Raw genomic sequence first — 237,661 nt, forward strand, 5'->3', positions numbered from 1 at the left:
CCTTCCACTCAACCTCCACTCTTCTCATGGAAACAGCATCAGAGAAGCTTAGAACTGGGGGTCTCTACAGGTCCTCTAATCCACCCTCCACCTTCAACTACCACCACTGAACAGATGAGGCTTGAGAGCAGAAGTGGCAAGACGAGTGAGTGACAAAGCTGGGATTAGAATCCTGGTGTCCTGATACCCAATGTAATGTATTTTTCCCCCTGTCACTCAACCTGTTGATCCTACTGTCAGAGGACTTGGACCATGACACCCAGTCTCACCTGGCTGCCTAAAGAGACTTTTCCAGAGAAGTGGGCTTTATTTTGGCTTTCCAAATCTAAAAGCCCTGGCATTGGGGTAGGGCTTTGGGGGGCTTGGTCATGGTCATTGAAAGTATGAGACATTGGAAAAGATGAATCCTATCTGTGTTTAGAAGAACAGGGATGTTAGTTGGGAGATTTAAAGAAAGAACAGGTCATCATAAGTAGGAAGAGCCTTAGCCAGTTTGGCTTAGTGGATAGATTATCAGCCTGTAGACTGAAGGGCCCCGGTTTGATTCTGGTCAGGGGCACGTACCTCAGTTGCAAATCAGCTTGCTTGAAGCGTGTGTGGGAGGCAACCAATGGATGTCTTTCTCTCACATCCATGTGTTTCCCTCTCTCTCTCTCTGTCTCTCGCCATTCTCCTCTTTCTAAAAATCAATGGAAAAATACCCTTGGGTGAGGGTTAATTAAAAATTTTTATTTAGCTGAAACCAGTTTGGCTCAGTGGTAGAGTGTCGGTGTGCGGACTGAAAGGCTCCAGGTTTGATTCCGGTCAAGGGCATGTACATTGGTTGCGGGCACATCCCCAGCAGGGAGTGTGCAAGAGGCAGCTGGTCGATGTTTCTCTCTCATCGACATTTCTAGCTCTCTATCTCTCTTCCTTCCTCTCTGTAAAAAATCAATAAAATATATTTTAAAAAATTTTTTATTTAAAAAAAAAAAGGGGGGAAGAGATTAGGGGCAGGAGATGGAGGTAGGGGGACACTAGAGAATGGGATCCCTTGGGCTCAACGAAGCTCTGGCCTAAAGCCCAGAGGGAACATAAAGTGGCGGTGTCCTCTGGGATGGGTACCTGGAGACCAAGGACTCAGCATAGGATAGGGTGAGTGTCTTTATCCAACTTGAAAGAAGCAGAGCCCAGCCTCCAACTGGCAGCACCTCTCTATCTCCCCTGGGTCTCTGACCACTCTCTTCTCCCTCCTCCCTTTGATTGCTGGTGGTAATTGCTCTCCATTTGGCGATTACTTAGTTCATTGATTGCCTAAAGGAGAGTATCAGCCTAGGGTGGGGGTGATTGGCAAAGAAAGTGATGGGGAGGGAGGACTCCAGGGGAATGGATATGGACCTGGACCTGACATGGGGGGCTGGAGAATGGTGGAGGAGGGTGGTCTTACGTACCTAGTCAGCTGGGTTGCTCTGCTCAGATCTAGTTTGGAAGAATTACTTTTCAAATATAATATGGACACTAATATTTTCATCCTCAGATACCCTACCATATTGGATCCAATCGCACTTTCCAACTTTCCACCTCTATCATCACCCTTGGGGTAGGTAGCCTTTAAGGTGACTCCCAGTGACCCCTGCCTCCTAATATTCATGCCCTGGTGAAACCCAATCCCTTCAAGTATGGGCTGTACTTAATGGCTCTGGTGAATATAGTTCAGTGGAGATGATGGGATGTTATTCAGGATGACATAAAATAACTGTGGCTTCCATCTTGGATAGTCGCTCAGCTACAGAGGAAAGCCAGCTGCCACGCCATCAGCCACCCTATGGAAAGAACAGTACCTAGCAAGGTCCAAGGTTCAAGGCCCAGGAGGACTGAATCCTGCCAACAACTGTGTATGTGAGCTTGGAAGCAGAGCCTCCTCCTCTGGAGATTACAGGTGAATTTACACCCCGAGCTGACACCTTGTTTGCAACCATGTAAGAGACATTGAGCCAGAGGCAGCCAGCTAAGCTGTGCCTAGATCCCTGGCCCACAGAAACATGGGATAATAAATGTGTGTTGTTTTGAGCCATGAAGTTTTGGGGGTAACTGGTTATGCAGCAATAGGTAATTATTACAGCCACCATCACTGTCATTACCACCATCACAACCAACACCACCATGCTCTCAAGCTCCCATCATAACTGCTATCACAGACGTCAATGTCACCACCTCCCCACCTCTACTTTAAACTCAAATATAAACACTCGCATGAGCACCAGCACCACAATCATCACCCCCAGCTGCGGAAGTCTGTACCAGGCTCCGTGCAAGATTACAGACAGGTAGGGAACACAACTGTGCCCTCAGAATCAGTTGGGAATTCTCTTGGGAATCAGGACAGGTTCATAAAAGTGAAAAGCAGTCCAGGAAGCCTATGCTGTTGCCATGGGGGTAGTAAGGAAGACTCCATGAGAGAGGGGCCCCAGTCTAGGCCTCAAAGGATCCTTGAGATCTGGACGGGCAGAGCGGGAGGGGAAGATATGGAACAGTTTGATGTGTCAGGTGAACACTGAAGTGAGGCAGTCTGGATGGAGGGGAGGACCATGATAGGAGGGGTGGGAAATTAGGTTGGAACCAGAAAACAAAACAAAACAAAACAAAACACACATGGAGGGTTAATGCATTTGCTCAGGGCTCTCCACTTTCCAAGCATTCTCTGTGCAGAGTTGATTAAAGATCCGCCCAGTTTCCCAGCTCAGCTGTAGGGTTGAAGGCTTTACCTTCTGCTCCAGTGGGAGGCAGTGTGGAGTGTTGGGATCCAGCCAACCTGAGTCACAATTCTTTCCAACTGCTAACAACAGGTAAGTTGTTCAACTTCCCTGTCTATCATCCTCCCTGTCAGGCTGTTGTAGAGACCAGATATCATAGGAGAAACATTGCATGTGTTTCCAGACACATGGCAGCTTGGAAACAAATGTTAATTCTATCTTCTAGCCCCACTGCACCTTCTCCCACCCAGCACCTGTCATTCACCGGGGGGCTGGGCAGAAGTTCATCCAGGCAGACAGGCCAGCCACACTGCCTGACTCCTGGGGCCCCATTCACATGTGGAGATGAGGTTGGAGGACTTAGGAAGGAGACCATGTTGATCAGGATTGGTCCGGGAGAGCTGACTCCTCAGTTCAGGCCCGTTGTGACCAAGAAATCACCTCATCTTGCCTTTCCCAGAGTCCCCCACCATCAAGGAGGGCAGAACCCAGATCCAGGATCCCAGGGCCAAGAGGGACCCTCTGAAGCTTCTAGATGAACCTTAGGCTCATCTTTCAGCCAGGGAACCTGCCACCCCACATGACAAGGCAATGCCATCCTGACAATTGTTTACAGCGTTCATGTCGGTAGCTTTGTGATAGCCACCAACACCCTAGGACACAGGCCTCAATATTGCTTCACCCCACTTTATAGATAAATAAATGGGAACGCAGAGAGGTTAAGTGATGTTGCCCAAGACCACTGAAGTGGTGAGTGGCTGAGCTGACCCCAGGTCTCAGGATGCTAAATGCTGCATTTCTCCCCGGCCCACACTGCCCTGCGGCTCAGAGCGGCTCAGTGGCTTGCATGAAGGCCCTGGGCTGGGAGGCTTGGACGCAGCAGGGGGGTTACAACCCAGGCCTCGTCTCCAGCCCCTAGAGCAGTGTTCTTTCTGCTCCATCACCCTGCACGGGGAGAAAAACTGCTTCTGGGAAACACGTTTGGCAGTGGAAAGGGAGAAATGAAATGATGGCAGGGCGGGAGGAGGGAGCTGGAACCCTGCGGTGACTGTGGAGGATGGGGTCGATAAGGAGATGGGAGGGCTGGGATGCCAGGGTCCCTGGTTGGCTGGGGCTGGGAACAGCCCTCCCCGTGCTGTAAGGCCTGGGGCTGCAGGCTGCTAGTGCTCCTCCATCAAGACCCCCAAGAGCCTGAAATCAAATATTCCTCCTCCCCTGCGCAGGCAGCCTTATTGCCTCTGACAGCAAATGTATTGCTCTAATCTTTTCTCATTTTGCCAGAATGGGCTCCATTCTGACCTCCCTCGAAGGCTTCACGGAGGTGGGAGGGCGGCACCCGGGTGAGAGGGACGTGCAGGGGGCTGGGCTGTAACTGGGGCAGCTTCGGTGATCCCCGATTTGATACGGCCTGGTCTCTAGAAGGCTGAGAGAGACTGGAGCATTTGGTGATCTCTGGGGGAACCCGTGACTGAGGAAGCAGATGGAAGAGGCTGTGAAGAAGCCTGCCCGGGGCCCCAGGGAGACAGACTTCTGCAGAGCAGACAGACCTGGGGTGTGTGTGTGTGTGTGTGTGTGTGTGTGTGTGTGTTAGAGCCAAAATTTTAAGTTTGGGAGGTGGTCCTGTTGAGATGGGGGAAGATTGGGGTGTTCCCGCTCTCTCCAGCATGACTGGCCTGGCCCCCTGTCCTGCTGTCCACTTTGTTGCCTAGAGAAGCCTCGCTGATAGGATGCCCCCTGCTGCTCTGGCTGCCTCTCCTTCTGGTCTTCCCTGATTAGATGAGCCCTCAGGCTGGGCAGACCTCCGAGAGGCATCATGGGAGGGCCAGAGCGGGGTGGGGCTGTGGGAGGAGCAGGGTTTGGGAGGCACTCTTTTTGGGAGTCAGGGCTGGTGCCCAGAACCCCAGGCAGAGGGTGATTGTGGGAAGGAATGCAGTGCTGAGGGACAGTGGGGAGTCAGTGAGAAGGGCACACAGGTGAGTGGATCTTGGCCAGGGAGAAGGGCGTGGCACATCTAGAGCAACAGTGAGGCAGGCGGGTGTGTGTGTGTGTGTGTCCAATGTTCTGGTCTGAGGAGGCTGGAAGGACGTGTGTGTGTGTGTGTGTGTGTGTGTGTGTGTGTGGTCTGTCTGTCGTAGGATCCCCGTGTCCCATTGAGGTGAGCACCTGTCTGTCTGTATGCACCTTCAGGTTGGGCTGGAAAGTTTTGGGGATCCTCACAGTTTGTGAAAGGGAATGTGATAGGAACTCAGCCTCTGGAGTATGTGTGTGGGAGCCCGCTTCTCCCTCCTCGAGGTCCTCTGGTTTTTGCCAGGGAGGAACTCAGGACAGAAGAGGCTGCGCTGGGCCAGAGCTCCACCCAGGGCTCAGCGGGGTTGGAGTGGGTGTGTGAGGAGGTAGGACAGTGTGGAGAGCGCGTGACTGTTCTGCCTCCCCTCTGGCAATCATGGCTGCCTCCTCCTGCCAGGCAAGGCAGGCCCGCATCTCAGCATAGCTCTGCTCACAGCTATTCCCTTTCTAGACAGAGCCCCCTCCCCTGCCTGGACGGACCCTCCTGCTCCTTTCTGATTGTCATCAACTCCGCCCTCAGAAAGCCTTCCCCTCTCCCACAGGTCTCCATGCCCAAGGTTTGTGCCAAAGCCACTCACTTGGGGTGGCCATCAAGCCTTGCCAGAGGACAGCAGAGGGGAGGTGTGAGAAGCTTTCTACACGGCAGGCCAGGAGTAGAGCTCAGTCCCAATCAGCAGGAATTATCTGTCACTACCACACGCACACAGGTGTGTGCACTGTGCGGAGTGGCCTGTCCCCTCTAGCTCCCTCACCGCCCCAGCTCTGGAGATACGAGTACATCCCCCTTACAGAGCCTCATGCCTCACAGGTCTCAGTTGTGCTCAACAGACCCAGGACTGGAACCTTGTCCTCACCCCTCTCCCTGTGAGGAGCAGTCTTCTGCCCAGGGCGGGGGAGGGGGGGCGCCTTAATTTCACAATGCACAGGGCTGCAGCGCCCCCTGGTGGCCTAACACCCTTTCTCTGGTGTAGCTGTGTAGGGTGGCAACGGTAAGAGGCTTCAGAAGACATTTAGACCACGGATTTCTAACCTTTTCAGTTAAAAACAACTGATAGCTGTTGATTGAGAAAATGCATAATGACTGAGCTGGATAACATCATTAACATTCATTTGTATTTTATTTATTTCCCCCCTCGGCAATCCCAGTTACACATAGTCTTTATGGAGCCAGGGGCCGCATCTCCTGTGATCACTCCAAGGCTGCTACAATGTGGGAACTACAGATGTAAACCCTTCACATCACAGATGAGGAGACAGTCCTAGATTGGCTGCCTCCCGCACCCTTAGAGTCAGAGATTCTGAGGTGCAAACAGGTTTAGGATCCACTCGCCTTCTGTTGCCCCCGCCATCCCCTTCTGGGGATCAGGGATTGAGCCCCCAACCCAGGCATCCAACCTGTAATCCAACCTCCGGGCAGCTCCCAACCAACGGAGCCACACCACCGGGACCAGACTTTGAATTCTAGGTGGAAGTTTGCCCCAGGCCTGCCATCAGTCCTGTGCAGGGAAGACGTGGCAGGCAGTGTTGGCTGGAGGGGCAGGAGAGCAGGACCATCTGTGAGAGGTGCAGGGAGCCCCCACTCTGTCTTCTTATCATTCAGATTCGGGTAAAACATGCTTAAGAGGAGCTGCCAAAGGGAGCTAAGGGGAGGAAATGGCAGGAGAATAGAGGAGGACAGCCCACTCTGCTTCGAGCCCTTTCCCACCTATGTCCAGACTGCACAGACTCTAAGCAAGTCTTTAACTTCTCTAAGACGCAGCTTTCTCCTCTGTGAAATGGGAGGAAATTAGCAGTTGAATATTCCCCTCAAGTTGAATATTCCCCATGAAGTGATTGATTGAGGATTATGATTGCATCCATAATCTCCCTATTAATCCTCCAATCAGCCCTGTGAAGTAGATTCCATTATTCTCATTTACCACAGGAGGTTACAGAAGTTGATCAGAGACAGCGAGAGCCCAGATTTGACTTCAGGTCTGACTCCTCTGAGAACTGGCTCTTGGCTTGACTTTTAGGATTAACAAATAGTAGAAGAGTTACTTGTTACAAATTACATAAATCCTCAGTCTTTTTAAAGAACCAGCTACTTTTCCTCTCCCTCCTCTCAGCCTGTCTCTCTACAGTTCCAGCCACCTGAACCCAGAGTCCTCTGAGTAAAATGCAGGCGGGCAGGCGCCTGCATTTTACTTGGCGCGGGGTTAGCTGAGGTGGACACAATGGGGAGGGGACACAGGGTGCGTAGGGAACGGCGGGGGCAACAGAAGGCGAGTGGATCCTAAACCTGTTTGCACCTCAGAATCTCTGAGTCTCACTCTTTTTTAAACATGAGGGGTGTTTTGTTTTTTTAAAATATATTTTATTGATTTTTTTTTTTTTTTTTTTTTTTTTTTTTTTTTTTTTTTTACAGAGAGGAAGAGAGAGGGATAGAGAGTTAGAAACATTGATGATAGAGAAACATCGATTAGTGGCCTCATGCACACCCCCTACTGGGGATGTGCCCACAACCAAGGTACATGCCCTTGACCGGAATCAAACCTGGGACCTTTCAGTCTGCAGGCCAACGCTCTGTCCACTGAGCCAAACCAGTTTCGGCAAGTCTCACTCTTTATGAATCTAAATCTTGGATCCATATTTTGGATGTTGGATGTGCCTGACCAGCAGGGCTTGGGCAGGGGATGGTGAGAAGACCTTCTTGGATACAGCCTTTCAGTAGTTAGTACAGAGCAGTGGTCCTACCCACCCAGAGAGTAGCATCAGCATCCCCTAGAAATGTGCTAGGAATGCACATTCTCAGGCCACAACAAAGACCTACTACTGAATTAGAAACTCTAAAATTGGGGCCCACCAACCGTGTGTTAGCAAGAGCCCTTAGGGGAGTCTAGTGCACACTAACATTTGGGAACCTCTGGTACAGAGCAGGGACCTCATGAAGGCCAGGATGTTGGTGAAGATGGCTCCGGGTGCGGTGAGCGAGCTGTGGCCTGTTTGGAAAGAGACTAGAACCTGGTGGAGATGAACTTAGTGCCTCAGTACCTGACCCTCTCCCTCAAGAACGGCTCCTCGGAGCGTGGGCACCTGGGAGAGGCACACGTGTGTTTCTGAAGGGACTCGGCTCTGTTAGAGTCTGATTTATTTCAATACTTCATTCATTGTAAGCGGGTGATTTCTAGGCGTTAAGCAGGGAATCATGGATTTGAGACGTTTGTTTTTGTGCTTTTTCTTTAATTTTTAAATTTTTTTTCTTTTTTTTTTTTTTTTTTTTATGAGAGAGAAAAGGATCATCAGAAGAAAGGGAGGACCCTGGCCAGTAGCTCAGTTGGTTAGAGTATCCTCCAGATATGACAAGTTTGCGGGTCCGATTTCCAGTCAGGGCACATATAAGAATCAACCAGCGAATGTATAAATAAGTGAAACAACAAAGCGGTATTTTTCTCTTTCTCTTTCTCTAATCAGTTTTAAAGAAGAAAGGAAAAGAATAGACAGGAAGGCAGAGAGACACAAAATAATAAGAACTACTATTGTGGAGTGCTTACTGTGTGCCAGGCACTGCTTCATTTAATCTTCCCAACAGCCCTTTGCACTAAAATGACCACCCTCATGTAATAGGTAGGAAAATACAGACACAGAGAGTTCAAGGTTCCATCACGAAGGTCATAAGGGATGGAAGTAGATCTTGAACCTGGGCCCATAGAACCCCAGAGCCCATGCATTTTACCACTAGGCTTTGCTGCTTCTCTTAGAAACTTAGGAGGGGCAGAGCCGTCACTTGCTCAGAAACCTTCAGTGGCTCGCTAGTATCTCCAGAATTATATGGTATTCAAGGTTTCTCACTCCATGGCCTCAGAATTCTTTGCAGTCTTACCCTTCCCCTCTCCCCCCACCCCCCAGTCAGACAGGATTTAGCACTGCAGCCGCACTGGATTTTCTCCGTGTTATCTCCTGACCACTTCACTTCCCACTCCCCTCCCCACCGGGCCCTATCCCTCTGCCAAAGCTTAGCTCAAATGCCTCTTCTGCCAGGTAGACGCTCCATATTCCCAGGCAGAAACAGGCTGGCTCTCCGGGAAACCCCAGGACACAATCCCCGCCCCCGCCCCCTGCTGTGTGCCCCCCCCCCTCGTGCTCAGCACCCTGCCTGGAATGCAGAAGTGCCCCAAGCATCTTGGTTTAATTGCTAGAGGAGAGACTAAATTCTCCCGTGGAGGTGGCGAGTGAGATCTCTGGAGCTGGAGATGAATGAGAAGGAACTGGGGCGCAGAAACCAAGGGGGAGTGCAGAGAGGATGACCAGGCGGAGCACAGCCAGGGACTGAGTCTGCTACGCTCCCTCTGCTCCGGACCAACAACGGAGCCGTCTGTCTGTCCGGCCTGTGTGCGGGCGGCGGGCCCGGGGAGGTGGGGCGGGCGGGTCTCCGGCTCCCTCCCGTTAGCAGAAACCCATGAGGCTCCCGGCGCCCGGCGGGGCGCGGGGTCAGCGGCTGCTCCTCCCTGCGCGCGCGGGTGGGAGGGCGGTGGGTAAGGTGACTATTGCACCCCCGACGGCGCGTTCCAGAAGACAGAAGCCCTTTCCCAGCCATTTCCTCGCTGGCGCCTCGGAACCACCAGAGAGTGGGCTCTCCGGACGCGGGAGGTTAAATTACCAGGCCAAGAGCACGCCTCTACTAAGCAGCAGGCCAGGAATCGAACCCGTGCTTTCTGGCACCAGAACTCATGCTTTTCCCATGATGCCTCTTTCCGAAAGAACTACAGTTTGGGAAGAAGGGGTGTTAGGACACCGCCTCCCCCCCCTTTCCTGTACTGATTTCTCACTGGCCTGGTGCTGCAGGGAAGGGGCTGAATGGAATGGGAGGGGTGTGGTGGCGCTTTGGACGGAGGGAAGTGCAGGGGGAACAGTGTTCTTCTCAGCCCCCTATTCATCGCTTGGTTCTCAGGGATTGGGTGGTGCGGTGGAATGCTACCACCAGGCCACTGAACTCTCTTCTGCCTACTCTAATAGCTATTTATTGGAGCTGCAAAAGCAAGAGAATATAGCAGTAACTAAGAGGAGCACCCATTTTTGTTCTTTGGGAGTTTATAGTGCAGTAAGGAAAATCAGGAATATTTACTGAGCACTTACTGTGTACCAGGAACTGTGCTAAGTTCTTTTAAAAATATTTTTATTGACATCAGAGAGGATGGGAGGAGAGGGAGAAAGAAATAACAGTGATGAGAAAGAATCACCTCTTGGCTGCTTCCTGCACGTCTCCCCTCCCCCGACTCTCCCTCCCGGGGATGAAGCCAACAACCTGGTCATGTGCCCTTGACTGGAATCCCTTTAGTCAGCAGGCTTACCCTGTATCCACTGAGTCAAACCGGCTAGGGCCATGGTCGGCAAACTGCGGCTCTCGAGCCACATACGGCTCTTTGGCTCTTCCACAAAATACCACCGCCTGGGTGGAGTCTATTTTGAAGAAGTGGCGTTAGAAGAAGTTTAAGTTTAAAAAATTTGGCTCTCAAAAGAAACTTCAATCGTTGCACTGATGCTAGTTGGCTCTGTTGACTAATGAGTTTGCCGACCACTGGGCTAGGGCATGAATATCTCATTTCTTCCTCTCATAAACTCCGTAAAATAGGTGTGATTATGATTTCCGTGCATAGGCGGGTGAGCAGAGGCACAGATGACTTGTGAAAGGCCATAGAACTGGTAACTGGAAGAACCAGGAAGATGAAGCAAATACTTTTGTTTCAACATACTTATATGCAAGGAATAGAACATTGTGCTCGGGGAGCTTATAGCAAAGGCATGGCTCCCGGCCCCAGAGACCTCCCTGGAAAAGGCGGAAAACAGTTAAGCTGCCCAGAAGGGTGAGTAGAATTTAGCCAGGTGAAGAGGCAGTGGGGGTGGGGAACCGCAATGCTAGAGGGTCTGGAATTGCAACTCCAGATACAAGCAAGGGCCAGGGTAGGGGAGCCTTGTTAAAGGATTTTGGTCTTTATGAGGAGGAATGGGTTTAAACAAGAGTGACTTGAGATTAAAATTGCACTTAAAAAAATTCAAGGTGTAAATGCAAGGGAGGGGTAAACAGTTTCATTGGTGGTTTGGACTACTGAATTGGACAAGGGTGGTGCCACTAGAAAGGAGAAAAATGGGCACAACCAAGAAGCACTCAGAAGTTGCACTCAGTAACTGGATAAGAAGTGAAAGGAAGAGGGAGGAAGCTGAGCCATTTTATACCGCCTTCTCTCACCCCCAGGTGCAATCATTTAATAAGTCCATTTAACTTCATTAATATTTTTCCCCCCTATCTCCTTCTTTCCATCCCTACTGCCACTGACCTAATTCAGCCTGCGTCCTCTCTGCCTAATAAAGCAAGAATATTTATTTTTAATTTAAATTTTATTTTCAATTACAGTTTACATTCAATATTATGTTGTATTAGTTTTGTTGGCAGCAAAAATAGCACCAGGTGTTAGACAGGTGGAATCAGACCCAACCTCAGTTCAGCAACCTCCACACTTGAGTTCTCCCTAAGAAAGAATTCAGAGCCAAGACTCAAACACAAGCAAAAGTTTATTTAGAAAGCCACAGAGGTAGAAGTGAGCCGTAAAAGAAATGGGCTCAGGAAACAAGTTGCAGAGGTGATAGAAGGGCCCTTGGAGCTTAGAAGAAAGAGAGAAAGATAGGCGAGACTGGTTTGGCTCAGTGGATGGAGCGTTGGCCTGTAGACTGGAGGATCCCGGGTTTGATTCCGTTCCAGGGCATGTGCCTTGGTTGTGGGCACGTCCCCGGTGTGGGTGTGCGGGAGGCAGCTGATCGATGTTTCTCTCATCGATGTTTCTGACAATAAATATATTAAAAGAGAGAGAGAGAGTGAGGGAGAAAGATAAAGGTAATGCAGGGGGTGGAGGAATGGGGAAGAGGTGGGGATAGAAAAGGCACTGAAGAGAGAGAGCCGGCTGGGTCTTCATCCTAAGGACTTTCTAGGGTGGAAGTTTTAGGGTCAGTTTCAGGGGAGGATCTCAATAGAATAAAGTCAGCTTTCCAGGTGTGACCTCTCAGGATGGTGGTCTTCACTGATTGGCTGGCGCCAGGGCAGGGGGTTCATTAGTCAATGCTGCTGATCCTGGGGTCAGCCTCGACACAGCTTTTCTGCGTTTGTTGCTTTTCTGGGCCTGGAGCTGCAACACAACTGAGGCCCAGATCTCATCCCTCAGGGTAAGAGCTTAAGGGAGCGTTGTGCAAGGACTAACATGGGAGTCCCTTGAGGACACTCTTTGGCCTCCTGTTTATCCTCCATCCAGGCTATTGCAAAATGGTTCTGCTGCGTGGCTAGCGATGTGCAGGGGAGGAAAGGTCAGGGGGGGATCCAAATGACAAGACCAGCGAAATGGAAGGTCAGGGGCTTCTAAATCTCACGGCCAGCGATATGCTAGCGGAGGAAAGGTCCTTGTTTTCCCAGGTTTGCCTGTTGCTAAGCACCCAGGACTTTCCATTCTGGTGACTTTCTATACTTGGCCTATTGTCCTTGTTCTGCTCCTGTCTGTCTAACTGCCTAGTGTACAATATAGTGTTAGATAATCATGTCCTTTACAAAGTGACCCCTGCTGATACTTCCAGTACTCACCTGGCACCATACATAGTTAATACAATATTATTGACTATATTCCTTATGCTATATTTTACATCCCCATGACCATTTTGTAACTACCAATTTGTACTTCTTAATCCTTTCACCTCCTTCACCTAGTCCTCCAACTTCTCTCCCCTCTAGCAACTGTCAGTCTGTTCTCTTTATCTATGAGTCTGTTTCTATTTTGTTTGTTCATTTGCTTTTTTGGGTTATCTCGATTCCTCCCTCTTTTTTTAAATAGATAAAAAAAAAAAAAAACTAAAAAAAAACACCTTTGTTTTTATTGATTTTTTTTTTTCAGAGGGAGAGGGAGGTGGGACAGAGAGAGAAAGAGGGAGAGAGAAAAAGAGAGAGAGACTTTGATGTGAGAGCAAAACATTGATATGCTGCCTCCTGCACGCCCCCCCACCCCCCAATCAGGGATCAAGCCCACAACCTGGGCATGTGCCCGGCCTGACTGGGAATTGAACTAGTAGCCTTTTGGACTGGACTATGCCCAACCAACTGAGCTATACTGACAGGGCTCTCCTCTTTTTATTTCAATTATTGGCACTATTACAGATGCCCTCCACTTTCCCCCCTTTGTCCACCTCAATCCAGACCCCCCTCCCCTCCCTCTGACCTTCACCACTCTGTTGTCTGTGTTCATGGGCTATGCATACATGTTCTTTGGCTATTTTCTTCACCTTCTTTCATCCAGTCCCCATTCCAGTCTCCCTTGTGACAACTGTCAGTCTGTACCATGTATCCATGCCTCTGGTTCTATTTTGTTTGTCCATTTATATTGTTCTTTACATTCTACATATGTGTGAAATCATATGGTGTTTGTCTTTCTCTGACTGACCTATTTAATTAACATAATACCCTCTAGGGTCCATCCAGACTATTGCAAATGGTAAGACTTCATTCTTTTTATGGTCAAGCAATATTCCATTGTATATATGTTCCACAACTTTTTTCAATTTGTTCATAATTTATTGTACAAATTGAATATCACATGAGGTGCCATTAGCTGCTCCAGGCATGGGAAATTAACAGATGAGGTGCAGTTCAGAATTCATTTATGCTGGAGTTAATTTAGACCTTAACTTGAAGATAAAATCAGCAAAGCAATGCCTCCATGTGTGGCCAGTATACAATTCATTCTACCTGTGTAAGAGTTGAAATATTTTTTGATACCAGTGAAATGGAATTGGGTGACAGTTTCTAAACTTGTTATGAGTTCAATCTTGCAAAAAACATGGATTCTGCAGGCTGCATCCTTCAACATATGCAACTACCCCTGGGTCTACCATGTATCACAACTTTTTTTTATTTTATTTTATTTTATTTTTTTATTTTTTTTTATTTTATATTTTATTGATTTTTTACAGAGAGGAAGAGAGAGGGATAGAGAGTTAGAAGCATCGATGAGAGATGAACATTGATCGGCTGCCTCCTGCACACCCCCCACCGGGGATGTGCCCGCAACCAAGGCACATGCCCTTGACCGGTCACAACTTTTTTTTAATACACTAATCTATTGATGAACATTTGGGTTTATTCCATATCTATGCTATAGTCTTTCTATCCTTAGGTTTTTTACTCTCTAGACCAGGTGTTCTCACCCTTTGGGTCGAGACCCCTTTGGGGGTAGAACAACCCTTTCACATGGGTCACCTAAGACATCTGCATATCACATATTTACATTATGATTCATAACAGTAGCAAAATTACAGTTACAAAGTAGCAACAAAAATAATTTTATGGTTGGGGATCACCACAACATGAGGAACTGTATTAAAGAGTCTTGGCATTAGGAAGGTTGAGAACCACTGCTCTAGACTAGGGGTGTCGAACTCAATCAGAGAAGGGGCCAAAATCTAAAATCCAGCCTAAATCGCGGGCCGAATGGTTTACTGAACAGTCATAAACTGACAATGTCATAAACTGACAGCGGAGTGCAGTGATGACAGCGCGGTGCGGGCCACATTGCAAGGCCTGGCAGGCTGGATTTGGCCCACGGGCCTTGTGTTTGACACATGTGCTCTAGACCATTCTCCGTGCCACCTGAGCATATGATCTCTGTAAAATACCAACCTAATCATAGTCAGTCCAGGCCCCATTGTCCTGCCATTGTGCCTATTACAGGATATAATAGATCCGGAGACATTATAATAGGCACAATTCTTCCTAATCTGTTCCCAACATATTTTGTTATCTTCTTCTTTTTCTCAGGCTAAAGCTGCCCAATAAAAAGAATGAAATCTCAGCAACCATCACCTCATATTTTTTTTATTTTTAATTTCTTTATTGTTGAAAATACTATAGATGTCCCTTCTGTTTGTTTATTGTTGTTTTTTTCATTGATCTCCTCCACCCTGGATCTGTCCCTCCCAGTCCTTCACCACTCTGTTGTCTGTGTCCATGGGCTAAGCATACATGCATATCAGTTCTCCAGTTAATCATTCCCTCTCACACCCCCCCCACACAACTTCCCTCTGAATTCCTTCTGAACTTCCCTCTGTTTAATGCTTTTATGTCTCCGAATCTATTTTGTTCATTAAATTCTATATTAGTGAGATCATGTGATACTTAGCTTTCTCTGATTGGCTTATTTTGCTTGTCACCTGCATATTGAGGTAAATGTCTCTTCATAGCTCTAAACCTTCATAAATTGTTTGCTTGTATATTTGTTTCATTTATTTGTTAATCCTTACCCAAGGATATTTTTTCCATTGATTAAAAAAATATATATATTTTAGTTATTTCAGAGAGGAAGGGAGAGGGGGAGAGAGATAGAAATATCAACGATGAGAGAGAACCATTGGTTGGCTGCCTCCTGTACAACCCCTACCTGGGATTGAGCCCAGGCATGTGCCCTTGACCAGAATGGAACCCAGGTCCCTTCAGTCAGTAGGCCAATGCTCTATCCACTGAGCCAAACCAGCTAGGGCTCCATTGATTTTTAGAGCGGGTGGAAGGGGGTGAGGTGGGAGAGAAACATTGATGTGAGAGAGAGACACACACACACATCAATTGGTTTCCCTGACTAGGCCTGGGGATCAAATCTGTAACCCAGGTATGTGCTCTTAACCAGGAATCAAACCCGAGATCCTTTGGTCCTATGGCCAATGCTCTAACCACTGAGAAAAACAGGCCAGGGCTGCTTGTATATTTATTAAATATACAAGTGACTTATTCCTCAGAGGTCACACGATCTCCCTGTTGCCAGGAATTTGCCACCTCTTTCTATCTGGTAAATTCCTATTCACACATCAAGACCAGCTCAGATATCAAGTCTCTGGAGGCTTTCCTAACATTCCCACTTCCGTGATAGGATTAAATGCTTCTAAAGCACTTTACACAATTTAGTCCTAGTGCTTATTTCATTGTATTACTATAGGTATGTAAGGAGACACAGGCTAATGCAATTGAGTCCTTCTGGCCAAAAGGATTGTTGGGAAGTTTAAATGGGATAATATATGTACAGCTAATGTTTTCTTTTCTTCATCTCTTTCCTAATAATAGCAATAACAATCTGTATTGCAATTTACAAAGTATAAACTTTAATTATGTTTTTTAAAGTGTATTTTTATTTATTTTGGAGAGGAAAGGAGAGAGGGGGGGGAGAGAGAGAGAGCGAGAGATCAATAATGAGAGAGAATCGTTGATAGGCTGCCTCCTGCATGCCCCTACTGGGGATGGAGCCCACAACCATGGGCATGTGCCCTTGACCAGAATTGAACCTGGGACCCTTCAGTCTGCAGGCTGATGCTCTATCCACTGAACCAAACTGGATAAGGCTTTAATTATGTTTTATACTGTCTCTTATTTTATCTAGGAAAATACCTGAGCTATAGAGATGGCACTATTATTTTTGTTTTATAGTTGCAGGAAGTGAAGTACAGAAGGGGGAAAGAGTGATAATGTAGATGGTTCAGTGGGATGCTTGCCACGCAAAAGTGCTCCATCAGTATTTGTTTGAATGGAATCCAGCTTTCTGGTTACAAAATCTGTAATCTTTCCATTAAAGTACACTGCTCTTTCTAAGCTGTAACCAGTATTTTCTCCAATTGTGGGTAGCCAATCATATTGACTAATAAATTTAATGAAGTAGGGACAACTAAAATGGGAGAGAAAAAGAGAACAGGGTAAGCAGAGTTCTGTGATACTTGGTTGTAATGTAAAATGTATTTCTTACTGTGGGTCATGGAAGAAACGAAAGTATGAAAGCCCCATACTAGCCCAATGCTAAGTTCAAAATGAATGTTTATTAAATGGAATTATAGCACTTTCACTTTGTATATATTTTTGTTTACCTGAGCTGTCTCCTTCATTGGTGGTTACTGGAAAGCAGAGATCATATCTTTATTTTCCCAATTCCTTGCTACTATAGTGCTCGTTATGAATTTGGTACACTTAATAAATGGGTGTCAAATTAAAACCTGTATTAATACATCAATAAACAAAGGTATTATATAGATTGCTAATGAATATGGTTGCTAATGACTACTGTTCTATCTCCTTTCAGATTTCTACCTTTTCAACAGCCAGACCCAACACTAAGTTGATAGTTTCTAAAAACCCTGTCCCTGCCTGGAGTAAACAGTGAGGCCAAGAATTTATACTGGGGGTGGGGATGGGGGGCGTGCAGAGGTGGGCTAGAAGGGGTCAATGGGGGAAAAGGGGAACATAAGTAATACTTTCAACAATAAAAATTAAAAAAAAATTTTTTTTTTGTAGCCCCACCAGCATGGCTCAGTGGTTGAGCTTCCACCTGTGAACCAGGAGGTCACAGTTTGATTCCCAGTCAGGGCACATGCCTGGGTTTCAGGCTCAACTCCCAGTGTGGGGGCAGCCAATCAATGATTCTTTCTCATCATTGATCTATTGCTCGCTCCTTCTCCCTGTCTTTCTGCAATAAAATATATATATATATTAAAAAATATCTGTACTTAGTAACTATCACTTGCCCTTAGTCAACAAGGTATCCTAAGTGGCGTGAGGAGAGGGTTGGGGCGGGGCATGGGGTTCAGAAGAGGGAAAAGTGTTGACCTTAGTAAAAATGGCTGCCGCTGGCTTCCCTCTGTGAGAATGCGCATGCTTACATCTGACCCCGCCCCTCCGCGGCCCTGCTGCGCATGCGTCGCAGCGTGGGAGGAATAAATTTCTCTGTGATTGGTCCGTGCGGGATTTCAAACCGGCGCTGGCGGCGGGGAGCTTCTCTGCCGTTGGGTGCGGCGCCGAGGGAAGCGGAAGGCCACCCCGGTGGGGCCCAGCGACCCGGCTCCGTGGGCCCTGGGGTCTGCGAGGAGAGGTCGGTATGGCGCTGGGTTTGCGGCAGGAGGGAGGGCGTCGGCAGTGGCGAGCCGCGGCCCGGCCGGAGGCCCTGCCACGGGGACTCCGCCGGGCCGGGCGCCGGAGCGGCCGGAATGGGTGGCGACGGGACGGCGGGGGGACCTTCGCTCCTTGGGCCGCGTCCCGTAGAAAGCCGGGCGTCGTTTTGTGAAGGTGGTGGCTTGAACAAGGGCACCTCGATAAGAGTTTGGGAGTTTTGGGGACAGTAACACCCCATCCTTTCCAAGGGAAAGACCCTGGTGTGAGGCCGCGCGGCCGAGAGGGGAGCGCCCTCCCTGGGGGCTTCTAGGTAAGCTGGCTCCGCCAGTGACTTCTTGCCCTTCCCACCTAATTCTTAGTCTGAGTAACAACCAGGCCTTACGTTTGTACTTTCTCGTACATTTCACTCCATAGGATTTCATTCGTAGGCGGAACGTGGGCTGGGTGGGAAGATAAGCCTATTTTTTTTTTTTTTTTTTTTAAGAAATGTCATTATCATTCTCAGTACTGAGAAGGCGCCTTTCCTATAGCTTAATCATTCAACAGTATTAAGTGCAAAATGTTGAAAAACATTTTGGTAAAAGACAGTCTTATTTGGTTTTAAAGGAGCTTGCATTTTATTTGGGGGTGATAGAACTTAAAAAAGATAACTGGTGAATCTAGTATGTTTGCACACTGTTGAAAGTAATGTGTATCAATTAGGACAGCTCTTTTAGAGGATATTTTGGCAATATTTATGAAGAGCCCCAAGAGGCTTTTACTTTCTGTTATAGTAATCCCAGCCTTGGAAATCCAAGGAGCACGGCCACCTGAAGAAAAACACTGTCCATGGGGTATTGAAGTCATTCCTTCAGTGAATATTCATTAATCATTTGCCCAGTGTCAGGTACTGTTCTGGACACCAGGGGCTCCATCATGAACAAAACGGACAAAAATCCCTGCGTTCTTGGAACTTAAACTACTGGGGAGACAGACAATAAGCCAAATAAACAAGTTACTATGTATGTTGTTAGATGGGGATAAGTAGTTTGGAGCAAAATAAAGCAGAAACATGTTGGAAGGGAAGCCTGCAGTTAAATAGAGTGGCTGGCCCTGGCCATGTGGTTTAATTGGTTGGAGTGTGGTCCCAAACACCAAAAGGTTTGGTGGGTTTGATTCCCTGGGTTCCATCCCTAGTTGGGGTGCATACAGGAGGCAACCAATCAAAATCAATTAAGCCCAGTCGCTGTGCCTCAGTGGTTGACTGTTGACATATGAACTAGCTCACAGTCAGATTGCTGAGCAGGGCACGTGGCCAGGATTTTGGGCAGATCCCCAATAGGGGAGAGCCGATCAATAATTCTCTCATCATTGATGTTTCTATCTCTCCCTGTGCCTTCTTTATATTTGCTAAATAAATATTGTAGATAAAGAAGAGATCATTTTGGACTGAAATAGTTAGGGAATGCTTTGGTGAATTGATAAGACTTATAGATGTTGAAGAATGGAGCACTTCATAAAGGGAATTCACAGAAGAAAAGGAGAACTTAATATATTGGACTGGTAATAATTTTCTGAAAAATAATTCAGTTCATCCCTTTCTTTGGTTTTCATTCATGTTGGCCTGAAGATGGTCTATTTACTCTTTGTGCAATTGATTTGCTCATAAAAACATTTGTTTTCAAGATATTCCTTCTGCCTGCCAGTTGAATAGAGGCTTTTAAAAAATATACATATATTTTTTTTATTGATTTTAGAGAGGAAGGGAGAGGGAGAGAGAGAGAGAGAAATATCATTGATGAGAGAGAATCATTGATGGGCTGCCTTCTGCAGGCCCCCTATTGGGAATCAAGCTTGCTATCTGGGCATGTGCCCTGACTGGGAATCGAACCATGACCTGGTTCATAGGTTGACGCTCAACCACTGACTGTATAGAGGCTTTTGATATGGTGAAGCAGAAACTGGATATTTGGGGAAAATGCTTTCATATAAAAGTTCGATAGTATTGAGACTGTCTTGGGGAATGGTTTTCCTTGGCAGCAGAGAACCTATGTTGTTGATTTCTGGGGATCTCCAGATTTAGTAATGTTTGTTGAGAATGTTTTTCATTAAAACTCTTCCTGAAAAGTTCAGGCAATCTTCCATTGCTTTGGCTTACAATATTTAACACCCTTGATGCATCTAAAACACATGATGCTTAGGTCTCTTAATAATGTTATTTATAGGGGGAGGAAGAAAAGGATAGAGACTTTACTCAGGATACTCTGCAGTCAAGATCTGTAGTAGTCTGTTATTCTGAAGGACAGACATGTCTGTCTCTTGGCTGGGTGATTGAAATTAAATTGGGGACTCAAAGCAATCACATCAAGCTGAGACTCTTTCCGGGTGATGCCACATTGCTCCCTTAGGGATACTCACAGATTGGGAATCTGTAACAATGACTTCTCCACCTCTGGGCTTCTCATCAATAACAGCTGAGATTTTGTAGCACCTTTTTGCTTAAAATGCTCTACAAACTGATTTCCTTGCTCCACACAGGGATCATTTCAGCTTTCCCAAAAGGCAGCCGCCTCTAGTGAAAAGTGACAGCTGTTGTACAGCTGCAAAGCAATGTACTGCAATATGACATCGTTTTTGTTTCCTTTCACTTTATCTCCCGGCTATGGAGCTAAATAAAGGGGGAGTGTATCTCCTGGCTATGGAGCTAAATAATAAAGGCGGAGTGTAACTCCTGGCTATGGAGCTAAATAATTAAGGGGGAGAAATAAAATACTCATGAGGGTGAAAATGTGACCCAGGAGGAAAATTAAAGCCATTTTCAATGGACATTGAATAGGATGAGTAATTTTTAACTTTTTGAGTTACAATTTGGCTGCAATATCACAGTTAGAACTGATGCAAAAAGATATTTAGTCATCTATAAAAGTGTTTAATTCCTGCTGAAACTGGTTTGGCTCAGAGGATAGAGCGTCGGCCTGTGGACTGAAAGGTCCCAGGTTCTCTCTCATCGATGTTTCTAACTCTCTATCACTCTCTCTTCCTCTCTGTCAAAAATCAATAAAATATATTTTAAGCCGAAACCAGTTTGGCTCAGTGGATAGAGCATCTGCCTGCAGACTGAAAGGTCCGGGTTCGATTCCGGTCAAGGGCATGTACCTTGGTTGCGGGCACATCCCCAGTGGGGGGTGTGCAAGAGGCAGCTAGCTGATCGATGTCTCTCTCATCGATGTTTCTATCCTCTCTCACTTCCTCTCTGTGAAAAATCAATAAAATATATTAAAAAAAAATATATATATATATATTTAAAAAAAAGTTTTTAATTCCTGAGAGTCACTTCTATAGAACATTAGTAAAAATGAATGATGGTCCCCTAGTGTCTAAAGAAAAGAGGATTATATTTTCCTAGTGCTGTTTTTTTTTTTTTTTCTTTTTTATTATCCTAAATAAATCTATGTTAGAGGAAAAATTCTTAGACACTATAAGCCTCATTTAGAACAGCTTGTTTAAAAATGAGCCTAGAACTGGTCAGATTTTGCTATCCCCCATTCTTCTTGGTTTGGGGTCCAGCTATGATTTTGTAACCACTATAGTGTAAATAACAACTGTCAGACCAAAGCAAAAACAAAAAATTCATATCTACTATAATAATACCATGTATTTTTATGATAAGGTTCAATTTATACATTATACAACTTTTATTTATTTTTATTAATTTCAGAGAGGAAGGGAGAGGGAGAGGAGATGGAAACATCAATGATGAGAGAGAATCATTGATCAGCTGCCTCCTGCATACCTCCCACTGGGGATGTGCCTTGACCTCCTGGTTCATAGGTTGATGCTCAACCACTGGGCCACACTGCCTGGGCTATACATTATAAAACTTTTAACTACATTAATTGATAATATTTTGTGAGGTAACTAGGACATGTATTATTGTTCCTATTTATAGATATGTATCATAAACTAAGTGACTCAACTAAAGTTATACTACTGGTAAATAGAAGAACTAAGACTTTATCCCAGGGCTCTGCCCTCCTCCCTTTTAACATTAAAAAAAAAAAAAAAATCTAGATTATACATTGATGTTCATGTAGAGTGGAAATTCTTTTGACAATAGAGTGATGACTGGGAGTATATGTATGTGTGTGTATGTGTGTATTATCTGACTTTTGTAAAATATTTTTAAATACTGAGTGTTTGTATGTACAATAGTGCCAAATGTAAGGTTTCTGTTCTTGAATTTAAAGTTTATCAGGGATGGTACATACATGCTAGAGTTTAAAGTATATGTGTCTGAGCGCCAATTAAGTAAAGCAATGGTGAATTGAGTGATGATGACCTACATGTGATAAGGGGATGGTTATAATTCACATTAGAGAAGAATGCACAGGTTTGGTGGTTATACTTATAAGAAAGGGACTAACTTTAGGTGACTCTGAGATTTGGAACTGAGTGACTGGGAGAATGATAAAAATAAGGAATCAAAATTGGGAGTCAGTAGGGCAGGGTAGATCAGTGGATAGGTAATTGATAATAAAGTCAAGCCTATACCTCATGATCTGTACTGAATACTGTAGGCAACTAACACAATGATAAATATTTGTATATCTAAACAGAAAAGGTACAGTAAAAATGTGGTGTAAAAAATAAAAAGGGCACTTAACCATGAATGGAGCTTGCAGAACTGGAAGTTGCTCTGGGTAAGTCAGTGAGTGAATGAATGTGAAGGCCTATGCCATTACTATACATTACTGTAGATTTTATAAACACTGGGCTACGGTAAATTTACACATTTTTTTTCTTCAGTAACCTTTGCTTTGTTTTTTCTCCATGAAAAAAGTGGGGTTCTCTTCAGCAATTCCCTGATACTGAGGGAGAGATGTTCACAGTGAGGGGTGGCCTGGGTCTCTAAGAGCTGGGCTAGCAATAGTTAGCAGATGAGTTGAGAGCATCTAAGGCAGTGGTTCTCAACCTTTCTAATGCCGTGACCCTTTAATACAGTTCCTCATATTGTGGTGACCCCCAACCATAAGATTATTTTCGTTGCTACTTCATAACTGTAATTTTGCTACTGTTATGAATCGTAATGTAAATATCTGTGTTTTAATTACAGTTATGAAATAGCAACGAAAATAATTTTATTGTTGGGGGTCACCACAACATGAGGAACTGTATTAAAGGGGCGTGGCATTAGAAAGGTTGAGAACTACTGAACTAAAGGAATATCTGGTGTTGAGAGAGAAGAATAGAGAAAAATCCATAATCAAACTATTTGTAAAACTATAAAATTCTAAATCTGGAGACTAATGGTCTGACAGAGTTAGGGTTACCTCTGCTGTTTTACAATACAGCACTGGAAATTCAATTATACAACTATTTTCTAGGTACTAGGCATCATATTAGGAGAACAATGTAGACTGAGGTAGTTACTAGTATATGAGATGACAGTTACTATGATGAGGAGATGTCCCCAGGTAGGTTCTCTGTTTTCTTAGACTTTTCAGGAATCAGGTTGTGTTTTCAAGAGAGTACCTCCCCTAAACCCTCACTCTAGGCAGTGGTATGCACACAAAAATAGGAGAGAAGAATAATGGACTAGAGGAACTTGAGAAAATGTGAGGATTTCTTATAAAGGGGCAAAAGATCAGGTTATTGTATTGCCATTTAAGACATAAAAACTTACTGGAAAAAAATATTAACTAGTTTTTGGTACTCTAGTTGCACTGTGAAATACTCCTTTTTTGCATTCTTCGTCAGTTTTCCTAGGTCTGAACTTGTAGTCTCAGAATATACAGATGAATGCTGAAATGATAGAAATAAATATCCATATTAAAAGTGATCAGTAAATTCCATTTTCACAGGGAGCTAAAGGAAATAATTTGAGTAGGGTCCTAAGTGCCCTACTTTCCCATAGAATTTGAATGTATTGGCCTGCTTTGTCATATTGTAAAATCCATGGGTTTCTCCATAACTTCCAGATATCTTCCTGCCAGTTTCAATGCTATTATTTTAGTTTTGTTCTTAGTTTAGAGAAAGATCTTTGTAATAAATTTGTTCGTCTGGTTGCTTAGCAGCTAGCTGTGTTCATGTAGCTTGGGACAGATAAATTGCCATTTGAAAATCTTTGTTTCCGGCCCTAGTTCAGGTATATATTGTATCCAAGCTTGGAATTAAAAGCTTCTTTGCTATTAGAGCAATCATACAAAGTACAAATGAATAATTCTGTAGCATTTAATAGAAAATCTCTTTATATATTCTTTTGTTCTTTGTGGTTGGTTTTCTTTTTCTTTCTTGCCCTCATAGCATATGGCATAATCTTATAAACATTATAAAATCACTAAACCGTCATAAAATAGTTCCTCAGATTTTATTTGGAGTATGAAATAAGGACCTGGACTAGAATGTTGAAACAGAATAATCCTTTAATGGTATTTCTTAAGATGTTCAGCTTTTACATGAATTCACATTTTTAAATTTTATTGATATTTTATGTAATATCTAGTTGTCTTTCTTCTTTGACAGTTAAATGAAGAGCTTATTTTCTCAAAGTGTTCCCAGTTAAAGTCTATTTGGAGCAAAACTGCTAGAAAGGACACCATTTTTAATGTAATATCAGCAGGTCTTTGGGGAAAATACCAACCCTGAAATTCACTATACAGAACACAGTAGCAAATGATTTTTCCTTTGCCCTTCTAACTGTGAAGGTGGTGTATTGTCTCCTTGATGCCAGAATGTGGTATAACATAAGCCTTTGCCTATACTTAGTATAAATTTATTAGACGTAGTCCCTGCATGCAGTCTAGCAGAGAGCCCTGCATTACAGAAATAATTCTTGTGCTGCTGAGCTGGCGATTTCCTCACTTAATCACTTGTGTGACGTCATCTGTTCTGTTGGTAGGAAATGTGCTGACCATGTCCTGCGTTGTAAAAGGCAGATGCAACAGGGGTACTAGCTAAAAATGAAATTAAAAATAAACCTTTAAGTTATCTTGAAGCTCTTAAGTGTCCAGAAGGATTAAAGTAGTAGAAGTGTTATTAATCAGTATGCTTGACTAAGAACCACATTTTGTATTTTGTCACCTAGTGATCAACGGACATGCTTGTCCCTAATTGCTCTCCTCTCAGTTCTGTAGTGATTGCAGAGTGGAGGAAAAGCAGTAGGCAGGAAGAGGGTATTGTAATTAAAGGTCTAAAATGCTTTTCTAATTTTCAAATGAGTATTAAACATTCCAACTTTGTTTTTATAATAAGGATTACACAAATTGTTGACTTGTGATTCTTATAATGGTAGCTACAAATGGAAGAGGCCAGATGTTAGTTACTGATGACTGTACTGGATTGTGACTGAATCTTTTGTCTGGGGGAGAAGGCAGGACCCCTAATGTATATTTGATTTCTTGGCAGAAAGATGGATACTACGATGCTGAATTTGCGGAATCTGTTTGAGCAGCTTGTACGCCGGGTGGAGATTCTCAGTGAAGGAAATGAACTCCGTAAGTCATTCTGAGCTGGCCTGTGTGAAGAGTGAAAACATTTCAGACTTGGGTTTTCTACAGAGCTGAAGTACATTCCAATCAGAAACTTGTTTTTTATTTGGGTTTCCTAAAAGAAAGTGATGGTCACTTATCCATGGTTAAAGCTTAGTGGACACTTATTCTAAACTAGAGGACCTGTGCATGAAATTTGTGTGTGTGGGGGGGGGGGGTGGGGGAGGGAAGGGGAACTGTCCCTCAGCCCAGCCTGCACCCTCTCCAATCTGGGACCCCTCGAGGGATGTCCAACTGTCCTCCCTTGCAGGCCTGGTTCCTCCCAACTGCCCTCCCCTGTAGGCCTGGTCCCCCACCCAACTGCTCTCCCCTGCTGGTCTGGTCACCCCAACTGTCCTCCCTTGCAGGCCTGGTCTTCCCAACTGCCCTCCCCTGCAGGCCTGGCCCCCCTCCCCCCATCTGCCCTCCCTTGCAGATCTGTTTGCTCCCAACTGCCCTTCCTTGCAGGCCTGGTCCCTCCCAATTGCCCTCACTTGCAGGCCTGATCGCCCACAACTGCCCTCTCCTGCCGGCCATCTTGTGGCAGCCATCTTGTGTCCACATGGGGGCATCCATATTTGACCACATGGGGGTGGCCATTTTGTATGTTGGAATGATGGTCAATTTGCATATTACTTTTTTATTATATAGGATAGGATGGTCACTTTTTCTGTAGTTATTAAATGGGTTTATCCAGATTTTTTTTTCTACTAAGTAGCTGCTAATTCATTTTTGTACCATGAATTGGGCAAAATCGAATTTTTAAGGATGTTGCTTTTTTCTTTAGAGAGTAGTTATTTACATTTTTTAATCCTGGGCTTTCTCTGTATTCTAAAGAACATTTTCAATTGAAGAAGAGAAAAATGTTATAACATCTTTTTGGAGTAACTAATCATCTGCTTTTACCTACTTCATGTATTTGATGTTTAGTAATAAAGCAGCGTTTTTCAACCGCTGTTCCGCGGCACACTAGTGTTGCCTGGTGTGCCGTAGGTGCAGACAAGACAAGAATTTTATAATTTTTCACTATTTTGTTTACTTAATATTTCATAATAAAGTAATTATAAAATACTTTCTTTGTGTTTATTTGATTCCTATTCAAGAGAATTACTTTATATATAGTCAATATAGGCACAGAGTTAAATTTTTTAACATTTTCTAATGGTGGTGTGCCTCGTGATTTTTTTCATGAAACAAGTGTGCCTTTGCCCAAAAAAGGTTGAAAAACACTGTAATAAAGGATTGAGATTGGGTAGAGAGCTAGGGAGAAAATAAAGGTGATAATAAAATAGTCATCTGTGAAGTGGATTAGTGAGAAAGGAAGGTGGGGCTGGGAGCAGAGTTTTAAGTGATCTGGAAATATTCTATACCAGCTTCGCTTTGTGATGCTATCCTCTCCTATTTCAGATTTTTATTAATATTTAACTTAGTAAGTGTTGCTCTTAAGTCAGCCTTGTTAAAAAATAATGTAAGAACTATGTCTTAAACTTAAAAAAAAAACAACCCTACTGTATTTAGTAATGGCATCTGCTTATGCCATTCAATATTTCCTTCAGTTTGATTGATGTTTTTAATAGCTCGTATCCACTTACAGGCCTTTCAAAACAATATTCTATTTTCTCTCTTTAATAGCTGTTACACGACCCTATCATCTGGTACCAGCTCAGTAACCATGATGGCATACTAATTAGGCTTCTTTTTGAGATCACATTATCTCAGAAGATGGATAATTTGGAGTCTAGTGGGGAGGAGTATTGAATAGATCTTAAAATTCAACAAATATTTAATGAGAACCTATCACAACCTCTAGCACCTGTTGAGTTGATGGAAAGAGATGACTAAAGGGCATAATGGAGAAAAGTAGGGTTTGAGTTGAGCCTTAGATATAGGGTAGGATCCCAACAGACAGAGATGAAATAGGGCATTTAGGGTCAGAGATGAAATAGGGCATTTAGGGGAATAGCCTGAATGGAGGCAAGAGGGTGTGGGGTTGAGGGGAATAGGAGTAAGGGGGAGTGTTATACTCAGAGCTGTACTTTTGGAAGATTACCCGGCAAAGTTGGAGGCTGCCTTAGAGAGGTGGAGTCTTGGAGAATGATAAGACATGGTTGCCAATATTCAGGAAAGAGGCAGCGGGAGTCCTAACTGGAATAGTGTGAAGATGGAAATAAGGGGAAACAGGTAGAAGAGATTGTGAGAATTAAGATCTCTAGGAGGAGGCAACTGGTAGATGTGGGGGCAGAGAGAGGAATCTGAGGTTTGGAGTCTCAATAACTATGCTGACTTTTAATGGTTATTTCTGTGTCTCTGTCTGTAAAATATGAATTTAAATGTCTGTCTTCTTAGTGGGAGTTATGTGAAGATTGGGGATAAAATGAGCTACTAATTGTGAAAATACTTTGGAAGTAGTTATGCCAAAAATATAAAAGATATTTATTTTTACAGATACTCTTATTTTATAAGCAAATTTATGCCTTCCCATTGATTTCTGTTATAAAATAGAGAGATGTTTTGTCTCCCTCTTAAATTCCTAACTTGGAATGTTGGCTTTTGAGCAACTAAAGTGGCTCAGTGTTTTCTAGACTAGAATCTCTTTTCTATTTTTTTTTTTAAATTTCTTTATTGATTAAAGTATCACATATGTGTCCTCAACCCCCTATTCCAATCTTCCACCCCCCCCCAACTCATTCCCCCATCCCCCAACCCCTATTGTCCTTGACCATTGGTTAGGCTGGGGATAAAAGGGAGGGTGGGATAAAAGGGAGACATCAACCAAAGGACTCATGTGCATACATATGAGCCTAACCAATAAAGAAATTAAAAAAAAAAGTTATAATTAAGTATTAATAAAGAGATTCTAACCAGAAAGAAACTACAGACTGATTCATTTGCCTTTCAGCATAATGATTATTGCTTGTCTCATTTTTTATTCTTATAAGTATATTTCCAGTAGGACATGATCTCACTCACCTAGGGGAAATGGTGAACAACATAGACTGATGAACAAGAACAGACCCAGAGATAAGGAGCCATGGGTCTGTCCTTTTCTTTGACACTAGGAATTCCTCCCACGCCCAGGTATCCCAAATCATTATTCTTGAGTTTCATCATAACTTCATTCTTCTTTCTCCTTTTTGTATAGTCTTTTTTTTTTTTAAACAAAGTCCAAGGTTATTGAAAGATCAGAGTGAGGGTTAATCTATACTAATAGAAGGGTAATATGCTAATTAGACTGGGAGACCTTCCAGGAGACCTTCTGGATGTTCTTCTGGACAAAGCCATGGTGGCGGGCCGAGGGTGGAGGTGGTTAGGGGCCAAGAGGGGAGGGCAGTTGTGGGTGATCAGGCCAGGATGGGACGGCAGCTGTGGGTGATCAGGCCGGTGTGGAGGGGCCGTTGTGGATGAGCAGGTCGGCAGGGGGGCAGTTGGCAAGCAGGCTGGTGGGGGGAAGGGGCAGTTGGGGGCAAGCAGGCCAGCAGGCAGAGTGATTAGGGCCAGTTGGGCAGGCGAGCAGGTGAGCAGTTAGGAGCCAGTATTCCTGGATTATGAGAGGGATGTCTGGTAGTCGGACACCCCCTGAGCCCCCTGAGGGGTCCTAGATTGGAGGGGGTGCAGGCTGGGGTGAGGGACACACACACACACCCGCCGCACGAATTTCGTGCACCGTGCCACTAGTATTCAAATAAAATGACTTTAATGGCCCAGGTCAGTGGTAGGCAAACTCATTAGTCAATAGAGCCAAATATCAACAGTACAATGATTGAAATTTCTTTTGAGAGCCAAATTTTTTAAACTTCTAACACCACTACTTCAAAATAAACTCGCTCAGGCCATGGTATTATGGCAGAGCCACACTCAAGGGGCCAAAGAGCTGCATGTGGTTTGTGAGCTGCAGTTTGCTGACCATGGGCCTAGGTATTTTGTTATCTTTGTTTTCCCCAGTCACCATGATTTTTATCTTTATTTTATTATGAAATGCCTGAGTTTTAAAAATATATATATATTTTATTAATTTCAGAGAAGGGAGAAGGATAGAAAGAAATATTAATGATGAGAGAGAATCATTGATCAGCTGCCTCCAGCATGCCCCACACTGGGGTTTGAGCCCACAAACTGGGCATATGCTCTGTCAGGGAATCGAATGGGTGATCCCCCTGGTTCATAGGTTGACACTCATCCACTGAGCCACACCAGCTGGACTGCCTGAATTTTTTGTTGTTGTTGGTGTGTAAATTAGGAATAAATATAACAGTATTTATTAGGTGCCTATTGTATTCCAATACTGTGCTAGGTTTGTTCTATGCTATACAGTAGGTGATACTGAAGTGTATATGATATGGTACCTGTCTTCAAGAAGATTATGGTATTTAAATTTCAGAGACAGGATTCTTTCTCATGAAATGAAGATAGGAAAAGTATCAGAATATATGCTTGTGGGAAGTAGAGAAAAATTTAATGTGGAGCAGACAAATTAGGAAAGGACTCATAGAGCAGATGGGACTAGAAAAATGGGTACATAAAGAAGAGTAGGTAGGGCATTTCATTTGGAGTGCATAGCTTGATCACAAGTGAGAAGGCAGAGATGAGCATAGGTCTGTTCTGAGGACAGGGACAAACCGGGTTAGTTAGAAAGAGGGTGTTGTGTGTTGGTGGGAGGTAAATTTGATTAGATTGGTAAGGTGGGCTTGGATCCCTGGCATTTAAATTTGATCTGAACAGCAATTCATTCCTTCATTCATTCATTCGATCAATATTTAAATACCTATTATGTGTTAGGCAGAGTGTTAGGCACTAGTGATAAAAGCAAAAGAGACATTGGGTCATTGCCCTTAAGAAGCTTCAAGGGCCCTCATGGGTTTGGCTCAGTGGATAGAGCGTTGGCTTGTGAACTGAAGGGTCCCAGGTTCAATTCCAGTCAAGAGCACATGTCCGGGTTGCAGGGGGATACCAGAGGCAATGATTCTTTCTCATCATTGATGTTTCTCCTTTTCCCTCTCCCTTCCTCTCTGAAGTCAATAAAAATATATTTTTTAAAAAAGAAGAAGCTTTGAGGACAGTAGATAAGATAAAGGGCCTGATAACAAAGATCCCAAGAGGGGTGAACTGAGAAAAGATTTCTGAATTGCTTTAATCTGCTTGCTGAACTATGAACAAAGCCCTACTTTTTTTTTTTTTTTTAATCAAAGATTGTCCTCAATTTGTTTTAAGGAAATTTCTATTTTCCTTTCTCCTTTTTGTTAATTGAATTTAATATGTCCTTGTTTTTTTTAAGGAGATAGTTTGAATTTAATAAATCATTTGAATGTGTACTTCACGACGGGCTGGTATGAAGTCGAATTGTGATTCACAATTTAGTGGGGGAAAGGCCATGTTTGTTGATCACCAACGTCAGAATTTTTCCTGGTCTGTGGTCTAAAGGGCCTTTTCGACCCTTTATAACAAACTTAGTTTATAACAAACTTGTACTTAACAGTAATAACTTGGCCTGGCTGGGGTGACTCAGTTAGTTGAGTGTTCTGTGCACCAAAAGGTTGCTGGTTCGATTCCTGGTCAGGCACATACCTGGGTTGTGGGCTCAATCCCCCAGTTGGGGTGTATAGGGAAGGCAGCTGATCGATATTTCTCTCACATTGATGTTTTTCTCGCTCTCTCTCCTCCCTTCCCCCCCAATCACTTCCTCTCTCTAGGCATGTCCTCAGGTGAGGATTAAAAAAAAAGTAATCACTTAGTCATGTATGCATGTGTTATGGTTTTGGTCTAACAAACTAAGTTGAACTACTAGTAATTCAATAATTTGTACTATTAAAATAGGAACTTTTTCCTTGAAATTAATTGATACTTTATTTGGAGTTCCATTGCAATGAGACCTGTAATGTATGCCAATTAACAATGAACAAGAATTAAGACCTAAATTTTATTTATTAATTTATTACTTATTATTTTAATTAATATTTATTTTTTAAATCTTTATTGTTGGAAATCCTATATAATAAAAGCCTAGGTGGTGTCATGCCCTTGCACGATGCCCTTGCATGATGTCATCACAAGATGGCTGTGCACACAGAGGAGGCGGCCAGGTGGCCGCTCCGCATGGTGAGGCATGGGGGTCCCGTGGCTCTGTGCAGTTCGGAGGAGGTCAGTCCTGGCGTCTCCGCCTCCTCGCACGGAGGAGGCCGGTTGTGGCAGCAGAGGGCAGTTGTGGGTGATCAGGCCAGCAGGGACCAGATGTTGTAGGCGATCAGGGCAGGAAGGGAGGGCAGTTGTGGGCCATCAGGCCAGCAGGGGAGGGCACTTGTGGGCCATCAGGGGAGCAGTTAGGTGTCAATCAGGCTGGCTGGGGAATGGTTAGGGGGTCATCAGGTTGGTAGGCAGAAGCTGTAGGGGCAATCAGGCAGGCATGCAGGCAAGTGGTTAGGAGCCAGTGGTCCTGGATTGTGAGAAGGATGTCCAACTGCCAGACATCCTCTGAGGGGTCCCAGATTGGAGAGGGTGTAGACCGAGTTGAAGGACACCCCCTCCCCCCTTTCACGAATTTTGGGCACCAGGTCTTTAGTATTACATATATCCCCTGTTTTTCCCCTATTGACCCTTTCTAGTCTGCTCCGCTCTCCACCCCAGGCCTTTACCACCCTGTTGTCTGTGTCCATAGGTTATGCATATATGCATACAAGTTCTTTGGTTGATCACTTCATTATTTTTATTTTAAAAAATATTTTAATTGATTTTTAGAGAGAGCAATAGTGAGAGGAAAAGAGAAATATCTATGTTGAGAGTGAAACACTGGCATGACTGCCTCCTGCATGCCTCCTACCTGGGATCAAGCTTGCAACCCAGGCATGTGTCCTGACCAGAATTGAACCAGCACCCAAACAACAGAGCCACACTGGCCAGGGCTAAAAACCTAAATTTAATAAGACTTATCAAGGAATATCCCCAAAAGGGGATGGATATATATATATATGTATATATATATATATATATATACATATATATATATATCCAACAATAAAGAATTATAGAAAGAAAAAAGGGAATATCCCAAAGAATAAACAAACCAGCAAAATTAGGTCAAATGAAAATCTTTTTGTTCTCAATTTGTTTTTCAGTACTTAAGTATTTGTGTGTGTATGTACAACTACATTTAGAAACATTTAATTGGCTGCAGCGTGGAGGTAGAAAGTTTTTAGACTGCGTAGTTGAAAGTGTGTTTTTTATTCTTTTTGAAATTAAAGTATTATATTCATCAGGAAAATACACAAATCATAAGTGTACTACTTAATGATTACCGGAGTGAACATGGCTAAGACCAGCTTTAGGATTTTTTGTGTGTTGTTTTTTAAAAATATGTTTTTATTGATTTTTAGAGAGAGAGAGAAAAGACAAGAGATAGAGAAATAGAAACATTGATGAGAGAGGAACATCATTGATTCGTTGCCTCCGGCACACACTCTTACTGGGGATCGAGCCCTTAGCTCGGGCATGTGCCCTGACATGGGGATCAGTGATTTCTTGGTTCCTGGGTCATTGCTCAACCATTGAGCCATACAGGCTGGGCTTGTTTTTAAATTTTCTTCCTTGTGAATCTATAGTGTTGAAATTGTTAAATTTACAAGAGGATATATTGTTGTTATTTTTTAAATTAAGGAGGAAAATTAGGCCTTAGTAATGTTCCAAACTGTTAACCAAACAGGGGTATTTTTAAAATCTATTTGAATTGTAATTATATATATATATATAATATATATAATTATTACACACACACACACACACACACACACACACACACACACACATATATACACACACACACATACTAGGTGTACCGGTTAATAATGCAGATTTTTTCAATAGATGGAGTTACACATATGTTGATATATATGTGATTTGATATATATGCTATTTTGTTGTATTGACAGCAAGCTTCAAAACTTCATATATCAAGTTTTCTGAAGGTGTTAACATCATAGATATTTTTACACTTAAAAATGTCAAATTTTGTGCCAAAAAAAGAGCATTTGTGGGAAGTTTTAATTCATTGCTTTATTTTGAATAGAAAGTTATTGTATACTTTGGGAAGCTTATGGTGAACATGTTCCATCTCAAGATACTTGTGAACACTGGTTTAACACTTTAAAAGTGATGATTTTGATGTGAAAGACAAAGGACGCCCAGGTCAACCGAAAAAGTTTGAAGACCAACAATTACAAAGCATTATTGAATGAAAATGCGTGTCAAACTCAAAAACAACTTGCAAAAAGATTAAACGTTGCTCAGCAAACAATTTCTGATCGTTTATAAGCAATGGGAAAGATTTTAAAGGAAGGAAAATGGGTGCTATATCAACTGAACGAAAGACAAATGGAAAACCGAGAAGTCATCAGTAAAATGTTGCTTCAACGGCACAAAAGAAAGTCGTTTTTGCATCAAATGTGACTGGCGATGAAAAGTGGATTTATTTTGAGAATCCCAAATGCACAAAATCATGGGTTGATCCAGGCCAATCATCAACATCGCTTGCAAGGCCAAATTGCTTTGGAAAGAAGACAATGCTCTGTGTTGGTGGGATCAGGAAGGTGTGGGGTATTATGAGCTTCTAAAACAGGTGAAACCGTTAATACTGATTGATACCGACAACAAATAATCAATTTGAACCACGCTTTTTAAAGAATATATATATATCATTGAGTTTTTTACAGAGAGGAAGGGAGAGGGATAGAGAGTTAGAAACATCTATGAGAGAGAAACATCAATCAGCTGCATCCTGCACACCCCTACTGGGGATGTGTCCACAACTAAGTTACATGCCCTTGACTGAAATCTAACCTGGGACCCTTCAGTCCACAGGCTGATACTCTATCCACTGAGCCAAACGAATTAGGGCTGAACCACGCTTTGATCGTGAAATGACCAGAATGTGCCAGAAGACACAGCAAAGTAGTTTTGCTTCATGATGCTGCTGCTTCATGATGACGCACCATCACACACTTCAAAACCAGTTAGACACATTAAAAGACCTTAGGAAGTATTAACCCACCTGCTGTATTCACCAGACCTTGCTCCTTCAGATTACCACTTGTTCTGATCCATGGCACTTGCACTTTCTGATCAGCACTTCAAAACATATGAAGAAGTGGAAAATTGGGTCTCTGAATGATTTGCCTCAAAACAAGAAAAGTTCTATTGGTACTGTATCCACAAATTACCTGGAAGATGGGTGAAATGTGTAGGTAGTGATGGACATTACTTTGAATAAAGAACTTTTGATGATTCTTTTGAAATTATGTTTTTTTAAATTACAAATCCACTATAATTAACTAGTATACCTAGAATATACATACATACATACATACATACATACATACATATATGTTCCTTGTTATTTGCATTGTCTAAGATAACTAGGTCATAATTAACCTTGTTTTGTTAAAATCTTTTGTTGGCTAAAAACTAGTTTCCTTATATGTAAGACTTGATTTCTATAGATTGAATTGGTAGCCCAATTTTAATTTCAAGTTTGAAATTTAGTCAAATTATTAAGATTATTTTAAAAGGAGACTATATTGTTTCTATGCTCTAAGTTAAATTCAAATAGGAAAAGTGCACCAAAAAAATCTGCTTGCCTTGTGTAAATTTGGCCTAGTTTCAGCTGTAAATTGGGTTAGTTTGACCAACAGATGTACACCTTTGAAACTTCCTCCATTGATACTGGTGTAAAGTGATGCTTAGAGATAGATTCAGGTTAACTGGAAATAGTAAGGCATTATGGAGAAAAAAAAAGTCTTTGCTGATAGCAGATGATAACAATGAATGTCACTAGAGTTTTCATGCTTTGAGGTGCTGCCTTGGAAGTGGTGCTGTCTTTGCAGACACTTGAAAAGAATCCACATTTTGCTATCAGTGACCCACCCAAACCTAGTAGGTCTTCTCTTCTTGTATCTTTCTAACTGGAATGTTTATATACCCTTCAGGGCAGTGTTAAACAGCAAATTGGCTCTTTACTTTCAAACCGATCCTACATAATAAAGAGGTAATATGCAGATTGACCCTCATACCCTTGTGTCACAAGTTGGCCACCCCCACATTGTCACAAGATAGCTGCTCCACGTCACAAGATGGCCACCACAAGATGGCTACCCCTACGTCGTCATAAGATGGCCACCCCACATTGTTACAAGATGGCTGGCAGGGGAGGGCAGTTGTGGGCGACCAGGCCTGCATGGGAAGACAATTGGGGGCAGCCAGACCTGTAGTGGGGGGGGGACCCAGGCCTGCAGGGGAGGATAGTTAGGGGTGATTAGGCTGGCAGGGAAGCAGTTAGGGAGCTGCCAGGCAGGCGAGTGGTTAGGAGCCAGCAGTCCCAGATTGTGAGAGGGATGTTCGACTGTTGGCAGGGATTGAGGGGTCTCAGATTGGAGAGGGTGCAGGGCTGAGGACCACCCCCCCCACACACACACATACACACACACACACATGCACGAATTTTATGCACCGGGCCTCTAGTATTTGTATAATTATATAGCTGAATGGAATTGCAAGCCTAGACATCTGTAATATTAATCTACATCTACTGGAGCATACTACAACAGGTACATTTGAATTTCCTGTTTAACATCTCTCTGGCACAGCAATGAGTGACTCTAAAGGAGGCCACTTTTGTTTTATAGCTGTAACTGTCCTGGTGTGTGACAGCTGCCCCAAAGGTATTCCGCTTTGATTGCCTTCTGTTAGGAGCTTTCCGTGTTGGTGTTACATCTGGAGCCAGGTGACTAATGAGTTACTTATTTCATAGCAGATGCTGCTGGCTAAGCCAGAGTAAGTGGCCTGCTGAAACAGGAATTGCTCCCCATAAAGTCCTCATCTAGAGTGATGAACATATATCCAGAATCTGCTCTTGGTTGTTTTCAGCTGCTCATAGTTTAGCTGGGCTCTTAATTATGTATTTGGAGTAAAATAACCAGAGGACTCATTTATGAGAGCATTTATAATTCAAGCATTTGGCGTTTGAATTATTAAAGTTTCCCTCGTTTCTTTAGAATTCATCCAGTTGGCAAAGGACTTCGAGGATTTCCGTAAAAAGTGGCAGAGAACAGACCAAGAGCTGGGAAAATACAAGGATCTTTTGATGAAAGCAGAGACTGAGCGAAGTGCTCTGGATGTTAAGCTGAAGCATGCACGCAATCAGGTGGATGTAGAGATCAAACGGAGACAGCGAGCTGAGGCCGACTGTGAAAAGCTGGTGTGTATTGTTTTCTATGCTAGTACTGTGACTCTGGGGAGGGGGGAGGATCTGGTAATGTGATGTTTCAGAGTGAGGGAAGTGGAGGTGAGGTGGAGAAGCATCGATTTGATGTTCCACTTATGCATTCATTGGCTGATTATATGAGCCCTGACCAGGGATTGAATGCACAACCTTGGCATATCATGATGATGCTCTGACCAACTGAGCTATCTACTTGCCAGATATGCCCAGCTTCTTATTCCGTATTAAAGAACTAAAAGCAACCTGTCCATTGACAATGTCTGTGATTGGAACTGAAACTGCACCTTAGGAATTCTGTTTTCCATAGGTTGAAATTTAAAATTTTTTTCATTTTTTTGACTTGACAGATTTCAAATTTAAAGAATTATAATTAGGGGGAAGGGCAGGGAAATCTATACTTGGTCTGTCACAAGACAGTTGGCCATCTCTCATGCCACCCAGAATATCCTCAGCCTTATATCAGTCAACTGTATTGCATACACACACTCCTCATGAAACCATAAAAAGCAACCCACCACAGCCAGTGTCTAAGCTTGGAGTTATCTTTAAAGGGAAGGGATTGCTGTGAAATTGCTAGTACTTTGATACAGGTAAGACAACTCGAAGTTTTTCCTTCACCACTGCTCCTGATTCAAGATAAAGGGCTAGATATATATTCAACAAATTGAGCAGTGTGGCTAACATAGAACACTTTCATTTTGGTGTACCAAAGTGGATCATGGTACAAAGGAAAGCCAGGAGGCACTGATCTACCCTGGCACAGTGTTAGATGCCTCAGTGAGCTCAAATTATCTGGTTCTAGTGTGTCATAGCTTTGTATCCATTTAATAGCATTTTGCTCCACCATTTAGAAAGGTGGGTGGCTGTTTCCATCTGTGGAAGAAGCCAATAATTGTCCTGGTAAAATGAGAATAAAGTGTGCGTGCTATGCAAAATTTATTTTGGGACTCTCATTTTGCAATACTCTGTCCTCTTGGATTAGCAATTTGATCCAAAAGTCTTGTAGAGAGACCCCAATTTGCTAGATGGAGTTTATTTTACCAGTCAGAAATCTGAGACACAATCTGGACTTGATGTGAATTAATATGCTATTGGTGTAACAGCTTTCCTGAAGACTTATTTGCGTAATGCTGTATTTTAATGTCTTCTGGTCTGCCCATCCCATAAATTTGAGGTGAAGCTTTCTCCCCTGGTTGGTTAGGATGTTTTATTCTGCTTTGTCTGTAGGAAAGACAGATTCAGCTGATCCGAGAGATGCTCATGTGTGACACATCTGGCAGCATTCAACTAAGCGAGGAGCAAAAATCAGCTCTGGCTTTTCTCAACAGAGGCCAACCATCCACTGGCAATGCTGGGAACAAAAGGTGGGGGAACTGCATCTGTTGTTATCTGATCACGAGCAACACAGCTGTCAGAAGTTCTTGTTATCTGAACTCTTAAATAAACTGGTTCTGGAATGTGTGCTGAATAAAGCAGAAAAGACTTTGGAGGAAGGGTGGGTGAAAATAAAGGCACAGTGGCCTCCCTATTTCTTTTGTTTTTTTAATCTTTCCTTAAGATGTTGTTTCACCATGGGTAAAATTTTGATGTTGGTGCTAAATTGCACACCAATAACTAATCCTGCAGATTGCTAAGAAACCTAAAGGTGAAAGTGGCAGTTCAGCAATACTTTCAGTGTTTACTCTCCAGAGAACTCTTGTAGCTCCTCTGGTTTAGAAAGGTCTTCGGTGAGCCAAGACCAGACAATAATTTTGGTTCCACTGCATCTCTCTTTAAAAAAGTCTCAACTAGGCTTTGAATTTAACACCCCCAATACAGTATATAGGGAGAGGTCAGCACTCTTGCAGGCATTTATTTTGTTGCCTGATTGTTTTATGGGGAATCTTGATAACTAAGAAGATGTATGGGCTTAATTTCTTATAAAGCTAATGCTGGGTAATACCCTCTCTTGTAGAAAGCAACCACAATTGGGATCAAATTAAACTTCACTCTCTGCCTTGTAAATTTTTAGTAGCCTGTAGTACAGACTCAGTAGGGAATAGAACCCATACCCCTAACTGTAATTTTCAGCTGTAGTTATAGGCTTTTGCTGAAAAAGCACTGTATTGCATTCACACACTCCTCATGAAACCATAAAAGCAATCCACCACAGCTAGGGGCTAAGCTTGGAGTTACCTTTAAAGGGAGAGGTTGCTGTGAAAGTGCTGACATTATCTGACCTGCTAGGTAACTTGTTCTGGGTGTTGGTGGATTTTACTTTTCATAATCTTTGTCTAACTTTGTATTGTTTCACTCAATAGATTGTCAACCATTGATGAATCTGGTTCCATTTTATCAGATATCAGCTTTGACAAGACTGATGAATCGCTGGTAATGAACATTTGACCTCTGAGAATTATTTATATTTCTGCTCCCTCAGGAATATCTCTGCTGTCCTTCTGGAATTCCTTTATTACTGTTATTAATTGATATGTTATAGATACTGAGGTAGCATTAAAAATGTAAATCCACACAAACTATAAGAGACTTGCTTATATATTTTATTAGTTTCTGAAAGTAGGGATATAGAATTCAGGATTTAGCATCAGATTAAATTTTAATGGATTTGTGAGCTGCATGTATTAATTGATTATATCCTGACTTATTAAAGCCCCAGCTAGCAATAAATTTTTTTTTTTTTAAGCAAAGCTCTATTTGGTCAGGGCTTATTTGTTGCTCTTAGGGAGAATAGATTTGTGCCTTATTTCTGAATTAGTTTGGTTCTAGAGGGAAACTTAGTTTTGCTTCACAATTAGAAGGAAAACCAGTGTTCTGGAGCTTCAGCCAGAGGACTGATGAGTTTCTAGGTACTATATAATGCTCTGATCAACAATGGTTAACATGTCTAAACTCTGTTACCCTGTTTTTATAGGACAGCACCCTTCTCTTTAACTTCTGATGGTGTTTCTGCATGAAGGGTCATCTCCTCATATTTCAGTCTTTGATGTTCAGGAACTTGTTTTACTGACTGAAAGCTAACAAACAAAACAAATCAGGAGGTTATTGGAGATTTGTTTCCTGGTGATAGCCAAACAAGTGACAACTACTTGTTACATGGACTATGAGTTTTCTGTCCAAATTCAGTATTTGACTAGGGAAATAATTGCCATTTTATAGATATACAATAAATATTTGGTATCTCCCTTTTGGAATAAGGAATGATATAGAATAGGTCTGGGATATATAATAAAACTAAAACATACTATTTGCTGACTTTGGAGCTACACCTCTGCTATGTTATCTGTTGTAACTGAAGCTAGGTCACACAAGCAATAGCTAAATTATTTGACCATGAGTTGGAGAGATTAAATTTATGTAGCTAAATTACAATTTGCTGCATACAACTGTTTGTGGATTTTGTGTTTTAAGGAATTATCAGGAGTAAGGAAATCACAGGTAGCTACTAAAAATGCATGTGGTTAAAATAAGTGAAGGGAAGCTAGACCATAGTAAAAGACAAATAATTCTTCAGTGGCAAATGTCTTTTAGGGCCCAGGTGATTGAGAGAAGTAAAACCTAAACTAGAACTTTTTCAGTGGCTATATTGTACAGAACATATGATTAGACAGAAAATAGCAATCCCGTAAGAGGAAGAATCACATCTAACACGATCAGTATAACGCCTAACATTCTCTAAGTTCTAAAACCAATTACACACATAATCAGAAACAAAGGACCAGGCACTAGAGATAATCACAACAGAAGTTGATTCTTTAACCTTTTCTTGTCTCTGTGGTATTGATTCCTGATTCTATTATAATAGCTTCAATTTTGGAAAGAAAACATGTTAACTTACTATGGCTTTGTAGGTACAATACTTGAGTTCTTCCCCCAATTTTCTCAAATTATAAGTTAAGGGAGTCTGACTTAAGAAGCCTTTAAAGTTCTCTGTAAATTTATTTGCACAGGGTTTAGGGGAGGCCTAACCAAAGAAAGAAATTAATACAGTGTAATTGTCAACAGGATTGGGATTCTTCTGTAATAAAGACTTTCAAACTGAAGAAGAGAGAAAAGAGGGTATGTTATTTCTTTTTTCTTCTTTTTTTTATCTTTATTGTTGAAAGTATTACAGATGTCCCCCTTTGTTTTCCCATTGACCCTTCTGCAGGCCTTTACCCCACTATTGTCTGTGTCCATGGGTTATGAATGTGTGTGTGTGTGTGTATTTCCCCCCCCCTTTGGTTGATCTCTTCTCTCTCCCCAGTCCTTTCCATCTGAGAGTCCTTAATCTGTTTCATGCTTCCATGTCACTGGATCTGTTTTGTTTGTTAGTTTCTTTTTATCCTTATCTCTTTCTTTCTTTAAAAAAAATAAAATAAAAGTTTCCTTGTAAGTTCTACCACAATATTGCATTTCTGACTGTTGCTCTAGCCTAGTGTTCGGCAAACCGCGGCTCGCGAGCCACATGTGGCTCTTTGGCCCCTTGAGTGTGGCACTTCCACAAAATACCACATGCAGGCGTGCACGTGCAGTGCGATTGAAACTTCGGGGCCCATGCGCAGAAGTCGGTTTTCGGCCTGGGCGAGTGTGTTTTGAAGAAGTGGCGTTAGAACACTCAAAGGGCCAAAGAGCTGCATGTGGCTCTCGAGCTGCGGTTTGCAAACCACTGCTCTAGCCATTGTTAAATACATTTTAATCCTTGCTGAGGGTGGTAACTCAGGATAGAATTCTGTCCCATTTTACTATTCTGGACTGCTCTCACTTTATTCATCATATGGAAAAGGAAATGCTTAAGTTTATTTTGAGTTGTCATATGACTTTTTATGCAGAACTTTTGTGCTCTAATAAAAGCTTCAGACGTAATGTGTGTATAATGGGATAATCAGAGGTGTGTCTGTGTGTGCTTGTTTAGAGTGCTTAATATGTTTCCAAAGACTTCTTGTCCTTAGATAGGATTACAGCTCTACTTTCTCTGTGCTGTCATCTAAATTTTTCCCAAGCTTGCTTGTTTCTTAAGGGAAGACATTTTTGTGTTGGTACAACTTAAGCTTCATGTGGAAATAGGCAGTGAGAGAGAGCACATTGTTTGTTATTTACCATAGCCTTGGATCCTAGGACTTGGATCCAAGTTGTCTAATGAATAAGTTTATCTTCTGTGCTTCAGATGTGCTTGGCAGTAAAGTTAATGGTGTTTGCCCCCTCTCTAGCGCTCCAATAGCCGACAGTTCATTGATGGCCCCCCGGGACCTATAAAGAAAACTCGTTCCATTGGCTCTACAGCAGACCAGGTAAGACTAGTCAGGCCAAGACAATTGTGCTCTTGAACACATTAAAGATTAGTGGCTCAAAACATTAAAAATTCTGAGTGAACATTGTAAGTGTTACTTTGAGAGAGATGTTGATGAGGGTTGGTTTTTTTTTGGTTTTTTTTTAATGAAATAGAGTCCTTATCATCCATATGAATGGAATCAGTCTGATTAAGTAAACAGCTGTCAGTTTTATGCTTGATTCTTAGTTGCTTGTATGTATACCCCTGTGGCCTATATTTCTGTCCTAAAGTATGAGATTTTGACTTAATAGTGATTTGGGCCTTAAGTCCTAACAAAGGCTCAGGAATTTTTCAAGCATTCCAAAACCTGTAGTGGAGGGGATATTAGATTTAAATGTTTTTTCTTCCCTCATTACAATTTTGTTTCAGGGGAATGAATCCATTGTTGCAAAAACTACAGTGACTGTTCCCAATGATGGTGGGCCCATTGAAGCTACATCCACTATTGAAACTGTTCCATATTGGACGAGAAGTCGAAGGAAATCAGGTCTGCTGGGTTGTGGCTGATGGCCAGAGCATTGTATCAAACTCTACCTTAGATTGCTAGCTGGCCTATGCCATTAATGCATAACTTGTTATTCTTGATACTGTGTGTGTGTGTGTGTGTGTGTGTGTGTGTGTCTGAATAGCCATTATATTCACTTCTTTTTTTGTGTGTTATTTCTCACTGGAGGATATTTTTCCCATGGATTTTAGAGAGTGAAAGGGACCGACCAGGAAGGGGAAAGAAGAGAGAGAAACATTGATATGAGAGACACATCAGTTGGTTGCCTCCTGCTAGTGCCCCAATTGGACAGGAGAACCTGCAACCCAGGCACTTTACTTCATGGGCCAACACTCTTAACCACTGAGCACACCAACCAGGACTCACTTTTTTTTTTTAGAGAGAGAAAATTGTGAAAAGAGAGAGATGAAGAAAAAGAAACATTGATGTGAGAGAGAAATATCAGTTGGTTGCCTCCTGACTGGGGAATTGAACCTGCAACTTAGGTGTGTACCCTGACTGGGAATCAAACCACAACCTTTTGGTGTATGGGATGTTGCTCCAACCATTTGAGCCATACCAGCCAGCAATGAGATAAAAGGCTATTTACTTCTGATTAATGTTACAGATTACTGGTTATCTATCAACTAGTGGCCCGATGCATGAAAATTCTTGAAAGAGTAGGCCTTCCTTCCCCTGGCTGTTGGCACCTGCTTCCCTCCGGGACCTGGGTTTACCTCCGCTGGCTGCTGGCAGGCACTCGGGAGCAGGCTGGGTTCCCTCCTCCAGCCGCCCACAGGCCCGCAGGCACCCGGACCTGGGCTGGTTTCCCTCTGGCCCAGGCTTTGTCAGGAAGGACGTCCGGCAGTTATCCAGTTTAATTACCATATTACCCTTTTATTATTACAGATTACATTGAAATTGGGGTTAAAATTCAGAAGGAACAAAATACTTAAGGTTAAAGCTGCTTGCTTTCTAGGTACTTTACAGCCTTGGAGTAGTGACTCCACCTTGAGCAACAGGCCGCTGGAGCCAAGAACTGAGACAGACAGCTCCAACACTCCGCAGAGTACTGGGGGGATGCGTCTGCACGACTTTGTCTCCAAGACGGTAAGTCTCTGATTGCTCCTCCTTTTGGGGGGCACCTATAGTTTTTCAATTGTAAGAGTAATATGTGCCAGGAACAAATTTTAATACTCAAAATAGCAGTCACCAGCCTTCCGGACCTCACAGACCACCGGTTGGCGACAGATGCTCTAACATTATAGAGTTAAATGTTGAATTTCCTTTCTCCTTCCAATCCCACTCTGAAGGGGTCACTGCTGAATTACAAAAGGTGTGTAGCTTTCCATTCTGGGAGGAGCACTAAAATTCGAAGAAAGCAACTTTTCAGAAGCATTTCGTGCTTCTTAGTGACATATATTTATGTTTTATACTTATTAAATAGCATGTTTTAACTTTGTCCCATTTGATTTCCTCATAAAAACCCAAGCAAACTGACAGGCTCAGAGGAGTTAAGTGACTTATTTGAGCCACATGACAGTAAGTGGCATAGTTACGTGGAGGTTTTCTGACTCTATGTAAACAAGTTCTTTCCACTATTGTACACTCACTGTTCCCTTCCAGTGGATTGACTTTATGCAAGTTACTTAGCCTCTTTTTGCATCTGTTTCCTTAAATAAAAACACAACCTATTTTATGGGATTATTGTGAGAATTACACAAACAGATAAGTGTAAAAAAGGACTAGAAAGCTGTTCAGCACATCCTAAGTGCTTAAACTGGTTGATGATGTTGATAATTTCCTAATTCGTACCACTCTGTTCCTTCTGCCCCATTTCATCCTCAGGTTATTAAACCCGAATCTTGTGTTCCATGTGGAAAGCGGATAAAATTTGGCAAGCTGTCTCTGAAGTGTCGAGACTGTCGTGTCGTCTCTCATCCAGAATGTCGGGACCGCTGTCCCCTTCCCTGCATTCCTACCCTGATGGGAACACCTGTTAAGATTGGAGAGGTACGGCCTATGGAAAGCATCGTGTTAGGGCTTATTATTAGCTTTTCCGCAGCTGAATGTCAGTTTTGTTCTAAATTATGCTAAGTATGTTTTTCACGAGTAATGAATACAAATTATAAAATGTTAACTTGCAGTCGGGTTCTGTATGGGTTAGTCTGTTTTATAACCATTCTAGACCAAAAGTCCTCTTCCTTTACCTGCCCTCCCTTCTCCTTTCTCCTTCCCTTTTTTTCCCCATCCTCACACTTCCTCCTTCTCTTCCTTGTTTCCATTTTCTCCTTTCCTTCCTCCCCTCTCTTTTCTCACCTTCTTTCCTCTTCCCTTCCCTCCCTTCCCCGTCCTATCCTATTTTGTAAAATTTGAAACATGCAAAAGTAGAGAGATTAGTATAACTAATTCCCTGTTTTTATCACTCAAATTCCACAATTACTAATTCATTCTAGTCTTGCTTTATCAATATTCTTATCTCTCCCTCTTGGCCCTGTCCAGTAAATTATTTTGAATCAAATCCCAGACAACATATAAGTTCATCTATGAATATCTTTTCTCTTATGTTAGAGATATCCCAAACAAGGCTATTAAGATTAGGTTGCTTATTTCTAAAAATCTATTTAATCCTTCAAGAAAGTATTTATTGTAAAAGCAACATTAGCAAGAATCAAAGCAAAATGACTAAGCTACTACCCAGCCCCCAGCAAATCAAATGTTATTTCCCTAATCTTAAGAATTCTTATTTGTGCAAAGATTTTTTTTTTAAACAAATTTTCTGTATTCTGATATAGTACCATGGAGTTCTCCCTTAAAGGTAAGGCTGCGTCACAGCAATTGAGTTGTATTTATTTTCCTTACTAAGAATTAATTTAAAAGGCTTTCTTTTTTAAAAGCAACAAATTAGTTTATATTAAAGGCCTTACCTGTAATCTCATTATTGCTTTTTTCTGATGCCCTTGTGTATTAGAAAAACAAGGACGCAGTTGTAGCTAGTGGTTTTATTACTTGTTCATGAAGAGTATAGTATCTTTGACCATAAATCAGTCCTGGTGTGGAGGTAGGAAACATAATTGAGTGTCTCTGTTCTAATGTATGCGTTGGGAATAGGAATTTAAAGGAGACATGCTGTGCCAGCCTGAGTATTAGTTGGGAGATGGTTCTGCACTCTGGTCTAGATCTGCTGGTCTAAGTGGTAAAAATGATAACTTAAAACATTCCGTTTCAGGGAATACTGGCAGATTATGTGTCCCAGACTTCTCCAATGATCCCCTCCATTATTGTCCACTGCGTAAATGAGATTGAACAGAGGGGGCTGACTGAGGTAAGCATGAACCTGGAAGAGAGTGAGTTTGTTACTTGTGTTAACACTTATGAGCTTCTTAACTGAGAGTGTCTTCTCGATAACAGACAGGCCTATATCGGGTCTCAGGCTGCGACCGGACAGTAAAAGAACTAAAAGAAAAATTTCTCAGAGTGAAAACTGTACCCCTCCTCAGCAAAGTGGATGATATCCATGCTATCTGTAGCTTCCTGAAAGACTTCCTTCGAAACCTTAAAGAACCCCTTCTGACCTTTCGGCTGAATAAGACCTTTATGGGAGCAGCAGGTAAGAGCAGATCTTTTTTAAAAAACATTTTAGCCGAGGCCTGCAGACTGAAAGGTCCCGGGTTTGATTCTGGTCAAGGGCATGTACCTTGGTTGCGGGCACATCCCCAGTGGGGGGTGTGCAAGAAACAGCTGGTCGATGATTCTCTCTCATCGATGTTTCTAACTCTCTATCCCTCTCTCTTCCTCTCTGTAAAAAAATCAATAAAATATATTTAAAAAAAAAAAAAAATATATATATATATATATATATATATATTTATTTATTGATTTTTTACAGAGAGGAAGGGCGAGGGATAGAGAGTTAGAAACATCGATGATGAGAGAGAAACATCGATCAGCTGCCTCCTGCACACCTCCTACTGGGGATATGCCCGCAACCAAGGTACATACCCTTGACCGGAATCAAACCTGGGACCCTTGAGTCCGCAAGCCAACGATCTATCCACTGAGCCAAACCGGTCAGGGCTAAGGGCAGATCTTAATACTTGAGTGTGAGTCCCACAAGGGGCAGGAATGTTTGAATGTTTTTGTTTGCAGCTTTATCCCCATCTAGTAAAGTGCCTGAAACACAGCAGATACTCAAATACTTTGATGGATAAATAACTATGTCATGTTGCCCATGCCTGTTTTCTTCCTGTCGAAACAGTAGGGCTCTCAGGTTTTTGTTGTTGTTTGGCCCAGTTTTAGGTTGGGCTTTTGAACTTAGAACCATCTTTAATTCCCTTTTCTCACATTTCACATTTAAACCATTGGCTGGCAAATCTTGTCTGCAAAGATCTTGTAAAATATAGGCTACATTTGAAAATATGGTCTTACTACCACTCTGAACATTTCTCACCTGGAGTAATGTAAGAACTTCCTGTTTTTCCTGTTACTACTCTTACCCTCTGAGGTAGAGTAGTTAGAGCGGTTCTTTTAAATTACATGATATTATTTCTGCCCTCAGTGCCTTCCAATGGCTTCCCTTCATTCACAGGATAAAATCCAGTCCTTAGCATGGCCCAAAGACCCTGCATGATTTGGCTCCTGGTTTTGTATCCAGTATTATTTCCTTTTATGCCCTTCCCTTCTTTCTTTCCTCTCTAGGTACAATGGAGTTCTTGCAATTCTTAGAACATACCAACCCTCCTGGCCTTCACAGTAGTTGCAGAAATAATATTTGCATGGTTTGCTTCTTTTATTTCTTTCAGGTTTCTTTTTGAATATCTTTTCCTCAGAAACCCCTTTCCTGACCAGTTTTTCTAAAATAACAGCTTCCATTACTTTCTAGCTTCTTGCCTGCCTTATTTTATTACATGTGTTACTACCTAGTAGATATTTGCTTTTTTTTAGTAACGCCTCCAATAGTACCTGGCACATAGTAGGCCCATAAACATGTTCTATGAACAAATGCCTTCTTGATAATTGTAGTCATAGCAGTTGTATGTCTGCCTTCCTGCAAGAGCTGGTTTTTTAAAAGTTCTGATTTCTAATATTGAACTGTTGGCCAGTATCCTGCTTGTTAATGAACCTAGAGTCTGATGTAGTCATGAACCTAATCAGAAGTTTCAGGAGCTTACTGTATAGATGAGACTTTGTGGTCGATAACTTGGACGCCTGCTGTCAAGGGAAGTGAAAGCAGTCTTAGGCCTTTTGGTACTTTCTTTCCATTTATAGAAATCACAGATGAGGACAACAGCATAGCTGCCATGTACCAGGCTGTTGGTGAGCTGCCCCAGGCCAACAGAGACACATTAGCTTTCCTCATGATTCACTTGCAGAGGTAAGGACAGCAGAAAGTTGTTTCTGGGAGTTAGGGAATTTTCCAAGGGAAAACAATGTGGGTTGTGTGTCAGGGAGGTGAATTGTTTTCTTGTAGAACTTGTATTTTGGTCTGTGTTTAAGTAGAGGAGCAAGTCTTATAATATAATGTTCTTTTGCTTAGAGTGGCTCAGAGCCCAAACACGAAAATGGATGTTGCCAATCTGGCTAAAGTCTTTGGACCTACAATAGTTGCCCACGCTGTGCCCAATCCAGATCCAGTGACCATGTTACAGGACATCAAGCGTCAACCCAAGGTGGGCAATCATATTTATACATGAACTTGTGTGATATGATAACATGAGCGACTGGTGAGAGATAAGCCCTGAGATTTGGAAGCTTGCTAACGTATTTGGTGGCTTTTAGGTGGTAGAACGCTTGCTCTCACTGCCCCTGGAATACTGGAGTCAGTTCATGATGGTGGAACAAGAGAACATTGACCCCATGCATGTCATTGAAAACTCAAATGCCTTTTCAACACCACAGACACCAGATATTAAAGGTAAGGCCCTAGTTGTGCTTTTTAAAAGACCTCTTCAGATTTAGTCATGGGCTGTTTCCCTGCCTTTGCTAGAGTTATTTGAAATTCATATTCTCCAATAAAAATTAAAATAGTTTTGAGAATGCTAACGTTGAAGGAGAATTTATACAGATCTACTATCTTGATTTTCCCCACCTTCTATGTTCTTCTTTACCCATATGGAAAGTAAAAAACATAGATACAATAATAATTTATATATAATTTATCCTTATGTTTCTTGATATGTTTTACTAATTTGATTTCTTAAAAGCTTTGCCAGTTTGTAGGAGGCTGGTTTTATTCCAACCTCAGTGGCACTGGCAACCTCACATGTTCTTTCATTATAAGGTAGCATATTATTGCTTGTAATATAGGTAAAAATCAAGTGGTCAAATGTTAGATTTGTGTAGTTTGAAGTTTGAGGATGGCCTAAATCAGGAAGTGAATGAATGTCAGCAATTCATAGTTCAAAAGTGATGTGTTACATGATGACAGGCATGATCTCTGGGGCATTGCTAGCTCTCTAGCCTTAGTTCTTAAGTATTTCACAGGGATTTCAGCTTAAAACTGGCCACCTTCATGGGTGCTTTTTTTCCCTCCCCTCCTTTACAAATATGCTTAACTGTGATTGAAGTGAGTTTTCTGGGGCCTGTGACCACGCCTGAGCATCAGCTTCTCAAGACGCCTTCCTCCAGCTCCCTGTCGCAGCGAGTCCGCTCCACGCTCAGGAACACGCCCAGGTATGGGGATTGCCTGTTTAGATCTCTCTCCCACCATACTGAAGCTAATTCAAAGAAAGATAGAATTAGATCTTAGCTAGTGGCTAGATTTTAAAAGGAAACCTGGAGCCATAAGGATCCCTCTTTACAGTCCCAGCCCCCCCATCTCAGATGACTGAGTAGCTTACAGAGTAGTTTTTGAGGAGTTTCTACTTTTAGTTCATTAAATCATCATGTTATAGTTGTTCATTTACTGTTTTTTCATTGAATACTTTTTCTAGTTTATTCTCTTTTTCTTCAGGTTTGGGAGCAAAAGTAAGTCTGCCACAAACCTAGGACGGCAAGGCAACTTCTTTGCTTCTCCGATGCTCAAGTGAAGTCGCATCTCCTGTTACTCCAGCATTTACTGCTGCAAAGGCAGGACGCACCTGTACTCTGCGCGCAGCCTCCTGCACTCGTTACTACTTTTAGCATTCTCCAGGCTTTTAATCAAGTATAATTGTGCATGGGGGTTTCATTAAAACTATATATATCTTCCTCTCTTTCTCTCAAGTGATGTAACATCAACACCTTGTGCTGTGGTTGGGAGCTTTTAGATGGGAGCTCTTTGTAGGGGTAGAGGGCAGTATGAAATTCATTGTGATCGCGAGGGGCTGTGGTGGGGAGGGCCTCGTCCCTTTGCCTGAAAGCTAAATGCTGCTCATGGAATGACATTTCTGTGGTATTACTTAGAACTTATTTTTGTGAGGCGATGATAGAAGCCCTACCTTTTTAGTAAAATTGACTTGTCTCAGAGTGGGAGGTGGGAGGGCAGGGTAAAAACAGGTTTGGATAGAGGATTTAGGATGGCTCCTGAGAACTGGACATCCCTCTTTCTTCATGATGAACTGGAGCTATAACCCGGAGCCTTCATAAAAATGGGATAGGGTGAGGACAGAACTAGTGATGGGTGTATTTTGGATTGATTAGGTTTAGTAGTGATAATTGGCACAACCTTGCAAAAGTGACACTGTGTATTTATCTCTAATGGGCCTCTGGCTGAATTTTGGCTTTGGTGGGAGTCAAGGCCAGTTTGTTTATGAATTGAATTCATTCTGATGCTTGAGCCCTGCCTGTCTGATGGAGCCGTAGAGGTCAGTATGCTGTCTATTTGGCATCCCACTAACACTACAGGGGAGATTGTCAATATTTGGTGTGGCAAGAAAAGCCACATTTTGTCTTTGCACTTTGGATGCTAAAATCTTCCTGTATAACATAGCACATCTAGATAAATATGAGTTTTCTTTTATTAAATTTATTTCCAATGTCTATAAAAATGTGTTTTTCTATAGAATGTTTATGACCCATATTGACCCTTGTCTGTACAATACATATTTGAAATAATATTTGGAAAAAAATAAATAGTTTTTTCAAAGTGAACGTGAGGTTGGTTGTCTTGTCCTGGAAGGTAACTTACGTTTAACATCTTTTTAAAGAAAATACTACTTTTTCCTCTAAGTGTTTTGAGTCTGTTCATCTCCGTTCCTTTATCACACAATCTTTACCACCAGCAGTAGTTTGTTTCTCATTGTCTCTTTTGTTGTCCATATTAAAGTCCTGGATTTGTCCCTTTGACTGTTACCCTCTAATTTTAAGAAATTTAAATAAAAAAGCAAACAAACTTTGAACAAGTCTTTAGGGACCAGAATGGTGCAGATTTTTAAAAACCATGACGCTGGCTGGCTGGCTGGCTGGCTGCCTGGAAGGAACATCCTTCACTGCTGGAAGTGACTCTGGAGTGAGCTGGATGATTAACTGAGGGCACCTGCACTCGGAACTCTGAAGCTGGTGAACAGAATGTATCTGAGATTGAACGGAAACAGTTGCAGGCTTAATATGTAACAGCAGAGAGAGGAGGCAACCTGCTGGCTTCTTTCCCAGGAGGTGGCACTCTCACAGCAGGGCCCATCTGCCTCAGCAAACTGACAGGACGGGCCCCTTCTCCCCGTCCTCGCCTTTGCACACACAAGCCCGTTAGGTTTTGTTTTTCTAAACTTTGTCCTAGGTGCCATTCCTTTCCTTGTGTCTCTGCAAGCCTAGTGTTGGCCCAGCTCCAGATTTGCTGTTCTGTAGACTCTCCCCAAGGTGCATTTTAAGTCACTAATGCAGAGGAAGTCAATGGATTGTAGAACGTTAGTAAGGCAAGGCTTCCCTATGCAGGAACTGATGGCCCATTAAGGAGAAAGAAAATGGTCCTGTGTGTCAGATGCTGGCAGGCAGTTGCTCAGTTTGGGGCTAGGCTACGAGACCTTGGCCATGAAAATAATTCTGATATTAGCAAAGGGAAATATGTACCCACCTCCAACTTCTTTAACAGCACTTCATGTGGAACAGCTTGACTTTCCACTTTCAAGGGCTTTCTTAATTAAATTACACTTCCGGTGTGAGATCTGTGGAAAGGGGTCAGCGCTTTGGAGTGGCCGTCACCTCTATCTGCTGCTCCCAACCCTTTCTGCTGCTCCCTCTTGCTCCTCCTTTAATGCGGTTGAACCTGACTGTCCCACTTGCTAATAACCAGAATCTTTAAATCTATTCTTCTATTATCCGTGTAAGTCTCCTGAGTTTGCTGTTTATTTAACTGGGCAAGCATTGCACAGTTTGGTTCAGCAGCAACGATTTGCATTTTTACTGGATGTTTAATGACTTCTTCCTTAAGAAGGTGAATTCATTGCTTGCAGAAATAGAAGGAGGCAAGAAGGCATCTGGTTTTGATTCGAGGGCTGTAGGGTGTTCAGGTGATTTACTGTGGTAAATGTAGTCATTTTGGGGGCTATAAACTGACCCTGTGGCATTGAAAGAGGTCTTGAATCCTTATAGTCATGGTTAAATTATTGGATAGCACAAAATGACAGGTAGTGCTGAGTGATTGCAAGGAACACAGCTACGAGGCTTGCTGTGTGTTTATTTTGTTACAGTAGGGCCTCCCTACCCACCTCAAGCTTCAGATAGACAGGCACGTATGTATGCATATGCGTACGGTATATGATTTCCTATTGGAAAAGCATGTGGGAGACCCACTGCTGTGCCAGGTACACCAAGCAGTTTGCATAATCATGCATCACCTTTTCTCACTCTCATGAGCAAGGAGAGAGCCGTTGTGCAATGCAGATCTGAGAAGCGAGGGTGGCAGAGCTCAGTGTTCAAGTCGCCATGGTTCTTGTTCAATGCGCATCAATGATAGTCTTGGTCATGACTCTGAAGCTGAAGCCACTGATGCAAAAAGCTTTTTAAGCAAGCAGGTTTGGGGCATGTTTGTCATGGTGTTTTTAGTATAAACAGGGTTTGGAGAATGGCCACTTAACCTAAGAATTTAATAATTTTTAAAAATCTCCCTGTAGCTGGTATATTTTGTAAATAAGTGATGGCCCTAGTCCAGGAGGACCTTGTATAACTTATTGGACTCGGGTTCTGAGTCTGTGTTTGTTGACGGTTTCTATTCACGAAGTCAGGCGGAAGACAGCTTGACATCACCAGGAATAACCTTGTAGTGTGTGGGAGCCGTCTCCTCTGCAGTCATGTGGGCTGGCAAAGGAGGCCACTTTTCAGGGACTCAGAGCTGGAAGCAGGAATTTTCCCTTTTGTCTACCTTCTCTGTAAGTCTTGCTTGCTGCACTTAAATGCATGTTTTTATATAGCATTACTCTCACATCTCAATACAGGTGGATACCATCTGTGTGCTAGGCTCAGACACATGTAAATGGAGAGTTAAGACTTCTAATCAAGCACTTGCAAGTTCATACCTTCTCTGGTTATCAGTGAAGATGGACTTGGGAACTGATTATCCACAGAGCCTCTAGGGAAAGTAATGTGATGGTTTACAGTGTGCAAAGTGCTTTCATTTATCATCCACTTGATCGCCACACCCACGTATGGTGGACAGGATTGGTGATATCCCAATTGACAACTTCAGAGAGGTGATGGCTCAAATTCCCACAGGTCTATAGTTTGGCTGGGATTAGACCCTGGGGATTGCAGCCCCACTCTGGAGGTCAACTGTGGTGCTTGCTACTTCAGATTCTTTAATATCGTGGACTTGTTAATACATTATCTATATATATAAAAGCCTAAGTGACCAACTGACCCCTTGCTATGACATGCACTGACCACCAGGGGGCAGATGCTCAATGCAGGATCTGCCTGCTGGCAGTAAGTGTGCTCCCACAGCAGGAGTGCCACTCAGCTGACCATCCCCTCCAGTGGCCTACAAGCCTGGTGGCCCACAAGCCCAGCAAGCCACTCCCTCCCTCAGTAGTCCTACAGGTCCAATCTCTGGAAAATGGGCCAGGCACTGACAGACTGGCACTGCTGGCACGATCCCGACAGCGCCGCCCTCCTGGAAGTCAGCCTCCGGTACTGTGGCCCGCTTCTCCTCCCTAGACGCTCCACAAAGAAGAAATGATATAAAAGTGGCCGCCAGGTGGCTCCTGACAACCGGAGCGAATGCCAGTGAGATGGATCCGGATCACGGCCAGCAAGGGCGTCCCACAGCCCTCCCGGAGGGCCGATTGCATCTCAGCTCCCCCCCTCAATCTCCATTGGGACAGGCGCCAGATGCAGGTCCCACAGCTGGTGAGTGCCCCTGCGGCTGCTGCAGCAGTGTGAGCCTCTCCTGATTAGGACTGACTGGGAGCGAGCCTACAGCAGGCCCAGCGGGGCTGGGATGAGCGGGAAAAGCAGGCAGGAGCAGCAGGTGACATTAGAGTGCCAGTTTTGGCCCAGTTCCCACAGGTTACTCCAAGGGATCCCACCTGTGCATGAAGTCAGGCACCAGGCCTCTAGTTAGGCACATAAATGATTCCACTCATTTCTGTATGTGGATCTGCTTTTGTGCTCTCAACAGATGACTGTGGAAGAGCAGGGAGGCCCAGGCTCCTGGGAAAGCGTTTGGGATGGGAATGTCTTGTGATTAGGGTGGTTGTCTGGTGGAATGGAAGACCTGTGCTTGGTGATCCAGGGCTGCATTCCGTGTGGAAGGAGGAGGAAGAGCTGGTGTGGGTTTGTGAGGTTACTCCTGGTGGGATTGCATGTGCATCTCGTGTGCTCTGAAGCTCAGAGCCAAGAACAGGCAAACCTCTGAACCAAAGCCATCAGCCTGCTTCTAGAAACGTGTCAGCGGATTAGCTTATTGGCTTTTCCCCTGAGTGGCATTAGCTCTCACCTCGACTCATGTTCACCATCTGGCTTTGAGTGAGAAGTCTGAGCGATCTCTCTCCAGCAGCCTGCTCTGTGCCAGGGCTTTCTGAGGGCTGTTCAGCTTCCTCCCTCACCCACGTGAGGGCCCAGTGCTCTCTAAGAAGAGGTTATCAGTCTGTTGTGTCCACATGTGTGCATGCCTGGGATCAAAAGAATACTTAAGACCTCAGAGGGGGAAAATCAGCTTAAAGGAGAATGAGTCAGGTGGTTAATGGCCTAAAGTCTTTATGTTGTCAAAACTAACAGGTGAAGCTCTCCGTAGGTGAGTTTTTGAAATGGAATTGTTCCTGCCACAGAGAAAGCGCCTTCTGCCTTCGAGATGATGCAGCTTGTCCAGATTTTAGTAGGGCGAGGGAGACGAAGGGGCTGGAATTTTTCTTCCTCGTTGGAAAGCAAAGCCTGGGGTGGAGGTTCTTAAATGAACCACCTCCCTCCCGGGGAGCTGGCTGCTCTCCCCTCCTAGGTTAATATGCATTGACTGGGGCTAAACGCTTGATGCTCCTGGACAGAGTCCAGCCCCTCAGCAGAGCAGCCACACTGTGGAGATACAGCTGCTGGCATTAAAGGGCTAAGCCCCTTTCCAGCTGCTCTGCAGTTTAACAGAGCTGTTTCAGTCCGATTAGGAGAGAATGACTAATCTCGCCATCTCATGGCATGGCCTGGAGGCTCCGGGGCAGATAACCCAGTAGGGTGGGAAGTGGTTGGATAAATGGTGGAGTGGTAGGTGATTATCTCAAAAATGGTGGTCCTGGCTTGTGCTTTGTTTTGTCTCCATGAGAAAAGTGGGGTTCTCTTCAGCAGTTCCCTGGTACTAAGGGAGAGGAGATGTTCACAGTGAGGGGTGGCCTGGGTGTCTAGGAGCTGGGCTAGCAACAGTTAAGCAGGTGAGTTGAGAGCATCTAAGGCAGTGGTTCTCAACCTCTCTAATGCCATGACCCTTTAATACAGTTCCTCATATTGTGGTGACCCCCAACCATAAGATTATTTTCGTTGCTACTTCATAACTGTAATTTTGCTACTGTTATGAGTCATAATGTAAATATCTGTGTTTTCCGATGGTCTTAGGTGACCCTGCTAACAGTTCTCAACCTGTGAATCCTGCTATAGAGCCTAAGACCATTGGAAAACACAGATATTTACATTACAATTCATAACAGTAGCAAAATTACAGTTATGAAGTAGCAATGAAAATAATTTTATGGTTGGGGGTCACCACAACATGAGGAACTGTATTTAAGGGTCGAGGCATTAGAGAGGTTGAGAATCACCGATCTAAGGGCAATGGTATCCATCCATATAGAGGAAGGAGAAGACTTGAGACACTCCACCCTTCCCCCGCCCAGTGTGGTTCCCATTTGGCCTTCTGTTCCCCCCTTTTTTTTTTTCTCTATTTTAATATATTGATTTTTTTAAAAAGAGGAAGGGAGGGATAGAGAGTTAGAAACATCGATGAGAGAGAAATATCTATCAGCTGCATCCTGCACACTCCCCACTGGGATGTGCCCGCAACCAAGGTACATGCCCTTGACCGGAATCGAACCTGGAACCCTTGAGTCCGCAGGCTGATGCTATATCCACTGAGCCAAACCGGTTAGGGCTGTTCCCCTTTTCTTTAAAATCTAACTTAAAAAGCCAAGACTTGAGAGAGAAATGACCATTCCTTGGTCATAAGTTGCACTTAAAAAATATCTTTTAATGTCTCTGAGAATTGAGATATCATAATCAATGGCATCTTACAAATATAATGCAGTGATTTTTCTTTCTTAGTGGCTCATAAAGTGGTAGTGCACCTTATTATCAATGTCATTTGTGTTGGAAGTGCTAGCTGTTTGCGGGATATATGCTGTTGGCTAGACCAGATGTGGTAGGAACCTGCTGCTTACTAGTAGCTGTGCAGAGATTGAAACAGGGAGTTCCTTCAGCTCTGAGGGAACCTGAGGAATGGGAAAAGCAAGGCTCAGCTCAGGACATTGGCACGAAGCCTGTGTAGGGTAGGACCAACGTTTGTCCAGCCATGACCCCCGAGCCATTCCATGGGACCCCTGAGCCAGGGGAGGGGGCAGAAGCTGCTGTGAGCCAGTGAGGCCAAGACCAAAATAACAGGACCTGCCGGTGGAGTTCTGGAATGAGTGTGGGCCGGAAACGCTCAGGTGCTTCAGCACAAAGGGGATCCGGTGGTTAGATGCGGGGCAGGGAGCTGGGAGTGTATTGCATCCTTTGTCCAGTTTGCTCCGGTCCCACAGCGCCTGGGAGGGCTTTTCTCCTCTGACACCGGAAGGCCCTGGTTCGGGGACCAAGACAAGAGAAGGACAGCGTGAAGGAGACGGTTGCCCTGAGGCGAGAAGTAGACTGAAAATATAATTTTGCTTAAGGTCTTCCTGGTTGGTAGGGAGAGGTGTTCAAGTAACTGAAGTAATGAGTGTGGAGCCACATGGAGGTGGGTGCTGGGTGCTGGGCGCTCGGAGGGAGGGAGGGAGCTGGAGGCTGAAGAGCCGGGAAAGGGATGTGTTCAAGCTGGGTCTCAGGATGAACAGGCAGCTAGAGAGGGCCTGGAGCGGATCCAGGCTAAGGAAGGCCCTCCAGCCCGGGGTTCTACAACCGGATCCCCAGCCCTGTCCGGCCTCTGACGTCTTCCGGCCCGCCCGACTGGCCTTGTTGGACCTGTCCACGCGGGGCAGGTGGAGTTGTTGGTCCCTGCCTCTGTCTCCGGCCTCCTCCATCAGCTCTTGTAACAACTGCCCCTGTATCTGACTTCATAAGAGCTCAAACAGTTTTTCATTTCCCTCTTTTCTGCCATCGGCTGCTGCCTATTAATTAGTGCCGTTGGGCTCCCCACCCTCAGTTCTTCACGAACCAAGCTGCCCCTCCCTGGGACATGATTACAGCCCTTGGCTGTGTGGACCCCCTGCCCCAGCCGCCAGAGTGGCCACAACTTGGCCTGATGCTTCATCTTGATTAGCCCTTCACGTCACCCCTCCTTCCTTCCCTCCGTCTTCCCCATGAGGCTGCCGGCCTGTGATAGCAGCCCTCTTCTCACGCTGCTTCAGGTCTTGGAGAACAGCCGGGGCTCAGGGAGACTGGGGCGATCCCCTCTCCTGACCCAGCAGAGTCTCCCATCAAAACCCCAGTCAGGCCCTGGCCAGTGTGGCTCAATTGGTTGTCCTGTGCGCTGAAAGGTTGCCAGTTCAATTTGTGGTCAGGCACATGCCCAGGTTGCTTGTTTGGTCCCTGGTAGGGGGTGTGCAGGAGGCAGCCAGTCCATATGCTCTCACATCGATGTTTCTCTCTCTTCCCCCTCCTCTATAAATTAATTTTTAAAAAAACAACAAAAAAAACCCAGTCAGCTTGTTCCAGATTACTTGACCTCATTATAGATCTGAGATCACAGATTTTGATCTGTGCTGCCTCTTCAACCCTCAGCTCTGGTGACTGCTCCTTTCTTGTTTACTTAGCTGCCATATGAAATCCCAGGTGCTCCAAGCCCTGCTTCTTTTCACCCCTTTATACCCACCCAGCTTCCTTACCCCCATCCCCTGAATCTCCCCAAACGGGCTCCCCAGCTGCCATCACTGCAGCCCTTCACGCCTCTGTTCTTTCTCGGGACACGCACGCCCCAGGCAGTGCGTCCGGGCCCGGAGGAACAAGCTCCATTTCCCGATGAGGAGAGCGAGGCTCGGGACCCTTAAGAATCTTGTTCCGGTGCACGCAGCTGTAAGAGCCTGAGCCGTATCTAAACTCAACCCTTCCATCCTCTAGACTGCCTAAGTAGTTCTTCTCTTTTAACCTTGGTGTACAGACTCCTTTAGGTCAAAATGATTTTCCTTGGAAAGAAAGTCTCTGGCTCATCATCCTGCCCCTCCTCTCCCCTCAGCCCAAAGGGCTCAAATGTGCCCCAGAACCTGGCCCCTGAGGGGGCCCTCCCCTCCCCACAGTGCGGCCCCAGACCAGACCTGTCCTCTACACCCGAGGGAGCGGTGGGGTGGGAAGCGGAGAGGGGCTTCCTGCCAACCAATGGGGAAGCGGCAGCCTGGGCTCTGAGCCGGCATCATCTGCTCCTGCTAAGACAATCATCAACATAAAAGGCTAATTGTATTAATCACCAAGGCACCGGCCGGAGTCCCCCTCCCTTTGGGGAGAATTATGAATTGCAATTGCAGATGGCTCTGCTGATTGAAAGCAGTGCTCAGCAGGGAGAAGGGCCAGATCAGATTACACACCATTAATTAAAAACTTCCCCTGACAAATGCGAGGAAGGGAGTGCGCCGAGGGTCTGCCTGGCTGGGTCTCCGTCCTCCCTGTGCTCCCCACGCCCACCCGGGGCCGGGGCTGCGGCCGTGGAGCCCACTGGCCGGACCCGCTGAGATGCGGCTCCCTGAAGGCCAGCCCTTCCCTCGGCCAGACAGATGGCTGGCTGTCCTATTAAAGGCTGCGGAGGAGGAGGGCTCCCCGTTGGTTCCTCTCTCCTGTCTGACTTGGGATGCTCTTCAGGCTGTAACCTAGTTCCTCACGTCTCAGGAAGCTGGGCCCCGGCTCTGTCACAGCTTCACAGGGCTGTTTGTGAAAGCAGCCCCAGCTTTCCCCTCAGGCAGTCACCCTTGCTTACCCTTTTGGCCCAGAGTTCCTGGGACAGAGGTCACACAGCTGGCTCTGGAGTAAGGGTGGGACTCAAGTGTGACTTCGCCCTCTTCCAGCCACCCCTGCCGGCTCCTGTGCAGCCGAGGCTCCTGAATTCTCCTCTTGATCAATCACCACCTCCTCTCCCTCCCAGCTGCCCACCTTCAGTCATGCATCCACCAGACTCTTATCGAGCACCGAGTGTCATGGCTCTGGGATGTGGAGGTAGCTTGTCCAGGAGCCTAAGGGCCTGCTGAGGAGCTCCACCTCTGCCCGCTTCAGCCTTCCGCTCCTGCTCCCTCCCGTCCCGGGGCTGTGTGGGCCCCCCTGGGGCACGATTTTGGAAAATTCCAAGCTGGGAGCTAGGGAGACCTAAGGGGCTGTGGTTCTCTGAGCCAAGTGACCTTTAGCAAGCCAATCACCTCACACACACACACACACACACACACGCACACACGCACACACGCACACACGCACACACGCCCAGCCACCCTGCTCACAAAGGCACCAGAAGCCCTGGGCGCTTTTGTGAGGACGGATGAGGGCAGCCCAGCCTGGGGAGATGTAGCCGGAAGCCGTCCTCTGCACTGACAGCATCACAGGACCCTGGGCAGGGCTGCTGTGGCCCTGGTCACAGGCTGGGCCTCGTCACCCAGCCTGGGAAGCTGGCAGCCCTTTGGAGACCTACCCAAAGGGAAAGGCCTATCTTATGGATTCGGTTGCTGCATCTCAGAATGCCATGGTGATGGGCGCCATAGAGATGAGAACTAACTTTTATTGGCTTGTCTCTTCATTCCAGGGTCCCTCCCCCAGCACCCCCGCCCCCTCGCAAAGCTCCGCAGATTCTCACCCCACCCATCCTCACACAGCTCCCAGGACCGCAGCCTCGGCAGAAAAGGAGGCAGAGCTCCCATGAGGGGAGCAAATGGAGTGAGAGAAAACGTCCCGTTTCTCCCTCTCAGTCTTCTCCCTATCTCCCTTCTTCCCATTATCAACAGCAATTGTATTCAAACCCAATAATTACAGTAATAGCAGCAATAATCGTCATTTATTGGCTTTGTTTTTCTAACACTTTTACTTCCCCAAACATTTTCCAATTCCTTACTTGTTTTCACAACAGTCTCTAGGGGAGGCCTGTGCCCACTGGGTCGCTGGGGAAGCTGAGGCCCAGGCAGGACCCGGGTCCCGGGCAGAATCGGTTTGTAGCAGCTTGTAAAGACTAACGAACCAGCCGAGACTCTGGCCGTCCTTCAGAGGCATGGAGCCGAACATCTTGGTGCCCGCTCCATTCCTGCCATCCTTGGGACTAGTCCACAGCGTTCGGGGTCCTGGCAGATTTGAGAAGAGGCTGAGACAGCTCCTGTGGCCCAGGGCATGGTCCGAGGGCCGGGCCGGAGTCATCCCCTCGATGGGACAGGGGGCGGGGGCAGGAAAACCCCCGGAAGAGCTTGTCCCGGGAAAGGCCCGTCAGGCTCAAACCTTCCTGGCCTGGTTCCCGCCCTCTGCCAGCCCGAGAGGAGCTTCCTCTCCGTGTCAGCTCCTCCCAAGGGTGGGCTTCTCTCCTGAGCATTTGGGGGTGGGGGGTGAGGGGAGTGAGTGATGAAGATCTAAAGGGGGGGTAATCTCTGTCCTCAGGAAGCCCCCAGCCTGAGGGGGGAGCCACAGCCTCCTCCCCCGCTCCCCCCAAACCACAGCGAAGGGCAGAGATCCCTGAGGAGCTCTGAGTCTTCTGGGGAGTCTGGCCCCTCCTCCCTGCGGGTGGGGTAAGAAGTTGGGGTTCCCTGAGGTCCCTTTAAGCAGACTGGCTCTCTGGGTTCTAATTCCCCTGTCTCTCCCCCCCCCCTCCGCCCCCGCAAGACCTGGGGGTCTGGAGTCCAGCTGGATGAGAGGGGGCGGGCAGGCGTGAATCCCCTGCCTCCCTCCGCTGTTCATTGGAGATGGAGGAGGAAGCGGGACAGATTTGCTCCCCAAATTCTATCTAGAAACGGATGCCCAGGGGAGGGATTGGTATCCCCTCCCCCCCCTCTTAGGACAAGAGGCCAAGCCCCCCTACACACCCTTACACCCCCGCCTCCTCTCAGGAAACCTGAAGTCTGGGCACACGCGGCACATGCCCACGCACAGGCCTCGCCGAAGCCTGAGCAGGCCGAGCGCTATGCTATCTGACACATGTTCTCCATCCTGGTGTCCCCTGGACTGGGCGGGCGCTCGTCTTCCTGGGGCTCCGCCCCGTCCACCTCCTCCATCTCCGAGGTGCCTGTGAGGATGGCCAGCCGCTGGGCCAGGGTCTTGGTGTCGGGGAACAGGATGAAGTTGTAGATCAGCGACGCCAGGACAGCCCCAGTCAGGGGTCCCACCCAGAAGATCTGAGGAGCAGAGAGAGGGGCGCCGGCCGTGAGCCATCGGGATCACGGGGGGCTGTGGGACCCTGACCGCTTCCCCAGTGCCGGCGTGGTCTCCGGGAGCCCTGGAGCTGCCTGAAAGGTGGCGGATTTGGGAAGCAGGAGTCCTGTCCAGAACTGTCCCGCGAATGAGGGGGGGGGCGGGATCTCGCCTCCCACGGGCGGCCCAGGCTCCTCCACTCCTTCCTCCCTGCTCTCACCTCCCCTGTACCAGCCGGGAGCCCTGGCTAGTGCTGCTCCTCGCTTTGCTGGTGTGTGGTTGTGTCTATTTCTGTTTGCCTTGTTCTTTATCCAAGTTTGGAAATTGGTCCAGCTGGAGACAGTGAATAAGGAAACAGCCAGGACTTGAGGCTGCGGTTCCCGCCCTGGCCCATTTCTAGCCGGTCCCCTGGGCACCCTGGGCGATGGAAGCCAGAGCGAAAGGAAGAACAAGCCCTGGCCTTCTGAGCTCAGGAACCTCCCTCAGGGGGCAAGCTGGTCTGTGGCAGGGCGACTGCCTGCCTGCCCCGGTGAGGCCCGAGCCTCACCCCCCACCCACGGCTGCCCCCGAGGGTCTCACCCAGTGCACTTCGAACTTCCCCACGATGACAGCAGGGCCGAAGGAGCGGGCGGGGTTCATGGAGCAGCCGGTGAAGTAGACCTGCGGAGTGGCTGTGGGTCAGGGTGTGCGGGGCTCAGGCAGGCCTGGGAGGGCCGGTCCCCGCCGCCTTAGTTCAGACCCAGCTCCGGCCGTGGCCTCTGCAGCACGTAGCCTGGGCCTGGGGTATGGGGCTCCCCCGACCCCCAGGGCCTGAGGGGCGCAGGGAGGGACGTTCCCCGGCCTCCGGGCCCCCGCAGCCCCTCTGCCCCTTACCCCGATGAGGTGGCCCAGGGCCACGGAGGTCCCGATCATGGCGGCCGGGGAAGCCGCGGTCTGCCGGCTGTCGGTGGAGGCAAAGACACAGAGCACCAGCTGCAGGGTCAGAACCAGCTCCACCGCCACCGCCTGGCCCGCCGAGACTCTGCTCTGCACCTGGGCGAGAGGGTTGCCCTGGGTCCGAGGGGCTCCCCAGGAGAGGTGCCCCGCCCGTTTCCTGGGTCACGCCTCACCCCTGCCAGGCCTGGACGCCAGGACTGCGCAGGGGGTGGGGGTCAGCCCTGGCCGCCTGCTCCCTGCAGAAGCAGTGCCACCCTTCCCGCCCCAGAGGCTGCTGGGGCCAGTGGTTTAGGGGGTGGCCGGGGCTCAGAGAAGCTGGGGAGCATGTTTGCGAGCTGATTGGGGGGAGACCTGCATGGAGCGGAAGGAGGAGATTGGGGGAGGTCGGTGGAACAGAGGTGACTAGGGGAACTGGTTGAGGGCTGGTGAAATGGGCCTCAGGGTGCTGGGGGACCGTGGGGAGGGAGACGAAGTGCATGCAGGGTTCCTGCCGGCACCCGCAGCCCAGCCCTCCCTGGCTTCCCCAGCCCTCCGACGCCTGGTCCTTCTCCGCCTCCTGCCCCTTCGTGCGGCTGCTCCCACCTGCTCCTCAACCCACGACCCCACCCCACCCCTGCTCTGTCTGCACTGAAGCCGCACGCGGTCGGACTCCCTGGGGCCCGGGGCCCAGCACGGCAAGAGTGAGGCAGGTGCCTGTGCGGTTACCCCCCTGCCCCTCTCCTCAGCCGGGCCCTCCCCCGCCCTGGCCCTGCGGGGGCCCCTCCCCGCACCTACCACGTTGACCGCCAGGGTCTCTCGGATGTCTCCCGGGGTGACCCCGTAGAGCAGGGCGGCCCCCACGATGGCCCCCGCCAGCTGGGCCGCCATGTAGGCCAGGGCGCGGGGCAGGGAGATCTGGGAGCCCACGAGGAAGGCCAGCGTCACGGCGGGGTTGACGTGCGCCCCGCTGGTCTTCCAGGTCACCTGCACCACCATGGCCGTGGCCAGGTTGAAGGTGATGGCGACCTGCAGCACAGAGGGCAGCGCCGAGGGCCAGCGCATGGCCGAGCCCACGCCGAAGAACACGTACAGCCCCGTGGCCAGGAACTCGGCGAACAGCGCCTTGCTGATGGCCGTCCAGAGCCGGCAGCCCAGCCTCCGGGCCCAGCCGCAGCCTCCCGGCTCCATCCCTGCAGGTGCTGAGTGTGGGCTGCGGCCCGCTCCGCCCCGGGGCCCTCTGGTCTGCGGTCCGGGCTGCTCTGGGGCCTCACTGGCCCGCCTGGGGCTCCTCGCTGCCTGCGGCCAGGACGGCGCTGGGCGGACGGCAGGGGCCGCGCTGGCGGGTTATGTGTGTCTGGATGGGTGGGCGGGGTGGGCCGGCGCTCACATGCCTGTCCACCCGGAGCTCACCTGACAGCTGGGGGGGGGGGGGGGGGGCGGTCTCAGGGCGCTGATCTGGAACCTCCAGGGAGGTTTCCAAGCTGGACAGGCCTGACGGGCTGTGGGCAGAGCCCAGCCGGAGGGCACAGGCGCTGGGACTCCAGGGCGCTCACATCCCTGATGCCAGCGTGGATAGTGCGAGATCTCTGCATCCCCAAGCCCAAGGCCTGCCCCAGAGGGCCCTGTGCATTCTGGGGGGGGGGGGGGGGTTTAAGAGGGGGTGCGGAGGGGGGACGACAGGGAGACTCCTGTTCTCCCAGCCCTCTGCCTCCAGATGGCTCACACTGCCTGCACCCCATAAGCCCCGATGTGAAAGGAAGCGCCCTCCTCCATCCCCAGGTCACGGGAAGCAGCGTAAATAGCGTTTCCTAGGGCCGTGGCCTGTGGGGACGCAGAGGGGCAGGTGGACGGCGGCTTATTCTATTCCACAGCTGGTCAGGTGGCACACAGGCCGTGGCCGCCCTGCTGCTTGCCCGCGGAAATTTCCACTGGAGTCACACTCACTTCCCTGTCTCTCTGCTTCCCTCCCTCCCTCCCATTCCTCAGACCGCCCCCCGCCCCCCTTCTCAGGGGACAAAACAGTGCCCTTGTGCCTCACACAGGGCAGCGGAGCCGTTTCTGAGGCTGTTTTGTGGCCATGCCGCCCTAAAGTCACCCAAGCCCTAGGCTCTGCCCTTCCATCCTTTGCCGTATAGCGAGGTGCTGACCCAAACAAAGGCATTCCCTCCCTAAGAAGGCTCTGCCGAGCTGTTAAAATAATCCTGTCTTCACCTCCTAACACCTCGCCCCTGGACATACCCACCTGCCCAGCGGATGCCCCTCTTGTCCTCAGGCCCCCCCAAACGAAACCTTTCCCGAAAGGAGGTCCCCCTCCCCCACCCCCAAACACCCCTCCTGCCCCCCCACCCCGCTCAGCTGCAGGCACCTGGGCAGCATCCTGACCCTTCTCCCCGCCCCCCCCCCCCCCCATCCACCGAAGGCCTCGTTCTGCTGCTTCTGGGCCCTACGTGCTTCTTGACTGAGCTCTCCTCCGGCACCCCTGCTGCCTGTGACCGTTCTGTCTGCTCCAATCAATTATCCACACTGCAGCCCCAGTGATCTTTCTAAAATGCAAATCTGTCCTGCTGCTCCTCTGCCCAGCACTTCAAAGCTCCGTCCCTCCTGTGAGCCCCCTGCGTGCACGTGCCTGGCCTCCAGGCCCTGGGATCCCGCTCCTCCTCCCCCTCCTCCTCCTCCTCTTCCTCCTCCTCCTCCTCCTCTTCCTCCTCCTCCTCCTCCTCCTCCTCCTCCTCCTCCCCTCCTCCTCCTCCTCCTCCTCCTTCTCCTCCTCCTCCTCCTCCTCGCCTCTCTCCATGCCTCGCCCTGCACTTTACCCTCCGGCCTCATCCGAAGGCCCATGGCTCCGGAACGCTCAGAGCTGGTCTGTCCTTGGAAGATGCTCTCTCTTCTCTTCCCACCTCCTCTGCTTGGCAACCCCCCTATCAGCCCCACATCACCGCCCCTTCCCTCGGCGAGGCCCTCTGTGTCCCGCCACGCCTGGACAGTCTGTGCGCTGCAGTCACCACAGGCCGTGGCCGTGGTGTTAACGGTCTCCAGGGAGGCGGGAGCTCCTGAGGGAGGCAGGAGCCAAGGCTTGCTCATCCCTACGGCGGTGCCTGCACAGGGAGAGAGCATCGTAGGTGCTCAATAAGGAGCTGTCGAAGGAATGAGCGGAAAGCTTCCCTTCTGCTTCTCCCGAGTCTGTGCCTTCATCGGCCGTCTGAGGGGATGCAGAGGCAGGAGGAGTGGGTGGCCTCACCGGCTTTTTAAAAATGTTTTTATTGATTTCAGAGAGAAAGGGAGAGGGAGGGAGAGAGAGAAACATCAATGATGACAGAGAGTCATGGATGGGCGGCCTCCTGCCCATTGGCGATCGAGCCAGCAACCTGGGCATGTGCCCTTGACCTGAATCGAACCCGGGACCCTTCAGTCCAAAGGCCGACACTCTATCCACTGAGCCGAACCAGCTAGGGCTTCACCGGCTTCATGACCTCCTGGAGGCGGGCGGCTTTCACATCTGCTTCCTTCCAGCTGCCTGTTCTTAGTCTTATCCCCGCTCTCACCTGGGCCCGGGCCCTCTGAACTCTTCCAGGGAAATACCCCGGCTCTGATCACAGGCTCTGGCCACCCACCTCCCCATCTCAATCACAGTAACACTGCTCGCCCCCCCCCCCCACGCCCCCATTCTGTCCTCCCAGCCGTCCTGGCCTGACCCTACCTCCTCCAGCCAGATGCCCTGGCCCTGTCCTGGCTCTCTCTTCTCCCTCCTCCCCCTCCCACACCTGCTCCTCTCCATTCCCATTCTGCCCACACCCTCTGCCCGCCACCCGCTCTGCCGAGCGCCGCTGGGCACGCTCGCCCGGCCGTGCCGGCCGCCACGACAAGCCCCTGTTCCTGGCCTCAGCAGGGGCCGCTGCTCCGTTCCGCAGTCCTCACAGCACCCTGGGCGGCCGTCTCCCCATGCTTTCCCGGCCCCCACTCTTCAGCTTCCCCCACTCCGCTCAAGACCCGCTCTGCAGGCAGGTCCTCTGGCCTCCTGCCCCACCCAGACAGCCTCGCTGGCCGGCAGTGCGCCCTCCCGCCCTCCGGCCGCAGCTCGCCGTGGCGGCCGTGCCCTGGCCCGTCCCCGCCCGGAGCAGAGGCAGCCCTTCCCTCGCTGAATGAGGGCCCCCCCGGGCGGGGGCGGGGGCGTCTCTGCGGTTCCCTCTCACCGCGGCGTGCGCTTCTCCCTCTCCTGGCTCCTGTGTGACGTGCCCGGTCACCTCGGAGTCCTGGGGACCGTGAATTTGGAACGCCCTTCCTCTTGTCTCTTTTCAAAAGACTTTGTTCCAGTCTGACTCCTCCATGAAGGCTGCCCTGGTTTTCCTCCCCAGCGGAGGCAGGGCAGGCTGTGTGGAGAGGGCGCTGGGCTTGAGCGGAGCCAGGGGTGCTCGGCCCGCCACCTCCCTGCCTCCGCGGTCCCAGCACAGGCTCCTGCGCTCTGCTGGCCGGAGGGGTCTTCCAGGAACCACTCAGGGAGGAGGCCCGGGCAGCCTGGGTGGGCGCTCTGCCGGAGGCTGTCCCGGAGAACCCTCCCCTGGGGACGGACACGTCCAGCCCCGCCACGTTTCCGAGCCTCAGCCCCGGGCCCGCACACCGGGCACCAAACCACAGGAGTCCGCCGAGGCCTCGCCGCCGCGCACTGCACTCCCGACCAGTGCCCGGCGCCTGTGCCTTCAGTTTCCCTCCGAATGAAATGGAGATTAGAACCCCACCTCCCACGTGTCATTAGGAGTCCATGTGCCAATTCCCGGGAGGTGTTTCTGAGCGAGGAGATGCTGGTCATTAGAACCCCACCCCCTCCCCTGTCCGGTGAGACGCGTGAGGACTGGGCCGCGGGGCAGGGTCCCGGTGCTGCGGCAGCTCCAGGACAAGCACCCAGCGGCCCCGGCCTGGGCCCCGGAGGCCGGGCATGAAGAGCAGGGCAGCCTTTGTTCTGGTCGCCCAGAGCAGAGCCTCCCGGGGCCCAGCCCGGCCTGGGACAAGGTCCTTCACCCCCGAGGCCAGCGGGCACTGGCCGGGGCTTGCTCCGGTTCCAGCCAGCCCTGGGCTCTAGGTCACTCGTGCTCAGAGGCCTTCTGCCAAGGCCCCACACCTGGCTGCCCACACTGCCTGCCAGGGAGCTGTGTGCGCTTAGCCTCCCAGAGGCCTGTCTCTGGGCGCCCAGGTCCCCGAGAAGGGAGGAGCATGCGTAAGGGAGTGCGAGCTCTGACGGAGGACCAGGGTTCGGGGGAGATGGGGCAGCAGGAAGGAGGAAGGTATCAGGAGAGAAGAGGAGGGGCATAAACACATGACCGGAGGGAAGACGTCAAAGTAGCTTCCCTCACCTCATCTCACCACTCCCCACAGAACGTGACAGGCGAGGCAGTCTGACCGCCTCTGCAGACAGGGGAGGAAACTGCGATCAGAGAGGGGCCGAGAGAGCTGACCCTGCAGCCGAGTGGTTGGCAAACTCATTGGTCAACAGAACCAAACATCAACAGGACAACGATTGAAATTTCTTTTGAGAGCCCAATTTTTTAAACTTCTTCTAACACCACTTCTTCAACATAGACTCGCCCAGGCCGTGGTATGTTGTGGAAGAGCCACACTCAAGGGGCCAAAGAGCTGCCTGTGGCTCGCGAGCCGCAGTTTGCTGACCACGGCTCCAGCCCACCCTCCTGTCCATCCATCTAGACAGCCAACCTCTGTCCATCCTCTCCTTCACCCCCAGCCCTCCATCTCTTCACCGGTGAGACCTGGCAGCCCTGCGCAGAGGGGGAGCGGAGGGGCAGGACGCCTCCTAGAGGGGAATCAAGGCGCTCCCTGGTCCCATCTTCAGGTGGAGCGGAGGGTCCCAAGGGTGTGACTGAGCATGTGTGCTTGGGTGTGACACACATGCGCCTCTCGGATTACACACATGGAGCCGGGACACGAGCGGAGGAGGATTGGCGAGGCTGTCACAGGCACGGAGGGAGCAGCCCCTCGGCACAGCTGCAGGTCAGGGTGGATGCGGGGCTGGGCGTGTGCCCGCTCCTGCAGGTCTTTGTGAGCCCGGACCTGGCGGCACGTGGAGGATCAGCCACCGCGGAGCACAGCGCCCTCTGCTGGCCACGGAGCCCGACTGCCGCAACGTGGCCGTCCAAAGCGTAGGTGGCTCCTCTCGCTCTGGCGGGGCCGGGAACTCCCTCGGACTGGGCGCCTCCCCCCGCCCTGAGGGTCTGTCCCCCACAGGCCCACTTGCCAGAGAAAGGAACGCAAGTTGCTGAGCTGCGGGAGAGGCCAGCCTCCCAGGCACGGCTGTGCCTGCACCTGAGTCTTCTGGAGGCTTCTGGACGCTCTTTCTTCTGCATCCCATCTCGGATCGTGGCGTGGCGGTGGACTGGGAGTAGCTACTTCCCGGTGGCCCCAGGGGACCCAGGCCTGAGAGACTCCCCGTGTCCTCCATCCCCCACGTCTGGAGCCCAGACCCAGAATTCGAGGCCGAGAAGCGCAGCAGCATTTGTGCATTCGGTGGTCGAGGTCGCCCTCTGCTGGCGGGAGCTGGCACTGGCGGCCGGGCCTGGGTGGAGGCCGGAGCTGGCCGCCCCTGTCCACAGGTTCTCACACGCATAGCTGCCTCTTGGTGTTAACTGCACGCTGATGAGGCAGGCGGGGCAGGGCAGGGCGGCTGCAGCTCCCACCCACAGATACTAGGCTCAGGTGGAGGAGGGCTGGGGCCTCTGCCGCCCTCACCCCCACCCCCTGCCACTGACCCTTGCCAGCAGGGCCTGCAGACTCTCCCTCCTCTTCCCCGCCCGTCTCCGAGCCCCGCCGGCCCCTTGTCTTCTGAGGCAAAGCTGAAGACTGTGGAGCAAGTTTCCACCCAAGAGAAAGCTGGCGCTCAGGTTCACACACTCCCAGGAGAGCAGAGGCCCGGACCCAGGCTATGGCCAGGGTCCCAGCTGCTGGTTCCTCTTCACAGTTGTTTACTGAGCGCTCACCCTGAAGCGTCTGGCCCTGTGGGCACCAGGGTTTTATTTCTATCCATTGTCTCGTTTTATCCTCACAGCCACCCATGAATGCAAGGAGCCCCCCTTCCCAGGTGAAGTCACTGAAGCTCGGAGGGTGTATGTTACCCAAAGTTAGGCACCCAGACCTGGACCCCAGCAGCCTCTTTAAGTCTGAGGCAGAGCCTTGTCCTGAGCTGCTCACCTGCACCCACCCTTCCCCACAGCGCGAGCGGGTCCTGGGAACCTCACCCCTCCCTCTCATCTGACCCCACAGCAACCTGGGAGGGAAGCAGCTCTAATCCCTGTTTTGTAGCCTCGCAGAGGGAGGCCTGGCTGGTTAAGGGGGTTCCTCAAGGGGTGTCCGCGGCAAGGGGACAAGAGCCAGTGAGGGCAGAGCAGGGCCCCGCGAGGAAGATGGTGGGACACTGGGTGGGAAGGGGAGACCAGAAAAGAGCTGGGCCAGTGCAGGCTGTGTGTGTGTGCGTGTGTGTGTGTGTGTGTGTGTGTGTGTGTGGGTATGTGTGTTTGTGTGTGAGTGTGTGTGTGTGTGTGAGAGAGAGTGTGTGTGTGTGAATGTGTGTGTGTTTTGTGTGTGTGAGTGTGTGTGTGAGTGTGTGTGAGTGTGTGTGTGTGTGAGAGTGTGTGTGTGTGAGTGTGTGGGTGTGTGTGTTTGTGTGTGTGTTTGTGTGTGTGTATGTGTTTGTGTGAGTGTGTGAGTGTGTGTGTGAGTGTGTGTGAGTGTGTGTGTGTGTGAGAGTGTGTGTGTGTGTGTGTGTGGGTGTGTGTTTGTGTGTGTGTTTGTGTGTGTGTGTGTTTGTGTTTGTGTGTGAGTGTGTGTGTGTGTGAATGTGTGTGTGTTGTGTGTGTGAGTGTGTGTGTGTGTGAGTGTGTGGGTGTGGGTGTGTGTGAAAGTGTGTGTGTGTGAGTGTGTGGGTGTGGGTGTGTGTGAGAGTGTGTGTTTGTGTGTGTGTTTGTGTTTGTGTGTGAGTGTGTGTGTGTGTGTGTGTGAGAGTGTGTGTGTGTGTGTGTGTGGGTATGTGTGTTTGTGTGTGAGTGTGTGTGTATGTGTTTGTGTTTGTGTGTGAGTGTGTGTGTGTGAATGTGTGTGTTGTGTGTGTGAGTGTGTGTGTGTGTGTGTATGAGTGTGTGTGTGTTTGTGTGTTTGTGTGTGTGTGTGTGTGTGAATGTGTGTGTGTTGTGTGTGTGAGTGTGTGTGTGTGTGTGTATGTGGCAGGGCAGGTAGGGCTGCTGTCCCTGAGCACAGGCTCCCAACATGGCTCCTTTTAGAACACGGAGGGGCAGAGGGGAGTCCAGGCTGAGCCTCCTCCCTGATGGCAGACTGGCTGGTCACCCCCTTGGCATCTCGAGGGGCTGCAGGCTGGTTCGCTCTCCCCCTCCTGCCTGACACACCCTCCCGGAGGGGCAGGGACTTGACATAGCTGAGGCGGGAGGGGAGTGTGGGCGGCGCTGAGTGAAGAGGCTGCTCCTCCTCTGCTCCCCCTGCCTGCTCCTGACCTCCCGCCCCTTCTGCCTCTGGGCTCGCTCCCGCTCCCACTCGCCTCTCTCGCTCTTCCCTCCGCCATATCTGACTCCGGGCCCCCGGCCTCAGCTCCCTGTCCTTCCACAGAGGCCCGCGGAGCCGGGGGAGGTGTGGGTGGTGAGGAGGAGCAGCGATGAGACAGAGGCAGAACGTGAGCGTCAGCGGTTTATTGGGAAGCCCCCACTCCAACCCCCAGCCCCAGCCCATGCACCTGGAAGCGGAAATAAATAAGGCAGCATCAGTGAGCCAGTCTCTCCCTCCTGAGGAGCTCGGGAGGGCCAGCCTCTGCCTCCTAGGGGCTAGGATCCTTCTGGCTCTTGGGGGAGGGGGGGCTGGGGAGTGAGGAATGCAGGCCACTCCTTATTGGCCTGGCCCCGGTGGCTCAGTGCTGAGTTCACACTCTCTGAGGTCTGACCTCATGGCAGCGCCTGGCCTGTCTCAGAGAGACCCCCCTTCCCATCAGACCTCAGCCCCTGGCCCCACCCCGAGAGTCCCGTCATGGGTTCCTGCTCCCGTTTCTAACTGCAGCCTGGGGAGTGAGTGCCTCCCCCCTAGCCCAGAGGACCCGGCTGTGGGGAAGGAAGCTTTGTTGGTTTTTTTTTTTTTGGGGGGGGGGGAGAGGCGGGTTCCCCTGAATTCAGGGGTGAGGGGCTAGCCCCGTCTGGCGCTGGTCAGTGGGCGGTCAGCTCCATGGTCTTCTTCCGCTCCTCCCGCTGCTCCTCCCAGTCCTCCTCCGGCTCGTACGTGCCCTTGACGACGGCCACCCGCTCGCTCAGGCTCAGCGAGGTGGGGAAGAGCAGGTAGAAGTAGAGGATGGCGGCCAGGGCGGCCCCCACGATGGGCCCCACCCAGAACACCTGGGGGAGACAGGGCGGCATCGCGGGCTGAGCCCCGGCCTCGGGGACCCCCTCCCGCCTCCGGAGGACAGACTCGGGACCCGCAGGAGAGACAGACATGCGGACCCCCCGAAAGAAAGACTTTCTCCCACCTCGGGGAGACGGGATCGCAGACCCCCCAAGGATAAGGATTTGGATCACAGACACCCACATCCTTAAAGGAGACAGACCAGAGCCCCGGAGGCCAGGGCTCCTGCCCCTAAAGAGGCAGGTGAGCCATCAGAGGGAACAGACACATCGCTCCGCAGAGAGACGGCAGAGCTCCTCTCCTGCCCACAGGGGGCAGGGCAGACTCCGGAGGGACACCATGAGCTCTCACAGGACTGTCCAGAGAGACAGACCCATGGGAATGGGGAGGAAGACCGTCCCAACCCCTCCACAGGGAAGTCAAACATCAGGGAGGACAGACACACAGACTCCCAGAGGCACAGACAAAATCCTCAGAGATCAGCCTAGAGGTGGGGATCCCCTCGCTTACCTAGAGGACAGACAGACATAGCCGCGCCCCCCCCCCCCCCCCCCGCACACCCCCAAAGGGCCTCCTTGTCCATATAAATCTACGCCTGCATCCTATTCCCTACGGTGCCCCCTTCTCTCTGCAGCCACTGCTCGCCACTGCTCCCCGGCCACCCCGAACTCTGGGCCCACAGCACCCAGAAAGGCTGGAGTCCCAGCTGGCGTCCTGGCCTCACTGCCAGGGACCGGGGCCGCCCAGACTCACCCAGTGTGCCGGCGTGAACCGCCTCATGACCACCGCGGGGCCGAAGGAGCGGGCGGGGTTCATGGAGCAGCCGGTGAAGTAGATCTGGACAGAGAGAGGGAGGTGGGGAGGAGGACAACGTGCATGTCTGCTCCCACCGAGCCCCAACTCTCCCAGGGTCACCCCGCACTCCAGGGGCTCAGCCAGATCTCCAGCTCAGGATCCCCGTTCCCAGGCTGGTGGCCTCTCCCTCCACCGGTCCCTGTGACCACTCCTCTCTTCTCCGCCCGCTTTTCCCGTATTCCCTCGGGCTAGAGAAGGATTGGGGGGCTCCGGTCTGGGACAGAGTACACAGCGCCACCCCAGGCCTAACGGCAGGGTTCCCTGGTCCGGAGAGGGCTATTTGCCCGGAGGGGCTCCCCAGGACCCCAGCCACATGGCAGCTCTGCTCACCCCCACGAGGTGGCCCAGGGTGACGGACAGGCCGATGGACAGGGCCGGGGAGCCCACGGGGCCGGTGCGGCGGGGGTCGGTGGAGGAGAAGATGCAGAGCGCCAGCTGGAAGGTCAGAATCAGCTCCACCACCATGGCCTGGCCGGCCGTCGTGTTGTTGTTGAGCTGCAGGGGGAAGGAGGGTTAGGCTCGCCTTCCGGCTCCATGGCCGGGGGCCTGGAGAGAGGGGTGTAGGGCCTCCGAGGACGCCCCAGCCCCGTGCACGTCCAGGCCGGGAGGCCGGCTGCCGGAGAGTCTGCACACTTCACAGCGCGTACAGGGCCGGGGCGCGGGCCGTGGCCGGAGGGTGGGATGAGGGAGCTTCTATTGGCACAGCCCTATCAGCGGTTCTGCCCAGGCTCCAACCCCCACAGGCTGGCATTTCCCCTCCCTCCTGTGGGCAGCTGCCCAGTCTGCCTACTGCACCCCCAGCCCACCTCCCGCCCGTGCCTGAGCCACTGCCAGGCCAACCTCAAACCCGTCTCTCCAGTGCGGCTGACTCACGGCCTGGCAATGGCCGAGAAAATCCTCCTCTGTGTTTGCCTAATGAACCCAGTGTGCATGGGACATGGGGGCTAAATCTGGGGCTTTGGGGGGGGGGTGCAGAGGGGGAGGCAGCAGGGGCCAGGAACGGGAGCCAGTATTCAACAGACACCCTCCCACTAGAACGGAATGAGGGGTTCACATGCACGATCTCTAAGTGGGACCCCTTGACACCTGCTGCGGTCAGTGGCCGCCATCCCCCTGCAATGGCTGAGGAAAATGAGACTCAGAGAGGCCAGGGTCAGAAGCCAAGGTTGCAACCCTCCTCTCTGATGGTTCCAGGAAACCACTCCACTGAGGAAGGGACGGGAGCTGTGAGGGCGCCAGAGGAAGGCAGAGCTCAGGGAAAGACAGGAGAAAAGGCAGGAGCTTCGGACAAAAAGGAGGGGCGGTAGGCTCCAGGAGAAAGGCCGCGAAGGGGCCGCAAAAGAGGGGGCAGGTAAAACCCGGGAAGGCTGAGCAGGCACACCCCAGGGGCCCGGGTATTCCTCTTCCTGGCCTCGGTGGTGTGCCCTGGCCCACCCCCAGCCCCGGGGGGCACTCACCGCGTTGACCGCCAGGTTGCCCCGCGCGTTGGCCGGCGCCAGCCCGTAGAGGATGCCCGCGCCGGCCATGGCGCCCAGCAGCTGGGCCACCACGTAGAAGACGGCGCGCAGCAGGGAGATCTGGTTGCCCAGCAGGAGGGCCAGCGTGATGGCCGGGTTGATGTGGCCGCCGCTCACGGGCCCCAGGGCCTGGGCCAGGGTGCCGATGGCCAGGCCGAAGGCCAGCGCGATCTGGAGGATGGTGGGCAGCGCCGACGGCCACTGCAGGGCCGAGCCGAGGCCGAAGAAGACGAAGATGAGGGTGGCCAGGAACTCGGCGAACACGGCCTTGACGAAGGCCACGGAGCACACCTCCTTCTTCATGGTGGCCGCGGGGCCCGGGCGGCGGCGGCGGCGGCGGGCGCCCGTCGGGGCGGCGGCGGGGGCGCGGGGGACGAGGCACCGGCTCCCCGGGGCGCGCTCTCCGGGGCCGGGCGCGCGGCGGGCGGGCTGGCGCGGGCGCCGCAGGGGCGCGCTATATAGCGGGCGGGCGCCCCCCGCCGGGGCGGGCGCGGGGGGGCAGGGGGCGGCTCCCGCGCTCCGCGGCCAGCGCCGCTCGCGGGGAGCGCCCTCCGCGGCCGCCCCGGGCTCTGCGCCGCCGCCGCCGCCGTCCCGGGCCCCGCGGGGGCTCCAGCCCGGGCAGCTTGCGGCCTGTCGGGGCCAGGGGACCCGCGCGGCGGCGTAGACCGGCCCCGCGGCCGGCGCCCCGCGCATGGCGAGCTCCGGGCGGCTCCCGCGCTCAGCTCCGCGCCGCGTGCCCCGGGCCCCGCGGACACTTGGCTGGGCTCCCCCGTCCTACTACCGACCTCCGCCGCCGCCGGGCTCGCCCCCCGCCGCGGTCCTCCCTGCTCTCCTCCTCCGCGGGCCCCGGGTCCGGCTCCTCCTGGGCCTCCCGCGCCCCGGGCATCCTCGCGCAGCCTCACCCCGGCGGGCGGCGGGGCAGAGTGATGCGATCCCCGCGGACAGCGCCTCTCAGCTCCCCGCTGGCGGGGGCGGCTGGCGGGCTGGGCCGTGCAGGGCCGTCAGTCCGGCCGGCCGTCGTGGGCCTCTCCCTGGCCCGGACCGGGCGGGCCTCCCGGGCTGGAGTGGGGGCGTTTTGGGAAAAGCGAGCGCCCGGGACAGGCTTCCCCGCGCCTGGCCACCCTGGACCTCAGCAGCCACAGGGCAGCCCTGGAAGGAGCCGGTGCAGCCCCGGAGGCACCCTCTGCTCTGCAACCGTCCTACCCCTGCAGCATGGCCTGCTTGGGGGGCCACTTTGTACATGGGACCGAAAGAGGGGCATGGTGGGTTAGGTTTCAGGCAGGGAAGGAGCCTGGGACTTGGGGCGCTGGAGTGGGGCGGGGTGGGGTGGTGGGGCTGCAGGGCACCGCGGACCTCCCATGCCGGGACTGGGCTCTCCCGCCTTCCTTTCAGAAGCCCCCACCCCAGGTCCCAGCTTTTCCTTCTCCTCCAGCTCCCCGCCTCCCCTCAGCCCCGGTAGCCTCCTTGTCCTTCAGACTCTCACTCAGCCTTGAATTTCCTCCCTCTCTCTGCAGCTCCTCTGGCTTTCTCCTTCGGTCTGTTTCTCCAAACCCTGTCCATCTCTCTTTTTCAGACTTTCTGTGTTTCTCCCTAGTCTCTCCCTCTCCTTCTCCTTTCCATTCTGTTCCCCGCTTCCTTTTACAGCCTCAGCCTCTCTAGCCTCTCTCTCTAGTTCACCTTCCTTCTGCCTCTTAATGTCTGTGACTTCCTTGGTTTCTGTCTGTCTCTACCTCCGTTTCTATGTCTGTCTCTCTTCCAGGTGGTCGTTTTCAATGCCCCCAGCCAGGTCCTCCCACCCTTGGTCGGGGTCACACTTTCTTCCAGTTCCCACGGCTCCTCCTGCCTTTGCACCTTCTCTCTCAGCTCCCAGCTGCTACCCACCATTCCTCCCACCTCTCCCCTTTCCTATCTCCGGGTCAGGCACGTGGGGAATGAGGCTGGAGTGCCCTCAGGGCTTGGAGGAGGGGCAGGGAATGACTCTTGGGATCCCGAGAGGGGAGCTGCACTAATAACCTCCCTCCTCCAACCCCCCACCACTCCCCCCCACCGTGTGTCCTTGGGAAGACTTAGCACGGAGCCTGGCGCGGAGTAAGGCTAAGTAAAGCTTCCTGGTGTTGCAACTGTAATTTAAAAAGCCCCCCGAAGGCTCTGTGTGGAGCTAAGGTGGCGGGTGCAGCAGAGGGAAAGAACAGGTGCTCCTCTGTCCGCCTGTCAGGTAGGGGCGAAGGGGAGGGACCGGGAGGAAAGCCAAGGGCCTAGAGGTCCGGGCTCTGGGCTCCGTGGCAGCTCAGAGGCCAAAGAAAACAGGGACCGAAGAAACCCTGTTATTGTTCCTCCTCCGTCAGTGCTTCCTGCTGGAATAGCTCCTCCCCCACATGGCTCCTCTTAAGGCAGAGGTCTGTCTGTCCTTTCTGCCCTGGGTCCTGGGCCCTGCTCCTGGCACAGCATGGAGGCTGGGTGTAGGATTTTGTGGGCCTGTTGTGGGCCTGGCCCTGATACAATTTCAAAGAAATTGTTATCAAGGACCCTGATAACCCCACAGGTGCTGAGGGCTGTTGAACTCGCCTCCCGTCTGCACCCTTCCACCTTCTTTCTTGTCTTCTCTCCCTGGGCACTGTCTGCGTGACCCCACAGGTCTCTGGGAGTGGAAGGACTCAGCAGTGCTCACAGGAGACTGGCCACCAGGGGAAGCTCCTGCTTGAGGATTTGGCCCAGTCCTTTACCTCTAACCAAGGCCTTCGGCCTCCACTGTGTGATTGGATTCTGAGCTGCGTGTGAGGGGACACAGGCTCAGAGGTGCGGAGTCACACCGTGACCTGAGAGGGGACCCTCGGTGTCACCAGGAATGGGCGTGGTGTGGCTGAGGAAGGAGGCCTGGTTGCTCAGATTGCTCAGATGGGGCAGCTGGTTATGTTTCCTGGGCCTGTGCTGGAAATCCTTCCCTCTCTTCCAACTCTCTGTCAGGGTCCCTCCGTCCCCAGGTGGTCACGAAGAACTAGAGGAGCTCCCGTGTCCTGGGCTTGTCTTTTCTCTGAGCGCCAGGGCCCTGCCCTGCCAGCCCCAGAGGAGTGTGCTTCCCTGGGACCTTCGTGGGCTGGGAGATGGGTCTCCCCACTTGAGGCAGAGAGGGTTAGACTATCTCAGGGAGGGCCCCTTCTCTCCTTTCCTGACATAGAGACCACTGTATTCTCTGGAGGGCTGGGGGGAAGGGACAGGAGGTGATGCCCCTGGGGCTACACATAGCCCCAGTGTTGGGAAATAGTCATTCATTCTCTCCACAAAGAGTTATTGAGCACTTATTATGTACCAGGCACTGCTCTAGGCACAGGGGCTGTAGCTATGAGCTAGCAGGCAACATCTCTGCCTCGTGGAGCTAATATTCTAGTGAAAAGAGACGGACAACACATAACGGACATGTGCAGATTATCTAGTACAATAGACTGTTCAGTGCTATGGGAAAATAGGGTCTGTGCTGGGGTGGCAGTGGAGTTTCTTTGAAATTGTAAAGCGGTGTCAGTGTAGGTCTTACGGAGAAGGTGACAGCTGAACAAAGACTTGAAAGAGGAGAGGGAGAGAACCATGCCTATGCCTGAGGGAAGAGCATTCCCAGCAGAGGGAGCAAGGGGAAGAAGCTTAAGGAGGTGGTGGAGGTGGTGGAGGTGGTGGAGGACAGGGGTGGTGAAGGTGGGTAGACCTGTGCACCCCCCCAAAGGACTGCTGGCTTCCTTGGGAGATCAAGGAAGTCAGAGTCGAGGACTGATGTGGTCTGACAAAGTTTGCAACCTGGCCCCTCTGGGGCGGTGTTGAGAAGAGACTGAAGGGGCAGGAATGGAAGCAGGGGGACTGACATCCAGGGGGAGATGATGGTGGCCAGGACCTGAGGTGAGGATGATTGGATTCTGGGTCTCCCGTGAAGGTGGAACTGACAGGGTTCTCTGATGGGGCTCACGTGGCAAGTGAGAGCAAGGAGTCAAGGATAATGAGCGTTTTGGCCTGAGCAGCTGGAAAATGGAGTTGTTATCAGTTGAGATGAAAGGACTGTGGGCAGAGCAGGTGTTTTTTAAAAGTACATATTTTTATTGATTTCAGAGAGGAAGGGGGAGGGAGAGATAGAGACATCAATGATGAAAGAGAATCATTGATTGGCTACCTCTTGCACCCCTCCCACTGGGGATTGAGCCTGTAACCAGGGCATGTGCCCTGACCGGGAATCAAACAGCTCCTGGTTTATAGGTGGATGCTCAACCGCTGAGCCAGTGTGTCCGGGCATAGGAAGCACAGGTTTGGAGAGAAGAGCAGGTGGTCAGTTTTGAACTCATGGAGCATTAGGTTTGTCCCAGATCCTGGAGGTTCTGCCCTGATTTTCCAACACAGTGCTACAGCCTGCACGAGGGGACCAAAAGGGGCTGCTCTTGACTCTGTCTGCAGGCCACACAGCCTACCCATGTCTTGGTGCCCTCTCCATGGTGCCACCTGGGTCACAGAGCCTGGATGCTCCTCTGGCCAGGTTGCCACCAATCAGTTGAGCATTGAAACCCTCGCTGCACCATTCCTAACAGCAGCTCTGGGGAGCCCAGGATGTGCCAGGGACCCCCGTCTGCCTGCTGGCACTTTGGGCTGTACTGACCATCTCTAAGTTGTGGAAGAAACAGCACTGGTTTGCAAATGAGCATTTATTGAGCTTAATATACGCAGGGTGCTGTGCCAGACAACACAGAGGAATGAGGATAGACAGGAGAATGCCAGCTGAGAACTGGGAGGAGGCCTGCCCCTGTAGGGCGTACAGTCTAGCTGGGGGGCATTGCATATGTACAGCTTAAAGATACAAAACATCAAAGCAACATTTGCAGGCGCAAAGTCTTTATCTGACACAACGTGGGGGGTTACGGGAATGGATGCTGCTGGGACCCAGTGGTCAGCTACCTCCTCCCCTCAGCTCAGAGCCTTCTCTGTCCCCAGCCTGGGGACCTGTCCACCTGCCTCTGTGCTGCCCGGCCTCTGTCTGGTTTGAGATGTGACTCACTTCCATCCTCCTCCACCCTGAGTGCTCTTCAAGGGCAGAAACCAGCCCCGTGTTCTTCGTCATTTCACTCCTGCCCCGCCACAGCCCTCCAGGGCCCTGTGTCCACCACAAGTCCGTGGGCTGGGCTGAACGGGCTCAGTTGCGTGCGTTGGTGTCTGCCAGGGGCTTCCAAGAGGGGTCTGGGACTTGCCTCAGACCGGACCTCGTCTCCTCTGACTTCTGACTGAAACCATCATGGGGTTTTGAATAAAAGGCCTCAGTTCAAGTCTTGTCTCCACGACTTCTGACCTCTTTCTTAGCTTCAGTTTATAAAAGAGGAAGAACAGTACAGGGATGGGCCACTTAAGGAGGGGGACACATTCTGAGAAATGCATCGTTAGGCAATCTTGTCATTGTGTGAACTCATGTCACTGAGTGAACTCACACCAACCCGGATGGAATAAACCCATATACGTTTATACTACTGATGGCGCCGTAGGTTTGTTTGCACCAGATCATCACAGACAGGTGAGTAATTGCTGTGCTACGATGTTATGATAGGCGATTGGAATGTTCATCTCTGTTATAATCTTATGAGACCACCGTCACATATGTGATGAATTGTTGACCTAAATGTCATTTTGCGGCACATGACAGTGTTTGCCCTGCCCGTCCCGCAGGTCGGGGTAAGGGAGCACTGCAGTTTTAGGAGGATTCCGTAAGTGAGAAAACGCATGTGAAGCACCCAGCACAGAGGCTGGGACACAAGAGACGCTCAAAGGTGCCAGTTCTCCTCCAACCCCATCACTTAGAATTTTGCCTTGAACTCTGACCTTAGTAACCCCAATCTGGGCCATCGGGGCTAGAAGTGGTGGGGATCTCACATTTAGTTCTGAGGGAGATGAAACCCAGGAAGTGAAACAGACATGGAGAGAAATTCTTGGTAACTTCTAAAGGGACAGGCTGAGGGGAGGTGGGGTGGGGATGAAGTGCCTGAGACACATCCGGGCATGGCCCACAGCTCAGAGCCCTGCTGTCTCTGAACTCCCAGAGGACAGTCAGCGCCAGGAGTACCGCCCTGGAGGTCACTTTGGTCTCTGACTTGAGTCTCCTCCCAGTACTGTCTTGGAGGTCAAGTGGCTGGTCAGGGGGCGGGAGGAGGAGGGGGCGCGGTTTGGGGGGTGAGGCAGAATCACCTCCAATGACTCAGAGCAGCCTTTTTCTGACCCTAAAGGGAGCTTTGGTCAAGGAAGACAAAAAAGACAGATGCAAAGGTGGGCACAATTACAGGAATGTTCCTGGTACTCGGTCCATCTCTGAAGGGAGAGGAGGAGGAAGGGCTGGAGGCTCGGGTCCACAGTGGGTGCCTGGCGCAGTGAGGTACAGACACCTATAAACGCCCTGAGAGCATGAAGGCCTCAGAGAGCATGCAGAAGGGGCTCAAGGTGTGATTCTTAAGTTAGCTACGCAGCAGGTCGGAGAGGAAGGAGAGAAGGGATGGTCTGGGTGGTGGGAAGAAAGAAAGGAGAGAACAAGCAGGGTGCACTCAGGTCAGGAGAGTTTAAGAGGCCGGACCAGGAAGGGGCCAGACCCAAGCCTAGGCCCTTCTGCCTGCACCTTGGGGTTCTCAGGGCTCTCCTTTGCTCGGACTACCAACCAAAAGAGGTAAAAAGAGGAGGGGGCCGGGGCCCTTCTGCATTCTAGCCCCACGAAGCAGGAATGGTGGAATGGTTTCGATAATGAGTGATGATGGTGTGAGGAATCACAGTTCACACAGCATCTTTACAGGGAGCATCTCACTTAATCCCAGTGAATCTCACGGAGGGCCGACGCACTGGCCTGGAAACGTAGGAGCCCAGGCTCTGGACACAAACCCGCCTCGGCCTGCACACGCCATTTCCCTCCTCCGGCCCGTGAGTGCTGGGCTACTCTCTCCACAGGGGCTGTCCTGTGGGGGGCTGGGGAGGGAGCCCGGGAATGAGGAGGGACGGAGAGGGAAGAGCTGCTGGGGGGGGGGGGGCGGAGTGCCGGTGGAGGGATGGGTGATGGAGGGGTGTTGCCTGGTGCCTGTGGTTTCATGCCCAAGCGCCTTCCTTGCTCAGCCAGCCACAGGGTGTGCTGGGTGAGAGGGCTCACTTGCGAAACCGAGTGTCCCCTTTCAAGAAGTGTCTAGTTGCAAATTTCTCCCTCTCCCAAGACAAAAGCCAGGGGCCCACAAAGAACGCTTGTTTTCTCTGTCACAGTGGGAGGCTAATCTCTAGGTCTAGAGCCCCCTGGAGGTGGGGGCACATGCACACATGTGGGTCACATGCACACGTGCACAAACACACACGCGCGCGTACACACACATCTCTCCCTGGGAGAGATCCTCCGCAGGCCAGAAGGAGGTCCCTGGACACCCACTTTCCCTCTTTCCCAGAGGTCAGTTCTGGGGGAGCCATCCTCTGGTTCACCTTTCCGCCTCTAGCAATGGGTCCTGACAAGCCTTAGCCCAGCGCTGACCTTGGGGAAATTTTCCAGGAGGGGCCGGGTGGGGAATTCAGGTGCTTGCCTCAGCCCTCTCCGTGGCCTCCAGACCCTCCCTTCTCCAGGGAGCACACTCTTGGAGCGCCAGGGAGGACCCTGGCAAGGACTCAATCCCACAGAGGAAGTGGAGCTACTGCAGGAAGGGAGGAAGGGAGGAAGGGGTCCAGGGGAAGGTGAGGGAGAGGTCGCCAGCCACCACACCTGCACCACCGCAGGCACACTCGCTCACACTCAGGAGCACGCACAGCCCTACACCTGGGGACAGAGAGCCATGCGGGGATGAACACACTCGCACACTAGGGAAACCCCATTCCCAGACCCTCCATGATGGGGTCTGCACACTCTCCCTCCCCAACCCAACCCACTCCTGGAGACAGGCTCCCCAGAACCTTCCTCCGCCCGCTCACCCGCCCTCCTTTCCCAGCTCCCTGCAAGGGGCCAGAGGGAGTCCGCTGCCCTCCACCTGCGGCCTCTAGACGGTCGGCCGGCTCCCCACCACCCCGCACCCGGGAGCCGTGCAGGCCCGGAAGCAGCTACTCTGCCCTGGGGCCAGCGTTGGGCCCGGGCCGGGGGCCGGCTGGCGGGCGGCGGGAGTCCGGGCAGGGCTGGGCGCCGGGCCGGGGCGGCGGGCGCCTAGGCCTTGCTGCCGCGCGGGAGGCTCTGCGGCGAGTGCAGCTCCACCGACTGGCGCCGCCGCACCTCGCGCTCCTCCCAGTCGGTGTCGGGCTCCAGCCCCTTCAGCACGGCCAGGCGCTCCGCCAGGCTCTTGGAGGACGGGAACAGCACGTAGTTGTAGAGGAGGGAGCCCAGGATGGCGCCGACCAGCGGTCCGATCCAGAAGACCTGCGGGGGGAGCGGAGGCGCTGGGAGCGCGGGGCGCGCGGGGCGGCCCTGCTCCTCTCCCGCCGCGGGGCCACGAGGCCTCGCAGGGGTATGGAGTGCGCGCCCTGTGATTAGAAACGGCCACGCGGGCTGTTGGGGGAGACCTGTGAGTTGGGGTTCAGGGGGCTTATTCCCCCGCGGACTGCCTGGTTGAACCTGGACACCTTATTCCCCACTCGGTGCCTCGGTTTCTTTTCATTTAACACCGCCCAGGGTTGCGAAAACTAAAGGAGTTAATGTAGAATAAGGCCTGGCACACACTGAGCGCTAGATAAGTGCCAAATAAAGAACATGTGTTCGGCCAAAACCGGTTTGGCTCAGTGGACAGAGCGTCGGCCTGCGGACTGAAAGGTCCCAGGTTCGATTCCGGGTCCAGGCTCTTGGTTGTGGGCACATCCCCGGTGGGGGGTGTGATGGAGGCAGCTGATCGATGATGCTCTCTCATTTCTAACTCTCTATCCCTCTCTCTTCCTCTCTGTAAAAAAAAATCAATAATATATATATATATTTTTAAAAATGTGTTCGCCAGCTACCGTTTATCAAGTCCCAAGGCACCGAGGGACCTGCTCACACCAGTGACCTCACCTAATCCTCTCCGAAGGCGGTGAGGCCAGAGGGGGAGACTGAGTCTTTCAGCATCAGACCCCAGGGTGGGCCCCCGGACCCGGAATGGTGTGGAGCCCCCCTCCCCGACCTGTTCCAGGCCTGGCTGGGCTGGGTTTCTGGGGAGGGAGAAGGGTGGAGGATTCTGCCATTACCCAGTGGTCATCAAATTTGCCGGTGACAACAGCCGGAGCCAGGGAGCGGGCGGGATTCATGGAGCAGCCGGTGTAGTGGATCTGCAGTGGGAGGCAGGGGGAGGGAGAGAAAAGAGGGGAGGCCTGGGCAGGAGTCCTGTGCCCCTCTCCAGACCATGAGCTCAGCCTAAAGGGAGTCCACCCCCCGGACAATTAGGTTCATGTTATGTTTACTGGGCTCTGTCCTTGGAGGCTGGAGTGAGATCTGTGCTTGGGTATCTGGCAGTCAGACCCTCTGGGGTGTGTCTGTCCTTCGTGGGAGTCTGATCTGTCCCTGTGGGGCCTTTGCCTGCCACGTGGGGGGATTCTGTGTCTCTTTGAGGGAAAGTCTGTGTAGACGGTAAGGCTGAGACCATGACCTACCCCGAGGAGGTGGCCCAGGGCCACGGAGAAGCCGATGGACAGGGCAGGGGTGCCCAGGTTGTCGCTCCGGCGCTCGTCGGTGGAGGCGAAGATGCAGAGCACCAGCTGCAGGGTCAGAAAGAGCTCCACCGTGACGGCCTGGCCGCCTGTCGTGTTGTTGCTGAGCTGAGGACAGAGAGGGGGACAGTGAGCGTGCTCCCTCACTGGCTCCATCGTCCTGTCAAGACTCCAGGGCGGCCTGTGGGCTGGCCGGGAGCCAGAATGTCCGGGCTCACCAGCCACCTTAGTCCAAACCACCGCTGGCTTCTTCCTGGGCCCATGGCCCACAGGCCGAGGGATGGACTCAGACTGGCCTGAGTCCCCGGTCAGAGGAGGAAAAATGACTCCATAGCCCAGGAGATTTGGGGGCTGGGATGTGTGCCTATGATGTGAGAGGAAAAGGGTGCGAAATCCAGAATTTCTTTTTCTTTTCCTTTTAATATTTTTGTTGATTTTAGAGAGGGAGAGGGAGAGCGAGATAAAAACATCAATGATGAGAGAGAATCATTGATTGGCTGCCTCCAGTGCGCCTCTCACCCGGGACCCAGCCCACAACCCGGGCATGTGCTGTGACCATGAATTGAACCATGACCTTTTGGTTCATAGATCAATGCTCAACCACTGAGCCGTATCGGACAGGCCAAAATTTCTGTTGCTTGAAGAGCAAGAAGAGAAAAGGTTTTGAATGCAGCAGGAAGTTGAGGCCAGGTAACAGGAAGGCCTTCCTCTCTCCCTAGGCCATAGGATCCTGGTGTAACCAGAGGCCTTTGGTCAAAGGCTCCCAGGGACTGGGACGAGTGTCTGGGGATAGTCCCAGTGTGCCCCTCACCCCCCTCAAGTCTAGCATATGACTCGTTCCTCTAACCTTTGACGGTTCCCTTTGACTTCGCCTGTTTCCCATTGCATTTCAGGCCTCAGTTTTGCCCTGTGATTTGCTCTCTGCACACACCATGGAGGCTGAGGTGATGCCTCCATACCCATGTGGGGTGCCTGTGACCCCATCAGCCCCTGCCTTGGGCAATGAGAGAACTTGAGGCCAAGCAAAGAGCTAATTTCATAACTGGACCACACCCAGAACTGGATTTCTCTCTGGTGTTTGTCATTCTGTGCCCTACACCCTGCCCTTTGGGGCTGGGCACTGAACCAGGCAGACCTGTGACAGCTCTCACCTCCCATGCCCCTTCTGCAGGCCTTGAAACCCGACCCCTGGATCCTTGCCATTGTGCTGTCACTGTCGGGTCTCCTAGAGCCTATGCCAACCCCCTGTGGGCCAATGTCACCGCCTGTGGGGGGGGGAGGGGGGACAGTGAGAGGCACCTTAGAGGCAGACACTTTGGAGGCCTCTGACTTACCACGGGCCCCTACTTACTTCTGCCTCGGTTTGTCCTTCTGTAAAATGGGGACAACAAAATTCCGGAGGACTGTGTGAGGACTGGAATCGACAGTGTCAGAGCCCCAGCCCCATTCCTGCTGGTAAATGGCTGCTCTAGGGGAGACGGTGTGGACGGGGGTTTGGTGTCAGATGGCTCTGGGTCCATGGCTTACTGGTTCTGTGACCTGAATCAGTTGAATGCTGAGCCTCAATTTACCGCTCTTGGTAGAGGGTCCCAGAACGCACCTTACAGCATTATACCAAGAATAAGATGCTATCTGGCCTGGCACAGAGCAGGCGCACACCAATGGAAACTCCCCGGGGGCCAGGCTAGCCTTTCTAGGGGCCTCTGGCCTCTGGGTAAGCCAGCCCCACGCTGCCTCCCTGCAGCCAGGCGGGTTCCCCTCAGCCCCTCATGGTAGTGATAACCTTGGGGGAGACCTCCCAGGCCCTCCCATTCTGAGGCTCCAGGCAGCTGTGACATGATGGAGGAGCGAGACTGAGAGTCCCACTGGCTCCTTAGTCATCCTGTCGCCCCGCGATTAGAGGAGATTCCTCAGTCACATTTTGAGACTTTCTTGGCCCTGTTCTCAGGAAGTTGCTCTTTGTCTACCTCCCCTCGCTGCCAACTGTTCTGTCCTCAATGGAAACGGTCACATTCCTCAGGCTGTCCCCGGGCATGGCTGTCCCAGCCCTTCCTCAGCCTTGAGCCCAGCCCCATCACACAGTCCATTCGGAGGCGGTAAAAAGAGAGAAGCCCCCCAACTGGGGCATCTATGTCCCTCGTGTGAGAAAGGGCCACTCGCACACAGGAGGGGCGGCCACAGGGACTGCGCAGGACTCTTCCGACACACCAGAGCTCTAAGCTGGTGGCCAGGGCCAGAGCAGGCCAAAAAACACAGGAAAATGAGGCCGGAAAGAGGCACTTGGGGGCGGAGTCAGGGTTCTGATGAGGGGCACAGTCCATTTCTCCCCACCACGCCCTCAGACGCCCAGGCCTTGCCCAGACTAGGGGAGCAGTGGGGGCATGGAGGGGCTGGGCATCACCCTCAGCTCCCCACGCACCCACCTGCCGTGCCGGTGAGCCGCCAGTCGTGAAGCCGGCAGTTAGCTCACGGGCTCCAGGGTCTGGAGACAGCACCCCTCTGCTGCCCCTGGTTCTGGCACTTTCTCTGGTATTGACACCCGGTAGAACTTTTGGCTTGTACTTCCCCTCTCCGAGCCTCAGTTCCATGTTCTTAAGGAAGGGCGTACCCACCCTCCTCCGCAGCGCTGTAGGAGGTGTCGGAGGCTGGTGAGGAGCCCCTCGCAGGAGGGCGGTACACGCTGAGGAAAAGGTGGGTCCTTCTCCCCTCAGGAGACCACGGGACTCACTCTGAGGTTCCTCCCAGCTCGGAAAGCACTTCCACTTTGGGACCCTGTCCTCCACCGAGTCCCAGCCCAGGCCTTCCTCCACGAGGGAGGGCAGAAGGCAGCAGCAGCGCTGGGGTATCGTATCGGCTTCAGCTCTGGCCCTGCTGCTCCTTCCACCTGGCTCTCCTGTGGCAGCTGTGTTTCTGGCTCCTGCACCTCTGCTCCCACCCCCGCAGCCTCACTCCTTCTCTTTCTCTCTGCACCCAGACCCTCACCCAGACCTGTTCCCTCCGCCCCACCCGCCCTGGGGCGGGGGTGCAGCGCGGGCACTCACCGCGTTGATGGCCAGGTCCCCCCGGATATCTTCGGGTGTGATCTCGTGCAGCAGAGCAGCTCCTGCCACGGCCCCCAGCAGCTGGGCGGCCACGTAGAAGGCCGCCCGGAGGAAGGAGACGTGGCAGCCCACCAGGCAGGCCACGGTCACCGCGGGGTTGATGTGGGCCCCGCTGACGTGGCCCAGCGCCTGCACCAGGGTGCCGATAGCCAAGCCGAAGGCCATGGCGATCTGCAGCCCCGAGGGCAGGGCCTGCGGCCAGTTGAGGGCCGAGCCCAGGCCAAAGAAGACAAAGAGGAGAGTGGCCAGGAACTCTGCAAACACGGCCCGGGAGAAGGCTATGGACCGCAGTTCCCACATGCTGCCGACTTCCGCGGGCCGGCCCAGCGGTCTCAGGGCAGGAGGCTTGGGTCTCTCTCTCTCTCTCTCTCTCTCTCTCTCTCTCTCTCTCTCTCTCTCTCTCTCTCTCTCTCCCGCTCTGTCTCTCAGGGCTTCTGGGGAGGCTGGGTCATGGGCATTTACAGGGTCCTTCCGCCCAGCATCTGGACACGTGGGGCGGAGGTGGAGTTTAGACTAAGATTTCCTCACCCTTATAGCTTCTCCCTGCCCCCACTCCCACCCCGGCCCACCACATGCCTATCACCCCATCTTGGCCTTCACAGCTGAATAATGTTCCCCATTAATGAGCTCCAGATAAGGACTGATTTTCCGTGTTTGTCCCCTCGCTTAACCCCAGGGCTGTTGCCCCGGGGCCTCCCCGGCCCCATGGGGCCTGTGAACGGGGATTCTGTAGGAGGTTTGCCAAGACCCCTCTCTCCGACTCAAACTGTTGGCCAAGGCAGGGGCAGTGCTTCACCCAAAACTGACCGGGGAAGCATGCCAGTGCTACCCCTTCTGGTGACTGGGAAGCTCTTCCTGCCGTCTGACCACCAGTTACTTCTTCTCCGAGGGGATGGAAAACAACTGGTTGGCTGTACGCGGACCTGCCGAGGCACAAAGGCTTTGTGTCCCTTCTGTGTTCGCTTTCTTGCAGCCAAGCACCCGTAAGTGACTAAGCTTCACCCCCTCCCTGGAACCCCAGCCAAACAGCAGCTCCCACCTCCTGGAGGCAGGGGCGGCTCCAAGGCGGTGGGACCCTGGCCCTGGGTGACGGAGTGAACCTGGGGTTGACAGGCAGCTGCGGGCTTCCATTCCAGCACCCCCCTTGCCCCTCTTTGTGACCCCCTTCTCACCCAGCTCTGTGAAAAGGGGACAACAATGCAAGAGGTTCTACTCTACCATCTCCCACCGGCCCAGATGTTCATTCCTGGGCCTGGGACTGGGACTGCTGGTTTGAGGTTTGGATTAAGTAAAATAATGTATGTACGGTGCTCAAAGCGGTGCCTGGCCCACAGTAAGCCATCAATTAATACCGGCTATTATTACTAATAGTATTACTTATACTCCGAGGAGAATCAGTCTCCCCAAACTCACATGTTAGGGTTCCAGAAGCTGGGACAGAATCTGGGTGCCCCCTGGAGCTCAGAGCCGCACGGGGCTCTGGGGAGGACATTTCTGAGAGGCAGTGAGCTGTGCAGGCGTACGGAGGCCGCAGGCTCGGTGGGTGGCTCTCCTGCCTGGGTGCCCACACAGCCCAGCACCGGGCAATGCCACTTCCTGCCATCAGTGCTGCTCCAGCCCAGGGTCTAAGAGGCATTTGGGTCTGGGAATCCCTCCTACCCCGCTGACCTCACACCCTGCTCTTCCCAATCCCCAGCCCTGTTCCCTTTCCTGCGGATGAAAAAGCAGGGTCCGTCTTGGGTGGTCAGGAGGACTAGCTTTTGGGCCCTGCTCTGCCTCCTGACCAGCAGTCCCAGTCGCAGGCCCAGGAAGGGAAGCCCGGGCCGGTGGAAGACTGTAGAGCAGATTGTATTGTATCACAGGGCTCACTGAGGCTCAGGGAGGGCGAGTGACTCAGCTGAGGTGGCCCAGCAAGTTGGTGGCTGAGCTGGGGCTGGAGCCTCACCTGCAGAGCATTCTACCACACCCTGCCTGCCATCGCCCTCCGAGCCTCAGTTTCCTAGTTCAGAAAATGGGAGCAATGCTGCCCACAGCACAGTTGTTTTGAGGATGGAGCAAGAGAATGAATGGGAAATACTTTGCAATTGAGAAGGCACCACCCAGATATATAGAGGGCCTGGTGCACCCCACTAGTGAGGAGGCGGAGGAAGAGGAGGAGGAGGGGAAGGAAGAAGAAAATGACCGCCCCTCCCGCGCCCCCAAACCAGGAATTCTCATGGGGCTCGTCCTCTGGTGTATTTCCAGGGCCCAGAATGGAGCCTGACACACAGGTGGATGCTCCACTGGGTCCTGAATGAAGGAAAGTACCCCTCCGCCCCTCCTCCTGCCGAGACAGGCTGAGGTGCCCCAGCTGGGCCGAGCGCGGGGTGGGCGTGAGCGCCGTACCCCCACATCCGCTGCCGCTCCGAGCCCGGTGCCCAGTAGTTTTCCAGTGTCTCCGGGCAAAGCTCCCCTCCCTCCACCTGCCGGCCGCCTCTCCTTTTCCAGGACACGGCTCTTACTTGGCACCCTGGTTCTCGGCGCTCAGCCTTTCCTTCCCAACCTCAGGCATCCCTGCTGCCCCAGGAAGAGGTGCAGAGGGAGGGACACAGCGTGGTTGCCCTCGTCCTGGCCGGGCCAAGGCTGGGAGGAGGGGAGAATGCCAGTCTGGCCCGGGGCCTTATCATTGCCTGTGAGCCAGGGAGACAGAAGGTGTTCCCGTCAAGCCACGGGTTCGAGCCCTGCTTGCTGGCAGGCAGTGGAGCACCCCCAAGGGGAGGGCTATGTACTTTGTCTCCAGTGAGCGACCACTGTGTGGTGACTTTTTGACGTCCAAGATGCCATCCATTGTATGATGCGCTGCTAACGCGGTGTGACCAAAATGCTCTTTTGGAGATGGGTGGTGGTGATGGTTGCACAACAGCATGGCTGTACTTAATACCGTCGAGCTGTGCGCTTAAAAATGGGGAGGATGGTACTTTGTAGCAATTAAAAATAATTTTAGAAAGTAAGTAAAGGAACAGGACCTGAAAATGCCTTTTAAAAATATATATATATTTTATTGATTTTTTACAGAGAGGAAGAGGGACAGAAAGTCAGAAACATCGATCAGCTGCCTCTTGCACACCCCCTACTGATACATGCCCTTGACCAGAATCAAACCCGGGACCTTTCAGTCCACAGGCTGACCCTCTATCCACTGAGCCAAACCAGTTTGGCCTGAAAATGCTTTTTTAAAACCAATTTTTATTTTGTGTATTTATTGGAAGAAATCTTTTTTATTTATACCTCAGTGTTTAAGTCAAAAAATCTCTCTTGTGCATGCATGAAAAAGGAAATGATAGGCAAAAGGAACTGGCTGAAATTCAACTGAGCCTTGAACAACAGGGTTTGAACTGCACGAGTCCACTTACATGTGGATATTTCTGTAAATGTATTTTCTCTTCCGTATGATTTTCTTAATAACGTTCTCTTTTCTCTAATTTCCTTTATTGTAAGAATATAATACATATAACATACAGAATATGTGTTAACTGGCGGATTATGTTATGAGTAAGGCTATTTGTCGTTAAGCTTCGGGGGAGCAAAAAGTTGTTCGTGGATTTCGATTGCAAAGGGGGTCGGCCCCCTAATCCTCGTGTTGTTCAAGGGCCACCTGTCGCCTAGATTTCCTTCGCAGCCAGAGCCCGCCTCTCCTCAGCCCCGCGTGGATTCCGCGTCCCCGCACGTCTCTGCAGCGTCCTCTGCGCGTCAGGAGTGTCGTTCGGCACCATTCCTACGAGACCGCCCGCCGCTGTGCCAGAATTCCTCTCCACGCCTCCGCTGCTCCTTCTGCAAGCTCGATCGCGTGTGCTTTCCTGCTCCGCATGTGACTGGCAAGCATGCTGCCCTTTTCTCCGTGATAAAACTCACCACAGCCCCATCTACTTGCGAGGCTGTTCCTGTCTTAGGTTTCATAAAACACTTGGCTGTTGTTTTGCAATAAAACATGGGACCGCTCTTCAATGGTAACTATTTGCTTCACTAACGCCACATTCTTGCTGCGCTCCAGTTTCCGTCTTTGTGTACACACAATAACTCGGTGTTTAACTGCGAAACCACAGTGTAACCTCCTTGAAGACATTTAAATAGCAATTAGGTTGAACGGATGTAGGCTTGAGGGGCGGGGAACTTACCTGACCAAGTTGAAGTGCGCACAGGCGGTGACAGCCACGCCCGGCTGCTCCCACACAACAGGATGGAGAGACGTTAACAGGAGGAAGAGGGCACCTCAGAGGGAGGAGAGGCAGCAGTTAGGATATCAGCATGCACCTAGCGCTCAGGCGGCCGCGCACTGCTCTCCACATGCTACACGTATTAACCCTGCACAGCAGTGCTGTGAGCTAGACATCCCATTTTTCAGAAATGAGGAGGAGAATGAGGCAGAGCAGGGTTCAGTAACTTTCCAGAGGCCACACAGCTGTGAGTGGGGAGGCAGGATTAGAACCCCAGCAGTCTGGCTTCAAGAGGGCTTCTGGATTGTGACAGTGAATCACTGCCTCACCTTCAGAAAGAATCGAGATGGAGAAGAAGTGAGAAAGAATGCTAAAGGGCCGAAACCGGTTTGGCTCAGTGGATAGAGCGTCGGCCTGCGGACTGAAAGGTCCTGGGTTCGATTCCAGTCAAGGGCATGCATCTTGGTTGCGGGCACATTCCTAGTAGGGGTGTGCAGGAGGCAGCTGGTCGATGTTTCTCTCTCATTGATGTTCCTAACTCTCTATCCCTCTCTCTTCCTCTCCGTAAAAAGAAAAATCAATAAAATATATTAAAAAAAAAAAAAAAGAATGCTAAAGGACTCTCACTCTTTCACACACACACACACACACACACACACACACACACACACACGAGGATGATTTGGGTGATGTTCGCTGGTGACTTGAGGTGGGGCTGAAAGAGGGTGCCCTGGGGAGCTGTGCCGTGAGGACGCCGCACGGGGTAGCAGGACGGAAGTGACCGCTGGTGCGCGGGGTTTCCTGCCTGAGCTGAGCGGCACATGCCCTCCGATCTCCCCACGAGGCCAGAGAAAGTGGGTCACAGCACAGCCTGGAGGCCGGGCCCTGGGGGATGAGGGAGAGGGGCCGGGCCGTCCACAGTCCGGTGCAGGGGGACGGGTGGGGAGCGGACCCGGGCAGCAGCCGGCGGGAGGGGTGGGGGCGGGGGCTCGGCCCTCAGGAAGCTGGGGGTGCCGCCGGGTGTCGGATCCATGCGGTTCCGGGACACAGTGCAAGCCCTTGGATGTCCTGTCGGGTTTGCCAATAAAATACAGGGTGCCCAGGTCATTTGAATTCCAGATAAAGAATAAAAGGTTTAGCATAAGTAATTCCAAGCCCTATGTGGGACATACATATACTGAAAATTTATTTGTTATTTGAAATGGAACTGGGTGCCCTGCATTTTTATTGGCTAAACCTGGCAGCCCTGTTCCGTGTGGAAGAAAGGAGGAACCCGAAGCACTGAAGGCCTGGGGACATCTGGGCCTCAACCTAAATCCTCACAGGACTTTTGGGGATGCGTTGTTTTCGCTCCATTTCGCACAGGGGGAAACTGAGGCACAGAGCGGTGATAGAGGTTTCCCGAGACACAGGCTGGTCGGTATGAATGTAAGCAATGCATGCAGGTCTGTCTGCTCCAGAAGCTCATCCCCCTCCCCGCCAGGGACTGGCTGGCTCCGTCCTCTAAACGCAGCTCAAGGTCAGGCAGCTCTGACCGTGGAGGCCCAGGTGGAGGAGGGGGGTTGAAGGTCCTGGAGGGACACAAAGACAGCTGGGCCATCTCCTCCCGCCCACGGGGTGGGCCCGAGGCTAAGAAGGTGGGAGCTCCCGAACCTCACGTAGCTCCCGCCTGCCCACAGGTCAGCGCGGGCCTCGGCGGCGTGTCCTCCTCTCACCCTTCCCCTCTGGGCTCCGGTGTGTGTTGTTCTCGCAGCCAGCTCTGTGTCACCATCGTTTTCTCGTGACTAATTCTTCCTCCAACTACTCCAGGCCAGTCAACCCTTTTTTTTTTTTTTTTTTTTTTATCAAGACCTGCAAGAGGAAATACGCTTAATATCCTCATTCATAACATTATCTGGGTAGGACGATAGAGATCGACACACAACTAAAACTACCATTTCCCAAACCAGCGTTTCCTAAAGGTGATGTTTTAGGTTCCTCTATTCCGTTGCCCTAAGAGAGTTTTTCAGGTCACAACGATTGAGGCAATTTCATGACTCACGAGTGGGCTGCCACTCAGAGTTTGAAAAAAACACCACTTTCAATGCCGGCTTAAACGGGGCCTTTTCTCCTTGCTGCTCCTCGAGGACTGAGACACGAAGCCGTTCTGTAAAGTCGTTTTCTTATTTGCGAGGGCTCCCCGCAGCCTCCGTATCACACCCGCCCAGCAGCACCACCGGCCTGACCTCCCGGCTCCCTCAGAGGCCGGTAATTGCCTCCTGCTCCTCCCCCGCTGTGAGCGGAGGGCAGGGCCATTTCTGGGTTTGCTCACACGGCACCTCCACCCCGGGCCTCGCACAGGGTCTGGCCCATCAAGCTGCTCCATAAAAGTTTGTCGAGTGAATAAACGAACAAAACCGCCAGCTCTGATGCCCCCCAGCCTGCCTGCACTCTGCCTGCCAGCTCCATCACATGGCATCCTGCCTCAGGGCCCTGGCTCAGGAGAGAAGCTGATGCTCAGAGCTTGGGCAGAGAGCGGGCGTGTGTACTTGTGCATTGGTGGGAGAGGAGGGGTCGGGGACACGTCTGTCTTCATTTGAAAGGATTAGGTGTGAGTAAGCGGGTGGGGGCGGGGGCACCTTTCTAATAGCCCCGCCTTGTGAGTAGAGTCCTAAAAAGGCTGTGCAAGCAGCGGGGGAGCTGTGGCCAGAGTCAGCGCACAGGGGGAGGGTCGCACAAGCTGACGAAGGGGGTCCCATAGAGCTCTGCACACGGAGGAGCCCGCTGCAGGCCCACAGAGCCTCCTTCAGAGGGAGCTGGGAGCCACTGTGGAAGCTGGCGGGAGCGGAGACCAGCTGGCAGGCAGAGGCTGCAGGAGGGCAGACTGCTCCCCGCTTAACTGAGGGCCTCTAGCCCCCGGCTTCCTCTCCCCCGGCACCTCTGGGGGAGGGGGACCAGCCTGGGGGCCCCCCGAAGAGCGGAGGGTGACTTGGTGGCCCCCTTGGCTTCACCCACCCTGGAAAGAGGCCTGCAGGGCAGAGAGGAGAGTGCCAGCGGCCCAGGAGAGTGGCGTCCTCTGCCACAGAGGGAGGGAGAGGGGTGTGAACACAGGGCCAGGCCAACCCAGGTCCTACCTGAGCCGGGGCGGCAACAAACTGGAGGGCTGTGAGCAGCGCCCACCACCCTCCTCACAAAGGTCACCGAAACCTGTGTGACTCCCCACTTAGGACAGTGGCAGCTGAACTGCCCCGGCTCCCCAGCCCCTGCCTCCAGCGTCTGTGGGCTTAGCAACAGGGGGGCCTGCAAGACCCCTTTCAGACTGCTCAGGGTCCCTCTCCCCCGCCACGCCCATGCCACACACTCACTTCCTCCCACCCTGGAGCCCCCTCCTGCCCTCCCAGGCCTCTGTCCCTGCCAGCCTCGGGCTTCCTCCTGCCTGTGCTTTGTGTGAGGCACCGAGCCAGGCTCCTGTCCTTTTCCCATCCGTCATCCCAGCTCCGAGGTGAGGTGGGCACTCCACTTTATGGAGCAGGGGAAGGAGGCTAAAGCACTCTCAGCTGGCCGCCTCCTCTGGCCCTCTGCGCCCAGCACCCTGCCTCAGCTCCCAAACAGCACGGATCATGCTGTCCTGGGTGATTTGTTTACGCTCTGCGGACAGGAACTGTATTGAATTCAACTCTGTAGTTCCAGAAGGTAACACATGTTTGGCATGGAGTAGGTGCTCAAACAAAAGAGTTTATAGAACGCACTATTTGCCCAAGTTTCAACGGCTAAGAAGTGCCTAAGCCATAATTCACACTCAGATCTTCCTGGATCCCAGACCGAGCCCCACAGCCTCCCCCGCCTCCAGGCAGCCTTCCCGACTCACTCAGAATCCTGGGAGTTTAGGTGAGTTCCTGCCCCTCCCCCCCCCCCCCCCCCCCCCTTGAAAATGGGGCCTGGGACAGCGTCTCAGCCTGGCTCTGATCCCCAGCCAGCTCTGCCCCCAGAACCCAGGAGGAGCGCTGAGGGACGTGAATGCCCAGGCCAGGGATGGAGGGCGCAGGAGGTGAAAGCCCAGTCAAGCCGATGGCGTCGTCCTGCCCAGCCGCCTGCCTCCTGACCCCTGCTCACTCAACCATGGTTCCGCCCGGGCCGGGGCCTGCCGGCTTCTCGTGAGAGCCGGCCCAGGCCTTGGTATTCTCTGGGGTGGGTCCAGGTGGGGCACCTGATCCTCTGCTCATTTTGCTGCAATTCAATATCAAACCTCCAATTTGCACGCTCTGCTGCCACCCGTCCCTCCTCCCTCCGGCCTCTGCTGGGGGAAGGGAGAGCACGGCGCTCCCCGCAGCGCCGCGAGGGCCCCTGGGAATCCCTCCGCGGACTCCACCCCGGGCCTCGGGCCTCGGGCCTCGGTGTGGAGGGACTGCTGTGCCCATCGAGGGAGCGAGACCTGCCTGTCCAGAGGGCTGGGGCAGGCCTGGAGCCACCTCGTAGGCTTCCTGGCTGTGGGATCCAAAGCCACCCTGGCTCTCCAAGCTTCCGGTGAACAGACGTACGAGGACCTGCCGGTGGCGAGTGTTCAGAAACGTGAGCCCAGGCTTCCCCACGGGCTGAGGGCCCGTGGCCCTGGGAAACCCTGGCTTCTCTCCCCACCCCCATTCTGGCTGGAATGGCGGCCCATTCTCTCTGGTTCCACCCGCTGGGTGGCTGTGTTCTTGGGGATTTTTAGGGCGCACTTGAAATAGTCCATTGTATTTTTCTATTCATGCGACAAATAGTTATTGAGCACCAGCTGTGTGCCAAGTACCGCTCTAGGCCTTTAGCTACACCAGGGAGCAAAACTGACAAAGCTCCCCGGCCTGCGGGCTGACGGTGGGGGCCATTTATTCAGTCCGTGGGGACGTGTATTAAATGACTCTTCCCAGCCTGGGTCTCCTCCACTTTAAGTAACCCAAATGAAAAGAAATCGTAAGCTGTAGAAAGTAAGTGTTCACTCGCCGTTGTCACTTTACCCCCATCTTGTCACCGCAGCGTGAAGCGAGGTCACACGAATGCAGCAGAAAGTGTGTGCTGTGCCTCACAAAGCTGAACACGACCCTGCAATTCTATTTACTCCCAGGTGTGTGTCCAGAGAGTTGACATCAGGTGTTCAAACAAAAGCTTGTACACACACGCTCACAGCAGCCCTCCTCACAATAGACAAAAGGTGGAGACAGCCCAAGTGTCCGTCCACTGATGAATGCGTGAACAGTGTGCAGTGCATCCGTACAATGGGATATGATTCAGCCTCAAAGAGGGACGAAGTACTGATACATGTTAGAGCATCGCTGCACCTCAAAAGCATGCTGAGTGAAACAACTCCGTCACAAAGGGCCACAAGCTGTGTGAGTTCATCTGTAGGAAATGTCCAGAACGGGCAAAGCCATCGAGACAGGAAGCGGAGGAGTGGCTGCCAAGGGCTGGGGAAGGAGAGGAATGGGGAGTGACTGCTTACGGGGCACAGAGTTTCCTTTCGGGGTGTGAAATGTCCTGGAACTGGAGAGTGGTAGCGATTGCACAACATGGTGATTTTACTCAATGCCACGGAGCTAACGCGCGTTGAGATGGGTGAAGAGGTGAATTTTGGGTGCTCTTCCATAAAATTTTGAAAAGTGTGAGTTGTGTGGTCCTACCCGCCCTGGACTTCCTGTCTCATGTATTTCTTCTGCCTCCCCCAGGGCCTTTGCCAGAACATGGTGGTCCTTCTACCTGGGATGCACGTCTCTCCTCTCTCCTCTCACTTAAAGCATCATGAGGGTTTGGATCTCAGCTCAGCCACCACTTTCTCAGAGAGGACCAAGCCTCCCCATTGCATGCTCAAGCACCATGTGCCATTCCCGTGGAGTACATGTCTTGGTTATAATGACAGCATGTATATGATGACTGCCTTCCCTTCTAAACTATAAGCTCCTGGAAAGAAAGGGGAGCCTGTATATTTTTTCATCCCTGATGCACCCCTAGCGCCTACCTCAGAGCCCGACAGAGGCACTCCATGAATATTGATTGTGTGCATAAATTAATAACTCCTAAGGGAATTCTAATAGATTCACGACCTCCACCAGCCCCATCCCACAGGGTTCCCCTGTCACTGCCGCTGCCGCCATGGAGTCCTCAGAGCTGCCAGGACTCCTCACATAATTCCCACTAGCAGGTCCGCAGAAAGCCAGCAGGAGCTAGAGACGGCCCGAGGAGGAACAGCCAAATCCCCAGGCAGAGCAGGTGGTGGGACAGAGTTGGGCAGTAGGGAGGCGTTCAGGGCAGTTGTTGGTGTTAGGACGAGAGAAGTCAAGTGCCACGTGGGGCAACGGCCCGAGCTGGAATTGTGAACGCGAGTGAAGCCAGAGCTGCCCAGGATGGCCTTCCTGAGGAATGCTTGTTGAACGAATACCTGAAAGAAGAACACGCCAAGAAAGTGCAGGGTGAGTGCCTGGCGCCCAACTCGCGTGGGGATGGATTCCGGGGACGTTAAAGAGCAGCCTCGGTGAGTGGTGAGGGGTGGGATGTGGAAAATCGAGGAAACGGGGAGTCCGGAATGACTGGTGTGTCCTTGGGCCCTGCTGCCCTTTACTGAGATGGGGAGCACGGGAGGAGGAGCAGGTTGGGGGAGGAATGCCGAGATGAGCTCTGGTGTTTGGATGTTGAGGTGCTTCTGGCTGGGTCAGAGCGGTTCTGGGGAGTTGCAGAAGCCGGAAGCAGGGGATGGGAGATGAGGACAGGGGGTTTCAATGATTATGGAGGTGCTGAGGAAGAAGGTGTTGGGGACAGGGGCGTGACGGGGGAGAACGGATGGTGCTCCATGTCCAGGGAAGAGGGAGGAGCGGGGGTCCAGACCCCAGGCTGGGCCCAGGCAGGAGAGTGGTGGTAAGAAGGAAGAAAGGTGGGACATGGATGATGTGAAAATGGGAAGGTGGGTGGAGGAACCTGAGGGAACTTCCCTCTTATGACTCCTGTTTTCTTTGTGAATAAGGAGCAAGATGAGCTGCCCGGAGAGACTGGAGAGCTGAGGGCTGAGGGTTTGGAAGAGCTGCAGCGAGGCACCACCGAGAGGGAGCCAGCCGGAGGGGGAGGAGCCTGCTGAGGGAAGGGCCAGGATCCCAGTGGCTGCTGCTCTCTGCGGGTGGGTGCAGCCCCGGTGGAAACCAGGGTGGCAGCGGCTCCATCAGGGGTGCTGGGTGGGTACAAGGAGAACCTGGGTGGGGGTGGCAGGCAGGGAAGGCTGTGCAGGCCAGAGGGCCTTGGGGGGGGGGGGGGGGCTGGAGGTCTGGGTGAGTGAGACTCCAGGACTGGCAGACGGGAGCCAGAGAGTCAGAATCAGAAGCACAGGGGATGTGTCCATCGAGTAGAAGGTTTCATTCAAGCTTTAAGAAGATCAGGTGTTTTGGGAAAGAAGCTCCAGGGTGTGGCCATGGGAGGGAGACTAAATGGAGATGGGAAGGCCTTTGGAACCGAGAACGGTAATGAGCAGAGCAGGTGAGGGCCATCACCACCCGGAGGAGAGGTGGGCTCCAGGGCGGTGAGGAGGAGGGCAGGGCGTTAACAGCGACGCTGAAGAAATAGGAAGGCTTGTCAGAGGGCCCTGGGAGGATGGGGGAGGGGAAGAGGGAACAGGAAGCAGAGGACAAAAAGCAGGGAAGAGCTGGACGGCCACAAAACTCAGCTCAGATGGGGACGGCCGGACAAGGCTTCCCAAACAACCCCCTCTGCGGCCTCTCAGCCGGGTCAGCAGACGGGGGTGCGGCTCTGAGGAATCCAGTCCCACCGACACTCTTTCATTCCCGCTTCAGTGTCTCCTGCTGAGACCCCCAGAGCAGCCGCCTGACCCACAGCCTGACTCCTGGGATGCCGATCTCCAGACCTGCCTAGTCCCCAGAGTTACCCCATCTCAGCGGACAACTCCTCAGGCACAGACACCTCCCCACCCCCGCCCCTACCCCTGCCCACAGGATGAACCCCTGACCCTGTGGTCCCTCCAGCCACCTCTCTACACAGGCCACGCTCGGATCACTGCACTTCCCTGAGCTGTCTGTTCTCTCGTGCCTCCGGGCTGTGCACAGGTGGCCTCTTCTCCCAGAAAGGGCTTCTCCGCCCCCCTGGCTGGCTCCCGGCCCTGACATACTCTCCTTTGGGAGGCCTTCCCTCCTGACCCAAGGCTGCCCTTCCTGGGGGCGTTCCTAGAGCACCAGGACTGTCCCTGTACCAGAGCTGACAGCACCGCCATGTCTGCTCCGCCTGCCTCCCTGCGGATGGTGTGGGGCTGGGGTGGGGTCTCCAGCACCTGGCCCATCGTTGACACTCGCTAACAGTGTGTGAATGAATGAGCTGGTTGGTTGAATGAGGCTGGGTTGAGCTGCTGGTGGTCTAATTAGTTCAGAGGAACAGTGTCTTGTTCCTTTTCAATGACCTTCTTGGGCAGTTAGTTGTTCTGTGGGAGAAAGACAAAGTGCTGGGATCAATCGGAATCACCTGGAAGGCTTTCCATAATGCAGCTGCCCACCTTCCCGGAGGCCATATTGTCTGAGTTAGGCAAGGGTGAGGATGGGGAGGGGGTGAGACCCTCACTTTGAGAAAGCTCCAGGGGGATGCTGACCCTCCCCAGCCCCATTCCTCAGAAGCCGCTGCTGAAGGCTGAGTTCCAGGTCAGCTCTGAGGTGATAACAACCACCCCTGGAGCTCAAACATCTGACACCAATGCTCTCGACCTCCCCACCGCACTGCCTTCACCAGGACCACCTGCATGAGCCAGCCCTCCACCAGCTACCATCGCAGGTTCACCACCATCACCGTCCTCGCCTGGTCCCTCAGCCCACAGCCACCTCAGCCACACCCTCAGCCACACCCTCAGCCACACCCTCAGCTCAGCTCGGTCTCAGGGAGGTCATTCCTGCTGAAGCCCACCCCCCTCTCCCACCAGCGGCCTCGTCATGTCACGAGAGTCACACTTTTGCAACCACTACCCATGGGCAGGCTGTGCCCTGGCTGGGGTCCTTGTCCCTGAGATTTACCTTTGCCCCAGAATTCAATGTTCTTAATTATTGCCTTACCTGAGAAGCATGTGTGTGTGTGTGTGTGTGTGTGTGTGTTTCTGAAAGAGCCTGTAACTTTCATGGATTCTAACAGGATCTTTAAGCCTCTGGGTATATGCCCCCACTTCATCCCTTAAAAAACTCATACAATGTCAAAGTGCAATTCAGACACAACTGGCTTTAGACCCTTCCTCACCCCCTCGTCATAGCCTTTCTCAGGTTCTGTGTCTTTACCGTTTTCCATGGTCTGTCTTCTCCACAACGTCAGCTCCCGGGGGCCAGGGATCACAACTCTTCACCCTTATTTTCTAGAGCTGCGCCAGCCGTAGCTCATGCTTATATGGGGTTTCCTATAACCAGACATGCACCTCTTTACCACGAGGTGACACCTCACGCCGCACCTCTCAATTCCCACTGCGCCTCACTGTACAAAAGCCCAGAGCTTACCTTGAAGACAGTGGGAATGGGTCTACACTGACCATCCACTGTGACCTGCTCCAGGCATGTTCCTATGTCCAACCAAGGCTTCTAGATGTCTATATCGAGTTCCAGGCTCTCAGAGACTCGTCATTGCACACTTCCCCCATCTCCCACTGGTTGGGCCCTCTGCCCTCCCCAACCCGTCATCCCAGAGGGTTCCCAGTGACTCCATTCCTCTAGAATGGATGCCCTGCACGTGCTCACACTGCCCAGAATACCACCTGGAGACTGTCCCAGATGCAACGCCCCCGCCCCAGGACCTCGTTCTGTACAGCTCCGCCTACACTCCATGTCCATGCTTGAGTCCCCTTTGCCAAGAAGTTCTCTTTGACCAAATCCATCCCCTTCCTCCCTGCTTCCAGCAGCAAGCACAATAATTCCTGTCCTCAAGCAGACTTCATCCCATCCTTGGGTCATAGACAGAAATAGGGCTGGGGCTGGAAAGTAGAGAGCTCGTAGGGGTGCAAAGAGAGAGCACTGGCCTCCTCTCCCAGGATGGGGGGACTGCCTGGAGTCGTGATTATCACAGACTCCAGGAATTCAAGTGCCAGCAGCAGGTTCCAAGTAGCCCCATGGAGCAGTAGTAGGGCCTCCAGGATTTGTCCAGCAGGGCTGGGCAGGGCTCCCCTCCCCCAGGGTAAAGGGCACAAAGTGGGATTGGGGGCTGAGATCAGGTTGAGAAGGGAGCAGTCCATATATCACAAGTCTGTGGTCAATTCCAGGGGGAGCAGGCAACCCCCAGACTCTTGGCTTACCAGAGCTGGAAAGAAAGTTAGTGGTTGCCTGTCTGTCGGTAGTTCTGGGCCTGGGGCTGCATGAAGGCTGGAATGGAGGTTCTCAAGCTGTTTGTTAGGATTCGTTGCATGCACCAGGCTCTGAGCATTTCCCTGACGTGAGGCTGCCATCGAGTAACTCAGCCATAAAGAGCCTCTGCTTTTCCTGAATTCTGTCAACCCAGGGTGGCACCGCTCGCTATCTGCAGCAGATCTGAGTCGGCTTCATACATCTTCCGTTAACAAGAAATGGGGAAACAAATCAATCATTACTTACATGCAGTCTGCTCCGTCGGCAACATTTTTCAAAGCATGACCTCCTGGCAGCGGCGGGGGCGGGAATAGACAACAGAAGGTGTCGTAGCTGGTGAAAAGGTAGGAAACGATTAACCACTCCAACCCTGCGGAGAACGCAGCTGAGGTCCAGAGAAGCAACGGGACTTTTCAAGGTTGCACAGCAAACTGAGAACAGATATAAAACTTGAACACAAGCGTCCGACTCCTAGACCAGAGCACTTTCCACGAGGCTACCTGCCCCCCCCACCTTCCCGGGACCTCACAGACCCTCGTTTTACATTTGTGGGCCCCTAATCTTCATGGGAGCCAGTCTTTTTTATTTAAACTTTTATTGATTGATTAATTTTAGAGAAAAAAAAAAGAGAGAGAAACATAGACTTGTTGTCCCACTTATTTATGCATCCATTCTGTTGGTTCTTGTAAGTGCCCTGACCATATAAGGCTCGAACCTGCAACCTTGGCAGATTGGGATCAGGCTCCGACTGAGCTATCCAGCCAGGCCGAGAGCCAGACTTTCAAACACCCTCTCGTTTTCTCTCCGGAGTCTTTGACCAACTATTTGTTCAAGGGTAAGTGCCAAGAGAGCCTGTACTATATCATCCTATTTTTATGAAGTACAAAAGCAGATAAAATTGATCTATGCTGTCATAAGCCAGGACAGCAGTTGCCCTTGAGGGAGGTGGTGACTGGGAGGGGACGAGAGGAGTTCTAGGGTCTGGTCACATCCTGTCTCTTGATCAGGGTTCTGGCTACACGGGTGTGTTTGGTTGGTGAAATGTCTCAGGCTGTATGTTTGTAATACATACTAATTCATGTTTGCAATACTCCAATTAAAAGATTTTAAAGGTACATGATCTATAAATGCTTATCATTGATTGATGAAAGCACACTGAGAATGTTTCTAAGAAATGTTTTAAATATTGGACAAAGCTGCACCCCAGTCAGTGGCCTGCAGTGCTGTGAGGTTCTCCCTGCCCCCACCTCTTGGCTGGTCAGTCCAAGGACTCATTGGGGGTAAGAGCTTCATCATGACCAATCACCTCTGGCCAGTTCACACCCAGCCTCCTGGGATTAGTACCACAGTTTGCAGTGAATAAGGACCCTAAGCAGATGCCCAGCCTGGTGGCAAAGATAGGGCCTGTCCCGATGGGAAGGAAAGCAAGGAATGGCAGACATTAAATGCCCTCTTGAGAAAAGGACAGCTAGAACCCATGGCCTGGTGGGGCTTTGAGCTGTGGGCTGACCCAGGCAGACACAATGAGATCATCTTCCAGATAGTCTCTGACTGGCCTTGTGGGAGAAGGAGCCTCTGAGAGCCTGGGAACATGCCTTTGCTCTCGGTGGTCCATCTGCCGGGAACACTGTGCCCTCCCCTGTCTCTCCCTGGCAACAGCCTAGGTAGGCTCCTAGGCTCGGCTCAAAGGTCTCATGTGGCCTGTTACCTCCCTGCCTCTCAGGCAGAATTATTATTTCCATCCAGCTCTGGCCCACTGTGTGACCCTGAACTTGGCCCCAGACTCAGAAGAATGGTGTGTGTGCTGTCTCCATGCCTGGACTGAGAGCAGGAACTCAAACCCCAGCTCTCCCTTGATTATTTAAGGGACAAATGTGTGCATGGAGCTCTGGGATTAGAGTTAATGCCTCCAGACAACAAAAATCATTAGAAGATTAATTAAGAGCCCTGTTTAGAGTGCTAATTCAAAGGCTAATAATCTTTTCATTTAAGCAAGGTCTGATGCTTTGATACGACCTGTCTGTCATTGTGTTACAGTATTGATCGAAGCTGGGCCCTGGCTGTGGAATTGCCTGAGTTTGCAATTCACACGTAATTCCTCCAATAACTCAGGCACATTTCCCCCTCTTACTGACAAGCGTTATAATGGCTACAATAAGCTAAGGAAACCTCAGGTGAAACAAAACATGCCTACACTTGTCTATAGAGATATAACCATGAATTTCATGAATGCTTTTCCTAAAATCTTTTTTTTCTTTTGTGGATGTTTGCCCAGGTTTTGATCAGAATATGACCTATATGATTGACTTAATAGCATTCATTTATTGATTTATTCATTCAGCATATATATCAGCCATATCATAATACTAGACTCTATGCCAAAATCCCTGGGAAATACTTTCAAGTAAATAAGACATGATCCCTGCCTTCAAAGAGTTTGTCTTTGAGACTGGTGATCCCAGCACCCCAGGAGAACACAGGTGCTATCAGAGAAGTTCTAACAAGGCTGTCAGAGGGAGGCAGGTCCTGAATGGAGAGTCTGAGGAAGTTCGCTGGAGGAAGTAGCATTTGGGTGATAATGAATTGAAAATGTAGGATTTTTGTTCATAGTAATATGTATTTTTCCTTCTATAAAAGTAACTCATGCTTCAGAACGGCCCAAACAAATCTTTAAATAAAAGAACAAAGTCGGAGGAGTCACACTTCCTGATTTACACTTGATGCAGTGCACTCTGTATCAAGTATCGGGACTGTGTGGTGTTGGCATTGGATACATATAACAGATCAAGGGAATAGACTGACGGTCCAGAAAAAAAATCCATGTTTATGGATAATAGATTTTCAGCAAAGATGCCAAGACAATCAATGAGGAAAGAATAATCTTTTCAATAAACAGTGCTGGGACAACTAGATATCTATTGTACATGCAACCAAATGAATTTGGACCCTGAAACTAAAATTAAGTCAAAATGATCAAAGGCCTAAATGTATGGGGTAAAACTATAAAACTCGCTTTGACATTGGAGTAGGCAATGGCTTCTTAGATATGACATCTGAAGCACAAACAACCAAAAAAATTGGAAATCATCAGAATTTTAAAAATTTGTACTACAAAGGATACCTTCAAGAACATGAAAAAGGCAACCAATAGGATAAAAGACAATATTTGCAAATCATATACCTAATAAGGGTCTAGCATCCAAAATATATAAAGAACACTTATAACTCAACAATTCAACAATAAAAAAGACAACCTAATTTTAAAATTAATAATGGATTTGAATAGATATTTCATATATATCTAATATATATATGGAATATCTATTATATATAGATATTAGAGGCCCAGTGCATAAAATTCGTGCATGGTGTGGGCAGGGAGTGGGGGGTGTCACTCAGCCCTGCCTGCACCTTCTCCAATCTGGGACCCTTCGAGGGATGTCTGACTGCCCATTTAGACCCGATCCCATCTCACAATCCAGGACTGCTGGCTCCCAACTGTTCACCTGCCTGCCTTCCTGATTGCCTCTTACCGCTTCTGCCTGCCAGCCTAATTGATGTCTAACTGCTCCCTGTCAGCCTGTTTGCCCCCACCTTCCCTCCTCTGCTGGCCTGGTCACCCCTAACTGCCCTCCCCTGCAGGGTTGATCGTCTCCAACTGCCCTCCCTTGGAGGGCTGGCCAACTGCCCTCCCCTGCTGGCCATCTTGGGGTGGCCATCTTGTGTCCACATGGGGACAGGATCTTTGACCAGATGGGGGCAGCCATCTTATGTGTTGGAGTGATGGTCAATCTGCATATTACTCTTTTATTAGATAGGATAGAGGCCTGGTACATGGGTGGGGGCCACCTGGTCTGCCCTGAAGGGTGTCCCGGATCAGGGTGGAGGTTCCCTTAGGGTGTGGGGCAGCCTGAGCGAGGGGCCTGTGGTGGTTTGCAGGCTGGCCATGCCCCCTAGTGACCCAAACAGAGGCCCTGGTTTCTGGAATTTATTTACCTTCTACAACTGAAACTTTGAGGCCTGGAGCGGAGCCAAGCCTCCTGCTCGCTCTGTGGCTGGCAGCCATTTCTGTTTGGATTTGTTTACCTCCTATAATTGAAACTTTGTAGCCTTGAGTGGAGGCTTAGGCCAGCAAGAGCAGGCAGAAAGCTTGGCTTTCTCCATTGCCTGGGAAACCCAAGCATTCCTCATGTCCTCTGTGGCTGTGGTCATCTTGGTTGGGTTTATTTGCATACTTGCTCTGATTGGCTGGTGGGTGTAGTGGAGTGATGGTTAATTTGCATATTACTCTTTTATTAGGTAGAGTGTGTGTGTGTGTGTGTGTGTGTGTGTGTGTATGTGTGTGTGTGTATACAAATGGCCAATAGGCACTAAAAATGCAAATGGATACCACTTCATACCCAGGAGTTTGGCTATAATAAAAAGCACAGACAATAACAAGTATTGACAAGGATGTGAAGGAACTGAAACCCTCATACATGACAACGTAACTCTCATAATAGCAATGCAAAATTGTGCAGCCACACCACACTGTAGAGAACAGTGTGGTGTCTTCTCAAAAAGTAAACAGAATTACCAAATGATCCATCCAGCAATTCCACTCCCATTCCTTAGCTTCTCCAAGGTCAGCTGGCTCTTGGGTGGTGTCTTAAAGGACAGGTCAGGGCCCACCTGGCTCAGGTGAGGGGGCAGAGATCCTGGGTGCAGCTCGGAGGAGACGATAGGGATAAGAATACTAAGAACATCAGGGGCCAAGCCTGTGTTACCTCAGTCACCCTCACAATGCCCCAAAGAGCTGAATCTTGCTATTGTCTTCATTTTGCCTATGAGCGAACGGAGGCTGAGGGAGGTTAAGCAGCTTCGCCTGAGGTCACTTAGCCAGTAGGTAGTAGAGCCAGGAGTCTAACCCACCCTGACTCCACTTTGGGTACAGGGAGACCAGGAAGCAGGGTTCTGAGGAGGCAGATGATGCTGAGACTCTCAAGGTGGCAAAGGGAGGGGGCATTTCCGACAGAAAGAACAGTTTGTGCAGAGGCGCGGAGGCGTAAAAGGGTATGTCCTGTTCAGGGTGGTGTCTGACTCTATGGCCGGAGTGAAGGGCGTGTAGGGAGGAGTGGCAGGAGATGGAGTGGGAAAGTGGTGCTGGAGCCAAGGTAGAAAGAGACCTGAGAGGCCATAGGAGGCCGTAAGCAAGCGATGGATGACAGTGATAAATGGGTTTGCATGACGATCTGTGGTTTACCCGGGGCTCCCAGAGGCACATCACCAGGTGGGAGCCTCATGCCGATCCTGGGAACCAGCCCATTTCACAGTTTAGCAAACAGACCCAGAATGGTTATGAGACCGGCTCAGGCCACAGAGCAATTAACAACTGACCCCAAACCCAATGCTGTAGCCCCCACAGGACACTGACCTGAAACTCAGGGCGTAATGAAATAAAGAGGAAGGCAGAGTCCTGCTTGAGCCCCTGATTTCTCCAGCTCTGCTCCTGCTCGGCCTTGGTGGAGACTGAGGAGAAGGCCGGCTGGGCCTGTGTGGATGATGTTGGATGAGAACTAGCCTTCTGGGGGATCACTTTATACGGATATAAATGTCTAATCGCTATGTTGTATAATGTAATGTAATGTTGATGTCAACTGTAAATGGAAGAAAAGATCACCTAGGCCAGGGTCCCATCTCTGCTTACCAAGACTGGGACAGTAAGTAATAAGAACAAACATTCCTTGACTGCAACTATGTGCTAGGCCAGTGGTTGGCAAACCGCGGCTCGAGAGCCACATGCGGCTCTTTGGCCCTTCAGTGTGGCTCTTCCACGATACCATGTGCAGGTGCGCACGTACAGTGCGATTGAAACTTCGTGGCCCATGCTCAGAAGTCAGTTTTCGGCCTGGGTGAGTCTATTTTGAAGAAGTGGTTCTAAAACGCTGGGCCACACTCAAGGGGCCAAAGAGCCGCATGTGGCTCGCGAGCCGCGGTTTGCCGACCACTGTGCTAGGCTAACTGAGCTAGGAGAAAACTAGACAGGGTTTTCTAGCACCAGGCACCCTGTCTGATAACTTGTATTCCGAACCGGGGTCCCCTGCGCTGCACTAGGAGGTGCCCCAGATCTTCCCGAAGAGCCAGCAAGGGCCCTGGAGGGAGAGGACTGTGGGGTTTCCGGCTCTGGTGCCCGAACCAGCTGTGATCCTGAGGAAGGCAGTTCTCCCGGGAGCCTGGGTACACCCCGCTAAGTTGGGAGCTGCACCAGAGGAGGGTTTTATGTGTCAGGAACCGCAGGGAGCCTCTCAAGCCTCTCAGGAGGCCCAGGGAAGGGCCTCTGGTTGGGGTAGTTACCGAGCTCCAGGCTCTGAAAGCTCTAAGACAGAGCACTAAGTTAAGTATACAATTTTACCTATATGTTCCCAAAACTTCTAGTTTAGCACTTAAAAAAAAATTATATATATATATATATATATATATATATATATATATATATTATTGATTTTTTACAGAGAGAAGAGAGAGGGATAGAGAGTTAGAAATATCGATGAGAGAGAAATATCGGTTAGCTGCCCCTTGCACAACCCCTAATGAGGATGTGCCTGCAACCAAGGTACATGCCCTTGACCGGAATCGAACCTGGGACCTTTCAGTCCGCAGGCTGATGTTCTATCCACTGAGCCAAACCGGTTTCAGCTAAGTTGGCACTTCTTAGTTGGGATTCAGGAATCTGTATTTTAACAACTCCACCAGGTGATTCTCATCATGAGAGAAGTTTGGGAAACACTGAGCTAGATGATCAAGGTTCCTTCCAGATCCAGCTCAAGCTCACTGCAGCACGTGCCCATTGAGCCCCCACCGAGCCAGGCTCTAGTCTGCAGGCTTGGGTATATCATTGAACAAAACAAGATAAACAAGTAACATTTCTAGGGAAGATGAAAGTAGCGTCTGGCAAGGGTGATGAGGAGTGGGGGGAAATTAGAGCATTCAGCAGTGTGGACAAGGGCCAGCCTTGCTGAGGCAGTGACCTGAAGGCGGCGATGGAGTAGCTGAGTGGATATCTGGGTGACAGGTGTTCCAGTCACAGCTAGAGAAAGGCCCGGACATTGGAATGTGGATGCAAGGTGGCCAGTGTGACCCCAGCTGAGTGGGCAAGAGGTGGGGCAGGGGGTGGGAGGGGACAGTCATAGATTGCTGTCCCAACAGGCGAACACATACTCAGCACTGCCTAAGGACCTAGATCCTGAACTCACCCCTGCCCTGATGCCTCCTCCACTGAACTTTCATTTTTAGGGACCACCCATCGTAGGAAATGGCAGACCTGAGTAGGTGTGCGTTTTGCCTCCTTAATCCTCTCCTACTCCTCTGCTCCACCCAGGTATTGGCCCTTCCTTTCTCACTCCTCCCAGGGGCCCCAGGTCGCGGTGGCCTGCAGGAAGGGGAGCAGGGCCGCTGGAGAGCAGGTGGCCAGGGAAGCAGTGGCTTAGAGAACAGCATCCAGGAAAGAGAGGCCCCGTGAATCACTGTCCCTGGAATCCACATTACTGAGCACCCTCTCTGAGCTTCTGCCTGGGACTCCCTAGGGGAATGAGACTATCCCTGCTCTCTTGGAGATCCCAGCCAGGGGGGAGGTGTGAGTGTAGAGCTGGGTACACACACAGAAAATTCTAACACACGGACAACGTATTGTTTGGAATTGCCCAGCAGCTGACATTGTGAGAGGGAGGAGAGGTACATAACCCCCAGGGATGCAGAGCTCAGCTGGCCACTCGCTACCAGTTGGGCACTCTGTGCAAATCAGTTAACCTGTCTCTTCAGGCCCTGAAAAGCACTGGAGTCAATACACATTTTTAAATGAATGCACTTGAGTTTCCTTGCATGTTAAGCGGAAGTAGTAGTAATACTGTTGACTGAGGGCTCCCCAGAGCCAGCCTCCACCCACTTCCAAGCTCTCTCTCCTGTCCTCAGACACTGACACCCCCGCCCAGCAGCACTGCACGTCCCCCCACTGCAGGGTCAATTGTGCCACCAAGTCATATCTTGAAAGGAGGGTTATACCTGCTATCAGGTGGATGAAGCGAGTAGTAGGATGAGAACCACGATGGCAGTGGAAATAGAGCGCACGAACAACAGTGCACTCTTAGGGAGAGGTCTGCTCTCAGCAGGCGAGGGAAAGCCTGGGGACGAGGAGACCGCTGCTGCAACAGGAGTTTCTCCACCACCCCATGGGCCAGACCTGATCATCTCCCTTTCCGAGGGGAAGTGCCAAGGACAGCTGTGCTCACACTCTGGACCCCGGACGGATCTTCCTATCAGTAGGGCCTGCCCTTTTCCTGGCTAGCTTAGTGCCCCATCCCACATTCCCCCAGTGGCTACTTACACAACCACCCAAGCATGTCAAACTCGTGCCCCATGGGCCACATGCAGCCCACAATGAATATTTTTGTGTCACAGCCTATATAACAGCAATAAATGTTTTTAAAATTTTTTATAACTTAATTTTTACAATATCCTGTTATACATAATTATTAATAATAAACTACAGTGTTCGCTAATGATTGATTACTATAATTGTGTTGCGTCCATTTCCCTACGTGCCTTACCCGCAGGCTCATCATTTCTCTCCACTAATACTAGCAGTGAATATTTTATTTATTTATTTTTAAATATATATTTTATTGATTTTTTTACAGAGAGGAAGGGAGAGGGATAGAGAGTTAGAAACGTCGATGAGAGAGAATCATCAACCAGCTGCCTCCTGCACACCCCCATTGGGGATGTGCCCGCAACCAAGGTACATGCCCTTGACTGGAATCGAATCTGGGACCTTTTAGTCCGCAGACCGATGCCCTATCCACTGAGCCAAACCGGTTTCGGCTAGCAGTGAATATTTTAGCAGCAGGTTGCCATGTCATTAGTCTTGGACTGACTTGTTTGGTGTGTATAACAGTAAACATCTCGCTTTCAGAGAACAAGAAAAATAGGTTTATTTGCATTATACTTCTTAATTTATGCAGTTATTCATAAATATTCCCAAATGCTGGTAAGTTAATGTTCAAGAAAAAATATTAATGTTTATTGAAATGCTCTATTATTTTATGTTAACAATTACTCATTTATTTCAGCCCTTTGTATTCAGCGTCTCTATAAAAATAAACCTACGTTTCCATGAAAATTGAAGTTTTTTGTTTTTTTGTGGCCCACAGAAACTTAAACCTTGTTTATTTGGCCCGTGTTAGCCTTTGAGTTTAACATACTTGCAACCACCGGCAATTCTCACTAATGCACCCACTCGAGACCAGCATTGGCTAACAGCGTGGCATTTGGAGTTAGGCCAAGGGCCTGGCATGATGCCTGGTATGTAGTAGACATACAATGATTGATCATCACCATCTCAAGTCTTCACAACAACCACTGGACGGCAGTGAGCTTTGGCGTTTGCTGTCCCGGGTTCATGTCTCGGCTCCACCACTTCCTAGGTGTGTAACTTTGACAAATTGCTCAGGAACTCTCTGCTTCAGTTTCCTCCTCATCGCTAAAATGGGGATGATGACAACAGCTCCCACCTCATGGAGCTGACATGCAGACTACATGTCATTATCATGTCACTAAAGCACTTAGCACAAAGCTCGGAAGACGGTAAACACTCAATAAATGTTAGCTATTGCCAACCGTTTCCCTGTGTTAGAGACGAGGAAATAGAAGGAGGGAGAAGTTAGGTAACTGACCCAGGTCACTGAGCTCAGTGGTGGAACCGGGACTCCACCCCTGGGCAGTTTGACTCCCAAGTCAGAGTCCTCTCAGCTTTTCAGAAATGTGGCCCCTCGTTTCCTAAATTTAAGCCAGAAATACATTGTTTAGAAATATCCTAAGTGGAATAGCAGTTGGCTGTGAAACTTCACATATATTTAAATCTACAAGTTCATGATTTTAAAAGGATCATTTATTTCTTCCGGAGATGCTAAGGAAGTAACTCATTATTGTGAAATTGTAAATAAAGGGGAAAGAATCGAACACCGATCTATTTTTTTAATATAGTTTATAAAAGTTAACTCCAGTTAACCAAATAGTTGAGGGAGGAAGTTTCTCTTAGTAAAAGTATTTCAGTTATTTCTTTTTCTTTTCAATTACAGTTGACATTCAATATTATTTTATATTAGTTTCATGTGTATGGCACGGTGGTTAGACAATTATATATGAAATGATTCTTCTGCAAATTCTAGCACCCAGCTGGCATCACACACAGTTAAAAGTATTTCAGCTGTTTCATGCAGAAAGAGATGATGGAACGTCACTATTTTGCAACGCTTAAGGAAATAATGTGTCCAGGGGATTATCATTCGCAGCTGCTTTCACTGTGTGTCTCCGCACAGGAGGGAGCACCAGGCCCTGGGAGTGACTTCCCGAATGCTGAACCGGGATCATACCGAGCCTCTGGATACAGGGACACGGCCGAACTTCAGACGGTGGGAAATCTACGGAACAAAAGGCCTGTGTGTGTTTCTTCCAACAAATATATTGTAAGGGGCAGGGGAAGGAAAGGGGGCACCTATAGTTTAAAGTTGAGAGAGAGAAACCAATAATTTGTAATGCACAGACTTTATTTGAACCCCGATTTAAACAAATATTTTAGAAATGGGACAACTGAAGAATTTGAACAGTTATTGGATACTTGATGATATTAATACATTACTAGTATTCATGAATTCATGTTTTAGGTACACTAATGGAAGTGTGGCTATTTTTCAAAATCCCTTTCTCTTGGAGATACACACTGAAATGTTTACAGATGAAATTATATAACATCTGATGGTTGTTTCAAAAGAGCCCAGGGGCATAGAAGCACTTGGTAGGACATAAGTCTATAATCAATGAGGTGGGGTAAGGAGCACATGGGAGTTTGTTACATTATTTCTCTCCATTTTTGAAAGTTTAAAACTTTCCATAATAAAAACCAAAAGGAGGAGCTGAGTGATATAAAAATCACTTTGTCTTCATAACCTGTCTCCCCAGCAGTAAGTGAGGGAACTAGACTCACTAGTGTTGACCACATGGCACAGTTCGAAGTCCTTGGTTTGCTTTCAGTCACAAACTCTCTGAACCGTCCTACGGGCAGGGAATCTGTCTGGTGCCCATTTGAGAGGTGAGGGAACTAAGGTCTAAAGAAGTTAGTGACTTGGCCAAGATCCAGCCCCAGAGCCCCCTTGCGGCTTAAGTCCTACGATAGGCTGCTCCTCAACAGGCAGCACTCGCCGCCCGTCCAGCTGAGCTCCTCTGGGCCCTTCCTGCGCTCACAGGCCGCCCTGGCCCTGCTGCCTCCCTACCTTGCCCGCTGCTGCCCGGGCAAAGAGGCTCGCTGAGGGTGGGGCCTGTGGGAACCTACCAGTGGGACCCCACCTTGAGAGGTGAGTGTGTGAGACGGGTGCTCTTGAGAGTCACTGACCCATGAGTTGGGTGAGGGTGGGGCCCCGGTTTGAAGTGGGAGCAGAGCTGTGTCAGGCAGGTGTAGCTGAATGTTTCCTCCCTCCCAGGCTGCACCAGCTGCCTTCACCATCTTGGCCCGAGGAGGGAGACCCGCTGAACTCTCCCCCAGGTGCGTGTGTGCCTGTGAGGAGGGCAGGCCGGAGCCAGCAGGCGGCTGCAGGAGTGGGGAGAATCCGCCCTATGGAGGGGGCAGAGAGGCAGGAGCTGAGGACAATGGCCTCGGGGTGTCCCCACTGCCTGCTCCCAGTTGTCTTCCAACTACCGGCTACGGATGTATTTATGAGTTTGGCCTCCCTGCTCTCTGGAGGTTATAATATAAGGATTTAAGATTAAAATCTTCAAACATTGTGAGTGCTATAGCCACCCAGGCAGACCCATCTCCCGATAGTTCTCTGCTGTCTAGATCCTCTCCCCATCCTACCCCTCACCTGGTTCATTAATTCAGTTTGTATTTTCAAGCACTTTCTCTATGGCAGGCACTATGGTTGGCGCTGAGGACATAAAGATGACTAGAACAAGGCCTTATTTATCTCAGGGAGGCAGACATGAGCTATGAGGAATATGAGGGTGAAAGAAGATGCCTGCTCCTCCATCCCCTCCTCCCAGACCCTTTGTCAAATGTCCCTCTCCATCTCCAGCCTCGTCTGGATGCATCAAGATCCATCTGAATGGTAGTGTGGCTATTTTTTAAAAATTATAGCCACACTACCATAATATCTGCCCGTGGCTTTCCCTCAGAAGATCAGGGGGAAGGGAATGGCTCCAGCTAGGTCAGCAAAGTTCAGCAGAAAGAAACATGTGAGACACAAACCATGTAGCATGTAATTTGAATCGTTTTAATACATGAAAAAAAAGCAAAAAGAACAAGTAGAAGTATTTTTAATAATATATTTTATTTAACCCACGATTCCCAAAATATTGTCACTTTGACATGTAATCAATGTTTAAAAAAATCACAAATAGCATGTTTTACATTCACTTTTCCTACTAATGGGGAAGTCCAGTGTGTGCCTTCCACTTACAGGGCCCCTCAACCTGGACTCCCCACACCAGGCGCTCAGCAGCCACGAGTGGCGGGTGGCCACCACACTGGGCCACGCAGGTCTGATGACCAGCCTTGGAGCTCGGCCTGCTTTACTTCGCTCTGGAGCTGGAAACCCCACTCTATTACCCCGGGAACAGCTCCCTCTCTGAGAGACTTGGCCCGGAAGAAGGGCGGCTGCTACCGCATGTCCTTGCCCAGAGCCCAGCCCAGGGTGTCAGGCAGGAAATGGGCTGAGGCTGGGCCAAGGGTGTGGCCCATTAATCAGTTAGAACTGAGGGCTGGGGCCCAGGAATCGCAAGGGTCCAGCTCACCCGTGGGCTCAGAGGACCCCACTGTGGGCACATGAAGAGTCCAGAGATGCCGCACCCTCACTCTGCCCTCTCCTCCTGCCCGCACTCCTTTCCTCTTCCTCCACCTGCATCTGCCACATGCTATGTTCAAAATACTTAAGCTGCAAAATGAAGGGAGAAAAGAAAGTGCAACAAAGAGAAGAGACCAAAAGATAAAACACCTGTATTTGAACCGTATGGTTTTCTCTGGAGTTTAGAACTAGGAAACCATTTTCTTCTTTCTACTCTTCTTTAAAACTTATATATATATATATATATATATATATATATATATATATATATATATATATGAATTAATTACTTAAATAATTTGAAAAAGCAATCTGTATTAACGTATGGTGTTAAAAATCCTGCCTGGTCTTCCAAGACCAGTTAACATGCCAGGTCCCCTGAGGGCTCCCCGGCCTTCCTCCGCATCCCTTTCCTCTGGGCCCGGCCTGTACTGGGTTTAACTGTGGGCCCGTCTTCTCTCCTCTCAGACCCTGGAGGGTGGGGTCTGCATCTCCACATCTCCCTGGGCTGCCACGTGCTGCCACGGAGGGAATGGAAGATGGAGGCAAGCTGGAGCTCAAAGGCTCCCACTAGAAAGCAGGACTATATCAAACCAAAAGCTTTTGCACAGAAAAGAGAACAATTAACAGAGTGGAAAGGCAACATATAGAATGGAGTAGAAGTCTGCAAACCATATATCTGAAAAGAGATCAACATTCAAAAAATATATAAGGAACTCCTGCAATTTGATAGCAAATAAAACCACCCAAAATGATCTGGTTACAAAACAGGAAAGGACTTGAATAGACATTTCTCCAAAGGAAGACATACAAATAGCCAACAGTGATAGGCATACCTCAGAGACTTGCAGGTTTGATTCCAGACCATCATAATAAAGCCAGTACCATGATAAAGCAAGTTGTAATCTTTTTGCTAATGCAGTGTCTGGCCTTCAATTTACAAAAAAAAAAAAAAAAAAAAAAAAAAAAATTACAACATCTGTGAAGCTCAATAAAGCAAAGCGCAGTCAAACAAGGTCTGCCTAAATATGAAAATATGCTCAACATCACTCATCGCCAGGAAAAGGCAAATCAAAACTATAAGGAGAGCTCTGGCTGGTTTTGCTCCGAGGTTGGACTGCCAGCCTCCGAACAGAAGGGTCAAAGGGTTGAAGGGTCCCGGGTTCAATTCCCAGTCAAGGGCACATATCTGGATTGCAGGTTCAGTCCTAATGTGACTTCTCTCTCTCTCCTTTTCTCTCCCTCTTTCTCTCTCCTTCATGCCCTCCCTCCCTTCCACTCTCTCTAAAAAATTAATGGAAAAAAATATCCTCGGATGAGGATTCACTACCACCACAACAACAAAAACCCTACCGTGAGATACCACATGACATCTGTTAGTACGGCGATTATAAAAAAATAATAACGCATATTGTTGAGGATGTGAAGAAAGCGGGACCCTTGCGTACCGTTGGTAGGAAGGTAAAGTGGTGCACCATTGTGGAAAACAGCATGGCAGTGACAGTTCCTCCAAAAATTCAAACTAGAACTCCCACTTCTGGGTATTTTTCCAAAAGAGTTGAAACCAGGATCTCAGAGAGATATGTAGACTTCCATATTCACTGAAGCATTATTCACAATAGTCACAATGTGCAAACCACCTGACTGTTCTTCAATGGATGGTTAGGGAGAGAAAATGTGGTGCACACATACAAGAAATATCATTCCGCCTTAGAAAAGGCATTCCTGCCAGAGATGACAACATGGATGGACTCTGAGGGCTTTACGTTAGTGCGGCAGGATTCTACTCTTAAGGGGTAGAAACAGTCAACCTTAGAGAAGCAGAGTGTCAAATGGCGGTTGCCAGGAGCTGGGGGGAGGGGGAATGGAGAGTTGCTATTTAACAGGTATAAAGTTTCAGTTATGCAAGATGTATAAATTCTAGAGATCTGCTGTACCACACCGTGACTATAGTTAAAGAACATTGTGTTGTACACTTAAAATTCAAGAGTGTAGATTTCATGTTAAATGTTCTTACCACAAAACATCTTTTTTAAAAAAGAATTCAAAGTTCTCGAGAGGCACTGGCCCTGGTAAACTTGCCCTCAGTTCTAGCTTCAGGCCCTGCTGTCGGGGTGCAGTCTGAGTCTCTTGTTTTCTGGGCTCCCTCCAGCCCTCCTAGGACAGTCTTCAAGCTGGGTGGGAGTGTGGGGGTGGAGGAGCCCATGACGGTGGCTGGGCCTTGGCGGTGGTCTTGTTTGGGAAATGGGACCCTGGGCCAGCTCATGTTCTGGCCTCTTTCCAGAAAAATTCTACAGATCTGTCTCATGCCCATGACTATCAACTGTTTTGGAAAATATCTTTTTTTTTTTTTTTTAAATAAAGTTCAGCAATCCAGCCAGTGTGGCTCAGTGGTTGAGTGTCGACCTATGAACCAGGAGGTCACGTTTCAATTCCCAGTCAGGGCATATGTCTGGGTTGCAGGCTCAATCCCCAGTGTGGGGCGTGCAGGAGGCAGCCAATCAATGATTTTCTCTCATCATTGATGTTTCTATCTCCCTCTCCCTTCCTCTCTGAAATCAATAAAAATATATATTTTTTAAAGCTGAGCAAACACTTGCACCAGGCCTGAGACATCCCCCCCACCTCACTGTCACAGTGCTACGGAGAACAGGCTTCACAGCCTCGGCCACAGACACCACTGAAATATTGACGAGGTTCCTGGCTGGTGAAACAGAGCGTTGTGCTCAGGAGAAAGGAAAGGGTGAAGTACCTACAACATATCACACACTCATGGGTTTTACTCTCATTGAAGCCTCAGGCCCAGTGAAGGAGCTGACATCCCCCGCTTAGCGGGCTTGAAGACTGAGTGCCTGAGGCAGGACTGCATGAAGGACTCCAGCTGTGGGAGACCTTGGCCAAGTCACTTAGCCTCTCTAAGTCTCCGTTTCCTCATCTGTACCATGAAGATCATGTGAGGACCTACCTCCACTGTCAGGACTAAATGAAACAGTCCAAGTAGCACAGTTAGCTCAGAGCCTGGCATGTAAGTGCTCAGTAAATGTTAGCTTTTGTCATTATTGTTCAGTCACATCCCTGCTCTGCACTGCTCTGAGGTCTTGCTTCCATATTATTCCTCTAGGATGGTTCGACCCTGCCAACGACCACCTGGAGACTAAATATTTCCCCAAGGAAATACATTTCTAATGGGGAAATCTTGAGCCTGGTGTGGGGTTGGCCAAGGATAGAAAGCTGGAAAGGGAATCCCTCAAATCCTACCTCTTGGGCAATTGTCTCTTGTCTTGCCTGGCTCATCCTCCAACCTCACACTGGGCCAGGCCATCTTGGGAGAAGCACAAAATTGGTGTCTCACGTTTTCCTTTCTCCGTGCCTTTATTTGTGTGCCATTCTGGTTTCCTGAAGGGCCTCCCTCCCTGCCACCCTGTCCCTGTTGAGTCCGACTCTTTTCTTCCAGATGCAGTTCAAAAGCCATTTTCCCCAATCTTTTCTGACCTTGCAAACAAATATGACCACCCTTTTTTTGAACTTCCCAAAAATCACACGTGACTTATTTTCATGGCTTTGTCTGAGGGATACTGGGGGACACAGAGCTAGATCTATGCTACACTTGACATTCCAGAATTTTATGGCTATTTTTTTTTTTGTTGCCTGCAATTCCAAGTCAGTACTGTTTATAAGTTTCTGAACAATGATGAAGACTGTGTCCATTAGGCTGCTAGCTCCTTGAGGGCATGGATGGGCATTCTGCATTTTGCTTCCTAGCGTTTAGCACTGCGCTGGCACATAGTAGGTTCTCCATAAATGGTTCTGAGTGAGTGTTCACAACAATAGCTTTCAGGCCCACCATGTCAGACACTGCATCCGGGAGCTCACTGAGTGCTCACCGGCACCCTCTGAGACAGGCACCAACATTCCCCAGTAAAAAGCAAGCCCACAGGGCAGGGATTTGCGTCGTTTGTGTTGACTGCTGTACATACATCAATGCTCGAGATGTAGCAGGCTTTCACTAACTATTGGTTGGATGAGTGAATTAATGAGTTTCCATTTTACAGCTGAGAAAACTATGCTCAGAGAGGGCCAATGACTTGCCTAAGGTCACTCACATAGTCAGTGGCGAGCTCACCGCTTTGCACCAGAGGGACCCGATTCTAAAACCTTTGTTCTTCACCATGAACTCTACCGGGTGGAAGAGATGGGGTGGGGCTGGCAGGGTGAGATGTACAGTCCTCTCTTTGAGGAGCTTCCACCCGGTGGGGAAGCAGAAGGGCACATGCTCATAGCACAGCCTGTGACAGGAGCGGAACCTGTGACTGTTTCAGGAACCAGGGAGGGCAGACCAGCACCACGCCAGGGGAGGGAAGTGACTTCTGAAGGGCCGGGATACGGCGAGGCCAGAGGAGGAGGTGGGGATATTGACTCTACACTCTGCTCCCTGCCCCATCTTCTAGCAGGAGCCCAGCAATGGTGGGCTGGAGTGGGGAAGAGTGGGGAGAGGAGGGACAGGAATGTGGTTCCACACCTTAAGCAATCCTGCAGCGGAGAAGAGGGGTGTTGATGCTTGCCAAAGGCTTCTGTCCCTGTGCCTTGGAGACTGTATCTGGGCAGGCAGCGTCATGGCGTGGGGGGGGGGGTAGGTGGGGGGATGGCTGGAGGCAGGACTGGACGCCTCGAGTAGAGGGGTTGTGTAACCAGGCTTTGGCTGGCCAGCACAGGATGTCTGGTTCTTTGCTGTAGGGCCACTAGGAGGAGCGGGAGGTAGGAAAGCAGAGTCACAGGGGGCCAGGGACCTTGTGGAGACAGCTACGCTAAGGCACAAGTTACACCCAGCATGCACTGGGATGCCTGGGCTCCGCTGGCCCACTACCTCGGGCAGAAATTTGCCTGCTGTGAGCAACCTGGGCCCTAGCACCTGCCTCTGCCCGACCCCATCACTGGCCTCAAGTGGGCAGGTCTCTCTTTACCCTGGGGAGACGCAGGGCCAGTGGATGGAGCAGAGGCTGGTGCAGGCTGGGTGTCCAGGTCCGTGGTTGGGGTGAGGATCTGGGGAGAGGTGCCTGGATAGCTCTGATTCTGCCCACTTAGGACCCTGAAAACCTCCCGTCTCACCCCTCACGCTCAGTCTAAGTGTCACTGACCCATCCTTGGGCTGATGGACTTTCTCACCTTGGCTTGGCCCCCAAAATGTCATGTAACTTTGGGGAAAAAAGTCACCATCTTTGGCTTCTGGCTTCTATGGCTTTTATAAAATGAGAAGTGCTGCCTCTATCGCACCTTCAGCTCCCTCCTCTCCCTGGCTCTTGCCCCACACCGAGCTGGCTGGCAACCGGAGCAGAACGGTGGAACAGGATGGGCCGCCACAGTGTGGGCCGGAAAGGAAGAGAGCGGAAATGGCTGGGCCCACAACTCCCCCGCCCCCCAGCAACAGCCCTGCAAACACTGGCAGGTCTTCGAATCCCTCCACTCTCACCACAGCTGAGTGGAGGTGTTGAAGGGAAATTCTGGAGGAGCAGAGAACTTCCGTCTGTCTCCTCCAACCTCAGGTGCTGCCTTGAGTCTACTCTCCCCTCTCTTCTCTCCTTGGCCCCACTCTCCAAGGAGTCCCACCCCCCCAACCGGTCCCCGGTAGCCACACTACTCAACTCCATGAAGCCCATCGTTGGGCTGCTGGGTGGGAAAGGAAGTGAAACTCCCCTAAACCAAAGGACACGGTGCCCCAGAGGTGGGGAAGGCCCCAGACTTCGGGAGCCTCCACCTGATTGCCCATAGGACATCTCCACTTGGTTGTCCCAAAGGCAATCAGAGCCCTGACCATGTCAGTTCCTTCCTCCCTTTTAATAACGACACCGTTTTCCCAGGGACTCGGCCTCCAAATCTCCATCCCTTCTGACGCCTCTTCTCCCTTAGTCCCATGTCCAGCCTCTTCCTAAGTCTCATCGGTCCTGCCCCAAGCTGCCTGCCTCTCTCCATCTTTCCTGCCCTGGATCATCGGTCTTACTTTTAGACTATCAAACGCACATGGGACACTTGGTGTGTCGGGCTCTGCTCTAAGTGATTTACCAACATGAATGCACCACTGTCGTGTTACGGGAAGGAAACTGAGGCACGGGGCAGTGAAGCATCGGGAGGGCCGGGATGACAGCCCAGGTGGCCTCAGTCTGGGCTGCGAGCCTCCGTCTCTCGTACCGTCACCGAGTCTCCATGCTCGTCCCTGCACCTTTAATCGTGCCCCTGCTCAGTTCCCCCCGCACGCTGCTGACAGGCTGGCCCTTACTCCCTCCGTGCTTCAGGAAACACTTTATTGGCCAAAATCACTACAGCAGCTGGGTCTTTGAACACATGATTCCTGCTCAAAACACCTAGAAATTCCCCATTGACCCACCTTGTGCAAACAGAATAGAGCCCATCCCTGGGCCAGGAATTCAAGGGTGAACCCCTGGGTCACCCCTTACCGTTGCTCCTGTGCACCCCTTCCTCTAGCCATCCCTGGACACCTGCTCTCCCGCCAGCACAGCATGGGGTGAGCTCTGAATGGGCCGTCCCTCCTCAGACAGAGGCTGTCACATCTGATCCCTCTTTGACTCACCAAAGCGTCTACCACAGCGTGACACACCGAGGTAGGCACAGCGCCCGTGATGAGTGAGTAACAGTGAGACTGAGCTGCTGATGAGGGTGGGAATGAATTATCTCACTAAACAACATTCAGGGAACTCTTAGGGCCAATACTAACGCTGGGCGCTACGTGAAACTCCTTACGTACGTCATTTAACCCACTCTACAGTCTCGGTCAGTACCATCCCTCTCCCTCGTTTTACTAAGGAGAAAGCCGAGGCTCTGAGAGGGGAACTAACCTAAGCAGAGTCACAGAGCTCTGAAGCAGAGGCTGGGACCGCAACCAAGCCCCCTGACTCTGAAGCTCGCCTTGGACCATCATATCTCGCCACCTCCTGCGGCCAGAGGAATGCTAGACAAACGTTACAATATGTGGGTAATGTCCAAGACCACGCAATGGGGACATATCAGGGATGCCATGGTAATGGAGTCCAGTGCTGAGACACATCATAGCTGACTGTGTCAGAATGTCTGGGGAATATAAGGATTTTGTATCGTGCTGCACTTTAGTCATTCCAACATTTATCAAGCATCGAATACTATTTTAACTGGTGGGTGCTGAGCAATGGCAACTTCCCCCCAAAACTCCTCCTGTCATGTAGCTGATACACTAGTGAGAGGTTGGGGAGTGGGGGCGTCGGGAGGCGCACTAAGCAAAGATGACAACTGCCATGGAAGAAAATTAAGCTGGGTTGGGAAAAAGGGACTGTCCGATGAGCTGGTGGGGGTATGCTGGGGTCATTGCTACCTGTATGGGATCAGGAAGCCCTTCCCAGCAAGGTGATGTCTGGGCAGAGGCATGCCAGCCAAGGACACAGCAAGTGCGGAGGCCCTGAACACAGAGCATGCGTGGCCCAGGCAGGGAGCAGTCAAGAGGGCGGTGTGGCAGGAGCAGAACGGATGGGGAGAGAAGGAGCAGGTGAGATGTACAGACACATGAAAATGCTGAGGCCTACAAAAAGGCAGGCTCTGTGTGATTCCACATGCTGGGTAATGGTGAGAGCCAGGATGTACTGAGTGTGCCCCACATGCCTTATACTCAGTACTGCTGACACAAAACCCGCTAGAGAGTCTAATGGGGAGACAGATAAAGAACCCCACAGTGCTATGTGGCAGGTGTTATGTCAGGGTGGAACTATAGGGGGGGGGAACATCTAATCCAGACTGGGGGCCAGGGAGGCTTCCCGGAGGAGGTGGCCTTGAGCTGTCAAACCGGAGAAGGAAAGCACTCCAAACAGGGGCGGAGAGGGAGGGGTGGGCAGCGCTCAGGGACAGCGCAGGGGGTGGAGGTGGAGGTGCAGGGCCAGTTTTTGGGGAGAGGAGCTCCAGGCGCAGAGCTGGAGAAGGAGAGAGGGGCAGGGAGGGGACGGGCTTGTAGGGGCTTAGAAAGCCTCCAGAATGGAAGGCTCAGGCTTACGTGTGTGGCTATGGAGCGGGGGACAAAGGGCAAGAAGAGGTGGAATAAAGTCCTCAATAATCTACCTGCCTACCCAGGGCCCTCTCTCTCACAGGCCATGAGGTGGTCTGGCCGGTTGTTGACAGGGAAGCGGAAGGTAAGGGGCCACCCCCACGTGCCCCAGGCCTTGGCTGCTCAGCCCGTCCTGTGAGGTTCAGACCCTGCTTTCAGGCAGCTCTCCGAGTCTTCACACTGGGCAGCCCAGGACCCTCTGGTAGGAGGCATAAACCCTGTGCTTCCCCCCCCACCCCCCCCCCCACACACACACACTATAAACAGTGTGTCTTACAATTAATCTAGGATGAAATGGGTCTATCGTCCTCCTTTCCATCGGAGATGGTGCAGCTCAGGGGTTCAGGCCTTGCCAAAGTCACACGGCCAGTGGGTGTCTAAACTGGGACTTGAGCCCAGCTCTTGAGATTGCAAGCCCCACGGTAACCCTGCAGCAGCTGCGGACAGCAGGGCCTGGTGGTGGCCAAGTCCCAAGGACAAGCTGGGAAAGGGGACGGGGCTGGCTATGGAATGGGGGGCAGAGGGAGGGGGTGGAGAAGAACGAAGGGTGCTGAGAGTGGAAGCAGAGAAGGAGCAGCACAGAGGGTTGGAGAAGCTTTGAGACAGAATTAGAGGTGTCCCCAGAAAGACGTGGTGACATGTCCCAGCCCGGCTATAAAAGCTGAGGCCGCATCTCCCCACAGCCCGCTTCTGTGACCAGGCAGGAAGGGGCCTCTCACTCCCATTGCACAGGTGAGAAGACGGAGGCCAGGAGAGGGGCACACCTGGCTCGCCCCCAAGCGCAGAAGAACTTGGGGCCCCGTTAGCAGCCGAGGAAGACTTTTCCCAGTCTGCAGGGGATGGTGACCTGGAGATGATGATGAGAGAGGAAATGGAGATGGAGACAGCAATCAGGGCTGCCTCCAGAGAGGGAGGGGAAGGGGGGTAGAGGCGAGGGCAGAGCCTATCAGCGGCGGGGCCGGTGGAGAAGTGAGGCCCGGACACCCGGCTCCGGTTACCCGCGGCGGCATCACCTGCCCCGCGTCACGGAGGCCCCGCGCCTCCCCCGCCCGCAGAGCGCAGACCCGTCCACTGGGCAGCTCCGCCCGCAGCGCCCCGCTGGCCCCGGGCGAGGGAAGCGGGTAGAGGGGCCGAGCAGGGGCGGCGCAGCCTCCTCCCCAGGCCCGCGAATCCGCAGCGGCCTCCTCCGCAGCCTTCCGGCCCGCCCCGGCCCCCCTCCCCCCCGCCCCGGTGGTACGTTCCGGTCCGCCTGGCACGGCTGCTGCGGCGGAGGCTGCTAGAACCCACGCGGAGGAAGGAAGAGACGCAGGCAGGCTTCGGGGACCCCTTCCCCGAGAGACGGCACCATGACCCAGGGAAAGGTACCGGCATCTCCCCGCCTGCACCATCCTCCATCCCCATCCTCCGGGGCCAGCTCCCTGGACCACTCTTAGCACCCTCTCCTGGCCCCTGCGGGAAGGTCCCCTGTGGTCCTTGCTGAAGTCGGGGGACCAAAGGACCCATTTCAAGGAACGGGTCGGGGCCTCTTCCTGCCCACCAGGCTCACCTCTCCCCCTCTGTCCCCCTTCCACCCCTTGCTCTGACGTCCCAGAACCCTGCACAGATGCCCAGCCCCCCTTAAGGAGTCAGCCTGATATCCTGTCCGTGTGTGCATGTATGTGTGTGTGTGTGTGTGTGTGTGTGTGTGTGCGTGCGCCTGTGTGTTCACCAGGGTGAGCCCTGAGGGGCAGTTCCCATCCAGCATCCCCATCTGGTCCAATCCCAACCCTAACATTAGCTCATCTTTCGCACCCTCCCCAAAACACCCCCCACCCAAACCCCTGTCATTACTGCACATCTGGACACATCAACTGTGATTAGAGGGTTACTATGGCAGCCCAGCCTCGGGATGCTCGAATTCTTGTTTAGGTTTTGGCAGGGCATGGGACTAGATGAGACCAGATGGAACGTCTTTTCTTTTTTTCCGGTTCTAGGCCTAAAATGTAGGGGAAGGGTTTGGGCAGAGACTGGGCTGACCGGTAGGGTTATATAACATCAGCAGCCTGTGGCACTGTACCGCTACCAGGGCCTGGGCACAGGGGAGGGTCCTCTGGTCCTCTGGCGGGGGGTACTGAGGGTTGAGCTAAGAAAACAGATCGCGACCTCCCTTACGCTCCCCTTCTGCTTTCTGAGATGAGCCTCAGAGCCAATGGCAACCTCCCCTGGCTCCTCAGACCCTCCTCTCCCTGTTTTTAAGCTCATAAGGCCTCAAATGATGTCATTGGGTGATACCACCTCCTGTCATTGGGCAGACCTCACTTGGGAATGCCGGGTGTGTGTGTGTGTGTGTGTGTGTGTGTGTATGTGTGTGTGTGTATATATATATGTGTGTGTGTGTGTGTGTGTGTGTGTGTGTGTGTGTGTGTATGAGGGGCAAGGCCCAGGAGGCTCCCGGTGATTGCGTGCCAGGGTGGGGGCTGGTGAAGGGACCAGCTTGGACAGAGCTGAAGTCGTTCTTTCCCCAGGCATGAGCCCCGGGTCTGGGCTCAGAGGACCTCCTTCTGGGGCTGAGAGGGGTTTTCCTGCACATGACTTTCCTGGCTGGCTGGCCATGGAGGAAGCAGATGAGCCCGGACCCCATCCCCACAGGCCTAGGCTTGGAGGCCCTTCTCCTGGGGGTGTTCACTGTGGGGTCAATGAAAACTCCTCCCTCTCCGGACCCGCACCCTCCCCCTCCACTCCCCACCCTCACCTCCACCAGGTACTCTGCTGACCCTGCTTTCCGCTCTGGGCTGACTGCGTTCCCCGCCTCCTCTGCTGCTCACCCCCGCTTACTCCCGGGCTTTCTCGTGACAGAATAGACCCGTGCGGTTCGGTGGTCCTCAGGGCGGGACGAGGACAGAGATCTGGTGCTTGCCGGCTCGGGCTGCCGCAGCTGGACCCTGCAAAGAAGGGACTCTGCGTCCTTCCTCAGTGGACCTTGAGGTTTAACACATTCTTTTCGGAGGCAGATCTAGAGTTCAGTCCTTTTTTGCTGTTCCAGTTCTCATAGCACCCCTCCACCCCCATCGGCCCTTCTCTGGCGGCGGCGTTCAGGCCCTCACAGCCCCCACCCTCTCTCCAAAGCTAAATGTGGGCATCGTGGGGCAGGGGGCACATCCGAGTTAAATGCTCCTGAGGTTTCAACCTGCCAGGGACATGTCTTCCTCTGGGCCTCCGTTTCCTCGTCTGTGAAATGGAAAGGGGTTGGATTCGATGCCTTCTGAGCTCCCTTTCAGCAGGGACATCCTGTGATTCTGTTCTGACTCGGGGGCAGGGCTGAGATTCCAACGGGACAAGGCCAGAGCAGGGCCCTCAGCCAGGGCCTCTTGCCCTTCCTCTGCCCTGCAGTCCCCATCCCTCTTCCTCTCTCCTCCCTCTCCTCCCCCTCTGGTCCCAGCTTTCCCACCTCACTGCCCTTGGTTGTCTCCGGCCCAGCAGAAGCCGCCGGTCCCGGTGGACGGTGCCTGGGCTCGGCAGCCCAGTGGGCCACGTGTGGCGCTGTGACCTTGGATGAGCTAGTCTTCTCCCTGATCCTCCGTTCCCTCGTTTTAAAACAGAGGTCAACATGCAGCTAGCAAGGTAGCAGGGAGATTAAATAAGAGAACCATTCATTCAATAATACTTTGAAGGGTTTACTATGTTCCAGACCCCTCATTAGGCCCCACGAAACAGTGGAACCACACAAACCCAGCCCTGCCTGGGAACAGTGGGGAAAATGAAAACTCCCTCAGGGAGGGTCTCTCCTAAGAATGTTCTCCTTTCTCAGTTCTTATCCCAGCTCCAGGGTGTGCCTGGGCAGCCCTGACCTTCCTGGAGCTCAGTTTTCCCATCTACAAAATAGGGAGACACCCCCCCCCCCCAGCTTATTGGGGTATAAGAGGCAAATAGAAATTGTACGTATTTAAGGTGTACAACTTGATGTTTTGATAAACACTGTGAAATGATCACCAAAATCAGGCTGTTCAACATATCCATCACTCTACATCGCTCTTTTTTTTGTGGCAAGAACTTTAGATCTACCCTCTCAGCAGATTTTAAGACCAACACACAGTATTGTTAACCACAGTCACCACGCTGTGCATTAGATCCCCGAACTTCTTCATCCTGCTAACTGACACTTCATACCCCTTGACCAACATCTCCTCATTTCCCCCATCTCCCAGCCACTGGCAGCCACTGTTCAACTCTGTGCTCCCATGAGTTCGACATGCCAGCATCCACATATCCCTGGGAGCATGCAGCTTTTGCCTCTCTGTGTGGCTTATTTCACTTAGCATAATGTCATCCAGGTTGTCACATAGGGAAGGATTTCCTGCCTCTTTAAGGCTGAGTCGTGTTCCGTTGCAGACATACACACCAAAAACAGGGAGGCTCTTGTCTTCACCCGCCCTTCCGCGTGCAGGGGGCAAAGCACCCCTAAAACTCCCCAAATTGAAGGGGAGGCTTGGTGAGGAGGGCGTGGAAGGCACCTTTCCCTGGTAACCATCTCTCTCTGCCTCCGCTCCACAGCTCTCCGTGGCTAACAAGGCCCCCGGGACCGAGGGCCAGCAGCCGGCCAACGGTGAGAAGAAGGAGGCTCCGGCAGTGCCGTCCGCCCCGCCCTCCTATGAGGAGGCCACCTCCGCGGAGGGGCTGAAGGCCGGGGCCTTCCCCACGGCCCCTGCAGCGGTGCCCCTGCACCCCAGCTGGGCCTATGTGGACCCCAGTAAGTCTCCCAGCTCCCGAAGGCTGGCGCATCTCGGGAGAGGTGGACTCACATGGAAAACTGGGGTGGGAGGAAGTTGCCCAGAAAGAGATGCACTGAGTGGTGGTTGTAGGGGAGCCTGTGGTCAAAGGTTTGGTGTTTGGAGGACGGTTCTGAGGACGGTCAAGGAGGACTCCGTGAAAAGGGAGGTGTACAGTGTCTGCAGTCAGAGTGCTGTTGGGTGGGGATGTGGGGAATTTTTTTTCAACGCACCATGCTGGGGCAGAGGGACAGATGCAGGGAGGAACACCAGGGGCCGGTCTGGAGAGGCCCTCCTAGAAGCAAGGGATAGAGGAAAGGAGTGAGGAGAGGACAGTCAGTGCAGGGAGGAGCCGTGTGATGATGCGGCTGGCCACAGCCTTCGCTGGGGTGGCTCCGTGGGAGTGGGGTGCAGCCTGTTTCCTTGTTAGCTGATATGAGACCTCAGTGGGGACACATCACCGAGGAGGGCCTAGGAGGGTTGGGGGCCAGAGACCTGAGGATCCACTGCACCCATTACTCTCCCGTCTCTCTCCCTCTCCCCAGGCCCTTGTTGGGGGCATGATGTGGGCAGGGGTGTGGGTGACAGCCTCAGTGCCCCTCACAACCAGGCATAATTCATAGGCAGACTCCCAGCGCCAGAATGGAAGCTGGTGGGAGCCCCTTTGTTAAGTGGAGCAGCCTGTGGGAGCTTTGCCTCAGGGCTGGGAGCATATAGCTCCCACACGCTGTAAGGAAAGGCCCCTTCTCAAATCTTCCTCAGCCCCCTCAGCCTCCTCAGTAGCCGCTCAACCCCCCTCCCCCATCCTGGCAGCTCCCCTCCCCCACCCCCAGCAGAATTCTAGAAGGGATCCCAGGGACAATGCCTCAGACAGACTCTACTCGCAAGGAGTAGTCACCATGGTCCACACCACTCGCCACAAAACCCCTCATCCTAAATCCAAGCAGAGCTACGTGCTTGTGTCCAACTGGGATGGTAATGAAACTCTGGTGTTTGGGGAGCCCTTCTCACCGCCTCAGATACCCTCAGGGTGCTTTCTCTCTTCTTTTCTTCCCCTCCCTGGCCTGGCTAGTGGCACCTTGGTGGTGGTGGTGGTGGTGGGGGAGGGGGGGTGCAGACAGAAAGAACATGAAGAAGAAGTGAAGGATGAGAGAGTGAGGGTCTCCAGGCCCCAGGCCTGCAATAGGCCCACCTCTCTCCCCTTCCTCTTGGCCCGTTTCCTGGTGGCCGGGACTGGCTGCCTTAAAGAACGTTTTCCAAGCAGTTGTCAGGACAGGAAGGCAGTTACTAAGTGTGTGCCAGGCACTGTGTCTGGCACTGAGCTCGTTTCTGGGGATGCATCCATTTGTAAGACCTGCCCTCACAGAGCTCAGACGAGTTGATGGACAACTACCACACAGTGAAACAGACGCAGTGATAGAGGCCTGGGCCCTCACCTCGCCTGCCTGGCTATCACAGAAGACTTCCTGGAGGAAAGGGTATCTGCCTTGAGTCCCAAAGAACAGCATGAGTTTTCCCAGTAAAGAGGCAGAGAAATGAGTGTTCCAGGCTGAAGGAATGGGATGTGCCCAGTAGCAAGAGAACGCATGGCTGAAGAAAACAGAATAAATAATGTGCAGTGGGGGGCGCTGGGGGGCTTTGATAAGGAGCTTGGACTTGAGTGAAAAGCAGTGGGGAGCTGTCAGAGAGCTTGAAGCAAGGCAGTGCTGTGGTCGCCTTTGAAAGACCAAGATGGAGGCTGTTACCTTGGAGGGAATAACATGGAGAACTGATGGAGACCGTGAAGGGGGACACGGGGGCACGTGAGGCCTCAGGAATGGCCCAGACGAGGGGTGCAAAGGAGAGGGTGGCTCGTCCCCATCAGGGACTCATTTCCCTGCCTCTTTGCTAGGATAACTCATGCCGTTCTTCAGGACTCGAGGCAGAAACCCTTTCCTCTCCTGATGGCAAAGCCGTGGGCCATCACTTTTATCTCGTTTCATCCCTTCCCTGACCCATTTCATGGAAGGGACTTGGGAAGGATGGTCATTTGCTCAAGGTCACACAGTCTCAGAGGAGGAGCCCGTGTGGGTCTGTTTGACAGGGGCCTCCACGCTCTTCTGAAAGTCTGAGTTCTGGGACCAGCCTGCAGCACTTCATTCCCACCCACACCCCACTTCCTGCCTCGTCCTGGCTTTATGCCCCCTCCAGGATTCCCCCAGGCCTGGCTCCCAGCGGGCTCACCCATCCAACGGGTCCCAGTTTCCACCCCAAGGGCCTCAGAGCAAGCTGGGATCAGGACCCTTGACCCTGAGATGTGCTGGATAGTCCTGAGGTTATGTCTGTCCGTCTCTGATTCTTTGCCACAGGGAAGCCCGCATGTCCAGGGGAGCGGTGGGGAGACACAGAGGGGAGGGTTGAATTTGTATGGCGCAGCTTCATCTCGAGAGAGAGAGAGAGCCCCAGCCGGGGTGGAGGGAAGGGGCAGGGAGATGGCAGTTCATTCTCAGGACTCAGAACAAGAAGCCTGAGCAGCAGTGAGGGAGAGAGATCTGATGAAGGGGTGCCAGGCCTGAGCGTGGGGCTGGAGGGAAAGGTTTCGGCTGGTCCGGGGAGCCAGTTGGACACACGGCAGCTCTGAGCAGTGGCTGTTGGGCCAGTGTGTATGGGTGCGGGAGCCCTCACGGCCCTCCCCTGCCCACCAGACAGCGGCTCGAGCTACGAGGGCCGTTTCCCCGCCGGAGACCATGAGCTCTTCACCACCTTCAGCTGGGATGACCAGCAAGTCCGCCGAGTCTTCATCAGAAAGGTAACTGCCGCTCCCCAGCCATCCAGGAAGGACCGGGGTGGGGTGGGGAGCTCTGCGGCAGAGGCCAGTCTGTCCCTCCCTCGTGATGCCAGCTGTTGGGAAGTACTTCCTTAGATCCCCCGCTGGCCCTGCCACCCCTAAAATGTCATCTCTCCTCTGCAGACACTGAGAGGCCCCGTGGCCTATGGGTGTGGGTTCTGGACCAGCTTTACTCCTCTCACTGGGTGCTGGATCTGTTCCCAGGACCCTCCAGAAGGAGGACGGGGGAGTGGGGGTAGGACGGGGGGCACAGGATGCGGGTCTGGGGAGGAGATTGACTCACAGGGACTCTGCGGCCTCCCTGAGCTTCCCTGGGGACCTGAGCCTCCCAGGCCTCCAACAAGGAACCCCTCTCACCCCCAGGTCTATACTATCCTGCTGATCCAGCTGCTGGTGACCTTGAGCGTCGTGGCTCTCTTTACCTTCTGGTGAGCTGGCATGGGAAACCAGCACCTGTTGGGGGCTGGCCGTGGCCAGGCCTGGGGTGGGGGGCACCCGGACTGATGCTGTGGGGCAGTGGGCCTCCTCTCGCTGGAGAGAACCTTAGAGAGTGCACGCACAGGAGTCCTCCATGGGGGGGGGGGGGGGGCCTGGTGCTTTTCCGGGTCCCTCTCAGGTCCTCTCGCCCACACCCAGCACTTCTGAGCCCCAGCCTGGGACTGTGGCTGGGCTTCCTGAGCCGCCGGGCTGCAGGCCTCCTTCCTTCCTCTCAGGTCCTGTGAACTGGGGCGGGGGGCGGGGGCCAGTGCAGATGTGGAACCAGAAATAGAGACAGAGGGTAAATGTTTGTTCTTCTTCCCTCCCTCCCTCTGCAGTGACCCCGTTAAGGACTATATCCAGGCTAACCCAGGCTGGTACTGGGCATCCTAGTGAGTATACCCCAGACCCCCGGGCCCCAGGCCCCTTCCCAGGGAACCCTCAGCGGCACAGAGTGGGGAATCTCTGCTGATGACAGAACACAAGCCCATGGCCTCGTCCCACCTCGTAGGATGTGTTCCCACAAGTGTGAGGCCAGAAGGCCCTTCTGAGGTGCTTAGGTTTAGGAGAAGGGGAGGAGGTAGGCACAAAGAGGGAGGGGTGGGGCTGGGGCCATGCTGGAGAGACTCAGACCTTGGCTCTGTAGAGAAGGAGTGGGACACCTTTGCTCACACTAATAATAATGTTGCTACTCTTACTATTGTTATTAAATCTTACTAATTGAATTGTTAATTATAGGGTGCCTAATAAGGGATGAGCATTGTGTGCTCGATGCATGGTATTGAATTCATTCCTCGAATCTGCAGGGTACGATTGCCTCAGAAAACTAAGGCTCAGAGAGGTTGAGTAAGTCGTCCAAGGTCACACAGCTAGTTCATGGTTGAGCTGGGATTCAAACCCAAACTTCAGGTTGAGGCGTGTGCTCTTAATCCCTCTGCTTGGCAGACTCCCTTCCTTTCAAGCCACTCAGCTCCTGGCTGCACTCTTCGAGGAGTGTGGCAGGTAACTTGAGAGAAGAGGTTTGACGGTGTAGCTGATTCTGACCCTCCTCTCTGGACAAAGAAGAGTTATCCAGCACAGTTCTCTCACCAGCGTTTCCTTCAGCCCCTGCTGGGAGCCCAGCTCCGTTCTGGGGCTGCTGGGGAACGCAGTGGGCAGCACAAGGCAACACATGGAAAAGTGGCGGTCAGAGGAGGGGACGAGGGAAGGTGTGAGCCTGGTACTAGACTGTCAGAGGGCTAGAGGCTCCAGGTGGGGGAATCCAGGATGTCTCAGAGACAGGGGGGGGACTTATGGGGTGGAGGCTCCATTCGCTTGGCCAAGAAGCTTACACGCTAGGGCTGTCCAAGGCTGAAAGGGATCAGGTGGGGACGTGGGCTCAGCTGAGCCTGCTGGATCAACCACGCCACGAGCAGTCCCGGACTGGACCTCGGGTTTATGCAGGCCAGCCAAAGGCTGACTGACCGGAGGGGGACTCCTGGCCTCCAGGGCTCCTCAGAGGAGCAGAGGCGTGAAGGGATGTCTCCATCAAGCTGGGGGTCCCAGGGAAGGAGGCATTCGCCCCCAGAGCCTTTCTGGGGGCACCAGAGAGGGCCTGTCTGCAGGCCGGGCAGGAGCAAGCGTCTCGGGGAACCGGGAGGCCCTGTGTGGTGACGCTAATGAGGCCCCTGGGACGGCGCCCGGGCGGCGCACGCAGCCGGTTGGCATGGCTCCCGGCACGTCAGCACCGCCAGGCAGCCTCGGGTGTCCTGGGGAAGGGAACGGAGTCCCCCGGTCCTTCGCCAGGCCCTCTGCGGGAGGGTCTGCAGGCCACCGGGCCCCGAGCGGGTGGTGGCAGGGGGCAGGCAGCCTCAGAAGTGGAGGCAGAGCCCGCCCCCTGAGCGTGGGCACGTGTACCAGGGCCTCCTCAATAGCTCAAGGCAGAAGCAGAGATGCTCTCCCCGGCTCAGGGCGGAGGGGGGTGGGAGGGGGGGAGAGAAATAGGAAGCGGGCATGGGCCCTGTGCTTCTCAGGGGCATCAAGTGCCTTCGAGATACCTGAGCATCCCGCCACATGCTGTGCCCTTCTCTCCAGACCAGCAGCCTGCCTGCCCCCTCCTCACCCTCAACACCTCTCACCTGCCCCTCCCCCCACCCCCATCTGCCTCCTGGTCTGAGACCTGGTAATCTCACCTCCTGCAGCATGCTAAGCCCTTAAGACTACAACAGCGCTCTCTCTCTCTCTCTCTCTCTCTCTCTCAGTGTGTGAGGTTCTGTGCTAAGTACTTTACAGATATTTCCATTTGATTCTTACACCAAACCCACCAAGGTGGACAGTATCGTTATCCGCATTTACAGAGGAGGAAATCAAGGTTCGGGGAGTTATTGCTTCTGAAGCCACATAGCCACGCTTTTCTGATTGCAGAGCTCCCGCACTTCCCGCTCTGCTGCCCCCGCAACCCCCCCATCCCACCCCCCACCCACCCCCCCCCCCGCTTGCTTGTGACTCAGGACAGGGGAGAGGGGACGCTGGTGGTAGAGCTGGCCTCCACCTGAGCTGCACTCCTCTGTCCTGACACTCTGTAAACAGACCATGGCGCCAGGCCAGGCCCCGGGGCCCAGGCCCTGACACACGAGTCAGTCTTTCTCTCCCTCCGGTGACTCATCTTCTGCCCCCTGGGAGGGCAGCCTCCTAGCACTCCTCTCCCCCCTCACAGCTTTCCGGAGGCCGAGTGCTCTCCCTCAGTGAGCTCTGGCCTTATTGTCTGATTGCTCCCTCTGAGCCGAGGCAGTGGGAATAGGAAGAGCTGTGGGAGGGGATTGGGGGAACCAGGCAGAGGAGCAAGAGGCAGAGACCGGAGCCTGGGAGCTGTCAGTCACATGACAGTAATAACAACTCCGGTCCTGAGTCCTCACTCGCGCCAGGCCCGGTGCCGAATGCTCGATGTGCATCCTCTCATCCGATCCCCGCAGCCCTGTTTCCAAAGGACGAAACGGGGGCCCTGCCGTTCACTTGTTCACGGTCACGTGATGGTGGTGGCAGAGCTGGGATGTGAATGCATGGGGCTGCACCCTCGCCCCTTCTTCCTGACCTCTGGTCTTCGGGGTGGAGGAGCTGTGGACCAGAGCGAAGGAAGACCGGGCCCTTGCCCTCCGGAGGCTTCCATTCTGGCCAGGGGACAGGACCCACACCCAGGACGCACGTAGACAAGGCGTTACTACGTGTGTCGCTGAAGCAACTGGCTAATGACGGAAGGGAGTCCCAGAGAGGGCAGACGCTGGCTTGTTTCTCAACTGGGGCAGGAGATTCAGCGATCCTCCACGAAGCAGGACGTGTTCACCAAATCCAGCAGGCGTGTCTCAACCCCACATTCCCGGTCCTGCATCTCACCCACAAGTCCTTAAAGATCACCTCACCAGTGCCAGGCCCTGGGCTAGAAGGGCCTCTCAGAGGAGCAGGCCAGTGAGATGTGGGGGTGCGGGCTTCGGCTGAGGTCTGCCCATGGCACACAGAGGAAGCCCCTCCGACCCAGGCCCCCAGTGTCCCTGCCAGCTGGGCCCTTCCAGCAGGAGCGGAGAGTGAGGGGCAGAGGGGGGTGAGATCGGAAAGGCTGGGGTGGAGCGTGCTGAGGGGTGGGCTGAAGAGGTAGGCAGGGGTGCATCAGGCAGGGCACTGCCAGGTCTTTGGGAATTTTAAGCAGGGAAGCCCCATGATGGGATCAGCCAGCAGCTTGGAGGGAAGGAGGCAGGGCTGGAGGCAGGGGGACCAGAGGCAGAGAGGGGCCCGCCAAAGGGAATGGGAGCGGGGCTGGAGAGAAGGGGACAGATCTGAGAGCTGCCTGGGTAGGAGGATCAACAGGTCCGGGTGGTTATCAGGCATGGCAGTGAGAGTCAGGGGTGGTGCTGAGGCCTCTGGTTGGGAAACTTAGAGGGAGCATGTGTTCTGCACCAGGGATGCCGGAGGAGAGTAGGGAAGAGAGCGCCTTTGGGTCTAACCCAGTGGTCAGCAAACTCAATCAACAGAGCCAAATAGCAACAACACGACTGAAATTCCTTTTGGAGTCAATTTTTTAAAACTTAAACTTCTTCTAACATAAGGTGACCAGACGTCCCACTTTTGGTCACCTTATTTTAACACCACTTCTTCAAAATAGACTCACCCAGGCCATGGTATTTTGTGGAAGAGCCACACTCAAGGGGCCAAAGAGCCGCATGTGGCTTGCGAGCCACAGTTTGCCAACCATGGTTCTCTGTTGAGTTTGGCGCGTTTCAGGGGAGCCATGTCTGCCCCGTGAGCAGCTGGGCTCTCAGGTCTTCGGTTGAGAAGGAAAACCTAGATCAGAAATGTAGGTCTGTGAGTCGTGAGCATTTGCCTAACAAAGGAAGTCCCGTGGGTGAGCGAGCGCCCCAGGAAGAGCGTGGAGGGACCCTCTGCTCGGGAGGAAGGAGCCGTGGTCAGAGAGTCTCTGACGGAACCCTGGGGGGCAGGGAGGCAGGAAGGGAGCACGTGTGGACCATGTGGAACCGGGGAGACGGCAAAGAGAGCAGATGCTGTGGAGGTCCGGGAAGAGGCAGGCTGACGAGTGTCCGCTGGACCAAACAAAGGCCTCGTGTTAAGTGACGTGGGGGCAGGGTTGCTGGGCTGGGGAGTGATCGGGAAGTGGAGAAGAAGACAGTGAGAAGAAGTTATTTTTCAAGAAGCTTGGCTGTGAGTTGGCTAAGGTGGCCGCCGCTAAAACTAGGGAAGACGTTGATGAAAGATGGAACACAGCTGAGGAGGTTTGTGTGGGCGGAGAGGCGGCGGTAGAAAGGTTTAAGTAATAGAGATGGCAGCGCCGTTGAGGGTGTGGGACCCAGAGCCCAGGCGTGAGGGTTTGGCCTGGGATGGGAGGAGGGACAGGGGGAAGGGCACATGGACGCAGGACATGATAGCTGCTGGTGGCAGGCAGGGAGCGAAGGGAGCACCACCTCACCTTAAATCTTCCTGGGACGTCTCAGGCCAGACCAGGCCAAGAGTGGGGGCCTGAGAGGTTTGGGGGCGGGGAGAAGGGTTGGAATTGCTGCTGTGGGGATGAGTGAGAGGACCCAGGAGGGGGGTGGGAAGAATGGCAGGAGCCTTGTTGAGAGCCTTCTGGGTGCTGGAGACCGCACATTGGTGGTGGCACCGATCTAGGTAGGTGTGAGCACGCCCTACCCGTGGGTCCTCAGCCTCTTCTCCCACCTCCTGGACTGGCCTCCACGTCCGCTGCTCTCCAGGAAAGCCCAATCCCCAATCCCTGTCTGGTTGTGCCCGAGCTCCCCGCCAGTCCCCCACTGGACTTAGCCCATGCCGCAGGTGTCTCCTGCTTGTGCCAGGCACTGGCGGGACAGACAAGGGCCCTGCCCCTGCTGGTAGGTAGACCAACAATAAAGTACCTCCCAAGGTCATTATGGGCTGGAAGGGCCTGAAGGAGGCAGCATGGAGCTGGGCCTCTGAAGTCAGAGATTCTGGGTTCTAATCCTGCCTTTGCCAGGTGGTAGCTGCATGACCTTGGACAAGTCACTTGACCTCACTGTGCCTCAGCTGTTCGATGAAAAGCATGCTGCTCTGGCCCCAATGGCTCAGTGGTCAGAGCGTCAGCCCGTGCACCGAAGGGTCGAGGTTTTAAATCAGTCAAGGGCACGTACTTGGGTTGCAGGTTCAATCCCCGGCCCAGTCGGGCACATGCCAGAGGCAACCAGTCGATGTGTGTCTCTCACATCAATGTTTTTCTCTCTCTCTCTTCCCTTTCTCTTTCTCCTTACCCTTTTCCTCCCCTCTCTCTGAAAATCAATGGGAAAAATCCTAGCCTGAGGATTAACTAAAAAAAAGCGTGCTTCACAGAGAAGATAGGAGATTACTTCATTTTCATGAAGCACACAGCACTCTGCCTGGCCATAGAAAACAGTACATATGAGCTTTTCCTCCGAAGTAATAAGCTGGTGTCCAGGGAGACCACATTGGGTTGGTTGGGTGGGGATCAGCTGTCCCATGCACCCAAGTACGTACAGAGGCAGGCTCTTTCCGTCCCCTTTCTCTTTTAGAACTGAACCACCTTCCTGTCCATTCTAAGTTCTAGGATGACTGTAGCTTACCCCAGTCCCCGTCACCCTGCCTGGTGCCTTGTGGGGGTATAGAGTGGGATGACTATAGAGTCCAAGGGACTGAATGGAGAGGCCTGGGGGGGGGGGGCAGGGGAGAGGCAGGGAACGGGGGGGGGGGGGCGGGGAGGCAGGGAATGGAGGTGGGGGGAGGGCTGCTAACTCCCCCTTCATCTGTCTCTCACAGCGTTGTGTTCTTTGCGACCTACATGACCCTGGCCTGCTGTTCTGGACCTAGGTATGATGATGGCTTGAAGAGCAGCAACTTGTGGGAAGATGAGCAGGACTTGGGCATTCTGACCCCAGGCCTGCCTGCCACCAGTGTGCTGTGCCCCCCTCAGAAGGCCCCACCCCTCTCTGGGCTCCTTCATGTAGGGCTGCACCCCCTTCCTTTACTTACTACCTCTGAGGTGGGAGGAAGGAGGACAGACAGATGGCACATGGAAATGTGGCTAAAGAAAGAGCCTCCAAAGAGTGGAGATGGGGGTGGGCAGAGACCCCTCTCCCTGCAGCTGCTGGCACCCCCACCCCACCCCATTCCTCTGAATTCCGTGGCTTGCCTTACAGGAGATATTTCCCCTGGAACATGATCCTTCTGACCGTCTTTGTAAGTGGTCCGGGGCTGAGGGCAGGTGCTGAGGGGATGGAGGGAGGTGGGCTCCAAGGCCGGGACGTCTAGATTGGGGACGTCTAATGTGAGGCCGCTGGGGGAGAGGGGTGTTTTCACCCCACTTCTTCTCTTTAAAATATATTTTTATTTGTTTCAGAGAGGAAGGGAGAGGGGGAAAAAGTTTGAAACATCAATGATAAGAGAGAATCATTGACTGGCTGCCTCCTGCATGCCCCACACTGGGGATCGAGCCTGCAACCCAGGCGTGTGCCCTGACTGGGAACTGAACTGTGACCTCCTGGTTCATAGGTCAGCGCTCAACCACTGAGCCACACTGGGCAGGCCCAAAGATACCCCACCCTCTTTCCAAACGGGCTTAGTCTCCTTCCCCGCACTCCGCCCGCTGTCTCTCTTCATTGCGGTTTTGTGTGTAAGAGGTTTGCATGGGCCAAAACCGGTTTGGCTCAGTGGATAGAGGGTCAGCTTGGGGACTGAAAGGTCCCGGGTTCGATTCTGGTCAAGGGCATGTACCTTGGTTGCAGGCATATCCCCAGTAGGGGGTGTGCAAGAGGCAGCTGATCGATGACTCTCTCTCATCGATGTTTCTAACTCTCTATCTCTCTCCCTTCCTCTCTGTACAAAATCAATAAATATATATATATATATATATATATATATATATATATATATATATATAAAAAGAGGTTTGCATGGGCCGTCCGGGAGCTCCGGAGAATGAGGAGTGGGAGGGCTCAGGAAGGGGGCAGAGCAGGGCTGCCACAGAAGGAAAGGCAGCTGGCACGAGGCCGGTTGGGATGCTGCATCGCCAGGCCCGACTCCTCGAGGTAACCGTGTGAGTGAGGTCGACGCAGAGTTGAGGGATGGAGACCCGGCTGGACCTGGACGGTGTCTGGGCCCCAAAGTCTGAGCCGTGGAACGTTTCTGCTTTTCCTTTCAGACCCTGTCCATGGCCTACCTCACCGGGATGCTGTCCAGGTAAAGGCGACAGGGGGCAGGCAGGGGGCCATAGGGGCCGTAGGCCAGGCTTACAGCCCGGGTCTCTCCACACGGCGGGTGGAAATGCTCCCGACTCCATCCTCCTGGGAGCATGGGGAGGGCACGGAGCACAGGCAGGAAACGCTGGCCTAGAGCCCTCGCCCTGTGCGCCCCACCTGGTGGTGCCCTAGGACCTGTAGGCCCGTGGGGAGGGTGGGGATGGAGGAGACCAAGGTGACCCGTCAGGCTGCAGCTTAAAAGACCCCAAACGTGAGATTATGGAAGTTCCCACCTACAGGCAATAGCACAAACCCCCCTTCCCACCCCATTCCCACCTCTCCGAGATCCTTCCAGCACGGTGGGGAGCTCAGGGCCCGGGAGAGAAGGGAGCAGGAAGCCGGGAGAAGGAAAACCCGTGGAGAGGGGAGTGGGCGGGGGCAAGAGCTCATGGGGTCAGGGCTGCAGAGGAGCCCGGGCCTGGGCGGAAGGCCAGGGAGACGAAGACGGCTGACCCCCGCCTGTGCCCTCAGCTACTACAACACCACCTCGGTGCTGCTGTGCCTGAGCATCACCGCCCTCGTCTGCCTCTCCGTCACCATCTTCAGCTTCCAGACCAAGGTCAGCCCCGGGGCTCGGGAGGCAGGTGGAGCGGGGCCTCAGGGGATAGACAAAGGGGACCAGAGGGTCTGGGGAGGCCCCCGGGAGCGGGGATGGGGAAGGGATGCTGGTCCGCAGGAGCAGGAGGCGGAGGTGGCCGGACAGGCCCCCGCCAGCCGCTGACCACTCCCTTCCTTGCAGTTTGACTTCACCTCCTGCCAGGGCGTGCTCTTCGTGCTGCTCATGACGCTCTTCTTCAGTGGGCTCATCCTGGCCCTCCTCCTGCCCTTCCAATACGTGAGTCTGGGGGCTCGGCGGGCCCTCGGGGAGGGAGGGGGGGAGGGAGGGAGCCTGCCGGCCGGGGGGTGCCTTTTCCTCCCACACCCTCCCGGGAAGGCCCAGAGCCAGAGGCTCACCGCCTGCCGTCCTATCCAGCCCCTCCTGGCACCTGCCCGGGGCCGGTTGGCAGTGTAAGCAAACCAACAAGGAGGCCTTTCTCAGCAGGCCTGGGCGCCTGCCGGCACCATGAGCCACATCCGGCTTCACCTTCCCCATCCGCCCTTCTGGGGGGAGGGGCGGCTGGAGGGGAGGGTGCCCAGAGCATTCAAACCCGTGGCAGGGAAGGGCGCTCTGGAGCTCCGGGGGCCACCAGACCCCGAGGGGTCCTGGGGAAGAGCCTTGGGGGACTCTTGGGGATCAGCCAAGTGCGGAGGGACAGACTCGGGGCAGCCAGGCAGGCGGGGGTCCGACACGCAGCTGTCCCACCCCCTTGGAACATCCATAGGGCGGCCAAATCTCAGCCAAACTCCCAGCCTGCTCTGGGATACCCAATCAGGACTTCCCAGGCCTCAGTGACCCATTTTGGGAACTAAGGCCTCTGCTGGTGGAAGAGGGCAGGTTGAGGGCATCGCAGGAGGGGTTTGAGGTCTGATCCTGGGAACCCAAGAGAGGAAGCTGAATTATTGGACCCCTGCGGGGGGCTCAGTCTTACACCCACGCCTGCCCCCAGCGCTTTGCCCCTCGAACAGCTGGAGCGGCTCTAGCACTCCCTTGGCTCTTCCCAGGATCCGGTTGACGGTTGACGAAGGGAGGGGCCGGAGCTGGCCTGGGGCCCTCTGTGTATCTAGGATGGGGGTACAAGGTGGGGCCCCAAGCTTCAAAGAACCCTTTATTGACCCTGTCAGGCAGCTGTGATGCCTGTGTTTCCTGGAATCTTCTGGGATGCGGTGCCTCGCACAGGGTTTCCACGGGGTTGAGACCGGAAGGGGTGCAGTGCCTGCCCCCGCAGGCAGCCTCCTCCCGCCCCGCCAGCAGGAATCCCACATGGACCCCACCTCACCCCTGAGTTCAAGTCTTTGTCCCCTCCCACCCAGCCCCTCACCAGACAGACAGAACCTGGGAACTCCCCGCAGAGACAGACAGACTCTGCAGGGCAGGGAGGGAGGAGGCGCCCAGGCTGGGAGAAGGACAGGCCAACGGGAAGTCACTGGGTGCCGGTGCTGCGGAGCCTGGGGCTGTGCGGAGGGAACAGGTGCAGGTCAGGTGGGGCGCTCCCTGCTGGGCCCTCCAGGGTCACTGTTAGCCTGGGGTTCCCCTGCCCACCCTGGACACACAGAGAACTGGGGGTCCCTGTTGGGACCTGGCATTTCTTAGGAACGTCTGGGGAGGGTGGGGGCAGTGAGGGAGGGTCCCACCAGGAAGGTCTGTCCCACGCCCGTCCCCCATGCTCTGGACTGAGCCCTCCTCCCTGCCGCTCCGCCCCATCTGCCATCCCTGAGCCCGCTGTCTGTCTGCCCCGTAGGTGCCCTGGCTCCACGCAGTGTACGCCGTGCTGGGAGCAGGCGTGTTTACATTGGTAAGTGTGGCTCCCCGGGGCCCCGCCTCGGATCCTCTCCCCAGGCCTCGCCATCTCTGCCTTTCCCACGGTCCTCCCTGAGCCGTGGGATGTGCCTGGGGCAGAGCAGGGCTCAGTGCTGAGGTCAAGGGATTCTCTCTGGTCTCCGAGACAGACCAGCCCGTCCGGGCAGAGCGGAAGGAAGGTGGGAACAGCAGGATGGAAGCTTTGGAAGAGCTGGGAAGACGTGCCCCTCGCGTCAGGGAGAGCCAGGGCTGCTGATGGGGTGGGAGGTGAAGGTCCTGGCTGCATGCACTCAGTTCGTGGCCGCTCTCCTCGGGGAATCTCGGGGCACAGGAGGTTCTGAGCGCCCAGTGAGAGGGGCGCTCAGGCTCAGCTTGTTCTGGACTTTTCCCACCCAACGGGGGGTGCGGGTGACCACGGTGGCGATTCTGGTAACAATCACAGCTCACGTGTAGTGAGCACTGGCTCCCCTCTCCCCCGGACGCTCCCTGGGTACACGCCCTCCTCGCCGTAACTCTGCAAAATAAGTTCTGTTGTTAACAAACTCAGGTAAGGAGCCCGAGGCTCAGAGACGGTGAATAGCTTGTCCAAGGTCATCCAGCACTCAAGGAAGTGGGAGGGCCAGACCCGGAACTGGGTGGCCTGGTTGCAGAGCCCCACCGGCCCGGTGGGGAAGGGAGTGGGGGGCTGGAGGCAGGTGCCCAGGGGACAGAAGGTGACCCGGGGCAGACATTCGCCTGCAGCAAGCCTGGGTGCTGACCCTTTGCTCAGAGGAGCTCCAAGGGGCGGCAGGTGGGGCAGTGACTGCCCCAAGGTCCGCCACGGAGATAAACTCATGTTGGTGACATCTCCTGGGTGGCAGTGCCCAAGGTAAACTTCCCCTGGCAGCGGGAGCAGTCACCGGACTGTCCTCACCCTCGCTGGAGTGTCCGCTCAACTCAGTCTGGCCAGCGTTCCGGGTGCATGCACTGGCCCCAGAGGCTTGTGAGTGATAGAGCGGGGGAGTGGGGGTCAGATACGTGAGCAGAGGTTCTGGGCAGATCGGCAGAGCAGGAATGGGGTGTGGTCCGTTGGTCCATTCATCCCCACAGGTCTTTATTGAGCACCTACTATGTGTGACGTGCTGTGTGCCCGGGAGGCCACAGTTAACGGGAAGAGCAGGGTGTGTGGCACATGGCAGCACTCAGTGAATATCTGTGCGATGAGTAAAGGACTCCAGGCTCAAAACTGGAGCCCTGGAAGAAACTAAAAAAGGATCTAGTGAAACTCCAAGCGCCTCCTTCTGCAAGAGAAAACGGAACCCTAAAGGAGTTAAGTGGCGTGTCCCGGGTTTCCTGGCAGGTGATGGCACAGCAGCAAAGGGTGGCTTCGGTCAAGACGAGGGTGACCAGCTTACCCAGAACTGTCCCAGTTTAAGCACTGACATCCCCACTTCTTGGGGGGCCTCGTAAATCTTGGGCAAACCAGGACGGTGTCACCCTACAACACTTAACTTCCCTTGGCTTCCGGGCCAGCCCTCTGTCTTCCAGGCAGTACCCGCTGAAGACAAGTTCAGACCCAGAGGATGGGGCGGGGACCTGCCAGGAGGAAAGAAAGAGGGAGGGTCACACTGGGAGGAGGAGCTGCTGGGGCCTCAGCGGGGAGCCAGGGTTTGCCAGAGACAAACGGAAAAGGGTCAGTGCAGGGGGGAGGGCGGGCGGGCGGAGCACGATGGGTAGAGGGCAGGGGAGTTCACTTGGCTTCCAGAGGATCGGGTCACGAGTGTGTCAGCTTCGTGGGGAGGCTGTCGGTACAAGTAGAGTTGGATGAACATTAATCCGTTAAATTTTTTTACTAATCCCTTGTGTTATTAGAATAATCAGAACAACCCAACCATCTGTTCCACCCTTTACCTTTCAACAAAGCACTTTCACACCTGTTACCTCACTGGGTTTTCACCTCCGCCGGGCAGAGGGGCATGGCTGATGTTAGAAGGCCTGATTTCACACCTGGGGCCCGAGTGTTACAGGGCTGGCACCGAGTCCCGGTGCCAGGGATAGGCGGGTTTAGGACAGGACCCCCGTGTCCTGTGCCCAGGCTGGTGCCATTTCCAAGGCCCCGTGGTCCCCCTCAAAGAAGACAACTCCGAGGAGGAGGAGGGGGAGGAGGAGGAGGGGGAGGAGGAGGGGGGGGGGAGGGGACAACTCCTATTGCCTTGGAGTTGGGGGGCTGAGAGGTCTCTCCAGTAACTGCTCCCCCCAGCCCCTCCCCATCAGTAGTATCGCCCTTTCTACTGGATTATTCCCATCAGCCTAGAAGCAGGTTCTCTCCTCCCCCTCCCCCCCTGCCCCCCCCCCCCCACACACACACACACACACACACGGCTCCCTACTCCTTGCCCTGCTTTATTTCTCTCCATAGCACATCTCATCCTCTGACAGACTCCGTATCTTTGTGATTTGTTTGTTTCTCATGTGTCTCCCTCCGGCAGAATGTAAGTTCTTCCATGGCAGGGCCTTGTGTCTGGCTTGTGTGCGCCGCCTCCCCAGTGCTTAGAACAGGGTCTGGCGCACAGTAGAATGAAGGGGCGCCCGAGAGGCTTGGCGGGGTGCTGGCGGCAAAGGAAGCGGCTGCACAGCTGACTTAGTGCAGCCCTGGCTTCTGTGAGTCACAGAGAGGAGGCACCGCAGGGCTAATTAATTACCCGTTAATGTCTCCCTGGGAGACAACACACCAAAGGCCCTGGCGGGGCTCATCCTTCGGGCTGTGTAAACATGGACAGGAGCCTGGTGCATGGGCCCCTGCTCCCGCCCTGCCCGCAGTTGTTGGGTCAAAGGAAGGAGGACATACAGCAGGTCCCCTGGGTTCCATGGGGTAAAGGAGGGTGAGGCAGGGAGGGGGGGAGGGGAGAGACACTCTCTGGATTCGTTCCCTCCCTCCCTCCCCTCAGTTTCAGGTGGACAGAGGCCCTCAGAGGCCCAGCCCCACAAGAACTAAGGTCCCCGGTGAAAGATGAAATAGTGAGGGCTGGAGACCGGGATGCCAGGACATAGGTTTTATGGAAGAGAAGAGTACCACTGCCGGCTGCTTCCAGAGAGAGAGAGGAAGAGAGCGAGGGCGAGGGCCGGGGTCCATGTACTTTTAAGGGGAGGATAGGGGACGGGGCTTAGGGCACTCAGCACATCCTGATTGGTGGTTTCATGTAAGGCCTATGATTAGGGACCTAGGGATTTAGGAATAGGGGGCTTAGGGTTTTTGGCAGGGGCTGATTGATGGTTCAGAGCTCAGGAATGTCTGGCTGCAGGTGGGGTTTATGTCTGTCCATCAACTGGAGGAAGGGAGGATCTGTCACCCGGCCTTCCCAACTCAGGAGGCCCTTGGCCTCCATCTGACCTCTGTCCAGCTTCAGTTCTGTCCTGTGGAGTCTGCGGTCACCACCCCAGAACCAGCGCCCAGCACCCCTTCTCTCTCCAGCGGCCCACCCTGGCCTCCCCTAGCCTAGCCTGGGGTATCCTCAGCACCATGAGGGGCCCTCCCTGCACTGCAGCTAGAAAAATGTCTCCAGGGAGAGGCTGAGGGAGGGGTGGAGACAAGTGTCAGAGGAGGTCCAGACCCCTGTGAGCACCAGCCCCCTCCCACCAGCCTGAGCCTTGGCAAAGTTAGGAGAAGCAAATGGTTTTCTCTCCCAGAGATCACAGCCCCTCCCCATTTCTGAGGGCCAGGCCACGGCTGGTCTGGGCTGGGGGGAGGGGGGAGCCCAGGTGTTTAGGGCTGTGGCCCAGCTTGAGAGGCAGCCCCTCCTAGGCCTCACCCATCAGCTCTAGTGCATTCTCAAGAGGCCTTGGGCTTTCTGCCTCACCCCACCCACCACCACTGGGCGCCACTGGGCGCCAGACCCTGATGCCGTGGAAGTGGGTGAGTCAGCCGAAAGGTACTAACCACAGGGTGGCCCCATCCTCCTCTCCCCTCTAGTGCCCTCTCAGGTGCTTTCTGTAGAAGCTCCTGGAGAACCAGGCAGGACAGCTGGAGGGCTGGGCTGGGCTGACGGGCACGGTGGAGGGGCTGAGGCGAGCAGGAGGGCTGGGCTGGGAAGAGAGGCCGGGTGGGGCCGAGGGCCTGGCCAACAGGTTTGTGGCTGAGGCACCGCGGTGCTAATTAATTATGCCTCCCTGCCCACAGGGCCTTGGGCAGTTGCTCTACCTCAGGTCGTCCTTCGTCCTTCTTCGGGGAGGGTCCCAGCCACCTAGATCAGGAGCCGCGCCGCAGGCCCACGGAAGAAGCTCGGCAGAGGGTTTTAGAAATTAGGTGATGGCCTAATGAGACGAGAACTCTCTCCGCCTGCCCAGCCTGGCCAGGCGGGGGCCCTGGGAACATCCCCGCCTCCCTGCTCTAAGGAAGATGAGGGAGAGGCTGTGCGGACAGGCCAGAGGCTGGGGGAGGCCGGGTCAGGAGGGGGCAGGGGCAGGGGCAGAGAGGGGATTGGGGGGGGGGGGTTTGCAGGGAGAACGTGCGGGCCAGCACCAGATGCCTGGAGTCCGATGTGCTGGGACATTCCCCTTTAATGCCGGGAAGTGGAGCAGATTCCTCCGGGGCAGCGGGAGGCGGGATTGACCAGTAATTGTTCCGCTCAAAGGTGCCCCCTCCCCGGCCTCACCTCAGTTCACTTCCTGGAGCCTCACCTCTCAGGAACCAGACCCAGAGCCCCTCTCCCCAGCCCAGGGGTGGAGGACGGAGGGAGATGGTGATTCAGAGGCCCGTGGGGAGCAGGGCAGGGGCAGGGGCAGGGGCAGGGGCAGGGCAGGGAGGGGAGGAGTCACAGCTCTCACAGGCAGGGCACTCTCCAGCGCAGAGCCAGGACAGGCCCTGTCAGAAGGGGCAGCGGAGCCTGCAGCGTGGGAGGCAGCTCTCCCACCCAAACCACGCCCACGGCCTGGCTCCGCCTCTTACCCCTGACCGTGGGCACGTTACTGCCTCAGGAGCCTCGTCTCTAAGATGAACTCTCTCACAGGACTGGGTAATGATTACACACGATAACATGCACAGAGAACACACGATAACACGCACAGAGAACATGGTAGTTCCTGTCTCCTGTGGTAGCGTGTACCCTTACTGTAAATGTTAACCTTGCCACCCGGAGCCCTGGATTTGGGAGCCAGGGTGCCTGGGCTCAGATCCATTCTCTGCCACATTTTAGCTGTCAGGTCTCTGTACTTCGTTTTTTAAAATCTATAAAATGCAGATAGCAATAGTCCCCACTCCATAGGTCTTCGTGACTTTAAAATGAATTAGTATACGCAAAGCACTTGGAGCGTGCCCCGCACATCATCGGTGATCCATAAGTATTACCTGTTAGTAGTGGTCAGTTGCCTAAGGTCAGAGGCAAGATTTGAACCCAGGCCTGTGTGACTTCCCGGTCCGTGTGCTTGCACACTGCGTCACACTCCTGCCCTTCCCCCTAAGACCGCCCTCGGCTCTCACATATACTTTGTACACTGCTCCCCTTGTATCCTGGGCCGGGCTTCCTGGCTCACGTCCTGCCAGACCCTGCCCCCACGGTGACCCCGCTGGAGATGCATGCCAGGCCCAGGGCTCCGTGCAGTTGTCCGTGTCGACGTTTTTTGACACCGAGGTCAGCGAAGACGAGAGAAGTATGTAACACTGGCCCAGGCAGCTCGTGGACTCGGCGCCTCTCCCCCCTCACCCTGACCCCCATCTCAACGGAGGGCACAGGCTTGTTTCTTCCTGAGGAATCCCCAGAGCCCAGCCTCACTCCCGAGCCCGAAGGTGGTGGCAGGGCCGGCTGGGCCCAGCTCTCTACCCCCCAGGAAGCCTGCAGCGCTCCGGGCCCTGAGCTCTGTTTGCACCTCTCGCCCCATCTCTTCTGTCCTTACACACGTGCACGCACGTGTGCACACACACACACACACACACACACGTGTGCTATGCCCCAAGGAGTGTCCCGTGGTAGGAAGTGTGGGATTTGGGTCTCGTGGCCGTGTGCAGTGGGCACATCGCCCACACCGGCCTCAGTCTCCTCAGCTGCACCAGAGGCTGGGTCACGCAGCCCCTGCCGCAGGGGCTTGTGCTGGGAGGTCACCATGTGTTCGTTTGTGTGACACTGACCTTTCTTTTTACATTTCCTAACTACATAACAGGTGAACACGCTTATTCATACATCTCATTTTTTAAAATCTTAAATACTGTAGGTAAGGCTAACATTGTTTTGGCCATGTCCCTCACTGCCTCCCCCACGGGTAACCGCTGAGATCAATATCCTTCCAGGCCTTTCTGTGTGTGTGCTCTATAGATATTTGCTACACAGACTCCTGTGAGGTTTGTCTGCTAACATCTGATACGGATTTTTCTGCAACTTGTTTTTGTTTTTTTCTTGTGATAGCGTATGTCAGGGATGTCTCTGCCCCGGAACTGCCGCCCACAGCTCCTCACCCGCCCTCACTGATGGCACCGGGTGTTCTCGGTGTTCCGCGGTGGGCACCGAGGCCGCGGGGACAGCCTCGGCCTGCCGCTGTGTGCTCGCCTGCTGGCGTTTCTGTGGGGTGGACGCGGTCTGTGTGTTGTTTTTTATGCTGATCCAACGCATTGCAGCCTCAGCGCTTTGTATTCAGGGCCTGTTTGCTGGTGGCTCTGAGCTGGCCTGGCCCTGGCCCGCTCCCTCGCTGCCTCACGCCTGGGAAAACAATGGATCTAAGCCCGAGCCCTGGCCACAGCAGGGTCAGCCCGAGTGCGGAGCCAGGGGCCCTGGCCAGGCCCAGCGCTAGCCAGTTGGGTGAACCTGGAAAGTTGGCTTTGGATCCCCTGCCTCTGTGCACGCCCCTCCCTCCCTCCACCCCATCTCCATCAGAGTGAGACAGGTCACCTGGCTGTGGCCCTGGACAAATGACTGCCAGCAAGCCAGCCACCTGCCCTGAGACGCCTTCCCTCACATGTAAAATAGTGACAGGAACACGCACCTCCTCAGGCAAATTGGGAGCGTGAGATGAGATAAAAGAACAGTGTGTAAAAGGACTCTTCAGACATCAGCCTAATCCTCTGCCTCTTGCCCGTATCCACTTGCTCTTGTCCTCAGCTGGCTACCAACTCAAGTACCTGCTGCCCTCTCTGTGGTTGACCCGTTGTTTAGCTCTCAGCTCAGATCTTGGCTGCCAGCTGAGATGTTAACTGTAACCAAGATACCTGGCTCTCAACCAAGACGTTAGTTAGCAATGCTTACTGTCACCCAGGGGCATTATTGGTGGGTAACTTTCCCCTATAATGAATGCTTGCTAATAATCTCTGGTGGTGTCTTTTGCTCTCATCCGATGGCTAGTTCTCTGAAGGTGAGTCCCCTGAGTCAGTAGATGCTCCATAACTATTGCTGGGAATGAAGGAAGGAAAAGCCTGCAGTTGCTTCGCAGGCGTGAGGTGGCCGAGATGGGGGATGCCAGGCCGCGGGGTGGAATGTGGGGCAGGCTATCCCAACACAGATAAGCATCCGTGGCCGCCGGCCAATGGCAGGGGCAGAAATCACTTCATTCCTCTTTTCTCCGCGAGAAGAGCCAGCTGGCGGCTCTCAGGGGCCTCCTGGGTGAGTGTTCCTTGGAGGGGCCTCCGCCAAACCCGGTCAGGTCCCAGCCTTCGGAGCTGAGAGATTGATTTTCATTAGCTCACCCAGGGGTGACCAGGCTCCGGGCAATCAACCAAGCGAGCTACTGATTGATACGTCAGATCAGCAGTTTATTAACTTCTGCTGGCAGGCGTGACTGCTTAGCAGCGTGTGGCACTGGATCGGCCCCTCTCCTTGTTCTCTCTGCTGAAGGAAAGTGTTTGGGGGGGGACCCAAATCAAACTCAGGAGCGTGGAATGGGGCGAGATGATTCTAAAGAACAATAATAGTTGGTGCTGCCTACATTGTCATTTATGTGCCCTCCAAACCACACGGAGGTGGGGTCATCACTACCGTCCCATTTTGTAGATGAGGGTGCTGAGGTCACGTGGGTGATGGCTACTGAGGAACGGCCCGGCACTCAGACCCAGGGGTTCCCGCTCCAGCCCTGGGCTCGCGGGTGCCCTTTCCTCAGTGCCGCGGAGCCAGAAAGGCCGCCTGCGTGAGCAGGGCATGGCTCCCCATTCTTCTTCTGTGGAGGCCACACAGCTTTCCTAGGAACATATCTGCCTCCCCAATGAGCGCGGGAGACGCAGGAGGCTCAGCAGCAGCAAACACATGTTCTCAGGAGGGCACCTCTCCTGCAGATAATAACAACAAAACCACACCAACAGCTCCCATTCATTAGGCGCTCACCGCGTCTCAGGCGCCGCGCCAGGCGCTTTGCACGCATTGTCCTCCTGTCACAGCCACCTCGGGAAGGTGTTCCGCGCTCACTGTCTCGGAGACCAATGCCTTGCCCCGGGGCCACCGCTAGCGGGTGGCGGAACTAAGACGAGAATCCAGTCAGTCTGACTTTGAAGCCTGCATTCGTCACCGGCCCCCACTCCTCGCCTTCCAGGGTGACCCTCCTCGGGGCCCACGTGCTGGACTTGCTCCCTGCTGGGGCCTCCGCCCCCGTGCCCCGGGGTCATGGGCACAGAGGCAGCGTCCACACGGGCTGCACCTAAAGCAACTCCAAGGAGCCTGGGGCCTCGAGTCAGGGAGTCGGTGTCCGGGGTGAAGGGAATGGAGCTGGGCACAGTTTCCAGGGTAAAGTGTTAGCTGGCCCCTCCCTCCGTCTCCTTCCCCCCTGCTCTCCCCATGCTGCATCTCCTCACCCATCACACCCTGCCTTCTCCGTCTAGCAAACTCCTACTCATGCTTCAAAGCCCCGGCGAAGTGTCACCTCTCCCGGGACACCTTCCTCCTACCCAGTCAGCCCTAATTATGGCATTTACCATTGTTTTTTAAAAATATTTTTTATTGATTTTCCATGGAGAGGAAGAGAGGGGGATAGAGAGTTAGAAACATCAATGAGAGAGAATCATCCATCAGCTGCCTCCAGCACACCCCCTACTGGGGATGTGCCCGCAACCAAGGTACATACATGCCCTTGACCAGAATCGAACCTGGGACCCTTTACTCCGCAGGCTGATGCTCTATCCACTGAGCCAAACCGGCCTGGGCCATTTACTGATTTTTATTGTATCATCTCGGACTCCCCACTAAGCCGGGAGCCCCCAGAGGTGGGCGTTTGGGTCCTCCGTCGGCTGCGGCTCTCAGCACGTCGCTGGCGCCCGCCCGGCATCAGTGCCGTGTAAGGCATGTTTCAGAGCGCCCAAGGAGTACGGGGCCGGGCCCAGGTGACGGGAGAGCCGGGCACAGCCCAGTTAGCAGGAATGTGAATCGATCTGAAGAATTCCAATCCCGTGTGGATCAGTGGCTCATAACCTTCGAGGCACGGGTGGAACTTTTTGGCTTCTTTCTCCCAGAAAAGTACAGCATGCCTGTCCGATGTCATATGCTCCTTCTTCTGGGGTTCTGCTCCGCACGGAGGGACCCCATGAGAAAAGCTGTCCGGAGGAGTCGCGGTGGGCAGTGGGAAGGCGTGGTGGGGAGCAGCAGGGTGGCCCAGAGGAGCCATCTCTAGGGGAATAATGATTCATTGTCCGGGAGGCCGAAAGGGCGCCCGGGGAGAGCCTGTCTCCCGGCAGGAGGCACACACACACACACACACACACACACACACCCGCGTGCTGTCCGCAGGCAGCAGAGCTGAATGGCGAAGCACTGGGGCTGTGGAGGAGGCCTGCTCAGGTTCAAGTCCCGGCTTTGCCATTTCCTAATTGTGCAACCTTAGGCACGTACCTAGCGTCTCTGGGCTGTGGTTTTTCTCTGGGAGTCACAGAGCCCCTACTCATAGGGGTGCTGTTAGGACCAAGCAGGCTGATGTCTGGGAACACCCTAATAAATGCCCATTGCCTGCTCACTCGTACTTGAAGCGTTCATTTGTCTTCTAAGAGCAGGGCCCTGGCGGGGGGAAGGAATGGCAAGAAGACGGGGGCTCAGCTTGAAGGCCCCTCAAGGCCCCCTCCTCCAGGAAGCCTTCCTGGCGCCCGGCCACCCCCACACGGGCCAGGTTCCTGTGATCCGCACCCGGCGCTTTGCTTACACTCACACTCACATCTACTTCCCTCTAGACTCGAAGCGCTGTGCGGTAAGGGGTCTTCTCTGTTCTGTTCTTCACTGTGCCCCTGTGCCTGCACACAGTAGGTGCTCCGTGAATAGGTGCTAAGTCAGGGACAGAGGTGTTGGGAAAGTTCCCGGTTCCGGGAAAGTTCCAGAGGCTGGGCTGGAAGGTCGGTGAGCAGCCAGGCAGCGAGCGATAGTAACACAGTCAGGGGTGGGCCTGGGTGGGGACACTGGGCCCCCCGGGTCAGGCTCACAGAGCCTTCTGACTCCTCCTCTCTCTCCCCCTCCCCTCAGTTCCTGGCGTTTGACACTCAGCTGCTGATGGGTAACCGACGCCACACGCTGAGCCCCGAGGAGTATGTTTTCGGAGCCCTCAACATCTACCTGGACATCATCTACATCTTCACCTTCTTCCTGCAGATTTTTGGCACCAGCCGGGAGTGAGGAGCCCTCCCAGCACCCTCCCCTCCGAGAATGCCCCCCGCTGGCCCTCCGCCACCCTGTGCCCCTCCCTGTAAGCCCAGATATAAACTAGCTGCCAGCCCAGCCCGGGGCCAGCCTGCTCACTCCCTCTGCCCACCCTCATCCTCACCCTCTGTAGCTCGTATCCATGCCCCGAAGGGCCCATGGAACCACGGTCGCCCCAGGCCCTGTGCCGTCCTCTCCCCCCGTTACACCTCCCAGACTGAGCCGGTCCAGGCTGGAGGCTCCTCTGGGTTGGAGGACCCAAGAGACAAGAGAGAGGAGAGTGGCAGGATCTCAGAGGGAGAGGCCCCGGAAGCCTGGCTGAGGCTGGCGCCCCACCACGATTCCCCCCACGGCTGCCACAGCGGTGTGACGGAGGGGGGGCGGGCAGCATACGGTCCTGTGTCCAGGACACCTCCTCTCTCTCTCTCTCTCTCTCTCTCTCTCTCTCTCTCTCTCTCTCTCTCCAGGTCAGGCTTTGTAAGGAAGGGGTCGGGCGCGGCTGGGAGTTGAGGTGAGGGTGCTCTGCAGGGTGCGGAGGGCAGGCGGGGAGGCGGCATGGCTGCCCCCGGCTGTGCCATCTTCTCTCCGCTCTGAGCCGAACGGCTTGTTCTAGGGACTGGAGCCTGGGCCCAGAGCACCCAGAGGGGCGTAGGAGGGCAGTGCCACCCACCTCCTGGGTCGTGACAGAGCAGTGGGGGCGGGAGGTGGGAGCAGGAGGCCCTGCTCCTACGCGGGCCCCAAGGGAGGTGGGCGCAGGGCAGCCCCCTGGGAGGTCTGGGCTCTGCAGTCCTGCCGGGTCACCCTGGCCTGCACCCCCCCACCACCACCGGGAGGCCTGCGGGGCTGGTAGGACTGAGCTCTGTTCCTCTCACCCTCTTCTCTCGGCCCCCAGGACGCTCCCACAGGCCGGGGATGAGGGCTCTGCCCTGAGGACTGCATGTCCTGGGGGAGGAAGGGTCATTCTGACTGAGCCCGCCCCACTGGGAAGGAATCTACCCTGCCCACCCCCACTCACCCCAGCCCTTCCCCAGGCCCTGCCACCCGTCCCATCGCTAACCCCTCCCCCATCTCATCCCTCGCCAGCCCCCCCCCCCCCCCCCCCCCCCCGAGGCCTCAGTTGGTTGTGCCTAGGTCCCTTTCCCTTGCTTCTCTGGCCACTCAGCACGGAGTCCCTAAGCCCCCTCCACTCCTTATCTCCTCATCTCCCTCATTTGGAAGCCGCCCAGCAGGGCCAGCCCCACGTGAGGCGGCCAGGGCTCCTTATCAGCCCCTGGGCGGCTGAGATCTGCGGCGGGAATGCGTCAGCCGCCCAGCCCCCTACAGGCCCCGCGGGGAGGGGCCGGGAGCCCGCGGCCCGGCAGCCAGCACGTGTGGGCAGGCCGGGGCCAGCGGAAAGTTACTGGGTGGGGTCAGGGAGGTTCAGAGCGGATTCCTCTCCCTCTGGATACCTCTCACCCCGGCCCGAGGGGCCCGTTCGCCCGTGGGGAGGATGGCTGCGGATGCTGTCTGTGATCCCAACCCCTCCCTCCCCACCCTTCCTATTTTCAGCTTTCAATAAATACTGCAGAAGTCTCATTGCACCTTGGGTACTGGAGGGAATAGGGAACCAAGAAATGACGGTGGCCTCTGTGTGTGAGAGAAAGGCCACCGTGAGCGTGGGTGAGGTGCCTACTGTGTGTCGTCCTAAATGAATCCGTTTCAGCCGTCCTTCACAGGGGGTACTCCGCCCGCAACCGTGGCAGAGGGGGTCCGGGGGCTTGGAGCCGAGCCCAGGGTGGTACAGCTGACAGGCTGGGAGGGCTGCGATGAGGCTGCGTGGTGGTCAGGCATCTCCCCTCCCACGGCTGCTACCAGCTTTCCGCTCCGTGAGTCTCTCCTCTGGACACAGCAGGGAGGCCAGTGTTTCTCGCTCTCTGTGATTCACAGTTGCTATCAGCAAGAAGTAAGGCCATGGCCAGGGTGGCACCGGGAGGCACCAGGACACCCGTTTCCACTGATACCCTCATCCAGTTGCCCTTTGTTCTCCTCCAGGGGTCCTCAAACTTTTTAAAGTGGGGGCCAGATCACGGTCCCTCAGAGAGCTGGAGGGCCGGACTATATGAACTACTAATTCCTACTGTAACACCTCGGCTGCGCTCACTGCCCAAAAAACCTGGCGGGCAGGATCAGACTCCTCTGAGGGCCGCATGTGGCCCGCGGGCCGTAGTTTGAAGACCCCTTGCCTCTGGTCTGAGGGGTCAGAATTGCCTCCCCCCCCCCCACCACCACCACCACACACACACACACACACACACACACACACACACCGTCCCTTGGCCCTGCCACTTTTGGGCTAGGCCTTGGTCTTGCTTCTCAGAATCCCTTTCCCTAAGCCCTTCTCTTCCCAGGACAGTTTATACAGAAACGGGGACTGGAGAAGCTTATCGGAGGCTGATCTCTAAGAGCTGGGCAGCGGGGGGAGGGGAAGCCGGTGAGGACGGGGCAGCTCAGGGCCATCGCCACGCAGAGTGTGCTGCCGTCTGCCCCTCTGGGTCCGGAGGGTTCCACCTCCATCCCAGCCCCCGAGGAGCCCCAGGAACAGCCGGATGGGCCTTGGAAGGAGGAAGGGCCGGGGAGCAGGAATGCAGGATTAATAGAAACCTGAGAAACCTAAAATAGGCAGGTGTCAGAGGAGGAGAGGACCTGCTGGCCCCTCACATTTTTGGCCGGGGTGGGACTGGGTCCAGGAAGGGGTAGGTTGGGTTTCATAAAGCTAGAGGCAGCAGGAATCTGACCATCTGGGATGTGGGGTCAGAGGTCCCTGCCGAGGGGAAGACAGACCAAGAGGTCCGCTTTGGAGAGTGCAGACTGGGGACTTCCACACGGATTCCCAGGTGCGTGCCTGCCTTCTTGGGAAGCCCCAGGAATCTTGGCTCTTCCATCCTCGGCGTTTCCTCCCGGGGGAGTCCGGATCGGACAGACACCCTTTCTCCAAGAGGCTCCGTCTCTCCCTCCCCGGCCACCTGGAACAAGCCCCGAGGCCGCCCGCTCTCCAGCGCGGCTGGGCTGCACACCAGCACTTTGCTGCCCCCTGGTGGCCACCTGAGGAAAAGCAGGGCCTGGTTCTGTGCGAGAAGCTGGGGGTCCTATGGCAGGAGCTATGGGCAGGTTTCCATTCCCGGCTCTCCTCTGACCTCCTCAGCTCGCACCCTCCTCCAGCTTTCCCTTTAGTCCACCGTCGTCGCACCCCTCGGGCTTATCTGTCTGCTGTCAACCACTGTGCGCCACCCCACCGGGGGCTTCCTCCCTGTGTCTGAGGGCAGACACACATCCTCAGACCCAGGTGCTACCCTTCCCTGTCCGTGATGGATGGGAGATAAGAATAAAAGTCATGTGACACCTGAGCGGTTTCCTTTGCCGGCCTTTCGCTTGTCACCTCAGATGGCCCAGGGAATCTGTGTGTGAGTTTCAACTGGTTTTGGGGCGAAAGGTCCACCCCAGAGCTGCTGCTCCCAGTGTATTCAAGTGGGAATCAGCTCTCCTCCAGTTCATGTGGAAAAGGGACACCGGCCCCCCTTGGCACAGATTCTTGGGATCCCAGAGCTGGAAGGAATCCCAGAGAGCTGGCACTGACCCGTCACAGTTCTCCTGGCAGCTCCTCCCAGTGGGGCACCTTCCAGCGGAGCCTGCTCCTTTGTGCACAGTTTCTTAGAAGATTATTGTTTTGACCCAACATGTGTTTCTCTAGAACAGGGGTGGGGAACCTTTTTTTATCTATCAAGGGCCATTTGGATATTTATAAGATCATTCACGGGCCATACAAAATTATCGACTCAAAAATTAGCCTGTTATGTTTGGTCAAACATTTAATTAACTCACCCCGAATGCCTTGGCAGAGCCAGACCAAGTGATTTCAGGGGCCTTATAGGGCCCTCGGGCCAGATGGTCCCCACCCCTGCTCTAGAGGGAAAGCCTCTTGTACCTGGAACCTGGAAGGATCCCCAGAGAAGCAGCCTCGTCACCTCTCCTGGGATGCTTTTCTCTGTCCTTCCACAGGTGTCTGGCCACTCCAGCCTCGGAGCCCCTGCCCTGTGCCACTCTAGCGGGGCCTTAACCACTCCTTCTGCCTCCTTCGATAAAACCTGAGCTCCTTGGAGGCATGAACTATCTCTTGTTTACCCTTGAATACGCAGGATTTGTGATCCTGTCTTAATAAACAAGTTTTGAATGAATGGAGGGATGAATGAATGAACCCACTCCAACCCTTCATTGTACCTAAAAGGGAACCAAGGAGAGGAAAGTACAGTTACTTATCCAAGTTTATACACAAGTTAGTGGCTGGGAGCAGGACTAGAAGGCACATGGAGTGATGAGCATGTTACCAAGTTCTTCTGAAGAACTTGTTTCCAGGGCTGGGTGTGAGAGGGGGACTCGGGAGCAGCAGGAGACAGTATCCTCACTTCTGACAGGTCTGGGTATCCATTCAAGGGAAGGAGCAGGGCAATAGTTAGGGAACTCTGAAGAGAGAATAAATAGCATTCATTAAGCACCCACTGTGTACAAAGCACTTCCAAAGGCAGCGAGAGAGAGGAGAGGGAGGAAACACTGACTACTGCAGGAGAGAAAACATACACAACAGCTCGAGACCACCTCTCTGAGAATCCCAAGAAAATGCTCTTTAAAGTCGCCCCAGCAGGGAAGCAAGTGCTGAGATGTGGAAAGGGGAGTGAGTCCTCCAAATCAGGGCCTGAAGTGGATAAAAGGCTGAGGGGCCTGACTGGTGGGCAGGATGGGATGGCAGTCCAAATTAGCGGGAGGGGGTGGGGGAGAGTAAGGAGGGAGCAGGCTCCCTCACCTCCTCTGCCTCCAGCCCTTCAGCCTCACTATATCTGTCTTCTACCCATTTCTGTCTTCATTAGCTTCCGAGGGCTGTTGTAACAAATTACCACCAGCTGGGTGGGCCATAAAAACAATTTATTCTCCCACCGTTTGGAGGCAAGAAGCCTGAAATCAAAGAGTCAGTAGAGCTGGCTCCTTCGGAGGGAGAATCATTCCCTGCCTCCCTCCTGGCTTGTGGCGGCTGCTGGCTATCCTTCGCGTTCCTTGGTTTGGGGCTGCCCTCCATCTTCCCATGGCCTTTTCCTCGAGTCTCCCTGTGTTGTTGTTTTTGTTATTGTTGTTGTTCTAAATATATTTTTTATTGGCCCTAACCAGTTTGGCTCAATGGATAGAGAATTGGCCTGCCAACTGAAGAGTCCCAAGTTCTATTCTGTTCAAGGGCACATGCCTGGGTTGTGGCTCGATCCCCAGTGGAGGGCCGTGCAGGAGGCAGCCGATCAGTGATTCTCTCTCATCATTGATGTTTCTCTCTCTCTCCCTCTCCCTTCCTCTCTAAAATCAATAAAAATATTTTAAAAAATAAACATTTGTTTTGATTTCAGAGAGAAAGGGAGGAGAAAGAAGTAGGGGGCGGGGTGGAATTAATGATTAGCTGCCTCCTGCACAACCCAGTCTGGGGCCTCAATGTGAATCAAACCGTGACCTCCTGGTTCATAGGTTGACACTCAACAATGGAGCCATAGGGTCGGGCTGGGTCTCTCTGTTTTGAATCTCTGTTTCCTTTCTTTTATGAGGATACCCATTATTGGATTTAGGGTCCAATGAAAATCCAGGATGATGAACTCTTCTTTTTTTAAAAAAGAAAAAAATATATATTTTATTGATTTTTTTACAGAGAAGAAGATGACATGATTGTCATTGAATAAATGAGTAAATTCTTTTCTTTTATATTTTTAAATATATTTTATTGATTTTTTACAGAGAGGAAGAGAGAGGGATAGAGAGTTAGAAACATTAATGAGAGAAAAATGAGTAAATTCTTGATACTGTAGGATTCACAGTTTGTCTGGTTTGTGTTGACAACTACCGTATTACCACCGTACCATATACAGGTAATAAATTTCCTTTATTTTCATTTAACAATAAATGTGTACCATATTCTTCTTCATGGAAAAATAAGACCTAGTGCATCTTTGGGAGCAAAAATTAATATAAGACACTGTCTTATTTTCGGGGAAACAGGGTAGCTCTAAGCCCCTTTGTTAGCTCCTTTTTCTCCGTGCCAGGGCAGCCATGTGTAAGTGCTCAAGCCAAGAGACCCTGCTCAGGGCAGCTTTCCAGCCATGCCCACCAAGTGGCCTCCATGCCAGGGAACAGCCATTTTGGTAGTAAATTCTCAAACTTCACCTATTTCTCCCCCTAGCCATTTGAGTCTTCCCTGTCGGGGCCCAAAACATCATAGATCATGGACAAACCATCCCTTATGTGCCCTGTCCAAATTTCTAATCCACTGGATCGGTGAGCATAATGAAACAGTTGTTGTTTTAGCCAAAACCGGTTTGGCTCAGTGGATAGAGCGTCGGCCTGTGGACTGAAAGGTCCCAGGTTTGATTCTAGTCAGGGGCATGTACCTTGTTTGCAGGCACATCCCCAGTAGGGGGTGTGCAAGAGGCAGCTGATCAATGTTTCTAACTCTCTATCCCTCTCCTTTACTCTCTGTAAAAAATCAATAAAATATATTTTTTTTTTAAAAGAAGAAGAAGAAGAGGTTCAGGCGATTCATTTGTATATAAGAAGCTTGGATTTAAGAACTTTGAACTTCATTCTGTAGGCTCGAGGGTATCTGACATAGGTTTGTCCTCCCTTGGCATCCTTAGCAGGAGCTGGTTCTTCGTTTCCTCTTCCCAGTCTATTCCTTCCTGGTTTCATCACTCTGCCTCTCAGGAACTCCAAACCTCTCTAGTCCTCCACCCATTGCTCCCCTTCACAGACTTGCCTCAGCCACATTGTCCTGAGCACTTCACAAAATCCTTGAATTCTGGAAGTCCCTTGGGTTTGAAAGATGATAAATGAAAATATAAAGTTCTATGATTCTATGAAAGAAAACTGTACAGCAAGGTGATGTTGTGGAACTCATTATGCCTAACCAATAGTACATGCTGAAACGAGTCAGCTAAAATGATATTTAGAAAAATTCACAGATGCTAAGTCCATGGTGAATTAAGAGAAGCTGAAAATGCCTGTAGATGTGGTTCCCAATCTTTTCTTTGTAATAACCTGTATTGGGATATTTTCTGACTATAAAATGTGCATTGTTGAGAGTTTGGGAAATACATTATTTTCAAAAAGAATGTGGCTCTTCCACAGAATACCATGGCCTGGGTGAGTCTATTTTGAAGAAGTGGTGTTAGAAGAAGTTTAAGTTTAAAAATTTGGGCTCTCAAAAAATTTTTCAATCATTGTACTATTGATATTTGGCTCTGTTGACTAATGAGTTTGCCGACCACTGCTCTAGGATCTCCCCTCTCTCATCTGCAGAGGGATATAGAAGACTCACTTGAGGACTTCGGGGCCCCTGGGAAAGGCAGAACTTAGAGATGAGTCCATGAAGTCTCTGAGAGGGTCCTTCCCTCCTCCCCTACAGACCCACACTGGACTGTGCCATAAGGAAGAAATAAACCTTTATTGGCATTTGGAAGTTGTTTGTTACCGCACTTAGTCCACCCTGACTCATTTTATTCCATCTTTGGAGAAACTGCATTTACCGCCTGGGTCTCAATTTCTTCATCTGAAAATGTGGGGTTTAAATGGGTTCCCTCTTAGTTGCCTTTCAGCTATTACACTCTAATTATAAAATGTATGATTATTATTCCAAGTGGTTTCAAACTCTACAAGGACTAATTGCAGAATTTTTCCTTTATAATAAGGAGTACATTCTCCACTTATAGATGGGGTTGTATTCCAAAAGGACAGGTGTGACTCCCTTGTTGGAACACTGCTTGTGTCAGAAATAGATTCAGTATTTTAAAGTACACACAGAGTCATGCTTCATCCTCAGTTCTGAGGCTCCTTGACCCACAGCTGCAGGCAGTGAGTGAGGCGGAAAGTCAGGAACTGAGCAAAGGCTCTGAAGTTGACTAGAGAGGGACAGGATAGGAAGGCAGGATGAGGTGGGCCATGGACCAGGCTGTCAGTTTCACACGCTTCCTTGGGAGCCATCATACATGTGAATCATCCCAATCTTGGATATTTCCAATTACACTTCTTCATTTTACTAGTAACTGTGCTTGGGTACATGTTGTGTGCATGTCAGAGGTGGATTTATCCTGGAGCTAATGAAACTCAAGCTTCAGATCCTCACTCACACCAGGATCCTTCCAAGGCCTAGAATTATGTTCACAGGTTTTTATAAAATTTGAAAACATAAGATATTTTAGCGATAGTTGGTTAAGACTGACTTCTGTCTATTTCCACTTCAATTTCTCCTCCTTCACATTTCCCTTTGTGTTAGGTAGCTCTGGCATGGCCCCAGGCATTTTTGAAATCCAACTAGAAGGAAGTTTCATTGGGATACATTTCATTCGGTATCTATTCACATGGTTTACAATGACTCGCATGCAGAGTGGAGCTATGCCCAGCTGAAGGGATAGCTCCTGGAGTCTCTTATCAGCCTACTTTATTAACTCACCTGGAATTGGGACCTGTAGATGCAAGGCCAAAGTTCAAATCAAAATCTAAACATTTACTACAGCACCTGGCACCAGAGGTGTGAGGGGCTGTAGGACAATCAAGTTTTGAAAATGTATAAAGCCTATCGTTAAGCTCGTGTGTGGCGGTGTGGTGGAGGTGGCGGCTTCGCGAAAGAGTTTGGTGCGATGTCTCACCATTTTGCCGGTACAGCCTACCAAGAGACCAGAAGGCAGAATTTATGCTTATTATGAACCAGTGAATGAGTGCATGGGAGGCGTTTGTAAAATCTATGAAGAACATCTGAAGATAATGAATCCCAACAGCCCCTCTGTCACATATGATATCAGCCAGTTGTTTGATTTTATTGATGATCTGGCGGACCTCAGCTGTCTTGTTTACCGACTGATACCCACACATACCAGCCTTATAACAAAGATTGGATTAAAGAGAAGATCTACATGCTCCTTCATTGACAGGCCCAACAGGCCAGGAAATAGTTGTGTTGGAAGCATTTGGGGGCTGGGGGTGGGCTTGGAACACAGGTGTGTACAGCAATCTGTAGTGAAGTTTTGTATTATAGAAATCCTGATTCCATTTTGGTACACTCTAGCCAGGATTGAATGAGTTAGATGATATAATTAGAGCTATTACACTCTAATTATAAACTGTATGATTATTATTCCAAGTGGTTTCAAACTCTTGTTCAATCTGAACTCCCATCACCCCTCTTATTCTCTTTTTTTATTTAAACATTGTTATGATGACTTAGAAGGAAGTTTTTCTTTGTCAGTTAATGTTAATTCCAATCCTTCATATCTGCTTTAATATTCACTGTACTAACCCTTCTTCAAGTTGGGGCGGGGGTAGTGACACAGTTTAATTATGTGCTAAGATAAAGTCTTAGTAAAAAACAAATAAATGTTCTTTAATTAAAAAACAAAGAAAATGTATAAAGCCAGAAGCTAGTTGGAAGAAAACTCATCCAGTCATCAGCTATGCAAAAATATAAGCTGAGGTTTCTGTCCTTATTGACATCCAATCCAAAGAAGTTTTGTCCTGTTGGCAATTTACTCAGTACATATCATTATAAATGTATCATTCATTCTTTTCCTTTTTTATGAGAACTGTTCAAAATACCATTTATCAGAATTACAATCTTTTACAATTTGTGATAATGACATAAATTACTGATATTGACCAATATAATTAAAACTCAGAATACATCACTTATAATGAGGTTTTCAAAGACAAATTGGCTAGTAAAGTAGTCAATTCAAAGAGTACATCTAAACGGACACAAAACTCTGGGGAGGGTGGGTAGGTATGGGAGGGGTGGGCAATGGTAAAATATGTATACAGATAATAATTTAATTAAAAAAATAAAATTAAAAAAAACACACACAAAGAGTACATCTAGTCATAGTCAGCTTGTCTCAGTGGATAGAAGGTTGTCCTGAAGACCAAAGGGTCCTGGATTCAATTCTGGTCAAGGGCTCCTCCCCGGCTCGGCCCTGGTCAGGGCTCCTGCAGGAGGCAACCAGTCCATGTGTTTCTGTCACATCAATATTTCTCTCTGTCTTCCACTCTCTCTCTAAAAATTGATGGAAAAATATCCTCAGGTGAGGATTAACAACAACAACAAAAAAGAGTACATCTAAGCTCGGTCACTGCACAAAAAGATTTGAAACGCTTTGGAATCTTATAGCTCATAAATGAAAGAAATTTCCCCCCAGTTTGATAACAAACCTAAATGTTTATATGATATTGCCAAAAACAAATTGTGAACTTGAAAAAAACTTTCCAAAAAAATTAAAAGAAATTTGATGCTAAGAAAAGACTGAATTATCTTTGTAGTCTTTTCTGTAAAGAAGTACTATCATCCGGGACCGGTTTGGCTCAATGGATAGAGCGTCGGCTTGGGGACTGAAAGTCCCGGGTTCGATTCCGGTCAAGGGCATGTACCTTGGTTGCAGGCACATCCCCAGTAGGGGGTGTGCAAGAGGCAGCTGATCGATGACTCTCTCATCGATGTTTCTTACTCTCTATCTCTCTCCCTTCCTCTCTGTACAAAATCAATAAAATATATTTTTTTAAAAAAAGTACTATCAAATTATTGTCATATAAAGAAGGAATCAAAGAATAAAAAGCCAAAAATGTAGGGACAAAAGTAACATTCAGTCTTGACTGGGTGACTCCGTTAGTTGGAGCATCAACCAACCCAGACACCAAAAAAGGTGTGAGTTCGATTCCTGGTCAGGCCACATTCCTAGGTTGCAGGTTCCATCCCCAATTGGATGTGTATGGGAGGCAACAAATCAATGTTTCTCTCTATCTCTCTCTCTCTCTCTAATCAATAAACATATTCTCAATTAAGAATTTTAAAAAATAAGTACTATTCAGGTGTGATTGGCATTTAATTCATCAAACCATTAAGAGACTTTTTTTGTAATGTTTGTGGTATGTGTCAGCTTTTATTTATTTTTTTAAAATATATTTTATTGATTTTTTACAGAGAAGAAGAGAAAGGGATAGAGAATTAGAAACATCAATGAGAGAGAATCATCGATCAGCTGCCTCTTGCACACTCCCCACTGGGGATGTGCCCGCAACCAAGGTACATGCCCTTGACCGGAATCAAACCTGGGAACTTTCAGTCCACAGGCCAATGCTCTGAGCCAAATCAGTTTCAGCTGTGTCAGCTTTTTAAAATGTGTAATTTGTTGGGATTTATGTTCTTATTGTAAACTAGAGGCCTGATGCACGAAAATTCATGCAAGAGTAGGCCTTCCTTCCCCGGCTACCGGCACTGGCTTCTCTCTGGCACCTGAGACCCGGGCTGGCTTCTCTCGGGCCCCAGCTTTGTCAGGAAGGACATCTGGAATGATGTCTGGTCTAATTAGCATATTATCCTTTTATTATTATAGATAAATACTATTCACTTTGACATGTATCTTTATATTTGTTATTTTTTTATTTAAAACATCCCACCCCTACAATTATATAAGCACTGGGCTCCACAAACCCTGGCCAACTGCAGTGCAGAGTGTACTCTTAGGTGCTGCTACAGCTACTTGAAGTGTTGGGACTGGTCACTCAGGCCCCAGGACCAGGAGCTGAGTATGGTCAGGTCATCTGGACCAATTAGGCTCTGAAAAATGGATAAAAGTTTAAAAAGTCACCAGACTAGGTCAAGCTAACATGCTTCTTCATGGGCTCACCTCCGGGGTATTTTAGGCCCGCCCCTGTCTTTGCTTCTCGAAGACCCAGGATCAAGAGGAGCCTGCCTTTTACCATGTAGACCTGATGCCTTTTTTTTTTTCTGACAAAGTGTTTTAAGAATTCAAAAACTTGCCGAAACCGGTTTGGCTCCGCGGTAGAGTGTCGGTCTGCGGACTGAAAGGTCCCAGGTTCGATTCCGGTCAAGGGCATGTACATTGGTTGCGGGCACATCACCAGTAGGGGGTGTGCAAGAGGCAGCTGGTCGATGTTTCTCTCTCATCGACGTTTCTAGCTCTCTATCCTTCTCCCTTCCTCTCTGTAAGAAAAATCAATAAAATATATATATTTAAAAAAAAAAAAATTCAAAAACTTGCCCATGTCCTTAATCCTTAAGGAAATTAAACTCTTTCCTGGCAAATTGTGAGTGTGCAATGTGTGTAATTATATATACAATGTGTTTAAACAAGCAAACAAAAACAGTGTTTACTAAAGCAAGGTGATTCTAGCGCCTTGAAAATTAAGGGCTGTCAAGTGTTTGTGTTAGCATCATCAAAGGGGTAAGCTCAGCTCACCATAATCTGTCAAACACTGGGAACAGAAATTATACATACCCTTTTTCTTGTGCAGAGTACTGTGGTTTATTCAATTCCACTGTGACTTTTGGTCATTAACTTATGTCCCCAAATAAATCAGGCAGAGATGAAAGTATGAAGTAAAAATTGAGAGGAAAAGATACAAGGCCTGTTTTTACCCTGATGGCATTGTCTGCAGGGTCCATGCTTCAGTCCCTTGAAAGTTCAGCAAACCACTGGCCTCTTTAAGACAGCTGGCCAGATGTGGAGAGGTCAGCACACCTTGCCAAACCCTGGCTGACCCAGTTGGATAGTCTGGGCCATTCTGGCTTCTGATTTGAAACTGCTATCTAGACTGACCCCTTAGTTTCTCTCCTCATCAGCTGTTTTTTCCTGTCTCTGGCTCAGTCCACATTCTGCCTAGCTCCATTCCATCATGTCTATTTCAGTTTGGTTCCTTTCTCTCTTCCATTTCCATTCTTGTTTTTGCAAAACTGATCTGGCTTTAGTCACCAGGAAAGTTAATCCCTTGAATCCTTTATTGAGTTTGCTTTTTCTAAAAAAAAAATTATTTAATTGTGATAAGAACACTTAAAATAAGATCTGCCCTCTTAACGTATTTTTAAATATGCAGTACAGTATAGTTATCTATAGGCATAATGCTGTACAGATCTCTAAAACTTATGCAAATTTCATCTTGCATACCTGAAATTTATACCCATTGATTAACAATTCCTCCTTTCCCTCTCCCCCAGTGGCTGGCAACTACCATTCTATTCTTTGATTCTAATTTACTTCTTTCTTTTTAAGATGAATAATATTCATACACACACACATACACACACACACACACAGAGATATATAAATCTATCCATCTGTTGATGGACATTTGTTTCCACATATTGGCTAATTTTGAATAACAGTGCAATGAGCATGGGAGTGCTAATGTTTCTTTAAGATCCTGATTTCAATTCTTTTGGATAAATTTTTAAAAATGGGATTGCTGGGACATATGGTAGCTCTATTTTTAATATTTTGAGAAACTTCCATAGTGTTTTCTATAGAAGCTGCACCATTTTACATTCCCACCAATAGCACACAGGGTTCCAATGCTCCACGTCCTGCCAACACTTGTCTTTTGTTGTTTTTATAAGAGCCAGCTTAACAGATGTGAAGTGATATTTTGTTGTGGTCTTGGTCTTTATTTGCATTTCCCTGGTGATTAGTGACATGGAGCATTGTTTTATATACCTGTTGTCCATTTGTATATCTTAGAGGAATGTGAATTCGAGTTCTTTGACCATGTTAAAATCAGGTTATGGGGGGGGGGGGAGGGTTGCTATTGCATTATAGGAGTTCTTTATATAGTACGGAAATTAATCCTTTGCAGATACATGGTTTGAAAATATATTCTCCCATTCTGTAGGTTGCCTTTTTACTCTCTCCATGGTTTCCTTTGCTGTGCATAAGCTTTTTTAGCTTGATATAGTCTCACTTAACTATTTTTGCTTTTGTTTTCATATACATGAAATCATTGCCAAGATCAATGTCATGAGGGCTTTCCCTATTTTTTTTTTTTTTTCCAGTTTCAGGTCTCATGATTAAGTTGGTAATTCATTTTGAGTTAATTTTTGTGTAAGATAAGGGTCTAGTTTCATTCTTTTACATATGAATAGCCAACTTTCCCTGCAGCATTTGTTGATATTGAGTTTTCATTCAAATTTTTATTGAGCATCTGTGGCCCAAGCATTATGCTAAGGCATAGAGAATTCAAGGCTGTGAAGAACATAATGGTTGCATGCACACCCTCTGGAGCCAAAATGCCTGGGTTCAAATGCTGATACTACCATTTCTAACTGTGTGACCTTGAGCAAGTTACTTCCTTGTGCCCCAATGTCTTATCTACATAAAAGGGATACTAATATTTGTTGTTCTTTCCCCCACAGTTTGTATGAGGACTAAAGGAGTTAACACATGTGAAGAGCTTAGAAAAGTGTCTGATACTTGGTAAGCACTCTTAGTGCTGGCTCTTCAGGCCTAGTCCTTGCCTCTCAAGAAGCTCAGTTACACTCGCCCCGCCCACCTGTCCCACCTCTGCAGGCTGGGCCACGTGGGTCTTTTGGCACCAGTGGCACATGGCCCCTGACTACCCTTTTCTAGCATCATCGGACAAACCGGGTGCAGATTCCTGTGTCACAGTTTCGCTGCGTGACCCTGGACAAATAATTCCACTCCCTGGGTCTCACGTTATACATTTGTAAAGGAAGGAAGTTGGAACAAAATGGATTCCCAAGGTCCCAACAAACTCCTCGTTTGATAGTCCACGTTGAAACTGTTCGCTTGGGGAGACCACACCCTCTCTGCTCGTTTCCTCATCTGGACAATGGGATGCCGTTACTAACCACTCCCCAGGTTAGGGGAGGGCTCCGTAAGGCAAAGCAAACTCCGGTGTCCGCGGAGGCCCGGCGACGCCGCCTTCGTCCCCGCGCGCCTGGCCGTTCAGCGCAGGCGCACTGGCCGCGGCCGCGGGTCCCCGCTTCCGGTTCCGCCGGGCGGAGGAACAGACTGAGAAAAATGGCGGCGCCCACGGAACAGAACCCAGGAGGCGCAGAGGAGGCCAAGGCGGAAGAGGAACCGCGAGTTCTGGAACCCGGGGCCGCCCCGTTCGGAAACTTCCCTCATTATTCCCGCTTCCACTCCCCAGAGCAGCGGCTCCGCCTCCTGCCTCCGGAGCTGCTGGGCCGGCTCTTCCCTCAGGGGCCCGAGAAGAAGCCCATTCTGGGGCTGGACGTGGGGTGTAACTCCGGGGTGAGTGACAGGGGAGGGTCGGAGTCGGCAGGCCAGCGGTTGGTTGCCCCCAGGTCCGCTGGGATTCTGGCCTGTATGCTTAAAGGTATAGACGCCACGTTGATCTACTCCGGGCTCTCCCAGCTGCCCTCCAAGGCCCCACCGCCTTCTCTCTTAGGACTCTCCTGGCGGATTTTTTCTCAGCCACGTTCCGAATTCTCGCGTCCCCGCCTCCGCGTTCGCCACCTCTAGGCCAGACTCCGGTGGGAAGGGCCACCGTGTCTGGGCTCCTGGTGCTTGCCTTCTGTCCAGCGTGGGTGGCGACTTGGCTGGGGAAAGGGGGCTTCCGGAGACCTCGGTTTGGAAACTGGGGTTGGGATGTGTTTACTGGAAGAGATAAGCCAGAGCTGACAGAATCGTGCCTGGATTTAAGATTCTTGTGCCTTGCAGTGCAGAACAGAACCTGGAGTCAAGTTGATATTTATTTTAAAAGCACTGGGTTTAGAGTAAACCGTGTAGAGGATCGAGAAGTAAAAATACAGCAGCCTCCTGAAGGATGGCATTGCTATGTTTTCTTACCGAAAAGCATTCTTAGGTGTATAATGGTTATAGTAAAACCACATATAAAATAGCGAAATGTCTCTCTGACACCAAATGCTTCACAAGTTAATGCCCTCACTCCGCCTCCAGGAGTGGGAGAGGGTGCGGAGAATTTTATTGTGTTGCTGGTCATCGTCAGAAGGAATTTTGGTGGAAGGTTGAAGGCTATAGAGACACAACTGATCAAGGAGGGGGGGACATTTGGATACAGACTGGAAGCTGGAATGAGCAAATGAGTGTCTGTGTGTCTCCTGCAAATATTTCTCCACTATAATGATATAGGAAGTCACAGGGGGAAAGCAATGGAAGAGACTAGCTTTAAGGCTTGGGGTTTCATGAAAGGCATTAGTAAACCACAGGAGATTTTAAAGTTGACAGGGTGTATACACTGAGTGGCCAGGTTATTATGATCTCTGAATGCATAATAATCTGGCCACTCAGTGTATATCCTTATAATAAACAGCTAATATGCAAATTTTCCCCTCAACCAGGAGTTCGACCAGCACACAGGCCGGCCAACCCCTGTGTCTCCTCTCCCTGGCCAAGCTGGCCAGACCCCACCCATGCACGAATTCATGCACCAGGCCACACACACACACACTGAGTGGCCAGATTATTATGCATTCAGAGATCATAATAATCTCTCTGTGTATATACATATTACAGGCAAGGACATAGTTGCAGTGAAAGAGGGTAGTAGTTCCCAACCCTGGTTGTACATTTAGGGAGCAAGTCTCTACTGACCTTAAATCCTCCTTTCCCCCTATACAGTGGCAACTGCTATAATTTCTTGGGTATACATCCTGTGTGTATACAAGTATAAATATTTTCCTCTTTTAGAATTATAAATAATAGACACTATTTACACCTTGTTTTTGTTTTGTTTTTTTCTTTCTTTTTTATTGAATTTATTGGGATAACATTGGTTAATAAAATTATATAGGATTCAGGTGTACAATTCTATAATACATCAACTGTATGTTGTATTGCACCTTGCTTTTCATTTAATAATTTGAAGATCAATCATATGTCACTTCATTCTTTTCAGCAGCTTCATAATATTTTGTTGTGCAGATGTGCCATAATTTATGGGGTGCTTTGTTTAAATTTTAAAACTCCTAGACCCCCCCTCTAGATCTACTGAATCTGGATCTCGGGATATTAAGCCCTTGAGTCTGTATTTTCTTTTTTAAGCTTCTAGGGGACTCTAGGACTGGAGAATTGAGGATGGAGAGAATGAAGAGATGTGGTGGAGGAGGGACTGATGTGACAAAATGACTGGTCATGCATGGGCACACCCAAGATCAGATAGGAGCAGGGAGACAGGGAAGAAATAAATAGATGGGGAGGAAATTAAGTAGCATAATATAGAACCTTCCTACTCAAAATGTGTTCTTTGAACTACAGCATCCGCATGACTTAGAAGTTAGATTATTAGAAATAATCTCAGCTTCAACTCCAATTTGCTAAACCAGTTTTTAACAAGATCCCTAAATTATGAGTATGCACATTGAAGAGTGGGAACCTGATGTTGAAGAAAGAATCTAATGTAGCCTAACTCTTGCTGTGTGACATTGGACAAGTAAAGTCACCAGCCTCTGAACGGTGTTGTTGTTGGTTTTTTTTGTTTGTGTGTGTGTGTGTGTGTGTGTGTGTGTGTGTGTGAATTATACCACACATAGAGAAAAGTGCATGAAACATAAATCACTTATGAATTATTCTGAAGCAGACACCTTTATGACTACTTTCCAGAACAAGAATATTTTCAGTAGCCCACAGGTCCCCCATATGTCTTTTCCTATTCATAACCCCCTCTCTCTACCCAGAGGTAAGAACTAGTCTGACTTTTATTGTTTCTTTTTAGCTTTGTGCCCCTAAACAATGAAGTTTAATTTTATCAGTTTCTAAACTTCAAATAAATGGGAGCTTATTATGTATTTTCTTTTATGCCTTTTTCTTTTACTCAGTATTATATATTTGTGAGAGTCATTCATATTACTGCACTTACCTAAATTCCTTCATTTTCAACTGCTACTTAGTATTCCATCTTAATGTCTACATCATATTTATTTATTCATGTACTGTTATAAGACATCTGGTTTGTTTCCAGCCATGCTTTCTTCACCTGCACAAAAGGCATAAGTATTTTCTCACAGGATTATTGCATAGAGCAAATGAGGCCATGAATAGGAAAATGCCTAGAAGAAAAAAAATGTATAAAACAACACATTTGTTAGTAATAATGGTTATAGGAGTCAAAGTTAGAGAAAGGGATAGTGACTTGTTTAAGAGTAAAAAAAAAAGTGCTAAGAAGGTGAAAATCAACAACCACTGAAGAAGGAGGTCAGCAGTGGCTTTTGGGAGTGATGGAGGCAGAAGCAGAATAAGTCTCAGAAGGGGAGGTGAAGCATAGGACTGGTAGTGAAACAAACTGTAGAGTGAAGGCTAGATGAGGACTTTTTGGGATCCACTTTCCTAATAACAGGTTTGAGAAGCAGGTTTTTATAAGACGGTGTTTGCTTATTCCTCATCTTCCTGGTAAGAACACCAGTGATGCCCCTGGAATCCTTTCCTTCTCCTGGAAGTCTGAGAGATACCCAAAAGGAAAAAAAGAAAAAGATTGGGAGTTTACCAGCATATTAAGCTGGAAAATACTATTTTTTTTCTGCATCTATTATGCTGTAACTTTCAATCATACTATCCAGTCTGCCATCAGTCAGGAAAGCTTAGGGATGATTCATTACAGCCTCTCCCCCCTGGAGGGTGCTCAGAGCATACTCTGTGGAAACTACAGACAGGCTCCTTAGGGTATAGTTTAGAGCCTCACACCCTCTAAAACCTGGAGTAGGTGGCAGTCTCAATAGATAAGAGGATAAAATTTTACAAAGAAAGAACTCATGGACAAGTGTGGCAATGGTGGGGGAAGGAGGGGATAGAAGAGAGTATGGAGGGATAAATAGTGATGGGGGGAAATATTTAAAAGATAAAGAATTTATACATCTGTAATACTGTCAACAATAAATAAAAGAAATAAGTTTCTCTTCTGTTCACTGGTTGAAAGCTGCAATGACAAAGCTCTTTTGGATTCCTCTAGGATCTAAGTGTGGCTCTGTACAAACACTTCCTTTTCCTGCGCAATGGGGAGACCCACTCAGATGCCTCAAGAGAACTCCGTCTTCTCTGCTGTGACATAGATCCAGTCCTGGTGGAACGAGCTAAAAAAGAATGCCCTTTTCCTGATGCCTTGACTTTTATTACCCTGGACTTCATGAATCAAAGGAGCCGGAAAGTTCTCTTGAGCTCTTTCTTAAGCCAGTTTGGGCGCTCGGTTTTTGACATTGGCTTCTGCATGTCCATAACCATGTGGATTCATCTGAACCATGGGGACCATGGCCTGTGGGAGTTTCTGGCCCACCTCTCCTCCCTCTGCCACTACCTCCTTGTGGAGCCACAGCCCTGGAAATGTTATCGGGCAGCTGCAAGGCGTCTTCGAAAGTTGGGCCTCCACGATTTTGACCACTTCCATTCCCTTGCCATCCGAGGTGATATGGCCGGTCAGATTGTACAGATCTTGACCCAGGACCATGGCATGGAATTAGTATGCTGCTTTGGCAACACCAGCTGGGACCGAAGCCTTCTGCTCTTCAGGGCAAAACAAACCACAGAGACTCATCCAATTCCTGAATTACTGACAGAGGAAATGAAGGGAACAGGTTAAGATCCTTGAGATAGTAAGATGAGAGGGTGAAGAGATACTGAAAGGCTTTTATTCTGAGAATTATGTCCACTCTCCTTAAAAGCCTGCTTCAAAACCTGGCAGAAGCTTTTGGCAAAATGAAAAAATCAGTATTGTTCCTCATTGTCCAGGATGATTCTGAAGGAGAATGCATTTGTGGAGCAGTGAGCTGGGCTGACTGGCCTAGAGAAAATGATCCTGTTTCTGGGATATGGAAGGAGCTGCTTTTGGTGGTTATTTATAAAAACCAGGCTAGCCTTAGAATGCATCAGTTCCCTGGGCCCCTTGATTCTGATCTGGCCTCTTAATGACTTTACTCATCCTTCAGGCAAAACCTCACTATACAATTTGAAAAAACAGTCACTGGCCTGGCTAAAAGTGAGCATAAATAGGAAAAATCTCTTATCTTCCAGAGCAGGTCTTAATCCTCAACATGACCAAGCTACAGACACTAAGCAAGATGGACTGGCTGACATTTAAAAGATATTTAAAATATCTAAATTATTGAGGGAGATGTAGAAGTGAATAAACAGCAGGAAACTTGACTTCAGGTAGTGAACATTCAATCCTATTATATATAATAAAAGGTTAATATGCAAATTGTCCCCACAGGTGGGAGTTTGACTGATAGGGAGTTAGATGTGCACAGACCACCAGGGGTGCTGGAAGCAGGTGACAGTGGAGTCACTGCCAGCCCCAATGGGCCCCAATGAGAGCGGGACTGTAGTGGGGTGGTGGAGCAGGTGAGTAGGCGGTGCCAGGTCAAGGCAGGTGCAAAGGGAGGCCCCGGCTGGTGGCAGGGGCAGGCAGCTGGGGGAAGGAAGGCCCCTACCAGCAGCTGGCAGCCACTAGGGACCCTACCTGTGCACGAATTCCATGCACCTGGCCTCTAGTCTATATAGAGTGGGTAAAAGCAGAACTTTCTTACCTACCTATATAGACTAAAGGCCGGATGCACAAAGATTCGTGCAAGAATGGGCCTTTCTTCCCCTGGCTGCCGCCTTCACTCTGGCCAGAGCCGCCTTTTCACTCCAGCCTGGAGATGCCTTCCCGCCTTCCCATGCTGCCCAAAGGCCCAGAGCAGCTGAGGCAATTGGTGCTTAAGTATGCAAATTAACCCATCTTTATTGAGTTAATTTGCATACTCCTGATTGGTGGGCATAGTGAAGATATGGTCAATTTGCATCTTACTCTTTTATTAGTGTAGATATATAAAAGAATCTAAACCAGTCAACTGGCCAGTAGCTATGATGTGCACTGACCACCAGGGGGCAGACTCTCAAAGCAGGAACAGAAACCCCTGGCATGGAAACATGGAAAACTGATTTATAACTCTATAATAGAAGTTATAATCATTTATAACTGATTTATAAATCTCAAGGGGGAGAGGGGAAGGTGGGAAGAAATAAACCAGGGATCCTGTATGCATACTAGAGGCCCAGTGCACGAAGGTCCCTCAGCCTGGCCTGCAGGGATCAGGCCGAAACCAGCTCCGACATCCCCCGAGGGGTTCCAGATTGCAAGAGGGTGCAGGCCAGGCTGAGGTACCCCACCGGTACTTGGCACCAGGCTATTAGTACAATATATAAATGATGTGTTATAGAATTATACACCTGAAACCTATATATTTTTTATTAATGTCATCCAATAAATTAATAAATATATAAATAAAAGTTTTAAATTATGAACCCAAAATCCAACTGGTGTAAATGAAATGAGGTTGTATATTGTAGGGGGCCTCCTGGGAAGGCACATGGACATTCTTTAAGTTGTCAGCTGAGCCCAGGCATTAGCAGGGTCTGTGTTCCCGGTTACACACAGCAGCAGGGTGATGGGGGTGGTGCCTTCCTCTGATCAGCCTGGTCGCCTTCTGCAGAGGACATCCCCTGAGGGCTCCCGGATTGGAGAGGGTGCAGGCGGGGCTGAGGGACCCCAGTTCATCAATAGCCACCTGAATACCAAATCTGGAGCCTCTTTTCAGTCTTCCTCCTGGGCAGTGACACCAGTGAACAATACTGAGCTCTTCTTGAACCTCTTGCTCTCCCTTGGTTTCTCCACCTTCTCTTATTCTCTTCTCTCTCTTAGTTTTTTACTACCCCTTAGGCATTTGGTTCAACTTTTAATTTTGAACTTTTACTTGGTGATTCCAGGATTCATCTTCAAGAACATAGTGATTTGGGTCTGGAATGCTTTGTTTTGCTTTTTGCATTTTTTAAGTTGTGGTACGATATACATATTTATCATTTTAACCATTTTAAGTGCACAATTCCATGGCATTAAATACATTCACAATGAGGAATCTCTTTTAACAAACATCCCAGATGATTCTGATGTAAGCAAAGACCACACTGACGGTTCTATCCTGTCATCTAACATTTTTCCTGCGTGAGTTCCTCCACTTCCATTCCTTTAACAACTACCTATCCTATCTAATAAAGATGGAATATGCAAATTGTCATGCCATAACAAGATAGCTGCACCCACAGCAGAGGCAGAGTTCCTGTAACGAGCCTTAACAAGCCATCAGCAGGGACCTGAGGCTGCGTCCCCTGCCTGGTGGGGCTTGACAGGGGACTTCAGGCCACGCCCCCATCCCAGTGCTAGGCCAGGGAACTCAGGCTGCATCCCCCACCCAGCGGAGCCTCACAGGGTACCTCAGGCCGCGCCTCATGTCCCGGTGCCCGGCCATGGAACCTGAGACCGCACCCCCTGCCCGGTGGGGCTTCACAAGGGACCTCAGGCCGTGCCTCCTGCCCAGTGGGGCTTGATGGGGGACCTCAGATTGCACCCCCTGATCCAGCGTCAAGGCGGGGGACCTGAGGCCACACCTCCTGCCATGCAGGGCTTGGCAGGGACCTTAAGTCATGCCCCCTGAACTGGGCCAGGAGACCTCAGGCCACACTCCCTGCCCTAGCACCGGGCCAGGTGACCTGAAGTCGTGCCCCCTACCCAGTGGGGCTTGACATGGGTGGAGCTGGCTGGGTCTAGGTCTCGCATGATTTCGGGGCGAACATGGGTGAGCAGGGATTTGACTCTGGTTCCCATAGTGTGCCCCAGACTCTGACAGGAAGAAGATTTTCATTTATATTTTACTAATTTTCTTTCATCTCTGACACTTCTATTATAGAGAAAGGGCAAATAGCAATATTAAAATATTTCCTCTAATTAATTCCCTTTTAATGTGCACGAATTTCGTGCACCGGGTCACTAGTATAGTAATAACCTCCAAAAATATTGGTAGCCCCACCTCCACAGTTCCAGATGAAGGTTTTTCCTGTTATATAGTCATATCCCCCAGGTATTTTTTAGACATCGCAAATTCAACATATCCCAAATACAAACTCATTACCCTCATTCTAAATCTAATCCTGCCAAAACTGGTTTGGCTCAGTGGATAGAGCATTGGTCTGCAGACTGAAAGGTCCAGGTTCAATTCCAGTCAAGGGCATATACATTGGTTGCAGGCACATCCCCAGTAGGGGGTGTGCAGTAGGCAACTGATCGATGTCTCTCTCTCATCGATATTTCTAGCTCTCTACCCTTCTCTCTTTCTCTCTGTAAAAAATCAATAAAATATATTTTAAAAAAATAAACCTAATCCTATCTCAATGGTGACATCCTCCAAGCTACAAACTTCAGTTGACTCTCCTCACTTAATATTCCCTACATTGAGGCTGGTCCGAGTGCAGTGGTGTCTTACAACTAATTGATCACAGCCAGTTCTAGATTTCTTTGTTCCTTCTCCACTCCTACTGCTTCACTTGACTAGCCTAAAAAAAATAAATAAATAAAAATCCATACATTGAAATAGTCACAAAGTGCAACAAATTCTACAATAACATGTAAGTCCCATTCTATCTATGTGATTGGCACCAACCTGGGTTTCTGTCATGTACCCTCCAATCCAGCCCCTGTCCTGCTGCCAGTGTTCTTTCTCTTAAAAGCCTTCAGTGCCTTACTCTTGTCCTTTATCCAGTGTCTAAACTAACACTTTAATACAGTAAGTGCTTGTTATTTAAGTTAATTAAAATTAAATAAAATTTAAAATTCAGCTCCTCAATCATACTAGCCACATTTCAAGTGTTCAGTAGCCATATGTGACTAGTGATTACCCTATTAGCACAAATTTCCATTGTTGCAGAAAGTTGTAGGGTTTTTAAATATGTTTTTATTGATTTAAAAAAAAAATTTAGAGAAGAAGGGAGAGAGATAGAGAGAAGCATCAGTAAGAGAGAAACATTGATTAGCTGCCTCCTGCATGCTCCCTACTTGGGACTGAGCTCTCAACCTGGATATGTGCCTTGACTGGGAATTGAACCTGTAACCTCTTGGTTAAGGGGCCGACACTCAACCACTGAGCCATGCTGGCTGGGCTATTGCAGAAAGTTTTGTTGGACAGTGCTAGTATTCAAGGTCTTAATTATTGATGTTTTGAAAGATCAAGACTAAATATAAAAATCTGGAAGTCATGCATATAGAATGACTAAGATTTAATGAGTAGTAAATTACTAAAATAAGTGGATATGATAGGAGGGGACTATGTCCTAGGTCTGAGGGCTGAAATAGGAAGAACTAAAAGAGGTCTCGTTAGTAATAAGAACAATGCTAATAATAGAATACCATATACTAGACAACTTGTAATCCTTGAAATAACCCTATGGGGTAGGAAATATTATCCTCATTTTATAGAGAGGGAACCTGAACACAAAGGGTAAGTGACTTTCCTAAGGTCACAGCAGGTGTGTAGAACATTGGTTATATTGTTGCAGAATCTGAGCCTTGGCTGTTAGGCCTTGAGATGTGGCAGAAATCAAGATTGAGAAGAGACTCTGAGGAGCCAGTGTAAAAGAGCATGGGCTTTGGAGCTATTGTGCTTCTTCAAGTTATGTGTTCAGACCTGGAAATGAGGTCCAGCCAAGCCTAACCAGTGTGGTTCAGAGGTTGAGCATTGACCTATGAACCAGGAGGTCACGGTTCCCAATCAGGGCACATACTCAGCTCTCAGGTTCCATCCCTACTAAGGGGTGGGCAGGAGGCAGTTGATCAGTGTTTCTGTCTCCCTTTCCCTTCCTCTCTCTCAAATCAACAAAAACATATTTTTTTAAAAAAAGAGAATATACACCTAGATAATAAAGTAAATCCAAAAGTGAAAAATCAAAGAATAGCAGAAAAGCATATTTAGTCCTATCAAAACATCAGCCAAAAGATTAAAATAATGCATTACTGGAAGTGGGAAATGAAGCAAATAATTGCTTCTATATTATTCAATTTTTTAAAAATGTATTTTTATTGATTTTTTTTTAATGTTTAATATATTTTTATTGATTTCAGAGAGGAAGGGAGAGGGAGAGATAGAAACATCAGTGATGATCCCTAATTGGTTTGGCTCAGTAGATAGAGTATCAGCCTGAGGACTGAAAAGTCCCAGGTTCAATTCCTGTCAAGGGCATGTACCTTGCTTGTGGGCACATCCCCACTAGGAGATGTGCAGGAGGCAGATGATCAATGTTTCTCTCTCATCGATGTCTCTAATTCTCTATCTCTCTCCCTTCCTCTCTGTAAAAAATCAATAAAATATATATTTTTTTTAAATAAAATAAAATTAAGCAGCCCTAACCGGTTTGGCTCAATGGACAGAGCATCAGCCTGCAACCTGAAAGGTCCTAGGTTCGATTCTGGTCAAGAGCATGTACCTTAGTTGCAGGCACATACCCAGTGGGGGGGTGTGCAGGAGGCAACTGATTGATGTTTCTAACTCTGTATCCCTCTCCCTTCCTCTCTGTAAAAAATCAATAAATATATATTTTAAATAAATTAAATTAAATTAAGCAGTGTCTTTCTAAAATAACTCTCATCCCCCATTACCCCACCTACCTATCTAACTTTTACTTCATAGCATATCCAAAATTATTGAAAGTTTTAAATAATTGTGTTTATTGCTTATATTACATATTTTTCCCACCCCTTCAAAATCTGGTTTTGCTAATAACTAATGACATGTGGCTAAAGTCAGTGTAATGTCTCAGTCCTGATCCAGCTTGACATCAGCAATATCGGAACCATTTGGTCTTTTTTGGAAACCTCTTGGGCTCTAGTGACAGCACTCGGCCAGTTTTCTTCCTCCTCCTTTGGAAACCCCTCCCCAATATACTGGTCCTTGGGATTCTGTTCCAGTCCCTCTCTCTCCTTGCATAATTTCCTCCATCCCATAGTTTCAGTTACCACCTATGTTTTAATGACTCAAAAATCTCTTATCTGTCTGTCGTCGAGATCTCTTTCCTGAGCTTCAGAATTATTTATCCAACAGCATTATACATCAATGCTTCCCAGCGCTTTCCACATCATAGCAACCCAGCATCACTGAGACTGCTCTCTGACAGGAAGCTCATCTGCCTTCAGAGTTGAGAAGATCAATATGTAACATCTGTAAACTCTTCTTGAGGCATTACAGTTGGGAAGCTCTGACCTGTTGGGTAGACATTTCCCCTTGCATGTCCCCAGGTGTTTCGGTATCAGCATGTTTGGAGGTAAGCGTGTCCTCTCCCAAACCTGCTCTTCCTCTGGTGGTGGTGGTGTTTTTAAGAGTTTAGATTTACAATCAGTGAACACACAAATAAGTGGAACAGCAGATTGATGCTTCTCTCTCCCCCACCTCCCTGCCTCTCCCCCTTCTCTCTCTCTAAAATCAATCAATAAAAAAAAAGAGTTTATCATTTATTATAGTCTTATTCCTTGATGAAACTTCCAGTATCTTTTATTTCAGTGAGTGGCCTACCTTCTGCAAGTTACCCAGTGTTGGCTTAGTTCTCTGTTTTCCTCCACTTCCCATCCCAAGACTTGGTGACTCTACGTTTATTTTATATTTTTAGCAATTTCTGTTTATTATGCTTTAAAAGAGGAAGGGGTGTCAATTCAACAATAAAAACTGAGCAATGTACTGGAGGGGTCAGTAATAGAAAAGTCAAAATGATGAGTGTAAGCAGGGCACCACAAACTTAAAGAGTAAGCCTATTTTAAGTAGGGACAGAATGAAAATATGTCTTAGTCAATTTTAATTTATGAAATGAAGTCCCTTTAATGTTCAAATAATCTAAAAATCAATGAAGGAATCATGTGAACTATGATAATAATAAATGTCAAGTTTTTGAGAGAAAGATACCTTTAGGAATTTTTTACATGTTTTATTCCAGCAGAAAAATTAGCTTTTTTCCATTTTGATGAATTGCCTCCAATCTCTCTCTGGGTTTCTCCTGTAACGGGAACTCTGGGTCTTTTTTTCAGTTTCCAGTTATGTTCCTCATTTCCACCAGAGGCCTTGTCATAATTGGCCTTTTTGTCCAAATATTTCTATCAACATCCTCTTCAGAATGACTTGTGTATTCTTAAAGATTAAGGCTTTCTCTACAACTCCCCTGTTTTCTTTCTGAGCTCTTACCAGAACCACCCTTAAGGGTATATTCGTGGCAATGTAGATTTTTTTCTAGCATGAAGTTCAAAAATTTCCCAGCTTCTAACCATTACCCAGTTCCAAAGTCACTCCCACATTTTTAGACATTTGGCTACTTCTTGGTACCACTTTCTCCTTTCAGCTTGCTATAACGGTACCTGTACTAGGTAGCTTATAAATATTTCTCACAGTTCTGGAGGCTGAGAAGGCCAAGAGCAAGACACCAGCATGGCTGCATTCCAGTGAGAGCCCTCTTCCTAGTTCACAGCTAGCATGTCCTTGACATGTCCTTGACGTGTCCTCACACGAGAAAGAGCTGCTTATTTCTTGAAGTCATCTTTTGTTTATCACCACTATCACTTTCCTAGTCCAGAACATATTTCTCATTTTCCTCAATTACCATGAAAACATTCTGTCTGATCTCCCTGACTTCAACCTTACTCTCTCTGTGCTCTGCGCTGCAACCACGGTGATTTTTCTAAAATGAAATTCTGGTTATCCCACCCTCCTGCTTATTAAAACCATTCAAAGACTCTCCTTCACTCTTAGGATGAAGTATGATCTTCCACTGCTTACCTTTTCAATTTCTTAATTTATCATACCTCACATGTTATTTAGTGCATAGTACCTGGCATATAGCAAGCACTCAATAAGAATTTTTGATTGATTGAAATGAGGGAAAAGGCATTTAAAGACCTCCGCAGATCCATCATAACTATACCAGATAAGTTTCAAAGCACACACTGGCAATGCTGTCAGAACCCAAGGAACTTAATTGTCCCATGTAGAATTAAGTAGCAATAGCAAAGATCTATTTCTATTCAGTAAATGACCAAACGTTAGCCAATACCAACTCCTTCATTCCTCTTATTGAGCAGGAAAGACATCAAGAGCACACTTAGATTCCCTAGCCAGTTTGGCTCAGTGGATAAAGCATCAGCCTGTGGTCTGTAGGGTCCTGGGTTCAATTCCTGTCAAGGGCATATGCTCAGGTTATGGGCTTGATCCTCATTAGGGGGTGGGCAGGAGATAGCCGAACAATGATTCTCTCTTACCATTGATGTTTCTATCTCCCTCCCTCTCCCTTCCTCCCTTAAATCAATAAAAATACTTGAAGAAGAAGAAGAAGAAGAACAACAACAACAACAACAACAACAACACACTTAGAGTCAATCCAGCCTGGAGAATAACATATTTTTTATTTTATTTATATGCTCACCCAAGGATATTTTTCCATTGATTTTTTTAGATAGTGGAAGAGAGGGGGAAAGACAGAAACATGGATGTGAAAGAAACACATCATTTATTGCCTTCTGCACAAGTCTCAGATCAGGGCTCAGGTCGCGAAGGAGCCTGCAAGTGAGGTGCGTGCCCTTGACCAGAATAGAACCTGATCCTTCAGTCTGCAGGCTGATACTCTATCCATTGAGCCAAACCTGCTAGAGCTAGCAGATTATTTAAATGTTTTGAGAGGCCAGTTACCACCTGACCATATCAAGAATTCTAAGATGGGATGAGTTACAACCAATGTAACACAGTGGCCAAATAGTTCCAGTGCCAAACTGAGGAAAGGAGATATTCCAACATTGAATGAATGCCCACATGGTATTGAAGCAAAAGACCTCAAAGTACTGAGGTGAGTGGTGAAGGGGTAGGTTTCTTTCTTTCTTTTTTGTTTTTTATTGATTTTTTTACAGAGAGGAAGAGAGAGAGATAGAGAGTTAGAAATATCAATGAGAGAGAATCATCGACCAGCTGCCTCCTGCACAACCCCACTGGGGATGTGCCCACAACCAAGGTACATGCCCTTGACTGGAATCAAACCCGGGACCTTTCAGTCCACAGGTCGATGGTCTATCCACTGAGACTAACCAGTTTTGGCAGGGGGTGTGTTTCTGAGATGCCATCTACCAGTTAGTCATTAGCGCTATATGCGCAGACCACACCTCAAAACTGATTTGTTTCCAGCTTGCAGCCTATGAAGCCTAGCTTGTTTTATAACAGACAACTCAAAGAACAATATCCTATATAATAAAAGGCTAATATGCAAATCATCCAAATGACAGAATGTCTGGTTCCTATGATGTGCACTGACACCAGGGGGCAGACGTTCAACACAGGAGTTGACCCCTGGTGGTCAACAGGGAGCACCGCTCAGTCAGAAGCTGGGCTCATGGCTGGCGAGCACAGCAGTGGTGGTGGGAGCCTCTTCAACCTCCATAGCAGTACTAAGGATGTCCAACTGTCAGATATCCCCCGAGGGCTCCCAGACTGCAAGAGGGTGCAGGCCAGGCTGAGGGACAACCCCATCCCCCCAAGTGCATGAATTTCGTGCACCGGGCCTCTAGTCTATATAATGAAGAGGTAATATGCTAATTGGTTCTATCGGTGTCACAGTCACAACCAGGCTGCACACACACAGGAGCTGGGGGCGGGGATAGGGGCTGGGACTTGTGTCACCTGGACATGAGGCCACCACAGGTCCCCACTCTCCCCCTCTACCCCCTCAGAAGTGTGCACAGGCCTGCAACCTAGCCCAGAGGGGGGGGCATCAGGACAGGGGCGGGCCTTGGCAGAGAGCTCTCAGCACTCATGCACCAGAGTCTGAAGGCACAGAGAGGAAGGGAGAGCACATAGGCAGTTAGGGGGGTTAGGCCAAGAGGGGAAAGCAGTTAGGCAGTTAGGGGGATCAGGCTAGGAGGGGAGAGCAGTTAGGGCCATCAGGCAGTCAAGTGAGCACTTAGGAGCCAGTGGTTCTGGATTGTGAGAGGGATCCCAGACTGAAGAAGGTGCAGGCCAGGCTGAGGGACCAACCTCCCTCTGTGCATGAATTTCATGCACCAGGCCACTAGTATGGTATATACGGTAATAGTTCAAAACTAACTTTGGAACTTATATACATTTTAAAATAATTTAAGTGAATAATACCATTGAGAATGAAAGTGTTTTAAGTCTCATCAAATACAAAAAAACTATGGAGCAATATTAGATATCATTCTTTCACCTCCTGTCAATGAGGACGAAGGTTTCTGAAGCATAGAGAATCCACCAAAATCTGAATGCTTAAACTTGCAAGTGTGCAAGAGCCTTTCAAGTAAGGCAGGTACTTACTTGCTCTGACAAGTGTAGATGTTCTGGCTGTGTTTATTAAACAATGGTAAACATCTGAATGAAAAGTAAAACATTATTTAGATGGTCTGTTTGCTTTCCAAAATTTAGTTATTTGGAAATATCCAAAAGTATTTAGAAATACCTGATAGATAAGGTTTATCTACCCCCTGACTTTGGAATGCAAAAGATAAATGGAGTTTATGGGATATTTAAACCTTTGGAGGAAAGAATCATGTCTAATTTTTGTTGTAAACAAAGGACTCTCCCACAGATCCCTATTCAATAAATTCTGGATGATTGAATAAATAAGAATTAATTAATGCTTCTGGATTCCCAAGGTGCTGCTATCTATCATCGAGAAATAAGGTGAGCCCAGGTTGCTGGCTCTAACCCTGGTGAGGGGCATGTAAGAGGCAGCTGGCTCTAACCCTGGTGAGGGGCATGTAAGAGGCAACCTATCGATATTTCTCTTTCACATTGATTTCCTCTCTTCTCTTCCTCACTCTCTAAAAAAATAAAAATAAAAACATATTTAGCCAAAACTGGTTTGGCTCAGTTGATAGAGCGTTGGCCTGCGGACTGAAAGGTCCTAGGTTTGATTCCGGTCAAGGGCATGTACCTTGGTTGTGGGCACATCCCCAGTGGAGGGTGTGCAAGAGGCAGCTGATCAATGTTTCTAGCTTTCTATCCCTCTCTCTTCCTCTCTGTAAAAACTCAATAAAATATGTTTTAAAAAAATATTTAAAAATTGTTTTAAAGAGGTGAGAGAAATGAAAACATGCTCATAAAAATACTTGAAAAAGAATGTTTTAGCAGCCTTATTCATAATAGGCCCAAACTGGAAATACACAAATATCCATCCAGCTGGAGAATGAATAAAGAAATTGTGTTGTAATTCATACAGTAGACTATTACTCAGCAATAAAAAGGAATACACTACAAAGAGATGAATCAAGAAAACATTACTATGCTAAGTAATATAGTTGCAGTTCTGGCTGGTGTGGTTCAGTTGGTTGAGCATCATACCATGCACCAAAAGGTCACCAGGTTGATTCCCAGTCAGGGCACATACCAAGGGTGCAGGTGAGCACATACAAGGAGGCAACTGATCGATGTTTCTCTTATCACATCAATGTTTCTCCCGCTCTCTTTTTCTCTCTCCCCTTTTCTCTTCCCCTCTCTCTGAAATTAATAAAAACATATTTTAAAAAGTACATAATACCCTGCTCTGCCACCACCACTGCCGGACCCTAGTGGTTTGCCAAGCAATGCCAACAGAAGCCAGGAACCCACACCATTATCCAGAGATGTCCGGCAAAGGCTCTGTGGTTCTGGCCTACAGTAGTGGCCTGGACACCTGCATTTTCGTGTGGCTGAAGGAACAAGGCTATGATGTCATTGCCTACCTGGCCAACATCAGCCAGAAGGAAGGCTTTATGGAAGCCAGGAAGAAGGCGCTGAAGCTCGGGGCCCAAAAGGTGTTCATGGAGGACATCAGCAAGGAGTTTGTGGAAGAGTTCATCTGGCCTGCTGACCAGTGTAGTGCACTGCATGAGGACCGCTACCTCCTGGGCACCTCTCTGGCCAGATCTGCATCTCCCGCAAACAAGTGCAGGTAGCTCAGCGAGAGGGAGCCAAGTATGTGTCCACGGCGCTACAGGAAAGAGCAACGAACAACCAGGTCCGGTTTGAGCTCTTCTGCTACTCACTGGCCCCCAGATTAAGGTCATCGTCCCCTGGAGGATGCCAGAGTTCTACAACCGCCACAGTGACCTGATGGAGTACGTGAAACAACCTGGGATCCCCATCCTGGTCACCTGATGTTTTATCAACATCAACTCCCTGAGGCTGAAGGAATATCATCGCTTCCAGAGCAAGATCACCGGCAAATAGACCAACTGACAATGAGGGCTGGGCCTCTCACTTTGCCCATCTCCCAAGTTCAGACACTAATTGTCGTGATAATTTGTATTTGTGACTTGTTCTCTTGGGCAGGGCTGGCAGCTTAGTGGGGGTGCCAGGCCCCAGCTTTGTTCCCTGGTCCCCTATGCCCTACAAAAGTGGTCAGTGAAGGGAGGGTAGGGGGTGGTTATGGTGGGGAGCTATAAGATGACAAATAAAAAACAAGATACCTTAAAAAAAAAAAAAAGTACATACTATATGATTCCACTTATAAAAAAAAAATCCAAGAACAGATAAAAAAACTAAAGTGATAGAACCAAAACCGGTTTGGCTCAGTGGATAGAGCGTCGGCCTGTGGACTGAAAGGTCCCAGGTTTGATTCCGGTCAAGGGCATGTGCCTTGGTTGTGGGCACATCCCCAGTGGGGGGTGTGCAAGAGGCAGCTGGTCGATGTATCTCTCTCATCGACGTTTCTAACTCTCTATCCCTCTCAATTCCTCTCTGTGTAAGAATCAATAAAATATATTTAAAAACAAACAAACAAAAAAAAAACTTAAGTGATAGAATTCAGGGGTTGGAAGGGTGGGTGTTGTTAGGTGCAGAGTAATCCTAAATAATAAAAGGCTAATATGCAAATTGTCCCCTCCACCTACCAGGAGTTCAACTGGGAGTTCGACCAGGGGGCAGGGCTGGCCAGCCAACCACCTGCAGTCCCCTCCCCCAGCCAGCTCCACCCCCCAATGCCCCCCATCCTGATCAGGGGTGGGGTTGGCCAGCCAAACGGTATCCCCTCCCCAGTCGGCCCAGCCCAATTGGCCTCTATCAGGGTGGGCTGGTGGGACCCTTCCTGTGCACAAATCCATGCGCCAGGCCTTTAGTAAACTATAAAGGCACCTGTGGGAACTTTCTGGAGTAGTGCTTCAGTATCTTATTTGAGGAGTTACAGAGGCATATGTTACTGTTGAAATTCACAAGATGAAGCATCTAAGATCTGTATGCTTAATTGTATGTTAAGAATAAATCAATGAAATAACTTTAAAGCAAAGGTGAAAGAGCTGGTATAGATAACCATCATGGCATCTTTTAGGTTCCAATAATAACTGTCCTCAGGCATTTGAAAAAGTCAAGCTACCTCCTATGCTCAAGAATCCACCATGACTTATCACCTGTGCTGTCAAATCTATATCCTGGTTCTGATCTCCATACAAAACCTCCATGCACTTCTCCCACTTCACACCCTACCAAAGTGATTGCTCACTATCCCACATAGATAATTTGCTCTTTCCTATCTGAGTCTCCTTTATGTCCTTACCCTGACTGGATCTTACACAAAATTTTTCTCTACCCTTTAAGTCCCATTTTATTTATTTATTTATTTATTTATTTATTTATTTGTGTGTGTGTGTGTGTGTGTGTGTGTGTGTGTATGTGTTTTAATCCTCACCCACCCAAAGATATTTTTAGAGAAAGAGGAAGGGAGAGAAAGAGACAGAAAAGTGATTGGTTGCCTCCGGCACACACCCGGACTGCTGTCAGTGACTGAGCCTGCAACCTATGTACATGCCCTTGACCAGAATAGAACCAGGATCCATTCAGTCCGCAGGCTGACACTATATACACTGAACCAAACTGGCTAGGGCCAAATCCCATTTTAAATTACGAAGCCGCCTTCTCAGAGGAACTCTAGATTAATCCTAGTCAATCTGAAGATCATATGTTCCCTTGGCTTTTATGTTCCTTTGACTACTAACATGATGCTTTAATGCATCCGCAACCGAAGCAATTTAAATAAAATGGACAGAGACTGTGGCTAGGGATCCCTTTTTATTTCCTTGCAGGATCCAGTTCAGAACCTGCATTTCCGGGCCAGTCCATGACAATGCAGATTATGAAGATTATATGGGATCCAGATGAGGGCAAAGTTTATCTAAGGACCAATGGGAATGGGATCAAAGGGAGCTCTGGGGTCCTTAAGAGCCTAAGTGGGCTGTTTGCTTTTCCTCTTTTAAGCTCGAGGTTTGTTAGTTCAATAGGAAAGGGACTCATCCCCAGTGAGACAGCAAGTGGCTGAGCACAAGGCTTTATGCTTTTTCTGCTCAGCCTTCCCTTCTAAACCAGTGAGGAAACGGGCCAGCAAAGCTCTGAGAGGAGTGGAATCTGTTCCCGGCGCCCAATTTTCCTTATTACTGGGAGGACCCCATCCCGAAGGAAGAAAAGAGAGGCGGGAGTATTTAAGGCCAAGGAGGCATTCAAGCCTCTGCCCTTAGATTTACTCCTCTAACACGTATGCAGGAAGGCAAATTACAAACCCCAGCGCTCACAACCACATATACACGTGCACGCCCAGCCCCACAGAAGCAGACGCGCCTGTCTGTGGGTCCATGCGCACCCACCTAGTCTTCTGTGCTATAGATGCGCCCCTATTTCACCCCAGTTCGACCCAGCCTGGCGTCCTGTATCCCGGGCCTGAGGAGGTTCTGCCAGGCCCACCCGGCCCAGCCCGGGGACAGTGTTTCTGCAGGGAGGAGTGGGGGAGGGGAGAAGGGGGAAGGGGCAGTCCTTCCCTCCCGGGCGGAAGCGGCGCGCGCCGGCGGGCAGACTTAGCTCTCGTCCTGGGAACATCTGGAGGAGCTGGGCGGGGCGTGCATCCAGGGTGAGCTCGGATTGGCTGCGCGGGAGGCGGGGGGCGGGACCTGGAAGAGGGGCGGAGTCCCCTGGCCCCTTTAAAGCCTTGACATCAAGAGGCGGACCCAGCAGCCCCCCTTCTCAGACCCTCGCCCCCGATCCTTGGCCATGGACCCGGCCTCCCCGGCCTGCCCTGGCCCAGCACGACACCTGATCTCGGTGAGTCCTGGCCTCCTTGGGACTTAAAGGGCGGCGAGCGGTGGGGTCTGTGAGGCACGGGCTGGGGGTGGGAGGTTTGAAGGGTGAGGCTCTCGTGGCGCCTGGGTTCAGAGCTGGCAGCGCGGCTTCCAGCCCGCAGCTCGCCGTCTGCCTCCCCCTCCCGCCGCACTTCCCCCTGGGGTCGGGTTGGGACTCTGCCCACCCCCACCCCACCCCCTTCAGCCCCCCGCGCCATCCCCGCGCACACTCCGTGGCCCCGGAAGGGAAACTTTCGGGAGAGGGGGATGTTCCGGGGGCGGCCTCCCTCCCTCTTTGAAAGCGCTGACCTTGCCCCAGCTGCGCACCCCACCCCAACCCACTCGCATCCCACCGTCCGGTGCCGCTTAGCGGTGCCCGGTGGCTGCGGTGGGGCGGCTCTTCGCAGAGCGCAGGCGCGGGGGCGGCCGCGGGCTCTCTGTACACTTAGCAGTTCCCGTGGCCTGGGGCGGCGGGGCTGGGGGAGTGGGAGAGGCCGAGACCAGGGCCTCGACCCTTCTTGGCTTTGAGGGGATGCAGATCGGAGGAGGGCAGCGCGATGGGCTGAGCACTAAAGAGAGGCCGAGGGAGAAGGGCTGGGCAGGGAATGGGGCCAGGGCAGCGCCTGCAGAAAAGACTCTGGGTCCTTGCTGCGGTGTCAGAAGAATGCCGAGAATGCCCGACACTCCCCTGGCCTAGCCCGACCAGGAGAGCGATTGTCCGAACCTCGGCCCCCCCTTAAGGAACCGCCTCATCCTCATCCCAGGTGGGCCCAGGATAAGGATACAGCCCAGGCACTGTCCCAAGGGCACAGAGAGCCCGCACCTCCCTCGGGCCTAGTTTCCCAGGGGTGTCAGCGCTGTCCACCCAGCCTGCCCAGCAGCTACTTTTTGATGGTCGCTTTTCTAAGGAACCAGGGGTCTTGGGCTGATGAATTCCCTCCCTGGCGGTAAAGGCCATTGCTCTTCTTCCCGTTCTGTCTCCCAGAGGTCTTCCTGCCTTAGCACAATTGTCTGCCAGAGGTCATGGTGGGAAACATATGCCTGGGGCAGAGATGGTACTGAGGGACACTAAAAAGGGGGTCCATGTCCAGCCATTCTGTGGTCAGTACTTCTGGGGATAATGGATCCCGGTTGCCTGCTGTAGACCCTCTTGCAAGACTTGTCAGCTGGCTCTGAGACCCCTTGTCTGGCAAAAAGAGCGACACAAAATTCACTTTCATGTTTGCCCCTTGTCTCTCTAAGATTCTTTCCAAAAATCGGGACTTTTTTAAAACACCGGGGGACACGGGACAAATTGTTAAAAATCGGGATGTCTGGTCACCTTACTCTAAGAACAACCTGGGTTACTGTGCTTCCTACCTCAGAGGGACACACGCATTCCTCTCTGGGGAGATTCCCACAAAGTTCAACTTTGTTTTCAGAGTCTACGGTCTGTGTCTTGGGTGGCATCTGCCCTCCTGCATGAGGTGGCCTGGGCCCTCCATCGTGTTCCGGGGCCTGAGCTTCAGGGAACAAGGCTCCTCCGCAGTAGGCGAGGGAAACCAATGTGCACGAGGCCCACGCTGTGGTCCCGTGGCCTGGGCCGGACGTCTTGGTCCCTGCACGTCTTCGCTTGCAGTATGACCTTGGCCAAGACAGTTTCTATAATTCAGCAGTTGGACTGGAAAGCGCTATCATTCCCTTCCACTTTGGGTCCTGTGTGGTTCCACGATGAGTGATTCCGGAGGGGAGAAAGGTCCTCTGGGAGGGTGGCTCCATTTGGAGAAGTAGGTGTTAGGTGATGTGGTTCTAAATCTCATGGTTACTCGGGGTTAGAACCTTGGGAGGAGAGGAGCAGACTACCTTATCCTACCCAGGAGCAGTCCTTGTCCTTCTCCCCCCTGGTGCCCTGGGCCATGAACTCCTGCTGCCGGGGTTTGGCCACCCATCAAGGCCTCTGGTGAGACATCCTGGCGGGCCAGCCTCAGAGCCGGGCCTTTGGGGAGGGGTTGAGAAAGGAGGACTTAGCCAAAGGCCAACAAAGTAAGCAGATTCCCAGGAGCCAGTTTGCATCTCAGTTGTTGGGACTTGTTTTAGGATCCGGGCCAGAGAGCACAGCACACTCATCTGCCTTCTTATGGAAGGAAGACAAGGAGGGCCCAGGGTTCTTGCCCATTCCACTCCCTGCCCTACTCCCCTCCCCTCTGCACTCACACCCCACTCCCAGGCAAGGGGCTAAGGACTCTCCCCTGCTGTCCGCCCCCAGCCCAGCCCAGCCCAGCCCGGCCGGCCTCCCAGGCCCTGCCATGCCAGCCCGCCTTTCCCAGCCTCTGGGGCCAGGGCTTTCTCAGGAGTCAGGCTCCCCAGGTTGGGACTTGCTCTCTAGCCCAAGAGCCAAAGGCCTTCGCGTTCCCCTTGTTTGTGTTCATCCTCGCTCTCCCAGGTGCTGAGTGGGATGTCAGAGACTTACAGAGGCCGCGGGATTAGTTGGATGCCAGGCACATTCTCCTGCCAATATTGTTCTTCCCTCTGCTAGCTGCCGTGGGCCCTGCTTCCCAGGGGAGTGAAACTGCAGCAGGAGGTAGTTAGACGCCCAAGGAAACCTTTCTCGCTGCTAGGAGCCCCTGAAAGGGAGAACTGAAGCTCCCGGGGAGGTCAGTTTCCCAGAAGGTGGGTGATGGTGGAGTCCCCGTCAGAGGGAAGGATGCAGCTGTTGCTAGGCAGAGGCTGCTGTTCCCTTTTGGGGTGTGGCTGACGCTGGCAAGCCAAGAGACCTCTTCAGAAGCAGGAAGAGAAAGGACCTTCAGTTAGTAGCTGAAGGGTCCTGGGCCCCATCAGCCATGGGTCACCAGGACTGCGACTCTCAGAACAGGTGCCGCTCCCTGGCCGTTTCCCCTGGCTCCTCCCCACCGCTCTCTGCTCTAACAGTCCTCACCCGGACCTGGCTGCACTAAAGGACTGATTGGGTTTCCTACACTCACAGTTTGGGATTTCTGATTGGACATGCAAATTTATGTAAAGTAACCTGAAATTTGCCACTACATCAAAACAACATAGGATCATAGACTGAGAGGAATCCTAGAGACAGTGTTAATGCCCTCGTGTTAAAAATGGGGAAACTGGCCGAAACCAGTTTGGCTCAGTGGTAGAGCGTCGGTCTGCGGACTGAAAGGTCCCAGATTCGATTCCGGTCAAGGGCATGTACATTGGTTGCGGGCACATCCCCGGTAGGGGGTGTGCAAGAGGCAGCTGGTCGGTGTTTCTCTCTCATCGACGTTTCTAGCTCTCTATCTCTCTCCCTTCCTCTCTGTAAAAAATCAATAAAAATATATATTTTTAAAAATGAGGAAACTGAAGTCCAGAGGGAAAGTGATTCATACAGTGATGAGTGTCAGGCAGGGCTCCTGACTCTGGTCAAGTGTTTTCCGTAGCACCATTCTGCCTTAGTTTCTCGTGCAGGAGGAGGCCTGGCTGAATTTACAGCAGAGAGGGTAGTTCTTGAAGATGATAAAGAGAGCGGGGAAGGGGGTAGGGGTGGGGAGGGCAGCTAGGAGGGGCAGAGTATCATTTCAGGAAACTTCCAAGAGCCCTGGTCAGCTGTCTAATAGGTGGAAGTAAACAACTTTAAATTCTTTCTAGCATCACTCTTAATACTTGCCCCCAGGCTCTGCCCTGGAAGGTTAGAGGACAAGGTCACTGGTTGCTCCCTGGCTTGGCCCTTATGGTTTCTCCGGAGCTGAGTTGCCTCTCTCTCTCGCAGGACCAGGCACATGCAGACTGTGGATAGACCTTCACAGGCATTGTCTTTATCCTTACAATCTCATTTGAGTCTCTGCTCCTTCCCTCCGTGGCCACCCTGGGAAAAGGTCTTTGGTGTTCTTTGACTCTTTGCCCACCCTTCCCTGCTCTCTTGGAGGGCACAGGCCAGCTGGGCCTCCTCTGCAGTTTTTCTGCAGTATGGATCAGCCCAAACAGGCCGTGCTATAGGAAGGATCTCATTATTGTGATATCAGTGCCAAAACGGAAGGGGGCTGTGGATATGGGCTTTGGTTCCCAAGATGCAGTCTCCCCGTTTCTGATGGGTTCTTGATCTGATCCACCTACCCAGCTTCAGGATGCCCCGCTCCCACTTTATGGACCGTACGTACCTGCGGCACGCGGCTATTTGGAGGGCTGAGCCCCCACTTACCCTATGGAGGAGATGCTCAAAGCAGCTGTCAGGCTGCTGTGCAGAACTTGGGGAGAGTGGGTGGGTGTATGCACCCCCAGACAGGGTTACCACCAAGCCCTGCTTCAGCCTGGGGTGGGGGCTTGGGACACATACCTGGGGTCTTTCCTCACCTCCTTAAACCCAGATCTGGCTGACTCTGGAGGGAGTGCCCTTGTCTTCAGTATCGTCTCAAAACTCAACAGATATGGAGCTGGCACCTTCGTTTCTTCACTGCCCAGTGGCCTTGGCACTTGCATCTTTAGCTCTGTTTGAGGGGAAATCCTTCTCCCTGGGCCTCAGTTTCCCAGCCTGTGCTGATGGATTAATAACACATCATCATTGGGGTGTGGCACCTGCTCGATAATTACCGCTTTCCCACCTCTGGGAGCTACAAGATGAAAGAGCCCTGAGGAGGCCAGGCTGTTATTAAGGTGAATTATCATTGCTGTTATTACTGATTTCTGAAAATCCAGCAGCCACTGAGAAGAGCCCAATCAGGCACAGCTCCCTGAACCTTATGCTGGCCCTTGAGCTCTGAGAATTCTTCAGTCCTCAGTAATTTTTTTTTTTAAGTGTACCTAGTTCTAAAGGAGAGACACCATTCTGCTGCTCATGCTGTGCCTGCAGGGTTTGGGTGTTGGGTGCTGCTTAGGGCATTGGTCTGCAGTTCTCAAACTGTCCCTCCCAGAAGACCCTCTGGATAGAGGAATAGTGAGGCTTTTCCTAGACAGGATTGTGAGGGTCCCTGGAACTCCCGGGGTGTGGCTCTGGGGTTCTCAGCAGCCGTAGTTCCCAGAGGCTGGTTACTTCACCCCCCGCTAGCTTGATGTGGGGGCTGTAATTGGCCCTTTTGTGTGAGGATCTGTTGAGACACCCTCAGAACCTGCCCGTAGCAGCCCCAGGCCTGTCCAGGAGTCACCCCACTCTATTCCTACCTGCCCCAAACTCTCACCTTGCCCAACCTCCCACCTCTGCCTCTGCCCTTGGCCAGACCTGTAAACTCCCTTCCCAAGAATCTCCAATGAACTCTTATCCAGTGGCCCTGATCAGCTTGTGAATAGTTTGGTGCAGCCACGCCACACCACAGTCTGGCGGTGGGAGGGCCCTCTCCAGCCCAAGGAGAAGTTTCTGGGAAGAAAGGGAGTGGAAACACTGGCCTCCCTTGGCCAGAATCCCCTACTCATTTGGCCAGACCTCCCCACCCCGCCCTGTCTCAGGGGCTTGGTTCCTACTTTCTAACAGGGGGTGAGAGAGTAGATGGCCCCAGCTGGGAGGGGCTTTAGAAATCACCTGGTCACGTGGCTATTCCTTCTAACATTTTGTAAACTTTTTTTTTTTTTTTGTATGCTTTTATTGATTTTAGAGGGATGGAGGAAGGCAGAGGGAGAGAGAAACATCAATGGTTGATGGGAAAGAACCATCCATTGGCTGCCTCCTACCCGTCCCTACTGGGGATGGAGCCTGAAACCCAGGCATGTGCCCTGACCAGGGATTGAACCAGCAACCTCTCCGTGCATGGGATGATGCTCAGCCAACTGAGCCACACTGGCCAGCGCCCTTCTTACATTTTTTAAAAGATTTTATACTTTATTTTTCACTATATTTTTAAAAATATATTCTTTTCTTGATTTCAGAGAGAAAGGGAGAATAGAGAGAGATAGAAACATCAATGATGAGAGAGAATCATTGATCGGCTATCTCCTGCACGCCTCCTACTGGGGGATTGAGCCTGCAACCCACGCACGTGCCTTTGACCGGAATCGAACCTGGGACCCTTCAGTCCTCAGGCCGATGCTCTATCCACTGAGCCAAACCAGTCTCTGCCCTCAAGAGTTTCTTTACACAAAACAAATATTCTTTTTTCTCTCCTTACCCAAAAGATATATCTTCTTCTGTTGCCTTACCTGTTGGCAACATCTCGGTGTGCATAGATTTCTCCTGGCACCTGTGTCGGTTTTGCCCAAGTGTCTCTCAGGCCATGAGTAGAGTTCATTCATCTTCATATACTGAATCTGATTCAGATGCCAGGGTTAGGCCAAAACCAGCCTCTGAGGACTTCTCAAGCAGTGGTCAGCACAGTCATTCAGCCAGCACTTGACTATGTGATGACCAGACTCGGGGGGTTCAATGGTCATCAAAAAGCCCACATTAATCAACTAATTAAACAGTCATAGAATTACACCTGTGATAAAGGCTGCAAAGAAAGGATGTAGACTGTAAGAGTGAGTGATCAGACCTGGCCATCTTGGGGGTGGGGGTTGTGGAGCGGGGCTGGAGTCTGGGGCCAGGATGCAGATGTGAGACCATGGGCCTGGAAAGCTGGGTTTCTCAGCTTCACTTCAGTGGCTTCTCCTCTCTCTCCTCCCGGAGTCCGTGCCCCTGGAGTTTTATTGTGTCCAAGACACGAAACCCTCTTCTCCGCCAGATGGTGTGGACAATGCCTCTCCCCACCCCCACTGCTGCTTTCTCTTTCCCCAGCCCCGGGACTTCGGCTCCTGAAGCGGGAGCCTTCCTTTCCACTGCAGGCCGAGGGGAAGTTGGGGGGTGTTTGCTTCTTACTTCCTCTGTAGACAGCACCTCACTTCCTGTCCCTGGCGCTAGAAGAAGGCTAAAGCTCTTGGCTTTGCTGTCCCTTCCTCTCCACAGCCCCACCCCCTGCTTTCCTGGGAAGCCTGTAGGCCCTGTCGGAGGAAGGCGACATCAAAGCCAATGGCTTCTTTCTAAGGCCCTGCTGAGTTCCTCACTCCCAGCCCCCAGCCCCTCACAAGGAAACCCATCTTTTCAGCTACAGTTCCTTTCCAGACATGACCTCATCCTTTTCTTCCATGCCCTGTAAGGAGAGAGGAGTCAGAGAGATCACCCCATTTTACAGACAGGAAAAACTGAGTCCTCGAGGGTTTCAGTCTAGGCTTCATGTGGGGTCATGCAGTATGACCAAGCCAGACCTGGGATCGAGGAAGCCTGTGCCCATTTGTGGGCACACACAAGAGCAGAGCCAGTGGAGGCTTGTGGGCGAACTAGAGCTGCTTTCTCCTCTCAGAGCAGAACTAGCAGCCTAGGAGGTCACCTCTGGGCCCTGGCCAGATGGTGCCCACTAAGTCAACCCTGGAGCTTCCCAGGCACAGCCTGTTCCCTTTGAAGAAGGAGATCTTTTCTCACCCGCCCCCACCTTCCCTCTGAGATGCCACGGTCTGTACCATGCTTCTTTTCTCTGGATCTGTTTTGTTCATCAGTTTATTTTGTTCATTATATTCCATAAGTGAGTGAGATCATGTGATACTTGTCTTTCTCTGACTGGCTTATTTCGCTTAGCATAATGCTCTCCAGGTCCCTCCATGCTGTCGCAAAGGGTGCATTGTATTCCATGGTGTCAATGTACCACAATTACTTTTCTATCCACTCTTCTCCTCATGGGCACTTGGGCTATTTTCAGATCTTAGCTATTGTAAATTGTGCTGCTATGAACGTAGGGGTGCATACGTTCTTTCTGATTGTTTATTGTTGGGGGGTCTCTTAGGAAATATTCCTAGAAATGGATCACTGCATGTAATGGCAGTTCCTATTTAATTTTTTGAGGAAGCTCTCCATACTGTTTTTCCATAATGGTTGCACCAGTCTGCATTCCCAACAGCAGTACACTAAGGTTCCTTTTTCTCCACATCCTTGCCAGCACTTGTCATTTGTTGATGGTGTGAGGTGATACCTCATTGTTGTGCTATTTTTTTTTAAATATATTTTTATTGATTTCAGAGAGGAAGGGAGAGGAAGACAGAAACACCAGTGAGGAGAGAGAATCATTGATCGGCTGCCTCCTGCACACCCCTCCACTGGGGATCGAGCCCACAACCAGGGCATGTGCTCTGACCAGGATGGAACCATGACCTCTTAGTTCATAGATTGATGCTCAACCACTGAGCCATGCCGGCCAGTCTAAGTTGTATGAGTTCCTTATATATTTTGGACATTAACCCTTTATCAGATGTATCATTGCCAAATATATCTTCCAATCCAGGGGGCTCCCTTTTCATTTTGTTGGTTTATTTTTTATTTTTTATTTTTTTTTAATATATTTTATTGATTTTTTACAGAGAGGAAGAGAGAGGGACAGAGAGTTAGAAATATCAGTGATAGAGAATCATCGATCAGCTGCCTCTTGCACACCTCCCACTAGGGATGTGCCCACAACCAAGATACATGCCCTTGACCGGAATCGAACCTGGGACCTTTCAGTCCATAGACTGATGCTCTATCCACTGAGCCAAACCGGTTTCGGCTTGTTGGTTTCTTTTGCTGTGCAGAAACTTTTTATTTTGATGTAGTCCCATATGTTTATCTTTTCCTGTGTTTCCTTTGCCCTAGGACAGTGGTTGGCAAACTGTGGCTCATGAGCCACATGCGGCTCTTTGGCCCCTTGAGTGCGGCTCTTCCACAAAACACCACATGCGGGCGCGCACATACAGTGCGATTGAAACTTTGCAGCCCATGCACAGAAGTTGGTTTTCTGCTCTCAAAAGAAATTTCAATCGTTGTACTGTTGATATTTGGTTCTGTTGACTAATGAGTTGGCCGAACACTGCCCAAGGAGATGTATCCGTAAACATATTGCTACAAGAGATGTCTGAGGTTTTGCTGCCTATGTTTTCTTCCAGGATTTTTACGGTTTCACAACTTACATTTAAGTCCTTTACCCATTTTGAGTTTATTCTTCTGTATGATGTAAGTTGGTGGTCTAGTTTCTTTCTTTCTTTCTTTTTTTCTTTCTTTCTATCTTTCTTTCTTTCTTTTTTTTTTTTAACATGTATCTGTCCAATTTTCCTAGCACCACTTGTTGAAGAGACTGTCTTGTATCCACTGTATGCTCTTTCTTGCCTCAAATATAAATTGAGCATAATATCTTGCATTGATTTCTGGGGTCTCTGTTCTGTTTCACTGATCTACGTGCCTGTTCTTATGCCAAAACCAGGCTGTTTTGATTACAGTAGCTTTGTAGTATAACCTGACATCAGGTGTTGTGATTCCTCCAACTTTGTTCTTCTTTCTCAAGATTGCTGCAGCTGTTTGGGGTCTTTTCTGGTTCCATGTAAATTTTTGGAGTATTTGTTGTAAGTCTGTGAAATATGCCATTGGTATTTTATAGGGATTGCAATGAATCTGTAGATTGCCTTGGGTAGTATGGACATTTTAATAATGTTAATTCTACCTATCCATGAACACGATATATTCTTCCACTTGTTATATCTTCCTCTATCTCTGTTTTCAATATCCTATAGTTTTCCAAGTACAATTCTTTTATCTCCTTGGTTAAGTTTATTCCTAAGTATCTTGATTTTTTTTGTTGTTGCAGTGGTAAATGCGATTGTTTGTTTAGTTTCTCTTTCTGAGAATTCTTTATTGGTGTATAAAAAAGCCATCAATTTGTGGATGTTAATTTTGTATCCTGCTGCATTACTGAGTTCCTTAATTAACTCTAGTAGTTTTTTGGTGGAATCTAGATTTTCATTGTACAATACCATGTCATCTGTAAATAATGAGAGTTTTATTTCCTCCTTTTCAATTTGGGTGCCTTTTATTTCTACTTCTTATCTGATCGCTGTGGCTAGGACTTCCAGTACTATGTAGAATAAGAGTGTTAAAAGTGGATATTCCTATCTTATTCCTGTTCTTAGGGAAAATAGTTTTAGTTTTTGTCTATTGAGTATGATGTTCTCTCAATAGGTTTGTCATACATGGCCCTTATTATGTTGAGATATGATCCTTCTATTCCCACTTTGCTGAGAGTTTTAATCAAAAATGGGTATTGGATTTTGTTGAGTGCTTTTTCTGTGTCTATTAATGTGTCATGTGACTTTTGTTAATATTTTGTTGAGGATTTTAGCATCTATGTTCATGAGGAATATTGGCCTGTAGTCCTCTTTATTTGTAGTGTCTTTATCTGGTTTTGAAATTAGGATAATGCTGGCCTCATAAAAAGAGCTGGAAAGTGTTCTTTCCTCTTGGATTTTTTGGAGTAGTTTGAGGAGAAAAGGTGTTAGTTCTTCTTTGAAGGTTTGGTAAAACTCTCTTGTGAAGTTGACCAGGGCGTTTGTTTGCTGGGAGTTTTTTGATTACTGCTTCTATTTCATCAGTTGTTATTGGCCTGTTTTGGCTTTCTAATTCTTCCTGATTCAATTTTGGGAGATTTTATGTTTTTAAGAATTTGTCCATTTCCTCCACATTATCCAGTTTATTGGCAGATAGTTGTTCATAGTATTTTCTTATAATCCTTTGTATTTCTGTGTGTCAGTTGTTACTTCACCTCTTTTATTTCTGATTTTATTTATTTGGATCCTCTCCCTTTGTTTCTTGGTTAATCTGGCTAACAGTTCATCAATCTTGTTTATTTTTTCAAAGAATCGGCTCTTGGGTTCATTGTTTTTTGTTTTTTAAGCTTCTATGTCATTTATTTCTGCTGTAGCCTTTATTATTTCCTTTCTTCTACTTACTCTGGCCTTTTCTTGTTGTTCTCTTTCTAATTTTTTAAGTTGTAGGGTTTAATAGTTCATTATTAATTTTTCTTGTTTTTTGAAGTAGGCCTATAGTGCTATGAACTTCCTTCTAAGGACTGCTTTTGCTGTGTCCCATTGAAGTTCTCTAGAACCCTGACCAGTTTGGCTCAGTGGAAGGGTGTTGGCCTGCAGACTGAAGGGTCCTGGGTTCAATTCCAGTCAAGGGCATTTCCCCAGTAGGGGGTGTGCAAGAGGCAGATGATCAATGTTTCTAATTCTCTATCCCTCTCCCTTCCTCTCTGTAAAAAATCATATAAAAAGAAAAAAGATTTGTCTCTAAAAAAAAAAAAAAAAGTCTTCAAAACCTCCACTGGTGGTCCATGAGGTCTGAAAGGTAGGCAACTGCTGGTTTAAGGGAACCTTTGGAGCAGTGGTCACCAACAAGAAGTTTTTTATATATATTTAGGTGCCCCTATACTGGGTGCATATATGTTAATCAGGATTATATCCTCTTGTTGGATTGATTCCTTTAGTATTATATAGTGACCTTTATTTTATTTATTTTTTTTTTTCTTGTTTAAGATCTTTATTTAAATGCACACTAACGTAATTTACATTTTGAATGGCTGTTATGATACAGACCTCTGTTGTATTTTTACTACCTAAATAATACTTTACTGAATAATGAACTGTAATAAGCTAATGAACTGTTAAGTCCTCAGGATCAATATCTAGAAATTGAACAGTAAGGACGAAGACTTCTGATTCAATACCAAAATGCCTTCTGAAAACCAGATGGTTGCCAACTTATTTCCAGTCGCGTAGTTCTTGAGCTGATTTTTTTTTTTTTTTTTTTTTTAGTGACCTTTATTGTCTCTTGTTATGGCCTTCATTTTGAAGTCTATTTTGTCAGATATGAGTATTGCTACTCCAGCTTTTCTTCTTCTTCTTATTATTATTATTATCTATTTGCATGGAAAATATTTTTCCATCCTTTTGCTTTCATCCTGTGTGAGTCTTTTGTTCTGAGGTGGTTTTCTTGTAGACATTATATAATTGGGTCATATTTATTTTTATCCATTCAGCTACCCCTAGTCTTTTGATCAGAATGTTTAATCCATTTATATTTAAGGTTATTATTGATAGGTACTTATTTATTGCCATTTTTATTCTTTATGCCTATGTTTCTCTCTATATATATACTTCTCTTCCTTTTAGCATTTCTTGCAGTGCTCATTTGGTGGTGATAAACTCCTTTAGCCTTTTTTCTCTGGGAAGTTCTTTATTTCACCATCTCTTTTGAATGATAGTCTTGCTGGATATAGTAATCTTGGTTTCAGATCCTTGCTTTTCATTACCTTGAACATTTCATGCCATTCCCACCTGGCCTGTGGTGTTTTTGATGAGAAATCAGCTGAGAGCCTTTTAGGAGCTCTTTTGTAGGTAACAAATCACTTTTCTCTGTTGCTTTTAAGATTCTCTCTATATTTATTTTTTGGCATTTTAATAATGATGTGTCTGGGCATGGGCCTATTTGGGTTCTTCTTGCTTGGGACTCTGTGCATCCTGAACTTGTGTGACTTTTTCTTTCATCAGATTAGGGAAGTTTTCTGCCATTATTTCTTCAAATTCATTTCTATCCCTTGCTCACTTTCTTCCTCTCCTGGCATTTCTATTATGTGAATATTGTTATGTTTAGTGTTGTCCCACACTCCCTTAAGCTATCCTGCTTTTTGCTTATTTTTTCTTTCTTTTTGGTTCTCTGTGTTCTTTATTAGTTCTGTGTCATTCTTCATAGTTACTATATCTTTTCTCCTGCTGTTGAACACCTTTGCCATCATTATTCTGAACTCTATGTCTGATAATTTTTTTTTAATCTTAATTTCATTTAGCTCTTCTTCTGAAGAATTCTCTTGTTCTTTCATTTCAGGCTTGTTTTCTTTTTCTTTTTTTTTTTTTGTCTTCCCATTTTGGTGGCCTGTTTGGGTTTGTGTCTGTGTCTGTGTACTAAGTAGAGCTGCTACGACTTCCAATCTCTAGTGCAGGACAATGTCAGATGCTGTTTGTGACTGGTCCTGAGTACGGTTTGGAGCTATCAGTAATCCACAGCTTGTGGCTCCTCTGCTGGGACTGGGTGCCTTGGAAAGGACCAACATGTGCACCAGGGTCTGCTTTTCCTAGCCCCAAGCCCAGGAGGAGATCAGGCAAAAACTCAAAGCCTCCATTAATCTTCCTCTGCCTTCAGACTCATTGTTATCTGCACTGATTAGCCTCAGGTGGGGTGAGAGGATGGGGCAACTGCCTTTTCCCCAGGCAAAAGCCTGGATAGCAGAGGTCTGTGGAGAAAGGTCTCCTCCGAAGTGTGAGGAAATGACTCAGCACAGGAAACTGAGGTGGCTGCCCTGGGAGCACCAACAACATAGAGCACCAACCCACAGCCCCCAACCCTGCTCTCCTCCCACAGCTCCAGTCCTCTCTGCTCTGCCTCTATTGGAGCCCAAGGTGAGTGGCTGCACACGAAATTTTTTGTGTTGGCCCTTTAAGAGGGTGCCTGCCTTTCCAGACATCTCTGATTGGCAGACAGATGTTATGTGGGCACCTTTCTCAGTTCTGGTGCTCTGGGGAGCCCAGCTTGGGGTTTAGACCCCAGCATTCTCAGTGGGAACCCCCCACAGCTGAGATATCCGAGACTTCAGCTGCTGTTTTATTGATTTTTTACAGAGAGGAAGGGCGAGAGATAGAGAGCTAGAAACTTCAGGCCAACCCTTTCACGCCTCCGCACTGCCTACCAGTCTTTATGCAGTCTCCACTTTCCATCCTTGGTTATCAGGGTTCTCTCCAGCTAGTCTTCAGTTGATTGTTCAGGGCGATTCTTCTGTATTTTAGTTGTATTTCTGGTTTGGTCCTGGGAGAATGTCAGTGTAGCTCTACTTACTCTGCTGCCATTTTGGAATCCCTCAGAGGAACATTACTTTTAAGATGAGATATATGTGTTACTGTGAAATGATCTTTAAGATAATGTTAAATAAATAAAGTATGCTATTATAAAAAGGAAGGAAGGAAGGAAGGAAGGAAGGAAGGAAGGAAGGAAGGAAGACACCTGGTAGGTGTTAAAGGTGGGTGGGAAAGATCCCTTCAGGAGGTAGATACTGAAGAGGATGGGCAGGAAGGACTGCTTTGCCTGGGGAGAGGGCAGCTTCTCTGCTGTAACAGGAGGCGGTGTGGAGATTCTGATGACACTGCGAGGGTAGTGGCAAGAGATTTGAGGGGTTTTCCCTCTGCTGGCTTTCATCCTTCGGGGAAACAGGAGGTGAGGGGCCAGGAGTTTGAGGAGAGGGTGTGAAGGAGTCGTGTCAGAATGAGAGAGCCTCTCTAACAGTAAGCCTTGGTAGGAGTGTCAGGCAGGACTGACCATGTGGCTGAGATGGCTTTCCTTTGGTGACTGAGAGTGAGAAATAGTGTGAGTAAAAGTCTGGGGACAGGAGTACATGTCAGTTTCTGTTTCTTCCTACCACCAGCCTCTATAGTCTGTGGAAAGAAGCATTGACCTACAATGCTAAAGTCAAGGAATCTTCTAGGGTCTTATAGAACTGCACTGTTGAGCATAGCAGTACACAGCAGCCACTGACTGCATCTGGTTGTCAACAGAGAAAATTCAGTATGGCCCTGGCTGCTGTGGCTCAGTTGGTTGGAGCATCATCCCATGCACCAGAAGGTGATGGGTTTGATTCCAGGTCAGGGCTTATATCTAGGTTGTGGGTTCGATTCTTTGTTGGGGTGTGGAAGGCAGCCAATCAATGTTTCTCTCTCTTTTCCTCTCTCTCTAAAAACCAATAAAAAATTTTTAAATAGATAAATAAAATTCAGTTCCTCTTTTGGACTAACCATGTGTGATTAGGGGCTGCCATATTATACAGCACAGAATAAACATTTTCTTTTTCTTTTTTTTAAATATATTTTATTGATTTTTTACAGAGAGGAAGGGAGAGGGATAGAAAGTTAGAAACATCGATAAGAGAGAAACATCGATCACCTGCCTCCTGCACACCTCCCACTGAGGATGTGCCCGCAACCAAGGTACATGCCCTTGACCAGAATCGAACCTGGGACCCTTGAGTCTGCAGGCTGATGCTCTATCCACTGAGCCAAACTGGTTTCAGCAGAATAAATATTTTCATTATTACAAACTGGACAACACTCCTAGAAAAGTGATTCTCACACAATTTGGCCTGAGGAGCCCTCTACACCAGCCATTTTCAACCTTTTTTTAAGTCTCATGCCACACATAAACTAATTACTAAAATTCTGTAGTACGCCAAAAATATTTTTGCTGATCTAACAAAAATATTAGGTGTAATTTTGGCTCATTCACACCAAACGAGTATTGTTCTGTTGGCTGTTGTCATTTTTTTATTTGACAGTTTGAGGGAAAAGAGGTCAGTGGTCCTGACTAAATAATAGTCAGATATTGAATGTTTTTAAAAATTCTTGCAGCACATTGGTTGAAAATTGCTGCTCTACACTCTTAAAAATTAATGTATTTAATAAAAATAATTATATATTTTTCCAAAACAAAAATAAATAGTAAATAGAATGTCATTGTTCTTCATTTTTGCAAATCTGTCGTGTCTGACTTAAAAGAAGGCAGCTGGATTCTCAGTATCTGCTTCTGTATTCAGTCTTTTGTGATATCACCTATCACATGATCTCTGGAAAATGCTACTCTATAATTATCAGAGGAAGAAAGTAAAAGAGACAATGTCTTAGTCGTATTAAGAAAATAGTTTTGAACCTGTGGACTCCTTGAAAGGGCTTCGGGGTCCCTGGACCACACTTTGAGAACCACTGTTCTTCTGGAAAAACATCCACTTGGCATGAAGGAACTTGTCCCTGTGAGACTGTAATTTGCCTAAAGTCACACAGCAAGTAAATTGCAGTGTTGAGACTAGACTAAATCTGCTCCCTTGGTCTGAGGCTTTTTCCAGGGCCTTTGGCTGGCCTGGGCTGGGCCCCACTGGGCTTTTAGGAGTGGGGCCTCGTCTTCTTAGCTGCAGAGCCACTGGCATGTGGCCCTATAAATAAACCCATTGTGTCTGTGTCAGAGTCCCCTGGCCTCCCCCGCCTCCCCCCCCCCCCCCCCCCCCCCCCCGCCCACCTCCACCCCCGCCCACCTCCCACCCGGCAGCTGCGTTTTTGTTGCTGGCGTCTGTTACGGACGGACCGGACGGACGGGAACACGAGGATCCCAGGGAGGAGAGATAAGCCTTTGGGCTCCTAACATGCCTGCCCTTCTGCACTGCCTGGAAGGGCAGGTGGTTGATCCCGCTATCGGTTCAGAGAGCCCACATCATAGTTCCGAGGAAGTGAGAGGGGAGATTCAGGGACACATGCCTCTCCGAAGGCCAGTTGTCAGGAGGAGGGAGGGAAATTCCAATCTTCCCTCTTTCCCTGAGGAGGGAAGAGGCCAGTGGGAATTCTTGGGGCTAAAAGATGCTTTGGGGTAAGGATTAAGGTGGCCACTTTCAGGCCAGGGGTGCCCTATATGCCTCCATACACCCCAAGGCAGCCCGGGGCCAGTCCTGCCCGGGAGGGGGTGTTTGCTGGGTGCAGAAGTTGCTGTTTACCATGGGCTCTTGGGTGTGACAGGGATTCCAGAAAGCAGCTGGAGAATGGGGGGGTAGGGGGGGGGAGCGGAGGGGAAGCCGTTGGTGTTACGGATGATTCTGTTATTAGAGGGAGCTTCTCCATCGCGGCCTTCCTGCAGCTGCCCAGCCCTCCCCGCCTCCCGGTCCCTGGCTTCTCTCCCTAGAGGACTCTGGGGGAACAGCTGGTGTGTGAGGGGCTCATCAGGGCCCCAAGGCCTTGGCGAAGGGCCCAGCTTAGGGAGCATGGGGGACAGGCTTGCTGCCACCTCACAGGCCCCTTCCGCCCAGGCCTGGACTCGGGTTCTGCCTGAGCCCTGGCAGGGGAGGGAATGGACCTGCAGACCTGACTCCTTTGCTCTGGCTGCCAGCAAGGCCAGGAGAGATCTCTTCTGGGCCTGGAAGCCCCTGTCCCTTCCTGGCTTTACAGGGCCAGTGGGTACGAGGCCGATGACAGACTAGGGCCTAGTCACTAGGCTGGAGAGATAGTGGTCACCCAGATTCACTCTGCGATTGGGCTGAACCAGCCACGTCCCCAGGCCAGGAACTGCCCCCACCCCCACCCCCACCCCCAGGCAGCTGTTCCCCCTTTTCTGTCCCTGGCTGCTTGAGGGACAGAAAGGCTTTGCTCTTCCTCTCTTCTCTCCCTCCTCTCCGCACTGAGGTCACCGCCGCCCGCCCTCCCGCTGAATCAGGCCTTTGTGGGAGGCGGGGCTGCCTGTTGGTGGGCAGTTGTGGCGGGAGAAGCCCACAGTTCAAGTTAGAGCTTCCGCACCCTGCAGCTCCATCCCTGCGCAGCCCTGGCTGACCTCCACCCAGCATCCAGCACCCAGGATGTGCGTGCTGTGGCACCACCAGAGGACTGTGAAACCAGGGCCATCCTGACAGACCCAGGCTGGGGGTTTTCCAGCCCGTCAGGCTGAACACAGGAGCTGTGAGTAGTTGTGGCCTGGGGGAAGGAGGAGAGTGCTGGGCCCCTGGGGCGAGGGGCCCCCAGTGACACCAGGGAGGGACCCCACTGGGGAACTGACCCGGGTTGATTTTTTTTTTTCTCACGAGACGTAAGCCGAAAACCCAGACTCTGAAGGGCCTAATTAGGCTGATTGGGAGCCGGAGGCGGTAGTATCTCTCTGGATCTTAACATTCCCCAGAGGAGCGCAGAGATGCCGGAAGTTTTCCTAACACCATAGAAATCTTGAACTCAGAATCTGGTCTGACTCATAGCATGTGCCCCTCCCCACCACCAAGGTCAAATGCCGGCCTCTCGCCGTGACTCCTAACCCTGGCCAAAAGCTCCCTGCCCTCTGCCTGTGGCCCTGCAGACCCGGAGCAGACCCCTTATCCTGAGCTGGCCAGACCCCCTCGGCCGGCCGAGGGCAGCAAGTGTCTCCCCCAAAGCGAGGCTGAGTCACAGCCTGCTGCAGCCGACATTTCCGGAGTCTCCTGGCCCAGCCGGGGACACAGAGACACGCGTTGCTCTTGGGTGGCTTATCACTGGGAGGGTACCCCCCAATCCCAGTGGGGTTCAGATTGGAGGGTGGCATGGTTGGCTCTGTGGGGTGTGCGTCACCCATAGCCAGTCCTCCCGTTCGGGACCTCGAGTCTAACCTGGGTGCTTCTATCTATTCGTGTGTTTGTTCATGGGCTGCGTGCATAGGGGACCTTATTCTCCGGAGTGAAAATGCTGAGGTGGGCTGGGCGTGGGCCGATGTTCCATACTGTAAGCACAGAACTGACTAACGTGGGTCCTGAGGAGTTTGTCGCGTCTTGATGTGGAGGAAGGAGATGGACATTACCGCCGGCATGTGTTCAGTCCTGTGCTGGCTCAGCCGGGAATGCAGGGAGATAAGGCAGCTCTCGGTGATCACTTCCTGTCCGGGATGCCTGTGGGCTTGGAGAGCCTCCCAGCCCGGCGGGAGCCCCTGGTGCAGGCCGGCTTACTCCAGCCGCCTCCTTTTCACAGCTCTACCTGCTTTGTGTCCATGGGTGCTCAGTGCCGTAGCTCCCTCTCCGCACCCTTGCTCTCTAATGGTGGGTCTGGCCAATGAAGCCCCACGTCCTGGATCTAATCCTGGATATCCACAACTGCGTCTGCATCCCCCCCTGGTGCCAGCTCCCCCTGCTCTGCGTCAGGATCTGGATCAGGGAGGAGGAGCTGATGGGGTAGCCAGCTAGGCTCCAGCCCTGCAGGGCCTGGCATGGCTCTGGCTCCTCCCTCTGATTGGGGAAAGTACGCTCAGGGCCTCCTGTGTCTCCCCCTAATATTGCCGCTGTTCATAGCAGGGGCCGCTCAGAGCTTGGGCCCAAACCCTGTTTTTATTTTTTTAGGAAAAAACTTATGTTTAGGAAAACATAAACCACCCTTACTTTAATTTTTGTTGTGTGGGGAACACAAGACTTGGGCCTTCTGCAGTTTTAGCTGTATTTTTATTATTTTTTAAAATTGATTTCTGAGAGGAAGGGAGAGGGAGAGAAGGATTAAATACATCAATGATGAGAGAGAATCATTGATCGGCTGCCTCCTGCGTACTCCCTACTGGGGATCGAGCCCGCAACCCGGGCATGCACCCTTGACCGGAATCGAACCCATGACCTTTCAGTCTGCAGGCTGGCTCTCTGTGCACCAAACCAGCTAGCCAGTGGTCGGCAAACTCATCAGTCAACAGAGCCAAATATCAACAGTGCAACGATTGAAATTTCTTTTGAGAGACACATTTTTTAAACGTAAACTTCTTCTAATGCCACGTCTTCAAAATAGACTCACCCAGCCCATGGTATTTTGTGGAAGGGCCACACTCAAGGGGCCAAAGAGCCGCATGTGGCCCGAGAGCCGGGGTTTACCAACCATGGAGGTAGGCCATTGGCTTTATTCTTTCCTGGCCCCTGGACATTGCCTATTAATCCCACTCCTGTCCTTCATCCTCCCAACTGTGTTCCTCACACTCCCCAGCACGTCTGCACCCACCCCAGCCCACTGGGGAAACCAACCAATGGGAAGGGGGCTGAGGGAAAGCTAGTGGCCCCGGGGGCAGGCCTCTCCTTGAGCAGGGACCCTCCGACTGGAGCCAGTGGCGTCGGCCCAGAGATGAGTGGTGGGTGGGGTGGACTGGCCCAGTGGTGGAGGTAACCCAAGGCCCTTTTGTGGTTTTAACCCCTATTTGTGTATGTGGGAAGGAGGATATTACTTGAAATTTTTTTTTCAAGGCCTGTCCATTTCTAAACATATCAAATATGAAAATGTTATAGCAAATGAAGTTATACTAGATATATATTTTTTACTATATTTTTATTAATTTCAGAGAGGAAGGGAGAGAGATAGAAACATCAATGTTAAGAGAGAATCATTGATTGGCTGCTTCCTGTATACCCCTTACTAGGAACCGAGCCATAACCCAGGCATATGCCCTGACCGGGCATCAAACCATGACCTCCTAGATCATAGGTCTACACTCAACCACTGAGCCATGCCACAGGCAGCTAGGGACATTTTTAATATATTAAAATAACAAAGGACTGCCCTGGCCAGTATGGCTCAGTCGGTTGAGTACTGACCTGTGCACCCAAGGGTTGCCCCCAGGTTATGGGTTCAGTCAACAGTCAGGGTGCATGCAGGAGGCAACCGATCAATATTTCTCTCTCACATCGATGTTTCTCTCTCTCCCATCCTCTCTCTCTCTCCCATCCTCTCTCTCTAAAATCAATAAAAACATTTAAAAATAATAACAACAGCCCTGACCGTTGTTAGGGCCAGTGTTATTATTTTTAAATGTTGGCTCAGTGGATAGAGCGTTGGCCTGTGGACTGAAAGGTCCCAGGTTCGATTCTGGTCAAGGGCATGTACCTTGGTTGCAGGCACATCCCTAGTAGGGGGTGTGCAGGAGGCGGCTGATCAATGTTTCTCTCATTGATGTTTCTAATTCTCTATCCCTCTCCCTTCCTCTCTGTAAAAAAAAAAAAAAAAGATCAATAAAATATATTTTAAAAAATAATAACAACAAAGAACTTTAGGTTGTGGTAGTGTTAAAAATAAATACTACACCATTTTTTTTCTTTTCTTTTAGTCTTCCATTTGTCCCGTGGTCATGCACACATTCTCACTCAGGAAGGAGTGGTCTCCTGTTTGCTGACACCCCTCTTCCTAGGTGCCAGGCGCAGAAGAGGGCGGGCTGCCTGGCTCCGGGGTGGAGAGCTGCGGGTAAAGGGCTGGAGAAGGGGAGCTCCTTGAAGGCAGGGCAGTGTGGGCAGCCCTCTCAGAGCTTCCGGTGCCCGTACGTGGGCACCCCCGGCCGAGGTGAATAGGCCGGACTTTGCACGGTGCCTGGGCCGGATGCGATGATATGAAAAGCTTCCGTGTACTGAGTCCACCCACAACACTCTCCGTCCATCATCTCATTTCATCTTCCACAGCCCTTTCTGCTCAGTATTCTTTTCCCCGGAGGAGGGGTGAGGAACCTGATCTTGCAGAGTCAGGATTCTAACCCAGGTCTGTTAATGGCATTGTCCCGGGAGCCTGGGACCGTGCAGCGCTCACTGACCATGAAGAGCTCACAGTGCAACTTGTGCCCAGAGAGGCCCCGGGGCTGGCGGAGCCCAGGCCTGTCCCGTGTGCTTTGTGAACCAGCCATGCGACTTGGGCTGCGTCTCCGGCCTCCGGAGCCCGCTTCCTCCCCAGGCAGGTGCTCCCCTTGCAGGTCTGGTAGGAGCAGAAATGGAATGATGCATGAGAAAGTGGCAGCACACAGGACGCATTCCGTGTCTGCAAGGGTAACCTCTCATTCCTTGGTTTCTCATCTCTCATCTCAAATCCAGGTGCTGATAATGGCTTTTAAGTCGGTTTAGGTGGTGATGAGGATGAAAGAAGACATAGGTTGTGGAAGGGCCATAAAGCACCGGGTGTCACTGTTCATTTCTGCCTGGCGTTGGCGTGATTTCTGACTGAGAGCTGGGACCTTCGGGCTGGCTCTTCCTCTACCCAGAATGCTTTTCCCGTCCCAGGATTTTATCTGGACTTCAGTCAGTCTCTGCTTAGCGGTCGCCTCTCAGTGTCTTACCAGGACCCAGCATCTGTCCCTTGGCTTATCGTGTTTTACCCGCCTCCCCCGGTAGAATGGAAGCTTCCTGAAGGCAGGGCTCTCGCTGGCGGCTTCTCCCCTGTGGCCCAGTGTCTGGCACACAGCAGAAGCCAAATAACTGCATGTGGCAGGCACGGCTGACATGCTCTCCCTGTTTCTCCACAGGCAAGGTGACCATGCTGGGGGTTTGAGGGTGCCCGCCTGGCCGAGGGCGCAGACAGGTGAGGGGCCGGGCCTGAGCGTGCCGTTGGTGGGGACTGGAGGAGGAGGGCTGGGGGGAAGAGGAGGGACAGGCCCCCGTGCCCCACGGTGGAGGACGGAAGAGAGCATCCGGATGCCTGGGGGGCGAGCTGCTGCGCTCCTCTCTTCCTTGGTCCGGTGGTGCTGAGCTCCTCTGTGGGGGCCTCGGGGGCAGGGAGGCAAGTAGTGGGCTGTAAACCGGAGCCTCCGCCCTTTGGCGTTAGGAAGGGTTTCCCATCGGCTGGAAACTTCCATAATATTTGTGCAGAAGGAGGAAATGAGCGCTTTCCTCTGGCAGAGAAATGGAAACTCCAGTGGAAGATGAGGCCTCGTCCGTCCAGGCAGTAACCATGGCAGCAGTGTGGCGGGTGGGGCATCACACGCACAGCTCAGGGGAGAAGCCTGGCTGGCTGTGTGCACTGCACGCAGGCCGGTCTCTGCAGTGAGTGCTCCGTCTGCCTCCTGCACACCAGGTGTCACACCAGGAGGGGTCAGCCTGGGCAGTGACATGCCCTCGTGGAATGAACGTGCCCTCATGGACTCAAGAGTCCGGGGGAGACCGTGACAGACCTGAGAGGACTTGGCCTGGGAGCCCTGAGGGATCATAGGGAGGAGCCGGGAAGGCGAGTGGAGGGTGGAGCCCCTGCAGAGGACCAGGGGTCCTTGGGGGCAGGCAGGCCACTCCCAGGGTCGCCAGGAGGACACAGTGTGCCAGGTGGAGGCCGGTCTCGGCGGAGAATTCAGCTTTCTCAGCTCCTGGCCAGGGTCGGTGTGACCTGTGATAGGGTGAGTGAGTTATAGGGGTTTGCAAACCAATGGCTTTTGTTCTTCAGAAAGGAAGAGGGTCTTTTTCCCGGGACCAGAGAGACTTAGAAGGAGTTGTTACAGTGTCTGTGCCACTGAGCTAAACTCCAAAAATACTAACAAGTTTCATCTTTGTCCCCCTCCCCCGCGCACCCCCCAGGCCCTGGAGTAGCCTGCCCGGCCTCTCACCGTTCCCCGGACCTGCTGTCAGAGGCCATGGACCAGCCGGCTGGGAGCCCTGAAGCGCCCAGGCCGGGAGCGGGTGGTGACGGTGGCATGGAGCCGGGCACCTGCCAGGAGCTGCTGCAGCGGCTGCGGGAGCTGGAGGTGGGCCCGGGGCGAGTGGGCATTAGGGCTGCCCTTTGCTCTGAGCGTGGGGGCGTGTTTGTGGGTGTGGTGGCCCTTCCTCCCGGCCCCCTTTGCCAGGCTGCAGCGGAGACGAACATTCCTTAGGGGAGCTCCTCTGAGAAGCCCTCGCCCTGCTCGCAGCCCTCCAGGCCAGGTGCCAGCTCAGGGACACAGGCATGGACGGGGCGGGGCTGTCTTAACCCTCAATGTCTCCCTGCCTGACCCCACTCCTCCCGCACATTCATGCTCTTTGAGGAAAGGGTCGTCTCAGAGGAAGAGGGTTTAGAGGTCCTGGCACTCAGGATTTGAGGGACAAGGACATGGATCCTTAAACTAACACCCTGCATCACATTCTATATATATATATATATATATATATATATATATATATATATATATAAAATTGATTTTTTACAGAGAGGAAGGGAGAGGGATAGAGAGTTAGAAACATCGATGAGAGAGAATCATTGATCAACTGCCTCTTGGACACCCCCTACTGGGGATGTCCCCGCAACCAAGGTACATGCCCTTGACCGGAATTGAACCTGGGACCTTTCAGTCCGCAGGCCGACACTCTATCCACTGAGCCAAACCGGTTTCGGCCCACATCCACATTCTTAAGGTCCTGCCAGTCTCCTCTGCCCTCTCCCCAGGGAAATAAGCATTACTCTTGGCACCTCCCACCTGAAGTCCTCCTGTCCCTGACGGAGGGTGAGGCTACAGAAAACCAGACCTCTGAGCTCGGCCTTCTGATGCCCTCGGCCGGTCCCTATAGGCCTCCTGTGGCAGAGCCCATCCAGAGCCGGGACGGGGGCAGGGCTGTCGCTGGCAGACTCCTTGGCTCCCCTCCCCCGAAGCAGTGTCCCTGAGGGAAGAAGGCCCCACAGCCTCCTTTGTGCCCTCTCCCCGCGCCCCGCAGGCGGAGAACTCGGCGCTCGCCCAGGCCAACGAAAACCAGCGGGAGACCTATGAGCGCTGCCTGGACGAGGTCTGTGGGGTCTGCGGTGGGGTGATGCTGGGGAGGGTTGGGGAGCAGAGCTGGTCTCCTCCAGATAAAAAGGCTGTTGGCTGACATCTCCGCCTCGGGCCTTTCTGTCCCCAGGTTGCCAACCACGTGGTGCAGGCACTCCTGAACCAAAAGGTAAGCGGCCATGGGAGAGCTTCTCACCCCCAAGTCCAACCTCCTGGGAGAGGTCCTGGGCCCCACGGGGGACCCTGAGCCCTCTCAGCTAAGCCTTTGGGGGGTCTAGAGGAGGGAGCTTGGTGGAAATGTCCTGTTGGCCCAGGGATGCCCCCCACCCTCCCCCACCCCTCGCTTCCCCACTTCAGACAGGCCTGTGCTGTTTCACCTGGAGGCGGGGGTGGCAGAGGCGAGGCTGGATCTCTGAGTTATGGTGCCTTTGGTTTGGGCTTGAATCCTCTTATCCAGGCCCCAGGTGGTAATGGACCTGAAAGCAGGGCTGATGTTGGGAGCATAAGGTGGCATCTAAATATTTACTCAAGTGCTGTGCGTAACTTCTTGACACCTGGTCCATCCTACCCCTAGATCTTCCTTGTATGGCCCCTTCTTTAATGTGTGGTTTCTCAGAGGCGCCGGGCTGGCTCCAGGATTGGGGAAGGGGCCGATGGGAATTGAGTTACCTCCCTCCACGGGCGGTTAATGTTAGAGAGTTCGCCACCCCCTGAGGATAGCTCAGCCTCCCTCCCAGAGGAGCTTCCCGCTGCTCTGATGAAGGGAACTGTATGCTCATCCTCCTCCTCCTCCTCCTCCTCCTCCTCCTCCTCCTCCGCCGCCGCCGCCGCCGCCTGGCCGTGCAGGACCTGCGGGAGGAGTGCATCAAGCTGAAGAAAAGAGTGTTTGACCTCGAACGACAGAACCAGATGCTGAGCTCCCTGTTCCAGCAGAAGCTCCAGCTCACGGCAGGCTCCCTCCCTCAGGTGGGCATAAGCCAGTCTCCTCCCCTCGTCACACCTGTTTCCTGCCTCCCCCACCGCCCCACCGTTATCTCCACCCACTTTCCCCCAAAACACCTGCAGAAGCAGGCTGTCCAGTGCTCCCTCCATTTCGGAGGCAGTCCGCCCAGGGAAGGCCCGCCCGGCCCGATAGGTCTGCGCCTTAGACGGGGTGAAAACTCCCTGGTCCCCTCAAGCAGAGCTACCCCCCACCATGCAGGCTTCCCTCCCAGATGGATGGGATTCCTTCTTATTGACAGAGAAGGCTTCTTACCCTCCCCCTGTGAGGGGAGATGGGTGGAAGCTGAAATCGTAATCATTGCACGCTCCCCAGGGGCCCCTCTGGCCACTGCACGGCCTCTTCTTGGCCAGGGGCTGGGGCGGGGTGGGTGGAAGGCACCCAGCGCGCGGTGTCACGGAGAGGTCAGGAAGGCACTTGCCCGGGTAACTCTGTCTTTGAGCCCATTGCATACGGGGTGCAGCAAAAGGAGATTTACAAAACAGAGTTTATTCTTTTTTTTTTTTTTTTTAATATATTTTATTGATATTTTACAGAGAGGAAGGGAAAGAGATATAGAAGCATCGATGAGAGAGAAACATCAACCAGCTGCCTCTTGCACACCCCCTACCAGGGATGTGCCCGCAACCAAGGTACATGCCCTTGACCGGAATCGAACCTGGGACCTTTCAGTCCGCAGACCGACGCTCTATCCACTGAGCCAAACCGGTTTCGGCCAGAGTTTATTCTTGTCTTATTTTCCATACAAACAACTGTAAACCTACTTTTGTCCCATTCCGTATGCTCACCCACTGACTCAGGCGTGGCTGTAGGTCCTGGTTGGTCCCTGCTTCTAGCCCCGACACCTGCCTTCCCTGGGAGAAGCAGGAGCTACTCGGGGTGAATCCTGTGTTCGTTTGGGGTCACGCTGTCAGAAAGCCTCAAGGACGGGGTGAGACATGGGAGCAAGGAGGGGCAGGAGCAGCTCGGCTCTGAAGTCAGCCGGCGCACCCGCCCCACCTCTGACCTTGACAAGAAGAGAAGTACCTTCTGTGTGTGTGTGTCTGATACAAACCGGCAGCTCTCGGCACCCAGACCCTGAGCAGGACGCCCTCGGCTCCCTGCGAGGCCTGACCTGCCTGTGTAGATCCCGGTCACCAGGCAGGTACAGAGCTGAGTGAATCAGCGCCAGGGACTGCAGCCCCCCTGCCCTGGTCCTGCCCAGCTACAGCGTTCACCCTGGAATTCGAGAGGCCTAACCACACTGGCCGATCTCACCCCGTCCATTCCTTCTCAGTAACTGGTGATAAAAGAGGTACAGATCATCCTTAAGTCTTTTTTTTAATTTTTTATTTTTTTACTTAAATTAATTCTGGGATTTGAATTTTGGCTTTTTAGATGAATTTGGGGGTTTGGGGTCATAGAGTCATCTTCCCCAGAGGTAACCAACCGATGACATAATGGAAAGAGCATGCACCTCCGATAAACTCCCTTAACTTAGCTAATTCTTAGCTATGTGACCTTGGACAAATTATATAATCTTACAAGCCACCGTTTTTCCTTATGGGAACCCCTATATTGCAGGTTGTCAGGAGGATTAAGTAAGATAATAAATAGCTTGGCCCGTAGTAGATGGTCAATATCCGGCGGCGGCTAGTTATCATTATTCATGTTATTCCCAAACCGTGCTCTTCTAGGAGGAAAGCCCCATTGAGATGCTAATTAAGCCCTTGCTGTGAGTAGTGCCTTTGCCAGCACATATGGGACTGGACAGGGCTGTCGCCCGGGCAGAGCGAATGTAACCCCTGAAGGCCGGGGCTGCAGAGCGAAGACAGGTCGCAGACAGCGGGAGCACAACGCAGAGCGTGGCAGCGCTGCCCCAAGCCAGAGGGAGGGCCGTCAGAGCCCGGCAGGGGAGGGCTCCCTAACGAGGCGGATTGGATCCGGGCCTTGATGGATGAGAGACTTAAAGAGAGTGCCATGGGGGGCAGAGAAACGCGATTCCCTGTGGAAGGCACAGAGCAGGAAGCCTAGGTCGCGGCAAGCTGTTCACGGGGCTGGGACAAAGGGAGGGTGAGGAGCCGTGAGAGACAGAGCTGCAGCCGGGAAGACCGGGCAAGCTGGGCTGGAATGCGGGCAGAGGAGTTCAGACTTGTCTTCAGTGGGCAGGCATAGGAGGCTTTGAGCACAAAGATGCTTTAGAAAAAAGAAAAAGATGCTTCAGGCTGCCTTGTACATCGGAGGTGGAAAGGCCACCCAAGTCAGAGAGACTGAGAGGCTGAGCAGCATCCAGCAGGAGGTGTGAGGACCTGGGCTGAAGGGGCGGCTGCAGGTGGCCGGGGGGAGGCAGAGACGCTGCCAAGACTGATCTAAAAGCTCCAGAGAGAGCCGAAACCGGTTTGGCTCAGTGGATAGAGCATCTGTCTGGGGACTGAGGCCAGGTTCGATTCCGGTTAAGGGCATGTACATTGGTTGCGGGCACATCCCCAGTGGGGGGTGTACAGGAGGCAGCTGGTTGATGTTTCTCTCTCGACGTTTCTAGCTCTCTGTCCCTTTCCCTTCCTCTCTGTGGAAAATCAATGAAATATATTTTAAATAAATAAATAAATAAAAGCTCCAGAGAGAGAGTGAGACGGGGCACTGAACGTTGACCACGATCTAGTTGAAATGCCAACGCGAAGGAAGCGACACCCTCAGGGACTGAGAGAGAAGTGACCCATGACTCAGTGCTACTTTTGCCACCCTCAAAGTACAAGTTTAACACGAGACTAGTTAAGGGAGGGAGACAGAAGTGATAACTGGCACCACCGTCTTCTGGAACCCAGTAATAAGTGCCCTCCCCGTGGTCTCCGCCTGCGGTGCTGGGCTCAGAGGCGGTCAGAGCCGGAGGGGCCTCGCTGCGCGCTCTGTAACCGGGGAGGGCCCTGAGGGAAAGCAGAGCGCTCCTGGACCGCAGCGGCACCTGGGGTAGGCCTGGCCCTGACTGAGGGCCAGGAGCCGCGTCTCCCCTCCCCCAGAGCCCCTGGGCCGCTCACCTTTCTGCCACCTGGGCGTGCACCTCTTCCATCTGCCCGTGCCTCGGTCTCCCAGGGCTCCGTGGCCAGGTGGTGGGGACGGTGGTGAAAGCGTGCGTTGGGTCAGGAGATGTCCCTGAAGGGGCCACCTTTTCCCGCCCTGGGAGGGGAAGGCCTAGTTCATGGGGACGTAGGACCTGGGACAGAGCACTGGCGCTAACTCTGCCTCTCCCTGCAGGTCCCACTTACCCCCCTCCAGCCTCCATCAGAGCCACCAGCCTCCCCCTCCCTGAGCTCCGCCGAGGGACTGGCCACCTCGCTGCCTCTGGGGCGCTGTGCTGGGCAGAGAGAGGTAGGAGGGCCGGGCGCCTGGGCTGAGGCTCCGCTGGCCACGGGCTTGTCCGCCGCCCCCATCGCTGTGTCCTGATGATCCCAGGGGAGGCCGGGCCCCGCGCACAGGTTCTCGGCCAGGCTGGGTCACCTCCCGCCAGGAAACATAGATCCCCTCAACCACTGGCCTTGCAAGCAGATGTGTTCGTTCTGCAGTAAGAGTCACGGCTTCCTGTGTGCCCGCCACTGTGCTGAGCCCCTGGTCTCACCTGCCTTCTGAGGCTAAACATAACTAGCGTCCGTTTTACGGGTGATACTGTGAAGCTTGAAGATTCAGGAACTTGCCAAAGGCCATGTAACTCGTTAGTAGTAGGTCTGGTACTTGAAGCTGCACAGTCTGGTTCCACAGACGGGACTGGGCACAAGAAGGGGCCGGGGAGAAGCCGGGATGGGCCTGCAGGAGAGCCGTTCCCAATCCTCTTCTCCACGGAGGCCAGGCCAGCAGGCTGCTGTCTGACCTGTAAGGACCTGGTCTTGCTGCAGTGGCTTAGGAACTGGCTGATTCACATCCCCTTCTTGAGTCCGTGTTCTTTCTGAGCCTGAAAAACGAACAGGCCTCCCTGCCCGGGACAAGCGTAGCTGCCAGTGATGTAGGTGGTCACTGCATTGGGAAGCGGTGGGAAAGCAAGGCGGGGATAACCAGGAAGGGAATGGGGTCCCCACCCAACCCCAGTCATGCCAGGAAAGAGCCGGACCAACCGGGGCTCAGTGATCCTTAGGGGGGATGAGCCATCCGATCCCAGGAGCTGTCAGGGGGCAGAGGCAGCACCAGGCCGGCTGTGTTCCTGCCACACACAGTGACGCGCAGCTCAGGTCCTGGGTCTGCGCATGGTCTCCTTATGCTGTTTCTCCCCCAAGGTGTGCTGGGAGCAGCAGCTGCGGCCAGGAGGCCCAGGACCCCCGGCCACCCCACCCCCAGCGCTGGACGCCCTGTCCCCGTTTCTTCGAAAGAAAGCCCAGATCCTGGAGGTGCTGAGAGCCCTGGAAGAGACTGACCCCTTGCTTCTCTGCTCCCCTGCCACCCCCTGGCGGCCTCCAAGTGAGGGTCCTGGCTCCCCGGAGCCCATCAATGGCGAGCTGTGTGGCCCGCCCCAGCCTGAGCCCTCACCCTGGCCCCCCTACCTGCTCCTGGGCCCCGGCAGCCTGGGCGGCCTGCTGCACTGGGAGCGCCTCCTGGGGAGCCAGGGGGAGGAAGAGGGTGCTGGGCGGCCCTGGGGCCCCAGTCGGGGCTCCCTGCAGGCCCAGGGTGCCGTCTCCGGCCCCCCCTGTGCCCCGGGCAGCAGCTCCTCCTCCTCCTCTGATGAGGCCGGCGACCCCAATGAGGCGCCCAGCCCCGACACCCTGCTCGGGGCCCTGGCCCACAAGCAGCTGAACCTGGGTCAGCTCCTGGAGGACACGGAGTCTTACCTGCAGGCCTTCCTGGCCGGGGCCGCTGGCCCGCTCCACGGGGACCACCCAGGCTCCGGGCAGCCGTCCTCCCCAGAGCAGGGCCCCCCACAGCTATCCAAGTCCAAAGGCTTCGCCAGGTCCACGTGGGGCGGAGGCACCCCAGAGGCTCACAGGCCGGGCTTCGGCGCTGCCTCGGAGGGCCCGGAGCCCCTCCCCTTCCTCAGCATGTTCGTCAGCGCGGGGGGCGCCCCCCTGGGCTCGCGGCCCGGTCACCCCCACTCCTCATCTCAGGTGAAAAGCAAGCTCCAAATTGGCTCCCCCTCTCCTGGGGAAGCCCCGGGACCCCTCCTGGCCTCTCCAGCCAAAGGGCTCAAGTTTCTAAAGTTGCCTCCGGCCTCAGAGAAGGTCCCCAGCCCGGGAGGCCCCCAGCTCAGCCCTCAGCTCCCCCGCAACTCCCGAATCCCCTGCAGGAACAGTGGCTCGGATGGCAGCCCCTCCCCGCTGCTGGCCCGAAAGGGCCTGGCTGGAGGAGAACTGTCCCCGGAAGGGGTGCAGGGCCTGCCCACCAGCCCTTCGCCCTGCTCCGCAGCCCCGGACCCCGCTCAGCTCCGGCCGCCCCCGCCAGCCTTCCCTGCCGCGCTGTCCCCCGGGGCCGCGGTGTCGCCCTGCTACGAGAACATCCTGGACCTCTCCCGGAGCGCCTTCAGGGGGCCTTCTCCAGAGCCACCCCCATCCCCGCTGCAGGTGCCCACCTACCCACAACTAACTCTGGAGGTGCAGCAGGCCCCCGAGGTCCTCAGAAGCCCCGGAGCCCCCCTCAGCCCCTGCCTCCCAGAATCCTGCCCCTACGGGAGCCCCCAGGAGAAGAATTTGGACAAGGCGGGCTTGGAGTCTCCCCATCCTGGACGCAGGACCCCGGGCAGCTCCGCCAAGAAGCCCGGCCAGGGGTCAGGACGGCGGCCCGGAGACCCCGGCTACACACCCCTGCGGGACAGACTGGCAGCCCTGGGGAAGCTGAAGGCAGGCCCCGAGGGGTCCCCGGGCCCAGAGAAGAACGGGGCGCCAGCCAGGCTTGGCGCGGAGAAGGTGCGGGGGGCAGGGAGGTCCGGGGAGGGTGCTGGGGACCTGGCACTCTCCATCCCCAGGCCCCCTGAGCAGCCAGACGCCAAGGGGGCCCTGCGGGGGGCAGTGGCCTTGGGCACGAGCAGCCTGAAGCAGCAGGAGCCCGGGCTCCCGGGGGACCCCGGGGCCCGCGTCTACTCCTCCCACTCCATGGGGGCCCGGGTGGACCTGGAGCCCGTCTCTCCGAGGAGCTGCCTCACCAAAGTGGAGCTGGCCAAGAGCCGGCTGGCGGGGGCCCTGTGTCCCCAGGTACCCCGCACCCCGGCCAAAACACCAACCTCAGCCCCCAGCCTGGGCAAGCCGAGCAAGAGCCCCCACGGCAGCCCGACAAAACTGCCCTCCAAGTCACCCACCAAGGTGGTGCCCCGGCCCGCGGCCCTGCCAGCCACCAAGGAGCCCCCGAAGCCTGACAAGGGGAAGGGCCCACCGTGGGCAGACTGTGGGGGCACCACGGCTCCGCCCGCACCCTCGGCACCAGGCCCTGCTGACCCGAGCCAGGGCCCGGAGGGGCGGGCCCTCCACTCGGCCATCGAGGAGAAGGTGATGAAGGGCATCGAGGAGAATGTCCTGCGGCTCCAGGGCCAGGAGCGGGCGCCGGGCACCGAGGCCAAGCACCGCAACACGAGCAGCATCGCCAGCTGGTTTGGCCTGAAGAAGAGCAAGCTGCCCGCACTCAACCGCCGCACCGAGGCCGCCAAGAGCAAGGAAGGGGCCGGCGGGGGCTCCCCGCTCCGGAAGGAGGGAAAGGGGGAGTCCCGGAAGCTGGAGGCAGAGAGCCTCAACATCTCCAAGCTGATGGCGAAGGCGGAGGACCTGCGCCGGGCGCTGGAGGAGGAGAAGGCCTACCTGAGCAGCAGGGCCCGGCCGCGGCCTGGGGGCCCAGCGCCGGGGCCCAGTGCGGGGCTGGGGCAGGTCCAGGGCCAGCTGGCTGGCATGTACCAGGGCGCAGACACCTTCATGCAGCAGCTGCTCAACAGGTGAGGGCCTGGGACCGGTCGCAGGTGCTTGGTGACTGAGGGCACTTGTCTCCCCGTGGGTGCACCAGAGACTGGCTGGGAATGCTTGGCCTGGGAGCTTAGGCTTCACAGGGGCCAGAGGTCAAGCAAAATGCTACCAAAATATTGGGGGGGGGGGGGGGTGTTAGTGGTCTGACCAAGAGGAAAGGTGGGGGTGTTTGTTCCCCAGCTCCCTGCCTCTCTGGCTGTTACCAGACTTGCTGAGACCCAATTTCTCATTTGGGAAGAGGGAACTATCCACACTTTTCCTGGATCATCTCCGGTGTCGGACGAGGCAGCCCACCTGCATGCCTGCACACAGCAGTCCAAGAGGTGCTAGTTCCTGAGCGTGGCCTGATGAAGTCTCACTCCGGGGTTTCCCATTCTATAGAACAGGGGTGGGGAACATCTAGCCCAAGAGCCGTATAAGGCCCACAAAATCATTGGGCCTGGCTCTGCCAAGGCATTAAGGGTGAGCTAATTAAATGTTTGCCCAAATATAGCAGGGTAATTCTTTATTGTTGGTAATCTTTACCCAGGGGTATTTTTGCATTGATTTTTAGAGAGAATGGAAGGGAGGGGAAGAGGCAGAGAGAGAAATATTGATGTGAGAGAGACATCAATTCGTGCCTCATCCAGGGCTGGGGATCAAACTTCAACCAAGGCACGTGCCCTTGACCAGAATTGAACCGGGTCTCCAGTCTGCAGGCCAACGCTCTACCCACTGAGCCTAACTGGCTAGGTCAACAGGATAAATTTCTCAGTTGATAATTTTGTGTGGCCAGTGAAGAATGCTATAAATGTCCAAATGGCTCTTGGCAGAAAAAAAAGGTACCCACTCCTGATATAGAACAAAGAGGGGCCGGGTCTCCTTCCCATCTCGCTCTTTGGCATCTGCCGCAGACCCAGCAGTGGGAGCTGTGGCTCATAGGAGGGGCCTCCCACCTTGGGGTCGCCCTGTCTGGGCCAGGTGAAGGCAGAATGTCTGCGGGAACTGGGACTGGGCCCCGGGTAAGTGTGATTTGGACAGCAGGAGCACTCCGATTCAGCTGGGCCAGCCAGGGCGTGCTGTGTGTGACCAGGTGTGCCATCTGTCTGCCAACACGGTTGGGTGGTCTCTAAGCTTGACCCTGGTCGCTTTGGGAGAGCTCTCCCACCTTCCCGGCCCCGGCTATCCCTCTGGGGTTCCTCTGGGGTCTCCGCCAGTCCCCTTGTCAGAAGGGGTTGTTGTGGGCAACCACCAGGGATATGTCCCCTTCCCAGGGACAGGGGGGGAGGGGGTTCCACTAGACCCTCCCCATGGGTGGGAACAAGGCCTCCCTCATCTCCTGCACTGTTGCCCCTAGGGTGGATGGCAAGGAGCTGCCACCCAAGAGCTGGAGGGAGCCCAAACCCGAGTATGGTGACTTCCAGCCAGTGTCCTCTGACCCCAAGAACCCCTGGCCAGCCTGTGGGCCCCGGAATGGCCTGGTGGGCCCTCTTCAGAGCTGCGGGAAACCTGGGAAGGTAAGGTCTTGGGACAAGGGCTGGGTGGAGGGCTGGTCTCTTGGTCCTGTCCGATCTCCTAACCCTGGAGGGCTCCCCTCCTGAGGCCTGGGAGCTGCTGGATGCATTTCTGGTCGGGGATGGGAGGGTGCTGGGAAGGGGAGAGGACCTCCCGGAAGCCGGAAGGCGTTGGGCTCTCAGATCCATGCTTCAGGGGCCCTGGTGCTGAGGCTAGGAGAGGGGCTTGGGGCCTGGGGGAGGGGACGAATGTGCTCAGAGGTCTCCTGTTTCCCACAGCCGAGCAGTGAGCCAGGAAGGCGGGAAGAGATGCCTTCAGAGGTCAGCCTGGCCGAGCCAGTGCCCACCTCCCACTTCACAGGTCTGTAGATCAGCTTGACCCCTTCCTGTCACTGCAGCGGATGGCAGGCCCTGAATGCCATATTGGCACCAACCACCAGGCGGGCCCTGGGACTGCATAGAAATATATCACCTCTTACGCTCGGGGTACCTGCCACGCCTCCCCAAACCTGGGGGAAGGCAGGGACAGCCTAGCCTGTTGGGCCTGGAGGGGCCAGACCAGGGGTGGCGCCGAGGTTGGGGCAGGAAACTGGAAGAAGGCAGAGTGGAGGAGCCACCTGCAGCCTCACATTCATGACTCACCCTCCCCTCCCCCAGCCTGTGGCTCCTTGACTCGAACCCTGGACAGTGGCATTGGGACCTTCCCGCCCCCAGACCATGGCAGCAGTGGGACCCCCAGCAAGAACCCTCCCAAGACCAAGCCGCCGCGGCTGGACCCCCCCCCCGGGGGCCCCCCAGCTCGGCCGCCACCCCTCACCAAAGTCCCCCGCCGCGCCCACACGCTGGAGCGCGAGGTGCCGGGCATAGAGGAGCTGCTGGTGAGCGGGCGGCACCCCAGCATGCCCGCCTTCCCCGCGCTGCTCGCCGCCGCTCCCGGCCACCGCGGCCACCAGCCCTGCCCTGACGGTGAGTGTCTGCACTGAGGGGGGCGGGGGGGTGTCCCCGTGCTCCACCCGCCACCACCGCCTCCCCCTGTCCCCACACAGATCCCTGCGAGGACCCAGGACCGCCCCCTCCCGTCCAGCTGGCCAAAAACTGGACCTTCCCCAACGCCAGGGCAGCCGGCGGCTCCACTGACCCTTTCCTGTGCCCACCCCGGCAGCTGGAGGGGCTGCCCAGGACCCCCATGGTGAGCGTGGGGGACGGGGAGGACGCAAGACGGGCGGCAGGGGGATAGGGAGAGACCGGTGTTTCCTGGGAGCGCAGCCCTTCCTGGAGGAGGACTGAGTGGAGAGCCCCTTGGATGCCCCTCTGAGCAGTCCACCCACCTCCCTTTTCTTTTTTCTATTTTATTACTATTTTTTTTAAATAATTTATTGATTAAGGTATCACATACTTGCCCGCAACCCCTCATTCCAATCTTCTTTAAAAAAAAAAAAAAAATGTTTTTATTGATTTCAGAGAGGAAGAGAAAGGGAGAGAGAGAGAGACATCAATGATGAAAGAACCATTGATCAGCTGCCTCCTGCCCCCTACACAGGATCAAGCCCACAACCCGGGCCTGAACTGTGACCTCCCGGTTTATGGGTCGACACTCAACCACTGAGCCACACTGGCCAGGCCCCGTCTCCCTTCTTACACCTCTCTGGAAAGGGTTTCTCTCCTCCCACAGAACCGTGGTAGGACTGTGCTCACTCATGCCTGCAGCCAGCTTCCCCTGAGTGCATCTCCCCCGCCCCCACCCCCTCCCTCCACAGTGGGCCCCATCTGCAGAGCCCCCACCCGAGGGCAGAGCCCAGGCCTCGGGCAGGGCCCCGCGGGAGGTGGGAGCTTCCTCCTGAGCTTCCCTTCCTTTCCCAGGCCCTGCCCGTGGACCGGAAGCGGAGCCTGGAGCGCAGCCGCCCCGCCACGACGCCGCCCCAGGGCCCGGCGTTCGGGGGCAGCCGCACCCCCAGCACGTCGGACATGGGTGAGGAGGGCAGAGTGGCCAGCGGGGGCCCCCCAGGCCTGGAGACCTCAGAGTCTCTCAGCGACTCGCTCTACGACTCTCTCTCCTCCTGTGGGAGCCAGGGCTGAGGAGCTGGCCTCGGCCCCTCTCAGGCAGACTGGACCGGCTCTCCTCGGGCCCTGCCCCCTCGGGGCATGGGCTCCTCCCTGCAGGGACCAAAGAGGCAGATGGATCAGATGGTGAAGGGGGCGCCCGGCACCCCACTGTCCTCCACGGCTGTGGAGGAGAAGACCACTCTCAGCTCAGGGAGAGACCCCGCCTTCGGTCCCTCCTCTCACCCAGCGTAAGGCTCTTCCTCTGAGGGACTGGGCTCCAGGCCGCTGCCCAGCCCCAGCTCCTACTTCAGGCTGAGCCGTCTTGTGGTGCTGGGCTTCTGCCCGCCAGCTGTGCCATCTCCGCCAGCCCGGCTGCTCCCGCCCCGCCCCTCCGGGGTGAGCCGGAGGCCCCGCGCCGGTGGAGTTTGGGGCGAGGGGTCATGTTGCCTTCTCTCTCATCTGCCCTGGTCCTCCTTGCTGTCTGGATGGTGCTGCCCTTCCCTGTCCCATGTCTTTGGGGTCATTTGTCAGTCTTTTTGTTGTTGTTTTTTTATATATTAAAGCGCCCGGCCCAATCCCCACTCCCACCCTCATCCCGCACTGCGGTTAATTTATCTGTCGTTATAGACGCGGCTGCTCTGCTTCCAGCCTCTGCTTCTGCAGTTTCCCCAATAAAACATGAAGGCCCCTCTGTGCCCCGGCTCGGCGTGTTCTGTGGGAGGACTCAGAGGTGGACAAGTGGGTGGAGACTGTGTGGGCACCCGGGTGAAGGGGTGAGAGGGTGAGGGGGTGTGGGTGAGGCTCTGTCTTAGGCGCCTTGTGAAGCAGCCCACCTTCCAGGGGGTCTGGCTGGGTCACCTGGAATTGAGGGGTTGGGTCTGCTTAGGCCTGGCTTGGGGAGATTGCCCTGGTCCAGGGCTTGGGCAGGGTAGCCGTGGGCATGCACTTAAACCCTGGACACATCCAGTGAGGGAGGCCCTCCACATCTGAGCTTCAGGGGCTGGAGGATAAGCCGAGTTAAGTGTCTCCCGTCTCCTGTTACCATGAAGGGAGGCAGCTGGATCCCAAACTGTTGCCACCTTCTAATGTTTCCTCAGAGCTTGGGCTTTCCCAGACCACGCCCCTCTCCTACCTCATTCCAACCAGGAGTTCCCATGGTCTCAAAGTCTCACTCCCCGAAGGGGCGGCCAGGACGGGGCTGTGCAGGGCGGACTTCCAGGAGTTATTTCACTCCCCGTGGCGCGAGAAGGACAGAGGCTGGTTGCCGCCCTCCAGCTCCTGGATTTCCTGTTGGGCATGGAGCTGGGCCAGGACGGCTCATCTCACGTTGTCAGCTCCTGCCCACCCGGTTGCGAGGTGCAGGGTGATTCCTCAGCGCGCCTACCTGACATAGGCTGGAGGCCGCCTGGGCAGTGTGCACGCTCGGTACTCCTGGCCTTGAGGCTGGGACTCCAGGCACTTCATCGTGGGCATGGGGGCCTGTAGGAGACACACGGTGTGTAGACACCACAGTTGAGCCGAGGTCAGGGAGCGCTGCTGGGCACATTCACAGCTCAGTGACACTCCAACGAGCGCAGGGAAGATGGGGGGTGCGGAGGGTGTCAAGCACCTCCTTTTAGACTAGCTCCTTCCAGCAGTGCCTCCAGGCTAATGCTCCAGAGAGAGTGGTACAAAGAATTCCCCATTAAAATAAACACCTGCCACATTGCTAGTCCTCTGATCCCTAACCCCCACCACAGCCCGGCTGGGGCAAGCACCACCGTCCTCATTTCACAGATGAAGACTTCCGGCTCAGAAACGTCCCCTGGCTGCCCAAGGCTGAGAAGTGACGGAGCCGTGAGAGAGTGGTTCCTTTTTGGGCGTGTAGCTTTGCTTTCTTATCGACTTTAATCTCCTCTTCCTTTTCTGGCCTGTGGGTCCCTCCTGATGCGCTGGGGTTGCGAGCAATGGGCTGGAAGTCCAGGGTTTGGTTTTTTTTTGTTTTGTTTTTTGTTTTTAGTCCAGGGTTTTTGTAGCCACTGTGTCTGGTTTTATGGGGAGCGTGGCATTCCTTCTCCAGGCCTTGGTTTTCCTTACCTGCAGAGGATTAGGAGATGGAGCCAGACCAGCTGGTCCCATTAGCTCTGCTCTTCCTACCCTCTCCCTCAGTCTGGCCTCTTTTCTATTTCCCTTGGTTTATGTCATCATTGAAGAAATTAGTAAGACTTAGAAAAAGGTCAAGTCAAATGTCTTGGTTTTCTTTAAATATCAGAATCCTGCACTTGCTAGTGTAGCTCAGTTGGTTGGAGCAAAATCCCATAGACCAGAAGGGCACATACCTGGGTTGTGGGTTTGATCCTCAGTCGGGTGCATGTGGGTGAGGATTAAAAATATATATGGCCGAGACCGGTTTGGCTCAATGGATAGAGCGTCAGCCTGTGGACTGAAAGGTCCCGGGTTTGATTCTGGTCAATGGCATGTACCTTGGTTGCAGGCTCCATCCCTGCCGTTGTCTCCCCGCCCCTGCCCACCCCCCCCGCAAAAAAAAAAAAAAAATCAGGGCACATGCAGGAGGCAACCAAACTATGTGTCTCTTTCATATCATGTTTTTCTCTCCTCTTCCTTCTACTCTAAAAGTAATGAAAAAATATCCTCGGGTGAGGATTAACTATATATATATATATATATGTATATATATATATATATATATATATATAGATAGATAGATAGATAGATCGATAGATAGATATCATAGATATCATAGATATATATATCAAAATCCCATTTTCTTCCATCTTCTACTCTCAGGTTCCTGTCCCACTATGCCTTCTGCGTGTATGGGCTTAAGTGCGATATCACCAAACTGTACATTTCTGCTTCTCGCCAGGCAGGCTCAAAGAATCTACATCCTCCTTCTCCTAACTTACTCTTTCTTGGTTTTTCATCTTTTCTCTATTTGAACCTGATGGGTTACACCATTGCCTCGTTAGAACAGAATTGTTGACCTGCAGCATATTTATCCTATTTCCTTTCTGGAAAGAAGCTTGGCATGATGGGTTTGACTTTGGATTCCAGCTCTTAAAAGCTGACAACAATGGCTGCATCCATGTTTGAGTCACCAGGGTCTGGTCAGTCTGCTACCAGGTTCTGTTGTCCCGTGCTTGTAAATGAAAGCTGTCACCTTGTCCCTGGGCAGTGTGGGATGGCTGGGAAAACGGCTGTCCGTCACCAAAGCAGGGTGGCATCAGCCATATCTGGAGCCAGCTCTTCCTCACCAGCTGTTCCACGGCGGGCAGCTCCTGGTCCTAAGTCCTCCAGCTACTAAGGGTGCTGCGCCCAAGTGAGCCATCCTGCGGCCCTCATACTGTGTGCCCGCCACACAGACAAATACTCCGCCTGAAGTAATTCCGTGGAGGGGAGCACACAGGCGAGTTAAAGACACTCCTGGGAAACTGATTTCTCCTTGTACTTCGAGGCTAAAACACCTCTTGATCCTCACTCTGGCAGGGCACTTCATATCTCAGTTTGCAAAGTATGCTTGCAGGGTGAAGGTGACCTCACTGCCCTCTCCACGAACAGTGGGTGAATGTTTGCTTCATCATTCAGGGCGACCCTCTCTTCTGGATTTCCCAAACAGGGGAGCCAAACTGCCAGACCCCGTTACTCCCATTGCCCAGATGACACCAAGGCACCAGCAAAACACTGCAAGCTGTTTCAGGTTCCGCCTCACTGAACCCTGCCTTCTATAGGAATGTCCCAAAATGTTCATTGAGGTTTCATCTGGGTTGCCAGTGGTTTTTATTTTCTTCTTTACCCCTTCTAGATTTCCTACAATATGTTTTGTTTTCTTTAAATATATATATATATATATATATATATATATATATATATATATATATATATCAATTTATATTTTTTTCTTTAAATATATATATATATTAATTGATTTTAAAAAATATTTTTATTGATTTCAGAGAGAGAGAGAGAAACGTCAGTGATAAGAAAATCATTGATTGGCTGCCTCCTGTATGCCCTGAAAGGGAATCAAACTGGTGATCTCTTGGTGCATGGGTCATGCCCAAGCACTGAGCCACACCAAGTATTATCAGTTTTTATTTTTAGCCAATTTGGTTGGAGTAAGTGATTGCGTGGTTTGTAGCCCAATGTAGGGACTTTGCTTTTAGCCAGAGTTAATCTGGGAACCAGAAGAGAGCAAGTATGGAAGCAAACCAGTAAGGAGGCCTCTTGGGTAACTTCAATAAGAAATGGTAGTGACTTCTAGGGTAGAGACACTAAACGAGACTTGCTAATGTCATGGGCATGAGAAAAGAATAAGAGTTAAGAACAACTCCAAGCCGTTTGGAGTGACCGGTAGGAAGAAGTTGCCACTAATTGATATGGGGAGATGTTGAACATGTTAAACTTGAGATATCTATTGGACAACATCCAGCAGAAAATATGGAGTAAGCAGTGGTTATGGAAGTCCAGAGTTTAGAAAAGGAACGTGGGCTGGAGAGCTAAATTATAGTAAGCCACCAGCAAGTGCATGTTACCTAAAGCCAGGAGGCTGGATGAGGTCACCAAAGGAGAAGGAAAAGGAAAGGGCTGAGTCCTCACTCTGGAGCACCCCATTTCTTTAGAGGTCAGGCCCAGTGAGAAGGTAACAGCACAGGAGGCTGAAAAAGTGTGAGGTCCTGGAATATAAGCGAAGAAAATGGTCAAGAAAGATTAGTCAGACTTACATTCTTCTGGTGTGTCTGGCAAGGTGAGGATTGAAAATTATTCTTGGATTTAGTAGCATAGAGATCATTGGTGACCTGAGCCAGATCATTAATGGGAATGGAAGCTAATTGGAGTTGTTCAAGAGAAAATGAGAAAAAAAGAATTGGAGTATAGACAACTCTTCTAAGGAGGAGAGAGCAGGTTTTTAATATTTTTAAGTCTTGTTTTTGAAACTATCTCAATTTTACATAAATGTTTCAAGTACAATACAAATAACTTTTTCCCCCTCCTTAACTATTTGAAAGTAAGTTGCAAACTTGATAATTCATCGCCCCAACACTTCAGTGTTCATTTTCTACAAACAAGGGCATTCTCTTAAGTATCCCCAATACCATCATCAAAATCAGGAATTAATATATAACTACAACCTAATCCTCAGGCTGCATTCAAGTTTTCACCAGTTGTCCAAATAATGTCCTTTTATTAGCCATTCCAAAGCCACACATTGCATCTAGTTGTCATATTTCTTTACTCTCAGTTTGGTACAATTATTCAATCTGTCCTGATTTTTATGACCTTGACACTTGATAATAGGCCATGATTTCTATTTGTCTCATTACTAAGGATGTTTATTTTCATTACTTAAATTGGTGTTTGCTAGGCTTCTCCATTATACTCTTACTATTTCCCTTTTATGATCAACTAGAGGCCCAGTGGATGAAAATTATGCATTGGAGAGCGGATCCCTCAGTCCAGTCTGCCCCTCTCACAGACGGGGAGCCTTCAGGGGCGGGAGGTGACCTAGTGATCAGGGGAAGGCAACGCCCCCATCACATCTCTGCTGCTGCCACTGCTGGCATCCAAGGCTTGCCTGTGACTCCATTGGCCCTGCTTGCCTGAGCCTCAGTCAGTGGGGGGTGCTGGAGGACCTGAGGCCCCCAGCGGGGCTGAGGGGATTCAGGCAGCAGGAGCATGGAAGAGCTGGTGCTGTCCCCTCTAGGGGCACCGCTATCTTGTGATGGCATGATGGTCAATTTGCATATTACCTCTTTATTATATAGGATCAGGGCATAGTGGGAAGGTATTTGAAACTATATGAATATCTTATTTATTTATTTATTTATTTATTTAACACTTCTAAAAGCACACTGGCATTTTATTTGGGAATATTTAAGTATATCACTAACCAGCTGACCAAATTCACAAAAAATTGACCCACATTGAACCATGATGCTGCCCCCACTCCTGAATATTTTATTTTCATCAAACTGTTGCAGACAGCAGGAATGGAACTAGACGTTAGATCCAAAGAATCATACCAAACTTGGATTCAGCAACCTCGGTACTTGAGTTCTGGCTAGGAAAGAATTCAGAGCCAAGACTCAAACTATAAGAGAACATTTTTTAATAAAATGAAGAGGTAGAAGGAGTAATTCATAGAAGAAATGGGCTTAGCAAACAAGCTATAGAGGCAGACAAAGGGGCCTTGGAGCTTAGAAGTGAAGAAAGAAGTGGAAGATGGGGAGAGGGAGGGGGAAGGGGAAAGCAGGCTGTGCTCCAGGAGTGAGAGCGTGCTGGGTTGTCTGTCCCAAGGGTTTTAAGAGTGGAGATTTCAGGGGAGGTCCCAGCGGAAGAGCTCAATAGACTGTTCGGCACTTTTCCAGGTGTGTCCTTTCAGGGTCTAGGTCTCCACTGATGGATTGGTCCGCACCAGGGCAGGGGGCATTATCCAACGCCGCTGGTCCTGAGGTCAGCTGAGCGGTTGCTTGTCTGGTTTTGCAGCTTTTCTGGGTCTGAAGCTGAAATACAACTCGGCCTGGATGTTATCTCTAGGAAGGAAAGGTCATATCGTAAATGACATATCTAGCGATATGCTGGGGGAAGGCTGGTCACCCTGGGGCCAAGGCCCCACCTACAGTTATCCTTCGCTAGCTGTCTGGGGCTTTCCACCCCGGTGACTTTCTGTGCCTGGCCCATTGTCCTTGCTTTGCTCATGTCTACCTAATTGCCAATCACAAAACTTTCAATTTGTTCATTTATTTCCATTAGTATGAACTCACGGTTTTCTATTTTATTCAATGGATTATAATCTATTGCCCACGATTTGGCCCCTTCAAGGTGGCTTCTGATTTTTTTTTTTAAGCAGAAGTTGCTTTAATCATGGGGTGAAGTCCTCAATTAGGGGAACCTCTTTCAACTTTTAGTGGTAGGGGCTTCAAATCACTGTCATTCTCTTTGAGGACATTTTTTCTGAAATAACATGCTCGAGATTCTTCTTGGACTTTCCCCCAGCCTGAAAATCAGCCATTTTTCCAAAGGCCTCTGTTTTTTGTTGTTGTTTTTTTAGCGGGAAATGATATTTAGAAAACAGGATCTGGAGGCAAGGTATACGAATTGCTTTTGGGGAGTTGCCAGTGGGGCTGAAGAGCAGGCAGCCCAGTGAGTGACACCAGTCTGCAGGAAAGTGGGATTTTTGCAGTTGCTGTTTGTGTCTTCTCTTAGGATGGTGTAGAGGCCTGATTCTAGAACGAGAGAAGAAGGATTGTGGGATCATTGCTAATGAGGAATTTGAGATGGCTGGTGAGGTTATCCACCATAGGCTCCAGCTTGAGCAATAATAATAATAATCTTATAGCCCTAACCGATTTGGCTCAGTGGATAAAGCATTGGCCTTCGGACTGAAGGGTCCCAGGTTCGATTCCAGTCAAGGGCATGTACCTTAGTTGTGGCCACATCCCCAGCAGGAGGTGTGCAGGAGGCAGCTGACCGATGTTTCTCTCTCATTGATGTTTCTAACTCTCTATCCCTCTCCCTTCCTCTCTGTAAAAAAATCAATAAAATATATATTTTAAAAATAATAATCTTATATAATAAAAAGCTAATATGCAAATAGACCAAACAACTGAACAACCGGAAAAACTGAACAACCAGTTGCTATGATGCTGACCACCCGGGGGTGGGGGTGGGGGACGGGGGGGAGCGGGGAGAGTGTGCGTGAGCAGAACATGGTGGGTGTCAGCTGCGGCGGGATGGTGGAGCCGGTGAGTAGGGGTGCCAGACCAATGCAGGGTGCTGGTTGCTGCCATTGGCGCAAGCTTCTGGTGGTTACAGGGCTCTCCACCTCCCCCTGCTCCTGAGGGGAGATGGGGACCAGCAGCCACCTCTCACACCCACTGCCAGCGCCAGCCCCACTTGCACCCACAGCCGGCACCCAGCACTGGTCCCAATCGCTCAGTGCCATCAGCAGGTGCGAGCCATGGCTGTCAGCCCTGATTTCTCCAGAGGGCTTCTCCACCTCCCCCTGCTCCTGACAGGCAATCAGGACAGCAGCTGCTGCTGGCACCGGCTCCAATCGCTCGGCAGTGGTGGGAGCAGGGCTGCCGGCAGACAGGATACTGAGCCCAGACCTGTCCCTGTGCCCACTGCAGCCTTAGGGCCCACAGTTCCTTTCAAGGTGCACAAATTCATGCACTGAGCACCTAGTGATAACAATAAGACCAAACACATACAGCATGTACAGTGTGCTAGGCATTGTTCTAAGTGCTTAGGTATATTAACTCAGTTAATCCTTACCGCAGTCTTTATAGCTAAGCATTGTTATCCCCATTTTAATGGGAGAGAGTGAGGCTCAGAGAGCTTAAGTAAGTTGGCGTATATTCAAGCTTTTTGAGGAAGCGCTGTGATTCACACCCGGGCAGTACAGCTCCAGATTCTGTGCAGGTGATGCTAGGAGGGTGTGGAAAGGAACAGGATAAAGTGTATGTTGGGGTGGGGGGCGGCCGTTCAATGCACCCAAAGTGGAGGTGAGAAGGGGAGAGAGCATGTGAGAGCTGGGAGGATGTGGGTTGCGGTCTGAGAGTAGAAGTCTAGACTTTCATATCGGATGCAGCTGGCTGAAATGAGGCAGAGGTGAAGGTCACTGGAAGGGTGAAGATCGAGGAAGCTGGGGTGGGGCGTGGTGGGGTGGTGGTGAGAGTGTTCATCCATAGGATCGCTGAAGTGTCCCAAAGTGATGTGGGCATGGAGGCAGGGCCAAGTTTGGGCAGAGAGCAGCAGGAGCCCAAAGCAGCAGAAGCCCCCGAGACAGCGGGTTTCAGTTGCTGACGCCTGTAGAAGCCAGCAGAGGAGCGCTGGGGGGCTTCTCTAAGGCAGGAGCACTCCAAGGAGTTACTTAAAAGTCACAGATTTAAGTTTGCCACATATGTTCTTTGTGTACGATTCTTTATAATAAAAATTAAAAAAAAAAAAATTCCTACAGAACACTTGGAAACTATATTGCCACCTGGTGGCGAAATAGTGGCAGCACCAATGCAGAGGTTTGCAGGCTTGACCTGCCACCCTGCGGTGAGAAGAGGAAATACAGGTGGCCTCCCTTCCCCGTGTGAAACTAACCCACACAATCCTGGGCTAATATCTCTCCACACCCGCATGTGTTGCACAAAGTACAGAAAATATGAGTATGTGGACTTGGATGGACATAAACTCTTCCCTGTTCATATCCGTTTCCCCCTGTTCATATCCATCAGCCACTGCCTGTGTTCTGCCCAGAGCCACCTGGCATGAGCTACAGAGTGATCTGCAGATGGCTTCTACTTGTGCTGGGCTTAGAGACACACAGGAGAGGCCAACCTGCAAACCAACGCTGGCTGCTGCTAGTGCCGGTCCCAGAGCCACGTGGTGATAGGTGCAGGGCACACCAGATGCTGCTTGTTTGAGAGATTTTAGGAAAGTCTGAAGTCTGTACCAAGACAGGCCATTTGCATGGAAAAGCTACTGGAAACAGCTTGGGTGGGCCTGCAGGTTGGTGGGGCAAGCTGAACAGAGTGAGCCAGATTGATGGAGACTCAGGGCACCTGCCTGCTGGCTCTTTTGGGGAAGGGCTCAGAAAAGGAACAATGGCCTCTGCCAACACTTCAGTCTGGGAGGAAGCTGCCCCTCCAGCTCTCACCCCGATGCCAACTACTTCATCTCCTCCCCGTGTATTCCTGGTGCCTTTCAAGCTGCTACCCAGTGGTGGATGGCACTTTAAGCAGTACTGCCTGTGACTCCAGCAGCCTCCATCTCATTCAGCCACAATCCCCTCTGGTTTTTACAGCCGCACGTTATATGGGGACTTCTCCTCCCAGCACTAGAATCCTGGCCAGTGGGGCCTAGTGTGGGGCTGCAGCCCCTTGCTCCTCAGGGGGAACCACCATAGCCAAGATACCCCTCTCCATTTGTGTCCACCATGTGCTATGGGCCTGTTTTACATCTCCACCCCTACCAGTCTCGAGTGGCTTCTTCTTTATATCCTTAGGTATGGGACATCCACTCAGCTAGATGTTAGGCAGTTTTGAATAATAGTTGTTCTGTATTTTAGTTGTGGTTTGTTTTTTTTTTTTTTTTAATACTCACCTGAAAATTGATTTTGAGAGAGAGAGAGATGGAAAGAGAGCCAGAAACATTGATGTGAGAGAGAGGCATCAATCAGTTACCTCCCTATGCACACCAGCCAGACATTGAACCTGCAACCTAGATATGTGCCCCGACAGGGGACTGGATCCACAGCCTTTTTGGAGTACGGGACAATGCTCTAATCCACCGAGCCACCTGGCCAGGGCTTTAGTTGAATTTGTTATGTGGTTGTGGGAGGATGCAAGAACCACTTTTAATTATGCCACCATCTTTTTTTTTTTTTTTTTTTTTTTTTTTAAATCAATCTTTATTGTTCATATTATTACAAAGGTTCCTCATTTCTTCCCCCCTCCACCAGGTTCCCACCCCACCCTCTGCCCCCTCCCCATCCCCCATTGTCCTCATCCATAGGTGCACAGTTTATGTTCAGTCTCTTCCTCCCTCCCTTTCCCCGATAGTAAATCCCTTTTCAGATAGTAAATCTGTTACTTAGCATTTTCTCATATCAATAATACCTCCACATGCCCAATGATACACTTCACATAAAAGACATTTTCAAATAGGTCAACCAGCCTCATCCAGGCCCCACCCAAGGCACTCACAGATCAACACCCCAGCGCTATACTAACTCAACACATCCGGATCTAAGCCTTCATCACTTGATTCAGCAGACCCTCAAGTTCCCGCAAAAGTTTCCAGCCATGTCTGAGAGGCAGCCGTGGGCAGGTACAGAATTATGCCACCATCTTGACTAGAAGCAAGAAAATCTCAATCATGCACAAAAGTAGAGAGAATAGTACAATGATTGTGTTGCAACCAATATAAATTCATGACCATTCACTTCATCTGTATCCTCCACTCAGCCCAGACACCCAACTGCACTATTTTGAAGCAGATTTCAGCATATTAATGCACCAGTAAATAATTTCAGTATGCATCTGTAAAAGATAACTTTTAGCAAGAGCAGAAGGCATCATTTTAAAATATATATATATATATATATATATATATATATATATATATATATATATTGATTTCATAGAGGAAGGGAAAGGGAGGGAAAGATAGAAACATCAATGATGAGAGAGAATCATTGACCAGCTGCCTCCTTCCTGCATGCCCCCTACTGGGGGATCAAGCCCACAACCCAGGAATATGCCCTTAATGAGAATCGAACCCAGGACCCTTCGATCCGCAGGCTGATGCTCTGTCCACTGAGCCAAACCATCTAGGGCAGAAGGCATCTTTTTTAAAAAAAAATATGTTTTTATTGATTTTTAATGAGAGAGGAAAGAAGAGGGAGAGATAGAAACATCCATCAGAGAGAAACATCAACATTGATTGGCTGCCTCCTATAAGGGGACTGAGCCCTGACCTCCTCATGCATAGGTTGACGCTCAACCACTGGCCCATACCAGTTGGGCTAAATGATAACTTTTAAAAACACAACCAGAACATTATTAGCATTGTGCATTAGCTACCTTACTTTAAATCAACCATCTAGCCAGTGTTTGTATTAGGCATCTATTGCTGGGTAACTTAGTGGTTTAGCACAGTAAACACTTATTGTGGCTCAGGGTTTCTGTGGGTTAGAACTCAGGAGCATTTTAGCTAGGCAGTCCTGGCTCCGTGTCTCCTGCGATCGCAGTCACCAGAAAGCTTGATCTACTTTCAGGTGGCTCATTTCACACTGGCTGGCAAGTCGGTGCTGGCTTTTTGGGGGAGCAGGCTCAGGTCCTCTCTGCAAGGGGTCTCCCCAGGGAAGCTTGAAGGGCTTCAGAACCTGTGCCTGGTTTCCCCCAGAGCAAGTGAACCGAGGAGCGAGGAAAGAGCCACAATGCTTTCTTTATGACGGAGCCAGCTTCTTAAAGTCACACACACACACACACACACACACACACACACACACACACGGTATTTCCTGGGTCAGACTGGCCAGCCTGCTTCACTGTGAAAGGGTGCGAATACCAGGAGGCCAGATCCTGGGGGCCCATCCTGGATAATGGTTACTACAGATTCAAATTGTCCCGCATCTCTCTTTCCTGTTCATTGATTTGAATTAGGGTCCAAACAAGATCTACATCATTGCGTATTGTTGTCTGTTTGTTTGGGTTATCCTATATAATAAAGAGGTAATGTGCAAGTAAGTGGTCATTATGCCATGACACGACCAACAGCAGGAGGGTGGGGCAGCGAGCAACGTGCAGCGGAGAGCTAAGAGCAGTGGTGGGCTGGGCCACCAGCTGAGGCAAGCAGCAGTGAGCTAGTTGCCCATGGCTACTACCGGTAGTATATATAATATATACTAAAGGCTCGATCCTCACAGCCCCACCTGCCTGGGCCAGCCCTCGCAACCCTCGCCCTCGAAGCCCTGGCTTCGTTCAGAGGGTCGTCCAAAAGGATGTCTGGGGAGAATCCAAGATGGCTGCTCGGGTAGACACCTAGCCGCAGCCGCATGCAACAATTTCAATAAAATACAACTAAAATATAAAATGGACATTACCCAGAACTACAGGAAAGTCAACTGACTGGAAATTCTACAACGAGAAGCAAGGAGAAAACCAGAAGGAGGCGCGGAGGAGCTGTAAAAGCCCAAGGTACGGAGACACGCGGCGCGCGCGGAGAGGACGGACCGGAGAGGAGGGAGGCCGAGTGCCTGGCTGGCGTTCCCTAGCGGGAAGGAGATAAACACTCTGACTGTGCTGGGCCCCCAACTGCTCTGAACCCCCATTCTAGGCCAGACCCTGGGGACCCAGGCTCATCCAGAGGGAGCTGGGCTGTAAGGCAGTACTCGGGGAAGCAGCGAAAGGAGGTCCCAGAGGCGCGCAGACAGCGCGCAGAGAAGGGCCGGCCGGCTGTGCCGTAGGACTGCCCTGGCGGGAAGGAGACAGGCTCCAGACTGCTCTGAACGCCACCTCCAACTCCACTTCCAACTGAACTGAACCCCAGTTTCGGGCCCATTGCGGGAGAGCTTACACTGTTTGGTAGCAGGCGAAAATCGAGGGCACCTTTCTCTCAGAGGCGCTTGCAACAAGTACTGAAGGACCCTGAGTCTCAGGAGTCGCATAGGGCGGGGCTGACGGAAGCCAAGGCTGTAGGCTCCACCCTGAAACCCCGCCCCATCAGGAAAGCTGCCTGCGAAAATGCCTAAACCAAATAGATCACAAACGAAAGAAATGGAGGACAAAAAGAGACTGGATATAGAGTTCAAAACCACACTTATAGGGTTTTTCAAGAGACTCCTAGAAAAGGCTGATAAAATAAATGAGACCTATGAGGATATGAAAAGGGATCAACAAGAAATGCTAAGGGATCAACAAGAAATAAAGAATACATTGTCTGAAATAAAAAATATTCTACAGAGTCCTAAAAACAGAATAGAAGATCGCAAGAATCAAGTCAAAGATTTGGAACATAAAGAGCCAGAAGACACTCCTCTGCAGAAGCTAGAAGGCAAGAGAATCCAGAAAATTGAAGATAATGTAAGAAACCTCTGGGACAACTTCAAACGATCCAACATCAGAATCATGGGGGTCCCAGAAGATGAGAGAGAGCAAGATATCGAAAACATACTGAAAGAAATAGTGACAGAAAACTTCCCCCACCTGGGGAAAGAATTGGACTTACAAGTCCAGGAAGCACACAGAACTCCAAATAAGAGGAATCCAAAGAGGACCACACCAAGACAAATCATAATTAAGATTCCAAGAGCAAAGGACAAAGAGAGAATATTAAAAGCAGCAAGAGCTAAGCAGGTGGTTACCTATAAAGGAGCACCTATACGATTGTCAGCTGATTTCTCAACAGAAACCATGCAGGCCAGACGGGAATGGCAAGAAATATTCAGGGTGATGAATAGCAAGAACCTACAGCCAAAAATACTCTACCCAGCAAAGCTATCACTCAGAATCGAAGGTCAGATAAAGAGCTTCACTAATAAAAAAAAGCTAAAGGAGTTCATCACCACCAAACCAGAATTATATGAACTGCTGAAGGGGGTTCTTTCAGAAGAGAAAGTAAATAAAGATAAAAATTATGAACAACAAATACGTAACTATCAACAAGTGAATCTAAAAACCAAGGAAATTAAAAAAAAAATCTGATGAACAATAGTAACTGTTGAATATAATAGAATCAGAGTGCCTTCTCACATTAATCAGAAGATAGTCCCCTAGAAGAGATCAACCAAAGGACTTGTGTGCATGCATATGGGCCTAACCAGTGGCCATGGACAACAGGGAGGTGGGTATATGTGGGGAGGGGTTTGGGATGGGAATGGGGGGATGAGGACAATTATGTGATACCATAATCAATAAAAAATAAATAAATAAAAGAAAACATTCCCCTAAAAAAAAAAAAAAAAAAAAAAAAAAAAAAAAAGGATGTCTGGAAGGTCGTTTGGCTTTCGGTCTAATTAGCATATTATGCTTTTATTATTATTGATATTTCGAAGAGGAAGGGAGAGGTAGAGAGATATAGAAACACCAATGATGAGAGAGAATCATGGATCAGCTGCCTCTTTACAGCCAAAGGGGATCGAGCCTGCAACCTGGGCGTGTGTCCTAACTGAGAATCCAACGGTAACTTTTTGGTTCATAGTTCAATGATCAACCACTGAGCCACAGTGCTCAAGCTGATGTTGGTGGCTATTGATTATCATTGCCTACCTTTATTATTTAATCAGACAGAGGTTTACAAAATAGTGGTACTAGTAAATCCTGTAATTCCTTTGTCTAACAGTTGGACTATTTCTATAGAAAGAAACTTTCACTTACACTGCCTGTGTACACTTACCCTGAAGTAGTGTTAGTACAGAACAGAAAGGATAAATGCTTGTTTCTTTCCCTTTATTAACAAGTATTCAGAGGTGACTGGTTTGTAGCTTCCTCCAAAGGTGGCCAGTAAGATATTTTTAAAATATCATGAATTTTAAAATATTTTATTTCAATCCAATTGCACTTATAATTCTTATCAGTGAGGAAACAATCCCATCTGTAGCCAGTAGGAGCCTCTTTAGTTTGGCCTCTGGTTCCCTTGAATTATAGTAGTCAGCTGTGATAGCTTCTTTGCTTTGGAGTAACAAGATTCCAGGTTCATCTTGTACATTTCCTGTGTGGACCTTCAGCACCATTTATCCCAGGAGCTCTGGTTCCTTTTTTTTATTGGATAATGAGACCACAATTTGGGCAGTAAGAGTGTAATTGCCTTCCAATGGCCCCTCTCCCAGGTTATTTTTCAGTCGCCTGGTGGCCTTCCATTGCTTTCTGTCACCCTCAGGACAGAGCCAACTCCTTAGCATGGAATCCAGGCTCACCTTGTTTTATTGAGTTTACAGAAGTTACCTTTTGTTGCTGTTGCTATTACAATTTGAAGGCAAGAACCTCCATCATCAAAAAAATTACAACTCACTTTATTGTGATATTTGCTTTATTGTGGTGGTCTGGAAAAACCCTGTAATAACTCCTAGGTATGCCTGTACTAGGACTTCTCAAACTTCACAACCTAGCAAAATCAAACTTTTGACCACACCCAGCACTCCCCATGCTGAACCATGCTCCTGCGCCTTTTCTCATATTAATCCTTTGACCTGGAAATATCCATGCCCATCATTGGGTTTCACTTTGACTCAGCCTTTGAGCTCAGGCATCATTTCTAAAACCTTCCCTGCTTCCACTGTTCCCAGGGCCCACCGTGCTTATCCATGGAAGCACATACTGCCTGCTGTAGTTCTGCTGCATTCGGTTCTTTTTTTCCCAAAAAAATTTTTATTGATTTCAGAGAGGGAGAAATAGAAACATCAAGGATGACAATTATTGTTCAGCTGCCCCCTGCATGCCTCCTACTGGGGATCGAGCCCACAACTAGGGCATGTGCCCGACTAGAAACGAAGCCAGGACCCCTCAGCCTGCAGGCTGACGCTCTATCCACTGAGCCAAACCAGCTAGGGCCGCTCGGCTGTCTTTATCCCCATCGTGGGGGTGCTCCCATCTGCTAATCTGCTCAGGCAGGACAGACTGTCCCTTCACCCAACATACAAGGTCCTTCCACTTCTGCACCAGTGACTTTCTCACTCTAGTTCAGGCCAGCAGGTCTGCTAGGATGGAATGAGCTGTGTTAACCACTTCTGTTTAATTTGCAACCGAGCTCATTGAAGAAAAGACTAAGAGGTTATAAAGATTGGGGTTGGGGAGATTTTGCTCAAACCACCTCACATTTCCCTCTCCACCCGGGTTGGAGCTGTAGCCAGGATGGAAAAGATGGCACTGGCCCAAGGGGCACTAACTTCAGTGTTGCCTACACAGGGCACAGTGAAAAGCTGGGGCTCCAGAGACCGACCTCCTTGGTTCTTTCTAGACATAGATCTGTAGCTGCCTACAGGCATGACTTCAGAAGCTACTGATCAAATATAGTAAATATACCACCTTATTAGGTTACCAGAGGCCTGGTTTCTTGTACCGGTGGGTCCCTCAGCCTCACTTGTGGGGACTGGGCCGAAACCCTCCCCCCAACATTCCCTGAGGGGTCCCAGATTGTGAGAGGACGCCGATCAGGCTAAGGGACCCCACCAGTACACAAATCCATGCCCTGGGCCTCTAATATGCATATAAAATCTTTGTTTAATCTCTTCCCACCCTTCCCCCTTCTCTCTGAGATTCATCAGGCTGTTTCATGTTTCCATGCCTGTGGTGGTCAGTGCATGTCATAGCTACCAATCAGTTGCTTAGGTGTTTATATATACATAGATTGGGAACATTAAAACCTGTCAAGCATTGTGTACAGTGCCTGATATGTCAGCACTATGAAAAAAATGTCAGCACTATGTTGTGCCTGGTAACTTACCCTCACC

General features: G+C 51.1%; 7 protein-coding genes and 1 pseudogene across 12 annotated transcripts; 5 read left to right on the forward strand and 3 right to left on the reverse strand.

Moving 5' to 3' along the window:
- Positions 1-17,562: 17,562 nt before the first annotated feature.
- RACGAP1 (Rac GTPase activating protein 1) lies at positions 17,563-208,456 on the forward strand. 3 transcript variants are annotated; one of them, XR_014794462.1, is made up of 18 exons: positions 17,563-17,707; positions 25,111-25,199; positions 36,266-36,468; positions 37,720-37,856; positions 38,793-38,862; positions 40,495-40,548; positions 41,679-41,759; positions 42,170-42,287; positions 43,264-43,394; positions 44,133-44,297; positions 45,514-45,609; positions 45,696-45,894; positions 47,553-47,658; positions 47,821-47,953; positions 48,063-48,198; positions 48,851-48,956; positions 49,237-49,370; positions 208,442-208,456. XR_014794462.1 is itself a non-coding variant. In XM_084877403.1 (17 exons), the coding sequence occupies exons 2-17, from the start codon at positions 25,115-25,117 to the stop codon at positions 49,310-49,312; spliced, it is 1,896 nt and encodes a 631-aa protein (XP_084733529.1). In that variant the 5' UTR covers positions 17,563-17,707; positions 25,111-25,114; the 3' UTR covers positions 49,313-50,354. The 3 variants fall into 3 exon arrangements, 2 of the variants coding, with proteins under 2 accessions (XP_084733529.1, XP_084733530.1); XM_084877403.1 differs by lacking the exon at positions 208,442-208,456 and having other exon boundaries at positions 49,237-50,354; XM_084877404.1 differs by lacking the exon at positions 208,442-208,456 and having other exon boundaries at positions 17,577-17,707; positions 25,115-25,199; positions 49,237-50,354.
- Positions 59,812-82,837, reverse strand: AQP6 (aquaporin 6). The gene is made up of 5 exons (XM_084877516.1): positions 82,787-82,837; positions 62,874-63,277; positions 62,037-62,195; positions 61,743-61,823; positions 59,812-61,147 (listed from the first exon to the last, which is right to left on the reverse strand). Exons 2-5 carry the CDS (start codon positions 63,264-63,266, stop codon positions 60,935-60,937), a joined length of 846 nt encoding a protein of 281 aa, XP_084733642.1. The 5' UTR covers positions 63,267-63,277; positions 82,787-82,837; the 3' UTR covers positions 59,812-60,934.
- AQP5 (aquaporin 5) lies at positions 70,760-74,161 on the reverse strand. Its single transcript, XM_084876425.1, has 4 exons — positions 73,784-74,161; positions 72,657-72,821; positions 72,225-72,308; positions 70,760-71,464 (listed from the first exon to the last, which is right to left on the reverse strand). The coding sequence occupies exons 1-4, from the start codon at positions 74,144-74,146 to the stop codon at positions 71,279-71,281; spliced, it is 798 nt and encodes a 265-aa protein (XP_084732551.1). The 5' UTR covers positions 74,147-74,161; the 3' UTR covers positions 70,760-71,278.
- On the reverse strand, positions 82,005-86,974 carry AQP2 (aquaporin 2; the record flags this gene model as incomplete). The annotated part of the gene is made up of 4 exons (XM_084877517.1): positions 86,512-86,974; positions 83,414-83,578; positions 83,012-83,092; positions 82,005-82,214 (listed from the first exon to the last, which is right to left on the reverse strand). Exons 1-4 carry the CDS (start codon positions 86,869-86,871, stop codon positions 82,005-82,007), a joined length of 816 nt encoding a protein of 271 aa, XP_084733643.1. The 5' UTR covers positions 86,872-86,974.
- Positions 122,873-152,369, forward strand: FAIM2 (Fas apoptotic inhibitory molecule 2). Its single transcript, XM_084877506.1, has 13 exons — positions 122,873-123,378; positions 126,548-126,743; positions 129,447-129,550; positions 129,953-130,017; positions 130,405-130,458; positions 136,352-136,402; positions 136,732-136,771; positions 137,733-137,770; positions 138,301-138,388; positions 138,569-138,664; positions 140,169-140,222; positions 150,616-151,493; positions 151,536-152,369. The coding sequence occupies exons 1-12, from the start codon at positions 123,364-123,366 to the stop codon at positions 150,763-150,765; spliced, it is 951 nt and encodes a 316-aa protein (XP_084733632.1). The 5' UTR covers positions 122,873-123,363; the 3' UTR covers positions 150,766-151,493; positions 151,536-152,369.
- LOC311619730 (enhancer of rudimentary homolog) lies at positions 158,785-159,794 on the forward strand (annotated as a pseudogene). Its single transcript has 2 exons — positions 158,785-158,796; positions 159,454-159,794. The product of its transcript is annotated as an enhancer of rudimentary homolog (transcript).
- BCDIN3D (BCDIN3 domain containing RNA methyltransferase) lies at positions 165,650-171,906 on the forward strand. The gene is made up of 2 exons (XM_084877141.1): positions 165,650-165,896; positions 169,570-171,906. The coding sequence occupies exons 1-2, from the start codon at positions 165,663-165,665 to the stop codon at positions 170,191-170,193; spliced, it is 858 nt and encodes a 285-aa protein (XP_084733267.1). The 5' UTR covers positions 165,650-165,662; the 3' UTR covers positions 170,194-171,906.
- NCKAP5L (NCK associated protein 5 like) lies at positions 185,386-221,414 on the forward strand. Of its 3 annotated transcripts, none has more exons than XM_084877353.1 (13): positions 185,386-185,515; positions 207,086-207,141; positions 208,125-208,291; positions 209,232-209,300; positions 209,415-209,453; positions 210,131-210,250; positions 213,516-213,629; positions 214,526-217,155; positions 218,520-218,679; positions 218,956-219,037; positions 219,334-219,642; positions 219,723-219,865; positions 220,537-221,414. In XM_084877353.1, exons 3-13 carry the CDS (start codon positions 208,181-208,183, stop codon positions 220,750-220,752), a joined length of 3,993 nt encoding a protein of 1,330 aa, XP_084733479.1. In that variant the 5' UTR covers positions 185,386-185,515; positions 207,086-207,141; positions 208,125-208,180; the 3' UTR covers positions 220,753-221,414. The 3 variants fall into 3 exon arrangements, with proteins under 3 accessions (XP_084733479.1, XP_084733478.1, XP_084733480.1); XM_084877352.1 differs by having other exon boundaries at positions 208,137-208,291; XM_084877354.1 differs by lacking the exon at positions 185,386-185,515 and adding an exon at positions 202,586-202,782 and having other exon boundaries at positions 208,137-208,291.
- Positions 221,415-237,661: the final 16,247 nt, after the last annotated feature.

The sequence above is a fragment of the Pipistrellus hanaki genome (assembly GCF_964339955.1).
Source record: "Pipistrellus hanaki genome assembly, chromosome: 3".
Lineage (NCBI taxonomy): Eukaryota > Metazoa > Chordata > Mammalia > Chiroptera > Vespertilionidae > Pipistrellus > Pipistrellus hanaki.

What these genes read in the sequence shown, in the direction of transcription:
- AQP6 (XM_084877516.1), bottom strand. Translation starts at nt 63,266, where the DNA reads ATGGAGCCGGGAGGCTGCGGCTGGGCCCGGAGGCTGGGCTGCCGGCTC. An exon ending in AGACCCTGGCGGTCAACGTG is followed by an intron (nt 62,196 to 62,873) that starts GTAGGTGCGGGG and finishes CCTCTCGCCCAG; the next exon opens with GTGCAGAGCAGAGTCTCGGC. An exon ending in CCCTGGGCCACCTCATCGGG is followed by an intron (nt 61,824 to 62,036) that starts GTAAGGGGCAGA and finishes GCCACTCCGCAG; the next exon opens with GTCTACTTCACCGGCTGCTC.
- FAIM2 (XM_084877506.1), top strand. An exon ending in GTGGCTCTCTTTACCTTCTG is followed by an intron (nt 130,018 to 130,404) that starts GTGAGCTGGCAT and finishes CTCCCTCTGCAG; the next exon opens with TGACCCCGTTAAGGACTATA. An exon ending in TCTTCAGCTTCCAGACCAAG is followed by an intron (nt 138,389 to 138,568) that starts GTCAGCCCCGGG and finishes CCTTCCTTGCAG; the next exon opens with TTTGACTTCACCTCCTGCCA.
- AQP5 (XM_084876425.1), bottom strand. Translation starts at nt 74,146, where the DNA reads ATGAAGAAGGAGGTGTGCTCCGTGGCCTTCGTCAAGGCCGTGTTCGCC. An exon ending in CCCTGGGCCACCTCGTGGGG is followed by an intron (nt 72,309 to 72,656) that starts GTGAGCAGAGCT and finishes CTCTCTGTCCAG; the next exon opens with ATCTACTTCACCGGCTGCTC. An exon ending in GGTTCACGCCGGCACACTGG is followed by an intron (nt 71,465 to 72,224) that starts GTGAGTCTGGGC and finishes TGTCTCCCCCAG; the next exon opens with GTGTTCTGGGTGGGGCCCAT.
- NCKAP5L (XM_084877353.1), top strand. Translation starts at nt 208,181, where the DNA reads ATGGACCAGCCGGCTGGGAGCCCTGAAGCGCCCAGGCCGGGAGCGGGT. An exon ending in AGGCACTCCTGAACCAAAAG is followed by an intron (nt 209,454 to 210,130) that starts GTAAGCGGCCAT and finishes CTGGCCGTGCAG; the next exon opens with GACCTGCGGGAGGAGTGCAT. An exon ending in CGGCAGGCTCCCTCCCTCAG is followed by an intron (nt 210,251 to 213,515) that starts GTGGGCATAAGC and finishes CTCTCCCTGCAG; the next exon opens with GTCCCACTTACCCCCCTCCA.
- BCDIN3D (XM_084877141.1), top strand. Translation starts at nt 165,663, where the DNA reads ATGGCGGCGCCCACGGAACAGAACCCAGGAGGCGCAGAGGAGGCCAAG. An exon ending in ACGTGGGGTGTAACTCCGGG is followed by an intron (nt 165,897 to 169,569) that starts GTGAGTGACAGG and finishes GGATTCCTCTAG; the next exon opens with GATCTAAGTGTGGCTCTGTA.
- RACGAP1 (XM_084877403.1), top strand. Translation starts at nt 25,115, where the DNA reads ATGGATACTACGATGCTGAATTTGCGGAATCTGTTTGAGCAGCTTGTA. An exon ending in CAGTGAAGGAAATGAACTCC is followed by an intron (nt 25,200 to 36,265) that starts GTAAGTCATTCT and finishes TCGTTTCTTTAG; the next exon opens with AATTCATCCAGTTGGCAAAG. An exon ending in CACCTGTTAAGATTGGAGAG is followed by an intron (nt 44,298 to 45,513) that starts GTACGGCCTATG and finishes ATTCCGTTTCAG; the next exon opens with GGAATACTGGCAGATTATGT.